This window comes from Phragmites australis, chromosome 19 (genome assembly GCF_958298935.1).
Source record: "Phragmites australis chromosome 19, lpPhrAust1.1, whole genome shotgun sequence".
Lineage (NCBI taxonomy): Eukaryota > Viridiplantae > Streptophyta > Magnoliopsida > Poales > Poaceae > Phragmites > Phragmites australis.
The window spans coordinates 2,668,841-2,951,949 of NC_084939.1; the positions used below are offsets into that span (position 1 = coordinate 2,668,841).

General features: G+C 43.6%; 23 protein-coding genes and 3 pseudogenes across 37 annotated transcripts in view; 16 read left to right on the plus strand and 10 right to left on the minus strand.

Annotated features, from left to right (window-relative positions):
• The first annotated feature begins 4,734 nt into the window (after nucleotides 1-4,734).
• LOC133900687 (small ribosomal subunit protein uS8z/uS8w-like) lies at nucleotides 4,735-7,894 on the plus strand. 4 transcript variants are annotated; one of them, XM_062341899.1, is made up of 4 exons: nucleotides 4,735-4,855; nucleotides 7,023-7,168; nucleotides 7,245-7,405; nucleotides 7,513-7,894. In XM_062341899.1, exons 2-4 carry the CDS (start codon nucleotides 7,036-7,038, stop codon nucleotides 7,609-7,611), a joined length of 393 nt encoding a protein of 130 aa, XP_062197883.1. In that variant the 5' UTR covers nucleotides 4,735-4,855; nucleotides 7,023-7,035; the 3' UTR covers nucleotides 7,612-7,894. The 4 variants fall into 4 exon arrangements, with proteins under 4 accessions (XP_062197883.1, XP_062197885.1, XP_062197882.1 ...); XM_062341901.1 differs by having other exon boundaries at nucleotides 4,739-4,858; nucleotides 7,025-7,168; XM_062341898.1 differs by having other exon boundaries at nucleotides 4,742-4,855; nucleotides 7,007-7,168.
• Nucleotides 7,895-13,517: 5,623 nt separating this feature from the next.
• LOC133901029 (uncharacterized) lies at nucleotides 13,518-15,811 on the minus strand. The gene is made up of 4 exons (XM_062342322.1): nucleotides 14,291-15,811; nucleotides 14,066-14,173; nucleotides 13,827-13,979; nucleotides 13,518-13,529 (listed from the first exon to the last, which is right to left on the minus strand). Exons 1-4 carry the CDS (start codon nucleotides 15,809-15,811, stop codon nucleotides 13,518-13,520), a joined length of 1,794 nt encoding a protein of 597 aa, XP_062198306.1.
• Nucleotides 15,812-37,506: 21,695 nt separating this feature from the next.
• LOC133901030 (protein FLORAL ORGAN NUMBER2-like) lies at nucleotides 37,507-38,147 on the plus strand. Its single transcript, XM_062342323.1, has 3 exons — nucleotides 37,507-37,594; nucleotides 37,804-37,868; nucleotides 37,983-38,147. The coding sequence occupies exons 1-3, from the start codon at nucleotides 37,507-37,509 to the stop codon at nucleotides 38,145-38,147; spliced, it is 318 nt and encodes a 105-aa protein (XP_062198307.1).
• Nucleotides 38,148-44,579: 6,432 nt separating this feature from the next.
• On the minus strand, nucleotides 44,580-46,139 carry LOC133900675 (plastid-lipid-associated protein 6, chloroplastic-like). The gene is made up of 4 exons (XM_062341880.1): nucleotides 45,655-46,139; nucleotides 45,320-45,559; nucleotides 45,101-45,227; nucleotides 44,580-44,983 (listed from the first exon to the last, which is right to left on the minus strand). The coding sequence occupies exons 1-4, from the start codon at nucleotides 45,922-45,924 to the stop codon at nucleotides 44,769-44,771; spliced, it is 852 nt and encodes a 283-aa protein (XP_062197864.1). The 5' UTR covers nucleotides 45,925-46,139; the 3' UTR covers nucleotides 44,580-44,768.
• Nucleotides 46,140-53,141: 7,002 nt separating this feature from the next.
• On the plus strand, nucleotides 53,142-55,132 carry LOC133900939 (uncharacterized). Its single transcript, XM_062342240.1, has 3 exons — nucleotides 53,142-53,400; nucleotides 53,492-53,551; nucleotides 53,643-55,132. Exons 2-3 carry the CDS (start codon nucleotides 53,527-53,529, stop codon nucleotides 54,812-54,814), a joined length of 1,197 nt encoding a protein of 398 aa, XP_062198224.1. The 5' UTR covers nucleotides 53,142-53,400; nucleotides 53,492-53,526; the 3' UTR covers nucleotides 54,815-55,132.
• Nucleotides 55,133-56,166: 1,034 nt separating this feature from the next.
• On the plus strand, nucleotides 56,167-57,894 carry LOC133899994 (uncharacterized). Its single transcript, XM_062341059.1, has one exon. It carries the CDS (start codon nucleotides 56,280-56,282, stop codon nucleotides 57,669-57,671), a length of 1,392 nt encoding a protein of 463 aa, XP_062197043.1. The 5' UTR covers nucleotides 56,167-56,279; the 3' UTR covers nucleotides 57,672-57,894.
• A 4,247-nt stretch (nucleotides 57,895-62,141) lies between these two features.
• Nucleotides 62,142-64,116, minus strand: LOC133900897 (hexose carrier protein HEX6-like). The gene is made up of 3 exons (XM_062342171.1): nucleotides 63,609-64,116; nucleotides 63,028-63,459; nucleotides 62,142-62,942 (listed from the first exon to the last, which is right to left on the minus strand). The coding sequence occupies exons 1-3, from the start codon at nucleotides 64,071-64,073 to the stop codon at nucleotides 62,304-62,306; spliced, it is 1,536 nt and encodes a 511-aa protein (XP_062198155.1). The 5' UTR covers nucleotides 64,074-64,116; the 3' UTR covers nucleotides 62,142-62,303.
• Nucleotides 64,117-67,981: 3,865 nt separating this feature from the next.
• Nucleotides 67,982-79,942, plus strand: LOC133900830 (non-specific phospholipase C4-like). The gene is made up of 5 exons (XM_062342082.1): nucleotides 67,982-68,711; nucleotides 69,860-70,269; nucleotides 70,358-70,528; nucleotides 70,680-71,020; nucleotides 79,806-79,942. Exons 1-4 carry the CDS (start codon nucleotides 68,089-68,091, stop codon nucleotides 71,018-71,020), a joined length of 1,545 nt encoding a protein of 514 aa, XP_062198066.1. The 5' UTR covers nucleotides 67,982-68,088; the 3' UTR covers nucleotides 79,806-79,942.
• Nucleotides 77,203-80,218, plus strand: LOC133900831 (uncharacterized). The gene is made up of 2 exons (XM_062342083.1): nucleotides 77,203-77,757; nucleotides 79,806-80,218. The coding sequence occupies exons 1-2, from the start codon at nucleotides 77,320-77,322 to the stop codon at nucleotides 79,965-79,967; spliced, it is 600 nt and encodes a 199-aa protein (XP_062198067.1). The 5' UTR covers nucleotides 77,203-77,319; the 3' UTR covers nucleotides 79,968-80,218.
• A 3,893-nt stretch (nucleotides 80,219-84,111) lies between these two features.
• LOC133900885 (CDK5RAP1-like protein) lies at nucleotides 84,112-87,839 on the plus strand. The gene is made up of 3 exons (XM_062342156.1): nucleotides 84,112-84,431; nucleotides 85,631-86,685; nucleotides 87,237-87,839. The coding sequence occupies exons 1-3, from the start codon at nucleotides 84,202-84,204 to the stop codon at nucleotides 87,737-87,739; spliced, it is 1,788 nt and encodes a 595-aa protein (XP_062198140.1). The 5' UTR covers nucleotides 84,112-84,201; the 3' UTR covers nucleotides 87,740-87,839.
• Nucleotides 87,840-88,203: 364 nt separating this feature from the next.
• Nucleotides 88,204-93,134, minus strand: LOC133900886 (uncharacterized). The gene is made up of 13 exons (XM_062342158.1): nucleotides 92,663-93,134; nucleotides 92,239-92,381; nucleotides 91,866-91,982; nucleotides 91,331-91,445; nucleotides 90,780-90,917; nucleotides 90,456-90,551; nucleotides 90,257-90,370; nucleotides 89,978-90,046; nucleotides 89,775-89,845; nucleotides 89,589-89,682; nucleotides 89,058-89,183; nucleotides 88,855-88,944; nucleotides 88,204-88,521 (listed from the first exon to the last, which is right to left on the minus strand). Exons 1-13 carry the CDS (start codon nucleotides 93,038-93,040, stop codon nucleotides 88,423-88,425), a joined length of 1,650 nt encoding a protein of 549 aa, XP_062198142.1. The 5' UTR covers nucleotides 93,041-93,134; the 3' UTR covers nucleotides 88,204-88,422.
• Nucleotides 93,135-93,984: 850 nt separating this feature from the next.
• LOC133900874 (protein WVD2-like 1) lies at nucleotides 93,985-99,551 on the minus strand. Of its 4 annotated transcripts, XM_062342133.1 has the most exons (9): nucleotides 99,414-99,519; nucleotides 98,209-98,414; nucleotides 96,980-97,190; nucleotides 96,612-96,859; nucleotides 96,155-96,243; nucleotides 95,712-95,790; nucleotides 95,556-95,627; nucleotides 94,672-94,782; nucleotides 93,985-94,542 (listed from the first exon to the last, which is right to left on the minus strand). In XM_062342133.1, exons 3-9 carry the CDS (start codon nucleotides 97,137-97,139, stop codon nucleotides 94,279-94,281), a joined length of 1,023 nt encoding a protein of 340 aa, XP_062198117.1. In that variant the 5' UTR covers nucleotides 97,140-97,190; nucleotides 98,209-98,414; nucleotides 99,414-99,519; the 3' UTR covers nucleotides 93,985-94,278. The 4 variants fall into 4 exon arrangements, with proteins under 4 accessions (XP_062198117.1, XP_062198118.1, XP_062198116.1 ...); XM_062342134.1 differs by lacking the exon at nucleotides 98,209-98,414 and having other exon boundaries at nucleotides 96,980-97,178; nucleotides 99,414-99,551; XM_062342132.1 differs by lacking the exon at nucleotides 98,209-98,414 and having other exon boundaries at nucleotides 99,414-99,548.
• Nucleotides 99,552-116,449: 16,898 nt separating this feature from the next.
• Nucleotides 116,450-121,155, plus strand: LOC133900625 (probable galacturonosyltransferase 4; annotated as a pseudogene).
• A 1,094-nt stretch (nucleotides 121,156-122,249) lies between these two features.
• On the minus strand, nucleotides 122,250-123,317 carry LOC133900626 (barwin-like). Of its 2 annotated transcripts, none has more exons than XM_062341823.1 (3): nucleotides 123,206-123,317; nucleotides 122,787-123,061; nucleotides 122,250-122,562 (listed from the first exon to the last, which is right to left on the minus strand). In XM_062341823.1, the coding sequence occupies exons 2-3, from the start codon at nucleotides 123,057-123,059 to the stop codon at nucleotides 122,395-122,397; spliced, it is 441 nt and encodes a 146-aa protein (XP_062197807.1). In that variant the 5' UTR covers nucleotides 123,060-123,061; nucleotides 123,206-123,317; the 3' UTR covers nucleotides 122,250-122,394. The 2 variants fall into 2 exon arrangements, with proteins under 2 accessions (XP_062197807.1, XP_062197806.1); XM_062341822.1 differs by having other exon boundaries at nucleotides 122,787-123,071.
• Nucleotides 123,318-137,773: 14,456 nt separating this feature from the next.
• Nucleotides 137,774-138,349, minus strand: LOC133901031 (secreted RxLR effector protein 161-like). The gene is made up of 2 exons (XM_062342324.1): nucleotides 138,126-138,349; nucleotides 137,774-138,014 (listed from the first exon to the last, which is right to left on the minus strand). The coding sequence occupies exons 1-2, from the start codon at nucleotides 138,347-138,349 to the stop codon at nucleotides 137,774-137,776; spliced, it is 465 nt and encodes a 154-aa protein (XP_062198308.1).
• Nucleotides 138,350-148,072: 9,723 nt separating this feature from the next.
• Nucleotides 148,073-148,862, minus strand: LOC133900967 (barwin-like). Its single transcript, XM_062342264.1, has 2 exons — nucleotides 148,499-148,862; nucleotides 148,073-148,410 (listed from the first exon to the last, which is right to left on the minus strand). Exons 1-2 carry the CDS (start codon nucleotides 148,769-148,771, stop codon nucleotides 148,234-148,236), a joined length of 450 nt encoding a protein of 149 aa, XP_062198248.1. The 5' UTR covers nucleotides 148,772-148,862; the 3' UTR covers nucleotides 148,073-148,233.
• Nucleotides 148,863-150,716: 1,854 nt separating this feature from the next.
• Nucleotides 150,717-151,958, plus strand: LOC133901035 (uncharacterized; annotated as a pseudogene).
• A 25,901-nt stretch (nucleotides 151,959-177,859) lies between these two features.
• Nucleotides 177,860-181,357, plus strand: LOC133900357 (3-ketoacyl-CoA synthase 20-like). The gene is made up of 2 exons (XM_062341464.1): nucleotides 177,860-178,675; nucleotides 180,403-181,357. The coding sequence occupies exons 1-2, from the start codon at nucleotides 177,935-177,937 to the stop codon at nucleotides 181,195-181,197; spliced, it is 1,536 nt and encodes a 511-aa protein (XP_062197448.1). The 5' UTR covers nucleotides 177,860-177,934; the 3' UTR covers nucleotides 181,198-181,357.
• Nucleotides 181,358-182,411: 1,054 nt separating this feature from the next.
• LOC133900053 (uncharacterized) lies at nucleotides 182,412-191,853 on the minus strand. 2 transcript variants are annotated; one of them, XM_062341137.1, is made up of 9 exons: nucleotides 191,712-191,853; nucleotides 191,415-191,631; nucleotides 191,207-191,296; nucleotides 189,259-189,345; nucleotides 189,085-189,177; nucleotides 188,932-189,009; nucleotides 183,975-184,055; nucleotides 183,781-183,879; nucleotides 182,412-182,819 (listed from the first exon to the last, which is right to left on the minus strand). In XM_062341137.1, the coding sequence occupies exons 1-9, from the start codon at nucleotides 191,756-191,758 to the stop codon at nucleotides 182,577-182,579; spliced, it is 1,035 nt and encodes a 344-aa protein (XP_062197121.1). In that variant the 5' UTR covers nucleotides 191,759-191,853; the 3' UTR covers nucleotides 182,412-182,576. The 2 variants fall into 2 exon arrangements, with proteins under 2 accessions (XP_062197121.1, XP_062197122.1); XM_062341138.1 differs by lacking the exon at nucleotides 189,259-189,345.
• Nucleotides 191,854-194,303: 2,450 nt separating this feature from the next.
• LOC133900701 (uncharacterized) lies at nucleotides 194,304-197,983 on the plus strand. The gene is made up of 5 exons (XM_062341913.1): nucleotides 194,304-194,416; nucleotides 194,507-194,624; nucleotides 195,749-195,831; nucleotides 195,927-196,169; nucleotides 197,699-197,983. The coding sequence occupies exons 1-5, from the start codon at nucleotides 194,333-194,335 to the stop codon at nucleotides 197,909-197,911; spliced, it is 741 nt and encodes a 246-aa protein (XP_062197897.1). The 5' UTR covers nucleotides 194,304-194,332; the 3' UTR covers nucleotides 197,912-197,983.
• Nucleotides 197,984-203,492: 5,509 nt separating this feature from the next.
• On the plus strand, nucleotides 203,493-212,854 carry LOC133900678 (heat shock 70 kDa protein, mitochondrial-like). Of its 3 annotated transcripts, none has more exons than XM_062341889.1 (6): nucleotides 203,493-203,726; nucleotides 205,213-205,281; nucleotides 206,299-207,885; nucleotides 207,977-208,055; nucleotides 210,755-211,366; nucleotides 211,479-212,854. In XM_062341889.1, exons 3-6 carry the CDS (start codon nucleotides 207,875-207,877, stop codon nucleotides 212,676-212,678), a joined length of 1,902 nt encoding a protein of 633 aa, XP_062197873.1. In that variant the 5' UTR covers nucleotides 203,493-203,726; nucleotides 205,213-205,281; nucleotides 206,299-207,874; the 3' UTR covers nucleotides 212,679-212,854. The 3 variants fall into 3 exon arrangements, with proteins under 3 accessions (XP_062197873.1, XP_062197872.1, XP_062197874.1); XM_062341888.1 differs by having other exon boundaries at nucleotides 207,857-207,885; XM_062341890.1 differs by lacking the exons at nucleotides 206,299-207,885; nucleotides 207,977-208,055.
• A 2,191-nt stretch (nucleotides 212,855-215,045) lies between these two features.
• LOC133900679 (probable histone H2A variant 3) lies at nucleotides 215,046-220,380 on the plus strand (annotated as a pseudogene).
• Nucleotides 220,381-245,929: 25,549 nt separating this feature from the next.
• Nucleotides 245,930-248,595, plus strand: LOC133899916 (uncharacterized). The gene is made up of 3 exons (XM_062340951.1): nucleotides 245,930-246,179; nucleotides 246,291-247,484; nucleotides 247,571-248,595. Exons 1-3 carry the CDS (start codon nucleotides 246,015-246,017, stop codon nucleotides 248,354-248,356), a joined length of 2,145 nt encoding a protein of 714 aa, XP_062196935.1. The 5' UTR covers nucleotides 245,930-246,014; the 3' UTR covers nucleotides 248,357-248,595.
• A 17,987-nt stretch (nucleotides 248,596-266,582) lies between these two features.
• LOC133901036 (uncharacterized) lies at nucleotides 266,583-270,522 on the plus strand. Its single transcript, XM_062342329.1, has 5 exons — nucleotides 266,583-266,720; nucleotides 266,767-267,279; nucleotides 267,788-269,654; nucleotides 269,734-269,852; nucleotides 269,942-270,522. The coding sequence occupies exons 1-5, from the start codon at nucleotides 266,583-266,585 to the stop codon at nucleotides 270,428-270,430; spliced, it is 3,126 nt and encodes a 1,041-aa protein (XP_062198313.1). The 3' UTR covers nucleotides 270,431-270,522.
• Nucleotides 270,523-274,969: 4,447 nt separating this feature from the next.
• LOC133900704 (pentatricopeptide repeat-containing protein At3g16610-like) lies at nucleotides 274,970-282,084 on the plus strand. 5 transcript variants are annotated; one of them, XM_062341918.1, is made up of 4 exons: nucleotides 274,970-277,039; nucleotides 279,604-280,719; nucleotides 280,918-281,149; nucleotides 281,865-282,084. In XM_062341918.1, the coding sequence occupies exon 1, from the start codon at nucleotides 274,984-274,986 to the stop codon at nucleotides 277,015-277,017; it is 2,034 nt and encodes a 677-aa protein (XP_062197902.1). In that variant the 5' UTR covers nucleotides 274,970-274,983; the 3' UTR covers nucleotides 277,018-277,039; nucleotides 279,604-280,719; nucleotides 280,918-281,149; nucleotides 281,865-282,084. The 5 variants fall into 5 exon arrangements, with proteins under 5 accessions (XP_062197902.1, XP_062197901.1, XP_062197903.1 ...); XM_062341917.1 differs by lacking the exon at nucleotides 279,604-280,719; XM_062341919.1 differs by lacking the exon at nucleotides 279,604-280,719 and having other exon boundaries at nucleotides 280,918-281,140.
• LOC133900705 (beta-carotene isomerase D27, chloroplastic-like) overlaps nucleotides 279,237-283,109 on the minus strand; it is a 5,124-nt gene continuing 1,251 nt past the window's right edge. Inside the window, exons 2-7 of the mRNA XM_062341922.1 lie at nucleotides 282,232-282,371; nucleotides 281,959-282,051; nucleotides 281,621-281,682; nucleotides 280,943-281,049; nucleotides 279,610-279,699; nucleotides 279,237-279,526 (exon numbers count right to left, since the gene is read on the minus strand). Of these exons, the coding sequence (XP_062197906.1) occupies nucleotides 279,486-279,526; nucleotides 279,610-279,699; nucleotides 280,943-281,049; nucleotides 281,621-281,682; nucleotides 281,959-282,051; nucleotides 282,232-282,371 (533 nt within the window). The 3' untranslated portion in view covers nucleotides 279,237-279,485. The remainder of the gene's footprint in view (nucleotides 279,527-279,609; nucleotides 279,700-280,942; nucleotides 281,050-281,620; nucleotides 281,683-281,958; nucleotides 282,052-282,231; nucleotides 282,372-283,109) is intronic.

Genomic DNA, 283,109 nt, shown 5'->3' on the forward strand with positions numbered 1-283,109 from the left:
GGGTAAATTCCCACGTTCCAAACGGGTCTTTGCAAAGTTGTACCAAACGAGCTCCCTTAGAAATCAAGCATAAGGTCCAAAGAAGCTTATCAACTTAGGCCGTGTTTGTTTGAGCTTCTGCTTTTGAGTTTTTCTGAAAAGCAGTGCTTTTGGTTTTTCTGAAAAGCTATATTTGAAAATAGGTTGTTGGCTTCTGCAATAAATTTTTGGCTTCTCAGCACATAGCTTCTCAGAGAAGCACATCTCAACGAGCTTATCAGCTTTAGTTCATTTTCCTCAGAAACAGGCTTCTGGCTTCTCCAAAAACCACTTCTCCAGAACCTCGTTTGTTCTGACTTCTGGCTTCTGACTTCTGACTTCTGCCAGTAGCAGAAGCAGTTTCAGAAGCAGAAACAAACACAGCCTTAATTTCACAGGACAAAGGACCAATGCCGGATCCACGGGTCTCTTTCCGTGAGCATACACAGGCAGACACAGGGACAGCCAGGAAACGGCCGGTCGCAAAAGGTCGGGACGAAAGGGCCACGGGCGCGGGAAGCTTCCGCTCGGCTTGCGACCGCACGTGGATCCTCTGCGTCCTCATCCGGTGTTGACGTCCCTGGGTCCGTTTGGTGCTGCCGCTGCTTGTGCACAGTCAAATGGGAGGTGGATTTGGATGGTTTTGGCTTTTGGAGGATAGGACGGATGTGTGGTAACAACTAACAACTGACTTGGTTTTCAAAATATGAATCATGGACATTTGATTTTGAGGTTGGGACGTTAGGTAGATGAAAGGGTTGCATGGGCCATGATTTTAGGTTGTCCATGCTGATTGACGCTATGGTTTGAAATTTGAATAGTGGGTTTCTAGAATTTGCGGATCGTACATAGTTATAAGATGGTTGCTAGCTGTCTTGCGATATTCCAATACGTGCTATCCCGTACAAACAATATATTCACTTGTTAAATACTTAGGTTAGTTTCTGTTTGAGTGATTTGAACCTTCTAAACTCTTAATCCGATAAAGACGCTAGTGTTTGAAATATTATGACTTGTATATAAAGCAGCGTTGAACATGAGTATTATATGCATTCGTGTAAAGATTCAACTTTATTGTCAGTAGCTGAGTTTGATACCTATGCAAATTTCTAATTAGGTTTCCATCGCGGGATAATGAGTAACTTTCTGGACTATAAATGTGTGACAATGATTATCTACTCAATGTCGTACGGAACTATGAATACGACATTTCTTTATACTTTCATTGTTTTCCACTTTTGTGTCGTGCACGACAGACACAAGCTGCTTAGGAATCATTAAGACGCATGATGCATCTATACTAATTTAGAGGTCTAATATGTCAAGGCTGCTCATGAAATTTGACATCAAATTGGTTTAATGGAAAGACCACTTGCAAGCCAAAACAAACTACTGTCCCAACCTTACCTCGTATCGATCGCAAACTAAACATCGATCCCAACACTTGCCGCCGCCGCATCAGGTCATAGGTTTTTTTTTTATTATTCTTTTGGAGAATGCGGCAGTTCTAGAGCGCCAGGAAAATCGGGAGTCATGAACTACTTATGGTAAAATATGATCCTCTAGTAATTAACTTTCTAATTTAAAATAAATCTCTACTACTTAAAAAGTACGTAGTATTTTTTTTCGGTGATATGTCACTACATCCTGCAGACTACTTTTAAATTTCGTAGAAATTACACACCTCATACCACTCGATAAACACTCAATTTCCTCCCCTCCCGTGCCCTTCTGTGTGGGTCCCACAGCCTCCCGCGTGCTCTGCTCTGAGTCACACGTGCTCCCGTAGTTTCATGCTCTCCCATATGGATCTCGTATGCTCCCATATCTAATATGTAAAACGCATGCAGCATACTAGTAAATTAAATAATTATGGAAGCAAATATGACAAAATGAGGAGCATGAACTAAATAAATCAAATGGAGACGTTTTTATTGTTGCCGTTGCTAGCTAACGTAGCTACCAGAGCACCCTGAGAGTGTTTAGCGCTTATACGAGACGGTTCTGAGGTAAGTCTCTTTTACGTAGTCTGTACCGGCCTCTTTTGCTTTTTTAAAAGAAACATTAATATAATTTATAGACGTAGTAGTACTCACACTATTATACGTACCCACTCATACAATATCGATTGAAGACTAAAAATACGAAACTTAAAAATTAACAGAGTTAACAAATACACCTTATTATCAATGTGTATGGCATCTACCGCTAAAAAATCCACCTTAATAGAAAACACAGGGAATAACATGAGGTTTAACCTCTACAGAATAGTAGGTGCAACCATCTTCGCTAACCATCACAGCTAAGGCTTGGCTCTACCTGCCTCTTTTGCTCCAGTGGAATTTTATACAAATCTATAAACTCGTGTGGCTTTACGTGAAATTGTCACATTTCAAACGTGACCACATGATGTTGTTGTTGTATCCATGGCGTCTTCGGTTCCTTGCTTCACACTCTGCTTGTCCTCCAGGCTGTCCAAATTTTTGTGTTATGCACGACAAACGACATAGTCACACGGTTAGGACGCATCCGGATGCAGAACCGGCACATGAGCATAGTTGGGAGGGCGCTTCATCCAAACACAAAGCGGCTATCTCGTCCCAACCAGAGTTCAATTTAATGTCAGTTACTACACGATTCAGTCCACACTATATTTATAAACCGTGTGATTACCAATCAAATTCAAAATCAAAATTAAAAAATAAAAAATTAACTAATTCCTATCGAATTACACTTAATTACTGTGCGGTTAACAGATAACCGCAGTTACTGTCGCCGGACGGTTTTCAAAGTCCAAATGTATTTGTAAACCTTGATGCCAGCTCATCCCAGGCTAGCTAGATGCCAAATCGTTGGCGCCAGATGATGGCGACAGGAGCTGCTGCTTTTTTTTTCCTTTCGCAGACGCCAAAAAAAAGTTTGATTCCACTGCTGACGCTGGTGCGCACGTATGCATGACGTGTGCTCCTTGTTCCTAGATAGGTTGTTCGTGCAGTATCTGGCGCGTGGCGCTAGTGGCTCTGGCTCCTAGATAGATGCACTATCCTTGGGATTTTCCAGAGTTTTCTGACAATTAATTACGATGGATGCCTACATACGTCCAAGTACGTACTGTTGTACATCTGCTATGGTGATCGATTTTCGTCGTCCCATTATGTTTGAGTTGGGGCCGAGTTAGGTGCCGTTTGGTACGCTCCATAGTTGATTATGTTAATCGGTGGGAGCGCTATTAAACATTTTACTGCTGAATCGATTTCGTGTTAGAATTAGAGAGAATCACTTCTATATTTTGTACTGTGAAGTGAGAGTCAAAAAATCTACCTTTCATCGATTCTCGGCTGATTTTCCTTAATTTCAACACAATCTTCTCTCAGAAATCACTTCCATCACAACATACCAAACGATTTCACAAACATAATCACTTTCACTATAAAATCTATTTCTACTATAGAATCACTTCTAACACAGAATTAGAGGTTGAAGAGTTCTACCAAACAACCTTAATTTATGCATGCTCTGTAGCAAGCAAGCTATTTTCTAGTTTCAATGATTTTCATGGGACCAGCAAGGTACGGCCATGTTGGTTGGAAGGGGCCAACAAATTGGACGGCATGTTTTTTTTTTTCAACACGATTGAAGCAGTGAGCTCCCACAACGGATAATGCTTTATCTGTCAATTCTTGGCCATTTTCTAGTTTCTATCCATATTTATAGTTCTTCATCTTTTGGCAATACGAGAGAGAGGAGAGAGAGTTACATACGAGAATCTCTTTGTAATAAGTTTTTCGTTTTTTTTGCTCCAACAATTTTTTAGGTTCCTAAAGAATTTTTTAAGATTATTTCATGTACGATGAGATTCCCTTTTTATTTTATGAATTCTTTTAAAAAATATTAAAAATAAAAGAAATGAGAATAAGGAGAAAAGAAACTAAACGAAGAGAATATGTTTGAGGATCGTCTTACCAGCTAGTTGTTATCTGTTGTGGTCTGTCACGATCGAGCTGTCGTGGATTAGCGGCAAACCACAACCACATGACGTGCTCACCACATTTTATATACACACAGACTTCCAAGTTGAATTAATTTTGCACGACACATCGTTCGCCGGAACTCTCGAGAGCTTGCCTGTCCCGACATGTTGGATAAGATTTGTCAAATTCACCAGTCAGATGCACACGTGCAAAGTCTTTCTCCCCGAGAGGACACGTGTGAAACTCATTGTTTAATACGCTTGCTGTTGCTTTTGGTCGGTAGGGTTTGGTTTCCGAGATAATTTATTGTGTGCCATGGAAAACTCTTAAAAATCCCCAAGTTACCCTCGGAAACATTCTTGTTTCTCAGGTACTACTACTTTAAATTTTCATTTTTAGATATGATATTATCGTTGTAACAGAGTTGACAGTAGTGATACATAAAAAAGAAAAAAAATAGTTTTTCATTTTATATGTCATTAAAATTAATACCATTATAATGTCAACGGTATATATGGATTGAAAAAAATTTCAAATAGTGACATATGATGGACGGAAACTTTTCCGACAGCTTTTGATGGCATGGCCCATATATCCATAACCAGCCGGCCCATCTAAGCGGGCGAAGGCCTACAACTAATGGCTCCCTCTACGAGCCCAAGCTGATCCAAAGCCCACCTAAGGCCCACGGACCACCTTCGGCCCACGGCCCAGACCCAGCCATTCTTTGCCGCAGTATAATTGCTCCACCTCGTCTCCACACTCCCCTCCTCTCCCGGCGGCGTCTTAGGGTTTTGCTTCCCTCTCCCGGCGGCGCGAGCCACCTCGTCCTCATCCCTCAGGCCGGGAGGCGGTGGCGAGGCCCAAAGGTGACTGGCTCACTCACCCCCGTCTCTCTCCCTCTCCGTGGCCCCTGCGGTCCCCGCGTGCACGGGCGCTAGCCCAGTTGAGGCGTCCTAGGGCAAGCCGCGTCTCGTTCGGCAGTAGGTTTCACCGCGTGATCGGATCGCTCCTGTGGGTGATCACGTCGGATGGATGAATTTGTGCTCCGTTTGCGCGCGCCGCGGTCGGCCGAGGTCCCCTCGCCTGTGGATTCGGGCCAGTGCGAAACCTGTTGCGCTCTCCTGGTTCGCGCCCGCCTGTATGAGATGGTTTTGTGCGTGTGTAAAGATTGGTTTTTGTTCCTGATATCTCTATCGGCGGTGCGTCCGGTGGTTTGTGTAATTGAACCACTTATCAGAGGGTTTTGGTCACCGTATTTGGATCATCGTTAAAACCTCTGAACTTCTTGTTTGAGCTGCGCGGATCTGGTTCTTGTGAGCTATTGATTGTTTTTTAAAGGCCATTGGATCATGCTGTTTATTTGATGTGAATCATTTGTTGATCACTGGAGTGGTTGCTTATGAATTGTCAGATTGATCACATTTCTGTCCCGCAATGTAGCACGTCTCTGGTTCTCGGTTGATCTGATAGTTATCGGATACCACTTTTCGCAACAAGACATTGTGGTGCTTTCTGAAACCTTTGTTTAGTTTAACCCAACAAGTTGGCTGATCATTAGCTGCATCACTAAATTACATGTTGTCTCATTCATGTCTTGTTTACATTACCATTTTTTTGAAACAAACACCACTCTAGTTCAGTTTTATGCTGTCAGGTTGTTGACTGGATTAAATTGGAACTGCTGAAATGGTCTTGATTCCTTCTAAAATTCCTAGATCAATGTCTCCTAATTTTTCAGATGTGTAATTTTGATTCATTCACCTTAGATGTTCTAGATCCCTTGCCATTCACTTTACTCTTCATATCTACTAGTTTGGTCAGTAGGGTGTGAGATTGTATATGGTGTGATATGTCTGATAATCATTACTTATTTGAATATTTTGTTTCTGCATGTGTAATTGTGCCCACTGCCGTCTGTTTTATATATAAAGATCTTGTTCTATTAGTAATCGTGATTTCACTATTCTGCTTCAGGTTAAGTATGGTTATCTTGTTTTGGTATTGTGTTACCCGGGGCATTGAGTTTGCTGGTGTTTGATGCCCAGAACTCATTACTTAGTTTGTTTCAAAGTCATAATAGTATTGTTATATGAACTTTTTTACCTTTTCTCTGTGGTCTTTTTCGATCAGTGGCACGTTATTGTTCCACATCTCTAATGATAGTCTATCTGTGCTACCTGCTGTTTTGCTCTATTTTGCATCCTTTACAGTATTCTGACTTTTTGTAATTTTTCTCATGAACTGATGATTTCTATATGTGCCTAATTCTCTGTGAAATCGTGTAGTTCACTGTCTAATTTGTATATCATTACGCATTTCAAATACTGTGCTGTACTTTGATTGTTGTTTTGACATTAAACATGGGTTAGTTCCATTTCCAACTGGTCAACTGCAGATGCTTTGCTTATGTGTACTAAACTCTTTACTGACTACCTATTGTTCACACCTAACTTTAGACCATGAAATTTCCTCGTTGATTTGATTCTTGAATTGATTAATTTCTATTCTTTGCTGCCGTTACAAGTTTGGAAGTTCTCTTAATATTGGCACATTTTTCCTTCCTGTGTAGGAAGGCATGTGTTATGAACTTAAGATTGTGCACTGAATGGTGTATCTACCTTCCTGTTTTAGTATGAATTTGTTGCTTCATACAATTGCTGGTTGGTTTGTTTTTCCTTGTATTGTGGCACCATAAAAGCCCCTCTGATTCTTCACCATTTTGCACACCATCTTAACTATGTAGTTTGTGAACAACGGAATCATTATTATTTAGAATCTTATGGGTGATAGCAATTTCGTCTTGTCATTTTGATGTATATGCGCAATTTTCTATCTGTCTCCTTTTACTTGTGATAAATTATCTTCCTTTGCAACCTCTTAAAGGCTACCATTTTAGTTTAACTGCTATTCGAATACCTAACATGCCATTATTTCCCTCTACTCAGTTATTCTGTTTCAAAACAGCCAGTATAATCCTTTTTAGTTTGTAACATATGGTAGTCTTACAAATTTGTAGGTGTGCACATCTGCAGGTTAGGTAAAGATGGTGAGGGTTAGCGTCCTGAACGACGCGCTGAAGAGCATGTACAATGCAGAGAAGCGTGGGAAGAGACAAGTCATGATCCGGCCCTCTTCAAAAGTGATCATCAAATTCCTTATTGTCATGCAACGCCATGGTTAGTTGTCTTTCACATGTCATTTGTTAGGTAGTATCTGAGAGCATGGACTCATGACTGCTGATCATTTCTATAGGCTACATTGGCGAGTTTGAGTATGTTGATGACCACCGAGCCGGGAAGATTGTGGTTGAATTGAACGGGAGGCTCAACAAGTGCGGGGTGATCAGCCCTCGCTTCGATGTTGGTGTGAAGGAAATCGAGGGCTGGACAGCCAGGCTGCTTCCATCTCGTCAGGTCTGTTTCTTACCCACATTATCATTTCTCAAAAATATAAGTTTGCGAATCTGTGTCCTTGTAGTTTGTTATCATGATCTAATCATTTCTCACTCTTTGACGTGCAGTTTGGGTACATTGTCCTGACGACCTCTGCTGGCATCATGGATCATGAAGAAGCCAGGAGGAAGAACGTTGGTGGCAAAGTGCTCGGCTTCTTTTACTGAATGAAATTTTGCAAAAGGATTATCGATTGGTGTAGTAGGATATTTATCTCATGATGAATCCTGCCCATTCCTAGTCATTTAATGGATGCACTTTGGGGGGCCTTGAGCCGTTTTAGTAGTTTTGATGAATTTTACTTTTGTGGTGCTTTTGGAATGTTATCAACTTATCACGTGCCTAGTGGTGCATCTTGCTTGTATTGGCTGTTGTTGAATTTGCCTGATTGATGTGTACGTCATTTGGAGTAGAGAGCGGATTAAGTTTTGCGTTGCTGGTTCCTTTGTAGTTTGTGCTTTCTCTTGGACATGTTATGCATGAATGACAAGTGTTAGGTGCTCTAGTTGAGTTTCGATGAGGATGTTAGTAGCCACTGCGGTGAAACTTAGTTTAATTTACGAATGTTTACTTGCAGAAATTGTTTGGTCAGGGGACGGACACGGGGAACAGTCTTATTTCTGAAAATGTGCCTTCTAAGTTCCTGTCAGCCTTTGTAGTCCATGTGTTTGTACACATGGATTACAGTCGTTTTGACCAAAGTCTATTGGTCCCTGGCATGTTATGTACAGGGCTTATACAGCTCAGAGAAATCACAGCCAGCGGATGCTTTTTGTTCTGCGGGACAAATTCTACAGGTATTCTGAAGGAAGTCCATTTTTCATTTTCTTAACTATCGAATTGATTTAAAAATCATCTCTTATCTCAAAAACTAGAAATCTTAAGTCCTTCAACTTCTAAACCGTTCGCTATTTATCTCTCGAGCCATTTTATGATGTTTTTGTACATGTGGGTATCTAAATTGGATATAACGTGGACATACATGTTCATTGGGTGCGTTAGCACCTTCGGCCGGGTTCTCCATACCTCCTCCGCAGTAAGCAGTAGTAGGGGCGTGCGGACTCACGTGACAGCAAGGACGACGCGGGCTCGAGGACGGCAACCTGCAAGAGAGGCGGTGCGGCCATAGGGCGACGGCGTGGCGAATCTTCCACGCAATAGGGCTTCAACGCAGCGGAGCTTCTGATCAATCTTCGCTCTTCCATGGCAGGCAGCGCACAGTAAGGATGACGGACGGTATTTGCGCCTAGTTGATCTTCCATGGCGTGGTGGTCAGTAGCTCTAGGGGCGCGTGCGGTGAATGGGCTTGACAGGTGGCGACCGTAGGACTTGGTGCGACAGGGACAAATCGGAGGTGAGGTTTCGATCAGTAGAGCTTCCCATCGGCTCGGCTCGGTGAACACGACCGGTGGCAAAATCGCACAACGATGAAACACAACAGGGCTTTGGCTTCGCGTCTCCTCTCGATCGATCTCCATAGCGGCAAAGCTTTCGCGGAACACTTTGTGGGTGCGCCAACCCTCTCTCCTCTGCTTCATCCCGCCGGTGCGCCGCGTCGTTTTTCTCCTCAGCCTGGTCAAATTCGGTGAGCTACTTTGCCACAAGCTCTGCCTCGACCTCCTCCTTCTCCCCGCTCCAATTTGACCATTTAGCCGTTGCGTTGCCACCCCACCAGAGCTCCTTCACTCTGAGGCCCGCGCAACCGTCACCGGTCCAACCGGGGCGAGGTTCGACTCACCTCGATGAAGGGATTCACTCCCTGCATCGAGGCGATGCTGATGCGCCATTCAGTTCGGCCGAAAATGCACTGTAGCATCACCGCCTCGTAGCCCCTTCTCCCTCCCGTTCGGCCACCGTGGGGCAGCTCCACCTGAGCGACTTTGCTGCCGGCAAGCCTTAGAAATTGACTTCCCGCATCGAGGCGATGCTCATGCGCTCGCCGTTTTGGATCGAGATCCGCCGGAGCACCATCTCCACCGTTGGCCTGAGCCCTGGCCACCGCGCACGATCACTCGACCTCCGCACATGCGCACGGTCGTTCGACCTCTGCGCATTGCAGAGGAGCGGGAGGGCCAGGTGGTAGGCGGCGAGGTCATTAGTGGGCACACCAGTCCTGCTCGTGGAGCAGCGTGTCGATGAGCGTGGTGCGCACGGAGGAGGCCGGGTCATGGACTCGCTGTAGCGCGACCGACATGAGTCACTGGACAAGTGGGGCTATGGCATCACGACGACCATGAGCATGAGGAGGCGGAAGGTGGAGTGAAGAAGAAGAAGAGGCTAACAGGTGGGCCCCAATATGGGAAAGACTAGGTCAGTATGGTCAGGTCACGCGGGATGCAAGTCATCAGCACCACGTGTGCAAAACTACTCTGAAATAGGTTGATGGATGAGTTTCAGACGATTTTAAATGTTGAGGGATTAAAGATTTCTAGTATTAAAGTTGAAGGTCGAAAATTAAACCAACTCGATAGTTGAGAGACGAAAAATAGATTTTTTTTCCTATTCTAAACTTTCAAAAGAGAACAATCCGCATAACTGTCTTTGATCATATTTTCATGTGTACATAGAATTCACCTGCAATTCGATCACCTTCGTCATATGCATAAAAAACTTACCCTGGTTTTCTTCCACCCATTCCAGAATGGTAACTTGAGAGTAACAAGAAACAAACTAACAATAGCTTGTTCTTTTATGTGTTGTGTTGCGCAAAATGCAGTAGCTTGAAAAATGGATCTGATCTTATGAGCAAGTTCTGCAAGGAGAACCCCTGGTTAGAGCTTGCAGTCTCTGAAACGCTCCAGCAAACTCTCCTAACAATTTTTACTGACTGCATCAGAGACATCCACATCAACAGAGCCAGCAACTCAGAATCGAAAGGCTACAGAGCGGATTCATCAGAATCAGGATTCAAGAGTTGATTACCTTGGCAAAGTTTCAAGACAAGCATACTCATCACATTTCAAGAGTTCGGTTTCAACATAAAGGATATTGATGGCCACAATATGAACAATCGATTTTACAGAGTAGAGAAATTCTAAAAAGGAAACCAGTGTCACGTTAATGGCAGGGTGTTAAGTGTTATTATGAAATAATGTCCTCCTTGTGAGCAAATGGTTAACTGCACTATCCGTTTGGTTCCAGAGGACCAGACGTTCAATATGACCAAGCACCAAACCCCGAATAGCGTTCAAGAAAAGAGACGTAAATAGTTCTCTTGAACTTAAACAACTTATCTGAAAAGCGCATTCAAGGCGAAAATAATGAACCAAAAACAGCATTCCATCTTACAGTGTTGCAGAAACTCCTGTGCAACACAGAGAAACACTACATTATTACGAGTAGGCACCACATGACAAGATGCTTTATTAAATAAAAATTGTGTATTAAACGCCCCGTTTCTACTCTAGACAACCATAAATAATGTTGTGATGTTCATACCATCGGGTGTATACTTGCACAACCATAAATAATGTTGTGATGTTCATACCATCGGATGTATACTTGCAATCAGTAAGATAATTTGTTGACAAAGATAGAAGCATTCTATTTAACACTTTAACTACTAGACATTTGACAACGTCAATCAAAACTTGATACAGGACATGCGTCGAGTAAATAACTCTATAAACGGGCATATAAACGTCGAATGGCAAGAAGCGGCCATGGTGGTCTAGGGCAGGGGTCGCCCCTCGCGCCGCCTGGAGAAGGCGACCCAAGGTCAAAATCTGGCAGGTGTCTCACTACGACGTGCAAATGTTGATTAGCCAAAACGAGAAATTCCCTAATCATTTATCATTAGTAAAATAATCAATCTAACACAAAAAGTACCGACATCACTCTAGAATTTGTTAGATGGAATATGAACTGTGTAATGTTTCTACTAGAAATTCTCACAATCCCAGGCAGGGACCTCAAGATATGAGCCATGCATCAATACCTCTAATGAATATCCTTTTGACGTTTGAACTACAACCTACAAGACGTTTTTCCTTTACCATGCTGGACTGATATTTCAGACCTGCCGGCCATTTTGGCCACTTGAGCTGCCCTCAAAAGTTGCGATCAAGCTGTCAGGATTCGGATCAATATGCAGATTTTCCAATTTCGCATCTAGGTCGTTCCCGCCTTCTGCCACGTTGATTGGTGGATCTGACAATTCTGTGTCGTTCGTCATGGTCTCAGAACTCTCATCCTCAACGTGAACCTCACTGCAACAATAACGAATGTTGTGGGCTCAGCAGGTGAGAAAATAAAAGGTAATAGAGAAAACAGAAGGACATTCGGTGACAGGAGATTGTTTGCACTTTATAGAGTAGAAAACTTCTAAAAGGTAAACCAGTGACATGACTATGGCAGTCTGATGATAAAATAAGACCCACTTTGTGAACACATGGTTAACTGCAGTATCCGCTGGACTTTTTGGAAGATTAGACTTTCAATATGGCCAACCACAAAATACCCAGTAGCATTCTAGAAAATCAAAAAAGAAAAACCCACATATTTTTAGATTGTGGAAAGCTAGTGAGTAACACTTGCTTATCTGTTGCACATCAGAAGTCTTGGTTGGTATTTGCTAGCGAACCTTATTGATAAGGAACTAAACTTCCCCTTCTTGTTAATGTTATTACATATGTTCATTTCTTTTACAATGAACTTAATTCTTCACAAAGAAGCATATATAACTAGAGCAAATAAACTTTCTAGAACCAGTACGATAAACCCATACTGCACGCTGGCATGGATGGAGGAAACAACACATTACAGCTCTCAAGATAAACCATCAGTTTTAGAATTAACTTTTGACATGTTTTCATGGAATATACAAGGTTACTTTAAAACATATAAGAATATACAGGACGAATTCATACTTATCCATTTATCTTACAATTAAGAACTAAAGCCAGTATTCCATCTTTACAAGTGTTGACGAAGGTTCTATGCAAGTGCAGCACAGACAAATACTTTTGTTATGAACAGGCACCACAGGACACTAGCAAAAGAAAATGATTTTGGAATACCCCCTTTTTCTACACTAGACAACCCTGAATAGTGTTATGTTGTTCATTACAGCAAGTGTATAATCATGATCAATAAGATAATTTGCTGACAAACGATAGAAGCAGTCTGTTGAACTACTTGACATTTGGCAACATCAATCAAAACTAGGTACAGGACAGGCATCGATTTAATTACTCTGTAAAAGGGTGCAAAGCAGAGCCAGGAAGTAATAGAACAGAATTAAACCAGAGCATTATTACCTTTCTTGATGATGCTCACTGATCTTTCGATTAATCTCCAAGTTTTCCACTTTTGCACTTTCTGCCACTTCGATTGGTGGATCTGGCAATTCTGTGTTGTTTGCTGGGGTCTCAGAACTCTCACCTTCAGCATGAACCTCACTGAAACAATAACTTGTGAGCTGAGTAGGTCAGGAAACAAAAGGACATTCTGTGAAAGGGATTGTTTGGATATTAAAAAAGTCTGGAGAAATTTCTAAAAAAGAAACCAGTGGCACAGTAATGGCAGGGTGTTATGATGAAATAATATCCTGGTTAACTTCACTATCCGTTTGGCTCTAGAGGACCAGACCTTCAATATGATCAAGCAAAAAAAAAAAATCCCAATAGCATTCTAGAAAAAAGTAAATAGTTCTCGTGAACTTGAACTGTTTTTTTTCCAAAAAGCATGCTCAGGGTGAAAATAATGAACTAAGAACAGTATTCTGTCTTTACAAGTGTTGCAGAAAGTACTGTGCAACACTAACAGACAATCCTATTATGAATAAGCGCCACAGGACTAGATGCTTTAGTAGAAAACAAATGTGTATGAAACACCTTCTTTCTACACTAGACAACCCTAAATAATGGTACGTTGTTCATTCCATCGAGTGTATAACCACGGCCAAGATAAGTTGTTGACATATGATAGAAGCAGTCTGTTGAACTACTAGACATTTGACAACATCAATCAAAACTAGATACAGGACAGGCAATTGAGTAAATAACTCTATAAAAGAATATCAGATACCCAGGAAATTATAGAAGTTACCTTTCTTGATGATTATCGATGATCTTTAGAGCCCCATCTGTGCACAAAGACTGAAAGGAATTCATTGTTAGTACCTCTATTTTTCCTTTATATCATCGAATGGAACAATAGTAAGACTGAAAGGAATTCATTGTTAGTACCTCTATTTTTCCTTTATATCATCGAATGAAACAATAGTAAAACTGAAAGGAATTCTGTTGTGTAGTATTTCTACTTTTAGTTACATCAACAAATGAAACAATAACACAACTTAGGAGTGGTCCACAGAATAGCTTTGGTTATTCATTTGGAAAACTGCGCAGATAAGCAGAAACAACATTCATCCGGATCTCACCTGTTTATCATCTCCCGTTTCCCGACCACCCTCGTTTGCATGGGATGTCTCTGAACCATCAGCCTCATTAGCGAATATTGCATCAATATCAGCAGCACTGATCCACTTAGCAGCTACTTCTGGATCTTCAGTCATGCATTTCTTTAACTCTCTCTGCAAAGATTGCTATCAGTATACAATATGAGCAAATAGCTGTATAAGTAACTAGACCTAAACGAGAAAATCCTGGGATAACAAACCCATAGGAATGATCTTGCAAGCGCCAGGATGATTTCGCGATAATCCAATGCAGAAGCTTTGAGAAAATTGTGCCACAACTCCTGTATTTCAGGAAGAGCCTCGGCAAACTGCAATGCAAAAACATGTGAAACATTAGTCTCGGTTTAAAACTACCACTACCAAGAATGCATCTATGGAGGAAATACTGAAGCGAAATAATGCCATGCCACGCAAAATTTTCAAACCTCGCCACTAGATTTATCAGTAGGCAGAGTCTTCATTTTCTGCTTAATACTCTCAAGAAGCATATTTCCTTTCTTGCACTTCTTTTGTCGTATCTCAGGAAATGGCTTTGCTCCTACTCCACTTGAAGGTAAATAGAACAACCATTTGAACATATCACTCCTGTTCTCGAAGCTGATCATGTCTTGCTCGTCTGAATCTTGACAAAAAGCCACCCCATCCAGAGAATCATCAGCCTCTAATGCTTTGTCAGTGAGCTTTGGATCCAGAACTGACTGCAGCCGCGGTAAGACTGCCCTCGGATGCTTGCTGCACATGTGTGACAATAGCAAACCAGTGTCCAGAAACTTCTTGCCATGACAAATGGGGCAAACCCAAAACCTCCAAGACTTGTGCTCCTTGACAAAGCTCCGCGCATCGGACATGGTGAACGCATGCGACAAATCGACCTTGCTGTATTCATCCTGCAGCACATCGAACCTGACCCGTAGGAAGCCGTCGCGCTGCCTCTCGCTGCTCATGGAGTCCCAGTAGTCGCTGGCCGCCATCAGGATCTTGTTGAGCAGCTCATGAAACTCGCAGGCTAGCGAAATTAACCTTGCGCCGTGGTTCTCCCCGCTGATGGATCCAGGCGGAATGCAGTCGCGTTGAGGGTCATCAGGATCTTTCATGTGAAGCGCCCGGCGGCATTCTCTCTCGGCGGTGTCGTACTCACCCAGGATGAAGAGGAGCCTCGCGTGGAAGGAGGCGATCACGGCCGAGTTGGGGAAGGCTTGCGCGGCGCGCTCCGCGATGACCAGGGTGCGGCGCAGGAACGCCCTCTTGTCGATGGCCGGGTCAAGGCTGCGGACGAACTCCAGGTTCATGTACGCGTGGAGGTACTGCGCGCGCCCCAGTTTGGGGAAGGTCTCGGCGACCCGCTTTGCCTGCCTGCGCGCCTCCGACGCGCCGAGGCGCCTCCCGACGTCGAGCACCAGCTCGACGGCGATCGGGAGGAGCTCCTGGACCGTCATTCGGGCGTAGGAGGCGTGGGCCCTCTCCCTGGCCTCCTCCACCCTCTCGCTCGCGAAGGCGGGGTCGCGCTCGTGCTCGTAGCCGTCGTACATGCCGTACGCCGCGTTGTGCTCCGCAGGGTCGACGGGGCGCGGGATGCGCTGCGCGCGGAGGAACTCACTCTCCGCCTCTCCGTACATCTTCGAGGCCGCGAGCGCGTCGCCGAGAGCCGCGGCGATGTCGACGCAGTCGGGGACGAGCCGCCTGGCCGCGGAGAGCGCGTCGCGGGCGACGCGGAGGTGCGCCGCGGCCGCGGCCTTCCTGGCCTCCACGCTCCCCTTCCCGCGGGCCGCACGGATGGCGGCGGCGTATCTCAGTTCGCCCAGGAGGCGGTGCGCGGTCGCCGAGCCCTGGTGCGCGAGCACGAGGTCGCGGGCGCGGGCGAGCGCCGCGTCGGTGTGGCCCTCGTGGTCGAGCAGCAGCGCCTCCCTGGCCGCCGCGCGGACGGCTTCCGCGTCGTCTTCGGCCATCGCTGCGCGAGGCGGACGTGGAGGCGAAGCGGAAGGCGGCGGTGCGCGCGAGGTGTTTGGGGGGAATGCCGCGGCGCTGGAGGGCGGCGGAGTGGGAGAGGGGGGAGGAGGTTGGTTCAGGGAGGCGTGGAGGCGAAGGAAAAAGCAGGGTGGGGTTTTATAGAGAAGGAGGGGGGAGGCTGGTGGGGCCCGTTGGGCGGTGGCCGTCTCGTGCTCGCAAGATTTTGGTGGAGGTCGGCGTTGTGCGATGTAGCAGGGCAGTGGGGTGGGCCCGGCGGGAGGTTTAGTGTGATTCTCCCGGGCCCACTTGCCAGGTAGAGGGCTTACAAAGCTCGGCTCCATGGAAGGACAATCCTCGCTTGCACATACTTGTACAAGATTGATGGGTCGGAGGAGCGATTAGGATTTTTAGTTTGGATGATATTGTGATAAAGGTTTTCAAGAAAAAAGATACTGTGATTTGAAGATAGTTAATCCTAAATTTTGGAATTAATTCGTGCTGTGAATATGCAACCGTCACCTAGCCTACCAACTATTTTCACTCCCAGAGCTAAGAATAAGTGCGAGCGTTTTGCATAGTCTGTGGTCGTTTTTGCTCACATAGGTTGTATAGTGTGCTCTGATAATACTAAAATTGTGTGGGTATCCTGAAATTTGGTAGGAATCGAAACGGCAACCAAATCTTATGAAACTGCCTATTTTCAATGAACCTTTGTAAGCAACAAACTAAACATGCATTGTCCTCCTGTATCCAGAGGAGAGTGCATGTAAACGAGTTTGCTCGTATTTAGTGACCTTTCATGTGTTTGTTTGCTAAAATATAACTTTTACATTATATGTCAGATATGCATGCAAAGCCACCACACATAAGTCGAGAGCGCTCCATATACATCGCTAGAGTTGAAGAGGCTAAAGAAGAAAAGAAAATCATTCCTGGCAATAGAGATGGTCGGCAAGAGTGGATCTCGAGTGGATGGAGTTACATTCCCAAGTCCCTACCAAATCAGGATAAACTTGATAAACATGATTTATCATATATACATGATAAAATTTAAATAAATTTAAACAAAAATCAAATAAAATTCAAACAAATACCTTTAAATATGGTCCTTTCCTACCAAGGTCTACATGTAAACCGGATATATTGGATATATCAGGCCGATTTTTTTCTGTACAGGCAAAACATTATTTCTTTTATGCAATAATAACTACCATTTAATCTCTAGCGCTCTACATAACTATGCAATAATAACTATCTTTAGTCCAAAATTAATCTTCTTGTTTAGATTGTTTGTTAGAAACATGGGGATTTATTCGGCGGTGGAAATTGAACTCTTTTTACGGAACTCCTGCATTGGAAAGGGCCTGGAGGAGCTGGGCTTTTCTTAAGAGAGGAGTGCACGCCTCACCGGGAGGTCTTACCAACCAAGCTGAGCTCGGTTCGCAGGCTATAGATTTTGTTGATCAATATTATAGCCTCACCGGGTTGGCTTAGGATTTCAAATTGCTGGCCAAAAAAATGCTTGGGTATTACACTAAAGTAGATCACCAACCAAAAGATGATTATTGCTATAACAACTCTAATAACACATGAACATCCTTGGTCTAAGATGTGCTGATGTATTGTTCAAACTAGAGGCATTAGCGGCCCCTCCCTCCCTTTTTATGTACAGAAGCATTATCTTTTCTCATGTGTTTCCAAGGGAATTCTTCAAAGTTGCAGTTCGTCACATACCTCGATATCTTAGCATCTCTAAGAGCCAACTTCTTGAGAGATTGAGTTCTAAATCCCAGAGACCCAAGCCGAGCTTTGGCCAACAGATCGAGCCTAAAAATCTAATAGGACTAGACAAAGGATGTATATGTAAGAATATTTTAGAATTATTGAGCTTAAATACCCTCTTCTCTCCCTTTGAAACTTCATATATATGTGAATAGAAAGAAAGCCGGTTCATGGGCGTAGCCAAGCTTTAGCTTGATGCAAAGGATCCCTCAGTTCAAGAATGTAAGATGTATTTAGTTTTGAAAATTTCATCAAAATTAAACTTTGATCGTTAATTTCTCTTATAACATATTGTCAATTGCTATAATATCAACATCATACTAAAAATACTTTGAAATACAAATGTATTAAAACAAATTTTGTATACTAAATATGCATATAATTTGACTAATTGTCAATCAAAACTTATGAAGTTTGACTTTTTTTAAAACAAAATATGCCTTACATTCTTGAATGAAGGGAGTATATGTTAGCTAGTGCAGTTAGGACTTAATCAAGGATGCGTGATTAGATCACGTAAAGGTGTAGCACGGTGTGCATTTCCTCTCGGTTGGTTTCACTGGGCGTCTATTCATGAACATGTGTGTCTATTCCCTTTTGCCAGAAAAGATGTCCCTCCGTGAGCTATAAAAGGATTTGTCCATCATGTGTTTATGTGCACCGTCATTTGGTAATCCATCGACAAATCAAGGCATCAATGTAGAACGCATTGAAGCATCTAGGCCTCTAATTTTGCGTTTGGATGATTAATGATAACCGGATTAAAGGGACTAACATTTGCAATGAGTTTGTAATGAAGGAATAGTCCCGTCAAGGTGAAAAAAAGAAGATATTTGATCTACTAGCTTCACCAATTGTCATCAAAATTGCTTAAGGCAAAGGTAAAATGAAGGCTAAAGATCATTTTATAACTTTTACTGGCCTAAGGTGTTTTGTTGGAAGGCCAGATTGCTAGTCGTTGTCTTTATCTTTGGTCGTACTATTAAGAGGGATTGATCAGTTAGTAACTTCGATGTGGTTCAAATTGCGAGAGCTCAAATTCTTGCATGTAGACATTTATGAGTAGCTCATATCAATATACATTGTTCATTTGCCAAAGTATAGTGTGTCTATATCTTGTTCATGGCATTTGGAGCCTTGTGAGCGGTTTCTACAGAGGTTCGGACTATTAGTAGACCTTGAGTGGACCATGCAGTTAGCTAGACCTTGAGCGGACCACCAAAGTGTCATAGTACAGAGTTCATCCCAAAATAACAGTCTTCTGTTTGTTACACGAACCACGACTGAATCTTCAACGGACCGTTCGCTTGCATAGTCCAATGGCTATATCAGTTGATTTATTCCAGTAGTCAGTGAACGTTGTGACTAAGCGGACCATGATCGGACCATGACCAGATGGTTCGATCATGTTGATTTTTTAGCAAAACGCCCCAACGGCTAGTTTCTTGGATTGAGGCTATACAAAATATGTCTTGTCCGACTTGCATGAATACTTGGACCTCCATAGAACACACTTGAACCAGTTCAAGTTTAGATAAACCCTTGTGCATCCATTTCACCATTTGAGGGTTTGTGAGAGCATTCAATAGTGATTTGTGCATCATTTGAGCGTGCTATCTCTCTCTCTCTCTCTCTCATGGCTTGGAGGAGTTAGAATATGTGAGCCCTTTAAGAATATTGTGAAGGAGTCCTGGTTGTGATTGTGAGAGGTTTTATGCACGTCTCACTGGAGCGGTTCATTAGACTAATCCAGCTCAAAATCAAGTACATCTCTTTGTGAGGATCGGCGACTTGATAGAGGAGTGGTTAGAGGCTTGAACATACCTCAATGTGGATTAAGGGTAGCCGGCAAGTTATTGATACCATAGGATAAAATTCATTGTCTCTTTGTGTGGTATCTCTTGAGCTCAATTTACATTTATGCAATTTACCTTATGCAATTTACTTTCCTAGAATATGAATTGTTGCATGTCACCCTAGGATTGCAAACCTTAGCATAGTTGTATTCTTATGTAGTTGCAATTTATAATTCTGCAAGTTAGTATTGATTGTTCTTTAGTTAATTTTTGAAGTTGACTATTCACCCCCTTCAATCTATATCCTTGATCCTACACGCATGCATGTAGAAGGCTACCATCAAGTGCAATGCACAATTGCTGAGCGTAGTGCAGACCAATAAAAGTGCTCATAGCATGATTAGAGTATATCATAATACTAGTTTGTGTGTGCATACACATACATTTTAGAGTAGTTGTTCTCTTATCATCGAGGGAATACTAAATGATGAAGGAAGAGAAAAAGAAAACACTCTACAATACATACCCTATAGTCAAGATTTATGTGGATCAAGATATGATCAAGGTATGTATATCAAAGTATTAAAATGTTGAATCAAGTTTGAAATCCTGATTCACCAATATATTTTGCCATTTTAGATATTAGTGCTCGTGCGAGTGAATGTTTGCATCATTATTTATGATTTTAACTATTGCATTATCTTCTTTTTGTTTGTCGAGCCATGTCAAGGGCTAATGACGTGAGCCCAGAATTAAGAAATCATGGACATGAATTGTGCTCAATTTAGTTAAACAAATGAGCATGTGCATGACATATTGGTGTTTGCAACATATTATGAACAAATACATAAGAGAATTCCTACATGCTTAGACAAGCGTGTGCTCATGCACTGCATCACTAGTTCTTGTTCATCAATATTTTCTAGCTGGAAAGCTCATTTGTCTCTCCCAAAAGTCTTGTGAAGTTCAAAGCTTATATATTGATATTAGATTGCAGTAGGGTTGAAATACCCATTAAATATGTATATGCACACATTTGTTTCGATATAGAAGGGTTGTAGCACCCATAACATGTATATATGTACATGTCTACTCGATGTCAGAAGGGTTGTAGCACCCATTATATGTATATCCATTACTCCATTGACAACAAAATATAGCACTAAACTCCATTGACAACAAAATATAGCACTAGTTCTTTGCAGAGGATCACATGTGTTGGCGAAATGCTAACCAAAAGAAGTTTTTTTTTTTTTCTGTTTGTTTGAATGTTACTGTCTGAATGATTTTGGACAATGACGTGCACTATATATCTTCCAACCGTTTAATTGATTGAAGTGCAATGGATCACGTTATCAATTATGGAACTTAACTATAATAGATGGCCATGTGCATCGGACGATTTATTCGCGTTCACCATGCTGATTAAATATTTTAGAATAGAAAGCTTGTTAGTCACCAAAGTGATCTAGCTTTGAAAGAGTATTAAATATTTAATTATGCATTATAATTAAAGTGATATTTATAGGGTTTCCTCTTCATTAAAATTCTTCTATCAATGTCTATACTAATAGAAGTATGTTAGTCACCAAAGTGGCTTGACTTGATAAATTTCTTAGACATATAAATGTATTTTTGTTCAATTATTCACGTATATGTGATGCTACTAAAGGGAATGACACACTGAATAGTTGAAATAATTAGTTATGATGCTATAAGGTCACCCAAAGGTGAACCATTTTGCATGTAACTCGTGACAGTAAAGTGACTAGTTGGCATAATTGGTGATTGTGCATGTATATTGAAAGATATATAGTATGCATATTTATTTGAGCATGACCGATTTTTCTATTAAAGCATATTTATTAGTATCAATTTTGTTTGTTAAAGCTATATGTATTTTGTGCCATGCAGATATGACCTTAAATACATGTCAATGTTTCTTATTTATTTTAAACAATATTATTGATTACTTAAAACATTAAAGGATGAGCATAGATAAATGAAATTCCTCCAAAATTAAGAATATGTGGATTCAGTTTCATATATGCTTTGATACTGGGAGCTTAAGATATGCACACATTTGGCTATTGGAATATTAAGATAATTCTGATGGACATAACTGAAAGAAATCTTTGGTACTGACAAGGCGCCAAAGACCTATGCTCATTTACCGAAGATGAAATTACCTTAGATTAAAGAAATTCATAAAAGAGTGGGTGCAGTGATATGTGGCATGTTTTGATACTACTATATTGATTGTTTTTCCATAAGAGTGACAAGTTTTAAACATACAAATTTATAGATTTGATGTACTTGTCTATGAAGTGGGCAAAAATAAAGAGTGTCAAATGAACACATCGAAATGATATAGTGGACCGCTAATGAAGAAAGCTCACAACATGTATTGTCTTGTTGAATGGACGGGTCTTATAGTCAGGTCCTTTTTATTAGCATAGTTTGTAGACGTGTATATAGACACATAAGGAGTGTTGCTCAAACTGGTATGACACGGATGAATTCATGAAGTTATTTTTTTGCCTAATATTGTTATTCGCATTATAAGGTATACATTATGGTTTGGTGGCATAACAAATAAAAGTTAATGATTGTTTTTCTCCTCGTAATTGTTTTGAATTGGACTGTCAGTGATACATGGAAGGAACCTTGTTGATAAAATAACTTGAGAAGTTTCAATTCAATTGAGAGAGGCTTGACTGATTTCAGTATATTGTGAGCTCTTAAAGTATATTATTGGATCTTAAGTCATTACACGGGCCAAGTGGGAGAATACAAGAATATTTTATATATTTAATATGGCCCATGTAATTTATCATATAATTATAATAATTGACGTTCTAGTGTGATAGTTGCTACAATAAAAGATTTAGAATTATTGGGTTTAAATACCCTATTCTCTCCCTTTGAAACTTCATATATGAAGGCAATATGTTTGTATGTGTAAAGAAAGAATGCCGGTTCATGTGTATAGCCAAGCTTTTGCTTGATGCAAAGGACATGGCTAATATATGTGAGCTAGTGCAGTTAGGACTTAATCAAGGATGTGTGATTAGATCACGTAAAGGAGTAGCACTGCTATGCAGTTGCTCTCGGTTTGTTTCACTGGGCGTCTATTCACTGAACTATTGTCCCATTGGTCAGAAAATATGTCCCTCCGTGAGCTATATCATGTGTTTATGTGCACGGTCATTAGGCAAACCATCGACAAATCAAGGGCATCAGTGCAGAACGCATGCATGCAAAAGGCTACCGTCAAGTGCAATGCACAATTGCTACTGGTGCAGACCAATGAAAGTGCTCATAGCATATCACAAGACTAGTTTGTGTGTGCATACACATACATTTTAGAATACTTGTTATCATCGAGGGAACACTAAACGATGAAAGAAGAGGAGAGAAAACACTCTACAATAGGTGCCCTACAACAAAGTTTTATGTGGATCAAAATATGATCAAGATATGTATATCAAAGTAATAAAAGGTTGAATCAAGTTTGTGCTTAAAATATCCTGTCTAAAAGTTTCCACATAAAGATTTTTCTTACAGTACAAACCACATGACAGCAAATCAGTTTTGTTTTATACATGTGAATACTACCACAATCAAATGAGACCCTAACTTCCAGCAGCAGCGATGGGTAACGCTATCTGACACGGTCGAAGAAAAGGATTTGGGGTCGGAGAATCCTGTTGCGATACCGATGGAGTAAACTCTCCCAGGAATCTGCAAACTGCATGTACAACCAAAGATCATAAGGAACAATCTGGAAACGAAGAACAAAAAGGTGAAAAAATTAATCAAGAATTCATGCCTCAACGGTCTTGCCGAGCAAAGCAGAGATGTTCCTCCTCAACACAGCATATCTGATGACAAAGTAAGATTGTGAGTCAATCATGAACTGGTCTTATATAATACAAGTGTACAACTCCATGCATACGAACTGGTCTTATATAATACAAGTGTACAACTCCATGCATATAGCGTATGTAAAGCACATAGACAACAAAATGTGAAAGGAACAAACCTTCAAACAAAAATTCCGTTCATTTAAAATATCACTGAAAGCAGTTCCCACGTCACTTGGAAAAGTAGCGACTCCATGGTCTTTCTCATTGTCCCAAGCATTAAATATTTTGCGCAAAAGACAGATAATACAGTGGACTTCAACTGTAAGATGAGGAAGTACAAGTGGCATATCCAGGAACCTATCGTGGAATTGCTTCAAATGCCACAATGTCTGCAAAAATATTAGGAAACAAAGTGAATAAAAATCTATATATGGAAACTTTTAAAAGCAGAACAAAAAGATTTGGTTACCCAGAGAATCACATTCAAAAAGTGCAGTTCCTCTGCAGCAATGTGAGGTATAGAGCCCACTCCACTGTCTATGGAAGCACTTTCAGTTTCCAAGGTAGAAAAGTTTGAGCTGTCTGTTTACAATGTTCTTGGTCAGGATAAATGCAATAAGTTTGTAATGACTAAAAGAATTGAATCATAAATCATGAAAGATGTCATTTAGACTAGACAAGGTTAAGATTTCTTTACATCCATCACATGTCTGACGAAATATTTATATAATTTGCTCGTATCGTCTTGCACAATTAATGCAATTCTAGTCAGAAGCTTGGTTCTAGGGGTGAACATGATGGTCTAGCACAAACCGCTCATTAGTGATGACGATGATGATTCCTGTTAGCTAGCTGAGCGGCCAGAGACTAAGACATAGGCTTTGAACGGTTTTGGAAAAAACCCGTTGAAACCGTGGTTGAACACCCCTACCTTGTTCTGCTGGATTTTTGGATCTCATAGACATAAGTTGATCAGAAATAATTAAAAACAAATTAAGAGAGATGTTTACCTGATAGCGAGAGTGAGGAGTTTTCACATTCCTCTGCCCTGCTGATCTCATAATGCAAATATGAATCAGTGTCTGGAATTTTATCATCCAAGAAAGATTCGTCACGCAGGGCATCTGAACCATCTCCTCTGTTGGCAGCATCTTTATCATCCCCATCATGCAAGTCTTCTCCAGGAGAATTATTATTCAACTTAGCTTGTGGAGAATGAATACAAGCATTCAAGCAATTAATATGGTAAAAGAGAGTCAAAATAAGTGACATAAGCACTACACTAATCCATATATAGGCCCTAATAAGAGGCAAAATGGCAGCACTGTAATCAAACGTGCAAACTTGCAGAAGCGTTTTCTTTAAATGGTCCACTTCATTATCCAATAGCAACATCTCAACATCTATAGAATCTGCCTGCAGATTTGACAGAAAAAATCTGAACATTAATCGACAATCATCGAGGAAAGACAAATGCACTCCCCCTATTTACTAATGTAACAAACTTCCGTTTACTTTCCACCGTGTACAAGACATGACTTTTGCCAGTGATTTTTAATAGAATATGTTTGATTCCACACAAACCACAGGGAGTTATAAAGCGAAACAAAAGTAGCACTAAAATGCAAAGTAAGGACCTCCGTAAGGAAATAACCCCTATGATTTCTCTCCTTTGAAGCACACTTCATATTGAATTGTCTCAGCAATAAATCTGATATTTCATATATCCTTTTCAGGACTTCGTTTCCATGATGAACGCACTTCTGCCTTAAGCTGGCCCATGACGCCACTGACTCTTCCTGCGAATTTATACCAAGCAGGCATCTAAACAGCACATCCACCTCACAAGAACCATCCGCATTTCTTGAAGAAATCTTCTCAGCGTCCAAAGATAATATGTTCCCATCTTGAACCAGAGATATGATATCAGAACGACCCTTACTCTTCCCTTCATCACCCAAAGCACTCGCAAATTCCCAGTCTCTGTATACATGTTTAAGCAGCTGGTCCAATGGTTCGATGAGTCTCTGAAGTTCCCTGGAATCCAACGATGTGACACAAGAGGGAATGCAATATGGCAATGGTTTCTTGGACCTGCCCCTCGCAAATTTGATCACCTTGTCCACGAGGCCAACAGGGAGAGCCTTAAATGTATTTGAGACACGAAAATGCATCCCTTATCTTGTCCAAGTTCCTTCTTCTCTCCACGTCTTCTTCTCCTAACTCAAATGGCGTCCCCCTTACAGAAAAATGAAGCTTGTAGGAATCCAAGGCTGCTCTTTTAGGCATCAATGGCTGCAATGCTTGGAGCTCATCGATGTACTCGTCCTCGACATGCAACATGAGTGAGTTTGCGTCCACAGGGCACAGCCAGTACGCCCACGCCTTTGTGGCCTTCGCAAACTCCACTGCGCGGGCGAGCACATGCACGCTTCCAGTTTGGTCGCAGTGCGCCTTCAAGTCGTCGACGCTCACCGTGACAAGGCCGCGCAGCTCGTCGCTGATCACCGCGCCCCTCGTGGTGGCGTGGCGGCAACAGCATGGCGGCTTTGTTGGCGCTGTCATTGGCGGCAATGGCGTGGTGCCGTGGCGGACTCCCGTGGCCGTGAGGGCCTCCGCTCCCGCGCGGCGGCGACGCGCGCCTGCGGGCTCGGCGCATTGAGGCCCCCGCGGCAGGCGACGGCGGCGGCGGCGTGCAGGGCCGGGTCGGTGGGGTTGTCCACGGAGAGCGAGAGCGCGCACTCCGCGAGGGCCACGCGAGGCCGGCGCGCGTAGAGGAGCGCAGCGGCGAACGTGGCGGAGATCTCGGGGCATCGCGCGGCGAGCTCCGAGGCGCGCGCGTGGCCGAGGACGTGGTGCACGAGGGGCGACGCTGGGTGGCGCTCCCCGAGGGCCGGGCCGGCTTCCTGCTGCCCTTCTTGTTCTTGCGGCGCATGGGAGTGGCCGAGACGTTGAAAGTCGGCCGCGATCGCCGCCGCCGGGTTGGAGGAGCGCGCAAGGTTCACGACGCAATGCCGCGGACGGGAGGAGGAGAGCGTTTGCGGAGATCACCACGCGCGACGGCGGCGAGAAGAAGCAGCGGAGTCGATTAGCCTCAAGACAGAGGAGGGGCTGCGGAACGTGGGACCCGCTCGTCAGAGTTATTAGTCTTAGGTAGATCTGGGTCGTCTGCGCTAGGCGCGGAATTTTCACATTTTGACATTTTTTTTAACGTATTCTACGAATAGACTCTTACAAAAATAATTTTTAAAATGAATCTTTTACAGGGTACATAATTTTTAGTGTCATAGTTAACATTTGATGATGTGCTAGCTGCCATGAGCGAAGCTAGAGCTGAAACTAGGGGGTGCATCGCTTTGGCACCGTATTGCCCTGCAACGTGATACGGATGCATCAATACTTATATAGTAATGTGGTATTTTCTAAAAATAATGTATGGATAAGACGGTTATATATACTTATATGCATAAATAGAAAAAAGGTGCAAAAATGAAATAGGAGTGATATATGAAATTTTTTCATCTATTGACTCATTGTTTACTATTGATAAAAAATGCATGTTCCAAGAAGAAATCCATATATGAGCTTGCATATTTAGGGTTGTTACGGTTGGAGGACTGTTGGGTCAATAGCTTGAGGTCAATAAATATATAATTTCATGTCTAGTAACAAGCTCATATATGAATTTTTTTTTCAGCTATTCGTACACCTCAATATGTGCAAATTAATTATATACATACCAATGTGAATTTGTGCCAGGTGAAATCAAGTGTACCCACATATGTTTGACTCACTAATTTGATTCCACCGGACACTTATCGTGATAGAAATGTAAAGCTGAGTTGGTCTAATTGCATTAGGTATCTCTAATAGTTAAAACAGTACTAGTTCTTAATAAGAGAGTATATTTTATTGAAATTTATACATGTCACATTATTTATAATTCTTTGTATTTAATAGAGGAGAGATGTGCTAAGGTAGAACTTACCTATATTACAAATACTAGCTCTTAATGACCCGCATAAATTTTTAAAAGTATACTATCTTATATAAGAGCTGCAGTCTTGTCTCTAACTATTGGAGATACACTTAGAACTTGGTACTATCAGGATTCAAACACATCCACCATGTAAAATTTTGTTCCACGGCGACCTAGTTTCCACGTCCACTAGAATCAGTAGTTTTGAATTTTTTTTATAATTTTTTGGTTCACCAACGAAAAGATCAAAATTTGCTATGTATAGTGGAACTTCTCTCATCTCCAGTCGACGAGAGAAGGCGAAAACTGAAAAGAGATAAGCACAAGAGTACCAGTTATACACTATCCAAAATTACACCAACACTCCTGATAACTCGCCTGAATCCTCTATGGCAACCTTGCTGCCATGGAGTAATTATGGTACTCTTGTAACCACGGACAACTATGGGGATTGCCTTGATGACGTGACTGTATGTGTTTGCACATCACATAGATTTAAAGATGTGTTCATGTCTATTGGATCGGTCCAAAGCACGACACTGTAGATACGGTCGAAGTATGGTCTGACTCGAGGCTAGACGGGTCGGGCCGGGCCGGACCGATACGGCATGAGGCCCCGGATCGTGTCTGCACCAAGCGCGGCATGACGGCTCGATCCGTATTTTTCGGGTCGGCACGAGCACGGCCCGAACTGAACCGGGCACGCGGTGGCCCTAGATGCACGACCAACCTGGCATGGCACGTGGCGGCCCAAGCGGCATGCGCCGGCACAGCCGCCCTGGCGTGGTACGCGGCGGCCCAGGCGGCATGCGCCAGCCCGGCGCGACACGACCCAGTGGGCATGCCTGGGCCAGTTGTAGCCATTGTGTGTAGGCCCGGCACGCGGAGGCACATGGAGGCACGGACGGCACACGGAGGCACGGATGACACACGGAGGCACGCGGGTTTAACGGGCTTAGAACGGCCCGTTTAACCCGTTAACCCGGTATTTTTGAATTTTATAGTCATTTGGTGACCATTTGAGCTCCAAAATTTTTTAAAAAAATACAAAATATACTATTTTTCACCTATAAATAGAGGATCGGTATGCCATTCCATTACACACCAGCAACATCATTTGCTCTCTTGTTTTCTTCTCTTATTCTTGTCTTAAAGTTCTTGAGAATTAGCGATAATTTGGCAAAATTAATTTGAATTGTTGCAAAAAATCCGAGCAATTCCAAAACCGTCATCCTGTTGTCTTGACATTGAAGAAATCTTGGTGATTTTTTTGCATCGTTGTTCATTCGTGTTTTATTATTAGTTTTATTAATTGATTATTTTTTACTCTGAATATTTGCATTTTTTTAGTGCCATTCGACATTGATCATGGATACCGGTAAAAACATGATCATAATACATATATCGATCATGATTTTTTTTTCTAAGAACTCATAGGGAATTACGGCCCCTTTGATACTAGTGCTGCAGGTGATGATGGACTCGACGATGAATCTCTGGTTGGTTCACATGCAGGTGATGCAGTAGCATCTCCATCGTCAGGCTCTACAAATGCACACGTATCAGCAAGCACCGGCTCTAAAAGATCAAGAGTCGGTACTTTCGAAGTTTAGCAAGACTTTGAAAGGTTCTACAGAGAGAAAGATGGGGTAAGTGTCAGATATTCTAGGTGTTATATTTGCAAATATGAATTATTTGCAAAGCCCTTAAGTGGAACAGGATATTTGAAGAGGCTGCCACAACTTGCAATCGAAAGAGTGGAGCACCCATGAAGCAAACAGTGCTGCAGTACAATCCTGATAGCTCTATTCGTCATTGAGAGTATGACTCTGCCATTGCTCAAAAAGAGTTATACCGTTTCATTGCAAGAGCGGATCTACCACTCAACATCGGTGAGTCTTCTGCATTTGAAGATTATATTAAGCAAACTCATAATCTTAGGTTCGCGCATGTTTCTAGACAGACAACTAGTAGGAATATGATAAAATACTACAATACGTGTCGTAGCAAGCTTAAAAAAATGTTGCAAATATGTACATTTTCAGTTGCTTTAACCTCGAACATATGAGAGGTAGGGCTAAGAGAGGATTATCTTAGTGTTGTTACTTATTTTTTTAATAATGATTGGGAATTAGAGGGGGGAATAATATGTTTCAGGTTGATTGATAATACGTATATCGGTGAAAATATTGTTGAAAAAAATATATCAAGTAGTTGAAGACTTTGATCTGATAAATAAAATATTTTCTATCACTTTAGATAATACCGGTGCAAACTATAGAGCCATGAATATTCTTACTCCGTTGTTTAGTACATATGCTGAATCTTTATTGCTATATCAACATTGTACTTGTCATATTATCAATTTTATAGTAAAATTCGGTTTGAAGAGGTTATCAAAATACTTAGACGATTTTCGTACTGCAGTGTCTGTTGTAAACTCCTCTAACCAATGAATTACAGTATATAAGTAATATAATGTTACAATAATTATACATCCACATAAATTTACTATAAATATACTGATAAAATAAAACTCTATTTCTATAATACTTTAAAATATTATACTTATAAGAGCACATTTGAGCACATTTGGTGTCCCCTCCAGCGGTCATCAGGCAGACCGACGGACGGGCAGCTGCGCGCAGTCTGGGCGTGCTCCTGCCAACTGTCCCCTCAAGCGGTCATCAGGCAGACGGACGGACGGGACGCGAGTGTGAGTTGCGTCAAATCGCCCCGGCGCCATCATTGCCTATCTGCTTGACCCGAGCCCGCCCCGCCGCCCTCCCGAGGCGAGCGCGCGCGTCGCCTGCCTCCCTCCGCCTGCGCGCGGTCACCTCCATCCGTCGTCGTCTATCCCCCCGCGGCCCCGTCTCTCGCTACCAGCGACCGGCCTCATCTCGTACGCGCGCGCAGGGTGCGTCATGCCCGTCAGGCGAGCGGGCGGGCGGGCGGGCGCGCTCGTCTCGTACGGTGCCCGGCGCTCTGGCCGCTGGCGCGGGCGGACGTCACGCGCCGGCTCCGGTTTTTGTCCCTCTGCAGCCTCCAGGCAGGCACGGCCGAACGGCATCCAGCTCCCACGCACTGTATAGTATTCGATTCGAGAGAGTACGAGTAACAGTGGAATGACATTTGCCACAAGCTCGTGAGTCTACCGAGCTCGAATAGCACATCAAAGTTCGATTAACCCTAACTGTTATCTGGTAAGATAAAACCGGTATCTATTCATTTTAGTCAAACTTATTTTTTAACCTCACAATCTAATCTAAAATCTAATCACCTAATCTAAGACTATGTAACTATATACACATATAACTTATAGATAAGACTATAAAAAAAACTCTGAGACTCGTAAACTACTTAAATTCAACTTGTTTTAGACTTAATTAGAACTCGGTTCGAGATCCTAACCAGCTAAACTCAAACTTGGTTGTAAGCTTAAACAGATCTTTAATTCGGATAGAGCTCGGCACGAGTTTGTATAAACTCAAGTTAAGGTGACAGATTTGTTCGAGCTTGGCTCGTTGACAGCCTAGCTGCATGCGCGGATGCGCCGTTAGTTGGTCTCCTCTTCTGCTGTGTCAGCTGGTGCCATGCATGCATGCTGTGTGTTAACACACACATATATGGTCTCTTCTGTTACTCGTGTGCACGTACGCCGAACATTGTATTATTGCTTCAAAGCAAATGGAATGGGATCCTCTGATGTCAAGTCAATGAGCTATAGTGTCTCTAATTTTGCTTCATCTTAATTATAAAATGAATGAGCTATATTGTCTCTGACGTTGCTCCATCTCAGCCATGCGATCTACAAGCGACATATCGGATTTGACCCGACAACACATATATGAACAGTGATTTCACAAAATATTTTTAGGAACAGTTATTTGCACAGTGTTTTGGTGAGCAGTAACGTTAGAGACCTTGTTCCATATTGTACCACTAGACTCTTTACTACGTGAAAAACATACAAATAAGATACAATTTAGTGATGAATCTTTCTACGACCCGTTATTTATTTAGCATCAAGTCAGGGTCGGACCATGAACCGTTACTGATGATAAGTTATTAGTGATGGATGATGGGTCATCAAGTTACCCGTCACTAATGATATTAGTGACGGGTCATAACTACACTCTTCACTAATGTATAACACAATAGTGACGGCTCTCCATGCACCAGTCATAAGTGACCAATCATGATATGACCCGCCACTTATCACCTGATATTAGTGATGAGTTTCCTTGGGCCAGTCATCATTAACGGGTCGTAACATCACCCGTTACTTATGACGTAATATCACCCATTACTTAGTCATAAGTGACAGATGATGTTACGACCAATCACTAATGACTCAGCTTTGTTATTAGAGTTGACCAGCTACTGCACGCCCAGCAGTTACAGAGATAGGTCTTAGCGCCAACTTCTGACGATTTTTTTAGTTCCACTATAGACTCTACAATATCTTGTTGATTTCAAATTTAAATTATTTATAGGTCTTTGAAGGTTTACATCTCCCTTTTTCCTCCTCCTCTAACCCTTATTTGGTAGATTTTTGTGCTTTGATTTGTAATCAATCATTTTGCATCTTTATCCAAAATCTTAGTACAAGTGAGTTGTATTTATGTCAGATTTGACACTATATTTGCCCGATCTACCACGAGATGCCACAGATCTAGTGTAATTATATGGAATTTTTAATCACATGGTTAATCATGTAATTAAGGTAATTGTTAATGTAGAATGAATGTTTTTACATTGTAGATAGAGAACATAAGTTGGATATACTTTGAAATGTGGACTTGTCCGGAGTACCTGAGCAGGGTGGAGTATTTCATGAGTGCTGCGTTGGCGAATATGAAAGATCAGGGTGAAACGACAATGTCTTGTCCATGTCACGATTGTCAGAATGATAAGAAGTTCTCGAAACCAGACAATGTCTATGCACACTTGGTTACGCGTGGATTTAAAAAGAATTATACATGTTGGAACAAACATGGCGAGGAAGGCCTTAATGAAGGAGAGATGGATCGGGGTCTCTAATGCCGATAGTGTGAATCAAGGACTTACACCCGGTGATATGAATCATAATCTCATGGACGAGAACATATTAGGCTTCAATGATAATGATCTTGTGGATTTATAGAGAATATGGACCAGATGGTGCAAGATATCGAGCAGCATGATGAGTATAAAATGGTGCGTTTGCTAACTTCTAGGAATTTGTGCGAGATTTCAAGACACCCCTTTATTCTAACTGTAAGAAGAAGTATACATGGCTATTTGGAGACCTAATGCTTCTACAGCTGAAGACAACCCATGTTTGGACTGACAAGAGTTTCGAAGTATTGCTAGATCTACTAAGTGACATACTACTGGAGGGGAACTTGGTGCTCGAGGGCGTCTATGATGTAAAGAAGACAATTTATCCTTTAGAACTGGAAATAGAAAAAATACATGCATGTAAGCAGGATTGTATCTTATTTTGTAGAGAGTATCCAGAGCTAGATCAATACACATTTGTGGAACCCATCGAATAAGCGTAGAAATGATAGTGGTGATGAAGATAGAGGCAAGAAAAGTAAAGGGCCTCATAGGAAGGCGGTGTGGTATTTTCCCGTAATTCTCCATCGGAAGTGAAAGGAGAAAAAATTGGTGCGTTGGCGTAAGGAGGGTCGTAAGAATGACACAATGATACGACACCCGACGAATTTCGCTTAGTGGCGAACCATTAATTCTACATTTGGTTGGCTCACTAAAGAATTGAGAAATATTAGGTTTGCTATGAGCACAGATGACATGAATTCATTCGGTAACATGAGTATCTCACATAGCACCTAATCTGTTGTATTGTCGATTTACAACCTTCCACCTTGGCTTTATAAAAAGTGGAAATACATTATATTTGTCGATATTGATATTAGGACCGAAACAACCTGGCAACGATATAGATGTGTAACTTAAGTCTTTAGTCGATGATCTTAAGAAACCCTAGTCGGAAGGCGTCGAGGTTTGGGATCACTACAAGCAAGAATACTTTACCTTGTATGCCACATTGTTCGTCACCGTCAATGATCTGCTAGTACTTTATAACTTATCAGGTCAGAGCAAAAGAAAATATGAAGCTTGCCCCTATTGCTTAGATGACACTTGCAGTTTGAGGTCGCACAACTCAATGAAAATAGTATGCATGCGGTATCGATGTTTTCTTCCCAAGAAGCACCCGTACCGAAACATGGATAAGTAGTTTAATGGCACAATAGAGAAAACATTACCTCCAAGGTATTTCAGCGGGGAAGATGTCAACAATTAGGTTAAGAATACCAATGTTATCATTGGCAAGCGAAAATAATCTTCCAAAAATGATGAACAAAAAAGAATATGGAACAAGAAATTAATACTATTCGAGCTAGAGTATTAGAAAACATTAGATGTTCAATACTCTATCGATAACATGCATATACAAAAGAATATCTATGAGATTTTGATCGGTACATTGCTCCAAATGAAGCAAAAAGAAAAGAATCATGAGAACGCACGAGCTAATCTAAAGAAATGAGCTTAAGGTTGTAGCTTCATGCATATGATATGAACAAAGAAAAACACATACCCCCAGCAGCTATCACTCTCTCCAAAAAGGAGAAAAAAGAATTATATGAGTTCTTGAACAGTGTGAAAGTTTCCTCAGGTTACTCATCCAACATCGCAAGATTTGTTTTGGTGAATGAGTTTAAAATTAATTTTGCCATGATGAAGTCCCATGATTACCATGTGATGATGGCGTCACTGCTTGCAGTAGCTATTAGAAACATCCTCACAATTAAGGTTTGCGAGGCTATCCTGAGACTGTGCTTTTTCCTCAATGCAATTAAACAAAATGTGATCAATCCAAACTTACTGGAGGAGCTAGAAAAAAGACACTTTGAGACTCTATGTATTCTTGAGGTCTATTTCTGACAATCCTTTTTCAATATAATGATCCATGTCATTGCTCACCTTATGAAGGAGATACACTACATTGGCCCTGTGTTCTACATCACATGTTTTCATATAAGAGATTAATGGGTGTTCTCAAGTCGTGTGTAAGGAATTGAGCATTTCTTGAGGGATGCATCATGCAAGGTTACTTGATGGAGGAGGCATTGGAGTGATCTATTGACTACATTAACCCAAATAACCTAATTGGCCTGCCTAAATCTCTTTATGAGAGGAGACTCGCAAGTGTAGGGGTTTTGGGGGAAGATATCAATAACACTTGATCTGAAGGTATACGACCAAACTCATTTTCTTGTGTTGAAACGACGATGGCAAGGTCGCAACGGCGAGGAATGGCGGCGCGGCGGTGCTGTGGTGGCGGCTAGGTGGGGAAACAACGAAATGGAGGCCGGGCTACCCTATTTATAGAGGGGAGGGATGAGCAGTGAGGCGGTGCGATGCGCTATGCTATCCACGGTGAACAGAATGGCGGCGGTGATGTTTACTGCAGCATGGCGGCTCTGCGCCGGCCACGCGCGTGCGCGGGCACAGAAGTCGCAAGGCGTCAGGCACTCGGGCAGCGTGCTGTGAGGGCAAAGAGAGGGGGAGAGAGTGAGAGCGCAGGCAAGTTGCTGGTGCATTCAATGTGGGGAGGCGACGATATTACCCCGAGGGGGGTTGGTGGCTGTCATAGTGGCAGGCAACGCGACGGCGGTGCGCTAGAGGAGGGAGATGACTCGGGCATGCGAGTGAGCGGATGGGCGACACGTGGATGGCTACACGCGCGTGGGCGCACATCGGCCGGGTTGTGCAACACGATTGCTGGGCTGAGCGAGGCATGTTGGTGGGCCAAGCGCAGGGAGAGAACGGGGAAGGGAAGCCGAGCCAGTGGGTTGATTTGCTGGGCCTCACAAGGAGAGATGGAAGGAAGATTAGTCCCGGGGAGAAAAAGAAAAAGGAAGAAAATGAAAAGGGTTTTGAGACAAATACAAAGAGAGATTTGAATTTGGATTTGAGTTAGGTCTTGGCATAAATTCAAATGGGGATATTTGAATTATGAGATGGAAGTAAAGCTCTGAGATTTAGAAGATGATTTGAATAAAAAAGATTTGAATTCAAATTGAATTTGAGTTAAATGGAATATAAGAATAGATTTAAAATTGAGAGACATTCAATTTCAAATCTCCACTTAAGAAACCATAAAAATAATAAACCAAATGTACATGAATTAGATAATGCACCAAGAAGTTCAGAAATTAAGGTAGTGCATTTTAGAATACTTAGCCAATTTAATATATATATATATATATATATATATATTCATATACATATTCCGTTGATTTTATTTGGTTTAATTAATTACAATTTTTTAATTTGGAGTAAAATTTACTATTAATTAATATGCTAAAACTTAGAATGTTACATAAATACCACAAGATCTTTATTTTGAGTTGGAGTTTAAATTCTACAACCATTTATTTGAGAACACAATAAGCTTATTAATCATTTGTTTATATATGAAATAGACTATAAAACTTACATTTGTAGGTAGTCCCTATCTAAATGTGTCACATTCATAAGAGATGTTAGTATGTACTAACTTTGACACTAGATTATGTCAGACAATTTGTTTGTCTATAGTGATGAGTCAACGGAAAGAGATGTTCTTAGATATTCTTCACATTACTTTCGCAATTATAGCCTTTTACCTCTTAGATTATTAATCATCTGTTTGCATATGAAACAGACTGAAAAACTCTTATTCGTAGGTAGTCTATATCTAAATATGTCAAGCACATAAGAGATATTAATATACACTAACTTGGATACTAGATTGTGTCAAGTAATTAGTTTATGTATAATGATCAATTAGCGGAAAGAGATGACCAAAAGATTTGTTCTCATTAGAGCAACTCCAACCGACTCCCTAAATCTCGCTCCCTATTTCTTCATATAGAGAGCCTCTGTAAAAGATTCCCTCTCTATTTCTCTACGCGCTCCAACCGACTCCCTAAATCTCGTTCTCTAAATTCCACTCCTCTATATTTTATTAGTATCCTATAAATAAAAAATATTTGCAACAATTATATTTCTAACGGCTAAATTTTGTATATGTTTGAATTTTGTTTGAATTCAAATTGAATTAAAAGAAGAATACCACATGAAATTATAAAAATACATATAAATAGAGCATTACAAAGGAAATCATTTTTTCACCATATAACCTAGGATTGAAAATAATTTTAGAAATTAGTCCATCACATAAGAAGATTATTAATGATTTTTTCCAAATTTTTGGGAATTGATTTGAGGCCTTAACAATTGTTAGAAGTTATAAAAGTAGACTTTTTTGGATAATTTTAGTTTAAATTTTACATAAGATTTTTGGATGAATCTAGTTAAAATGGGTTGCACATGAATTATAGAACACGTATAATTTTTTTTAGGATTTTTAGAGTAATAGAAGATCACTGTTTGAATTGAGGAAATGGGAAAAAGAAATTGGAGCTGCCAGTACTGTTCACCAGCGGGTCCATCTGTGAGCGTCGGTTCCCGAGACCTAAAGAGCGAGACGGACTGGATAGGGAGCGAACAGATATAGCGAGCGAGTTAGCGAGTGGGTTGGAGATGATTTTTTAAGTTGATTGCTATTTTTAATGATAGAGAGCTGGAAAGGGAGTCGGTTGGAGTTACTCTTACTTAGAACTATTGTCTAAGTAGCAACATGATACCATCTCAAATTTTTTCTAATATTAGAACCTCAAAAAACTGTAGCACGATGCACACTTGGAGGATAAAGATCATCCCATCTGGTAGTACAGTACATTTGAGATCCTTTTTGTTTGCACATGAGTACATGCACTGCCAACTTGCACCAAACTGTGACACACTCTCACGTCAGAGCAAGTAAAAGATGCAGTCATCCTCCCTGCCCTGTACTGTACTGAATCCGCAGGATCTCTAGTGCTCCACTCCCCCACACAATCTTTGCTCCCTTTTCCCAGAAAGAACCACAGTAAATAAATTTCGCGACAAGACGGCGTGCATCTTGTCAAGCCTTAACTGTAACGAACTACCCGAAATTTACTCCATCTCTTTCGAATCCTTTCACTGCTCTCCAGTCGATCCTCACGACCTCACCTACACAGCAGAAACAAGAAACTCTCCTGTGACTTGGTACTGTCTATAAGTAGCCCTGCCTGCGTGGCTGTCTCTCTCAAAGGCACACTAGCTCTTGAGATTGTCCTCCGGTTTCACACTGCGGTTCCTTCCAGGTCGTCGCCGGCGTCGCCATGGCCCGGTCCTTCGTGTGCTTGGCGGCGGTCGCGTGCTCTTGCCTCGCGGTGCTTGTGCTCCCGGCGCAGGGCCGTGCTGGTCTTGGTACGAACAAGCTTTCAGTCTGAAACTCTTTTCGACTCTCCCTTCTCTCACATTATGCTCCGATACATGTGATGTGCTGGTAAAGTATTTCTTTCTCTCTCTCTCTCCTTTTCTCTGCCTTTTGTTGCCTTGCTTCGATGCATGCAATGTGGTGATGATGCTCTCGTGATCTCACCTTCGTCTTGATCTTCTTCGCACTTCATTTTCAGGTCTAGCTGCTGGATTCCGGGGCAAGGATCATCTGCTCTCCGAGCCTCAGTTTCATGTCACAGAGGTATTACTGCCAATTGCCATCGCTCGCACAGTCGCATGTTTATTTTGCATGGCATGTTATTCTCGTTTAGCTTGCTCTATGCTTCAACGTTGTGGTGGTGCAACGAACTGGCAGCAGGAGGAGGAGCAGCGTGGCGTGACGATGAAGGCGAGGCCTTCTTGGTCATCGTCGGCGGCGGGGTGGGTGAGGCCGGAGCTGCGATCGGTGCCGGCCGGGCCGGACCCGATGCACCACCACGGCAGCCCGAGGCGGCCGGAGCAGGAGCGCGCCACCCCGTGACCCGGCCGGCCGTCTGGGCGGCCGCAGAGGATCTGGCTTTACGTTGCTGCTTACCTGCGTCTGCATGCTCGCCGTGCGCGCATGCCTGGCGACGTTAGGCTCGGTGCTCCGGAAGGCTGTGTGGCCTCATCTGTGGGCGCGGTTAGTTCGTGTGTAGGGTGTAGCGAGACCAGGAATTGAGCTACGATGGTTTGGGCATTTTGGTATGTACAAATGTGTATTATCGTATCCCTGTGAAAGTGCAATTGTCACTGAGAAATTGTTAAAAGATCTGTGCAACCCGAAACTAAGGCCCTGTTTGTTTTGGATTATAAAATCTAGATTATGATCAAAAATTTAAAAGCTAAAACAAACAACTGGATTGTAAAAGTTGTATTCTGATCATAATTCAAAAGCTGAAACAAACAGCTGGTTGGAAAGCTGTTTGGAAAAGCTGGATTGTTACAATCCAACATACAGATTGTAACAATCCAGCAATCTGCTTTCCACCAGATTCTAACAATCTACAATCCAGTTTTTTACAATCCAGATTTTACAATCCAGCTTCTTACAATCCACAATCTATAAGCTGCTTTTCACAATCTACAGCTGAAACAAACAGGGTCTAAGAAACCTATGTGCTGCATTTCCTAGGATAAAAAAAACAGGGCCTAAGAAGCCTATGTGCTGCATTTCCTAGGATAAAAAGTACAACTGAAGTCTCACTATAAAAGAAAGGGTGATACCACGTTTTAAGCATCTGTTTTTCTTTTTATTTTTAGACCATGAATTTGATCCGTTTGATCTTCATCTAACGTATCTCCTGCCTTCGTCTTCCCCTGCGCCCTCCGAAGCCTAGAGTTACCCTTTCGATGCACTCCCCACCGCCTCGCCTCATCCGTTGGTTGGTGGTGCCCCTGTCGTCTTGTTGGCTTGCTCCTCCGACGTACCTTTGTCATGTTAACTATTTTATTTTAGAGTTCTTTCGTTCTAACAAAAACCCATCAATCGTCCTCCACCGCTTCGCTCCTAAACTCATCTTCTCCGTTACACCAACCTCCTTCCCTGAGCCTCCTCTAAAGCTGGCAATAAAGGAAGTAACCCAAATCAATCCCCCTGGAACTGCTACCGGAGCACGGCTCCCCCTCGCACACGCGTGTTCACACCAGTTTGATGATCATTAGGCTGCAAAAGAAAAGATTACTAAAGTTCCGCAGAAATATCCACCAATAGTATGCAAATACAGAACCCCAGAGGCTTGCTTGCTGCATATACAACTACAATCCAGCATTTCAGCAATTGAACGTTACCCACTTGTTCTCAACAATGCAGCTACATTGCATACAAATTAGTTGTACAGAACCCCGAAGTATGTACAGCAGGGATTAAATTTTCCGGAGAAATTTTGGTGAATTTTGTGAATTTTTTTTTCACTTGGCATATGGGACCTAGAGAGCTAGAGGACGATAAAAAATTCATCCAAAAAAATCATAAAACGAAATTCCAATTGCGTTAACCTCTTTTTGGCAGAAAGATTAAAAAAACTCTAGTTTTACATCTTCAATCCCGACCCAATCCATTCCCCCTAATATATAAGAACCTTCTGCCCCGCCAAAATCCATCTTGATCGAAAAAGCATTGGAAGTCCGACCACACTGCCTACTATGTCATGAAGATTGGTGAATTTAGGGAGAGTGGTTTAACCGGATGACATGTAGCTAAGGATTTCATTAGTTGAAGGTTGAGTCCTTTGAAAGCGCAAACTCGTTTTGTCTGGGAGTATTTTGGAGTTAAAGATAGCTCCAAGGATGTTGCCAGAAGTAAGAGCACATGTCACTTTGCTGCATCTATTGTTGTAGTCGAATTCTTTTGAGTAACTTTACCTTGTTTTTTTTCAGCTTTGTATCTTCGGGATACTACGGCTCTATTGAACAAGCTCTTCTATGATGAAGCTCAAGCGTGCTCAATTAAACCTTACTCCTATTCGAATCCTCAACCGGAGGTGGGGATTCTTGAGTAAGAAAGTAGTGCTAATTAATGTTTAATCATCCTGACTAGTTTTTCTGATAACAGGCTCTAGTTCTTCATCAAGAACACATCTTTACGACCAAGGTCCATGAGCTTGATGGCTCTTCCTCCTCTAACGCCGACGACAAGGGGAAAATACCAATCAATGAAGGGGCCAAGGGGTATCTTTGATCAAAGAGATCATCCTCGTCATTTGTTCCATTACGTGATCTGGAGCCCCTCAAGCGCTCTCGGAGAAGAAGTCAACTGATACCGTTATCAAGTTATTAAATAATTATGTATTTTCTGTTCTATTTATTGAGTACTCACTTGCTGACGCCCGATTGGTATGAGTGGTCCTTTGACAGGGAACATCTGGAACTCTCAATCGCCTCTTCACACAACTGACGCGCCTAACGACTCGGTGAATGAGGTAACTCTTAGCAAGTAGTTTCCCTTACATTGGTCATTCTTCTGCTAATTGGTATGATAAGTATAGAATGATGATGAATCATTATGAGATGGTTTCTTGCATGCACTGGCAACTTTGGCTTCATCCGATCCCCTAATCATCCCTCCTGCGCAACCGAACCCTACCGCCGGTACGACGAAGAATATAGTAATCAAGAGACTGAAATCAAAAGTCAAGGCACTCATCCCAATTGCTAAAAGGTTTGATTTGAGTATTTGTATTAATATGCATCATTCTATCGCATTCCTGATCCCATTTCTTACAGCTTGCTGATACTGGAAGTCCAAAGAACAAGTGGTTTGGTCATCCAACTGAACCTATCTTCCACCATTGCTCTACCACTGCCTTCTCGAGTAGAACAACCTCTTGCAGACATTACCGCACCAAGCTCAAAGCTCAATGAACCTGAAGCTTCTGCAAGCCTTCCTTTTGTCGAACTCTGGGCAACAATGTAGTCACATATCAAGGCTATCTATGATCAGGTAGCAACGGTCTAGTCCTAGCTTTTGTCAATTGACCCCATGAGCTATCATCACCAAAGACCTCGTCGATGACCTAGCCGGGTAGGTGAGTATTAAAAACTCACTCCCGCTCGTGATCATTTTCACCGCAGCCTTTTATTTGACATGCAATAATGATATCACACCCCTCTTTACAGAGATTAGATAGGTCATACCGTCTTGGGAATGCCTCGACTTCCTCCAGACGAATCGCGCGACCGAGGCAATCTTGAAAACACGATCGCTTCGGATCTTGACGGCTCCGTTTACACAGTGTCACCCGTTCCCGTAGCTTGTAATAGAGAGGACCCAAGGCCGTTCGTTTCTCATCCCATCTCCTTCCTTCTCCTCTACTCGTTATTCTAGAGAATTCATAAAGCCTAAAGCCATGGCCTCCACTCCACCGTCGTCCCGCGAGTCAGGCCCAGAGAGTGAAGAAGCAGGGTTCCTCTCCCCGAAGCCCCTCTCCATGGTCCCTCCTGGGGTCATCATTGTTTTCTCCGATGATGAGGAATCAAATAAGAGCAAGAGGAATGAAGAAGATGAAGATGGTGGTGATTTTGACAAGATAATCGGCTAGGTCACCGACGAGGTCTTCGGCGATGAAGCTCCTAATCCCCCAGTGGTGAAGAGAGCGCGATTGACTTATCCATTGACAATCACCAAATCGGCTCCACGTTCTATGAAGGATCCGTCGGTACCGTTGACGTCGGTCAATAGCTCCAGCACAGGCAAAGTCTTTGTCTCGGCCACATTCCATGGCCTTTACGCTGGCCGGCGTCCGGTTTCCGCCGCAATCAATTACCATCCAAGGGAGGAGTAAGAAAGATCCCCTGCCTCGTTTAAGGGGGAGTAGAACCTGCACTGTTTGCAAGAGCTAAGTGAATACTTTCTATGAACTTTGCACTAGCCACGCAAGTTAGATGTAAAAGAAAAAGTATGTCATCGGCTCGAGTTAGGAGGTAGGTTCAACAACCAGGACCTGGCAGACCTATCGAGCACGGTCAGCAGATAATTGGCCATTACCTTGTTGTCGCCGCCCACTGCTCGAGTTACCATGGTATAGATCTGTAACCACTTGTTGGGGTTAATCTTCTCGTCATACTTCTGGATCAGGCCCGCCTTGAACTTCTCGAGCCACTGTATCGATCAAAGCTCATGTACAAAAGCTTCGTAGCCTCCACCAAATTCTTTAGGAGGAGGTGGGGGAGGACTATACGACATATTCCTTCAAACAGGGGAGTTATGTCGACCATCTTGTCCTAGAGATCTACGGTCATAATAATGGCGGTCATCCTCTCAATGTTCCTAATAGTGGTTGCCTATCACTGTATGTAGATCATGTCGATCGTGAGGGATGCAGTTTCCAGGTCTTCTTGGTTCTTGCACCCATGAATATGGTAGTTATAACCTGGCCCGCAATGCTGCGCGCCACCTTGACCGCCCGAGCTTCCCATCTGGTATCCCTCGACTTGGGGATGCTCGCGTCCGTGGCTCCTTGAGCTGGCGCCCTGCCGACTAGGGTGCCTAGAATTGCTAGAATTATTCGCTCGAGCAGCTTGGATCTAGGCCGCATCGAGTAGTGTCATGACCTGATTAACCATAGGGGTTAAGGGATTCATTGGATCCAACTCTGGAAGGGATCTTAGAATCATATGGGCTCCCTGGATATTAGCATCCGAAGTGCCGAAAACATCGATGTCTAGACTTGGCTGTGGTCGAGACGATGCTGCTCCGCAGTAGCTATCTTGAGGGAGCTCGTTTCTCGTTGCTTGAGCCACTTGCAGTGGAAGTGTGCCCACTAAAAGTCGTCCTTGAAAACAAGGAGGTACCTGACCTCACGCGGTCTGTCGATGGAGAGTGGTGTCAGGGACACGTAAAGCTCCAACTGCAGATGTCTATGGTGGTATTTCGCCAGCAACACCAGTACCGTGAGCTCTAGCTGGTGGTAGAGTCGTTGTCGTCACCCTCGTCGTTGTCAGTGTCCATGCACTGGAGAACATTAGGCTCCTTGGGACCCCACTTGAGATGTTCAACCACGCGATATGCATCTAATTGCCTAGACTCGATAATACCGGTGCAGATCAGTTCATCTTGATGGTCCTAGCGGAAGATCATAGTTCCGAATGCGATCTCCGATTCGGCTAGAGGCTATTCGAGGGTGATCGTTGTTGACCCAAAGTAGTCGTAGCAGTCGACGTCAGAGAATCCTGTGCCGATGTGTACTCAAGACATAGTCGATCCTGAAAAGCAAAAGATCCTTACCTGGCACGTCAGTTGTCGAGGGTTTGTTCCTGACAATGTGTCTAGAAATAACTGGGTTACCTTCGTGGATCAAAGATCAAGCATGAAGCGAGGCACACGCGATGTATACAGGTCCGTACCTTTAGTTAGAGTAATATCCTACGTCATGTGTTGATGATTGTATGTATGTATTCACTTGAGTGCATGCAATGTGGCAAATCTATTACAAGAAGTAGATCAAATCAAATCTAATCTAAAGCTAAAGTCGCCGAGTTCCTCTTGCGCCAAGATCCTGATGTTTGCCTTCCAATAGTCAAGAGAAAAACAAGCCTCTTCCAGGGGATCTGGATCCTCACCTTATATAAAGGTGATGTACCGCCTGCTATCCAGCCGTAGTCGATAGAGAGTATTTTTCCTTATCGTCTAAATAAATAGATTTGTCCTAGATACTAGTCGTCTCAATTTAGTTAAGCAATCGAGACATTTTTAGTATACACCTTCTGAATTTCGTACGTATCAAATACCTTAGGTTCTATAATATCTAAAGTTGTTAAATATACATATGATATATCTCATCCATATACGATATACTTCTTATAAACCTATATCCTATAGATATTGGGCACAAACACATCGTCTCACTGCCCCATGTGAGCCACATTATGCGCAATCCACATCTCAAACTACCTCCAGAGGTTATTTGCACTTATTTTAAAGTTTATGGTGGTACTCAATCAGACGATTTGGCAGTTCGAAAGTAGAGTATGGGCACTCTTCTTTAGTCTATGTAAAAACTTTTCCAAAGCAGTGAACTTTGGCGTCGTTTCTTTACACACTACAATTCTGAGGGAAAATATGGTACACACCGCATGTTACCTTCTCAACAGTATAATTCTTTATTAAATGAGATAATCAATGAATCAGTGACAAGAACTAGCGGTAGGATTCTCGCTGAGTGCGAGAGGTCCCGAGTTCGATTCTCCGAATGCACACTGCTGTTACCTCAATCCCTTTTTTCCCCAATTTCTAATTCCTGTTTTTTACAATCAGTGATTAGTCACATGTGAACAAAGGAAATGCTTCAATACCTTTTTCTCTCAGTTTTGCGTTGATGAAACAAAAGGGTGCATGATCATGATGGTACTCGATGATTGAGGCACAAACTTCAGAATTAAACCACAATTTCCTGCAAATTTTGTGCAAATCGCACTGCACAGCTCCACACAAAGATAAGGCAAGTTGAAACATTGGCCTTCTATATTCCCCTCTGCACGCTCCAATTCTACTACAAAATTGCAGTATCACATGGATAGAATACTACATGATGATAAGAGGCAAAATGGATACAAGAAGGCAAAATGGATTACAAATGCAGCTGCGTCGAGGATCTGATTCCATTACAAGTGTGGCCCTCGGAGCTCACGAGATGACGAACACCCTGAGCTCCCCCCTGTCCCCGCGGGTGATGCGGGTGTCGTCGTCGAGGTAGGTCAGCTCGAACTCGCCGCTCCCGGTGTTGGACGGCGGCCGGAGGTTGTCGGGGATGCGGGGCACCTCCAGCGGCGGCAGCTGCGACAGGCTCCCCTTCGTCTTCACCGTTGTCTTCTCGAACGTGATCTTGATCCCCGAGGCCCCTGCGTCGTCGTCCACGGCGGGCAATGGGCGTCAGAGTTCACAGTTCACATGGCAGCAATTGGTGAGACGAAGGACGCGAGCAGAGCAGAGCTGCAGGGCAAGAGTGGATCACTCACCGATGACCTCGAACTTGTGCGCCAGCGTCGCCGTCGCCTCGACCGGCGGCAGCGGCCACGGCGTGCCGAGCTCGAGCTGCACGATGTTGTCGAAGTCCCTGCTGACCACGTCGATCCTCTGGAACACCTGATGAGCACGCACGATTACTGAATCACGACCGCGTCGCGTCAATTTTCAGTCCAAGATTTGCGTGGATGCAGTTCGAGGTTGACTCTGACCTGGCCGAGGGTGATGGGGAGGAGCCGGCCGGTGGGCGGGCCGGGGCGGCTGCCGCCGAGAGTCCGCGACGAGAACGCGCTGCTGTACACCAGCCTCCACCGCCCCTGCAGCTTGTCGAGGTCCCTGTTCAGATCCACGGACCCGCCCGCCGCCGCCTCGAGCTCCCGCGCCGCCGCGTCCGCCCGGTCCAAGTCCTCCTGGCTCGCCGCCAGGCCCCGGTTCAGGCCGCACACCGCGCTCTGCGCCCAAATCACGCAAAAGAAGTGAACAATCCATCAAGAGACCGAACATGGAGTCAAGAACACGGGCCGCGATTTCTTGGTTAAGCACTGACCAGAAGCTTGATCTTGAGCGAAGCCACGGCGTCGGCGTCGGTGCCGGCGCTGGTGTCCGCGTAGTCCACGGGCGGCGGCGGAGCCTCCGCCGCCGCCGTGGCGCGGATGGACAGCTGCTGGCTCCTCCTCCTCCCGTGCTGCCTCCCGCTGCCACCAGCCGCCCACCATGGCTTCTCGCTCTTGGCGCCCGTGGGACCAAGCAGACGCGGAGCACTGCTCGACGTGGTCGTGGCGCAGCAGGACGACGACCACGGCGCAGCCATGGCCATGGGGGCTGGATGCCTCGGCTAGGACGTACGCGACGTGCAGAGCAAAAGCAAGCGAGCAAGCAGAGCAACGGCTATGGAAACGAGCCCCTGCCCCCTGGTTAGAGCGTGGGAAGTCGCAGGAAGTCACGGCGAGCACGCGAGGTTTCCACGGTGCTCTTGAAGGAAACGAGGCAAGGAGATGGCGGGGGATATTCCGCGTCGTGGAGGAATTCTTGTGGTGGGCGGGTCGGGTGAGCAGAGGAGGGAGTGGCGTGGCGCGGCCCGGGACGCGTACGGAACGGGCGGGTGAGGAGAGACTACGTTTGCGCCTTTGTACACACGGTGGCGCATTCCCTGGCCTTCTCGAGTGTTCCGTTGATACAGGAAATTTTACATTTGGACCTTTTTGAAAACTTATTTTGCAAACAGATACTCCGAGAAACAATTTGTTAAGGCTACCGTTACTGAGTTCACTGAGGCGAAATGATTTAACGTCTCAGCGCTGCAACACTAACAATAGCAGAATGGAGAGCAGGCCAGAGATATTCTGCCACCGTCTCACCACCAATCAGGATTAAAATTTCACCAAAAAATTTAAAAGAGAATGAAATATCTAATTTCGAAATTTTCTTCCACTAACATATAAAACTCACATAGCAGAGGATGAAAAATGATCAAAATTTCACAGATTCTAGTCTTTTCGTTGATGAATGAAACAAATTATAAAACCTAATTGAAATCCCTGAGTCCAATCTCCACCATCTCACCGCATTGCCACCGGCCCAGTGAATCCCCCACCATAAATCATGGCCGGAATATTCTGCTATTGTTACGTGTGATCATAATAATCGGGTTAAAGATATTATATAAAAATTGCCAAGTCTCTCACAGTGCTAACAATGAGTTGAACACGGTTTCACTGAATTGGCCCGAGTTCGAGACGCAGTATCCTCTTAATAAAATCTCGGTAAGACCGTCCTTTCTCTCGGTGCTCATTTATATAAATTGCTTGCAGTGTATTGGGACAGTTGCTTTCTTTCTGGTGGAACATGAAATTGCCATGATCTTGCCACTATAGTGGTTGAAGTATACGTGTGATCTTAAATAATAATCTGGTTAAAGATGTTATATAAAAATTGTCAAGTCTCTCACAGTGCTAACGGTGAGTTGAACACGATTTCACTGAACCGGCCCGAGTTCGATACGCAGTATCCTCTTAATAAAATCTCGGTAAGACGTCCTTTCTCTCGGTGCTCATTTATATAAATTGCTTGCAGTGTATTGGGACAGTTGCTTTCTTTTTGGTGGAACATGAAATTGCCATGATCTTGCCACTATAGTGGTTGAAGTATACGCTTTTGACTTCATGTAAGATCATTTTCAACCGATTTCTATTAGGGTCTAGAATTCCTTCACGAAGGGATTTTCGTTATCTTTAGCGCTCTAACAATTTCACTTCACGGTTCCCGTCATAAAGGAATTCTCAAAGGTCATTCCGTTCAGGACAGGATTCTCTATCATTTCCCTTCATGAATCCCTTCGAAGGAAAGCTGTTAGAAATGAGAGAAAATAAATGGAATGAGAACGGAGAGAGGAATCGAGAAGGGAACGAAATGAATGGAATATGGTTGGGATGGTCTAAGACCATATCTAACGATTTCCCTTCAGGACCTAGAATCCTTTTACGAAGGAATTTTCGTTCTTTTTAGCGTTCTAACGGTTTCCCTTCATGGTTCCCGTCACAAAGGGATTCTCAAGATCATTCTTTTTAGGACAGGATTCTCTCTTATTTCCCTTTATGAATACCTTCGAAGGTAAGCTATTAGAGATGAGAGAAAATAAAAGAAATGATAATGGTGAGGAGAATCAAGAATGAAACAAAATAAAGATAATATGGTTAGAGATGCTCTAATAATCTTTGAGCAGTAGTTCTCATCAAATAATAATAAAAGTTGTCACTGGTTAAGTCTGTAAAACGTTCAGTACTTCAGGTCAGAGATGAGATGGGATGTACTAGTTACTACTATATTTGCAAGGATGCATGGCATTGCAGCAGAAATTTATCCAATTGATTGGTTTCAATGGTTTCGCCTTTCTATCACCATGTCAAATCAGTTCTACCTCAATAATTCTTGTCTGGGAATTTCCGCATTGTTGGTAGTGCACATGTAATCCTGGTAGGCACCTGTATTTTTCTCACAAACATGTTTTCTCATAAACAAGAAAGGTTAATCTGGTGTGTGAAAGCTGAGTTCACGAGTGATTCCAGTTTGACAGTCTTGAACTGCATTTTCACTGATTTTTTAATCCATTTTTTTGTATTTTTTGCAATTTTTGTATTTCAAACATGTTTTCTCATAAACATGAAAGGTTAATCTGGTGTGTGAAAGCTGAGTTCACGAGTGATTCCAGTTTGACAGTCTTAAACTGCATTTTCACTGATTTTTTTAATCCATTTTTTGTATTTTTTGCAATTTTTGTATTTCAAAAATACAAAAATTGCAAAAAAAATACAAAAAATGGACATCTATTTTTGTAATTTTTGTTTTTAAAATATAAAAATAAAAAACTCACATTTCACTATCATAACGATAGGTTGAGCTCATTCATCAGTTACAGTACTTGACCAACCCAATAGACCAAAATGGCCCAGCCCACAGACTCCACTTGAAACAAAACCGAAGCTCTCCTTTTGCCACTCAGATTTTAAGAACAGGACAATCCTAGCAAAAGTCTGAGGTGGCGGCGTGATGAAGGCTGCGCGGCATGCCGGGATGCCTGAGGTAGCGATCGATGACGTCCGTTGTGTGGGCTCTTCTAACGGCGGTGTTAGAGTTCTGGGGTACACCATGCCGTCAACTCTAGAGGAAGGTGGGTTGGCGGCTAATCGGTAATGGCATCATCGAAGCCGCGGGATGAAGGTGTGCGGTGTGCGGAGGAGGTGGCGAGGGCAATGTATGTTGATGGTCATTAAGAGGCAGAGGGGCATTGTCGGTGACATAGGAACCAGGTGTCCCCAAGTCCCGAGGCTAGGACAACAGTCTGCCACGTGGCGCCCTCCCTGGGGGATTATCTTCCTGAGATTCGAGAAGACCAAGTTCCGGGAGAGTGTGCTCGGGGCCACCAACATTGGTCCCTGAGTACCCGAGTTCTCCGATGACCCGAGAAGATCAAGTACTGGGAATATGGTGCTCGGGGCCGTGAATAGTGGCCCCCGAGCACCCAAGTTCCAAGATGATAAGAAAAGTCAAGTTCCGGAAGAGAGTGCTCGGGGCCGTGAACAGTGGCCCCTGAGCACTCAGTTCCCCAAGGACCCAAACAGTCAGTACCGGGAGAGAGTGCTCAGGGCCGTGAGCAGTGGCCCCCGAGCACTCGGTTCCCCAAGGACCAAGAGAGGGCATATCCGGGAGAGAGTGCTCGGGGCTGCGACCAGTAGCCCCCGAGCACTCACAGTTCTCCGAGGGCCCGAGAAGTCCCTCGCCGGTGGTCCCCACAAGGGCTCAGCGGTGAGGTGTCAACTGGTGAGAGGTCTGATGCTGCATTTAAGAGGGCGCGTGGCCTGTCACTTCCAACTGCTCCCCCCACACTTACTGTCAGTCCCTGCCACGGCCTAGCAGGAAGACGTGGAGACATTTAATGCACAGGTCCCATCGCGCGACATCCGGCGCGCCTCGGGATAACGTCGCAGAGCTTGAGACGCCCCTCCTGCTGCCCTGCTATGTCAGGCTTGCTCTGACCAGGCGGGCACGCCAGGCTGCTCGGTGGCTGCCCGGTGGGCCCTCCCTGCGGCGCCAGTTGAAAAACGGCATGATGACGAACAAGACTGGACGGGGGCGCGTTTTCAACCCTCCTCGTCACCTCACACAGCAGCCCATGATGGTTTTTTTTCCATTTATGGTGCCTTGGAACTCGCGTCATCCTTTCTGGGCACGCTACCGCCCCGACGGGTATATAAGCGGGGCGAGTTCCCCGGAGAAAGACGGGCTAAGCTAAGTTCAGTTCGACCAATCGGAGATCAAGACAACAGAGGATGAACACCGAAGCATAGATCAACCGAAGAACAAGGAGCACGAAGCTCTAGACTAGACAAATATTCTTGTAACCAACATTCTCAGAGCATTTATAGCATACACACAGGAGTAGGGTGTTACGCTCAGTGCGGCCCGAACTTGTCTAAAAATCCCCTGAGCATTTACTCCTTCCTGCATCCGATCATTCCACCTCCACCTGCATCTCATTTACTTCCATTTATTTCACCCACAAAGCGGATTCAGAATCATCCCCCCGGCCGAATCTCAAAGGGGGTCCTTCCGGATCCCCGCTTGAGGAGTTCACCCTCCGACAGGCATGGTGGCGGATATCCCATAGTTGTAGCCTCTAGAGACAACGAAGGAGGACGTAGCGAGGGCACTAGAGATAGGGGAGGAGAGGACAAGGGGGGCAGCAAGGGGAGCACAGGGTAGTTAGAAGTGGCTACGCATGTAGGCAGGGCTGCTAGGATTAGGGGAGGAGGACATATCTAAGCTGTTGGATTTGGATACAAAGATAAAAGAAGGAATTGACTAAGATGTTGAATTTTTCTGTTAACTTATAATCAAATGCCCCTATTTTTTTTTTTAGCGTGTACATGTCCACCTTGACTAGCTATACATTGGAAAAGATTTACTAAGGGTCTATTTGGCAGAGCTCCTCCTGATTTAGGGTCTGTTTGACAAAGCTTTCATAGCAGCTTCTCGGCTAGAATTAGGGGGAGCCCTGCCAAACAACAACTTTCATCTTTTAGCTTATCGAGTGAAATCCGTGAAAGTGATTCTCTGAAATGAACTAGAAGCTAAGGAGCTAAAAAAAACAGCTTCCCCTGATTCACTTTCCGAACAGAATTACTTCCTCCATATAATTTATTCTAGAGAATCACTTTCAGCCACAAAATCACTTTCCCAAAAGAATCACTCTCCGCAGAGAATTTGAATCATGGAGAGCTCTACCAAACAGACCCTCATTCAGGAAGCTGCTCTGGGAGCTGAAAAAAGTAACTTCTTCCGATTCACTCCTAACACATAATCACTTCCTCCATAGAGTTTACACTAGAAAATCACTTTCAACTACATAATCATTTTTCTCAAAAAATCACTCCTTCTAAAAACTATAGATAAAAAAACTCTAGTAAGCAGACCCTAAATATTTTTTCTTTCTAAGTGTATGTTAGTCTTTTACATAGTTATTACAAACTGGGGTGGAGCTACGTCCCGAGCAAATGGTGCTCTAACCTAAGGAGCAAATGGTGCTCTAACCTAAGGCGTAGACCCAAAAATCAATGTACAAATACTGTAGATAACAGTGGCAAACAAATGCCCCAGCTCATGACCAACTCTGCCCAAGTTGAGCCCTTTTGGATCAGAAGAACAAAACAATGTCAATGTAAGCAAGGAAGAAGTCCGTTTAACCTCTGAACTAATGCCTGATTCTGGATTTCAAGCCTCAACTTAACTATCGGAACCGCGCAAATTACCCCCTTCAGTCCAAACCACGGTGGACTTTGATGATGTGTCAGCATTTTGCCGCGTGGATGTTGATGTGGACATGACATGGCAACCACTCTGGAAATTATATGCCTCACGCAACTGCAGTCCCGTATTTCTCTTTGCCTACTTCTTAAGGGCCGTGGCAGCAGGGAGGAAGAAGCTGAGAGAAAAAGAAGGGAAAAAAATAATCAATTAACCTGTGGGCCACGTTAAAACTTTTTATGGCTCATTTTGACGTGGATGGTTGAGCAGGAGGTGACTCGAATTAGATGTCAAAATTATTGACATGTCAACACCACATGGAGTAAAACCACCTACATTGTATTGATAGGCTAAGGGTGCATTATATTTGTTTTTATACATGTGAGAGATTCGGACTCAGGCGATAGTTCAAAGAGTTAAATAGATTTTTTCCTCTTAGGAAAGAGGAAGCCCGAAACTTGTTGTTGGAGCTTTTGCGCGAGATCTCCGCATCGCGTGTAGTCTATTCACTGTCATTTCCACGCTTTCACGCACATAGGTCCCACAAATAGAACTCCCTCCTTCCCTTTCCCCCTTGGCCGACCAAGTAGCGACTTGTCTTCCTCTTCCCCTTTCCCCTTCACTCGATGCACAATGAGATCGAGAGTGTGGTGAGGTGGATCTTGACTATCAACGGCCGGCGAGGGTATTGTTGATGTCCTTCCTTCTCCTCGTCATCTTTCTCAGGACACTATCGGATTGTGGCCACCCTTGCCAAATTTGTCGTTGGGATTATTGTTAGATCTGGAGCTACTGGCACCGCAATAGGTGTGGTTTGATTCTAGGATTTGATCCCCCCTCCCTAAAAAGAAAATCTAGGTCTAATTTTCCAGCCTCATCTCTCTCAGGGCGCCATCGGATTGAGGCCGCCCTTGTCAAATCTGTTGTCGGCATTTCCGCTGGATCTGAAGCCACCAACACTGTCACTAGATTTGGAGCCACTGACACTACATCAGGTGTTCTTTGATTCTAGGGCTTGATTTTCCCCTAAAATTTTATGGTCTAATTTTTTAGCCTCATCTCTCATGGCGCCATCGGATTGAGGCTCTCCTTGTCAAATCTGCCATCGGAATTGCTGCTAGATTTGGAGCTGCCAGCACCGCGATATATGTGGTTTGATTCTAGGATTTTATTCCCCTCCCTAATTTTAGGGCCTATTTTTTTTAGCCTCGTCTCTCTTAGGGCACCATCGGGTTGAGGTCATCCTTGCCAAATTTGTCGTCGGCATTTCCGCTGGATGTAAAACCCGCAGCACCGTCACTAGATCTCGAGTCACCGACACTACATCAGGTGTTGTTTGATTCTAGGGTTTGATTTTCCCCCTAAAATTTTAGATCTAATTTTTTAGCCTAATTCTCTTAGGTCTCACCATCTTTGCAAAATATGTCATCGACATTTCTGCTAGATCTGGAGCCACTGTCACCGCCGCTAGATCTGGAGCCACCGGCACCGCATTAGGTGTGGTTTGACCCTAGGTTTTGTTTTCCACCAAATTTTAGGGTCTGATTTTTCATCCTTTTCTCCGATCTTTAATCGGTTTGGTTTTTTATTTTTATTCTTTCTCCATCCAAGTTGAATCTTCTGCATAGAGTTTTTGACTAGAATTTTAGTCAAAAAGTTTTATCTCGAAATCTTTAGTCAAAAACTCTTAGCTAAACTGGAAATGAAGCTTTCATTTCAGCTCGTAATCCTGTTTTCGATCTTGCTTGCCGAAAATGAAGCAGGGGAGGAAAGGAATCGCCTGAAGTGCGGGGGTCGCCGGGGAGTCGAAAAAGGGAAAGCGACAGAACCTCCGACTTCCCGTAAAAGCACCTGTGCGGTCGGTCGTGCGCGAGGGGGTGGGGGGGGGGGGGGCTGCTCCCTCGTTAGGAGACCCCGAGGAAACCCCCGGAGCACGAGCGCGATCGCCTCTCGTTCCTGCGGCAAAAGGAGAACGCGTCTCGATCGATCAATCGTTAGCAACTTTCTCATCCATCGAGCATGGAGTCATAACCTGTTCGATTCTTACCGGTTCTTCTTTGGCTCACCTTGCTTGGGTTCGTCAGGTAAAGAGGCCCCGCGGCCGCGGTCTCCGGCGGCGATGGACTCCGCCGCCGACGCTGCCGGTGAGTCCGTCCTCTCCTGTACTGCGTGTCCCGTGGCCGTGAGTGTTGGGTGCTGGTGGGCTTTACGGCCTCTTGTGGATGGCTCGTGCAGGCGAGGTGTTCGACGGAAGGCCCCAAGAGAAGAGCCCAAGATTTGACGCGGGGTGCGAACACCCGCCGGAGTCGTTGTGGGCGGGCCTTCAGCCGGACGCCCTGGGCGTCGTGCTCCGCCTCCTGCCCTGCAGCGCCGACCGCGCGAGGGTGCGGTCCGTGTGCCGCCACTGGCGCGCCGCCGCACGCGGCCACGGCGTGCCCCCACCGCTGCCCCTGCTGGTGCTCCCCAAGTTCAGGTTCTCGTGCTTGTCCCCCGGTGGCGCATTGATATCCGCGCGGTGCGCCTGGATGCCACAGGAGGTGTCGGACGATCATGCCCGTTGCCTGGGATCTTCTGATGGGTGGCTCGTGGGCGTGAGACAGGCTGATGACGAGTGCTTCTTGGTGAATGCCTTCTCCCACGAGGTGGTCCATCTACCGCGCCTGAGTGCTTCCGATTACAGTTGTTCCATCTGCTCACTCCGCAGAGTGGTACTATCTGCTTCACCTGAGTCAGGATCCAAGTGCATTGTGGCTGCTTTCGCCTTCCGCGGGTCTAAACCTGAACTTGCGCTCTGGAAACCTGGGATGACGTCATGGCATGTTTGCCAAGATGCTTTGATTGCTGGGCACATTGATATCGCCTTCTATCAAGGGAAACTGTATATGGTCTGGAGGTTCACACCATGCCTCTTCGCTCTTGAACTTGGGGAGGATGAGCATGGGGTCAATGTCTCTCTTGTTAAGGATTGTTTGATTGAAAGGCTTCTCCCTAACCCTCTCGAGCGCAATGGTGTATTGAGTTGCAACATAGTGGTGTGGCGTGGAAAGCTTTTATTGATCATCAGATACTATGGTGGTTCCCAAGCCAGGGACAATATTCGTAAAGTCGAAGTGTTTGCACTGGACTTCAGCACGAACCCTTATGGACTCACTGAGATCCACGGCTTTGGTAGCGACTGTGTCTTTGTTGGCTCAGGCGGCTGCAAATCCTTTCCTGCCGGTCTGCATGGTGGAGTTGAAGGTGACCTTATCTACTTTGTTCCTGATGATTACAACCCTCATGGTACATTTGTGTACAACATGAGAGATGGTACGGTGAGACCCTTTGCTATTGAGTCGTCACCTCGCAACATTGGCGCACCAGAGGGCAACCTCGATTTCCCGGTGTGGTTATTTCCTTCAGAATGATGTGCTGCAGGAGCAAATCTGATCTGCTGGGTGGTTGGTGCTGCGGTTTGCTATACTGTGATGCATGCTGTATTGTAACTCCATTTGTAGGACAATTATGTGTATTTCGTTCCCAAATTCGTGCCTAAATGGTGAGCGAGCAAAATTGTGATAGAACTTTATTTCTGCAATGCCCATATGTCCCAAATGCTCTACATGCAAACATTTAGTTTTCTCATCTTATGATGTTTATTTTTTCTCTTCTTTTTGTTGTTTTCCCGGACTGAATAAGCGGCTGTTGTTTGCTACTGTACATATGAACCATTGCCGGAACATTCTGCTGGAGTTTGCCATGGGGGTTGATTGGACACCCTTTCTTAACTATTGGCCTGAATGAACGTATCTAGTAAGATGCACTCTGCCACATAATTTTGTTCTTGAATTCTCAATAGAGCTTTCTCTGAAAGAACCGTCAGAATCAGGAAAATACCAGATATCAGCCACATGATTTATGTATTTTTGTGTCATGTGAGCCAAAGCAACCTATCAGAATGATCATAGCGGACTGAGGCACTCTTTGGGACAAACGAAATGTGGAGGAATAAAAAAATGGAGGAATTGAATTCAATGTTGAAATCATATATGATTGGTTTTGGATTGTAGGATTGGTGCAAAGAAGTTTACTAGGATAGGAAGATTTCCTCCGCACACATTTTGGAATTCCAAAATCCTTTAATGAGGTCTAACCTCATGTTTGCAATTTCTTTGAGAGTTTCAGCGTAGGTTATCTCTATTTCTCCAAATTTACTCTTTTGATAATGAACATCAATGCCCAAAATCCCCATGTTTTTTTTTCCTGTGAGGCATCAATCACCTTTTTTTTTTTTAGCAATTCCAATGTCTTCTCTGTTCCATAGGACTCGAAAAGTCAGGGCACTCTAATCATACAATCTTCCTATTCCTAGGTTTTGAAAATCTTGCGAAAAAATAGGTAGGAAATAGGAATAATCATATACACAAATATTGGTCCAGTTTTATTTTTGAAATAAGATGGATGGCCCACAAGATAGACTCTGATAGGCGATAGGGGTCCCACATGTCAGACCAGACCAATCGGCAGCACAGCAAACTTTTTTCGTCTCAAGTTGGAAGCGTCAGTAGAACAGAAAATTCCACTAAATCATGCGGATGCATGGTTTATTAGGACCATTCATTTATATTAAGATTTATATTAGAAGTATAGTTAAAATAATTATAAGATAGATAATATAATTAATAAATGGATGATGAGTATTAGATATGTGAGAGATAGATAGCCCGTGTGTCACACGCTGTGGAGTTGCCTTTCTCAAGCGCCCGTAGGTGGCGAAGCTCCACAGGCATCCTCACACTATAGCAGCTTAGCTAGCCTCGTGCGGGAACGTGTCAAAAGAAGCCGAGACACCCCGCGGCGCAGGAGGCGCCGGGGCACTCTCAGGCGGCCGACATGGATTCCGGCGCAGGAACCTCAAGCAAGAGCCCAGATCCACCTCGAACCGTTCGCCTCTCTCGCGGTCGCGGCGTAGCGTCATCACGGCCGTCGGCGGCGGCCGCGCAGGCAAGGTGTTCGACGGAATGCCTCCCGGCTCCTGAGCCGCCACAGTTCGACGGGGGCGGCGAACCACAGCACCGGTCGTGGGCGGACCTCCCGTCAGACATCCTGGGCGTCGTGGCCGGCCGCCTCCCTCTCGCCGAGGAGCGCGCCAGGCTGCGCTCCGTCTGCCTCGCGTGGCGCGCTGCGGCGCTCCTCCACCGGCCGCCGCCGCCGCCGCCGCTCCCACTGCTCGTGCTGTCCAACTTCTCGTTCTCCGGCTTCTGCCCCGACGGGGCCATGACGGGCGAACGGCGCATCCCTCTACCCGCGGGGGAGCTGGCGGCCTACGACGTCCGTTGCGTGGGCTCGTTCGAAGGGTGGCTCGTCGGGGTGAAGCTCAACAAAGGTCGCTACTTTGGTGATGGCCGGTGCTTCTTGATGAATGCTTTCTCCGGGGATGTTGTTCGTCTCCCGCCTCCTTCCGCTGCTACCCATTTCGTCGATGCCTACAGTAGATCTCTCCCCATCATCAATGGCTCTGGTGTCGTGCATTGTACAGTCAATGCCGCGCAGTATGTGATGTCCTTCTGCAAGGTGGTCTTGTCCTCTTCACCTGACTCTGGTTCCAAGTGCGTTGTCGCTGCCATCTCCGTGCACAGGAGTACAGCCCAGCTTGCTCTCTGGCGGCCTGGTATGACGTCGTGGTGTGTCTGCCATGGTGGCTGCATCAGTAAGTTCAGTGATATTGCCTTCTACCAGGGGAAGTTCTACATGTTCAGCAAGCTCACCACAAACCTCTTTGTCTTTGAGATCTCGGAAGACGACAGTGGCCTGATGGTTTCTCATGTTGAACGTTGTGTGACCAAACTACCTGAGGTCAAGGATAGCTATGGACAGAGGTGGAACATAGTAGAGTGGCATGAGAAATTGTTGCTGGTTGTGACATACTTAGGTGGTGCTAAAGGCTGGCACAACATTTGTAAGATTGGGGTATTTGAGGTGGATTTGAGCACAAACCCTTTCAGATTCACTGAGATCAACAGCTTGGATGGCAACTGTATTTTCATCAGCCCATGCAGCAGCAAGTCATTCCGTGCGTATCAGTATGATGAAGTCGAAGATGATCTTATTTACTTCTTTGATGGTGGCCTCTACACTTCTAAAAATGCACCCCCTTTTGATAAATTTGTGTACAACATGAGAGATGGTACAATGGTGCCATTTGCTGCAGAAATATCAGAGGGCAACCTTCGGGCACCAGATGGCAGGCTAATGAATCCAACATGGCTCTTCCCTTCTGAATGAATTGCTGCAGATCAACTCTGATCCTGATGAGTCTGAATGAATCGGAAGCGTGGATGCTGCTTGGTGTGAGGCACCATGCTGTTTTATTTATAACTGAAAAACAATTGTATGTTGTTGTTTGATGTATAATTCCGATTATGCTTGTCTGACATTAACTGTTTTTAGCTGTAAACTTATGTGTACTTTATTATTTTAAAGTTACTATGTGGATTGTTAGTAGCTCCACACTTGTAGGAAATCTATAGTTCTGTAGTGCTCACACCCCAATTTCTATGCCTTCTTGTGTCTGAACTTGAATCTGCTGCTGTGTAGCCTGAATTTGAGCTATGTGATGCACCTGGTGCTTGCTCTAGTTCTAGTTCTAGTTTCTGATACATGTGCTGAGATGTGAGTCATAGGGCTTTCTGCATATACCCATGAATGAAGTGACAAAACAGCTGTCAGCACTTTTATCTCTGGAAGCTGAAAGTTTTGTTCTTTTTACATGTGGTGATGATGATGCATTATGATATTTTTGTCCATCGTTTGCTTGTGGCAGACACTAAATCCTCTCCAGCTTCAAGATCACAAACGTCCTGCAGATTTCTTGGGACTAATTAGAAGAGTCAATGGTTTAGGAGCTTGGGTCAATTCTGGTTGTGTGAGATGGCAACCTATGAAGATCATTAGATCATCCCTGTATGGTTTGTCAGAAAACCGGAGAAAGAGTGATGACCGAACAGTGGCGTGCATGTACGAGTGCTATTTAGACAGTGTCAAAATCCGACTCGGATTTGGGTGTATGACTTGACTTTTTTTTTTGGGACTTGGATTGAGGTGTCCCGGTCAGCAAAAGTTTTGGATGTCCATAGACTAATCTGTATGCAAATACTGCAAATCTCTCAAGATTAGCTAGCAGCAGCAATTACTCCTGCTGCATCCACTGCACGGATTCTCGTATCCTATCTCCGAATGAACCCAACTCCCGCTTCCCAGACGTCGTCGTCGTCAATATATAATGCCAACCTTGCCAGGTAGTGGACACTTGAGAGTCCATCCATCACCACATCCACAAGCATGGGAGGAGGGAGTCGAGCGGCGCCCATGGCCATCAGCACCCTGCAACAGCTGCTTCCCTTCCTCGTCGCCGCCGCGCTGATATGCCAGCGCCTGCCAACCACGGCGGCTGCCGCCAAGGTAGCGCTGATCTGCTTCTGATTTCGTCGATCATCGTGTGGTATTTCACGGATACTTTCGCGCTTCCTTTGAGCCGCAGCCTCCAGAAGCTTGGGCGGTTGCTGCACCACAATGCTCTACAATTGTGCACGTTATAACCTATGCTGAAACACAGACACAGTGTGCTGGTATTGCACAATGCATCCATGGATTATGTCTAGTGTAATTTTCTTTCCAGTTCCATGCATGCTGCTTCGTTTTCGTTGAACATGTGCAGCAAAACTGCACGTCATTACGTTAACCGAGAAAAAATTGAACGTTTACAGACTCCGGTTCCTTGTTTACACTTGTGCTTATCATTCTACTTCCTCTTCAGTTTTATCATCTGCGACGCTCCTGCTGCGACTGTAGAGTATCGTTATTTGTTATGGTAGGTTAGGAGCCCCTGAGTCTAGATGATATGGAAACATCAGATTGGTTGCGTTCGAAATGGATCATCGCTGGACATCCGTACACCATCCGGCAAGATGTAGAGCGAGGATACACAAGATGTGGATGTCCGAATCGACATCATGTTGCATCGTGGCCAAATCGACGTGGTCGAGCGCGAGGCAGTCGAGGTCGAAGGCGAGCAGCCGAGGCTGTGGGCGGAGGTGATCATGGGTGACGTGGCCGAGTGGGTGGAGTCAACGAAGAGCAGCCGGTGTGGTGTCGAAGCCGGCACGATGGGGTGATGACGTGCGGGAGACAGGCACGATGAAGCCGGAGGCAGCCGGGCGCACGCGTGAGGACGTTCAGATGTGTGGAGAAGGATGGAGACCGGTGTCGAAGCCGAGGTCGGAGGAGAGGCACGCAGTGGACGGGCGGCGGGCGACGCAAATTAATATTGGATAAAAAAACCAAAAAGAGATATCGATCAACGATCGATAAGAGAGAAAAATCTGATCAATAGATCGATAAAAGACTCTAGGTTTGCCGATCAACACGATCGGTGACGCGAACCCTAGGGATGGGTAGCGCTGCACCCGGCGAAGAACATGGAGATCATATTGATCTCGTCGAGGGCGCACGGTGCAAAAGCTGATGGCGGCTAGAGTTTGTGGTCTAGAACTAGAACATAAACTCGTGATACTATGAAAGAATATGAGAATTAGTTAATGTAGTCGATTTATTGCATTGAGTCTCAAAAGTAAAATATATAAAGTACAAATGGTTTGGTTGTCAAACAACCCTAAAGATAATATAGAATCTAATCCGAATCTACATAACAAACGTATCCCTATATCTTATACTATATACTCTAATAGTGCTCATTTTTATAACTTATAAAACTACCTAGGGACCAACAAATAATAAGCCAACAAGCAGCCCAAATCTTGCGCTCCCGTGGTCACCCACAGCTCGGCTTCTTGCCGGATGGTGTACGGATGTCCGGCGATGATCCATTTCGAACGCAACCAATCCGATGTTTCCACTTCGCAGCCAAATGGAAGCTTCTAAGCCTCTCAACAAATTTTTTTTGTCAGAAGAAAAAGAAAAGAGAGAAGAAAAAGAAGAGGAAAAGAAAAATAAGATAGAGATGGAGAAAGATGAATGAATCCTCCGACCTGGTTCCTCTGTTTCTGTTAGACCGTCACTGTCCGGCCTGTTACCATAATTGACGTGCTACATGCCTAGCACCTCGCCTTGTCCACCATCTATGGCAGAACACTTGATCATCTTGCTGCGGCAACAGAGCAGACAACCCAACCTGATCCAGAACCTTGAACCATACCTGCCGAGCGAAGACACATGAGGTGACGATGTGTTGAGTTGTTTAATCCTCCTACGCGCAGAGTGGGTCTGATGAATATGACGGATTATAATGAACATAACCGACTGCAGCGTGAGATGCAGAGGTCCTCGTAATAGTGATGCAGCAGATGACAATGAAGACGACGTAGAGGAAGCGTATTGTGAGCAGTCACGCCAAGTATTTTCTAAAAACCTTATTCGTCCTCTCTCGATACAAGATCCCAAGAGCGACAGGTTCCGAAGATTTACTCTCCCGTTAGAACATACTATATGTGACAGCGCAGCAGAGAGAGGTAAAACCCTAATTACATATGTCCTTTATGGTGATGACCAACAGATATATCTTTACTACTTAAAAAACACGTAGTGCTTCCTATTCTGATATTTCCAGCGCCTGCGTTCTGCTTCATCCCCCGTGTGGGCACACGTCCCGCACCCACTCTCCCGCGCGTTATCGCGTGCTCTTACGTGGGCCCACCTGCTGTGTACGCTCTCGCACTCAGCTCCCGCATGGACCCGCCTGCCGTGCGCGCTCCCACATGGGCCTACTTCCCGCGCGGCCGTGTTATGTGCGAAGCATGTGCACATAACTAGTATATATAAAAAATTGCGTGGTTGAGACGTGTCACAATCGGACTCAGTTATGTATCACGATCAAGCTAATGGATCTGATTTTGATGAACTATTCATACAGTTGTCGTACACCCGCGCCACGACCTGGCGAGCTAGTGTTTCTCATAGTCCTCTTATCCACACATGCTAAGAACATAAAGGAGATAATTTCTTTTAAGTTGACCTTCCTCCACCTCCACCTCCACTAATAAGATGAGATTAAAAGATACACTCACTCTATTTAATTAGATCTTTAAGATTTATTTAGAATTTTTCTTAAATATATTAGACTAGGCCATGGCCAATAGCTCAAGGTGAGCATGGACAGTGACCTTATTGGTGCCCGTGCTTTTTTTAAAGCTAATCTTAGTCTCTACTACGACAGTCGTGCTATTATCTCATTATGATCCACAGACGTTTGAGACTAAAAAAATATTTTAGGGCAAGCTCCGGTACACCCAATGGAATCGAGCCCGGGCGGTAGCCTGCACATCGGGAGGACTTACCCAGCTCGGTTCGCTGGTGCCCGTGCTCTTGTGTTGGCTGCTGTTGCCATTCCGGACTTCCGGCCAAACTTGATGTGCTCTTGTTTGGAGCTTTGCCTGGTGCTAGCGGTCGGCGATTTGTTTGTTTATATTTCTTGGCTCGAATCTTCCACACCGATGCTTGACTTATTAGTTGCAGGAGTGTACACCTCATAATCTTTGCTATAGTTTGCCGTGATGATATATTTAATCAGCTTTATTCAAATTTATTGATCCCTATTTTGTGTATACTATATGAAGATATCGTTCACCAACTAAGCATGTTCATGTTGCTGTAGTCCACTTTAAAAATATCTGAATCTGACAAGTTTTTCTTGTCCACTACTTGAATTATATTATTCACAACTTTTCACTTTCTGGTACATGATCTCACAAGATAGGCTGATATAATTTCATCCAAACAACATAAAAAGAACAATTGTAGTGACTATAAAATATGTATAATATCCAATGGCTGAAAGTTTCAAAAGGATGGCATGTTGAATATTCTTGTCTGAAAGAACACACGGCTGAAAGCTTTTTTTTTTTAAAGCTTGTCACTTGCCTGTGCCTCATCCGCCCCTATAACCCTCTTCCAGAACCAGTGCTCGCCCCACACCTTCTCGATCTGTTCAATGGGTATCCCCTTGGTCTCCGGCAAGAAGAGGTACACGAAAGCCGTCATCGCCGCGATCCACCCGGCGAAGAAGAAGAACAACCATGCCTTCATCTGGCACAGCACGGGGAGGAAGAACTGAGCGATCAAGATGGTGAACACGAAGCCTGACGCCACCGTGACGCTCTGCCCGGCCGACCGGACCTCCAAGGGGAAGATCTCGCTGGGCACCAGCCAGCTCAGTGGGCCCCAGGACCAGCCGAAGCCGGTGGAGTAGACGCCGATGAGCACGAGGAGGATGAGCGCGTACGTCTTGCTGAGCCCGCCCTCGTCGCCGAGCTTCGCGGCCATGATGGCGCTGATGAGCACCTCGGAGACGAGCATCTGCACGCCGCCGACGAGGAGGAGCGTCCGCCTGCCGAAGCGGTCGACGGCAAACATGGACATGAACGTCGCGGCGGAGGAGATGACTACCAAGATGATGGTGGAGAGAAGCGACGCGCTCTCGCCCATGCCGATGCTGCGCAGCAGCACAGGCGCGTAGAAACCAATGGCGTTGATCCCCGTAAGCTGTTACAGAGAAACAAGAACGACTTATTTTGAAGCCACATCACCAACAAAAAAATGTTTGCCTTTTGCACATTAACCACCTCACCTGCGTTAACGATGGTATCAAGATGGCCATGGCTAGCTGCGGGCGGTACCTCCGCTGCGACAAGATCAACCGCAAGCCGTTCTTGCCCTGCGCCATGGCGTTGGCTTCGACGATGTCGTCCAGCTCTTGGTCGACGGCTTCGATTCCTCTGATCTTTTGCAGCAACGCCCTGACCTTGTCACGGTCTTTGCCTTGTTGGACGAGGCTGTTCGGCGTCTCCGGCAGGAAGATGGCGCCGACGGTGAGCAACACGGCAGGGACGCCGGCCAGGCCCAAAGAGAGCCTCCAGCCCCAGCCTCCCGTGATCTTCTCGGCGCCGAAGTTGACGACCGTTGCAAGGAGAGCTCCAAGACATAGGCTGAACTGGAAGCCGTTGCTGAATGCTCCTCTGTAACGTGCCGGGGCCATTTCAGACAGGTACAGTGGCACTGCCTGCAAAATATTTAGAGAATTATTTTTCATGTCGATTTGATACGAACATGCATCAACATTGATTAATTTGCACAAGATTTATGTGTATTTTTTTTAATTTTTTTCCATGACGTTAAAGACAAATTGCACATGCGCAAAAATCCACTGACCTGGTTGGCGAACCCCAGCCCAACGCCAAGCAGCGCCCTGCCGAGGATGGCCATGAACACGTTCACGGCACCGCCGCTGACCGCCGCGCCGGCAAGGTACGCGACCCCTCCGAGGATCATCGACGGCCGGCGCCCGCGCCCCGCCGTGATCCACGACGCGAGGAGCACCGCGGTGAGCAGGCCGGAGATGTAGAGCGAGGAGGTGAAGAGCGTCAGCAGCTGGCTGTCGAACTTGCAGTAGTTGCTGACGCGCGCGCCGCCGCCCTTCATCCGGCGGTACACGTCCGGGAAGAACTCCCGCAGGAACGGGTCCATCGACGACACGCCGCCCGCCGTCCCGATGTCGTAGCCGAAGATGGCGCCGCCCATGGCCGCGGTGACGCACGAGAGCGCCACGAACGCGGTGATCCGGCCGCCACCGTACCGCTGCGCCTCCTCGGCGCCGCCTACGAAGCCGACGGCCATGGTCGGGGAGCTATGAGCTCACGGCCTGTGACTGTGAGCACTGTGACCGAGCTCTCGTGCCTCGACAGTGAACTCTCGTGCTGGCTTGCTGATCTAATCGTTCCAAGATGCTCGCGGCGCGGTCAAGCTTGATGTGCCCTTGCTCTGGGGATTTGTCTGCGTGCGCGCCGCGGTGCAAATCTTCCACGGAAGTGCGTGACTTGGTTGCACAGATCAGTGATGCAGTGTATCAAGTAGCACGTGTTGGTGTCGTACTCCCGCAGCAGAAGGTACTGATGAGTAATCCAGACAAGGTACCACGTAAAGTCAAAGTTTAACAGTAGAAGAAATTTTCTCTAGTCTACTATGAGTGTGATTCCGGCGGCAGCGACAGCTTTGGAATTTGAAGTGCATGTATAGGGCCTGTTAATGTGAATTTTATTCATACTAACAAATTTATATGGAAACTTAAACTCCCAGTAAAAATAAAAATATTCTTATGGTATTTGCACAAAGAAGTAGTGCTCACGAAAGATAATTTAGCTAAACACAACTAGAAATGTAGTCAACAATGTTGCTTTTTAGTAATAATGAGACGATCTAACACCTATTTTTTTATAGCCATTTTGCTAAATTCATATGGATGATAGTACACATTGCTTTTGATTTAGCACCACAAAGTCTGTAGCACACTTGTTCGGGAGCTGACTATAGAACTTCAACTTAACTATGAGATTACAAATCTTATTTAGGACAAGTACGCTTTGTTGGGTAATATGGTTGAGTAGAAATAATTTTATGTTTGGTAAGACAAAACCTAGCTCCTATATACAGGTTATCTTCAGGAGCACCCACTGGGCATGATACCGGTCTCTCCTTCAGAAGGAGAAAGAGAGGGAAGCGATGAAAACGGCATGCCACACCTGGGAAACGACTGTTATGGAGAAGAAAATGGCATGCCGCACCTTGAAAACGATTGTTATGGAGATCTTCGCCAAGCATGGGTGGATGTCTTGTAACAGGCTTTGTGCTTAAGTTTGATTGTCACCGAGTTTACTTTTAAAACTTCAGTCTATTTGTTGGTCCCTTATCCACAGTTATGGCTGGACTTTATAATAATGTATAGTTGAGTGCATAACTTATGCAGAGACTAGAATAAAGATATTCTTTTTTTTAATTTTTTTAACTTTTTAATTAATACTCTAGAAATAAACTCTAACCCACTAAATTTTCAAATCTGGCCCTTTTAGCCACACGAAAGCTCATAGCATGGCCAAATCCTTGGCGTTAACAATTACATAGCGAATAGAGAAAACTTCACTATTCTTTAATATTTGTAATTTTTTCATTCATTGCAAAAAGAAAGTAATCTTGGTAGTGAAATTTGGTGGGTATATAGATCATTTATACCTCTATCTCTACTAAAATTTTCAGAACTTTGAAATTTAGGTCTAGTCAATATGAATTTGCACCCGTTGAGCAATTTTTGAAATTTAGGTCTGTTGAGTAGTGAAAGTGGCAAGAAGTAAAGAATTTAACAATGCCACCTTATTGGTGGCCGACTCTACAGTGCCACCTTGACGGCTTCACTTCACTGCCAAAGTCCAAAATCGATAGTTATCTCTCCTATCGGAAGATTAGGACCAACACTTGCTAGGCGCTCAAACTGGTACAATTAAGTGTGATTTATCTTTAGCTTCAAATTTCATTTTTTTGTAGAGATATAAATTGAAGAGTTCTATATATCAGTAAATTATCGACACATACTGAGTAAATTCAGAAAATTACACATATGGGCGCAAATTATCACAAAACTGCACTTGTTTGCACTATTATCATAGAGCTACACATATTTGGGTCTATTCATAAGAATACTACACTATTCAACACATACCATATTAACTTAGCAATTAGCTAAAAAGTTTGGTGATAAGGGTGTAAAGAAGTATTGTTTTGTGATAATTTGTCGCACATAGGTATAATTTTATGAAATTTGCTCATACATATATAAATCCTCAATGAAGAGGTCATTTTGGTTTGGTGGGTGCGTTATTGACACATGTTTTTCTTTGTGGTGCAAGTGGATTGCTAGAGGTCGGGAACGACAAGATCTGGGACCTGAGGATGCCTAGGGATGGCAGTGACAATACGTCGGGAAGCTGAGGGAGGGTTAGGGGTGACACAGGCCGAGGAGGGTAAGAGCCGTTGAGGGAGGGAGGAGCGGAGGTGCGCGGATCGGGAATGATGAGGCAGCATTGGTCGGGAGTGCGAATGGCCTTTTTGGTCAGGGAGCGTGACCACCTCGGTTGATCCAGATCTAGGGCTCAGGAGCAGAGGGGAAGCGGTTGGAGATGGTTGGTGATGCGACTTTGCTGCAGAATAGGATAAGGGACCAAGTCATCCTTGACGAGTGAAGGTGGAGCACTCGGGTGGGGAACCGGCCAGGCGGGGCGGGGTTGGGAACAATGGGATTGGTTGGGTTATTTAAGGAGTGGCAAAAACGGGTAATTTCATAGAAGTTCTAGCGGGAACTAGGCTTTTTACTGACATGGCAAGAAATTAAAGATGAGTAGAAAAAAGTTACATCTTATATAAGATACTCTACTTGTGACGTGGAAGGGTTATTGGGAATTTCGTACAAGTTCTAGCAGGAACTAGGCTTTTTATTGACATGAAAAGAAATTAAAGATATGTCTTGGACATAATATTCGAGACTAGGGAATTGTGTAGCTTACATTATGTTGACTGTATGAAGAATTTGTTTATAGAACACATAAAAATTAAGTGATTTTGGAGACGTAGGAAACAACAATTTGATATTACATTGTAAGAGTTGTTTCTACACATCAATTTAAATACTCTACTTGTGACGTGGAAGGGTTATTGGGAATGACAAGAAGAGATGTGATGGTTGGTTAGAATTTCTAGTGAGCTATATATGTAATGGATGGGGATGATGTTGGCTCATGGGTGTAGATCAAGTGTCCTAAGATATAAGTTCTGGTTGGGGACAAAACACATGTTTGTTCCTTACACTAGTCCTTGACCCTAACCGGTCATCATGAATTTGGTTTTGAGGAATCAGTTCACGCTAGATGAAATGGTCAATTATGCCATCGTCTCATAATAACTTTTGTGCAGGATGACTTAATCCTCTTATTTACACTAGCTGTAGTTATGAGTAAGCAAGCGAAATGGAAGAATATTAATTGATGATATAATAAAGAGAAGCTCCACCAGCACATGTGTTCTTGTTCATATATATACTTTTTCTTGTGTTCATGATGAGATGCTGAGAGAGATGTCCTAACCGCTGATATAATATTCAATTACAATACATCTAATATGCATCTTCGCTTTTTTGCGGCTCTCATTGCCAACTTGAAAGAGTCTTTGCCGTAACAAAAGCAAAACAATTTCGTGAGGTACACCTAACCCTGTCACCATATTTCACACGCCTGCACCGTGAGAGCCAAATAAAGAAAATTTTTACGATGGTCTCACACAAACTTAAGCCATCTACTTTTTAATCAAATATTCTAGATTGGTTAGAATACTACCCATTATTTAGAAGTAGTATAAGTAGTATATGAGAGAAGTATATGTAGTATATGAGAGAAGTATATGTAGTATAAAGGTATTTTTGAAAAAAAAATAGTATAGTAGTTATATCGTGTAAATTCGTAGGTTTAATGTTTAGACTGACCTGAATGCTGGTTATTTGGTTGAACGATTATTTACGGATTAGGTATAAAAAAGATTGCAGTGCACTTCAATAGTATGGTGGGTAAATATTAACATTGCTGTCGTAATTAAAAAATATCTAATCACGTGAACGGTCAGATTAAATTTATACTATTTCTTGCTTACAGATAGTATAGACCACCGTAAAACAGCTCTAAACTGTCCTTATTAGTCCTTATTAGTGTGCCTTCTCTTCCAACCTCAAGTACTTGAGACAGCCTCGCCGGCCGGCAGCCACCAAGAGATCGAGCTCCGGCCTCCGGCCCTAATCTAGCTCGCTCGTCCATCTCCCATGGCGGACAAGATCAAGACGGTGGTGGTGCTGATCCAGGAGAACCGCTCCTTTGACCACATGCTGGGCTGGATGAAGTCCCTGAACCCGGAGATCAACGGCGTCACGGGGGCTGAGCTCAACCACGCGGTCGCCGGGGACGCGTCCTCCCCCGCCGTCCACTTCGGCGACGGCTCCGAGTACGTGGACCCTGACCCTGGCCACTCCTTCCAGGCCATCTACGAGCAGGTGTACGGCGACCCCTACACCTGGGGCAACACGGCGCCGGCGACCAAGCCCGGCGTGGTGGTCCCGCCGATGAGCGGGTTCGCGCAGCAGGCGGAGAAGGAGAAGGCCGGTATGTCGCGTACCGTGATGAACGGGTTCCGGCCCGACGCCGTGCCCGTGTACCGCGAGCTGGTGCGCGAGTTCGCCGTGTGCGACCGGTGGTTCGCGTCCGTGCCGTCGTCGACACAGCCCAGCCGGATGTTCGTGCACTCGGCGACGTCCCACGGGCTAGTCAGCAACGACAAGAAGATGCTCCGCGACGGCCTCCCGCAGCGCACCATCTTCGACGCCCTCCACGACGCCGGCCGCTCCTTCGGGGTCTACTACCAGTTCCCGCCGTCAGTGCTCTTCTACAGGTCAGTCCATGGCTCCATGCCCGCAAGCATGCGATAGCGATACCGCCATGCTTGCTGTGTAGCAGTAAAGAGTTATACTAATATGGTTGTTAATGTTTTAATTATTGATTAATTTGGCGATGTTTGCGATGTGTTCTGTGGATGAGTTTTATGCCGATATTTGGAAGCTTATTTTGGTCTCTATAACTCAGATGGGATTTGTCATTGGTCGATCTACCTCCAGTGGTTCAAATGGCACATGAGCATGTTATTTCTGTCGGGCAACCCATCAATTCAACTCTATTACAACTAGTCATTTTGTGCCCTTCAATTTATGAGCCACCATCCAAGTGATTTTAGCCTTTTGGTCGCCTGATTATAAAGGAGTTGTACAAAGTTATCAGCGCTCGTACAATTGTTTACTTACGGTAAAGGAGATAACCGCTAAAGGAAGCACAATGGACGTGCTGATTTTAACTAGTCATACTATAGAATATTATGGAAGATGTACACTAAAAAACAGTACAGAAGTGTCAAGTTGTGCTTAGAGTAGAAGAGTAAAATTTGAAACAGATTTTTTTTTAAAAAAAACAAACAGGCAGGAATTTTGAAATATATTATATCTTTGTGTTGCTGCTATAGCTTAATATATATATATGTGTGTGTGTGTGTGTGTGTGTGTGTGTGTGTGTGTGTGTGTGTGTGTGTGTGTGTGTGTGTGTGTGTGTGTGTGTGTATGGTTGCTTCACGTACTGGTAGAGCATGCAGTGATCATGTGTTGACTTCAGGCTTCCAAAATGGCACATCTCGAAGGATATTCTGATGATCCAAACAGCCCCGGCCCCAGATCATCACTACTAAGATTACTTGTAGTTATAATTGAAATGGACGAGGTGCACAGTTGACCATCGATCTGGCCTCGAGTTTTGTTACATTTTTTTTTCAGCTGTATGTCTAATGTTCTGACATATAATGGATCTGTGCATAAAATTCCAGTGTAAAGTAACATGGAGTAACGACAATTTTAGAAGTCGTGATCATTTAAAGACCGAGCGAAAACCAGTTCGGCGGCCAGAGAATTTTTTTGAACCGGTGGTCTTAACACTAGTTGATATGCATGATTTTTGATGTACTCAGACGTGATTACAAAATCAATGGCATGCATGCAGGAACATGCGTCAGCTCAAGTACTTCGGCAAGTTCCACCCGTACGACATCGACTTCAAGCGTCACTGCAAGGAGGGCAAGCTGCCCAACTACGTCGTCATCGAGCAGCGCTACCTCGACCTCAAGCTCCTCCCGGGCAACGACGACCACCCGTCGCACGACGTCGCCGAGGGCCAGCGCCTCGTCAAGGAGGTCTACGAGGCGCTCCGGTCGGGGCCCCAGTGGCACGAGACGCTGCTCGTGATCACCTACGACGAGCACGGCGGGTTCTTCGACCACGTCCCCACCCCCATCGCGGGCGTCCCCAGCCCCGACGGCATCGTCAGCGCCGCCCCCGTCAGCTTCAACTTCGACCGCCTCGGCGTCCGCGTCCCGGCGCTCTTCATCTCGCCATGGATCGACCCGGGCACAGGTACTACTTATAATTATGTGCCGCTGCCACTTCGTATATATATATATATGCATGCATGGGCAGGGAATGACGCGGAGCATTTTTGCAGTGGTTCACCGGCCGTCAGGGCCGGAGCCGACGTCGCAGTACGAGCACTCGTCCATCCCGGCGACGGTGAAGAAGATCTTCAACCTCAAGGAGTTCCTCACCAAGCGTGACGCCTGGGCCGGCACGTTCGACTCCGTTCTCACGCGCGCCACTCCAAGAACCGACTGCCCAGGTACGTGACAATGCAAGCAGTGACATGCAGTTGCAGCAACGCCTCAATCTAACAAAAACTTCACAGATCCTAGCATTGAGTCATTGGCATGCACGACGGATCCATCGGTCACCGTGTTTGATAACTGATGGTGGATCTGATACAATTGCAGAAAAACTGCCGGAGCCAGTACGGCTGCGGTCGGCGGAGGCGGAGGAGCACCGGGAGATCTCGGAGTTCCAGGCGGAGCTGGTGCAGCTGGGCGCCGCCCTGAACGGCGACCACGCCACGGACGCCTACGAGACCGACAAGCTCATCGAGGGGATGACCGTCGCAGCGGCCGCCGAGTACTGCCGCGCCGCGTTCGGCCGGTTCCAGCAGGAGTGCCAGCGGTGCCAGGAGTGCGGCATGGACGGGTCGCACATCCCGACGGTGAAGCCGGCGCCGGGGTCGGCACAGGCGTCGTCCTCCGCGTCCAATCTGTGCGGTTGCTTCCCATGCTTCAAAGCTTAGGTGAGCGTGCGTGTCCGTCCCGCCGGCATCGATGCATACGAAAGTAGAATTTATATTTGGGTGCCTTGTAAGTGTGCATATATGCATATCTAAAAACATGATACATGATGTTCAAATATAAAACTCAACAACTCAAATACAATATTCTTGTGAATCACATGTAAAATATTAAATATCTCTTTTCCAAATTTTCTAATTAGGTTTAACATATTCTTGAATAAGGTCCTTAAAATTTTGTTCAGTGCGTGAGTTATTCACATGGGTTAGAGAAAAAGAGACGGGAGAAATTGTGACTACACTACTACAGAAACACTCGTTCTTGCCCCCATATGGTTAAGAACTAGTATTAAAAGGTACATCCGAAAAGAACCGACAGTGAAACTAATTATCATTACTGATTCGTACCAAGAACCACCATTGATATTATTACTGTTGGTTTTTTATATGAACCAGTAGTGGAAATGAATTTTTTACAACAGCAGTAATAATGGAGGAAGTATCACTGCGGTTCTTATTATGAATCGGCAATGATAATGAAAGATATCATATTTTTAGAAATTCATAATTTTTTCATATGGAGTTGAATGGAGACAAACTTTATATAAAAATTATAGCTCTTGACGATATCTAAAACTTTGTAGTTGACAACTTTTTTATTTGATATAATTAAGGTGCCCAAATCTAGCTCACAAATAATTTGATATTTGTAACTATTCTTCTATGTTTATGTTGGCTCAACTCTAATGAAACATAAAATGCTACAAAAATATATGTTCGATAAAGGATGAACTCTAATGGTAATAATCACATGATGAATTAATAACGCCAACTAGTCATTGTCGTTTCCAAAACCAGCAGTGATGCCAATTGAAACGGCAGTGATCAATATTTTTTAGTAGTGCTAATGTGGTGGGGGTGGGATGTGATGAAGTCTTATGGTGCTTAGCCATTTTGGATTGCATGGTTTCAAGGCTTATTTTCACATGTGTGACATGTGAGTGTGCTTGGTTCCCTGTATTCTCCTCTAGCCAGCCTGCCCAAACCAATAGAATCTACCAAACAAGGTTGATTGGTACATGATGCCAGGCTAAAGTGGTGCGAGCGACCAAACAAATCCATTGGGAGTCCCCACTCCCTTGCAACACGACTATCTTCCTTAAATTCTTCATATATTGAATATGGTTTATCTGTGTTCCATGTGAATTCATTTCTAACTCAGAAAAAAGAACAATAGTGTCCTATACGAATTCAAATCCGGTGAGGAATATGGGTTCGACTCTGATGCATCGTAGCCCGAGGGGCGACGCCAAGTACAACTACGGTGGTGCATATGCACCAGGTTTAAACAATGTTTTAGTAGTAAATGGTTTATAATGATCACCATATTACTTTAGAATTGTATATATTACTAGATGTGCTATATATGATGTGATGCACCACCGTCAATTTGGTTCTAACTTCGCCCCTGGTAGCCCGGTCGTTCCTTTATATATGCCCCTAGCTCGTCCCAGCCCACCTAGGCTTGGTAAGTGGTAATGGACCAACCTATATGCGGGCTAAATGGGCTAGCCAATCCGTGGGCTGATGTATACAGGTCCACTATGGACTATGGAAAGGAGAGGGTATGATTGGATCAGGCCTTGTTAGGAAAGGGCTGGCAAGGGGCTCAACCCGTAGGTCGTAGTGAAAGGCTAGAAGCCCTCTTTGTCTTGTCATTTGTCCAATAGAAGTTTTCTTGTTTCTCTCAGAACAAAAAAGATAGAAGTTTTCTCGTTTCTCTATGCGCTGCGGTGGTGGCGGTTCTGAGTACCAAAAATCTTCCGATGAGGTGATATGTGAGCACCTCTCCCTATCCTCCCTCCCTCTCCCTCCCTTCCTCCCTCCAATCAGATCTATTTCTTGGGTTGGTCCTACTTTGGGGGCCAATATTGCTCTATCACAGTGCCTCACAGAGCCATGGGGGATGAACATGATGAGGGCCTTGCGCTGGTGTTGCTCGGTACTCCAACTGCATCATTGAGGTCCAAGAAATCCACCCTCCAGAGGGAGCAACACATCTCACCAGTCTCCGACTGGAATTGCAGGCACTCCTGGTGGGACGGCAACATCTTTGCCGAGTCGAACTCGACGCGCTCCCGCTAGCCGCTTGGCATCACCTACCCTCATGTTGTGCCAGTGTGTGGTCGAGTCTACTTCCTAGATGCGTCACTCCTTGTAGGGATGGCAATTGGACCCGTGGGTTCGACGTCCAACGAGTCCGGTTCGGGTTTTATTTTCCACCCACATGTCTATCGGGACACGCTTGGGTTTCAATTTTCACCCGCACCCGCAAGTGCCCATCGGGTCACCCGAAACAGTAGATAGTCGACCCACTTCTGTAGTTATGATGGCCCAGTTGCCCAACCGGCCTTCGGCCACACCGGACAGGCCCACATGCCCGGCCGGCCATTCCTCAGAGCTCCTCTGGCCACATGTCACCACAAATCTGGCCGCCATCGTCCACACGCCACCATGGATCAGGCCTCGCTGTCTGCAGATCTAGCCTCACCGTCCGTAGATTCATAGGAGCAGGCGGCGACTCGAAAGAAAAGCATAGGGTTTTGGTGGGGAGCAGAGCGGGCAGTCCGGCGTGGCCGCGCTTGGACGGTTGGGGGGTGGGGCAACTAAGTGACGGTTGGTGGGGTCCAAACTCGACCAGGTAGAGCGCCACGCTGACCACGCATGAGTCAATCGCAGAGGAGTTCACGGCCAACCTGCTATGCGCCAGCGACCAGCTGCTACTGCTCGTGCTCAAGGAACTTGACTACGATCAGAATGAGGCCATCCTCTAGGAATCCACTTACGTGCTTGTTGCCGTCTCCATCTCCATTCTCCTACTCCCTTGCTTGCTTGCTTGTTGTGAGAGATGGAATCTCAACTGGAAGACATTGAAGGAGAGGACGGATGGGTCGTGTGGGGAGAGGCGGGACACCCGAAACCCAATAGACACCCGATGGGTGCGGTTTCGGGTGCCAGTTTTCGCCTGTTAGCCATTTTGGGTTCAAGTCAGGCTGAGGCTGACGGGTTTCGGGTCGGGCGTGGTTTTGTTCCACCTGGCCCCGAGTCGACTCGCTGCCATCCCTATCTCCTTGCGCTAGGGTCTCCTCCACTTCATTGGCCTAATCAGCTTTTTGTAGATCAGCTTTGGCTCATGGGGCCAGAAAGGGCCATAATAGGATTATGATTGGATCCAATCAAATAGTGATGGGCTGGATAAGGATTGGGCTCCACTTAAAAAATTATTGGTTGTGATGGGGTTAGGTGTGGGCCTTGGCCCATTACCAGTCCTAATCCCACCCCCACCTTGCCAATTCCCCATTTGGCAGTTGCTAGGTTTTGTTATGTCTATGCCCCAGAGCCACCACCCATGGAGTACGTCATAGCCGATGCCATCTTGCTGAGCTAGATGCAGCTGCCTAAAGAAATTCTCATCACCTTGATGGGTGAGCTTGAGATCCCTAACCTCATCTGCTCGGGCATCGTCTGCACATCGTGTACGCCCCTACTGTCTCATGCGCCTCCCATCCCTACAGCAGCCATCCTGCCTGCTCTACTCTCGCGAAGGCCTCGGTTGTGATGCTGCTACGCTCTACTACCCCTCCATCAGTTCCAACTTCTGGATCCCCTTCCTACAACTCTGTGGTGTATCGCTGATCGGCTCGGCACATAGCTGGCTGGTGGTTACCGATGAGGTCATCAAGCTCCACCTCATGAACCCTCTCACCGTCAGCTGTGTCGCACTTTTTCCCATCACCACATTGCACAACGTAGAGGCCTTCACCTCCATGGATGAGGATGGAAACCATATGTACAATGTATGCACCAAATTAGGGGAGCTTGTGCCCATCCACATCAGTGAAGCGTGGGACTGCATGTACGACTGGGCAGTCCTCTCTTGCGACCTCTCCATCAGCGGACACGCGTGTGTCGTGCTGCTCCTAACACATCGCTCGGCAAGCTCTCGTTCACCAGACCTAGTAATGAGTGATGGACGTGGATCCCACCGGGGGACTGCACGGGCCTTTGGCAGGGCAACTTCTAACATGGCGATGCATACAACTACAAGGATGAATTGTTTTATGTATTGCGCGCTGATGATTTGATTTACACCTTGGACCTAAATGGGTCCTCGTCGGTGGCCAGGAAGATAATGCCTAAGCTGAACCATGGGGATCAACCATACAAGTATCTCGTCCACATGCCATGGGGCAAGCTCTTGCAAGCATGAAGACTCAGGAATGAGCACGAACCGACCACACTTGTGGAGACTGAGTCGGATGATGATTTTGTCGACCCATTGGTGGAACTCCACACAGCTAAGATGCAGCTCTAAAAGGTCGACAGCCATGAACAAAGGCTTGTGAAGCTGGATGGTTTGTGAAATCATGTTCCTTTTCTCGGTTACAGTGGCTCAATGTGCCTCCTGGTCGCAGACTTTCCCGAGTTGAAGCCGAACTGCGCCTACAATATGGATGATTCAACTGAATTTATGAATTACGGTAAACACAACAAGCAAGAAATCGGTGTGTGGGACATTGAGAGCCAGAGTTTGCAGAGCCTTGGCGAGGCCTCACACCTCTCAAATTGCCCTGATTGAATTGGCCAGTGCCCATTTGGATAACACCCTCCCTTTTGTAAAGGGGTACGATGATTTTGTTTATTGGTATCAAGAATGAGATACATGCCATCATTGCTCATGAACCTACATCCGTGTTCGATCAAGATACAATTGTAACACTTTGCCTCCAAAATTCACTTAGAGCCCATCCCACTTGTAGGGCGGACCCGCTACGTATAGCACATCTATTACACTTTTATTCTTACTTCATGTAAAAGAGTTAACCCAAAGATGCTAAGTTTGGAGCGTGAAGGCTTATAAGCTGGCCCCATCATATTTAAACTATCAAGATGGTACTAAACCTACCACACCGGAACACTTGGGCCACACGGGCCGAAATCAAATACACTAATGGGACTAGGTATTATATATAGCAATGGCAGCCAAGTTGCGAGAGTCGGTGCGGTTGTGGTCCACAGAGGCCGGGGTGGAGGAGCAATGGGAGAACTTGGTGTTTCAGACAAAGCTAGGGACAATTGGGCAACCACGCTGAACTACGACCATGCCATCGGCGCCTATGACAATGACAAACTCATCGAGGGAATGACTGACAACTGGTAGCAAGCACTGCCAGCTCGTGTTTGGACAATGGATGGCATTGGTTAGGCCAAAGGGCCAAAGGGGGTGCATGCTTGAAATATAATGCCAGTTGTTTATGGATTGCTTTGCTTGTGTTGTGTATGGCGATGTAATGGTGTTGATCCGCGAACGAATGTTTGGTTTTGTAGTTGGTGGCCGTGTTCATGGCATTGTACAGTTCAGTGAGCAATAAGGACAGCTCAAAAAACTGAGAATAAGAGAGGATACATAATCATGTTTGGGCACCTACAGAACGTGTGAGGATTTTCCAATCCCTGTAGGAATTGAACTGTTGCATATAAAATCTTGCGAAATGTTTGTTTAGAGACAGAGAAAGCGAAATGCTGTTAGCGACCTACTGGAGGTGGAGGCGCCAAACCAACGAGCTACGCGAGAAGCCGAATATTCAAATTTCAAAGGCCTTATCAAGGCATGGGAAGAAGTGGACCAGCAAGTGAGCCCGGAAGCCCAACCCAATCTACATCGGCTAAGAATGGGCCAACAAGTTTCTTGCCCATGAGGCCTATAAGAGCCCATGAATGCTACTGTTCTATACATACATGGCAAGCCCATAATCCTAATCCTATCGCGTGAGTATGTTGATCTGTTTGATAGAACTCTCGAATTAATTTTTAGAGTGAAATTAATAGGATCTCTGTTAAACAGAAGTTTGCAGTTTGAAAGTTTAACTTTCAAAGTGATTTTTAAAATGAACCGGATATTAGAAACTTAAAAAAATCAGTTTCTCCTGATTCATTTCCGTAGAGGATTACTTTATCATAAAATTTATCCAATAAAATTATTTTCAGTCGGATAATCACTTTTTCCGAACAATAACTTCGTCGGAGACTTTTGTTCACGGGAGCTCGGTCAAACCTGAGACCCACCGTCCTCTACTGTTCACGCCTGGACCTTGAATGCGGTCTCTGACATCTGGGACCATTTACTCCACTTATCCCCAACTGTCAGTGACTCCCGTCTCGGCCCAAAACTCAGCACCGAAATCTTGCCTCGCCTTACACCTCGCCCCTTCCCCTCGCCGGCGGCCACCCACCCGCCGGAGATGGGCGCCACCGCGAAGCCCCTTCCGTTCGTCTGCTTCAAATGGCCATGGAGCTCTAACCCTAACCCGTCGCCGAGCCCCAGCCCCTGCGGCGACCTCGAGCTCCCCTGGCTCTTCAAGTCCGTCCGCACCCTCGCGCAGGGCCTCCTCATCGCCGGCGACCTCCCCTCCCCCGCCTCTGTCCGCGGCGGAGGAGGAAGGGGACGGCAGAGGAACACCGGCGCCGCGGCGGTGGAGGCGGACCGCGGGGACGCGGAGCAGCGGGCCCTGGCGGCGGCGCTGGCGAGCGGGAGGCCCGCGACGGTGCTGGAGTTCTACTCGCCGCGGTGTCGCTTGTGCGCGTCGCTGCAGGGAATCGTGCAGGAGATCGAGGAAGGCTCCGGTGGTTCGGCCAGCTTCGTGCTTGCCGACGCCGAGGACGACCGGTGGCTCCCCGAGGTGAGGCTCCTCTTCTTGCCAAATGCTTTGTTCAGCCAATTCTGTAGGTTTGTTCTGTCGATTTGGGTTAGTCTTCGCAATGGTAATTTAGTTGGATTAGTCTTGCTCTGCTTATGTGCTGAATTGATGTATTGTGTTGTGATTTTCAGAAATTAGAAAATATGTAGGTTGTATGGTAAAAGAGTAATCTTTGACGAGATGATTGGATTTCATTTTCGGATTTAGCACTTGCAGTGGAGGTTTCGAAGAATTAGTTGGGTTATGACACCATTTGGCCAAAGGTTGCAATCGAGTTATGTCACTTGCGCTGCTTTAGGGCCAATGTCATTGCACATCGCAGCCATAGTACCATGAGTAGTAATCATCTTTATCTCCTTGGTTTGTTTTTGTTCTTGGGCATTGTGAGGATTCTCACGTTAGTACTAAGTACTTTGTAGAACAGTGAAAGAGTGAGAAGGAGCTTTGTATCGTAGATATGAGCTATCACTCTTGTAGCATTGTTCCACAATATACTGCGGTGAAGATAAGGAAATATGGTGCCTGAACTGATCTCTGTACTATAGCGGTAGTATCTGGTGGGCATTGGTTCCAGACATTAGTGTGACTTGGTGATGATTTGTCTGATGGTTGAAAATGGAGCCTTGGTGGAAGCTGTAATCTGCTGAAGTTGAATATGCCTGGCCCTCTAGACTGTTTGGTTACAACCAAGCATCTCAGTATGATATCTACTTTCTGCTCAGACGCACCAGTTTTTAACCAATGTAGCGTCAATCAATCGTTGTTCTGTATGTATATTATGATTTACTTTAAATTTTTAGGTACTTATGATACAGACATATGGTGTCCAAAGGAAAAAAAAAACTGTGGTAAGATGTGCATTTACCATGTGCTAGTTAGTACTTATTATCTTTATAAATAGATCAATAGGTTTTTTGGTAATTTTTCAGAAGAACAAGAGTAGAGAGCTCAAGATAGGTTGATGGAAAACCTGCTCTGAGAATTTGTTCATGTAGAGTTGTGTGATAATTCTGGTTGGCCTGCTACAATTTTGAAACATGGACTAGTTTCAACTTTGTGTATAACTGTAAAAGTAAGTTGTACTCTATTTTTTGTTCCTTCTTCAAACATTGGTAAGTATGAGATTATCAACTTTCCCATTTGGACAAAATAGTTACATTTTATTCTGTCATGTTAGGTGCTGAAATAACCACATGTTTCTGTATTTCTTATTCTTTGATTGTAAAGATTTCATATTTAACAATTAACATAATCCTGCAGTGAATTGCAATTTATTCTTCTGTTGCCACGAAATATCGGTCCTTATTTACCAAACAAGTCTGGAGTATGGCCTTATTCTTCTCTTTTGCGTGTGTCTGCATTGGGTTGGAGATCATACTTCTCCAAACTTCTATGTGAAATAGAAAATTGTTCTTTGCCACGTAAACTATAGGAAACGTGACAATTATAGGTTCTCACGAAAGTGATGTAGGGATTCTTCGTTTACTGCCTTGTAGATTTCCCAATCAAAGGATACAGACAGTCTCTAGGCTTGGAGAATAGCTATTTTCTTTCAACTGAAGTCCACAAGAGCATGGAATGCACTATAAGATGATTCTGTGCACAAATGAAAGAAGTGAAAATTGCAAAATTCTCAGTTACTTTACAATTTAAGCTGATGTATTCATCTCCCCTTCTACCCCTTGCTGCTTCATATTATTTATGATGATTTATGCCAACATGATGGGAAGCAATAATAACATTTGAAATCTTTGCCACCCTTGAATGAGTAAATTTATTTCGTTTGTCCTATTGCATCTTGTAATCCTTGGTTTGTATTGTTAACTTTCCAATTCCCTTAACCTTTCCTTCATGTTGTTTGGCTTTGGATACTCCTTGCTTCTTTTCTGTCCTAGAGATAGCCTACTATTTGTTTTGTCATTTTCTTTCAGGACCTTTTCTCATATCTGCATCACGTGTTGAACCATCACCGTACAACGTTGTGGATATTACAACATTCTAACAGCAACTTGTATTTTTTACATTTGCAGCTCCTGCATTATGATATCAGATATGTCCCTTGCTTTGTGCTTCTGGACAAGCATGGCAGAGCTTTAGCGAAGACTGGAGTACCAACCAGCAGGCAGCATGTTATCTCCGGTCTCCATCACCTCCTGAAGATGGAGCACCCATCTCGGCATGAAGGAAACTAGAGCGCGCCTCCATCATCGTGATGCCAGATCCTTGAGCAAGATAATTTCACAAAGCACATTTTGTTTAGCAAGCATGAAAATGAGCAACGTTGATACTTCAATTCTTTAGCGGATTGATAGTATTTGTTTAGTTTTTCTAGGTGTAAAAGCAGTGTATATTTTCCTTTTGTTGGGTTGTAGCGACGGAATCAGGCTTAAAAATAGTCTACCCGTTTCTCTTTCGCAGTAAAAATTATCGATTGTTCATGTAATGGCTGCAGTGCTTTTCAACCAGCGAATGTGATGGCGCGTGTTATTTTAGTGGCATGTTTAGGCCATGTTTGGTAGGGTTTTAACTCCTAACTTTATGTTAGATCTTGAGTTTATAAGTTAAGATGAGATTGTTTAAGTCTTTAATTTTAGATTAAAATAAAAATAAAATAACTCATCTAAATATTATCGATGTATTCACAGCTCTTAACTCTATAAATTTCTGAAACTAGGATTATTCAGCTCCAATAATTCTTGGATATGAAACTCTATCAAACAGATGCTTAGTACTTTTTTTTTTCTTAACCGGTAGTAGAGCTGCCCGTAGTCCCCAAAAAACAAAGCAACCAAAGAGAAACAGAAAGAAATGAAAAGAAACAAACTCACCACAGAAGGAAGAGAAGAGAAAAGCACAAACTCAAAAAGAGAAAACAGGACACGAAACTAAGAAACGACCCTTCCTCAGCTTCCTTCTAGTCCAATAGTTGTGACAACCCTTTTGCGCCGGTTAAACACCAGTGTGTAGCTTCCTCCCAGATTACTTGTTGTAACCGCTGCACGTCAGCCCTCACGTCATTGAAAACACAACATTACGAAACTTCCAGGTTGGCCATGCCACTAAAATGAGCAGTGTGTTAAAACCTTTTCGCTTCTCCTTAGGAATTTCGACCGCTGCACGGCACCACCATTCGCTGAGCCTATCCTCAGGTGGTTGTGGAACAACATGCACAAGCCCCACTCGTGTCAATATGCCAAACCAAAGCTGTCGAGTGAAGACGTAATTCGTGAGAAGGTGTTGTATTGTTTCTTCATCTCTGTCACACAGCAGGCAGTGAGCCGGATGTTGGAGACCTCACCGGGCCAGTCTATCCACCATCCAACATCGGTCTCGGATGGCAAGCCAAAGAAAGAACATGCACCTCGGTGGAGCCCACGTCTTCCATAGCCTCTTCCGCTGCTCAAAGCCAATCTTTTCGATAAAGAAAGTATGATATGCCGAGCTCACCGTGTACTGTCCTGATGCGGCCGACTTCCATGTGTGTATATCCGACACATCAGGCTAAAGCAGAACCCCTTCCACGTGGTCCCAAACCTGCAGGTATTCGGAAATCGCCTGAACATTGAGGCCCCTAGTAATGTCTTTCACCCACCTGTGATCATGCAGTGCTTCAGCCACAATGCGCTTCTTAAAACACCATTTACCAACCGCAGCTACCAGGGTAGGTGAAAGTTCTGCCAGAGCTTGGCCCTGCAACCATCTGTCAGACCAGAAAAATGAGTTCCGGCCATCACCAACCGTGGAGGTAATGGAGATAGCAAACAAGGCCTTGACATTCTTGTGCACCGGCAAGCTGAAAGTTACCCATGGTTTAGTCGGTTGTGTTTTCTAAAACCACAACCATCTCATACGGAGCTAGGGATGTCAATGAGGACCCGATCCCCGATTCCCCGTGAGAAATTCCCCTATTAGGAGATGAGAATGGGGAGATTTCGTCACCTGCGGGGATATAAATGGTACAAATCATATCCCCGTCGGGTCTAGCGGGGACGGGTATGGGGAAGCATTCCCCGTCCCCGTTTCCCCCTGGGGACCCGTTTCGGCCCAACGATGGTAGCCCAGGCATGCGCGACCAGCCCAGGCGGGAGCCAGATGCGCGGCCCAGGCGGGCGCTAGCGCACAGCCCAGCCAGGCACGGCCTGGCGCCATGGCATGGTGCGGGTCGGCCCAGGTGGGCGGGGACGGGTTCCCCGTCGGGTCTCCATTCCCCGCGTTGGGACGGGGATGGGGAGAAAATAGTCCCCGCAAGCGGGGGGGGGGGGGGGGCGGGGACGGAAAATTTTCCTTCGTGTGGGGACGGAGATGGGGAGCCATTCCCCGACGGGGAATTCCCCATTGACATCCCTATACGGAGCGCCCAGTTCAAAGTGTTGATGTCATGAATTCCAAGACCACCAAGCTCAAATGGCGTACAAACTTTGCTCCATGCAACAACACAATGTCCACCTTTGACCTCAGCCTTTCCTTTCCACAAGAAAGTGCACCTGGTTTGTCTATAGCCTTGACAGCCCAACGTGGAAGATCCAAAGCGATGAGCTGATAGATTGGAATGGAGGTCAGCACAACACGTACCAAAGTCAGTCGACCTGCAGGATGCATCAAGGTGGCTTTCCAACACGGTAATTTGTTAGCTATCTTATCCAACAAATATTGCACTTGCGCTTTCGTCAATTTCCCAACTGAGAGCGGCAATCCCAAATAGGTACACGGGAACTCCTTTACAGCACACGACATAGCATCACATACCACTTCAAGGTCATCTTTACTACACTGGATTGGAGAGATTGAACATTTCTGAATGTTTGTCTTCAGGCCTGAAGCTTCCCCAAAAAGCTTTAATAGATCTTTGATCATATCAAGGTCAGATTGAACTGGCCGAAGAAAGAGCACGACGCCGTCCGTATAAAGGGAAACTCTGTGCTGAAGTGGCCGCCAAGATAAGGGCTGCAACAGTCCTTCCTCACTCGCGCAAACAACCAACGCGTTTATGGTATCCATCACAAGAATGAACATCATGGGTGACAATGGATCCCCTTGCCGCAGACCGTGCTGGTGTTGAATTGCCTCCCCCGGCTCCCCATTCAAGAGCACCCAGGTGGACGCCGTGTATAGAAGGCCACAAAGGATGTTGCGCCACCACACACCGAAACCCAAGTGCCTGAGGATAGCCAAAAGGAAAGACCATGAAACAGAATCAAACGCCTTGTCTAACTTGAGTAAGACCCTCGGTTCTTTTTGTTGGTGGAGAAAGCGTACAGTCTGTTGCACCAACAAGAAGTTATCTTGAATGCACCTCCCATGGGCGAAAGCGCTTTGATTAGTAGACACCAAGGACGACAATCTTGGAGCAAGCCGATTCACAAAAAATTTCGCCACCAACTTAGCAAAGCTATGAATTAAGCTAATGGGGCGGTAATCTTTGACTTGAATTGCTTCAACATGTTTGGGTAACAACATGAGGAAGGCTGAATTGAGCATCCCCAATTTCCTTGTATCCCTGTCAAACACCGCACACAAAACTGCCATGAGGTCGTCTTTGATGATAAGCCAGCAGCATCGGTAGAAGCGGTCTGTGTATCCATCCGGCCCGGGAGACTTGTCGGGCGCGAGTTGTTTAACCGTCGACCACACCTCTTCCTTCGTGAGAGGATCCTCAAGAACACCGAGGTCATGAGTTGGTATCTACAAGGATTCAAGGTCCAAGGTACGGAAACGGTCCTCTGCAGAACCAAGCAGCTGCCTATAATAGTTGAATGCCACCTCTTGTTTATCATCTTGGCCGGTGTACAAATGTTAACCATCCTGAAGTTTCCCGATGAGATTCTTTCGCTTTCTATGTCGGGCGTGGAGATATAAGAAGGAAGTATTAGCGTCCCCCTCCCTTAGCCAAACAATCCGGGATCTCAAACATGCTATTGTCCTTTCGAGTGAAGCCAACCCGAGACAACGCTGCTTCAGATTGCGCTTAGTACTGTATGTGTGGAAGCCATGCCTCATCACCGGTGGCAGAGTGGGACTTTGAGCCTAGGTATTTATTTTATATGGTCTTGTGCGTTAAGCCATGAACCAAATTTGCTTTTGACCAAAATGATCCAATATATGTTGAAATATATGAAGACTGTGAGAAACTCTGATTTCGATCAATTCGAAAAGAAAGCGAAGAATTATTCATGCACAAGGAAATTGGACGGAAGAATTTGTATCCTCATGAATGAGAATGGAGTTCTCCTTTCACCAAAAAAAAAAAAGATAATGGACTTCTCCATTCTCGAACAGCGAATTTCCTAGCCACTGATGATCGATCAGACGGACGCCGTGACCCCGATCGGTTATCCGAGAAGGCCCCTGACGCGCCGCCGCTCTCGTCACCCCTCGTCCCCCTCCTCTCCTCTCGTCTCACCACCACACCGCCCACACCCGAACGCGATGGTGGCGCCGCTCGCCCCCCTCACCGCCGCCGCCGCTCTCCGTCTCGGCGGCGGCCACCGCCACCGCCTCCTCCTCCTGGCGTCGCTCCGTCCCTACTCCGCCCCCACTCCCCGCCCTTCCGCCGTCCCTGCCGCACGGCGCCTCCCGCCGCCGCCTCCTCCTCCTCGCCGTCTCGCCCGCCCGTTCGCCGCCTCAGCCGCCGCGGCCGTATCCGAGACGCAGACCGAGTAAGGCCCTGGTTCCTTCCCATCTCCCATCCTCCCAAACTTCTACTCTGCTCGTTCCTTCGAAATTGTAGTGTTAAATATCGATTCTTTTTGCGTGGCAATGTGAGTACGGATAGTAGTGGTTGGTGTTCGTTTGGGATCCTAGGGATTCTGGTGGAAGTGGAGCCAAAGTGTTGCCATGTATGCGGCTCAAATTCATGCGACTTGGGCTTTAGGCCGAAGGAAGGAGAGGGGGAAGTAGAAAAGAAACTGCACGGCTGTTTCTTGGATGGGTAGAGATGGAGGCTCTTTGATTCACTGTGGCTAGAAGATATTGCTCGCATGTTATTAAGTTATGTCTCCCAATGGAGTGTGGCGAGTTCTTGAGTAGGCTGGTGGCGGAGCTGGAATCAATGACTTGGTACATTGTAGAGTCTGCTTGACATGAGTTTTACTGGGTAGTGCGAGTTACTAGGAATTATTATGAGATTTGGAGAAGAAGTGATTGGCGGCGTGTGCATCTTGTGGCTCTATATGTCTATATGGGGTGCCAAGCTTGCTATAGGTTTGTTGCACAGCATGAAGCTTGCTAGTAGGCTCATCACACTCAATAGTCTTGGTTTTGAATATGTTTTGATCGTGGATGAATTAAGGACTGTGCATGTGCATGCTCTAGAACCTTGGTACCAGTTATCCGTTTTGTCCAAGATAAATTTAAAAAACGATGTGAATCAATGGAAAACACGTTTGTTAGGTCATCAGTAAGACTGTAAAACATAGGTGAAATAGCCATTGTGTAGAGTTAGAAATCTTACTATTTTTGCATAAAACACACACAAGAAGAGTTGTTTAGTTGATTTATGCACCAGTGGGTGGCTGGGTGTTAAAAGGATGGAATGATTCTTTAGCTTGGTATTGCTTCAATCAGCATTGATTTTGCCTTTGGTGTTTAAGAAGGTTGCAACCGGACTAATTGGCACTTGGCAGTAATTATGCATCAATTCCAAGTTATTCCACTTTTTTGGTCATAGATAGTTCTGTTTCTTATGGCACCAAATTTGAAATAGTTGAATTCCTTGGTCCTTTTCTTTTATAAAAAATATGTGTCACTGTTCCAACGTATCATGCTCAATTTGTGCTTCTCATTCTGATTTCTGGCAGCCTGCAGTAATTGGTGCTAACACGAAATATAACCGTGCCTTGTGTTTGTGGTTTGCTAGTTTAGTGTCTGGTTCAACAACGTTAAGCAAGGGACGCATCTACCACGAGACGTATGGGTGCCAAATGAATGTGAATGATATGGAGATTGTGCTTTCTATCATGAAAAATGAAGGTTATGATGAAATTGTCCCTGACCCTGAGAGTGCAGAGATAATATTTATCAACACCTGTGCAATCCGTGACAACGCAGAGCAGAAAGTCTGGCAGCGGCTCAACTACTTTTGGTTTCTAAAAAGGGAATGGAAAGCTAATGTCGCTGAAGGGAGATCAAAATCTTTGCGGCCTCCCAAGATTGCTGTCCTTGGGTGCATGGCAGAGCGACTGAAGGAGAAAATTCTCGATTCTGATAAAATGGTTGATGTTGTTTGTGGACCTGATGCATATAGGGACTTGCCTAGGTTGCTCCAGGAAGTTGATTATGGGCATAAGGGTATGAACACACTTCTCTCTCTTGAGGAGACTTATGCTGATATCACCCCTGTAAGGATCTCTGAAAATTCGGTTACGGCATTTGTGTCAATTATGAGAGGTTGCAACAATATGTGCTCGTTCTGCATAGTTCCCTTCACTAGAGGTAGGGAAAGGTCCCGTCCAGTGTCTTCTATTGTCCGAGAGGTTGGTGAGCTGTGGAAAGAAGGCGTGAAGGAAGTAATGCTTCTTGGTCAGAATGTAAACAGTTATAATGACACTTCTGAAGTAGAAGAGTTGGAGCCTGGCAAAAACTGGCAACTTAGTGAAGGATTTTCCAGCATGTGCAGGGTGAAGAATATGGGGTTCCGTTTTGCTGATCTCCTGGATCGGTTATCTTTGGAATACCCTGAGATGCGGTTCAGGTTTACCTCTCCACATCCAAAGGATTTCCCAGATGAGCTCCTATATTTGATGAGGGACAAGCATAATATCTGCAAACTTATTCACATGCCAGCTCAAACAGGCAGTTCTGCAGTCCTGGAAAGAATGCGGAGGGGTTATACTCGAGAAGCGTACTTAGAGCTTGTGCACAAAATTCGTAATGTTATTCCAGATGTTGGGCTAAGCAGTGATTTCATATGTGGTAAGCAATTTCTTTCCATAATCAACAGTTGGCTTACCTCTGTTTATAACAATATATATACGATATTTACAATTTAGAATTAGGTTCCGTACAGACCATGCCCCATGTTTGGCTTAATTGAATCCACATCCTCCATTGATTTCCCTTGCTCATTCGTAAAACGTGTTCATTCCTTAGTTTAAATGGAGTAACATAGTTAAACATGAACAAGATTTAGTTTAATGGTACTTAGTTGTACTGCAGTACTTTCACATCAGCACCACGTTTATTGTGATACTAAGCTGTTAGGGTACAAGACATATGGAGTCTTTGTGCTATGAATGCTATTTAAATAAGATTGAGATTGCTTTTTGATCTGTCAGTTATAACGGTAGAGGTAATCTATTTGTCACATATACACTTTGACATGCTGCATTTCTTGCATCATCTGCAGTGGCATGCAATTTTCTTATCTTTGATCCATCGGGCAACCTGCAGATGTTTTGTTCGTGCACTTTATTAGATTATTCTATTTTAATTTGGTAAGTACATCTCTGATGTATATTACACAGGCTTTTGTGGAGAGACAGAAGATGAACATGCCGAGACTCTCAGCCTTGTAAGGGCTGTTGGATATGATATGGCTTACATGTTTGCATATAGCATGAGAGAAAAGACTCATGCTCACCGAAATTACGTGGATGATGTCCCCGAAGATGTTAAGCAGAGGAGACTCACAGAACTGATCAACACCTTCCGTGAAACCACAAAAAAGAACTATGATTCTCAAATAGGTACAGTACAACTCGTTCTTGTCGAGGGACCCAACAAGCGGGCTCCCAAAACGGAGCTGATTGGAAAGACGGATAGGGGGCATAGGGTCTCATTTGCTAGTGTCCCTGTACCACATACATTTGAAGGCGATGAAGTGCGGAAGCCTGTGGTTGGTGACTTTGTTGAGGTGAAAATTCTCAGGTCGTCGACAGCAACGTTGTTTGGGGAGCCAATTGCGCGCACAAGCTTGAGTGTGTTCTACAAAAATGCTGTGTCCGAAGCACACGCTGTTGCTGCATAAAGAATATTGAAGTGTGTAGCAGTTCTGAACTGAATCAGAGAACCCTTGCAGTTATCTTTCAAATGACTATAATTTTAAACTAGAGAAGTTTAACTGGGCACATGCATCTTGGCCTCGTGGTAAATTGTTATTTTTTTTTTCGTTTTGATATGGCCGCATGGTGCAATGCTATTAGCAGCTGAAGTCAAAAGAATGTCTTGCATGAAGTCTGATATTCTTGTGAATCGTTTGACGGTTGTATTGTCATGTAAAGGTCAAGCAATGTTGACAAAGTTTTTGCTTTTTTCTGCACGCTTCAGCTTGAAATGTTTTTTAGTGAGGAAATAATGAAATTTGTACAATAACACATTGATTATATCTGCAAATCTATGATAAAAGGATTTAGCAGTTTCTGTTCTCTGTTCATCAGGATGCATGTATTCTGTGGCTTCTTTTTTATTCTCTTTGAGGCATTGATGGCACAATTACGTGGGCCCTGTAGGTTGACAATGATTATCAGAAATAAAAAGGTAAAAAATAGCCGAAAATATTTACAGTTTTTTTAGGGATATATACAGCTATCTAATTCGGTGCACATGTGTTGACTACACAGATCAAAAAAGAGTGAAGATCTATGGCTAAATTTTGTACAAGACGGGCAAATTATGTGAGTGCCATTGGCATCAAGGGGGAGGACGTGCACATCAGAGAGCAGCCACCACCTGCTGCCGCAGAGGTGTGAGAAGCCTCGCAAGAGGTAGAGGCACATGCGCTTTTACAAATGTCCCATTTTCCTTGTACTCCTGCAGTAAAGATTTTGAGAGAAAAATTGTTGTTAGCTCCAAACAATAATCTGAAAATGCGAGCTTTTTTCTTTTGAATGCAAGCTTCTCAAGAAAATACATGTATATGTATTGGCAAATTTACAATAAGCAAAGTTTGTGATTATTTAAAAGAAATTAGTAACCAGCATTAACTGATGCATTTGCTTTGACTATAGATGAGTGAACTAACTCATAGGTATTTAATTTAGAACACAATGACGAAGGCATAAAATTTCACCACAAGAAAGTAATGTTCTCTAAGTTCCAATACCAAAGAAATTGCATCTTTTAAAGATCAAAGGGGATACTCACCGTTTGTTCAACCATTCCAACCTTATGTATGTCATTCAGGAGATCTCCTTTGTCATACGGTACAAAAGCTTCTATTGGCACCAGTGAGTCCTGTAGAAGACAGATCCGCATAATTCATTTCAGGTAAATTAAGAAGCACCACATACCCGAAAAGATGTGTCTGAAGACAAGTCATTTGCCTAAAAAGAACAAAAATGTCATACTTTCAACTTCGCTTGGATTGCATTACAGAATTCTTCCAGGCCATCACCATTCATGGCTGATATGCAGATTATCCCTTGTTTCTCAGCTTCTTCTTTCACTCTCAAAGGTTCATCGGTATTGTCAATCTGCATGACATATCAAGGAAGCACTCGAATCAGCTACAGTTGGAAATGTGTAGTCATGTCTTGCTTGTACTGTTATCCCAAATTCCTACCGAAAGCCCCACAGGCCCACACACTATTATACATATATTAGAGATCTACTACTTTAATCTGTGACAAGAACAGAAGCTAACCGGAGTGATATATAGAAAGAGGTAGAATCAAAAGTGAGACAAATTCACATTCAGCAGGCAACTTTTGCTCAAAGAACTTTCACATTGTTTAATTTGACCATCAGCATAGCGTTAATACCAAATCAAGCATATGAAAACTCTATCATCAGAATCTTGTCTCTATACAGGACATGAAATTAACTTGAAAATGTGGAATGAAATATCAGAAGAAGGTCCAAAATTTGAACAGACGAACCTTATTCCACACAACTAATTTGGGGATTGACTCTACATCCAACTCCTTCAATACTTTGTCAACAGCATCTATTTGTTGTTGAGCTAATGGATGGCTGGAACACATGACACAATATTACTATAGTGCATATAGATGTACTGAATTCAATTCACAACAAAGGGACAATCTCCAGTGTTGGTTCCTTACCTGATATCCACAAGATGAACTATAACTGACGACTCTGATATCTCCTCCAGTGTTGCTCTAAATGCTGCTACCTGGAAAAGTATCATTAATTAACATATTCAGAGTTGGCATCATAAGGGTAGGGAAAATCATTAGTATTTTGAAGTTCTGGTATTCTTAAATATAATATCTAAACAAGAGGAATATGCTTTGGGGATATGTACCAGCATGGTGGGTAACTTCTGAATGAATCCGACGGTATCAGTTAGAAGGAACTCAGTCCCATTCTTCATCTGTATAGTGATGCACAATTACTTCCAGTCATGTTTTTATGTACATATAATGATGGACCATTCTCACCAGAAAATGAAAAATCTCCTTCCAAAAGGCATATAAATGATAATGAAGATAGAAGTTATTCATGTCTAGCTTAAATAACTCAAATGAAACAATTCTCCCTTTTTCATTTTTTGATGCGATAGGAGAATTTTCTGATAACATACCAAAACCCTCCTTGTTGTTGGGTCTAACGTGGCAAATAATTTATCCTCGGCAAGCACATCAGCTCCAGTTAAGCGGTTCAAGAGTGTACTTTTCCCAGCATTTGTATACCCTACCTGAAATTTTTTGAAACTGAATCTATTCATAACTTAGAAAGAATAGGATTTTTTTATTAATCTAAAGAAATTTACATGGTTATACCAGAGAAACAACAGGAATTGGAACTGATTGGCGACGGTTGCGATACAGCTTTCGATGTTTTCGAACAGATTCCAATTCTTTCCTCAATGTACTTATCTGTCAATGACATTTAGGTTTGAGACTCGTAAGTTCCAAAAAAATATAATCACTACAAATTCAGCAATGTGCAACATGACAGGGAAAATATACAAGTCCTCTAAATACAATACTAAAAGGAGTCCTGTCAATGACTGATAGGCAGGTAGCAAATGAGTAAATGATACACTCCCGTATGCACTTATTGGAGCACAAATAAATTGTCTTACTGCCAAAATAGAATATTACTTGAGTTCTCAAGATGCGTTTGTCAACTTCAATTTGCTTCTCACCCATACCCTTAACTTGACCTCCTGCCTGCCGTTCAAGGTGACTCCACATCTTTGTCAACCTCGGAAGCTGATATTCCATCTGTGCTAAGGTGACCTAAAAAGGAAGATAGAGTACGTTAATCAATTCAGAATTTCAGGTCAAATGCAATTACTATTTACGATTAAAAACTATATATCAAGCCCATCCACCTTGTGAACTCCATAAGTAGAAATTCTTATACTACGATCTTACACACTTCAGTTCTTCACCAAAAGAAACATAATTCTCAATGATGTACCATAGAGTAGAATCACGCTCCGAAGGAGATGTGAGAGATGCCAAGAAAACAAAACATTAAAGGACTACTTGATGCATCACAGTCCGTAATTTCATTGACCAAGGCATGTCCGTATGGAGTAACTCATGCAAACAAACAGATGTTCATTCTACTTAAAACTGCAAACTTCATGTCAAGAAATGACACTGTAATATACTACTGTAAAATAAAGCTAGTGTGTGATTTTTACCTGTAAAGCAGCTTCATGTGTTGCTGCCCTTTGATTAAAAATATCCAAAATAAGAGCAGTTCGGTCACAGACTCGGATGCCCCCACCAAATGACTTCTCCAAGTTACGTAGTTGTCTGAAATCAGTATTGAAAATATGAGCAATGAGAGCAGAGATTAAACTACTGCACAGCTGATCTTAAGTTCTTAATAGTTACTAGTTTAACAAAATATGATAAGGCAGAAGTTCAAAAAATAATATGATTGACACAAGTACATGTTGGAAAATCTTAGGACGACTTGTTCAAATATCTCCTGGTTAAGTATAGAGCAAAAGATTGATAACCACTAACATTCACGGTTCCTACAGCATTCCCAAATCCCAACACAGCAATACTTTCAGGTATTCTATGTACTAATGATACCAACATAAGGTAAAGATCATATAGCAGGGTTCATTTGCTAGATCTGAGACATGTAACCTTTAGTTGCAGTAGCTACGAAAAACAAGGTAAAAAGATTGAACCTCATTGCAGAGTAATAATTGAGAATCTCACCCAGGGGATAACTCATCATCAAAAATTACAGTCTCAACATCAAGGGCATGAATTGCACTCCTGATTTCAGAAACCTTGCCCGAACCAATGTATGTTCTTGGATTTGGGTTAGAAAGCCTAGTGGAAAACAGAAACCATGAGGATCACTGGATTGTGTAGAAAATAAAAGAGCGATGTCCGTGTTATGTATGTCATGCCATACCCTTCCATAACAATACAGAGATTGCAGAGGGAAATTTGAGCAAGATTGGTGTCAAAGTACCACAGCCAACATTTTGAACTAACAATAGCGTTTTCTTAATCAAAGGTCAAGTAAATTGGCCTATAAACAAGGCAGGCTCAATAGAAATCATCTTGGCAAAGTGAAGCTTACTTCTGATAGGTCGAGCCGACAACCAACAGTCCAGCGGTATCAGCCAGCTGCTCCAGCTCCTTGAGGGACTCCTCTGTTCCAAAGAGATTTCCTCCAGTCCTCTTGCACTCAACCCCAACCAGATAAGCCTTCTCTTGAAATATCTGCATGTACACAGTTTCAGATATCAGAGACACGGGAATGGCCACGCAACACAAATTCATGTCTCCAATGTTCAGAGCATGGCAAAAAGAAATCTACTTTGTGTCATGGAACACACGCTAACACTTTAACAGAAACAAAATTTACATCAGGTGAATTTGATGGTTGCAGATTACCAAATTTCGCAGCAGCAAGCTCTCAGTCAGCTATGAGCCTATGAGAAAACCGCTCGATTGGGCGGTCCAAAGCAAGCAGATGATTCTACTTCTACAAAAGCTAAAACCTCTTTTCCGTTGATGAGCTTGAACCGGTCTTGCCCCGCCGCCGCATCCTCCTCCTCCTGCCGCTGCCGCCTGCTCTTCACGAAGGCCCTCGGCGGCGGCCGCTGCTCCTCCTCCACTCGCTCCCCCACTTCATCCCCTTCTCCGTACTCACCGCCATCTCCCTCGGAGACACCAGGCTCCACACCTTCAGCCTCCGCCTCCGCGGGCGCGGCCTCGAGCAGCCGCTCGTCGAGTGCCCGGACCGGCCCTCGGCGGCGAGTTGGGGAGCAGCGGAGGAAGGCAGGGCTCCGCCAGCGGTGTGGGCACGAAGTGGAGGTCGGGGTGGAGGGGAGGGAGAGGGAGACGGCGGCGGTGAAGAAGCAAGCGGCGGCTCTCATGGCGGAAGCGCGAATGAGGCGAGGCTGCTGGGTGGTTGCGCAACGGCCGCCGAGTGGATACTGGATAGGCGAGGGAGGAGAGGCACAGGTGACGTGGACTGGCACGAGCTGTTGGATGCGGTGTGAGAAAGAAAAATATTGACTGCAGGCGTGCACGGATCTCAATGCAGTCTTAGTCCGCATGTCACGAGTCCTGATTTTTTAAACCTCAGTATACCATCAAACACAAACACTTATATAACACTTATTAAAGATCATAGGAAGGTTCTCGTTGTTGACAGGTACGTCATCTACCATATGAACTATGACCTTGTTGACTTTCTCTTTAAATTTTGCTCCAAACAATTTACTCCCTCTGTGTTCCAAATGCTTGTATTTGATAACTTGACAAATGCATGCTTAATATGTTTCACTTTTCCAAGTAAGAACTAAGAAATAACCAAAATGGTCCAGAAAAATTATCCAAATGTTCTTAGAGCCACGATAATAAAGTGCCAGGCATTTGGAAACAAATACTACTAAGTATTTAGAAATGGAGGTAGTAACAATGTTTAAGGACCCTATTCAAAGTTGCTGGTACTACAAGACAAATTTTGTTCGGGAAGTTCTTCCCGGGAATTTGCAACCAGTTTAATCGTTGAAATACAGAAGTAGTGAAAAAAGTTATGCTTGTCGTACAGTTTGTTTAGCAAGTACCTAAAAGAAACTGTTTTCATAGCAAATTGAGGGTATGATTGGCAACGACCATGCAACTTTTCACAACGAAGTAACAAATGAGAGGCCCATAAAGTCCAAATTATCATGATACCATCGTGGAACCTAATTCCACATGTCACTGACACTGACATATATTCTGAAAAAGTACATTTCCGCTACCATAGAAATCGTCATATCCATAGTACAAACACCACAGGATCCAACACTGAAAGGCAATGAGACAGGTCTAAAATTTCAAAGTGCAGTGAGCATAAATCAGATAAATAGTCCCTTGTCACCACCACCAACAACGCCCTCAGTTTGTTGCATAAGTTACATCCAGGATTCAAATGTAAGATCACCACGCCCCATGACTTCAGAAACAAACAGCTCAGTACAAGGACAAGAGTACAGGCCATTTTCACATCTTAACAGTAAATAAATAACTTAGAAGAAAAATTCTGACGCCATTGCCTGATTCCGTCGTCTTGGAGCCAGAAGAAACGAGCAAGCAGTTTCAGAAGCAGCAGCAGCAGCAGCAGCTAGTGCACTGCGATGTTGATGGCGCTCTCGTCGGACAACTTGTGCGCGCGGTGCTTCGGCTGCTGCTTCTTGGGCGCGGCCGGCTTGGCGTTCGCGGCCTGCACCTTGCTTCTGCTGCCGCTGCACCTGCAGGTGCTGTCGATGCCGTCACGGTTTGCGCGGCAGCATGGCCTCGTGCCCTCGCTCTCCGACGAGGAATTCGACGTCTCCATGGAGGTCTTCCTCCGCCCCAGCTTCGGCGACTTCGGGCGGGTCGTGGGCAGCTGCTTCAGGCGACAACAGTTGAGGGGAAATGAACAGGCAGATCAAAGCCTTTTTTTCTGAAGACTGAAGCCAGTGAGCTAGGTGATTACACTTTAAGTGGTTCCTGCAAGTGTTTGCAGTTCGCTTACCTTCTTGTATTCAGCCTTGGGGGATGGCGCCTCGTGGTAGAAGCTCGGCATGGGGCTGGCTTTGAAGGTCAGGCTCTTCCGGAGCAGCTTCAGAGCCTCCTCTTGTTCTTTCTGCAGATTCAGAGATGCATGCAAAACCAAAAGTCAAGACTTGATCTGAACATCGTTCAGCGTGTATCCGCAGAGGACCGGTTTACGATGCTTTACTAACATGGTTAGTCTGTGTTATCTGGACACTCGTATCTAATTTTTTTTTGCCGAATCAGACAACCGAATCCGAATCGGATTCCGAGTTGTATTTCGCGTGTCCGAATTTTCTTTGCTGTATCAGACACCCAAATCCAAGTCGGATTCCGACACCCGAGTCCGTATCCAGGTAACACTATGGTTAGTACATCTGAACATTGATTTGGAGATATAATGCAATTCTCATTTTTGTATGGTTATAAACCCTGATGTCATGGTTAGTACATCTGTTTCTTTCAGCCGGGAGTATGTTGCTGATTGCAGGCATAGAGAGCAGCTCCAACTAAACGCGACCCTACAGCTGTATAAAGTGTCCAAGCGAAACAGAACCATGACCAAACGCAGATAATAGAACAAGTTCAGAACCCAACTTTTAATGACTGCTATTTGAAAAATAAAAACATTTATATAAAGTCCACTTATACAATTGCAAGTAGTACTAGATAGGTAGGAAAAACTTCAGGTTATGTAAGCTTTCTTCATAACTGAAACATGATCAAGAGTAACGATTCGACAATAAATAACTCTAAATAGGCATCAAGATTCAGGCCAACTAAACTATCTGAACAAACTAAGGGATTTCAGAGACAGATGATGATGCAGACGCAGCACATGGTAAGGACAGGAAGACAAGTTACCTTCAGCCTAGCTTCCAGCTGAATCTTCTCTTCCTCCATAGCTTGGTGTTTCTCCTCCAGCTTCAGATAAAACTGCAAGGAAAACGTGAAAAGAAGAAAGATGAGCACATTGCCCCAACCAAGTTCCACATTTCTTTCTAATAAAATGGCATATACTTCTCTGCGCTTCTCGGCGCGTTCGGTGCATCGGAAAACTGGGCCTGCTGGAACTGTGGTCTTTCCAATTGATGATTTCCTGCATGGCAGAGCTTGTTGAACTAAAAATTGTTGAAGAGGAAGTGATATAGGCCCTGTTTGGTATAGCTGAAATTTATGGGTTTTATTTTGAAAATCTGCTTATGTTTTCTGAGAAAAACTGTTAGTTTATAGGTTAATTTTTAGCTCTCAGCACATAGCTTTTCAGAAAAGCTACTCTCAGCCAGCTTATCAGCTTTTAGTTCATTTCATCAGAAAACTTTTCAGCTTTTCAAAAGCTAACATAAACCTAGCCTGTTTGGCATAAATTATGACTTCTGAGAAGCAGAAGCAGAAGCTGCTGATAAGCTGTGACAAACAAGACCGTAACTATGTGAGGAGGTTAAGTGAGTGTTCAAGCGTACGGGTTAGTGAAAGTAGAAGCGTTCCCATCATCCTGGTTACTTCTATTAGTAGATTGTAGTGGCTTCCTTGTAGTTGCAGATGAAGTTCTCTGTAAGAAAAAAATAGACATGTTCATATTTCGTATGCAAGAATTACGCATTAAAAAACATATAACCAACTAGATTGTTTGTTTGGTTGAATCAGGTAATTATGTCCAGCTTATTTACAGAGAATCCTGAACACCTCAAGTAGGATATAAACAAGAAAGGTGAAGAAAAGTTAAGGTGTGTCAGTGTGCCAACAACTTCAGTTCAAAGAGAGAAAAAAAGTGTGCGAATAAATAGAGCACATGTACTAGAAGTAGGTTTATTGGGAATTGTGTAAGAGATTAAGGTAAAAAAAAAAGAGGAATGCGTTTAATTCTGCTAAATCATTGAAGACTCATACATAAAGAAAACGTTTAAAGAATTTTATTACCTTCACACTCTTTGCGCTTTGGAATACATCTCCATTTACATTGGAAGACTTGTCATTGGAAGGAGTGTGAATGCTAATATCTTCATTCTCTGATGGAAGATCATTCTTTGGCTCCAGGGCATCTTCCATAGATGTGATTGAGGTGCAATCACTCATCATTGTTTCTGCCATTGGAAACTTTTCTTGATTCTCGTGTTTAACAGCACTATTTTCAACATTAACAAGAGAGTCTTCATCTCCAGCAAGCTCTGAATTTATAGAACCATGATCAGTAGATTGCACACGAAACTTAATCCTGGAAGAACAATAAAATTCAATAGCTGGATGTTTATTGAAATTGATACAAGCATCAACCACAGCAAAGTTACCATCATCGGTCTGCTCCGTGTGATGGATGGCCGAAGAACATTCATTTTCAAGGTCTTCAGCATACTCCAGTGGTTCAGAGCTGCCGTTGTCAGTTTCCATGACATGAACAGCGCTAGGTAGGTGCGATGGATGAACACACTTATCATCAGACACATCCATGGTATCACTTACCAGAGGGCTAATGGCAGAATCCAACTCCTGTTTAGAACACTGAAGTACAACTTCAACATCCATACTGGTTCCCCCAAAAAAAGGTAATACTGCAATAAGCACTTATGGATAACCATGAAAGCAGCAATCTTATATGTTACAACAAACTTGAACCTTTACATGCAATCTGGCAAAAGTGTGACCACAAAGAAAAGAGGATGTTCCAATCTTATGAAGGACTGAAATCGACAAGCCAACTGTATGAAAATCTTATACCCTTCATGTGGACAATGATGTCCTTACTACCTACCAGGAATATGACATGCAGTGCTGGGTAGAATGACTCATGTAGTTTGACAGCCTATCTGCCATGAGAACTGACAATGATCAAGCTATTATTTTATTTTGAGATCCTCTATGTCGGTATGGAGCTATCTGTTATGGACTTATTTTGATGGTATTATAAAATAATGTGCATCATATTTCCATAGGAGGTAAAAAGGGCAAGCAAAATATAAGAGGACTTTTACAGTACACCTAAATGAGTGTATGCCGTCCATTTTTCTCATCCGGTGGTTTAGATTGATCCAATGATACTCTATCGCCCATCGGTATCATGGGTATCATTAAAGAGTATCATGGGTATCATAAAGGTAGGATTGGAAACAAAAAATCATGATAAACTTGTAAATTATATATTTAATTAGGAAAGGTCAAAATATTAGTTTATTCTTGGGATAAATTTTCACTTATTCTGTTCATTTTATTTATTAGGGTTTCCACCCTCCGTCGATCGATCTTGATGGGTGGTGAAGGTCCGTAGTCCGGTCAGTCAATGACGTAATTACCTCTAAAGGTATCAAGATAATTACAATAATACCTACTAAAATGGACGATTGGATCACAACAATGATACTCTCCATCATCTAGTATCATGGTGTACTGTAAATGTTCTCAAATATAAAGCAAGGGAACAAAAGAGACAGAAAATATGAAGAATTGACCTTTGCCTGCTAGAAAGTAAATAATTGAAGGAATTAAAAATGATAAACCATGTGAAGCTTCAATTGGACTATACAGTGGGTTCGAGAAATTTGATTCTTTGTACGCCACAACTTTTGAGTGGTTAGTGTCCTTTGGAACTCCAGAAGAGAGTGTCTCTGAGTTGTACTGCTGCTATTATTTTAGGATTTGCTTGGACCCATGTTTTATTTAAGAAATTTCTTAGAGTTTGTTAGCGCCGATCTGATCAGCATCTTGTAAAGGCAACATGATAACCACTTCCTGAAAAGATTTATTTTTAGAGTTCTTCCTCAATATAATTTGGCTTCCCAAAAGAAAGTTGGCTATGCATCTCCCTAACATTACACATTATCATATCCAGACAACTGGCAATCGACAACAGGAAGCGCAGGGCCATCCTGATAGTCATATCTGAACTAAACATATACATGCTGCAATAAAAATAATGCAGACATCTCATTATTTTTGTATTGATAACAATGTGTCAATGACTAATCCAAAACTCCCTATTATTCTAAACAAAGCTGATCCCCTCTGTCTCCTGACAATTTGCTAATAACAACATAGTAATCACTACCAAGTCCAAACTAGTACGAACTGCAAATCCGTTAGACATCGACGCCAAGACAACTAAAATCATGTTTGCAAATCATAATTCACAACACAACATGAGAAGAAAGATAAGAACTGAGAATGCTTCTTTCATGAATGGATGGACTCAAATCATTGGATAAGCTGTCAATTGCGGCGCCTCTTTGTTATCAAACAGGATGAAGAGTCAAGACACTAAGATGCCTAGGTGGAACTAATCTTACAAAGTTTGTTAACCCTCTGTTTCATGTGAGATGCAGAGACAAGAAGCCTCACTACCAGCGTGACCTGGACGTCCATGTTCAAATTTTTTTTTTCTAAATCGGACACCTCCAATGATTCCGACACCCTGTCAGATTCCGAGTTATATTTTGTGTGTTTAAATTTTTTTTGCCGAATTGAACACCCAAATCTGAGTCGGATTCGACACCCACGTAACACTACTCACTACACCTCACATCACACATCCTGAAAGGCTGCAATTCCATACACAAGAACAAAAGAAAACCGATTCCTTCTCAATTCTCGAGAGCTAATAGTGGAATGCGGACACAGACACACGATAGAGAAAGAATTATGAATGCAGGCATAGATACAGAGCAAATCAGCACCAGAATTCAGAGCAAGAAACGGCGGCAGGCAAGCAAGCAAGCCATGAATGCAAATCACCTTGTGTTTCTGGGCGCGCGCGCTCGCCTGGCTTCCCTCTCGCTGCTAGCTTGCTGGCTCGAACGGCGAACAGGGCGGCGCCATGGTGGTGGTATTTGTAAGAGGGTGAAGAGGAGAAGGTGGCGGTGGCGGTGGCGGTGGTGCTGGTGGTGGTGGGTTCGTTGATTCGAACGGGGTTCGCTCGGAGGTAGCTTTCTTCCTCGGGTCCGGGTCTTCGCTTCGCTTTGCCTTTGAATGGGTCCCTCCCCTGCCGTCTGCTCTCGTGCGAGGCGGCGAGTGGGCCGGTACGGACCACGATTGGTTCGAACGTTTTGGGCGCCACCTCATCTTCCTCTTCTATCAGACCATCTATAACTATATTTGTTTCGTTTCGTTCTCTTTTCGATTTCTTTTCTTGTTTTTATTTTATTTATTTTCTCTGATTTGTAACAACTTAATTTTAAAGAGAATCGTGAAAGAAAAAGAAAGAAAATTTTATCTAGAAGAAATGATCTTGAAAATTCTTTCGTGACGGAAACCGTAAAAATAAACCATTAGAGTGCTGAAAAGAACAAAAATCCCTTCACGACGAGAACTTATACCATAAAGGAAAACCCTTGGTCATGATTTTACTGCTAGTTGATTCGTCTACCTAGCAGTTCTTTTTTTGGATGGGATCTTTCAGCTTCCAGCTAAAACTGTTAAGTTCAACTTCTATTAACTTTTGCTACTCATTTAAGAAAATTGAACTAAATAGTTTATTTTTAAAAATAGTTTCTAAAAAATAAAAATTGTTATTATTACTAGAATTCATAAACTGGTCTAAGAAGTTTTTTTTAAGCTTCTGATAAATAATATTCTAATATGAATTAGATATATTATACATTTTATCTACATAAAAAACCAATTTAAAAATAACTTTTAAAAAAACCTTGATCTAACCAAACAAGCCCAATCAATTTGCTCAAGGGTATTGCGTAAAATCGATACTAGTTTACGATAATATCGTCGAATTGTTCGTGATCTTGTGTAGTATGTCACGGTAGGATTTGAACATCGGTGCCAACGTGATGATCAGATACCAAACCAGTTGGCATGTATAGTTGGTCCATGACTATCGATTAGTTGATCGGTGATTATTGTTGAGCCTTTACTCTCTTTTTCTTACCCGAACAGGACAACGTATGGTAAGTTTTGTCGTGGCTGTTTAGCCTCTTTGCCCACCCGGGTTCCAGTTCTAAGATCGATTCAGGTACCATCTGATTCTTTAGTCAACTTAGATATTCTGGCCAATTTTTTAAAAAGAAAATGTGAAACCAAATTCCAATAATTTCGTTAAATAGTTTAACATCGTTGTAAGGTACGCGATGGTAGGATTTGAGCGTGGATATGTACCTCTATGGTATAACAGGACACCTAATTAGTTGGCCTATTCCCTTCAAAATTTGTGGGAATTTAATTAGTTGGTTGATGGCTCAAAGTCTATATATTAGTTTGATTGATGACTATAGTTAAGCCTTGACTACTGTAGGACCAAAAACATTGACTTGAGAGAGTTGAATAAGCGTCTTACAAATATCTTACGAAATAGATGATCTACTCCTTATTCATCTAATGCCCCTCAAAAACGCACAAACAAAACCATAAATTTTAGAGAGATAAAACGAGAAAGAAAGTTCGAATGGAATATGAACTATATGCTCTATTCAAAATCATTTTATTTGTCTTTAAGCATAAAAGTTTGAAATTGAACGAAGAATAAAGTAAAAAGACAGTCACCGAAAGAAACAACTCTCCAAATTTATGATCTAGAGACAAGTGGATTCAAAACCCTCTAAAATATATGAGTATATGAACATTTATGCCTGTAGTAACAAGAAGAACAACTTTCCATAGTTGAAAAATTACAGCTCAAAGACAAAAACAAAAATCAACAACAAAATCACACCCCATTAGCTGAGCTCGGTGCCTACCTTGGAGGCTGTAGTGCAATGGGAGCCAGAAAAAGACTTGCGAAAATCAAAGTCAGCTGGTGATATTGTAATGGCCGAATTTGAGCCATTTTCAAAGAGTGTTGGAGCTTTAGGCCCCTGGTCGGTGTATTCCCGTGGGTGAGGACCGTGTAGCAACATGCTCGATGGGTATAAGAACTTGTTATGATTCGCTACTCTGCTTGCAATAGTTGAAGGCTAAGCATATCGTATGGGTAAAGCTGTACAACCTCCACAGAGTGTAAACCTATTCGAATAGCCGTGTTCACGGTCATGGATATGTGAAGGCATGGTCACACTTGATTAGACTATGGGTGTGTGTCTTGATGAATGAGTGTGTGGACTAGATATTCGTGTGATGAGGTTGCTAGCTCAATCCGCTAGGATCTATGTGGTACTAGAGACACACCAGATGTGATAAAAGAGATTACGGAGTGTGGTGTAGCCCCTCCCAAGATCGAAAAACCCTCAGATATAACTTGTTAATGTATTTTGATTTAGAACTATTTCCAAAGCTTTGTTACCAGGTTACTTTATTTTAAACTGTTTCAAAAGCTTTATTACCAGGTTACCTTGTTTTAAACTGTTTCAAAAACTTTGTTACCAGGCTACTTATTTTAAATTGTTTCAAAAGTTTTTATTACCAGGTTACCTTGTTTTAAACAGTATCAAAAGCTTTGTTACCAGGTTACTTTGTTTTAAACTATTTGAAAAGCTTTGTTACTAGATTACATTTGTTTCAAAAGGTTAACAATAGAGAATATAACTATGTACCTGCATAAAAACCTGCTTTACGCTTAAAACTATACCGTAAAGCCTTATCCTTGAAATACACATTATGCATCTATTAACACCCTTAGAGTAGTATATGACTTGTTGAGTACCTTCCGTACTCGGTCTTGTTGCTTTCAGATTATGGCAATAGAAATCAAACTCAATCCAGATGAAGTTAAAGAGAAAAAGTCTAAGGTCGTCTCCGCACTCGAGTTTCTTGTGGCATTGGGTTGCATCGTTGTTCACTCCGCTCCGCTGTAGGCTCTTTTGCTTGGCTAGTCTGTTGTGGATCCTTGTCCACCAGATCATCTTTTGCGCCTTTCAGATAATTATTTTATTTTATTTTATTCGAAATATGTATTTGATATCATTCTAGAGAATTTTGTACGTATCAGCTACTTGATCTAGGGACTGATACAGGAGGTACATGGGAACCCGAGGTCGAGGTCTTGACATTGGTGACTCTTCAATGTTCAAAATCTTCACTTCCCACATGCTACGGTTAATAGCATAGAGAAGCTTGATCGCTCTCTTATGGTCAAAGTAGAGCAAAACACTAGTATATCTAAGGTTGCTCACAATTCCATCAAAACGAGCAAACATAGCATCCAAAGATTCATCGGGCCCTTACACAAACATTTGTTATTCTTGGTTGTAAGTGCTTTAGCGTCTGGCCTTAATCTGATTAGTGCCTTCATGGTAGACACGCAGAGTAGTCCAGATCTCTCGAGCAGTACGGAGGTGCTAAACCCTGTCAAACTCATTCCGACTCAGGCTAGTGAACAAAATATTTCTAACTTTGTTGTTGGCCTCGTAATTGGAATCAACTACTTCCCATATGACATTTCTTTGGCTTAGAAGATAAGCCTCCATGTGCACCTTTCAGTACAAAAAGTCTCTTCCATCGAACAACGGAATCTTTCCACTTCTCTACATGTCGCCTACGGATCACAAAGCCGGTTAAGGTCAACAAGTGATCAAACCAGCTCTGATACCAATTGTAGGACCGAGAACGGCAACTAGATGGTGGTGAATAAGTGTGTTATAAATTTCTTGCAAAATAAATGGTCTACTCCTTGTTCACCAATACTCCTCAAAAACGCACAAACGAAAGCATAAATTTTAGAGAGACAAAGCAAGAAAGAAAGTTCTAAGATAACATTACTCCATGGATGAAATATGAACCATACACTCTATTCAAGACAATTCCATATGTTTTTGAGCACTAAAGCTTGAAACATAAACGAAAAATAAAGCAAAAAGACAGTCACAAAAAAAAACAACTCTCCAAGTTGATGGTCTAGAGACAAGTGGATCCAAGACCCTCTCAAATACATGAGTATATGAACATTTATGCCTCTAGCAACAAGAAGAATAACTTCCCAAGGTTGAAAAATCGTAGCTCAAAGTCAAAAATAAAAATCAACAAGAAAATCATAACCAAAAAAGAAAAACTTGCAAATTTGCAAGGGAACCAATAGAGAGAGATTAGAAGGAGGGAAATTCAAACATATGCAAAAATATAAACTTTATTACAAAAATAGATCAGCCCTATTTTAGGTGGATTACAAAAAATTTTCTTTAAAAACTCTCACCTATTATATAGGCTAAGCACTCATCTTTCTCTCCACTAAAACTGTAGCACTAAACTCTCAAATGGGTGGTACAAGGGGCTTAAGTGGCTGGTTTAACCTCTCCCATAGCCCTAACCTTATATTTATAGGCCTAGGTAACTTGATAACTAAGTTTTCTAGCTTGTTACCAAAATGCTCCTTTCTTGTAGTATACTCATACCTACCACTGAGGGTATTTTGGTCCATTTCTTGCTTTATTCATCAAACGACTGCGGCTCATTTATGACTTAGCTTCGTCTCGACGCAAGCTTCGCGATGGTGTCACATACTCCTCCAGTCCTCCCACAGTTTTAAGGCCCAACAACGAAACCCTCTGCACGCTTCTCAAAGCGTGACATGCCACTTGCTTACACCTTAAGCATCTGCTTTGATGTCGACACGTGTACTCCGTCTTACGATCCTGACCGCCGGAAAATCTCTCCCTCTCCCGATCCCTCGGGCCACCTTGTTACTTGCACTGGTATCCCTTTCACTTGACTTTGTCAGCACGTCATCTTCATCCTCTATTCATACTTTGCTTGACCTCCACGTGTACAACTAGAATCACCTTTAACTCCACCCAACCTCCTTGATCATCCAGCACCAAGCATCCGCTTAGCCCCAATCACCCTCCACCGACTGCCAAGTTGCATCCGTCACCTGCACATAATGAGATAAGCAAACATGTATCTCCCAACACCATGTGAACTCATCACACGTTAGTCCAAATCAAAGTCCCTGCATAAAATACCAAGTCACACAAAAAATGTGAACATCGAGTGGTCCAACGCTCACACCAGTACAAGCACCGGACCATCCAATGCATACACTCCCTCGTCTCTGGAGTCCCTCTGAAAAAATACTTCGGCATTGCTCGATTGTTCAGTCATGCCCATCACTGGACCTTCCGGTGAGGACAATGCTAGTTAGGCCATTTTGTAGCATCTCTTTTAAATAGTGCGGTGTTCAAAACCTCTCAACACCGACCTTCCGGTGAGTAGATCAGCTCTAGAACCGAAAACTTGTACCTATGTCAAATGCTCCGGTGTGTCCTTCCACAGAGCACCGGACTATCCAGTGAGAATAATTTTTCTCACATCGAATTGTCCGGTGAGCACATTTTTTCTAGACTCTGAAATAGACAACTTCAATTCCAAATTTGGTAAGTTTCAAACATAAACAAGTTTATATAATCTTAAAATCATCAAACCAAATCAACACTTTATCAATCACTTATCACATACAAATCAGAACATATTTCAACTTGGTTTCTCAACTACTCGTGAAATTAAATCGGTTGTGGTGGAGTGAAGTGCTCATTCTATCATCAGGATGGAGTTGTCTACTTCTCTTCCATCCGAAGTTAGCATAAGTGATCCAAACCAAAGAGTTTAAATACTGTGACGCACTTTGATGAGCCTTATTACAGAGATTTGGAAACTTTACGGTTTTATTATATATCTCTGGAAATTATTTAGATGAAATATACTAACACCTAATTATTATTATGACATTTTGCCATCTGAACTCTTGTGTCAAAGATGCTTTATCACTTGTTATAAAGAGAAATGTATTAAATGAAATGTACAAACACCTAGTTATTGTTATGTCATTTTGCCATCTAACTCTTATGTCAAATATTCTTATCACTTCTATCTTAAAAAAGAAATGTTTTATATAGATGATATCTACCTGAGTTATTATAAAATATATTCCATGTTTCGGACGGGGTTGTGGAAAAGAACAATATATTATTTTAATTTGGATAAGCTTGGAACATCTAACCAACCAAAATAAGACACTTGAGGAGAGAAAAAAAGCATTCGACACGACAATACCTCTAGCTTGACACGACAATCACTTCTATCTTACAATATATTGTTTTATAAAATTGGCTAGTAAAAATGAGAACTCGGAGGTAGGTTTCAAAATATTATCTAGAAAATTAGTCCGTTACACTGAAAATGTTTAACTTGTGAACAAATTTAAGGCTGATGAATGGCTTCACCTGTCGTCGAGTCATCTGTACTCTTATTAAGTACTTACAAATTTTTGTAGTGCTGCTTAGAAATTTATACCATTATATCTCTATAACAATCATTGATGTGGTGGTTTTATTTTCCTTTTTACAGTTTAATAAAGATTTTGAAGAAAAAATTGGTGGAGCATTGTAGGTTTTAGATGTATGGTCTGTTGATTATCTTTAGTAGGCTGTAGATGAATATCTGGTGTATAAAAGGTATTCCTTTTCTTTTCGGTAGCATTCTCTTGTGCTTCTTTTGAAATCAACTTGAATGCAGGGAAACAAAGAGTTTGTGTTAGTATATCTAGCTAGATTAGGAGAATGAGGCGGCCCACTTAATTTCTTTTCGCCTTTCTTGTCCACTACAATAAACAAGATTTCCCATAGAATTAGGTTTTCGTAGGGAACAGATGGTAACATAGCCATGGCTTGCATGAGCTCTCACTCGTTCTTTCGTGGTCGATCACTTGGTTCACACGAAAAAAAAGGACCACCATGTATCTAGTGATATACAAATATGTATGCACCAACTTTGGTTGAACTCAAAATTAAGCATCAGACAACACAAATTGTACAGCTATAGCTATATATTGTGGAGACCACCAACTAGATAGCAAGGCTAACCCGTGCTTAGGATGGGCAAGCATGCAGATGTGCGTATCTAGTGTACGTATGAACCTGCTTTAGGGTAGCTTGTAATATATTCTAGTTAATTAGAACAAATTTGCTGAAAAGTCCAATAAAAACGAGATTCAAATATCAAAATTGCATATAGATACATAAACAAAAATATTTGATATAATTAAACATATGTTTCAGAATACTACTTAAACAATTTATATTCGATTCTCTTTCTTATGTAGAAGTCAAAAAGAAAACGAAAATGCCAAACGCATGCGAACTAATTATTAAAGCGGTACTAGGATACAAAATCCAAATTAAATGGACGCAATTATAAGATGGCAATCATGTTCGAATGATTAGCATATGGAACAAATTAATCAATATCATATCCCCCATACATCTAATTTTTGTTCAAGTGCACAAGTGTGTTTAATTGTAATAATACATGCTTAATTTTATGTAACACAACCGCCAGTCTTTAATTTGTTTAGTTATCTCCAAAAGGAATCAGAAGAAACTACAGGAAACGCAAACAACAATCAGAAGAATAATATTGCGGCGTCACAAATCACACCAAGTAAGCGAAAATTCAGTGCTGAAATATATGCGTCGTCCCGTCCATCTCATCGTCATGGTCAATCGTCACCTACTGATCGATGAATTAATGAACAGAATCATGTCCAAACAGTGGGTATGATTGTGCAAGACCCAAACCACACCATGACTTGCTACCGACTCCATAGGCGCATCACTTACTTTACAGTTGATCACCCGCATCATGAGCTAATAATTCACTTTTCGATACACTGACATTTCTAATCCGTCTTTCTTCCAGTTGATTGATGAGAGGGCATAGGATCAACAGTCCCATCTCTGAAAACTGCATGGTGCCTACAAAATGCACAATTGTACTCTCTCTCTCTCTCTCTCTCTCTCTCTCTCTCTCTCTCTCTCTCTCTCTCTCTCTCTCTCTCTCTCTCTCTCTCTCTCTCTCTCTCATGGTAACAGTTCAACTGCAAATGTGGACATGAAACCTTTATCTTTTCTTAGAGAAGTTAGCTAATGCTGAAATTATTGAAGCCTGAAAGTGATGTGTGAGGAAGAATTCAGAGCTCGATTGTAGAAAAATGAGTTTGGAAAGTGTTGATATATAGAGGAATCAGGATACCGGCTTTCATATATGATAGGTATATATGCAACCGATGGCTGGAGGGGCCGTTGGTACTGTGGACTGAAAGGTGGCTGACAATGGTGAACTGAGCTACCTAGTATTACAAAAACCATGATCAGATATTTCGTTCCTCTTTGAAATTTCCGAAATTCACGATCGAAATTTCGGCAAAATTTTAATCCGTAATCCCAGCTTTACCCATGTTAGTCCTAGGAATGTATAGCCGGCAGGATGGATGGATGGATGGATCCAGGCGAGCTAACCGAACATGAGTTCACATCCTTGCTATCGTCTATCCTAGGCAGGACAGCAGCCTCTGCATGGATGGTGAAAAAGCTCGCGGAGGAAATAGGCAGCGCCGGCTTGCAGGCCAACGCCAACCAGACCAACAATCAGTAGGTTGTAATAGTATGGTTGTAGCACTGGTCTTACAAAACAGTATTAGGTGGGTAGTAGTGGCACGGTATAAAGAATTAAGTACTACTCCCTCATTTCAAAATACAGGGCGTGTTAAGATTTGATGGAGTCAAACTTTATAATTTTTTATTAACAATTAGTTAAATTATATGTATATCTAGTGTATAAAAGATATATCGATAGATTCATATTTTATATATCTTTTTAGTAATGTATTGGTTTCATAGCATCGGATACTATATTGTAAAAAAATTAACAATCCAAATATACTTTAAAAGACTTTCTCCTATAATAAAAAATGGGGAGAGCACTACTGAACAGACAGTCGGTCGGGTAGCTAAGGTTAAGCCGAACCGATGGGCAGGCAAGAAGGCCGGTGCGACGCTGTAGACTGTTGCAGCGCGTGACTGAGCTGGTTATCCCAGTCAGCTACTGCTGTCTTTCTACAAGTCTGAATTCTGTACTTTGAGCTTTGTGCGAAGCCGGGCGAAGTGCGTTCGTCTAAAATTGAACTACAAATTCACACGGCAAAAACTAGAGGTACAATTATATGTATGCCTGAATGCTGTCATAATGCACCTGCTCAAAGTTGTAGATCGAAGAGAAACCTAGCTCAATGTCCCATATGAATCTTCACAACCCATGAAGTTTTTCCAGTTCCCACGTTCAAGGAGACCCCTTGTGCTTGTTTTTTCGACAACGGGGAAACCCTATTTCGATTAGTTTTTATCACGGAACAGTTTATTTCTTACAATCTACTTTAGAGTTTGAAAGATTGAGATAAAAGGTAGAGCAGAGCAACCCAAATTTAAGATGAACTACGATGGTACCAGCCCAAGAGGCTGTAGACATAAGACCACGGCCAACTGTTTCCTTCGGAGACGAAAATCTCGTCGTAAAGTGATTTTTGTTCTCTTCAGTGCTTCAACGGTTTTCTTTCACAGTTTTCGTTATGAAGGGATTCTCAAGGTCATTCTCTTCAGGACGGGATTCTCTCTCATTTTCCTTCACGATTCTTTTCGAACGGAAGCTGTTGGAGATGAGATAAAATAAAGAAAATAGGAATAGTGAAGGGAATCGGAAAGAAAACGAAATGAAGTGAATATTGTTAGAAATAGTCTAACAGTTCCAGCACAAAATAGGCAGAGTTTAACAACTAGTTTAAATTGGACGATCTTCTCCAAAGTTTTGGTCACATGACAGGATACCGTTCACAGCTTAATGAAGATGAAGCAGTGGAGCGTCCCGTTCAATCTTCATCTTTCTGTTCCGATGGCGTTTGATCATCTCGAGTCTGAGGAGCACTTGGAAGCATCATCATTTGACTGCTGGAGGGGGTTGTGCTTGGCGCCGAGCAGATAGCTACCGATTCACCGTTTCCAGCAAGGCTTAGCACCACGAAGCAACTCAGTCCTTACTCATATCTTTTAAGAGATCTACCCATGTTTTTAAGAAGAAACATACATAAAAAATGGTGTCAATTGGGTCACGCATAAGCTTTTTATCAAAACACGCTCTATTCCGAGCCTTTCAAATAGACCAACACAAAGCTGCCAAACCAATTGTCGCAAAAGTTATTCCATTAGGAAAATTTTCCTCAATCCATTTTTAATATTGATACAAAGAGTTAGAAATGATGCTAGCACCAATAAAAATACCAATAACCCCTAAGCCACTTTGGCAATGGAACACAAGAAGAACATGCGTTTACCAGTTTCTGGTTGAGTACCCTTGGGCTTCGTTTGAGAAAGCCTAGGAACGAACATGTTATGATTCTTGTTGTAGCTTCTCGAGTCAGAACGTTTGTACCCGGCTTCGCTTTATTAAGGAGATTAATATCGATTACCACTTTATCAGTCCTAAGAATGGATCCAAGCGAGCTAACATATTTCGTTGCCTTTGGAAATTCATAAATTTTCGTCGAAATTACATGGAAATTTTAATCCCTGATCACATCCCATCCTATCGCAGGCCACCACGCCAGTCCTGTCGTACAAAGCTAGGGGACCAACCACCGGCTTGCCACGGCGATCCACCGGCGGCAGGCAAGGCAAGCAACCACGGCGCCGCATCCCGCGGGACACACGAGCCCGCCCTCGCTCGCTAGCTTACCGTGTAGATCCGCGAGGCCGGCCGATGCCTCGGCGCGCGCGTTTCCGTCGTCGTGGAGGCCCGGCCAGGCTACAGCGCGGGGCCAGCGCGCGCGAACACGCAGCTCTTGGCAGCTCGCGCGCGCCGGGACCTGCCCCTGCCCCTGCCAGGATAGGCGCGTGCGGTTGCCGCGGCGCTGTCACGGGGATCCCCCACGCCGTTTCCGCGGCGCGCGAGCTCACTCGTGATGGGGCGGAGGCGAGAGAGCCACGCGCGCGCCGGCGTTGGGTCCGGGGCGTCGCGCGGTACCTGCTTTCGCCGTTTGGCCCCGCCGGCGAGCGTGCGTCTCAGTCGTCGATGGACGACGGGTGGTTGGGCGTGTGGGTTCGGTTGATGCTGTTGCGTTGGGGGGCAGAGGTCGGGGGGTTTGGCGACGTGTACATCTCACCCCGACGATTTTGCGTGTCGACGAATCTTCTTCACTGCCTTTGCATTGCCATGCGGCTAAATGGGCACTGGTTTTGGTTTACTACTTTGGTTTATTAGGATGTATTTGATTCTCTGAATTTATTTAGTTTTGTTTGATGGATATGTCTGATTTTAAAAGAAAGTATGTTTGATTATGTGTATTCACTGTTTCAATCTGATGTGACAGATACAGGTTTATACATATGCTCATATAAATGAATTAACTTAGCAGTGTATTAAAGTTATCTCCATGCGAGTATAATCACAATCTCAATGTTTATATCCGCTCGTGTGATATCTAATTCGGTCAATCAAATAAAAGCTCAGCCCAACCTATTTATACGAATACAATTAACTAAATATTTTTTTCAATAAATATGATTTAATTTAACCTATCTATACAATACAGCTCTACAATACCTCATCCAAAAAACTAAATACACCCTTACTTTCTCAGTTGAAGTAGATGAAAATACATCTTTGATTCAATCGAGTAAGTTCCGGATCAACCCAATAACTCAGAAAAAGCAAAACATACATCCTCCACACAGCCCATGTATGTCATGTATCGTTATCGTCTCTGTCTCACAATCTCCTCGGTTTGTTTAGTGCATTGGTCAATGTGAGTTGATCCTTCGATATCTACATCAAACCTATCCATGCACAATTTTAAACAACAGGCAGGATTCGAGGTACCTCCCTTTGCCCAGTGATTATAGATTAATGAAAGGAATCTGCCCTTAGTTAATCAGACGAATATCGAGCTCAAGATTCAGCTGTCGAGCGGACTCACCGTCACCGGAGTTGAATATGACCCAACAGCAATGCTGATTGGGCGGGCGAGAAATTCAAGTCCACGTATAGTATGACTTATGTTAACCGTTTATCTATTCACTTAATATTTATTTATCTATTAATTCTTTTTATATATCTTATAATTTTTTCACATATCTTTCTTATACGAATCTTAATACAAATAAATAGTTTTAAAAAATTAAATTGAAATGTACATTGATTTATATGTGATTGACATGATTATCGATTTGGTTTGCTAAATTTTGGATTGACTGAGTTGTCCGAAGAGTCCGCACTTTTGCGAAGAATCCGTAAAATTCTTTAGATAGTCCGCGGTTTTGAAGTGAACTGAAATGTGCAGAGAGTCCTCACATTTTCTTAGGGAGTCTGTATTTTTGCGGAGTATCTGCTCTTTTCTTCGGAGAGTCTGCAGTTTTGAAGTGAACTGGGATGTGAGGAGAGTCCGCACATTTTCTCGAAAAGTCCGTATTTTATAGATTATTATCCGCTCTTTCTTCGAAGAGTCCGCAGTTAAGAAGAATTTGAATTTCTATTAGAATATGCTCTGAATTGATTTGAGTTTTTAATTGAGCATTTCGATTGTGGACTAACTGCATATGGATTAGAGATATGTGTTTGCTTGTCTTATGGTGTGTAAGTGATGAATGTAACTTGACGTTTGACGACGGGTGATTAGAGTTAAGTAGGGTGTTTGGTGTCGAACGATTAAAGAGGTCAGACGGAGTCAAAGGTGAACCTAATAATATACGTAGATGTTAAGTAAAGTATGAAAGATGGATAAAAATAACGTATTGATAAAATCAAGCGAAAGAGATATCGAAACAGGTGACAAGACGATCTTAGAGATCGAGAGCGGAAAAAACTTACAGACGATCAGAATTATAAAACTAAGTACACACGTCAAGTGACGGTATTTTGGTTTCCGTGGACAAGGTCTCCGAAGGTTATGCCATTGTTGTGTTTCGTGGGAAGAACTACAGACGTCCTTCTACGCTCAGACCAAGAAATCTCTTATCAAAGCGGAAGGCTCTAGCTACATCCATCGAGCTTCAGAGACATCAGGTACTATCTTGCTTTTGTCGATATTTACTCAAATTCAAACTTATATTTACTCAAATTGTCGTCGGTCATCAGGGAAGCAAATTCTATACATTTTCCTAGTGGCAAACCCTCATTCGTCTCTATCCGTTTTATTCTTACACTTGTATCATTTCTTGCAACTTTGCGACAGGCCCTCAGTCGACATGTCGCAAAGTTAAACAGAAAAGTGGAGCATCTTAAAGCGGAACTGGTACGCAGCAGTAGCCGACCGATTTGCTCTAATTAGAAGATTTGTTCTAGTACTGCATACACGCCATGATGCCATGCTATACATTGATTCTTTTTCAGGTCCAGATGGAAGGCGTGAAAGACCAAGGCGACGAGGAGTTGTACGCCAAACTAGATTCTGCGTATTCGAGCGACGAGGAAGACGTGGAGGTGATATCGTGCTGGATCCATGGGGACATGCTCGAGCCCTGCTGAACCGACCTTTGTCGATGACTCCTTTTAACATTTGTACCTGTTCACAATTTTGCCATGTAGGATGAGGATGATGAGGTCTATCTCAGGTAGGGTTCACGTTACCGATTGAAGCTTGTTAATCGAGCTGTGGCGGTAACTGAAAAATCGTGGTAATCGCGATAACCGCTCAAATTTTAAATAAATTTTAGATAAATTTTGTTTGAAAAAATTTAAATTTTGAGAAAAATTCGTGAGTTTAGCCTCTCAGTAACCGGTCGAATTGGACCGATTACCGAGCGATTTTCTCGATTTATCGAGCGGTTTTCTTGAATTTTCCTCATTGTCGGTAACCACTCGATTTTGTCAGTAAACGCTCGGTTTTCTCGATTTATCGAGTGATTTTCTCGATTTTCAGTGAAGTTCAATAAAAAAAGTCAAAACTTATCTCAATCTTGTAAAATCAATAACTAATTCATTTGAGCTTCAAATCAAGTGAAACAAATTTTGTTGGTTTACTTGTAATATGATCTACATGATAAAATTATTTATACTCATAAAATTTTCAAAATTTTCTGTGACAAAATGTATTTGTTAAACCAGGTTAAATGCACAGTTTACTCTTTGCTAATCTAAAAATCATGAAACTAATTTTGTTAGTCTTCTTATATGATCCTATGTCTTTTAAAAATATATAAACTCATGAATTAGTTATTGTAACATGCAGGATTGTGTAAATGTGTTGTGACTAGATTAATTCATAACTGACCCATCACACCTCAAAAATTAGTGAAACCACTTTTATTAATTTATTTATACTATGATTTACGTAGAAAAAATAATAGTAGACATGAAAAAGTTAATTACAATGTTGTTTCTTAACATATTCACTTTATGCTAGTGAATTTTGTAAAAATCATAGAGAAATTAATAAAACTCTAAATAAAGTGAAATCAATTTTAACCTTTTAAGATACTTCCTACACAAGAAAAATATGTGTTTGCACGTTAAGCTTTTTCTAACATGAGTTAATAACTGAGCCGCACGTTTCAATTTTTTTTATTTTTTTCAAACTTTCTCCCTATAAAATATGATGCAAACGATATTATTTTTGAATTTTTTTCACAGAAGATCTTAGAATTGTGTCTAGTTTTTTTAGGATGTTTTTTATTTTTTTTAAATTTTTTGAATTCAAATTTGGTTACCGTTCGGTTTCTGAAACTAAGCCAGATCAAGATGTCATCAGGGAAGCAAAATTCTATACATTTTCCTAGTGGCAAACCCTCATTCGTCTCTATCCGTTTTATTCTTACACTGGTATCATTTCTTGCAACTTTGCGACAGGCCCTTAGTCGACATGTCGCATAGTTAAACAGAAAAGTGGAGCAGCTTATAGCGGAACTGGTACGTACCAGTAGCCGACCGATTTGATCTAATTAGAAGATTTGTTCTAGTACTGCATACACGCCATGATGCCATGCCATACATTGATTCTTTTTCAGGTCCAGATGGAAGGCGTGAAAGACCAAGGCGACGAGGAGTTGTACGCCAAACTAGATTCTGCGTATTCGAGCGACGAGGAAGACGCGGAGGTGAGGCTGGTGGCACCGCTGAGGATGGAACCTCCCACGATGGCAGCTACTCTTTATATGACGAGGCAGGTTACTCCGACGAAGAGGATGCTGGTGATTACTCCGACGAGGATGATGAAGGCGACGAGAGTGTCGGTTCTGACGAGGAGGAGGAGGACGAAGACGTCGCTGGTTTTCGCGACGACATAGATACTGAACTATCTGGCAGAGGAAAGTACAGGTCAGAAGGCGGTGGCTCGGATGGAAACGAGAAGCGTAGCGAGGCAATTGACGTGAGAAAGAGCTCGCACAGTGAGCATCCGACCGAACTGACGAGCTCTTGCAGCTAGATGTCCTGTATGCACAGCAAGTAAATCGCACCCACCCATTGGGTCGCCGTCGACTCGCCGCGGTTGAGCAGGTTTTACTGGCTGGCGCGTAATGCCACGCGTGATGTTCTGCGGCGCGTCAGCTCGCGGGCGGATGCTCTGGGCCGTATCGCGGCTAACGCAACGGGTCCTGCGCCTGACGCCCTCGCGCTCCGGCCAAGGTTTACGAATATGTTTTACTTTCGAAAACTGTTCGGCGGTGGTAATCGCGGTTACCGCGGTAACATACAGTAATTCGGTGAAATTCAATAGAAATTGATTGAATTTTATTAAATTTTTAATTTTTTTAATTTTAAATTAAAGTTGGATCGATAACCGCTCGGTTTATAAAAACAGTACGGACCAAATTCTCCAATAACTATGATAAACAAAGAATTGCGGACGATATTTATAACCTACTCTGGCCAAACCCATCCGGAGTACGAGTAAATAGAGCCTGGCACAGCGCTCGATCTACGCGTGAAATTGCAAACCGTTCCCGGGGAAAATGCTCTGCTTTTCTTTTCTTTTTTTAGAAGGGGAAATACTCTGCTAGCTTAAGGACACGCCGTACGCAGTCTTCCGCCCGGTGCAAATAAATTGCAACGGGGATTTTGTGTCGGCGCATATTGGTCAGTTAACATTTTAGCTAGGATGCAAAACAGTCACATATTTAGAGAAGCAGCTTGTGAAAAATCAGCTCTTAGTTAACATTTTGTGTCTGCAAATATGAGACACGGATACTGATATTAAAATCTGACTCGATTTTAATATCTGATTTGGTAAATAAAATCTGAACACATGAAATACATATGGGAGTCCGAGTGTCCGATTTAAAAAAAAAATTGTACAATGGTGTCTAGATAACTTGATTACTTGCTAGTCGGCATGCCAAGTCGTAGATGCAGCAGTTGGTTTCTTGTGCCTTATTCAGGGCACCTGGAGTTCTGGACAGAACATGCATGTGACTCTGGCCAGCAGCTACGAAAGTGAGAAAAAAAAACGCACACACACAACTGTACTTTAGCCGTCACCAAACATAGGATAGCCCAGTGTCCCTATCATTAAGGTGCGTACTTAGCCAGTCCAATGCTCATCGTTGTTCCCATGCAAGTGTACAAATCATCACTCATAACCAGAGGAAGAAACAAAAAGGCAAGAACGGAGAGTGATAGTTCGTTTGGTAGAGTTTAAGAGACCGTCTACCCAGTTTCGAACTCGGATGCTCATGTCGGTGCGAATACCTTAAAAAAGTTTTTTTACTCCACTCTCTTAATAAAGTCACGGAGCCTTCTTCTTAGACTATCTCTAATTATATTTCTTTCATTTTATTTTCTTCTCAATTTCTCTTCTCGTTCTCATTTATTTTATTTTATTTCATCTCGACAGTTTCCTTTATTTTGTTTCCCTTCGAAAGTATTTGTGAAGGGAAAGGAGAGATGATCTCATCTTAAAAAAAAAATGCCTTTAAAAATTCTTTTGTAAAGTAAAATTATTGGAGTCCTTGAAAAAAAACCTCTTTATAAAAGGATTCTGGGCCTTTACAGAAATTGTTGGAGATAATATTAAAAAAAAAAGAAAAAGAAAAAGAAAAGAAAAGAAAAGAAAAGAAAAGAGAGAATTTCCAGAAGCGCGTACTGACAACCGCCGCTCCCCACGAAAGACAAACGCCTCGCACACCCAGATCGAACCCACCACACGCACTGACAGTGGGGCCACCCTCATCTTCCGTCCCCACACGTCATGGACCCATCCCCACCAACACCACCTGCGCTTCCACACTAGCTTCTCCCAGAAGCGCACTGCTCTCGTAGCCGTAGGCGAGTGGCGAGCCCGCCGAATTCGAGAGAGGCTGGGAAGGCGGAGGAGCTCGCGGCGGTGAGCGACTCTCACTGCGGGCGGCGGCGATGAGGGCGGGCGGCGGGAGGGAGCCGCCGTCGTCGTCGTCGGCGGCGGCGGCGCTTGCGGTCGCGCTGCGGGTGCTGCTGATCGCGACGGCCTGCGGCCTCGTCTTCGCGCTCCTCAACCTCCCCGACGTCCCCGGTGAGCGCGCTCTCCTGGCCCAGCCGTCTCTCGCGACGCCGGCCACTGCTCATTGATCCGCGTGCTTAATTAGCGCTAATCTGGCAGGGACCGCGGGTTCCGTAGCGCGTTTGGCGTGTGTGTGTTTGTGTGCTGACAGCGATGGCGTTGAATTCGCTTTGCGTGCAGGTGGGGGAGGTGGGGCCCGGTTGTCGGTGGAGCAGGTGAGCCGTCCCGATCCTCATCCTGATTCTAGTTTCCTTCCGTTCTGACAATCCCGTTTCGGTTCGTTTCGCCTTTTCGGATGTGGATTTGGTGTTTCTTTTCGCAGGGGCTGATTCGAGAGGCCAGGAGACTGAACGTCGTCGCCGAAGAGGTAATTCTGTTGTGAACTTGCAGTGGTGTTTGTTCCTTTGCGTACATGCATATGTATGATTGTGCTGTTTTTATTTGATTTTGATCCCTGCCAGTAGTTGTGTTCAATGCAGTTATAGAGTGGAAAAGTTTAGTAGTTGTTGTTTGTTCGATTCATACTTAGCCAGAGTAGTATACGGATGCCAGATTGTTGTGTTCTTTGATGTGCTCAAATCTGAGGCTTAGTAGAACTACAGGGACATGGCTAACATTTTTTCAGGGCAAAGTAAATTAAAGAATTAAAGCGCCGGGGGGGGGGGGGGGCTTTTTTTCTGCTTTTTGCTTCTCTATAGTGTTATGTCTGATGCTTTTCTTAGCCCACAATGAACATAGCGCAGTTTTGGTTTGATCCCCTATGTTTCTGAATTATGTGATGTTATCTTCCTGCTTTAGAATCATTCCTTCAACCTGTTGGAATATGTGTCGAATATGTGTACATAGCAGGTTACATATAGACTTGAGTTGTAATTAGGTGGAACTAAGATTCCGGGCCTTTAAATAGAATACACCACCATTTTAACTATAAGCAAGATTGAAATAGTTGGGGAGGAGCACCCGTAGTTATGCCCTGAGGATGTAGACAACTTGGCCGAATCTCATTAAAAAAACATCGTGTCTTGTGTGTTGATCTTGTGCTTGGCTTGATGATCCTGGTGATGCTTCTGCTAAAATCCTAACAAGTGGTACCAGAGCCATGAAGAAAGATCAAGGGAAGACACGAGTATATGTTCCATACTGCGCAAGGCTTGCACGGGTCCGGGGAAAGATGGCGCAAGGTGGAGCATGGCGGCGATCGACGACTCGATCGGTGGATTCGGACACTTCGAGTGTGGCGGTTCGAACCGTCCGATGGGCTGCATCAACGGGGATCCGTTCAGACGTGGAGATCGGGTTGATGGCGGCTGGTGGCTGCTGTTCGATAGGAGTCGATCAGACGTGACGGCCAGGTTCGATAGTGCGGCTGGAAGACGTCGCGGACAAGGCGACGACTTCGACTCACGGTCTGATTGATGGGCGTTCAATCCAGATCAGAGCGGCTGTTGTTTGCTCAAGGTGGAGCAGCAACAGCGGTGGCGAAAGTCATGGTGGACTTCGGAGGTTGCGAAGGCGTTCGGGAGTCGGACTCGTCGGGTGGCCAGGTCACGTGGAACTTGTCGGGTGGCTAGGTCGCGTGGAACTCGTCGGGTGGCCAGATCCCGTGGAACTCGTCGGGTCGGTGTGCGCACGTGGGTGTGGCGTGCTAGAGCAGTCACGCGGTACTGCACCGGGTGGCTACATGCAGAGTTTGGCGTACGGCGGCTGAGAACGCACCGAAGCGTTCGGCAGCCTGTTTGGCCAGGTGGACCGGTGTACAGTGGCGCGGCCCAAGCGCAAGCCGCAAGGTGTGGTCATCTCGGGCGGTTTCAGTTGGGGAGGAGCGCCCGTAGTCATGCCTCAAGGATGTAGGCAACTTGGTCGAACCTCGTTAAAAAACATCGTGTCTTATATGTTGATCTTGTGCTTGGCTTGATGGTCCTGGTGATGCTTCCGCTAAAATCTTAACACAACTAATGCACTTAAAAGATGTTATTTTTTGGTCAATTTTTCAGCAGATGGACGGGCAAACTGATGAAATTGCTGCAGAAGAAGATGAAAGAATATCTGAATCTCCCCAGGCACCAAAGAGAAGATATGGATGATGCAAGATCAGCTAATTATGGCCAAGGCGTACTTGCATTTCGCTTCTTCACATGGCAGTGTACATTTAGTTCGAGAGCTGAAATTGAGGATTAAAGAGATAGAAAGGTCAATAAGCCACTCTAGTGGAGGTTCTCATGTACCTGGGAGGTAAGCCTTTTGACAATGCTTATGACAGTAGTTCACTCATGCAAATGCTTCATCAAGTAAACCAACTGAGAATCTGAGATAAAAAAAGAAAACACCATGCAGTGCATTGCAGAAAATGAAGGCAATGGAAATGACCCTATCCAAAGCTCAGAGAACATACCCACGTTGCTCTCAGATGACATCCAAGCTACGTGCAATGACGCATAACAGTGAAGAATTGGTCAGAGCACATCAAAGTGAATCTTCATTCCTTGAGCAGGTTGCTGTGAGGGCATTACCCAAAGGCCATCACTGCCTAGCAATGCGACTTACCACAGAATACTTTTTGTTAGATCCTAAGGAAAGAGAGTTCCCTAAAAGATTCAGCAAGCGGATGGATGACTTTTATCATTATGCAGTATTCTCAGACAGTGTGCTAGCAACTGCAGTGGTTGTCAACTCTACAATTGCTGCATCGAAGGTATGGCCTTAAATTTGTTGAGCAGTAATACTTTATGTGCTTTTCTAGGAATTCCGGGTTATATCTATGCTTTGTAATACAAATCCATATCCTTTTTGGGTTCATTATGCGCAAGAAAGGAATTTTGAGTGGCTACTTTTTCTGTAGACAGGAGGTGATTTTAAGCATGTGCGTTTCTGCATGTCTATATTAAACTCTATGTCCAGGTTTGTCTAAGTACGATGGACACATTATGGATAGTTATTGTTCGATGGTATTATTCATATGATGAATATATACATAAAAGGAACATGTGACCAAGAAGGAATGCACTGAGTTATTCGGTGTAACTTGTTTTTTTCGACGAAGCAATGGAGGGCAAAGCGCCCACCTAAGTCGTATTACTTGAGCCCAGGTGCAGAGAGTTCGGTGCAAGCGAGCCGACGCGACGCTCGTGGGTGTGGGTGTGTGTGTGTGTGGGGGGGGGGGGGGGGGGTTGAGAGCAGCGTATTCTTTTGTTCAGTGGGGTTAATTTCATTTTATTCATGTCTTACAATTTTCTTTTGATTCATCTTGTTTTCTTTGGCAGGATCCAAGAACGATTATGTTTCATGTTGTAACCGATGCATTGAATTTTCCTGCAATGATGTTGTGGTTTCTAACAAACCCACCAACTCCAGCCACAATCCAAATCGAAAGCCTGGATAATTTGAAATGGTTGCCTGGTGACTTCAGTTCTAGATTTAAACAGAAGGGCATTCGAGATCTAAGATACACTTCTGCACTTAACCACTTGCGCTTTTATTTGCCAGAAGTATTCCCTTCTTTGAGCAAGGTTCTACTCTTGGACCATGATGTGGTAATCCAAAAAGACTTGAGTGGATTATGGGAGATAGATACGAAGGGTAAAGTAACTGGTGCTGTTGAGACATGCACTTCTGGCGACAGTTATTATCGATTGGATAGCCTTGTTGATTTTTCTAATCCAAGTATCTTCAACAAATTTGATGCAAAGGCTTGTGTATTTGCATTTGGAATGAACATATTTGACCTTAAGGAATGGCGGAAGCAGGGTCTGACTGCGACTTACCATAAATGGTTTCAGGCGGTAAGTGGAAAAGATCCTGCTTATTGAATTATTTTGAATGCGCAACAGCTTTTTATTTCAAAGTATTTCTACACCATCTTGATAGATATTGTTTATCAGTACCTTGTATCTCTTAGATTTCCAATTTTCAGGGCAAAAGGCGAAGGTTATGGAAGGCAGGAAGCTTGCCACTGAGCCAGCTTGTCTTCTACAACCAAACAGTGCCTTTTGACCAGGGCTTGGCCATGAAACAAGCATAGGAAGAGAGGAAATCGAGAGCGCCGCCGTCATACACTACAGCGGGAGACTCAAACCCTGGCTCGAGGTCTCCATTCCGAAATACAGAGACTACTGGAACAGGTACCTTAACTACGATAACTCGTACCTGCAGCAGTGCAATATCCACAGATAGAAGCAATGAATGCGAGCCGACTGAGTGATTGGCGCAATGGCCCATGTATACGCAGTTATGCAGTACAGTATGTAGTAGGCTGATCTTATTCGTTTAATTGTTTTGTACATCTGTTCCTAGATGTCCTGATCTAAATTTAGGCCTTGTTTGGCAACTCTGATATCTATGTAGGATTTGAAGTTTGTAAGATAAAATAGAGTAATCTAAGTATTTATTTTTAGTCTAAAATAAAAATAAAATATCTTAATCAAAGTCTCTCAATTTATTCACATCTCTAGACTCAAGAATTTATGGAGCTAGGAATGATCAACCCTTAGTCTAATGCATCTTTAGGCACTTATTCAAAGTCTCTGCAAAAAGGAGCAAAAGGACATAATCGAATAAAAAGGGTTGTATTTTCACTAATAATACCGAAATTTTGAACGAGCTGTTAGGCTGCTGTCTGACATTGTCAATGGCGGTTTGTTCTCCTCTTTAGATTGAACCATTTGTTTTTACTTCGGTTTTTAAGGTTAGAATCATAATCAGAATCAGAAACAAACACGACTATAATAGAATTTCAGAATGTGTAGCTGAAGATCAAATAATCACACACATTTCTTGTTTTTACAACACTTGCTCTGGATCATTCGTCATACAGACTGATTTTTATTCTTCCAAGCTGGCATGACTTTCTATGCTAGAACCCAGTCAATCCGCAGCTTTCGCAGGACCTGTATGACTTATTCGGATTATCCGATTGAGATGCCACGATCGGTCATCACAGCCGAGTTGTTTGAAGTGGAAGATTGACGAACTGTTCGACCTTGGGAGGTATGGGGGAGTTTCCACTTTGCGAAGAACAAAAACTATTTTGTTTGGTGTGTCCAGTTGCGGATGAGGACCGAAAGGGACGGTTGGTAGCGATAGGGGTGCAAATTGGTAAATATAAGTATATTCACTGACACTTTTTAGTTCAATCAATAATACTATTTTTTCAAAAAAAATGTTTAATTTGAAGGAAGTAGTGTTATTGATTGAATTAAAGAGGTCAATAAATACCCTTAGGTTAGTTAATTTGCACCCTAGGTAGTGACGTATGTGTACCGGGTTAACCCAAACTAGGGTCATCGTGTATACCAAAAAATTCGTCATGCACGAACGGCTCCATTCTGATTGATGGGTAGGCAACTAGCAAATGGTACAAAAACAGGTTTTGCATTTTTAAAAGTGGAAGATCAGAAGTAAGATTTATCGAAAACGCAATTTATTTTGATGTGGTTTTATTTAATTCAATTCAATAGCATCATTCAGGCCACACAGTTGCAGTCTTTTGGTCCATCTTATTCTATCGCACCGCACATCAAGACTTATTATTACATACGGTTCATGAACTCAGCAGCTCACGAACTGGTAGTCGACGTTGAGGTGGCCCATCTGGTAGCCGCGGCCGTCGGTGTCGATCTTCTTGAACACCGTCTCGAAGTCCAGGTCCAGCCCGCCGTTGCTGCACTGGTCCACAATCCTCGCCGTGATCGCCGCCCCTGTCCCACGGTTCGTCACCTGAGTACAACCGATCAAAAGGTCACCGTCGACAGGTGGTTCACGCAACTTATAAGTGGACATCAGGGGCTCAAGTCCTCAAGCCTTTCCTTTCGATTTTTGAGTATCAAAAAGGAAGAAGAAAGTGAGGAGAAGAAGATAAGGATGAGAAAAAAAAGGTCCCTATTTTATAGCTTTGGATTGGTTACTGACTTAATTGCATTAAGAGAGGTAGGCAAGTATACCCGGATGCATTTGCCGCAAGCAGCTTGGCCCTTAGGCCCGGAGGGCCCGCAGAAGGCGGTCCAGCCGTACTTCTGGCGCCACGACAGTGGCTTGTTAGCGTCCCACGTGGCACAATAGGCGCTGACGCGGTTCAGATCCCAACCGTTTTGCGCCGGGTTGTAATAGTGGTACGTGGCCCGCACGTTGGACGCCTGCTGCGCCGCAGCCATAGCCACCATGGCGCAGAGAAGGGCAGCCACCGCGAGCACCCGTCCCCCGGTGATCGCCGCCATGGCTGTGGAGATTTGATCGAAGTCGCAAGAACATGCACATCAAGAGGTTATTTGAGATCGATGTGTGTTCATGGCAACGAAGAATAGAGAGAAGGATTAGGATCTTGGCCAAGGTTTGCTCATGCAAACTGTGGCCATGAGCTTACCTTGTGAGCTCCTCCTAGTGGCTGATGCCAAATCGGTGTAGAATGCAGTGGATGATGTCACGATCGATATCTATGAGAGGTGTTCTAGGTTTCCAGTGCAATGGAGATACGCAGCTATGGATGAGCCTTATATAGAGCTCCGGGTACCGGACAACGTGGAATTTTCTTTCAAGTACATCAGAAGAATTCCAGGTACAAATTAAAGCTAGGCTCACAACTCATAACTGCTAGCTAGTATTCCATCTTCATGGACGCAAGTGTCCTTTTCCTACGGTAAGATCATCTTCAACAGAAACTCTAAAATTCATATCATATAACATTATTATAATATTATCTAACACTATTATAATATTTTCTATTTTTTCATCTTCAACAGACACCATATTTCCTACTTTTTATTACTCTCCTTCTCCTCCGGACCCACGTACATACTCAGTGCACAGTAATGAGACATGCTACAGTAGGTAGCAAATTTGCCGGCTCCTCCATCCCGACCGTATTACTGTAGCTGCGAAAAAGTTGATTTGGAACATTTGTTGAAGAGGGATATAGTACGAAGGAAAAGATATTTTACTGTAACAGGAAGTAAAAAATATAGATACTATTTTGGTTGAAGTTGGCCTAAACAAGTAGGACCATCGCTTAAGAAACGTAACAGGAGACACGCGTCATGGCTATCCCTTGAAGCTACCGGGCATCATGTTAGATTATCATTTCTTAACCACCACGTATGTCATCGTTATTCTAACGCTTAGAGATACACGTTTTAAACTTTTTGGGTCATTGAGTCAACACAAAACCCAAAAAAAAACTAAAAATTTACACCCACTAATTAAGTTAAGGAAAAAAATAAATTAAGTGGTGACTCAAACCTACGTATTATGTATGTATCCTACCGGCGCTTCTACTCTCCCGACCGGAGACCGCGCGCCTGCCGCCACAGCTTCCCCGTCCAGTTCGCCGGCGTTCATGAAACCAGTCTCACCGGCCTGGCCTTATCCATCCAGTGCTCCCACCCTTGCCCTCCTGTCAAGCTGCCGAGTCGCCGCCACTGCGACCGTCGTTCTCTAGCTTGCGTGCGTCGGATGGCAACGGGACGCGCGCGAGCGACGTCTGCACGAGACGAGCTCATGTGTGGAGAAGCGTCAGGACAAGACTCGATCGAGACGTACGTACGGTGCCATGGCCTGGAATTCCAGCACCTATGAAGTTTTCGTACGTACATATGCAGAAATTGAGGTGGCATGTCCGTTTGTCCGTTTATTCCTTAGAAATTTCGTAACTCGAGACTTTGTTTTTTATGGGGAGTATTCATTAGTCAAGGAAAATAGTACAGTGTACAATGTTCAACAAAGGGACCAAAGATAAATAACACAGAAAACCGGCATTGGACCAAACACCCCATAGGGCTACGAGAACAGTCATTGGAGCCGAGGTAGGGGTGGGCGATGTAGGAGTGAAATCGGGGCATATATTTTTTACTCGTCCACTCGACTGAAGGCTTACAAAAACAAATATGTGATGCAACAATGGTTCTCTGATACTATTTAATACTATCCGTGTTATTACGAGAAAACCTATTGTGATTTGACTTAAAAGCATGATAATATATATGTAGATTGTCACACATCTATAAACATATAACATCGAATGATCTTATTTTCACATCTCAGCGATCACTATCTCTATGCTCACTTTGATTACACCCATATACTATTTAACGTGCTATATGGGGATGCAAATAAAACAAAAAAATTCTATCTATCCGACTAACCAAAAAGCTTACAGCACTATCCGCTTCGACTCCGACTCTAAGAAAAAAATATAAGATAGGATACATGATCAAGTAATAATTATCTGATACAATCCGTATCTGACTCTGACTTAAAATAATGTGAGATAGGATACAGGATGAGCTATATCCGTTCGTATCTGATCCGATTACACCCTTAGGGCGGGGCAAAAGATCTGTTGAAAGCCTATAGGCTGAGGCAATACCCCGTTCTTAGCTGATTGCAGACCAACTATTGTTGCTCCGCATACCCCACTTGGATCCAGCGATGGTGAGAGCCACACCACCGTGTAGCCTTAATCCACTTGTTCTTACTGTTACCCCTGTTGCCACCACTGCTGAAAGCTGAAGCACCGGACAGGAACCTACTCCTATGCAGAGGCTCCTCAAATCTGAAAAACCAAATCCAGATCCAGATGAACTCTCCCTCAAACTTTTGGTGATATGCCCTAGAGGCGATCTCGTATGCAGATTGGATATGTGAATGAGATTTAATATGATTGAATATCCATTAGGGTTTAGAGTCATGATGGACTTTAATGTGATTAAAGGCCTATTAGCATACTCTATATAAGAGGAGGCAGGGACTGTAGGCGCATGAGTTGATTTCGCCACCAAAACCTTGGCCGCCACCTCTCCCTGAACTCCCTGTGAAACCCTAGTCGAGTGCACGATGCTAGCACACCAGCGCATGATGTTTCATCCTTATACGTGTGGATATCGTGTAGGCACTGTTGTGATTGCTACGATGTTGATCGGCGACAAGGACACCAGGACGGGTTCAACTACTTCCTCATCGCGATTGAGGACGTGGTTGAGGCTCCCTTGTTCATGGTTGATGAGGTGGTCGACATGATTGACTACTTCTTCTACGTGGTCATGAAGCTGATCGAGAAGTATGATCACCTGCTTGGAGTTGGTCAAGGACGTGAGAGACCTGCTCAAGGAACTGGTTGAGAGCGTGACCACCTACGCGGGGTTGGTCACAGATCTGATCGAGAAGTTGCTCGAGGAGTTTGACATACACAATGTTGGATCGGTCTACTCTAACTCTTCTTCTGCTACACTACGTGACAAGTGGTAACAATCTATGATCTCCTACTTGTATGGTTTCCTGTGTGAATACGATAGAAATTTTTTGTTTTTAGGCTAACTAGCCAACCTGTTCCCCGATAGTAGTATCAGAGCCTACATGCGTAGTTTATTATTTGGATCGGTCACATATAGATGATATGTGGTAGTAAAAGATTGAGTCTTGATTGGTTCATGTGATGGATCGGTTGTTGCACGGGATGTTGTAATTGGGGTCGGATAAGGTGTGAGTCGATAGAACCATATGACTAGAAGAGTAGCTCGATCTCGCACCTGGCCACGCGTGCGACTTGCCCCTACCGACTGGAATCACAATCAAGGCTAACATCGCGCACTACTGCATGGTTGGATGAGCAACAGATCGAGGTTGTGTGTGTTGTCGTCGCTTCTGGAAAACCTCACGTGATGATTAATATGATTGATATAGTGGAAATGAGACATTGTGAATGACTCAGAATCGGCTTGATACGATCAAACCGATGAGATTTTCATAGCGATTTCATAGATACAATCTATGTATTTTCAAGAGGTTGCGCAGCGTATACTCGTAGATCATTATAATAACATGTCCACGTCATGACATTAGAATTCGTTTCTACGCTTAACTCGTTTTTGCCTAGAATGTTGTGACTGGTATGGCCTTATTAGGTTTGTGATGCATGTGTGTAATTTTCATAGTCTGCGTATCATGGTTAATTGCAGCCAAAGGTTATCATGTTATTGTATAATAGCTTGTGTGCCGACTTGTGATGCTTCTTTTTCTCATATAATTCATCTAGTACTGTTATGTATAATAGACTAGCACATTATCATGGAGACTTGGAGCATGATGACCTGGAGGACAGGACCATGGCGATGGAGATTACCATATGAAGGGGTCATACTATGTCACAGTTAATATGATTACTTGTGATATTTATCTATATTCGTATCATACTATTCCTTCATGTTTTATATGCGGTGGATATTATTACTATGATAGAATAGCTTTTCTCAAAAAAATTAAGAGTAATTGATACCCTTCCAATAGCTGCACCTATATAGGTTTTGATCATTATTTGGTAGATCTACCAAAGCAGGGTGCCATCATTTATCTTAACCAGTTAGAGTGGATGTCAGATATCTACACATATGGTGTTGGTTTACTTAACAAGCTATCAAAACGGTTTTGGGCTTGAGGCATGGTGTTGGACACCGAGGCATTAGATACCACCCAACAAACAAGAGTTATATATGATATGATTAATAAAGTGTTGCTTACCTATATCACTAGGTTTTTAGCAATGATGTCAAAGCTCACTATAACTTAGTTGAATATGGATCTTGTCTCATTGTGTGGTGTTGGAGGGAAACAGTTTTAAAATATATAGTGAAAGTATCTTCTGATAAATTGTTTATTGAAGGATACACACAAACATAGTATTGAAGTGTTGCATTTTTTTTTTTAGATTTTGGAAGTAGTTCCTCTCACAATTCTGGATTAAATTGTGATGATTGATATGAATTTGAATTGGGAATTGTTCTCACTCAATGATGCAAATGATGTGTTCTAGAGGTTCTTGTCCTGATGAAATAGCTCAAAGATGCTATCTTGTAACTCAAGAAATTTATGAGAAACACCATGATTACTCACTTTATGTCCATTGCCTCATATTGAATGTGACTTCAATATGATTGAAGGGCATATTGCTTTGTAGAGAACCAAGCTTGGCTAAAAGATACTTGATCATGAAAGTATCGCTTGTGTACATGTTTAGAAAGTGGGGCATAGCACTTAAAGAGTCATAATCATATGATGATAGTTCAAAGGGAAACTGGGAATACTTGAAAGTTCTCGAGAAAAGGAAAGGAAGTATGACTTCTAGCCCTAGATACCAATGATATAGACTTGAATCTTGCTATTTTCTCTTATAACTCTTAGGTTGTTGATACTAGAATCAAACTTGAGTTTTTGGCAAAATGTGAAGTTGATATATGCATCGGCAATATAGCAAATGGTTGTTGTGTTGATCGATTGGTACTGTAGCTTCTTTTTTACACTCGGAGTTTTGAATGAAATAATTGTTATTCAGATCTTAACTTGACTATGACCATAAAATTTGCTTTAGAAGTAGAAGATTGTGGACAAATGTTATTTAGCTTTCTAGCAACTTGGTCCAGTCATGATCTGTTGGTGAATGAATTTTGAGGATATATGAGTCTATAACATTGATTGGCTCCAATTTTATTTGGCATTATTGCTTGTGTCATATGAATAAGAGATGCATGGAGAAGCCCCATAGAGATGGTTTTTAAGATTCATTTGATTTTGAATCATTTGACATGTTTGAATCTTGTTTACTTGGCAAAATGACTAAGTTGGTTTTCACCGGTCTAGGAGAAAAGGTGAGTGAGTTATTAGTTCTTGTACATATAGATGTATGTAGGCTGAGGAGCTCTATAGCTAAAAGTGGTTCTCGGTACAAATCCGAATCATTCAAAAAGTTCAAGGAGTTTCAGAATAAGGTACAAAATCATACAGACAAGATAATTACATTCCAACAATTGGATCGTGGAGATAAATACTTGAGTCATGATTCTATAGTCATCTAAAGTAATGTGGAATTGTTTTATAGTTGACTCCGCACGACATGCCTCCATGAAATGGGTGTCTAAACGGACGAACCATACTTTGTTGGACATTGTTCGGTGTATGATGAGCCAATTTGATCTTCCATTTTCTTTCTAGAATACGCTCTAGAATTATAGCTATCACGTTAAATAGGGTTCCATATAAGTCTATGAAGGATATGCCATATGAGATGTAGGCCAGGAAGTGTCCCGTGTTGTCTTTCCTTAAGATATGGGGTTGTGAAGCCTATGTATAATGTTTGACATTCGATAAGCTCACTTCCAAATTAGATAAATGCTTCTTTGTGGAGTATCCTAGGGAAACCAAAGGATACTATTTTTATAACCATGGAGAAGGTAAAGTGTTTGTCACTGAAATGGTGTCTTTCTGGAGAAAGAGTTTCTCTCAAGGAAAGTTAGTGGGAGCACAGTGCAACTCGAATAGATTCGGGAATCATCAAAAAGCATTTTAGCTCCTATTGAACCACAACTGGATATGCAAAATGTTACATAACCTATTATGGAGACACCAGCCCCATGTCAATCAAAAAAAGGTCAGTCATGCACCTGATATATTCACGGTTTATATTCCTTATCACGGTGCAATGTGATATATTATTGTTGGATAATAATGAGCCCAAGGACTATACAGAAGCAATGGTGAGGCCATACTTTGATAAATGGCTTGGAGCCATGAGATTCAAGTTATAATCCAAGAGAGAAAACCAAGTTTGGAACTTGGTCGATCCACCCAATGATATAAAAAACTATTGAGTGTAATTGGGTTTTAAGAAAAACGGGTAGACATTGATGGAAATGCTCACGTCTGTATAGCACGATTGGTGGTGATAAGTTTCTTGGTAATTCAAAGTGTTGATTATGATGAAATATATTGCTTGTCGCAATGCTAAAGAATACCGGGATCATCCTAGCTATGATGTATATTATGATGTCAAAACGACTTTTCTTAATAGAAACCTAAGTTGGGCATGTATGTGATATAGCCTGAAGGTTTTGATGATCCTAAACATACTAAGAAGCTATATGAAAGCTTCAAAAGTCCATCTATGGATTGAGGTGAGCATCTCAGAGTTGGATTTTCACTTTGATGAGGTGACCAAAAGAGTTTGACTCCATCGAGAGAGAGCAAGAACCTTGTGTTTACAACAAGGCTAGTGGGAGCCCATTTGTGTTTCCGATCTCATAAATACGTATGATATATTATTGATCGGGATGACAATCTAATGTATTAAGTTTCTCAAATCTTCATTGAGAAATGATTTCAAGATGAAGTTATGAGAAAGACAATATAAATAGGGCATAAAGATCTATATAGATAGATAAAAGGAGGCCAAAGTGTTGGCACTTGTGAGAATCAGTTTGTGGTAACACCTAATGAGCACGATATCCAAAATAAAATGCCCAGAAAAAGGCTAATGAGATTAAGCCGAAGAACGTACATTGACAAGTTATTGAAATAGTTCAATATGAAGGATTCCAAGTAAGGTTTCTTGCTAATTTCATGTAGCGTCAGTCTTTGCGAGATTCAGCGTGTTGTGACACCTGATGAGTAGGAAAATCTTGATATCAATCACAAGTCTTGTTCATAGTCATCAGAAAAAATCATCCACTAGTACTGGATAAGAACGAGGATATGACCATGGTTTTTGGAGGAAAGAAAAAGGTCATTGTAAATGGTTACATCGACACTAGATTTCAAACCAACAAAAGAGTCATGGTGTTGAATCTGGTTTTATATAAATGATCGAACGATGAGCTATAAATATTCAATGCAAGAACCGTTGCCTACTCTACAACTAGCTGCTTTTGAAGATGTATTGGAGATTACATGGATTAGAAAATTAGTTTCCGAGTTATGTGTGGTTTGCAATGTGTTCAGTCTGATGGATCTCTATTGTCGATAGCAGACCTATTGCTCGTGTACTGGGAGCATTGGCACCACCATAATTTCGAGCATATACTTTGGCATGGATATATCATTCTGAATTGAATGGAGAAGTGATGCAAATACATGTTATGGGTATTGGATACCCATCAGATTAGATCTGTTAGCTTGTCTTATCCTACAACATGAAAGAAGATGTACTATCAAGCAATAAGTATTGGATACCTATGTGACTAGCTCTAGTGCAAGTAGGAAAGTTTTGGTGATATGTTGTAAATGCGATCATGGGGATGATTGTATCACTTCTATGTTTGTGTTGTCTCGAGTAATTTATTATTCTGTTCCTTGAATGATCATTATAGACATTGATCAATAAGTACGTGACTTGTTCATGAGACTGATTGTTTGATTTCATTCTAAAATGGTTCTTGGTTTCATATCATCATGTGGAACAATGATGATTCACAAACCATCACATGTATTAATTGATGATCATGTTTCATGGATCATAGATATGGAGATATCAAGTCAATAATGTGGGCACATGTTAGCGAACATGGTGTTAGATAGACCCACCTCGAGACACTGCTGGGATAGTTATATGAAGTGCCATCAGTTGTGGTCTGAAAGGTGTACATGCAGAATCATTTCACCTGAGATCGTCATCGATTCTAGAATGTGTAGTAACACAATTAGGTGCTTCCAAACGCCACTCTGTAACTAGGTAGTTATAAATGTTGCTTTCGAGTATGTTATGAAACATGTCGTAGGATGTGAGCGATCAAGATAGAATTTGCCCCTGCTAGATAACGTGAGAGATATCTCTAGGGCCATCGAGGTAGTTAGATTGAGAAAGTATATGACCATGCCAATATGATTAAAAAGTTAATCATGATGAATTCACTACTTGATAGAGTGACTGGTCGAGCTATCATAAGGGTGGCACAAATCTTGTCTTGAGCTTGACTGGTATCGTGTGGTAAAGGTATTGATGCATGAGTATATCAAGGTTCGACCAGTATTATCTTTGTGTGCATTTAGAAGATAACATGTTCTGCTAGGTACCGCTATTGACTTGCAATTCGAAAATAATTTTTAGGTAGCGACCGTTTACACATGAACCTAACGGGTCATACACTTAAAGTGATTGAATTTAAAACTTACATGAATCAACTCTAGTGCAAGTGGGAGATTGTTGGTGATACAGCCTAGAGGCTATCACGTATGTAGATTGAATATGTGAATGAGATTAAATATGATTGAATGCCCATTATGGTTTAGAGTCATGATGAATTTTAATATGATTAAAGGCTCATTAGCGTATTCTATATAAGAGGAGGCAGGAGCCGTGGGAGCATGAGTTGATTTTGCCACCACCTCTTCCCGAACTCACTGCGAAACCCTAGTCAAGTGCACGGTGCTAGCACACCGATGCACGACGTTCCATCCCTGTACGTGTGGATATCGTGGAGGTACTACTGAGATTGTTGCGGTGCTGATCGGCGACAAGGACACTATGATGGGTTCGACTACTTTCTCATCGCGATCAAGGACATGGTCAAGGCTCACTGTTCATGGTCGATGAGGTGGTCGACGTGATGGACTACTTCCTCTACGTGGTCACAAAGCTGGTTAAGAAGTACGACCACCTACTCGGAGTTGGTCGAGGACATGATAGACTTGCTTGAGGAATTGATCGAGAAGCACGACCACTTACTCGGAGCTAGTCAAGGAGTGTGACCACCTATATGTGATTGGTCGCGGATCTGATCGAGAAGCTGCTCGAGGAGTTTGATGTGCACGATGTTGGATCGGTCTACTCCAACTCTTCTTCCACTGCACTGCGCGTCAAGTGGTAAAGATCTATGATCTCCTAATTGTATGGTTTTCTAGGTGAATATGGTAGAATTTTTTTTATTTTTAGGCTAACGTAGCCAACCCGTTCCTCAACACAAATGCCTATAACGAGACCAGAGCGAGAACCACTATAACGGGAACGAGTTGGAGGAACTTATTCCACATCGATGCAGTCGCTGCCACTTCAACACCATCAGTAGGAAACCTTAACCTAGACTCACCAAGACCTAAAACTACCAAGCTGACGAGGAGTCTTCTCTTTCTTACTGCTACCCCTATCGCTGCCACCGCCAAAAGCTAAAGCACTGGAACCTACTCCTATGCAGAGGGGCCCCAGATCTGAAATACCAAATCTAGATCCAAATGAACAATAATGGGGAAGGAGTCTGATGGACTTATTCCATGTTGATGTTGTCGCTGCCACCTCGACACCACTGATAGAAAACCCTAATATGGACTCACCAGGACCTAAAACTACCAAGTTAACGAGGAAACTGTGATCCACCCCACCTCCCAATGCCATATAGACCATCGGAGGCGAGGAGGACCGATAGTCTCGCCGGTGGAACTCCCTCATACGCCTCTCTCTGTTGCTAGGGTTTTTTATGGTTAACTCGGGACTTTTTGAGATAGGGGTGTTTGAGTAATTAATACATAGAAGAAAAAAAAAAGAATTTCATAGAGGTAGACTCAAACCGAATTTTCGTGGCGCACAAAAATGATAGAGAACCTATAGATATGTGCTTGACAATCTTAGATATCTTTTGCTAGCACGTACATGATCGAGGTTGTTCGCTTTACTAAGATTCTTTTTCTCATAAAAACCCGCACAAGTAATCTAAAGAAGATACTCTCTCCAGTAAAATTACATTACGTTTTTAATTTTTTACGATCTTTGATGTGTAATTTTGACTATTATTTATTATTAGAATATAGTTATAATATCTATAAAAAATATAATATTATAAAAGTATTTTAAAAAAAATCTATGTTTCAAAACTAAATATTTTGGAAGCTATTGACTATCAAAATTTTAAAGTTTAATTGAATTATAGTCAAAACGATAAATATTTATAATCAAAAGGAGTATATACTTATATTGTATGTAAAACACGAAACTATGGTTCGTCAGAGATGTGCAGTATTGCAGCAGGCTAATTGCTTATCCCCAGTTCACTTGGTATCATAATGCCCCCTTTCGTGGAGGGTTCACGTGGCAATCAACGTGCATCGTGGCTTCACTTGAGCAGTTCAGCTCAATCGTGAACCATCTCGAAGCTGCCTGATTCTATCCGTGGAAGTAAGAAGTTTTCGCCGAGTTCAGTCACACCTTATACCACAACACTAGATGAATTGTGTTCAAGTGTGATTCCGCGATGCTAACCATTCATAACCATCCAAGTTTTTGCTTTAACTGATTGGTACAACTCAAATATGTTGAACACGGATTTCAATTTTATTTTATAATTTTTTTATTGGTAAATTTTTTGTTATTTTTTGTCATCTGCTCTGTGGATCCACATGTTAGTAAAAAAAAAATTAAAATTAGATATTTCGTTTTGCTCTGAATTCGTAAAATTTTGTCAAACTTCAGTGAAATATTAATCCTTACATTGAACACGTATGCCATAACCGAGCCTTCTGGACACGGCTTCCTCGCTCGAACATAGTCGTTGGCCCCTTATCTATTATTCAACAAAGCTTCTCGGTCGACATTCTGTTTTAACATTGACTTTTTTTAAGTAGCCTCACCAAATATAGGTTATAGCATTTAAACTTACATATAGATTTATATCATACACACGTACTCAATTATACAGACTCTTTTAATCGCAAGCTAACACCTATAATCTATACTCATACTCACACGTCTGTCTTAAAAGAGAATATCTCATACTGTAGCACGAGCACGTATGAAAACGCTACTTAAAGGCGCGGAATTTTTTTTATTTTAACTTTTTTAAACTAATATTTTATTAATAGTACGAGGAAAACTAAATTTACAGGAAGTAGTCTCTTTTGTCACGCCAAATTTTTTAACGTGACTCCCTAACTTAGTCACGCCAATTTATATGACGTGATCAAGTTGGGAGTCACGCTAAGAAATTTAGCGTGACCAAGTTAGGAAGTCATGTCAAGAAATTTGACGTGATAAAAAGGGCTACTTCATGTAAATTTAGTTCTCCTCGTGCTATTAATAAAATATTAGTTTAAAAAAAATTAAAATAAAAAAAATCCTGACCCGTGAGACACATGTGGATCGGAAGCATCTGCACTCTGCGGACTCGAATGAAGCGCCAAACACGTACGCACGCCATGGCTTAGAATTCCAACGCAATAATTACTTGGTTGAACAGAATCTATATCCTGTTTGGAATGAATACTGTTCGTACTATTTCATCACTATAATGTAGCTGTTTGTCATCCTAGAAACGATATTGAGTTTCATCTCAAAATTTTATATGCGCAAGTATATATGAGATAATCTACTCCACCTGCATGTGTGATATTTTCTGAGAATTATTTCAAAATTTCTGGACTTGTATTCGTGTTTTTACGATTTCGCCGAAGGGGTGGTGCTTTGATAGGATATTTATCCGAGATATGTGGAGGAGCGGGGAGCAAGACAGAGAACGAGAGGCTTCTACAGGCTGTTTGGTTCTTTCCTTCAAGAAATTAAGTCAAAATTTTCTACAGGCTGTTTGGTTCTGATCTTTAAGAAGGTAAGTCAAAATTTGGCTTCGTCTGGAAAGTTTGGCTTCTATTTGAATAAGGCTAAAATTTAGCCAGATCCAAAATTTTGGTTCGACCTCAAACAAACACTATTGAATATAATTTTGATATGATCCTAATTCTAATATGATCAAATTTTAATTTAACTTTTTAAGGACGAGAACTAAACAGCTCCTAAACCCCCTGATAGCTGAGTGTTGTACATGTAGCTGGCATTTCCACGTTCCAAAGTAGGACACTTGTATGCAGGACAGTGGGCAGCTATGTTGTAGAGCTAGAGCATGCACCTAACACCTATAGATATGCTTAACAGTCTCATATATGTTTGCCAGAATATATCATTATTATAGAAAATATCATCACTATCTGTTTAAAATTAACATCACTGTTGATTTTCAAACCAGCAGTAAATTAATGGTAGTGGTAATCCATAATTAAGATAGAAGTCCTCGTACCGAAATGTCAGTGGTAGAGCATTTAGATTTAAATCTACAAATAGGAACGGATGTTGTACCAAGAGCTCTTCTGACGTTCAAAGTCAAAGAGCTCCTGATACAACAGCTATGCACCATTCATTATACATCTTGCGCTAGCTGAGTGACAATACTATTCGAGTAACAATAATAAGTCTAAATGAATGGCAAAAATATAATCTTTAACACTCAAACTTAGCTTGAAGCGGATATATTTGCCATTCGTTTAGATCTATCAATTGACACAATCATCTTCACACAATATTCACGGGCATAGTGGAGGCTCGGGAGACTGCGGGCTCGGCGAACATGAGGTGGCTATGACTCGGAGCTCGGTGGACGGTGGGTTGGAGAACGCGAGGTGGCTATGGCTCGGAGGACGGTGGACGGACGCAATGGACATGGTGAGAGGAGATGAGGAGACGGGGTGAGGAGATGAGACGGGGAAGACTCATGGCAACGTGCTGGGCTCGGCAAACGTGAGGTGGATACGGCCCGGAGCTCGGTGAACGGTGGGCTCGACAAACACAAGGTGGCTACGGCTCAAAGGACGCGTTGAAGCTTGTCATAAGGGGTAGAAGCATTCGCAGTGGAGACGATGACTACCGCTCCACTTCGACCATCACTACCCATCGGGAGTAGCTTCAAAAGAGCGAAATGAGATGTGGATGGCTGAGAGAGACGTGTTCTATTTATAAAAGAATTATTAATACCGATTTAAAATACAAACTAGTAGTGAGAATAATTAGCACTGTTGGTTATTAAAGACATGTCTTTTTATATACATCTTTTACGAATCACAATAATAATTTAAATATTACTGTTGGTTTGTAATAATAACCAATAATAATAAAGGGGCAGAGATGATTCCTACTATAATAGTGTAAGATCATTTTGTTTACTGATAGATCAACTAAAAAGTGAAGAATCTGGTTTGACGTGTTAAAAGGTGAAAGATCGGAAACAACATGGAAACCTTTTCTTCGGGAACACACTGAACATGGAAACATGAAAGTTCACTTTATTCGGATGTGTTTCATTTATCTAGTAGCATCATGAATTTGTTACTAGCACCACACATGACGGCTTATATTATATTACAGTTCATGACTCAGCAGCTCACGAACTGGTGGTTGACGGTGAGGTGCCCGTCCTGTAATCCCCGGCCGTCGGTGTCGATCCTGCTGAACGCCGTGTCGTAGTCCAGGTCCGGCCCGCCACTGCTGCACTGGTCCACGATCCTCGCCGTGATCTCCGCCCCGTCCCACGGTTCGTCACCTGCAGAAGTTCGCCGTCAACCGGTGTTGAGGCACTGAGTGCCTTGCCGAATTTATTTTCTTGAGCAAACTAGTTTCTAAAGAGTCTGGTCAAGGAGTAGTGTCCGTACCCGGATGCACTGGCCGCCGGCGGCCTGGCCCCTTCGGTCCCGCCGTTCCGCACAAGGCGGTCCGGCCGTGTTGGAGCTGAACCGCGCTGATCAGCAAGCTGCTCACGCCGCACGTTTCTGCTGAAGCATGGAGAAAATCAGCAGAGTTTCTGCCGATGAACAGTGGAGCCAGCTAGTTCAGAGAAAACGTATTCAGATAGAGTTTGCGCTGGGTTTTTTCGGGGGTTATGAACTGATCCCCTCTTTTTGTTTTTTTTTTCTATTTATCGAGCACTCTGGCTTGTCCACTACTCACACGTTTACACAAATATGAACCAAATTCGCCGGCCACAACGCACGCCATCTCCTCCTCTCTCGGTCTGCACAAGTGAACTTCGTCTTTCCCCGTTTGCTGGAGCTCAACCACTTGATCGAGATTGTTGGATGCACGCACGCACGCATACTCAGCCACGAAGGCACATACATGATTAGACACACGCACACCTACACACCCTAGGACATAGCTACACAACAAATCACCACCTTAGACATGTGGTGCTGAAATTTCTGAAATCTCCTTGATGCCCAGCTGCTGTTTCATCTTGACGATCTTAACACGCCCAAGTGGCTTTGTGATAATATCAACCAACTGACCATCAGTGCCTTCATGCTCCGTCATCATCTTTCCTTCAGTGATGCAATCTCGGATGAAGTGGAATTTTCTATCAATGTGCTTGGTTCAGCCGTGGTGCACATGATTTTGACTTAGCTCAATTGTGGACATGTTGTTCACCTTCAAGCCATGATTCTTGCCAAGTAAATCTGCAATGAGCCATAACAGCCATATCCCTTGACAAGCTGCCATTGCAGCAACCATATACTTAGCCTCACAGGACGACAAGGCAACTATCTCCTGTTTTTGTGAATTCCAAGTAATCATGTTTCCTTCAAGCAAGAACACACACCCACCAGTGCTCTTTCTATTATCCAAATCATCAACCAGATCACTATCACTATATCCCACAAGATCCAAACCCTCTTAGCTACCTTTTCTGAATATGTAGCCGTATTTGATAGTACCTTGAACAAACCTTAGAATTTGTTTGACTTCTGCTTTATGTTGATCAGTGAGCTTCTCCATATATCGGCTTACAACTCCAACAACATAGGCTATATTCGGCCTTATATTCACCAGGTATCTCAAACTCCCAACAATGCTTCTATATTCTGTGGGATCGACAAATGAGCCACTGTCTTCCTTTGTCAGCTTCATCTTTGCCTCTATTGGAGTTGCTGAAGGATTACACATTGACATCCCGGCTATTTGCAATATTTTCTTTGCATAACTACTCTTGCATAAGGTGATCTCATTTGCTTCCTATTTCACCTCAATTCCCAGGTAGAAACTCAACAAGCCCAAGTCACTCATTTTGAATATTGAACACATCTCTTCTTTGAACTCTGCAATGCTTCAGGTATCTGACCTTGTAATGGTAAGGTCATCCACATATACACCAATTAGCATAATCTTACCAGCCTTCTCACTTCTGTAAATGGCATGTTCGGTTGGACTAAGAACAAAACCAAGTGGGTACAGAGATGCATCCAATTTTGAATTCCATACACGAGGTGCCTGACGAAGCACATACAATGCTTTCTTCAGTTTAAGCACTGAATTCTAATGACTTTGGTTGACAAAGCCTGGTGGTTGCTGTACATATACTTCTTCAGCCAAATCTCCATTTAGGAACACCAATTTCACATCCATATGGTGTACTTGATGGCCACCATGTGCTGCCACAGCTATCGGTACTCTCACCGACTCCATACACACCACAGGTGCAAAAACTTCTTCAAAGTCCAATCCTTGACGCTAAGCATACCCTTTAGCCACAAATTTGGCCTTGTGTTTGATTACATTTCCATCAGGATCTTTCTTCAGTTTGAAAATCCATTTTAGATTGATGGCTTTGTGTCCCTATGGAAGTGCAGCTAGTTCCCAGGTTTTGTTGTCCTCGATGGATTTCAATTCCTCTTCCATGGCCTGCTTCCAAACTCCTTCACTGAGTGCTTGATCAACAGTCCATGGTTCCTCGGAGGCCACAAGGTACATGTACACTTGTTCTTTAGTTTCAGAGGCAAGTTCATTCGACAAATGCATTGGTTCAGTGTTGTTGTAGATGCTCCCAACCATCCTGTACCGGAGTTGATTTCCCTCCATATCTCGGGATTCTCCAGTGGGTGGAGTGAATGAATGCACAGTCGGAGGTGTTGGCGCTGCTAGTGATGCCTACTACTGAAGCCTAGCCGACACACCAACGGAGTACTATAGCCCGCTTGGCACGCCAGCAGAAGCTATGTTTTGCTATTGCCCTTTGCTCGTGTTGTCAGTATTCTGAACTGGAACATCCTCATATAGGTAGTGCGCTGTAAAAACGCTAGGATCAGCTGGAGTTGAGCTCACATTTTCTGCTTCCCATTGCCACCCCTTTTCTTCTTCAAATACTACATCCCGAATTACATGTATCTTGCAATTGGATCAAACACACGGTAAGCCTTTGATCCATCTTCATACCCGGGTAGCAATAATTGACCTGTCTGAAAATTTAGGCTGTCCTGGCCCAAGTTTCTTCATATGTGCAAGGCAACCTAATGTTCTAAAATAGTGTAGCTTTGATTTCTTCCTCGGTAGGGCCTCATAGGGGCTTTTGCCTTCAAGTGATCAAGTTGGCGCCCTATTGAGAACATACATAGCAGTCTTTATAGCTTTAGCCCAAAACTCCCTGGGCACACCTCTACATTTGAGCATGCATCTGGCTATCTCAACCATTGTATGACTCCTACACCCAACAACTCCATTTTATTAAGGTGAATATGGAGCGGTGGTATACCTAGTGATTCCCTGCTCATCACAGAAGCTACTAAACTCAATTGAGTTAAACTCACCACCTGTATCTGTGCAAAATGCCCTAAGCCTAACATTTGACACCCTTTCTGCATAGGCTTTCACTTTCTTGAATAATTTCAGAGCTTCACCTTTTGACCTCATCACCTCAATCCACATAAACCTACTGAAGTCATCAACTATCAAAAGAAAGTATTTGTTTCCACTTGGTGTTATAAATAGGAGTGATTGGACCACAAAGATCCCCATGCACCAACTCTAACTCTTGTTTTTCTCTATATGCAGAAGCTTGAGAAAAGGGTGTCCTAGTCTGCTTGCCTATTACACAATTTTGGCAAAATTGCTCTGCATGCTTTATCTTAGGCATACATTGAACCATCTGAAGCTCCCCTAACTTCTCAAGCACACAAAAGTTCAGATGTCCATGCCTCTCATGCCATGTCCAAGCTTGATCAGCTCTTTTTGTTAGCAGACATACCGGTGTTGTCAGATTCAGGTTCATTTTGTACATCATATTGCCGGACTGAGCCACTCGAGCTAGCAATCTCTTTTCTTGATCATAGATCTCCAAGAACCCATCTTCAATCACCACCTTGAAGCCTTCCTCCTCTAACTATCCCACACTAATGATATTGTTCTGCAGTCAAGGTATGTAATACACCTCTGTCCGTGCTCAGTGATCCTCATTCTAGCACTAGAGAGTGACAATGCCCTTGCCACAGATCTTCACCGATGTATCATGGCCGATCCTCATGGTGCCATTCACGATTGGTCTAGAGACGTGAAGGCGATGCGATCGCCGGTCATACAGTTACTGGCACTAGTGTCCAAGTACTGTAGACCACTTTGCGCATCACTGCTGATGTTCACCACTTCGTTCATCAGCACTTGAGGATAGGGAGGCGCGCACACTGGCTCGTTAGCATGCCCAGCCAGGAGCAGTGTGTGCTGCTCATCTTCGGTCTTCGTGATATTCACCTTCTCTTGCCACTCCTGACGAGGCTCGCGGCACTCCTTCGCATGGTTCCCGTCCTTGTTGCAATTGTAGCACTTATCTTTGGATCTATCATGTGTGCTGCCACGTGCGCCATCATCCCGACCATCATGCCCGTCGCCACCTCCGTGCCCTAGGACACATGACCTGCTGTTGCCACATCCGGTGCTATTCCGATCACCATCGTGTGACCCTTCACCTTGTTCCTTCTTCTTCGCATGTGCCATCCATTCCTCCTCGGTTGGCACGCACCACTCCTCGGCGATGCGTAGGTGCCCAGTCAGCTCTTCAACTAACAACTTCGAGACATCAAGCAGCATCTCGATAGAGATCTCCATCTACGCAAACTTGTCTGGCACCACACGTAGGAACTTGCAAACGATCTTCTCGTTCAACAACTCATCTCCAAGCTCATGGAGTCAATTTGCTAGCATAGAGATCCGCATCAAAAAATCGTCGATTGTCTCCCCTTCCTTGAACTGAATTGACTCAAATTCTAGTCAGAGCTTCTGGGCATTTTCTTCATGTACCCGTTTCACCCCTTGGCGTATCACTTTGATTGCCTCCCATGCTTCTCTTGCCGTATTCTTCGTCGCCAGCGCTTGAAGCATTTTGATGGCATCGCACGCAAGATCGCCGCCAACGTCAGTCGATCTGCATGGTACTCCTCCGTGCCGGGTTCGATTGCTTCCCATGTGCCTTGAGCTTGCTGATTAACCCTAATAAGGAGAGCCTAGTCTGCGTAGTTCGTGCGCGTCAACACGAGCAGCGACAAAACACCGTCTGATTGCCCCATCACTTGTTGGACCACCGCTTGTTGGCTCTCATCAGCATCGTGTGCGCTCGAGCCATCGTTGCCGCCTGTCGTGCTACTGCCAGATTCACCATCGTTGTCAGTGCGAATCCGAGTCGAAGTAGGGGAGCTTAGAGAGAGGGAACCATCGTCGGACATCGTCAATCATTATGGTGGCTTTGATGCCACTTGTTGGAGCTACACCACGCAGATCAACTGCTCACGCCGCGTGTTTCTTCTAAAGCCTGACAAAAATCAACAGAGTTTCAGCTAATGAACAGTGAAATCAACAAGTTCAGAGAAAACATATTCAAAGAGAGTTTGTGCTGGGTTTTTTCTAGGGGGGGGGGGTCATAAACTGATCCCCTTTTTTTGTTTTTTTCTATTTATTGAGCACTTTGGCTTGTCCACTACTCACACGATTACACAAACGTGAACCGAATTCGTCGGCAACAGCGCATGCCATCTCCTCCTCTCTCAGTCTGCACAACTGAACTTCAGCTTTCCCCGCCTGCTGGAGCTCAAACACTTGACCGAGATATTGTTGAGTGTACACACTATAGGGTCTAGGATACTGAATAGAGGGGGTGAATAGGCGGTTTTAAAACTAATTGCTAAGCGATCAAATAAACTTTGCGAAAATTAAACTAAAGATCACTAGAGCAATATAAAGCAACTAGAACTATGTTGAGGTCCTATTGTTACATGCAACAATTTATATTCTAAGAAGATAAATTGTATGAATATAAATAGCACAAGAGATAACACACGAATTTTATCCCATGGTATTGGTGCTATGTCAATCACCCCTAATCCACGTTGAATGAGTTCAAGTTTCTAACCGCTTCTCTATTAAGTATGCAATTTTCACCATGAGAAGAAGCTCACACCAAACAACTTGATCTTAAACCAGAATAAAACAATGAACTACTCAATACCTCGATTTCACTAGAGTATCACTTAACCACTCCAGTGAGGCATGCTTAAAATCTCTCACAATTACCATCGTGACTCCTTCACAAACTCCTTTGAACGGCTCAACGATGCAACCACCTCCAAGAGTAACAAATCAATAACACTTGCTTGAAGGATCACTAGTGTCACAAAGATCAAACGCTACAAAACAATGCACTAGATGCTCATAGGGATGCCAACGGGGCCCCGATCTCTGTTCCCCGACGGGGAATTCTCCTATTAGGGGATGGGGATGGGACCAATTTTCCCCCGCGGGGGGTTTAATGGGAGAAAATTCTTCCCCATCGGGTATGGCGGGGGCGGGGACGGTTCCCTATCCCCCGTCCCTGTTTCCCCGTGGGGCCAATTTCCCGAAATACTTAAACTCTACATGGCCTATATATACAAGAAACGGTCCAACTAAAGCCCAACCCATCAAAGCCCGTCAGCTAGCAGGCCCTTCACCGTGCTAGCGTAGCGGGGACGGAGAACCCGTCGGGTATATTTCCCCGCGCGGGGATGGGGATGGGAGAATTTTCTCCCCCAGGAGCGGGGACGGGGACAGGGACGGGGAAAATTTCCCTCAATCGGGGCGGGGATGATTACCCTTTCCTCGCGGGGAATTTCCCCATTGACATCCCTAGATGCTCACACACTCTCAAATATACAACTACTAAACCAAGAGAGGGAGAGGAGGATGTCAAGTGCTCAAGAGTTTAGATATAAAGTGCTTGTTCTCCCCTTGAACCAGCAAGTGGTCTATTTTTCGCCCACAACTAGAAAAGTGGACGTTACCTAAAAGCTGACTTTTCTGCTCATCTGGCTGTTAGACCGCAGTACAATTGGTGGTTAGACCGCTACTGGTCCAAAGGCTACAAAAGTGTAATGATAACTCTGACACTGAAGAATAAATGACTTGACGGTCGGACCGCGAGCCTGGAACAGAGACCCAAAACTATTTGTTCCCTGGCAGTCAGACCGGCAAGCCCGACGGTTAGACCGCCAGCCGGAGCAGAGAATCCAAACACTCCGCTCCCTTGGCGGTCAGACCGGAACACTCCTCAGTCAGACCATGACTCAAGAACTCGGGAAAATTCTGCCTTACTTATACAACGGTCAGGCTGGTCATACCTAGTGGTTAGACCGCCAGCTACTCAGGACACTTTCAAAGGTAATTTTTCTGGTTCTCCTCAAAGTAAATTTATCACTTTAGATGAAATGCAAGTTTGAACAATAATGACACTTTGGTGCGTCAAATAAACGCACAACAAACTCTCTTAATAGTATGACACTTATCCTATCAATCTGATAATTTTTCTTCTTTAATCATTATTGACCGCCAAAAGAAATTGTCCTATATTTTGTACTTTTATCTTGAGCTAACTATTTACATGTCTTCCACACATATTTTTCTAGCTTCGTAACATTTTTAAAACTAATATTTTCATAACTCAATTAACCAAGTTAATTCATAATTATATATATATATAAGGTCCTCCAGTTAGATGCATATATACCTCCAGTGCACCAGAGCACCTTAGTGACATCAATCGTGCGTGCCACTCACTGCACTCTCCAGCAACTGGACTACACTAGGACCTCACGAGTGGCAAGCAGGTAAGCACATGATAAATCTGGCCAACGTCCTAATCTTTCCCTTCCGTTTCTTCCTCCCCGTGAACACAAGACGTCACGCTACTTGTCTTGTTGATGCGTCTGTTTTTGGTGAACTGCGGTCCACGCAGCTAGACATGGCTGGGATCACACGCGCTGACGGTATGGGATTGTCTTCCAAGGACAGTATGGGATTGTCTGTGAGTGGCGCGCGGTCGCCGGCTGCGCCTTAGAAATTCCGCCGGCAATGAGAGCTTGTTTGGTTGATGCCATCGGCACCGTGCCTGAGGACAAAATGTCTGCTAAGGCATGGCGTGCTTGCCTGCAGGAGATGTTTGGTTGCAAACTTATGCCTGCGAAGAAAACGTGTAGTTAGAAATACACTTTGTCAAGAGGAATACAGAAAAAGCTAATTCATTTTCGCTCCTCCCGGCCTAGTCAGTAGTCACCACGACCGACTCGGAGGAGATCGCCGGCGGTGAGGCTCGTTCGGAGGAGCGCCGGCGACCACCAAAATGGATTCATTAGGAGGTGTAGAAGACAGTGGTGTGATCGATTTGGTGCAGTTCATGATTTGTGTAGCCAGTTTTGCGGATTTGCAACCAGGGTTTGGAAAGGGGGAAAAATGTATCTCTGCTGCTCGTTGTCGCAGGGTCAAGACGGAGCTCGTCGCCGGTCCCACCACTCGCACAGGAGGAGGCCAGCACGCCGGCCATATTCCTTGCCGCTTCTCCACCGCCGCTCCGTGATAGCGATCAGGCTGATGACGTCTGACGTGCGGCGTGGAGAAGACGGCCGGCGACTTGCACTGAGATGGGACGGACGTAGCATGCAAATCTTGACCCGTCTTGGCCGTCTATTCGGAGGAGACGATAAAACTGGTGGCCGTTGCACCAAGCACGTGCGCTGGGTTAACTGAGAGTTTACTAGAACTGCCTGACATATCCGTCGAAATTTGACTAAAACTGGAGCTCTGTTTCGCGAGATTTTTTCCTTTTAGAAAAGTAAAAACATGAGAGAACAGGAAATAAGCGTGTAAGTGTATAGCTTAGTGATTTCGTAACGCGAGATTTGTTACATATGTTGCATGGTTCAAATAAAAAATTGTTCAGTTGGGGTTTTTGGTGACACACATTAAAAGATACAGAATTTCATGGGTACGTAGGTAGACTCAAATGGCCACTTCTGAAATGTGAATTTTCATCAGCATTAAGAGTCCATATATTTATTCCAAGAGTGTTTTTTCAGTCCTTGGAAGCTACCATGAGGTACCACATCAAATTATATCTTTAGAGGTACCGAAATTTGGTACATAAGTACCAAATTTTATATTTCTTGGTACCTCCTAATGACAGTAAAAAGGTTCTTATTTCAATAAGCATCGTATCTACATATGGGATTCAATCATTATACCTTATGATAAACAAACATCTTTTTTTCCAAAACATATTTTTTCCAAGCACCCTGTTAGTTGAGAGTTGTGTAGCTGGCATGCATTTGCACGGTCCAAAATACGTACACTTGTATGATGAGGAGCGACGTTTTCATTCTGCCCTAGCTTTTGTGCAGTGCAGGAAAGATAATCGTTGTAAGGTGAGAGCGAGGGCACCCATAGATATGTCCTTGACAATCTCAGATATTTTTGGTAGCGCGTATTCCCCTAAGAACACGCAAAAAGATATCTAACGAAGATATGTATGTAAAGCAAACCACTATGGTTCATCAGATATATCATAGATGCGGGCTGATAGCTGCATATTCCCAGCTAACTTGATACGATACTGTTAGCGCACGGATCGACTCATGGAACAGGGCGAGGGTAATTGGTAGGGATGATTCGGTGGCTTGATTGATAGTTCACACAGATGTTCTAGTTCAGACAGAGGAACAGATCAGGTTGAGAGGAGGAAGAAGTACTACTACAGAATGGGGTTGAACAGTAATCATGACACGGTACTGGTTCTTAATCTCCCACGAAAACAATAATTGAGACACTAAAAATCGGCACTGATGTTTGCTACAGTATAAAAACCCACCTTCTTTCACAGCTCGACCAGAACAGAGTCGACCGATTTTTGTCGTCCTTGCAGTTGAAGCGTTCAAAATTTGGAAGAGTTAAGACGCTCTAAGGTTAGTAAGATGATTTATGTTTTATTTTTAGATTAATTTACTTAGTCGATTGCTCTAGATTTGATGGTCAGTGGTTGTTCTATGGTGATGAATTTTACGATTCAATTGAGATCTAATTAGGAGAAGTTTGCAATTTTATCATTGTTAGATGTATAGAGATGGTCTATATTTCATTCTTAGTTGGATTTAATTGCTAAATTGCTCTAGGTTTGAATTTAGGTGGTTATTCTTTAATGTTGAATTTTGAAGGAGCTCCAATTGAGATACAATTTAGAGAAAGATCGTAATTTTTATCATTATAGATGATTTAAGAGTAGATTAAAGTTACAAGTAAATAGATGTGAGTGTATACATTAAAATCTATGGATAATTGCAAATTTACCACTACTTGAACCGTTATTGCAAATTTGCCACTAAAAATTACAAAAATACCACTAGAACTGTCATTCGAGTAGCATCCTTGCAAAAAATAAAAAATTATAGAGGTATTTGCAAATGCCCCTAAAATCTAGCTATAATTTTTCAGTATGTGGATTGCGTATATTTTTAAAGTCTTACATTTAAATAATAATCAAATAAATTTTCTCTATTCATTAATCAACATAGTGAATTTAACACGATTGCTACAATACTATATTGTAGGGATGACACGTCCACCCATTGGTCACAAGCAGACACAGCATTCTTTGAAAGGTGGGTCCTCTGACTCAGCCTAAGTACCGGAAGGAGATAGTCCCTCAAATAGGAACCAATTAAGATGCGAGGTAATTCAATAAATTTATTCTAGATTTTGAAATGTTCAATAATTATAACTTGTTTCAGTTTAATTATAATGATTTGTAGATGGATCGGTTATTGATGTATAAGGATCAAAGGCTAGAGTTATTTAATAGCGTTTAGGCTTTTTTTAAGGGCTGCTGCGGCGTACAAGAAGCCAAAAAGAAAGTGTGTCGATCACTATATATGTTATTCATGTGTCGACTGCAAAAATGAAAAGCAGTTTTCAAATATAGAGTAGATTCATGCACACTTGATTCATAGGAGTTTCAAAGTTAGCTATACCCATTAGATTGGACACAGTGAACTTGAAGATATTGTGCATAAAGGGCAACCAACATTCGAAGAAGACAGAGACAACAATATGATGGCTGGCCTGCGAGCTTTTTCTTCGATCTTCAGTTCTGTTGTCGTTCGTGATTGGAGGATTAACAGCAACGCTAACAGATACTTCTTTCTTGAAGGGTTTATGTGATAATCTAAGGCATCCTAAAAGGAACTCAATGAAGCAAAAGGTTATACGATCACCGTATTCGCAATGGAACCGCTTAACATGCGGGACTTGTATTGCACCTATTAATCACAACGCACGTAGATGCGTTCTAGCATGTGTCTAAATAAAATTAGAGGTATAACCTCACGTAGCGTAGATACGCGTTTTGATCATTAAACGTATCTATGTATATATGTACTATTATTCTCAGAATTTAATAAGAAAATACAAGCACCTGGACCGAGTCTAAGTTTATTCAAACTTAGGTGGGCAGGTTCTACCACAAGAATCATAACAGCTCAGTTCGCCTGTTTGCATTTCTTGATATGGCCTGACACACGCTATCATATAACTCAATTCATTTTCCCGCAAAAAAAATACAATTCAATTTATTCCACTTTATTCCGGTTTAATTAAGTACGGTACATGGTATGATGCACGACATCGAGCACTTGATTCTATTCAACGTGATGACTTGAGATATATTCAGCAAGATAACTTGATTATCTCAATAATTCGTACCACCAGTCAATTATTTATCAGTTGTCGCCGCAATCGACGAACTGGTAGTTGACGGTGAGGTGCCCGTTCTGTACTCCCTGGCCGTTGGTGTCGATCTTGCTGAACGCCGTGTCGTAGTCCAGGTCCAGCCCGCCGTTGCTGCACTGGTCCACGATCCTCACCGTGATCGCCGCGCCCGTCGCCGTGTTCGTCACCTGGGCATATAGATTACCGGGGTCACTTACTGTTCATCTTCTTGCTCGAAGCGACGATCGATCGGCTCAAGCCTAGCTAGAAGCTTACCAGGAGGCACTTGCCGCAGGCGGCCTCGCCGGTGGGGCCGACGGGCCCGCAGAAGGCGGTCCAGCCGTACTTGCTGCGCCAGGACAGCGGCTTGCCGGCGTCCCAGGTGGCGCAGTAGGCGCTGACGGCGTTCAGGTCCCAGTTGTTCTGCTGCGGGCGGTAGAAGTTGTACGTGGCGCGCACGCCCGACGCCTCCTGCGCCGCGGCCATGGCCGCCGCCGCGCAGAGAAGCACCGCCGCCAGTGCCAGCCTCTCGCCGGACATCCTCGCCATGGCAGCCGACGTGAGCTCAGATGGAGCACAGAGAATGAAATCGCAAGTAATCAAGCAAGCGCTTTTGTTACTAGCTAGCTGCGAATGGACTACGAGCCATATGGCCATTATATAGGAGCGGTGAGCAGTGCATTGACTCTTCGCTTCCGAAAATCGCGCCAAAATTTCGTTAAATTCCTTGCCAAATCTATATACATGCAGCACCCTCGAAGCTGAATTTGTTAGCGTCACTGGCTTTTTCGCTAGTGGACTGAGTCAGACATGCCTCGGAATTCCAAGGGATATCTAGTTGCAAACATTGACCCGGGCCACCCGGCCAGCCCAGTGGAGAAGACATTAGACGTGGTTGGCTGGGAAGCCAGGTAGAGGAACTTATTCATCTCTTTTCCTCCTCCTCTTTCTCTCCTTCTTACTCTCTCTTTTCTTCTTCGTTTCCCTTATTCATGACAAAAAAAAAACTTAGAGGGCTTAGAGGGTTTCTACTGACTGTGAAGTAGTAGGGGCTGGCCAGCCCCCTCTTGAATCCGTCCCTGCATGTAGCTGAACTGGCTTGAGAGTCTGATGTGGTTGTGATGCCTTCTGCTACTGTTTCGATTAGCTGGCGTGCGAAGCAAATTGAATGAGCTCGCCACACAAGACTTCAAAGGGCGACCGGCCAGAATTTGCCGGGTCCAGCCTAGGGGTGAAAATGAAACGACCCATTTGAATGAATAAAGCATAATTTAGAATCTTTTTTTTTGTGTGGCGCAGAAGCATAATTCAGAATGTTGATCAAGTTGATCATCATCAGAAAGTGTAATGATTTGAAGTGGACTGATAAGCTTTAGAGTGATGCTTAGGGCTCTTAAAGTATCCACTTTTGTTGTGCATGATTTTGGTGAGATGGTTTCTGGGTAGTTTTTTTTTTAAAGGGTATTTCCATTAAACCATAGATGCAGCCAAATCACTTATAACAATTGGTTTTTTAGATGAAAAGGAATAAATATTATCCCAGCATATGCATCACATGATGCATGTAACCATCCGTTATTACCAAGTAGCCAAATGACTGGTCACAATTGGTAATACATCCACCGGCATGAACAGCACTCGATTGCATCTTTGATTTTCTGCACATTTGAGTAGCGTTGGTCTTTCTAATCGCAAGGATGCTTCTACTTTTTTTTTAGATGAAGGATGTTACTACTTGGGCTTGAAGAAAATCAGGCCTGGTCCAAGTCCAAAAGATCCGAGCAAATCAGGCCTGGTCCAAGTCCGAACTAGGCTCGGGCCTGGCCGGAAGACTAAAGTTATTTATTTATTTATTTTAAGTTTTATTGACCCAGCCTAAGCTTAGCCCACCCAGGATTTGCTCAGGTTCACTAACAAGCAAGATAATTAGGCACGTCGGCTATTTAACTAGGCCCACTCAGGATTAAAATTTTGTTGAAATTTTGTGAATTTTAAAATTTCAGAGAGAAACAAAATATCTAATTTTAGAATTTTTTTAACTAATATGTGGGATTTATAGAGCAGAGAACGAAATGACTAAAATTTTGATAAAATTTTGTAAAATTTCAGTCTTTCCCTGATGAATGAAAAAATTATAAAACGAAATTAAAATCTTGGACCACTTTGAGGAAGGAGAAAAGGCCTGCCGCGCGAGATCGAAGACTCGCCGCAGCGCGCCGTGAGCGCGGGCGATCAACGAGGGCGTCGTCGTCCGTCAACTGGGTTTTCTCGCCTGCAGGCCGCGTCCAAACGCTTCTTCTTCTTGATGCCAGGCCGGCATGCTTCTTCTTCTTCTCCCGTGGATCAGACCAGGCCTCCAGCTCCGGGCAAGAAGAGGCCTCAAACGGTGTCCGAGTCGTCTCCGTCCTCGGCCTCCGAAAGCGCGGAGGGAGGAATTTTGCTCCACTCGGGGCGTCGATGCGGGAGCCGGCGATAGAGTCGCAGCAAACACAATCTAATACGCCGCTGGCTGCGACGCGGCCGGGCCCAGGCACCATGGCAACGGCATACCCGGATTGGTCCGGTCTTCCCGAGGAGATGATGGTCACGGTGATGCAGGCGCTGGACATTCCGGATCTGTTCCGCGCCGGCACCGTCTGCTCCTCCTGTACGCCGCCTACTCCACCGTCTGCCGCGTCCGCATCCCCATCACGGACACGGCCCCCTGTTTGCTTTACTCGGGCCGCGCCGCCACGCTGTACAGCCTCTCGAGCGGCGCGTGCTTCCGCGTCCGCCTGCCGGACCCCCCGCTGCGCAGCCGCGCGCTGGTCGGCTCCGCGCACGGCTGGCTCGCCGCGGCCGACGAGGCGTCCAACCTCCTCCTCGTCAACCCGCTCTCGGGCGCCCAGGTCGCGCTCCCGCCCGTCACGTCGCTCTACCATGTCGAGGGCTTCCTGGACGACGGCAGCAACCTCATGTACAATGTCCAGGAGAGCGAGGACCCGGACGAGCCGGACGATCCTGTGCAGTGTGCAGTACCCGGCGCACAAACTGCGCCTGTTTCTCCACTACAAGGTAGTCATGTCCTGCAGTCCTTCCAAGGGGAGAGACTGCATCTTCCTGCTTCTGCACCCGCCGGACGGCGAGCTCTCCTTCGCCCGCCTCGGTGACCACCGGTGGACTCGGATCACCGTCGAAACTCTCAAATGGATCAGCGGCTATCGCGACATCAAGGACGGATTTTTTTTTTATGTGCTGAGCTTCGACGGCTCCATGCTCACCTTGGAATGATCCTATCAAAGATATCGTGCTGACGCCGTGGGGTGATCTCTTGCAAGTGTGGAGGTTGAAGGAAGCAAAGCGGTCCGCCACTGCCGTCGAAGTTCCGGTGGAAGTTGAGCATGAGGTTGACGACCCACGCATGGTATCTCGCTCGAAAGAATTTTTCCTCTACAAGGTTGAGTCTGGCAGACAGGGTCTCGGCAAGGTAACGAGCATTGGAGAGCATGCTCTGTTCCTCGGTTTCAATTATGCGGTGTGCCTCCCAACAAAGGATTTTCCAATGCTGAACCCAGACTGTGCTTATGTCACTGATGGATTTGATGAAGAAATGTGTGGCCATAAGCACAGCTTGAGAGAAATTGGCATCTGGAATTTCAAAAGTAACACACTGCAACATCTTGGCATCGAGCAATCTCGCAAGCCATGGCTGAATTGTGTTGGAATTGATCTCGGTTGCTTTACTAACGTATCCTAACTAACGTGACCGAGAATCCAGAGGAGTCCGTCTCCACCCCGCGCCCTGATTGGGGACGCAATCAATATTTCGGTTGCGGTTCTGTTCCACCAGCGCTACATATAAGGGAATAAGCCAAGGGTCTCGAGTATCACTGAGATCGCGAGACCAACTGACGCACCAACATCTTAAGCCCTAGATCGATCTCACGGGCGGCGCTATGTGGAGCGAAAGTTGTCGCTGCATCGGGATCGACTTCTCCAAGCTATCCCTCACACCGACACGTACAGCTACATCACCATCTACCCTGAGCTATCATCAAGACTTAATGGTTTCATCCGGCTCCGGTATGTTTCGCGCTTCCACTTTTGGGTGATCAACATCTAGGGCTAAAAATTATAACGATTAAATGAGTTCTTAGATCTAATATTTGGCATCAGAGCCTATAGTCCTAGTGTTGAATCCAATTGAGCCCATGTTGCCCTCGATTGAAGCCAATTAGTATGAATTAATGTTGATTAGACATAATTAAGTCCAATTCTGTTTCGGAATATGCTTAATGCTCATGTTTAATGACACACATGCATAATGGCTCGGATTAATGAAATTAGGATGAATTCACGTATACATGTTTATGGATTAGATCAATTCGGCTCGGGTTAGAACAATTGGTGACAATTTATGATGTTTTGAGCCTTATTTAGACATTAGTTAGCAATGTTGGTATGAGATTAAGGTGAATTAGTTTTAGATTAATGTGTTTTAGCTCTAATTGACCTCGGGTCAATTCAATTAGGTGGCTCTTAGGCTTATGTATTCATGAATTAGGCTTTTATTTCGTGTTTATGTACATGTTTATGAGAATTAGGCTCAGATTAGATGATACTTATGTATGTATGTGTGTTTTGTGTGGACCAATTGGGATCGGTTTGGGCGTACTGAGCTCGGGAAAGCACTTAGAAGGAGGAGAATTTGGGGGAAACTAGAGAACCCCTAACGTAAACCCTAAAGAAAGTACCCAATTCTCCAATCCGAAACTCTTTTCGCCCTAAATTCCGAACCCTAAAACCCACATTTGGGGATTTCCCAAAACCCTAAATTAGGCAAGAGGAGGGGAGACTTACGGCTTTTTGCCCTTCTAGTCGTCGACATGCTCGCTGGAGTCTCACGGTCTTCTTCTCCGGCGAGACCCCCTTTCCTCTTCCCCGATCGCGCGCGCAGATCCTTTGTGTGGTCGCTGTCTTCATGCATTCATCGTCAATCCATCGAAGAACGTCACCTTTCGCCGTGTGCGCATGTCGCCTTCTCGAGACCACCACAAACCGGCTCGACGGTGCCATGCGCGATCGCAGTCGCATGCGTGTGCCGGCGAGCCGACCCATGGAGGCACCGGTTTCATCTTCCTCTTGCTCTCTCCGTTGCTCCCTTTTCACCGGCGATGTTGCGTTGCCAGAGCCCTTAAGGCGGTTGCCGCTCTTCTCTCGCTCGCTTGCAGCCGCGAAGTTTTCAGAGGGAGATAGGTGAAATGAGCTAGGGTTTGGGCTGAAGTCATCGGCTATGAGTGTTGATCCGACGAGAAGAGCGATGCGCCATTGGATTGGACAGGGCGGGCGAGATCGCTCCTCAGCGTCACCTCGGGCTGGCGTGCATGAATGATGCTGGGCTGGAGCTATGCATGCGGAGGCTAGCGCTGGTACGCCATGGGTCGTTGCACGTTTTGGGCCGGAAGGCCATTTTTTAGGGCTTCTTTATTTCTAACGTTTTCCAGTGATTAATGATGTTTTCAATTTATGCACAAATAATGTTTATAGCCCAAATAAATAATCTATAATGTGCAAAATTTATGATGGCCCAAAATAAATAATGCACTGAATTTTTTCAGTGAATTAATGTTTTCTTTTATAAACTAGTTTATTTGAACTAATGTTGCCCAAATAATGACATTTTATGCACCAAAATTGGAGCCAACGGAAAATTTTATTTAGAAAATTTTGATGTTATTTTTGGCCGTGGTGTCGTACTGACCAACGTTGTTTACGGTCATGTGCTAAATTTACGATTAATATTACAAAGGTTCATAATTACTTTCTGACCAACGTTGATTATAATTATGTGCCATTTATGTATTTATTAAACTCTTTTCCATTTTCTACCCAACGGTTATACGGATTGAATCGAGTTTTTGTATTTTTTTAATCAGACCAACGTAGGGTTCATTTCATACTAGTATTATTTCATGATAATTCTCTAATCTTACTAAATCTTTTCCTCAACTCTTAATATTTCCTCAGTTGCCGCCACAATTGATAGTATAGATCAACTTACGGTGAACAACTTTTTCACTTATAAAGCTAAAGTGACTGTTGTTTTTGGCGGTTTGGACCTTGAAAATATGCACTCGGGGTTGACGCTCCTACTGCTCCCGCCATTGGCGTGAAGAATTATGAAGAACTAAAGAAAACTTATAATACACTTTCTAAAAAGTGGGAGCGATCCAACCGCAAATGGCACCTGCAAAAGTAGGGGGAAAGTCGGGAATCGCACGGTCACTTGAAGCAGCAACGTTAAATGTAATATCCCCTATAACATATATTTTTTAATAGTTTTTCAGAATTATTTTGAAAGTGTTTTGAATTTTGAGAGTAATTGAACGTAGTGTTTTTTTTTAACCTATTGTCCTTGGAAATGCGACATCTTTATTTTTTTAAAGGTGTTGCCCGTTGGAATGTCGATACCTAGTTTTTAAAAGGTGTCGCTCTTCCAACGGGCGACAATATCTTATTTTTATAATTTTTTCAAACAGACATCTAGTTTTTAATTTTTTTATTTGCGAAATATAAAAATAAAAAAATCTCGGATTAGCAGGCTAGGAGCATGACACGGTCGGCGCACGGCCCGGTCCAGTTCCCAAAAGAAAAGTTTCAGCACAAAGCTTGGGTCCATTTGAGCTGGCATTACATGGCCCAGGGATCAAGTTGCATCCAGAGACCTCAGCAGCACAGCAGGGTGCCCCGGAGTACGGGCCAAGCTTGGAATTCCGGGCTCCACTTGCTTCCAGCCCAGCTCAATGGAGTTTCGGATTTTTCTATAAACACAAGTACAACTGGTACATACATACACACTCATATTATTACAGGGAATATTCACACAGCGTTTATTAAAGACTGAAGATATAAAATTTAAAAATTAACGAAATTATTATAGACATCTCACTATTAACGGATACATCACCTATCATGAAAAAAAAATCCGTCTTAATGAGAGACGGATGTCTGATGGGTATAAGCAGCCTTCACTAGTCATCCAAGCCTTCTCTTATAGAGTTTCGGTTAAAAAAACACTATCCTCTCAGACAAAAAAAAACTCTAGAACGTCAGTTTTGCTAATTTGAAGTGCTTGAAACATAGCAAAAACCGATACGTGATGTCCTTCAAGGTAATATCGTCCAAACACAAATATCCCTCTCTCAGTTTGTTGCTCAAGCTTCTTAAACTGTTGCCAACACGCCGGCTGAAATCTCTGTCACGCGGTCGTGAGTTCCCGCTGCAACTTGCCATGTGGTATCTCGATATTTTTCCCAAGTAGTCGCGCTCAATTTATTGTACAATCTAATCCCCAACTACTCTGTTGTTTCCTCAAAATCAATCTGACCACATCAAATGCAGGCAGCTATTTCTGTCGGATTAATGAAGATATTTGGAGAAAATTATTAGTCTCCTAACCAACTTTGTGATTGTACCAAAAGTTGCAAGAACAGCCAACCTTATTAATCCGACATGGAAGACTTGATGCGTTTTTTTTAGACCTTTGATGCATGCTTGTATTTTTTTTTTTCGAAAGGCCTAGTCCATGCTCATTTATCTTCGTTAATTTGCCGGGCACGCAGGCTGCAACTCTGCTCGCTTCTAATCGTGCACGTGTACGTACAAACGCTTGCCACGCTGGACACTTGTTCCAACTGCTTCTCCGGATGTACTGGCTAAGTGTAATTAAGTGTGTTGTAACGAAAATATAAATATTGGATGTGGTAATATTAAGTATAAAATTAATATTTGGAGATGTGGATGTGTCATGGGAGCACTGTCGAATAAATACGTTAGAAGCAATATCGTAGTTTAATTTTATATTGAGATTAAAAAAGAGAGCATTATCAGCTAATTTATCTTCTAATTTTTTTTATTTTTATTAGTAAAACACGTCTCATATCTGTATCAGGTAACGAGACGAGGAGACTGAAAGACTAGGTGGATAAATTATTTAAATTTTAGATGTTTTTATTAGATTAAAGAAGAGTAGAAAATGTGATGTGAGAACTAATTCGTGTTTTATATAGCAGAGATATATACTTACAATATTTAACCTGCACAAACCATACGCCATTGGCCCATAACTCCACTGTGAACATGACAACACTATATATCTTCAACGCAACATAAACACAAAGTACACACGAACAAGGTAGCTGCCATCGGAGGCAAAGAAATAAAGGGGTTTACTTGGGAAGGTGGCTGGTCAGAAAGAAGTAGGATTCGTCGAAAATCACTTAAAATTTGTGGTTTTTGATGTATTCAGTTCACACCGTATTCAGAATGTGATCATATTTTTGTTCGAGTCAAATTTAAAATTCAGAAAAAAATATAAAATTTGACAAAATTCATATGGTTTCTATTTAATTCGTACCGATATTCGCCAATTTCAGAGAATTCGTCAGCCACTGGATTTCGGTAGCCGAACGAATTCATAAACCCTGGAAAGAAGACGACGTAGATCGGTAGATCAACCAACCTCTCTCACCAAGCTAAAGCTAGGATAGCTTCGTACGATTTGGAGCCCAACCTGAACATATCTATGACCCCGAGAACCGGAAGGAAACTGAAACATAACTTGAAAGAACAGTAGCTGCTCTGGATAAGAGATCCTTTACAGTACACCATGATACTAGATAGTAGAGAGTATCATTGTTGTAATCTAACCGTCTATTTTAGTAAGTATTATTGTAATTATCTTGATACCCTTAGGGGTAAATACGTCATTGACTGACCGGACTTCGGACCTTCGCTACCCATCATCGACCGACCGACGGAGGGTGGAAACCCTAATAAATGAAATGAACAGAATAAGTGAAAGCTTATGCGAAGAATAAACTAATATTTTGACATTCCCTAATTAAACATATAATTTACAAGTTTATCATGATTTTTTTTCCAATCCTACCCTTATGATACCCATGATACTCTTTAATGATACACATGATACTGATGGGCGATATAGTATCATTGGACCAATCTAAACCACCGGATGAAGAAAATGGATGGCATGCACTCATTTAGATGTACTGTAAAAGTCCTCCTGATAAAGGAAGTTTTTCCATAAAAAGAAAAGCTCGATTAGATCTTGGTTGTTGGTCAGATGGATCATCTCTTAGGTTTCTTCTCTCATGTACTGGGGAATAGATGTTAAATGTTAGACAATAAGCCGTATGTAGCCATCAGCACATGACTATTCTTGATGGAAAAAACACTTATTTGACGGCTCAAGTGAATCCTTCACCAGTAACCCCAAAGAAAAGATGTAAAGTTTGTTCATATGCTTACCAAATACTTAGAAATTTATTCTTTATAATATTATTATAGTATCCTTTAACATATATATTCACCTCTTATTCTCAGATCCACACGCATACTCACGGTACAGTGATACGATAGCTCCCGTGTATCCGGAAAAAAACTGCCTCCGTCCAAAAAAAAAAAACTGCGACCACATCACTGTATCACAAGATACCACACCCACTGAAGCTGCTTTACGGCAACGTCGAGCGGCAAAAGCGTGTGAACAAAGAAATGGACTGTTTTTCAGTTTCCGCTGGAGATAATCTTACAATAAGAGAAGTAAGAAGATTACTCGCATAATAGCCCGTTTGGTTCTCGAGATCCTTGCTGATGTTACCGCGGATCTATCGATTGCTTCCACCCTGATTCTCTTGCCTGGGCGTATGAATGCGACACGAGATCAGCCTCGACGGCGGTGTTGACGCGAAGCAGGGTGCCATGGTTGCTAGTTGGGTCTCTCTCTCTCCTGCTTGTTCAGATGTTGATTTTTCAGTGAAAACCTTCCATTCCAAACATGAAAAATGGAATCTAAATTATCTGGATTCATATTCAGATTCAATTTTAAAATAGAATTGGAAACACGCCCTTAGTTATTTTTTTAGAAAGTACAATTGTGGGAGACACCTGGCTAGTTCTAAGATAAAAGGTAGATATATACCCCACGACCCCACGAGCAAAAGTAAACTGAAGGGTGGAAAATCTTGTGATATACCGCCCGTCCAAACAACCTCTAGGAGCACGAATATTTCGTCACCCCCTTCAGTGTTGCCCAAGCTTCTTAACCTGTCGCCTACAGGCCGACTGATGCAGCGTCATACGCTTTGTTTCTCACTGCAACTTGCCTTGTATCTTGGTATTATTTTTCCCAAGTGGCCACACTCAATTTATTATAATACAATTACAATCCGATCAACTACGCTGTTATTTACTTGAAATCAACTTGATCCCGTCAAATGATTGTAACATTATTCGACCACACGTCTTAAATTTCAGTCACACGAAATCGATGATGGTTGCTCAAGGGACGAGTTAGGGAAGATGAGTTTCTGGGTTTGGAAGGAATTTATGGATTTCGGATGTAGAAGAAGTTTCAGGGAAGGCAGGCTGGCCCAACGGAAGAGGTGGGCATGGGGTTGAGGCGATGGGGGCACCAACAGCTGCGGACAACGAAGGATGGCCGGTGGGCCAGAGTGGGGCGGGGCATCTCGGCGTGCCCGGTTAGCACGGTGGGGACTATGGGAGTAGATTCGGCAGCATCCTCACCGTCGGAGATGGCTAGAGGTGGGCGGAGTGGAGGAGTGCGGTGAGATGGGGTGAGGGTGGGAGGTTGAAGAAAGACTGCAGCGGGACGGGATCCAGAGGTTGAAGAAAGGCTATAAGCCCTTAGATGACCATCTAATAGCTCATAGCCATCACTGAAAATAAAACTAGTCACCTGATATATAGCAACGGCCTTATTCCACTGTCTTTTCGCAAAGAGGAGAGTATTCAACAGTCAACTATACTGTTGTGAAGTTGAAAGTTATGCCATGATGAGATCTACGGTGATGGCAAAGTTGTTTCGATCTGGTTCTTAAAGAATTTTGGAAAAATAAACGTAGAACATCGCTCCCAACCAAGGTATTGGTGAAATGAGCTTCACTATCTGGCTCCTCTGCATTCGCCATTATTGGTCACTGTACCAACAGTAGCAAGAACAGCCAAACTTACTTCCCGGTTCATTTCAAACGTTTAAAAGAGGCAGAGTATTAGTACCGTAAAGAATTCATGTGCGCTTTCGAGAAGTACTCTGCCGTTTCTTTTCTCCCATACTACAAATTAAAGGCCCACAAATTGGTGGCCAAAATAATAGAGGGCTTGGTTGGGAAGGTGGCCGGCCGGCGATCGAGAAGGAAGACGATGTAGAGCAGCCTCCTCTCGCTTGTCTTTTGATACGAGATCGAGTACGATTTGAAAGAAACTTAAGTAGAGCTACCGATTATATTATTAAGGAAAAAATCTGACAGATTAGAGTACGATTTGGACTCCAAGCTGACTATATTTATGACTCGAAAAAGGGACAAGTCATTCAGTGGATCGGAGAAAAAAATATATGCAACCACCCGGTCAGCCAAAGTAATTAATAGCTGGAAGCAAGCAGCGATTGGGCCAGCCGACAATCTAATCGAACCTAATACTGCTAATCTATTGTAATCTCTGCAGAAATCTAGTCCGGATGAGAAGGAACGTGTTGTTGTTGGGTAGATTAGTAGCTGATCGATACCACCTGCATCTGCATGCATGATGTTGCCGTGTGTGCTGGGATACTACAGTATTAGATATACATGGTTGTGGTCGTTAGGTTGGAGATCAGTCGGTGACCATCCATTTGACCGGCGTTAAGTGCATGCTCTTCTCACTCTCATGCGTATCTTGTGGAGCAATCCAAGTACGTTCTTTATATAGCACACGTCATCATCTCCCACAAGAAAACGTGTATCAGCTTGTAGTCGAACGGATGTATATACATATATCTATAAATAACTCGGTTGTATATATAGGTGTGTAAATTAGCATGCACTATTTGCCTTAATGCCACTGGACCGTTATTTACAAGCAGATCGATCACAGACGACGACGGACCGGCCGAGGCCGGCCGCGCCCATACCGCTGTGAGTTGGACCTGCATTGCTGAGGCTGGCAGGGGGCGTTCGATCGATCGAACTGATCAATCGGCAGGCTGCAGCAACAGGCAACTGCTGGGAAAGCTACTACGAAGGGCAGGAGTAAATGAGTTTAGGTTATTTTTAGCAGATATTTTAAAATTTTATTATTTATAATACTATTATAATATCCTCTAACACTATTACAACATTCTCTATTTTTTCATTTTCAATAGTTATTCTATTTACTACATTCTATTAAACAATGATAGTGGAGAAGGGAGTACTCAAATTTGCTCCTCCTTCCGAACCCACGTGTCGTTCTATGTGAACAATGATAGTGGAGAAGGGAGTACTCAAATTTGAGTATACCCCCTTCCCTCGATCACTGTAGCACCAAATAGAGGAGCTGCTAGAGTACTTCTCTTTTTTTTTTCAAATAGAAGGGGAACAGAGGCTCCTTCCAATGTCAACACCGGGGCTCGAACCCGGGTCACCGGCGTGGAAGGGGACTCTAGGAACCAACTCGGCTCAAGCACTTCTCTATCTGGCGGGATCAGCAAAACGTCGTATAGTGAAGCGGATGGCTTTTGCCAATTCTGTTGGAGTTGCCCTTAGTTGGTTGAGGTAGTGGTCAAATTGGGCCGCCCGTCAATGGGTATCTTCTGCGGCTTGAACACGTGATATATGATCTTGTTCGGTGCACGTCTAGCTTTGAGATTCATACAGTATTTAGAGTTTGTAGGATAAAATAGAATAGTTTAAATATCTATTTTTAATTAAAAATAATATTAAGATGCTTAAACTAAAGATCATCGATCTGTCGACAACTTATGTTTCAAAAATTTATAAAATTAAGAATAACTAGCTAAAAAAAATTTAGAGCTAGAGCTCTAACAAACAGATCATGTATATCTATATATATCTCCAACTTCAGCACTCCAGGCACCAGCCACAGATCTAAGGATGTGAAGAAGGCGAGCGAGCCAGCCAGGCAGTTGCGCCCGTTGATCAATTGCACGTTAAAGATACATGGTCCAGCGGCCTACCGAGCGACCGGCCGGTTTCAGGCATTAGATGGGGATCAGGGCCATGCGCCGGCGGCTGGGTGTCTGCTCCGATCTGTGGCGTTGACCCCAGAAAGATGAGGCTCTTGCATCGACCGAGCTGGTTGCAGTGTCGTCGCCGCTGTCCTAGCTACGTGCCAGCTCGTTGTACCGTGTAATGCTGCTGCTGCTGCCGTCCCTCCTGGAAGCTGCCGATCGATCGAAACCCTCCCGGCCGGAGAACCATCCATTTGACCAAAGCAAAGCTCGCCATGTTCTCTTCTCACTCTCATGCATCTATATCCATTTGACTAAAGCAAAGCCCAGTGGTTGTTAGGTTATGGCAGGGCGTTGGATCGGCAGCCGACCTGATGAATTGGATTTGGTGGCCAGTGCAGCAACTGGCAACTGCTGGGAAAGCTCAAGGCTTGCAAGGGAGTAAATGGTTCCAGTTGGTTGAGCCTGTTGGAGGGCAGGGAGGAAGAGGAGAGGAAGAAGCGATCGATGGATGGATCGATCGATCTAGGCAGTGGTCGGTCAACCCGGCCGGGTCCATCGATCTGATCTCTGCTGCTGCCTGAACAAGCTAGTGGTCTTCAGCTTCATGGTCCAGCCTTGCAGCTAGATGCGACCGACCGGTTGCATTAGATAGACGCAGCAGGTCCGGCCGGTCCACGTAGGTACGCGTGGCTAACGTGTCGGGTCCGATCTGTCGCTGCAGGTCGCGTTGAGTCGGCAAAAAACGCATCGAGATCGAATGGATCGACGGGGCTCCTAATGTCGCCATTGCCCTTGCCCACTGCAGGATATATAGCTACGGACTCAGCAGGTACACTTGTTACAGCACTGGGCTGGCCAGAGTTTAGTTTGTCAAAAGCGTGCACCATGCACCGCGTCCTGCTGTTACTGTTCTTCGTCGAAACAATGCTTGTACACAGTGGCTGGCCTACATTAGAACATGATGTGCATATGTACATCCAAATTATTTTGTAAAAAAATAACTATATATTATATGTAATAGTTATTAAAATTTAAGAATTATATGCTATATTCTAACTCAACATATTATTCATATTCTATTGGGTCTTTTCTCGCCGTTCACTAACGTACTCTATCATCTCAAAGCTCAATTAGCTACTGATAGACTATATTTTTTAGTTATGTACGTATATTATTAAAATAAACCACTACTTTGTAGTGTGCACCACAGTTTTAGGCTTGTTTGACAGAGCGGCTTTTCGGCTGGAATCAAGGGCCTCTGCCAAATAGCAATTTTCAGCTTTTAGTTCCCTGAGTGGAATCCGTGTGAGTATTTATCTGAAATGACCTAGAAGCTGGGAGCTAAAAAAACAGCTTCTATTGATTCACTTTTCGCACAGAATCACTTCCTCCATATATTCTATTTTAAAAAAATCACTTTCAGCCATAGAATCACTTCCTCCAGATAATCACTCCCCACAGAGAATTTAGATCAGAAAGAGTTCTACCAAACATATCCTTAGTCAGATGCGAACTGCATGCACACACCGCGCATCCCCCCCCCCCCACTCCATTGGCTCTAGTTGTAAAACCGGCAATGAAGGTGGTTGAAGCTGCCAGTGGACAACGGATAGTAATAGTCTCCAATTAGCACTGTTGGTCTGGGGATCGGTAGTGAAGCGGGTTATTACTACCGGCTTATGTCTTCAGCTGACAGTGATAGTCGGTCCCCGATCGATATTTTTTTACCCCAAAAAAAATGAATTTTTTTGCCGACCAGGCACCCCCGCACCCGCGCCATTATAAGTCACAAGCCACGCAATTTTTCATGCGAAATAAGTGCACGTGTTGTTCATGATATTCGAACCCCATACCTCTCAGCTCACGCGATACATCCTTACCATCCCATCACAAAAATATTAGTGATAACAATAGCATATGTAATCATTTTGATCTCTTCTGTCTGAAACATTAAACTATTATTTAGACACCTAAATAATTTTAAATGAAAAAAATTCAACTACAAAGTTGTAGATCTCATCAAGTGCTATATTTTTCATATAATATTTGTCCTCATCCGGCTTTTTATGAAAACTTATGAATTTTTTAAAATATAATGTTATTCATTATCACTGTCAGTTCGTAACACAAATCGACAGTGATATTTGATGAACTATTGTTGCCGATCGTTGGCTTCAGCTGACAGTGATGATAGAGCTAGGCATCACTACCAGTTGAATCCATCGAACGGCAGTGATGTCCTTATCACTGCCGGTTCATAACTCACATTAGCTGATTCTTCCCGTACGACTTAGAAACTAGTAGTGATACCCTTATCATTATCGACTTATTAGAAACCTACAGTGATATTCTATTATTATCGATTTATTAGGAATCGATAGTGATAAATTAATATATAAAATCGATTTTATAGCAGTGCAGCACCATCATACTTGCCTACTTCCATCGTGACACTACACAAGACGTCGACCGACTTGAGGTCATCCGGCCGGCTTTTCCAGAATGTGTATATAAATGTCAAAAACATGGGAAACAATAGATACTGGACGCTTGGGAGTCTTTTTGTTAGAAACGTGACGACTGGTTCCTCCTGGAAGATGCCGAAACCCTCCTGGCCGGTCGGTTGGGGTTCTACATCCGGGTTCGACGGCACGTAAGCGAGCTCATATTTATAAATAACTATATATATTCTTAACGTTTTGATATCTCTATTGGTATAGACTGAAAATTGTACTTCTTTCGTACTTAAAAAAGCTAGCCGACCTAATCAATTGGATGGCGACAGGCTGCAGCAGCAGGCAATTGCTGGGAAAGCTACGAAGGTCCGGAGTAAATGATCGACGAGTTCAGTTGGTTGAGGCAGTGATCAAACTTGGGCCCGTCAGCGGATCTGTGCTGCTGCCTAAACACGTGGTGTATATTATCTCCAGCTCGGTCACCCAGCTGAGCTGAGCTTCGGCAGGTACTTTAAAAATTTATTTTTTATTATATTATTATAGTATTTTTTAATATTATTGTAACATCTTTTACTTTTGACATCTCAAACAGTTAATTTATTTTTTACTTTTTATTACTTTTTTCCTTCCCTTAAATCTATAGACATACTTTATAAACAGTGATAAAGTTAAAAGAGAATCGGCAAGTTTGCCGTTCCTATCCCGTATATTTGGGACGCCCCAGCTGAAAAAGATTCCACTAGAGTGTTTTACAGACGCACAGAAGCCTCCCGCATCACTGTATGACTACTGTAGTGCTTGAATGTAGAGTTGACCTGAGACCAGCACGCAGCGATGGAGCGATTCGGCATGTGCTTGGCCTGCCTAGCGACCGGTTTCAGAAGGAAATTCTATAACATTCAGTCTAAAAATTTCTTCTTATATATATTATATATATTTTTTTATATGTGTCAGTTATTGAATAAAAGAAGACGGTATAGATAAAATCTTATAAAGTTTTTTCAGTAAAGGGTCTCCTTTCTATTAGATGGGGTTCAGGACCATGCGCTGGTGTCTCCGATCTGTCGCTGCAGGTCCACCGTGTTGACCCCGAAAGATGAGCTCTTAAATCGCTCGAGCTGGTTGCGGTTGCGGTGTCGCCACTGTCCAAGATAGTACATACCAGTTCGTTGCACGGTAGCTGACGGCTTGCTGGTGTTCGTGTGTTCTTGGTCAAGCGTGTGCCGTACTGCGGCTCCAGTAAGATGGGAACTGCACCCATGCATGCACGACGCACCTATTAAACTTAAGCATCTCTATCGTCTCCTCCTCCTCTCATCCTCGTCCTCCCCTTCACTGTCTCAGCAACAACGTCACGGTTTATTTTGGAAAACCAACGCGTGGACGATTATATTAGAAAGAGTAGTAGATTGATATCAAAAATACCTACAATTTAGGTACATGCATCCAGGCCAAGCCTAAGGCCAAAAATATAGGGGAAAATGGAGGAACATATAAAGCGAGCCTCAGATAAAAAACAAATTAAGATCATTTCTAACCGATACTTAAAAATGCATCTCCTATAACACTATTATAGCATCCTCTAACACTATTACAGTATCCTTTATTTTTTCATCTTCAATAGTTATCATATTTCCTACCTTCTATTATTTTACATCTTTCCTAGGACCCACAACCATCCTCTCACTACAGTAATACGAACTCATTTTTCATTGGCAAATTTGCCGGAGCCGACCTAGTGCCCGTATCGCTGTAGACCTAGATAATAGAGCTGTTGGAGTGCGTTCGTCCAGCACCCTATCGACAAAAGTAAAAAAAAAATGTAAGCACAGTGATTTGAGGCAAAAATACCGAACCTGTTGGAGTTAGACTTAAAGAGTTGTTGAAGCATGAGCACCTGTCATTCTTAAGACCATAGCTTTCTCTTGTATTCTATTCAATATATCGCTTTTTTAAGTTCTTCACTAAGATGCTCCGATTCCGCCACCGTCACGGTTTTCGAGAATGGATTGGCGATCAATGGCTGTTCACAGGAGTACTGTATTGTCTTCGGTAATGCATTACCCAATAATACTAGGTCATGTTTAATTCAGCTAGAGCTTATAGAAAATTGTTTTATAACTTATGAATTGTTAATAACTGGCCAGTAAAACTCTGGAGTTGTTTAGATCCGTGGATTATAAGTTGACTTATTGTTGGTTTTATATGTTAATTGCCTATAGTATCCTTATTTTTATTGTTGATATGTAAATACGTGCGGGTGAGGAAGGATGAAAGACGATCTTTTTAGCATACATTAGCAGAAATAAATTGGCTCTCCTTAACTTATAAGATTATAAAAAATTAGATAGCTGAATTATTATAAACTAGGTAAAAAGCTAAGCTATTTGAATCAGCTACATCTTTTAAAACTTTCTAACATACCCTTGCTGTGGCAGACCTGTACATTAGCTCGCGTGCTACGCTGGGTGATCTCCAGTCATCCGAAAACAATATCACGCCGCCTCACCCCTTACTGTGCAGCCGTCATCCGCCCAGCGTGCCAGCTACCCAGCGTCGATCGATCGGCAGCGAGGCTCCGATGTTTTATCTGGCAAGCAGCAACATGTTTATGTTTTTTTAATCTCTTTGCGCTTCGTGTGGCTCTGACGTTCCGTCCGACCAGTTCTCTTCTCACTCTTATATTATGCATATCTTTTTCTGAGTGCACTTGTTTTGTCAACGAGCTCTTATGGATTTATATTTATATTCTTATAAAATATATGAGTTATGATAACTTAATTAATTTTTATCGTCTATTCAAATTGATTAAATGATCACCATGTAAAATTAGACTTTATTAATATTTCTCTTAAAAAAATAGGTTTAATCTCTCATTATATCTAATATTTGTCTTCTATAAATTCCAAAACCACATTTAATCTCCCAATATCTATCTTCCGTATCTAGACATCTAATATTTACCTTCCAATACATTCACCATCGGGTTTCTCTAAAGGATACACTGCCTCCCACACTTCGCCTACAGTGCCAACTTTATAGAGAGAGTGTGCTGCCACTCGCACGTCGCCTCCATCACTGTCTACCACAGAGGTCACTTCAGTCGCGCTATCTTTATAACAAGGTATTATGCTAGAATTATTTTTGTCCCCTTATAGATCGGTCATCATTTTTATCCTCTTCATAGCGTTAATATGAATGACCAACTCTGGATGATATGACACTCTCCACCCATCTATGCAACTAATTCAGTAAAGTTCAAGAAAAAAAATAGTTCAACCTTGTAAAATCGATAACTAATTAATCTGAGATTCAAATCAAGTGATTATTTTTATTTTCTTGCAACATGATCTACATGATAAAAGTATTTATACTCATAAAAAAGTTATATATTTTATATGAGAAAATATACTTGCTAAACCTAGTTAAATACACAGTTAATTCTTTGCTAATCAAAAAATACATGATCCTATGTCTTTTAAAAATATATGAAATCATGAAATAGTTATTGTAACATGCATGATTGAGTAAACATATTGCAACTAGATTCATTCATAACTAACTTATCACACCTCCAAAAATAATGAAACTAATTTTTAACATGTTCACTTTATGCTTGTGAACTTTGTAAAATCATGAAGAAATTAATATAACTTTAAATAAAGTGAAACCAATTTTATAGTTCCTCTTAAAATACCCATAAAAAATGTTTTTATATGTTAAGTTTTTCCTTAACATGAGTTAATAAATAAGCTGCACGCTTCAATTTTTCTCTTTTTCCCCAAACTTTCTCCTTACAAAATATGGTGCAAACGACATTATTTTTGATTTTTTTTTACAGAAGATCTTAGAATTTTCTCTATTATTTTAAAGATTTGTGTGATTTTTTAATTATATTTTTTCAAATTTAAAAACCAGTCGATTTTAAAATTATGTGTGAATTGAATTGACCGAATATTGACGAATTTTGAAACCCTGGTCGGCATAGCTTCATGAAATGGATCGACTTTTTTTTGAAACCACGTTCCTCAACACGAAAGGATGATCTCCCTGCTTTTCATTGAAACCACGTGGAGATCCTTCAGCCATTAATTTTGGGCCACGTGTATAGGGCTGAATTATCGTGTTGGGATGCTGGCAAGGCGTTGGATCGGCAGCCGACCTGATGAATTGGATTTGGTGGCCAGTGCAGCAACTGGCAACTGCTGGGAAAGCTCAAGGCTAGCAAGGGAGTAAATGGTTCCAGTTGGTTGAGGAGGAAGAGCTCTATAAATGCAGCGGTCAAACCAAGTAGGGGCGGATCCACGGCTCCTATTACTTTCCAGTCAATCAAAACCCATTGAATTCCTAATAATTTTTTTGATAAAAGAGAGGAATAAAAAAAAAGAAAAAAAGAAAAGGAGAAACAAAAATGGATGTGCGAACACGCAAGGAGCGTAGTGGCAAAGCTGCCGGTTGCAACCGAGCCCACCCGGTATCACATCTTCCCGTAAAAAGGTCTCCAAAAAAGATCGGGTAAGAAGACCCTATTCTAATAATAATAAAAAAAAAAGAGTGGATGAGCTTCCTCTATCTAGTTCCTTGTATCCGCCACTGAAACCAAGTCCATCTATCTGGTCTCTGGTGCCGCCTGAACAAGCTAGTGGACTTCAGCTTCATTACCGCACACACATACACACACACGAGTAATTTGATCGGCATGTGCTTCGCCTGCCACAAATCGAGCGATATGAAGGGGCTGTTTGGCACGGATTGAGATTCTATATTTAGAACGATGAATTAAAGGTATTTAGTTAACTGTTTGGCACGGATTCAGATGGGAAATGCACACGCAACACATACTCCTCCACTCCATTGGCTCCAGCTGATCCATAGCACCGTCATATACCGCGGTAAGAGCATCCCAACCATGTTCTTTTTATTTAGTTCCTTTTAAATTTTTCTCTCCATTTTTATTTTTTTTATTTTCTCTTATTTCTAACAGTTTATCTTCGAAGGAATTCGTAAAGTGAAAGTATAGAGAATCTCAACCTAAAGGGAATAGCCTTAGAAATCCATTCGTGACAGGAACCCTGAAGAAAAATTGTTAAAACGCTAAAGAAAACGAAAATCCCTTCGTAAAGAAATTCTCGTCCGCGAAAAGAATCCCTTGGAATGCTCTAACACTAAACAAGAAGTCAACCAACTTGAGGTCATCCAGTCAACTTTTCCAGAATCTATCTATTAAACTAATAATTCGCCAAATTAAGGTTCCTCCTCATTCACTCTTTAAGGTCTAGAAATTATCATGTCAATTAGAAGAAGAAAAACAGTACACCTCTATACATGTTTATAAATTATCCACCTATAACATTATAAAAAATAAATCCAAAATACCCCTATACCTACTTCTTTATTACTCACTTCTCCCATTATTGAAAAATAAAACCAAATGCCACCAAAAAAGATAGCATAATCTGATTAATGCATAAGTTCGTTGTATTTTACATGCATTTATGAGTTCAAAGTTGCAGTTCAAATGATCCTTTAATGTAAATGTAGTAGAAAAAGAAAAGAGAAAAGAAACATATCTCAATATATTAGTAATTTGCCAATAAAAGGAGTATATTCCTTCTCTCGGAAGGCCTAAAATTTATCACATTAATTAAGAAAAATAATGTGTCCCTATACATATTTAATAAATTACCTACCAATAAATTACCAACCACTATCATTATAAAATAATAAACCCAAAGTACCCCTATATCTATTTCTTTATTATCCACTTCTGCCATTAATTGAAAATAAAACCAAATGCTAGCAAAAAAAAAAAGCATAATCTGATTAATGCATAAGTTTGTTGCCTTGCATGTATTTAAGAATTCAAAGATGCAATTCAAATGATCTTTTAATGTAAATGTAATAGGTAAGAAAAGACAAAAATAGAAACATAGCTCAATACAAGATGTGTAAAAAAGAAAAAGGAAATAAGACCCGATATAAGAGGAAACTGAAAAAAAAAAACAAGTACCCTTAAAGAAAAGTATAATATACTGTAACATATTCTCTTTCCCCAATTTAGACGGACTTCGAGAGACAGAGATTCCCATACCAGCAGATTGATGGTAGACACAACAGGCAGCGACGAGATCGGTGGTGTGCTGTCATCACCATTGCAGTACAAATCCAATGGATTTGGATTGAATCGGTGTTGGATAATTTGGACACAAGGAATACACTAGCGGAATCACTTTTTTGCAGTAGATAAGAGTGCAACAAACCATGCAATGGTAACATGGTTTCCGATGGCGGTAATGTCTTAATTAAGCTGGAGACGGTGTCCAACAGGCAACAGCGTACGAATATAATATCATACGTAAGAAAAATAGTTGGTCGAATTTTAAATAGTTTGCACATAATCATTCTTAAAAGCACGTTACGCTTATATTCATCGTAAGTGCATTTAGAGATTTTTTTCTCCTCTTGAATAAGTGCAAAAGTAATTACCATCAAATCTAGAGAGATTTATGATATTAAATGTATTAATCTAGCCGCGCAAACGTGCGACTATATAGAGTAAGTGTTAGCCGCGCAAACGTGCCACTATATATAGCCGCGCAAGTAGTGCTCAGTAGTAAAAATTTACTATGATTTGGATGGTTCAATAGTTATTAAATTATCGGTAGCTATCAGTAGTTTAATATTCAGTAGTTCTAAGTTATAATAAAATTGTTTAGTAGTTTATATCAGTAGTTGCCAGTAGGATAAGTAGTTTGTTAAGTAGTGTCAGTAGTTTTTTGTCAGTAGTTTATATCAATAGTGTTATTAGTTTTTTTAAGTAGTTGTTTTAGTAGTTCTCAATAGCTGGTCACGCTCCTAGTAATTAGTAGTTACGCGGGCACAGGACATGTGGCTGGCTGGCACAGGGGCGCACTAGATGGTTGGCGTGGGAGGCGTGCGAGACATATGGCTGGCTGGCACAGGGGCGACTGCACGCCACGTGGTGCGCATTGGATGGTTGGTGTGGGAGGCGCAAGAGCGGGCTGGCGCGGCCGGCATGCCACATGGTGCGAGCTAGTTACGCGCAAGCGGGCTAGGTTGGCAGCCTCCTATGGAAGGGTGGGTTGGACCGGGTGGGTGTAGAATAGCACTACCATGTGTGTGTATACAAGTGTTATTATACATCTGGGGTGTAGAATACTATTCCATAGGTCAGCTTAGCCTAGCCGCGTCGCGTGCACTTGCTCACGGGTCAGCTGCCCAGTCGAGCTAGCCACGAGCTAGCGCTTGCCCAGCCACGTTGCACCACATGTCCGCCCACCTCGCTCATGCTCGCTCAGCCGCGCCAGCCGAGCCCACGTGAGCCACATGGCCGCACACCTCGCTCGCCCCGCGCACATGTCACTCGTCCTATACCGTCTGCTTAATGATTGTCCAGTAGTTATCATCTAGTAATTCTTCAGTAGTTGTCTAGTAACTATCATCTAGTAATTTTTTTAGTAATTTTGCTATGAGTTGGATGTTTTTAACTACAAGTGTGAAAATTATTATAACTCAGATACTTCAGTAGTTGTCAGTAGTGTGAGAATTTATTATTTACTATGATTCGGATGTTTCAGTAGTTATTTAATATGATTCGGATGTTTAAGTGGTTATCAATAGTTTTGTTCAGTAATTATACCAGTAACTCTTCAATGGTTTTAAGTTATAAAAAAACTATTTATTAGTGTCAGTAGTTATTAATAGTTTAGTATTAAGTAGTTTCAATTTATAGTAAAATTGTTCAGTAGTGTGTTAATAATATTAGTAATTGTCAGAAGTATTAGTGATTTTTGTCAGGAGTGTTAGTAGTTGTTTAATAGTTCTAAGTCATAAAAAAATTTATCATCTATAATACTATTACAGCATCCTCTAACACTATTACAGTATTCTCTATTTTTTTTTATCTTCAACAGCTACTCTATTTCTTAACTTCTATTACTCTCCTCCTCCCCTTGGACCCACGTGCATACGCTATGAACAGTGATAGAGACTTCCGTATCCATCTACAAAAATACCGCCACCCACTTCTCATCCGCAACACTGTTTAACCGATACGGATTCTGTTGGAGCTGGATATCGAACGTCACGGTCCCTTATTTTACTGTAGCACTAAGGAAAAAAATATAGATATGAAATTCGTTGGAGATGACCTAACTATTATAGCTGATGCAGAATAGTTATTACTGTATATATACACACACTAACTACTATGGCTGTTACTGATTTATTACTCGGAAGTCGGAACACCCGGCCGCGTTCAGTGAAGCTTGAAAGTCTTCTGTTGGAAACGTGAGAATCGCACGCTGGCTCCACACGTCTGCACGCCCGGTTTCCTGCCAACACGCCTTCGTTTCGTGCAGCAGCGCCCGAGCGACGTGCCGATTTCTTGCGGCGCGCGCGCGGTTTCTGCCTGCCCGTTTCGTGCTCGGCTGGGTGATCGGTGATTAGGCGGGCAGATAAGCGGTAGCGCGGAGAAAGCGCGTCCGCTCGGGCGACGCCCGTAGCCGCTTGACTAGACTAACGCGACGCAACGGTTTTTTTTGGAAATTTGATTATATATACAAAATTGATCCGTTTTTAATAATATATTCGAAATCGATAACCATTTGATTGTATGTCCTAAAAATATATGATCTAAGGATGGTTAACTTTGTTACAAACTTGTTCATAGTAGGTAAGAGAGGTGAAGAGTAAACTTTGTTACTTCTTTTGTTTAGAAATAGTAAACATATTTTTTGAAAAAGTTAAATTTTTGTATATTTGATTAATATTTAATCAAATTATAAGAATGTCTAGTGTATAAAAATTATATAACTAGTTTTATAATTTAAAATAATTTCACACTATATAGATTTTGTAGTTATAAATGATATATTTTATGAAAAAAATTTAGTCAAAATTAAACTTTGAAGACCGAGACTTAAAAAAATACGTCTACTATTTCTAAACAGAGATTGTACAAACCAGTTTCTATAAGATATATGATCTAAAAATAATAAATTTCAGATATATTATCAAATATCGATCAACTTTAGAACATATAATTAATTTTCCTTTTTTTCGCTGCTAGCTTTTTGCTTCCTTCAAGCAAGACGAGGTGACGTGGCTCATGGGGGTACACTACGCGCGAGTGTCGAAACCGAAGCCCGAGAAACCGAGAGAAATGTTTTGATGAAATTCAGATGTGTTTGGTAGGATTTCGGTTTTTATCAGAAATATTTTTGTTTTAGATTCTCGCTATATTTTCCTGGTGAATTAGAAGCACCTCTGAAAATCATTTGACTGGCAGGTAAGATTCAGTTTCTTGAAAAGAGATAATGGTGGTGCAATTGACTATTTTGCCATTTGTCTTGTGGCTTTTTGTTTTGTTTTTTCAGTGAGTATTGCATGGTTATAAGTAATTTTAATATGTAGGCGCTGTCCAGAGGCGGATCTGGCGGTCGGGGTTTCGATCACCTGCTGGGGGTCGGAGGGTGCATCGGTGGCAGCGGCGGCGGCGGCCTTGCTAGGCCCAGCGTCTTGGTCCCCCTGGGAGGGAAAAACCGCGCGCGCAGATAGTGGCTGCTGCTGGAACGCAGCAGCGACTGGGGCCTCCTTGACGTCGGGCAGCACTCCGTCACTGGAAGTGGAGTCGGAACGCTGGAGACGGTGCCCACCGGCCATCTTTTCCTGTGAAGAAAACAAATGAACAGATTCAGGGATGTTCCCCCCTACCTGGCGCGCCAGCTGTCGGAGGATGAACTCCTGTCGTAGGGATCCCGAGAGACCCCTTTTTAGAGATTCGGCCGGGGGGATGATCCTGAATGAGTTCGTCGGAGAAATAAATAGAACTGGAAATAAATGCAACGGCCGGTGGTGGGGGATGATCGACCTAGTGCAAAGAGAAATAAATGCACCGGAGTTTAGACAGGTTCGGGCCGCACGGGGGCGTGATACCCTACTCCTGTGTGGATGCAATATCCTTCTCCGAAGGGGATCCCTCAGGGATATGTCTGGTCACAAGGATATATTGTCTAACTGAGAGCTTGAGGCTCCCTTGTTCTAGCTCTGCTCAAGCTTGCTTGCGGTGTTCTTCGGATGATGTCTTCGATCGTCTCGATCTGTCTTCGGATGTTTTCTCGTGTGTTCGGGTCTACCTTCGATGATTTTCTTTTTTCTGTCCGCCCATCCTTTTATGCACTCGCCGGCCACGACATACCCCAAACGGAAAAGAAGGGGCACATGTTCCAAGACACCACGACTGAGAAAGGCGTCATCATTTCCTCTGGGCGAAGTGACAGGGGCGGTGGAAAAACGTGGCGCGCGTCCGACCACCCGTCACTGTGGACGCCCTGGCGTCGGGCGTCGTTGAGAGGGCCCACCGGGCAGCCACAGAGGCACCCAGCGTGCCCACCCTGTCTTGTTCCTCTGCCAGGGCAGGGTGGCAGGCAAAACGCTTTGATCCTGGTAACGTTATCCCGAGATACACTGGATGATACGGGACGGGACCCGTGCAATTAATGGACCCACGCCCCTCTGCCAAAGCATGGCAGGGACTGACACTGCGGCGGGAGCAGTTGGGGATGTCAGGATGTCGGGCCGCGCATGCCCATTAAATGCGGCCTTGGACCTCTGACTGGTTGACACCTCGTCGGCGAGCCCCTCGGGGGCCCTTCTGGGTCGTCAGGGCATCGGGTGCCCTCGCGCGAACTTTCGGGAAACCAAGTGCTCGGGGGCAGTCACGTGCAACCCCGAGTACCCTCTCCCGAGCTCCTTTGCACGCACCTTCGGGGAACCGAGTGCTCGGGGGCTGCCACGTGCAGCCCCGAGCACTCTCTCCCGAGCACTTCTGTAGAACCTTCGGGGAACCGAGCGCTCGGGGGCTGCCACGTGCAGCCCCGAGCACTCTCTCCCGATACTTAGCTCTTCTGCCCATCGGGGGACTAGGGTACTCGGGGGCGAGCGGGCACCTCCCCGAGCACTTTCTCCCCGGTACTTGGACTCTGCAGGTCATCGGGGAACTGGGGTGCTCGGGGACCAGAGGCTGTGGCCCCGAGCACCTTCTCCCAGAACTTAGGTTTTCCTCATCCCGCAGGAGGGACCTCGCAGGATGGTGACGCGTGGCGGACGGCTGGTCTGGCCTCGGGACTCAAGGACCCCCGATTCCTGATACACCGACAGGAGAGGATAAGGTAGAGAGAGGGGCTCAGGCATGAGAGAGAGCTGTAGAGAGAGAGCAGAGAGGGGGAGGCGGCACTGGCGGCGCTCGAGCATGGGCGATGCGACCGGGAGGCCGGACGGCTCGGCCATCATTGGCGCGTGCGGGCGGCCAGCCATGGATGCCACCCCATAGAGGCTGTATAGACAATATGGACGACAATACGGTGTGCTCGTAGGCGGCAGGTGACAAGACAACAGTCGGAACGAGTACCAATGGCACTAGTGCGATTAGGGGGTTCCGTTTGAAGCATAGCTCAACGATGATGACTGCCAGAAGGTGGCGTCAACAGTGCATGACAACTGCGTTGTTCGATCGCACGTTGAGTCGACGCCGCAGTGCTTCTCCTTGTCAACCGAGCGCGGGGTGAGCATCCCACAACCCTCCTCCTTCTGTGGCCAGTGCCGATTCACCTGGTCGTGCCGGCGACCGTCCGCACAAATCTAGTGCCGCCGCGATATGGCGCTCGCCGTCGGCTGTGCTCCAGCTAGGCCTATCGATCGATACCCACATGAGCTGGTTCCACGGCGCAGCGAGGAGGACGGGCGGGGGCAACCTCGAAAACCACGAGCGGGGCAAGGGAAGCTCGATAGCGGGGCGGGTGGAGCTTAGGTGGCCCTGGGGGCAAACTCAGCAAGAAACAAGAGAAATGGCCTCCGAGCTGTTTCACCGATTCGATGGATCATTTTGACGATCGCTGTTTGGATACCGATTCCCCAGAATCGGCTGTGAATCAGAACCGCTCCAACCATCCAGACAGGGCTCAATTTGCCCGGGAGACGTTCCAAAGCCTTCAAACTGAAAGGTCAGGTCCAGCTGGCCTTTCAACACCACTCTTTGAATCTTGTGAAATGATACTCGAAGTCGAGGGTGCTAGATGGACCAAATTAAAGAAGTTTTTGGTGCTAAGCGACGAATAAAGTGGTGAGTAAAATAAACCTTTTTAAATGACAACATAAAAAAGGACAGAAAGAGAAGGACACACGTCTAACAGTGAATTGAAGGCCAGGCGAACACCTTCCTTATTCTAACATCCCCGGTTCCATGCCCTAGCGACCAACTTCGCCCCACCCACATCTTGACCAAAATCGTCGCCAACGCAAGGGAAAATATAACTCCGCATGATCTTGCACACGTACATCCTATCTTGTCTATTATTCCTATATAATACTGATCCATATATTGATTCTGTCACCTATCTTAAGATTTTTCTTCACCTATCTCACTAGCATGAATCTCAACATAAATAAACTGTTATGATAACCCATGCGTCATCATTTCCCAGTGGAACGCAAGTCACGACTTGTGCGGTTATTTTTGCGAGCAGTATCCTACTATCCACCGGTTGGTTTGTCACGGAAGGACGTTGGCACCTTAAGGGAAAGGAACATAGACACACACACAAAAAAAGTGAACGAGAACCTGTCCCGCTCATTAAACCAGGCAACCAAAACAATAAGCACGCGCAGCATGGCAGGCATCAGCAGCAGCAGTTGAGCACACGTTGGCGCCGTAGCACCGCTCCACGGCCGGATCGGCACATGGCAAGGTTCCCAACCAAATCGGCTACACCCAATCCCATTCCCATCACAAACACGGGTGCGGGTGCAGCCCAATCGCAACTCCTGCCGCGCGCGCGCGCGCCCGAGCCCACCCAACCGCGCCGCGCAAAAAGACCACACCCCGCACGGCGCGCTCGCGCCAAAGCCGAACCGTCTCGCGCCGCGCGGCAAGGCTCGGCTCGGCTGCCCCCCCCCCCCCCCCCCGCCATCGCCCCATCACACGCGCGCGCGCATTTACTCGAGCCGAACCTGCCATCTCCCAACGCCCACCTCTCGCACTATTATAGAATGGATAAAAGTAATATCTTATTAAGTATCGGTTTAATAAAAATTATATCAGTACCCGTTCTTAAACTCCCGTGTATACACTATGGTAGAATCGCTAAGAACTAGCACTGATACAAACGTACCTAAAATTTATTTTAAATGATGTTTTAACTTAACTCACATCTATTCGGCTTAGCTCGCGTACTTTATCTCTTCGTCTCCTCCCTCCCCCTTTCTCCACCTTATCTCTTCCTCTATCTCCCTCCCTCTGCCTCCGAAGAGCAGTAGCCCACTCATCGAGTACTTGCTCATCAAGAGCGCCAAGCTCTGCAAGCTCCCAGCCGCCACTCCTACCTCCCCTCTCTCCCTCTCTCTCGAACTGGATCTCCTCCTCTCTCTTGATTTGGGGACGCCGCCATCCTCCTCCTCCTCCTCTCTCTCTCTTATCTCTTTTCTTTCCTCCACGGCCACAAAGCGCACTTGGGCGGCGGGTGGCTCGGGCATAGGAGAGGGTGAAGGCTAGCCTCCGAGCGGTGTGCGGCTCGAGCGCAGGAGCGACGTGCGGCTCGGGCGCGTACTGAATCTCCCTCTTTGTATTATTTTCATTCGATTTGATTGTGTTCTTGTGTTTGAGATGAGTATATAGATGAGATAAATATATGGACAAGATTATCTTCATGTGTACCGGCGGAGATGAGTATTTGGATGACATGAGTATATGCATGAGATTGTGTTCTTGTATACCGACAGAGATGTGTATATGGTGAGATTATATTCTTGTGTTTGAGGTGAGTATATGATCAGAGCTGGCGGTAGTGGCGACAGTGGGAGCGACATCCGAACCAACTCAGCTGCCGCTCTTGCTGCTACCATTTTTCTCTTTTTTATTACTGAAAATAGTATTTATATGGGTGAGCAATCAATACTGATAGTTAACACTATCAGTACCGATTTAAAAGTGTCAGTTAAAAAATCAGCAGCGAAATTATTTTTCAATCGACACTAATAAACTTTTATGTAGTTGTGTCACCACCGTCTTAATGGTCGCTCCGGTGGTTGCACCCACCTCGCCGTGCTCGCTAGCTCCTCCTATCCCCGGCGACCCCTATATATGCATGCCCCACCTCTCAACCCCACCTTCCACACACACACGCCCTCTCCTCGACCTCGAACCCGCACATCCTTCAGCTCGCAGCCATGAGCAGCCAAGAAAAAACCACCACCGGCGGCGGCGGTGTCATCGAGAACGCTCGACACCGGCCGAGTAAGCTCAAGCTGTGCTACCACCTCGCCGTCTCCAACGCTCTGTACCTCCTCCTCGCCCCGGTGGCCGCTGTCCTCGCTCTGCGCTTCCCCCGTCTCACCGCGTCCGACCTCGCCGCCTTGCAAACATCCCTCACCGCCAACCTGCCCCTCTCCATCGCCTTGCTCGGCGTCTGCGCTGTCCTCGCCACCGCCTACCTCATGCGCCGCCCGCGCGCGGTGTACCTGCTGGACTTCGCGTGCTACAAGCCGGGGCCAGAGCACACGGTCACCCGGGAAACCTTCATGCGGCAGTCGGCGGCGGCCGGCGTCTTCACCGACGACAACCTCGCCTTCCAGAGGAAGATCCTCGAGCGGTCCGGGCTGGGTCAGGGGACCTACTTCCCCAAGGCGGTGCTCAACTCGCCGCCCAACCCGTGCATGGCGGAGGCCCGCGCCGAGGCGGAGACCGTCATGTTCGGCGCCATCGACCAGGTGCTCGCCAAGACGGGCGTCCGGGCCAGAGACATCGGGATCATCGTCGTGAACTGCAGCCTTTTCAACCCGACGCCGTCGCTCTCTGCGATGATCGTCAACCACTACAATCTCCGCGGGAACGTCGCAAGCTACAACCTCGGCGGCATGGGGTGTAGCGCCGGGCTCATCTCCATCGACCTCGCCAAGCAGCTGCTCCAGGTAATTAACTTGCTAGCACTAATCAAGCTTGATAAGCTTAATCATCCTTAGCATTGGTTAACAGCTGGGATTAGTGAAGCGTAATCATAGTGATTAGCACAGGCGGATAGCTGCTATAGTTCGTTCGGATTTTTGCCTTTGCGATCGAGAGCTAAGTGAGAGCTAGGGTGGCTCAGCGACCGCGCAAAGGCACCGATGATCCGGGAACGAACGGCCTATATTGCGCACTATGTTGAAAATTAGAGGACAGTTTGCTCTCGCTCGTGCAGTAGTTGAAAGATTGGTAGGAAAATTTGATCCATGAAATTGTGATTAACTTAACAAATTAGCTATTTAGGTCTTATTTATTTTTTATTTTAATTATAGATCTTAGTATAATATAAAATTTGATTCTCATAATTCACGAAGCAAGAGCTAAATTATACTATAAAATTATAGAAAGGAGTTCTCACTGATTTAAAAAATATATTGGATCCTCACAATCTGAAGGTAAAACAAACCTACCTTAACTTTGAAATTAATTAATAGTACCACAATCAAACCAAATATTTTCTTGTGTGTTCCTAATCAAAGCTGTTCAGGGGTATGAATCCCAAAGCAGTGTATATTTTTGAACGAAGGTACTACCATTAACTACTCCTAGATAGGGCCAACAAAACATACATATTCTTGTTCGGGATAAAATTTACTCTTTTTCAGAAAATTGCCAACGATCAGTTCCACTTCCAGATCACCCTGACCAAGAACCACTAATTGGGCCTGCACATTTATGTTCTTTCGGCGATATTGATTATCAAACGCTTATGTGCCTGTACTCAAGGTCAGCAGCTCTCCAGCAGCCCAGCTTGCCCTGCTCTGTGCAGTCTGGGGCTGTAAAAAAAAACTCAAAGCTCATGAACTATTCGAGTTTGACTCATTCAATCGGCTCGTCTCAAAATGAGACAAACTCGAGCATGGGTCAAGGCTTGCGAAGCTCGATAAAGCTTGAGTTAATGAGTATTGCGATTTTTATTAATTTTACTATCCTAACAAATCTATGCTGTCTTAATTTTTCTTAGATATCTTCGAGGTTTGAGACTTAAATAGATATTGTAAAGATTGGAAGAGAGATCATCTTAAAGCCTATTAATTTGACATAATATTTGTTCTCTCTGTTTTAGCATAACCCTTGTTTTACGAGGTTTCTTCTGTTACCGAGCTTACATGAGCCGAACTCAAGCCTACTCGCTCATCCCAAGCTTAGCCGCCATCGTAGGCTCATTCAAGTTTGGCTCGATCTTTTGTCGAGGTTCATTGATAGCCCTAGTCCAGTCACACGAAACGGTCCCGGCAGGGAGCGTTACCTTGAGCATCTAGAAGAGCCGAGAGCGTTGACGTGTGCGACCAGCTGATGATCACCAGTCCAACACTGCTTCTTCCTCCCATCCGTTCCTTTCCTTTTCTCTCTTAACGTTAATGGCGACTGCACGGCGGTCGGTAGCTCGTCCGAATCAATGCAGTTCAGGCTGCTGCACGTATCGCCTGCGAGCACTGCAGGGTGGTCAGTGGTCACCGGCTCACTGCCCTCGCCATTGATGACGACAGCTAGCTGACAGAAAGCTCTCGCGCAGTGCATACCAGTCATCAATACTAGTAGTTGGGAATCACTGTCTCGGAAGCGCGCGAATGCACGGGTTGACGACTGGTCGCGATAACAAGCTGACCTCTTGATGGTTTCGTGCGTGCAGGTGCACCGGAACACGTACGCGCTGGTGGTGAGCATGGAGAACATCACGCTCAACTGGTACTGGGGCAACAACCGCTCCATGCTCATGTCCAACTGCCTCTTCCGGATGGGCGGCGCCGCCGTGCTGCTCACCAACCGCGGCGCCGACCGCCGCCGCGCCAAGTACCAGCTCGTGCACACGGTGCGCACCCACCACGGCGCCGACAACCGCGCGTACCAGTGCGTGTTCCAGGAGGAGGACGAGACGGGCCGCGTGGGCGTGGCGCTGTCCAAGGACCTCATGGCCGTCGCCGGCGAGGCGCTCAAGACCAACATCACGACGCTCGGCCCGCTGGTGCTGCCCATGTCCGAGCAGATCCTCTTCCTGGCGTCGCTCATCGGTAAGAAGGTCCTGGGCCTCAGGATCAAGCCGTACATCCCGGACTTCAAGATGGCATTCGAGCACTTCTGCATCCACGCCGGGGGGCGCGCCGTGCTGGACACGATCGAGAAGAACCTGGAGCTGAGCGGGTGGCACATGGAGCCGTCGCGGATGACGCTGTACCGGTGGGGGAACACGTCGAGCAGCTCGCTGTGGTACGAGCTGGCGTACACGGAGGCGCAGGGGCGGGTGCGGCGCGGCCACCGCGCGTGGCAGATCGCGTTCGGGTCCGGGTTCAAGTGCAACAGCGCGGTGTGGCGCGCGCTGCGGACCATCGACCCGGCCAAGGAGAAGGCCGGCGGCAACCCGTGGGCGGAGGAAATCCACTGTTTCCCCGTCGACGTGCCCAAGGTGGAGAGCGTCGCGGCGTCGTGAGGGTGAATTGAGATGCATATTGGTGGTGGAGTGCAAGGTTGTTGGTTCCTCTTTTTATTTTTATTTTTAAAATGAAATATATGTCAAGTGTCATTCAGTGTAGGGTACAGAGAAGCTGTAAACATACAAGAAGTTTGATGCATGGTTTGTTTGAGATTTAGCTGACTTGGTTTGGAGCTTCAATTGGGAGCAAGCCCGATGTTGATTATTCTTTGGGGGTGGGGGGGGGGGGGGGCAACCTGGCCTTGGATTCGAATAAGTAGTGTGGAAATTGTAGTAACATTTACATGGTTGGACACTTGGACTGGGCCGTATTGAACCCATTTGTGCCTTTGTGTTCTCAATTTAGTTGCGTTTGATTTGCTTTACACGCGGCGGGAAACGGGACGCTGTGGGGGCGCGGGTGCGCGTGGGAGGGCATGGGAGCGCGCATGAGGTACGGGACGCGGGCTCAGCGTGTGGGACGGGTGGGCAGTAGACCACGCCCGACAGTAAATTAGCAAACGTTTTATACGAGTACTGTAGTAGTACTGTTTACAGAGACTGACAGCAGGTTTGGAGAGAGAAAAATAGAAGTACAAGGTAGGAAATGAGGCAGCTACTGAAGATGAAAAAAAATAAGAGATGCTGTAATAGTGATAGGGAATGTTGTAGTATTTTTAAAGATGAAAATTTGAGGTAGCTGTTGGAGATGGGTTAAGAGCAGGTTGACTGCCAGACAAACACCTTTATGTCCTACCGTATATCTCCGACTCTGCCCCGATGCCTATTGACGCATTCCTCTGCCCATAGCTTACCAAAGTCGTCAGGACGCACGCTGCAACTGCAATCTAAATCAAGCTCAAAAGACGTTGGATACACCCCAGTGGGCTGGGCTCCAGGTGCGCCGCAAGCTGAGCCATCTTTCTAGTTGGATTATGATTCCTGAAAGAGGATTATGATTGAATTGATGAACATGCCCCTATCGGTATATGCTGACTTGTAGATGGGACGTATTTGACTTGCAGTTGTATTTTCTAAATTAATTTCTTAGAGTTCAACGATTAGGTTCAGATTACTCGGCCTGCAAAGAAGAAGAAGAAATCACAATAGGACATCTCCTGTTTCGGTTCCGGAAAAAAAAGGTAACCCTATGGAACGGAAAATTCTAGTTAGTTTGGAGAAGAAACAGCACTATGTTTGAACCTCTCAAACACCAGACACAAAATGGGAAGAAGAAATCTTGAATTAAGTGGATTATTCTACATAATTTTACCAATCCTATTACACATGGCACTCTGATACAACCTGGCCTAAAAGAGTAAATAATACTAAATATTATACAGGATGCAGATGTCAAACATGAGTTGACTGTATCTTTGCAGAGACCAGCTACACGGCTAGCTGTGCTCCCTCCTTATCTTCCAAGTTGCCGATGCAACAGCTGCAAATGTACTGAAAGCAAAAAATGCAGCCTTACCACGAGCAGTGCCCCTTCCAAACCGCGGATTCATTCGACGCAAGGAACCCATGCAACCCTCCATTGACTCCTTGGCCTTCTGTTTTGCGATAGCTAGCTTACTTTCTATTGGGCTTCCAGAAGACATGTGCTCCTTCATATACCCATCTCTTATTGGTACTGCCTGCGGCAAGAACACAAAATGCTCTTCACAGGGCCATGAAGGCGGCCTGGAATACATATTCTAGGTGTTTCAAAGGTGTGTATTATTATTAACTGGTGAAGTGAATCTCTGTTTAGCATGTGTAAAATTATTGAAGGGCGTATTCAGTGCCTCTTCTTATTTTGTTGCAGGGAAACACTATTTTTCCATGCACCAACAAACTTGTATGAGTACCGGAGATTACAACCATAAAAACAGGAAATCCTATGTTGCACACCCTCATCAAATTGTGGAGTAGCCCTTCTCACCCATGAGGTGGTTACTACGAAGCAAGCATCAGGTGAGATTGAATTGGCCAAATCAGAAAGAGTTAGAGAAGAAATCCTAGCTTTGGGAAAGACCGGATGATAACATGAATTTCAGGGTATACTTAGTAGATGCAGATCTAGGTACTCTTTTCTTCCTCAGAAGGGGAATGGAATAGATTGCACATCGATGACGTGGGGATGATCCAAAGCAACAGGAGGCAATGACATTACTTAGACACTGCACGCCTTGCTTGCAGCCACCATGGATTGCTGAGTCCCCAAGCTACTGTACAGCGGGTTGATTGGACAAATAAAGGGAAAAAGGACAGGAGAAAGCTGCTTCCGTAAAATTAACAAGCTGAATACAACTATGATAGGCATGCAATAGAACATGCATATAACAAGGGAAAAGAAGAATACACCTTGACAGACTGGAGAACGTGAAAAATCAACAGGCGGATTGAGACAAGGATATGAGATGAAAGAGAACATGCAAATAAAAAAGAAATAAGAACCCCCTTAACAATCTCTATAAATCAACGGCAAGAAGAGTCAAACAGTGGTACAATATGACAAAAAGAATTCTTATTCCTTTTATCAGATGTCTTATATATTCTTAGTAATATATCATGTCTAGTTGTCTACGTAGTTAAGACAAACAGCAGAAAACTTACCTCTTCAAGAATAACAATATCAGCCATTTGTGCCTCAGAGTCACATTTTCTTGCAAGAATATTTAATTTCGTAAACTTGCAGTATTGATTCAAAAACGCCTACAAATTATGCATAAAAAGTAAATACCACCAGAAGCAGTGAAGAACTATATCATATTCATAATGAAGCTGCGATGCAACTGCATGAATCTTACCCAGTCATCCACAAGTTGAAGTTCATCTAATTCTGAACTCAGCTCTGAATTGATCTTCTCCAAAGCAAAATTTTTGAATGACTGCACAATTGAACCAAAAAAGCGTAACATGAAAAAACTGCATGCCACGTGCATGGGCAAGAAACAATAAAATCCCCTAAAACTGTTCTTTGTTCCACATCTAAAATCACTTAAGAGAATAAACACAACAGAGGACTGATTCTGACGAACTCTTTTGGGAAAGGCTGCACGAATACCGATTGCACAGATGGTACAGAGAAGTGGAAAAGTGACTAAGCCCATCTCCAACAGAAACTTTAAAAATACATTCCCTATAACACTATTACAACATCTCCTATTTTTTTCCATCTCCAACAGCTACTTTATTTCCTATCTTCTATTACTCCTCCTTCCCTCGGACCCACACGCATACTCTAGCTACAGTGTTGAGGGATCCTGTTCTTGGCCGCAAATTTGCCGATCCCCATTTTCATCCTGCTTGTAGCAGCGAAAAAGCAGGTTTGGAATAGCTGTTGGAGAGGAATACGGGAACCATAATCGGCAAAAGTACCGAGCATAGTGTTTTGCCGATCGTTTACCGACTCCGTTAGAGTTGGCCTAATATAATTTTGGATATACATTATATTGGACCACAACTGAATTGGATTGAAAAAAGATTGAAGACGAATAGGCAATGGTTATATGTACCAAAACAACACCGAATAAAATACTAGGTGTAACATCCCAAATTTTCAGCAAAAATCAAAATCAGAAATCATTTTCAAAAGAAATCAAATCCAAATAATTTTCAAACTCTTCTCTCGCATCCCCTTCCTTGGGCTCAATTTGAAATCCCAGCCCGTTTTTCCCCGTAGTCCATCTCTCTTTTCCTTTTCTCCGTAGCCCAGCTCACCCTCCGGCCCATCTCTACTTTTCTCTCTTTCTTCCCACCCGATCGGCCCAGGCGACCTATCCCCTTCCTTCTTCTTCCTCTCGCGCCCGCCGCTCGTGCTCACGCCCGAGTCGCTGGCCGCTGGACCCCGCCGCCAAGCCAACCACCACCGCCCGCCCAGCTCCACCTCTGCAGCACCGTACCGCCATCGAAGTCATCATTCACACCATCTCTACCCCGCCGCTTCTCTCTCTCACGGTCGCCGCGCTCGACGACCGCGTCCGGAAACCACGCCAACACGAGCACGGGTGAAGAAAAGCGCCGCTGCCTCGACTGCCGAGCTCAACTTTCTTCCGCCGCACGCCATGCGTGTCAAAACCTCCACACTGCCGGCACTATCGCTCGTTGACAAACGCACATACCGTACCGCACGAGCGTCCTCGCCGGACCCCACTTCCTCTCCTCCGCCTGGCTATAAAAGCCCCACCGCTCGCTCCTTCGCACCTCACCGTCGCTCACCGAGCCACTGAGGCAAGCTCCGCTCTCCTCTTCTCTCCCTCCCTCACTGCTCTCTCTCTCTCTCTCTCTCTCTCTCTCTCTCTCTCTCTCTCTCCCCGCCGAGCCGAGCTTTCCCCCTCTCCCTCGATCTTCCTGGCCGGACCAAATCCACCGCCATCACACCGCCCAAAGCACCACCTCAACCTCCTCCACCCTCTCATGTACTCCTCTCCCCTCCTTCGGCCTCCACTGAGCTCCCCGAATCGTAGCCATGGCGGCACGCCGCCAGCCGTCCCCATTCCTCCCCTCGCTCGAACACCATGCGTAATGGATTCCCCATCCTCCCCTCTCTCCCCGTGCATTCGCCGTCATGAGCGGTGGCCGAGAGGCTCGTTCCAGCGATGCTCCGGCGTGTTTGCCAGTGTGAGCCAACGACCGAGCGGTGGCGCCGCACGGTACCCGTTCGGCTAGGCGCCGCCTCCCCCTAGGCCGGACTAGGCCGCCACGGCCCAGTAGCCTACACACCCGAGCGACCTGCCTCGGCACAATAATAGCCTAACTGCGGCCCATCAACCCGAGCCAGCCCAATAGCGCGGTATCGGCCCAAATACACAGTACAAAGCCAAATGAACAGTGCAAGCACAATAACATTTTCCTATTTGCTGAAAATTCTTTTTCCAAGGAATATTCTCCCCTTTTCATTTTCCTGAATTTATTTTCTGGCAAGCTTCCGAAGCCCACATCTCCCCCATTTCAACTCCGATTTTGACGATTCTTTCACCGATAATCATCTAAATTCAGATTCTATCCATTTCCATCGGTTCATAATTTTTGGAATTTACCTTGTGCTTTGTTTTTATGTATTTGTGTTGTTTGTGTGCCGCGCTTTAAAGACCGGAGAGTTCAAGGAGGAGCCGGGAACGCAAGACTTTGAGCAGGACCCCTTCGAGGACTTTAGCGGAGGCAAGTCTCAATCCGTTTCCCTCGTTGATCATATTGTATCCAGATTTATCACCACAACCCGTAGCAGCCGTTTTCCACCAAATAATTGCATGAAGTATTACTTATCGGCATAGTTTGAATTATTGATCTAGTTATGCCCTATTGTAAATTAGCCAGCCTAATTGTTATCATTCCGAATCTAACCTTGGTAACCCTAGGATATTCGTCTCGGCAACTTTAATTACGCTAAGACGGTCACTTTGTTACTAGTATGCTTAGGACTATATACTTTATTGGTATTTCATGCTTAATCCTAATTAGTTTTGCGAATTGTGTGAAACTCAGTGCTTGGGTGTTGTGTGAGTTGTTAGGATGGGAAGGTTTATCAGATATTGATAACAACAGAGAACCTGTTAGAGCTGGGGTAAATAAGGGTTCCCACCGGAAATACCTTGGGAGTTTAAGTGCTGACTGTGTGACAGGCTTATTGTGGAGATGCTTGCATTGGCTCGATTAAGGACTGAGTTGGTGTGACATCCTACCTAGTTTTCACCGTACAGCCACTCGACCCTGTATGAGGCAGGGCTTAGCCTAACCCCACCAGCTAGTCTACTGGTTGTCCGGAGGCAGGTGTGCAATGGGAGACCACGGAGCAAGTGCAAGCGGGTGCAGGCTTGTCAACCTGGTTCGAGGCCTAGTATAGGTCAGGAACCCCTGGTTAGCTCTCGTAGATGGCTAGTGGGATAATGTTATGGTGGGTAATGGCTTTGTTGAGTCGTACTGTCACGACGGTGGTTTGTTGTTAAACTCAACTTGTGGGTAAAGTGTACCACTCTGCAGAGGTTAAACTATTCGAGTAGCTATGTCCACGGTCATGGACGAACTACGGTTCGGTCACAACAACTAGCATGAGATGTGTATGTTTCCTTGCAGTGTGAGTTGGCAAGGTGTGTCGTTTTTGGAAATAGGTCCGGCAGTTTACCGTGGGTTGTTGTGGATAGAATGTCCAGGCAACATTAAAACTTGGGACCCTGGTAACTTTCCACCACGGCTGAATCCCTCCTTCATTTGATATTGATGATATAGTGTTCTCACAAAACCTGCTTTATGAAAATGAACCATTGCATGGGTAAACTTGGCTTTCCGCAAATGTTAAGCTTATAGCCTCACCCTTGTCAATACTGTATTTATACCCCCTTGATGTAGGGCAAGAGTTGGGATTTGCTGAGTATGTTTGTATTTACCCTTGCTTGTAATTACAGAGGAAGATCCGGACTTCACCGATGTCGATGGTGAGGCTGACGAATAGCCTTGGTCGCGTCCGCACCCGAGTTGCCTGTGAAAGTGACGTGTTACCATGCTGTTTCTACTGTGCACTCTAATGACGTGGATCCTATTGATCGCATGATTCCTTTATGTATTATAAGGATGGTGGATCTATTTCACCACTCCCCTTGTTGTATGATTGTGGTATCATCTGTTGTAATATTTGTATTTACTAGTGACTAATCTAAGGACCGGTATAATAAAGTTTTAAGCACCGAGGATGACTCAGGGCGCTTCACTAGGAGTGGTCCTAATTCTCTAAGTCTGTAAAATTGTCAGTGGTCTGATCTCTTACTATGAGCTGTCCGACAGTTCATGCATATGAATCTTTTTGCAAGTAGACAAACCTCCAGATTATGTGCACCCTCAATTATAATAATCACAACATAATAGAAGCGCCGAGCGCAGTCCAAGACACCATGGCGCTGTTAGAGTATATGGTAAAGCATCCGAAAGAATCCGGCTGTTATGGTAGGGCAGGATTAGTTTCCATCTCATCTCTATGAAGCTTCTTGCCCTCCAAGTCTTGTAACTCTATATAATCCGCCCTCGAGGCTCAAGCAATACATTGACCACATTAAGCCGAGTATTCTCCCCACCTTCATACTCTTTCAGGTGCTTCTCCAGATTATCACCAAATAAGTCACGAGATGCTACACAGCTACAGTATGTGGTTGAGCACAATGGGTTCACTGCTTCAATAAAGCAAGCTTTAGAGATGAGAATTACGGCTGAAGACAGAATTATTAGAGCAATAAGTTCCTTGGATTAAATTTTTCATCCATGCCCTCAACCTCCTATTTCAGTATGTAACTGACCCATTATTATTCTAATATTTTTTAATATGAGCCAGGTGGGGGCCTTTCTCCTCCAGTTGCATAGTAGAAATTGGCTACACTCTTTGTTGACAAAGCATTTTCATTGTGCTAACTTAATATGGTTCCCGAGACATCAAAAGAAAAGTGTTACTAGACAAACTTACTCCGACATAAGTACAACTTGGACAGAAAATCAATGCTTTTGAACGAAATGGGATAGAACAGCCTTACAAACCTGGTAGGGAATTACACCTATACCAGTTAGAAGGCTTGCAATGGGAGAAGAGAAATAAGCAATAACTTAAAATATGACCAGCAAGATGTTAGCATTCATGGGTGAAAAGATGTGTCAATAGTTTTTGCCATTTTTTGTTAACATAGTGCAAACCATAAGAAAACTGTATGATGATATTTATGATTTTGATTTGAATCCTGGTATACACAAATCCAGTATCATGGTTGAAGATTGCTAATTCTATACCTCAGATCTGCTGGTGCCTCTGGTATTTGAGTCCAATTGTGACATCTCATGATGTTCCTTCAAAAGGTTCATATGCCTCTGTCAAAAGAAAATAGCTATATTACAGGACAAAATTGGGCACTCTCATCTGGTAAAACATATGACAACAAGTACCTGTAAAAGAGTTCTTAGCTGACTATCTTGCAGCTCAGACCATTGAGTTGAAGATTTAAGTATTTTTAATACTTCTTCACAATCACTGTTCTTCTGCAAAAAGTATGAACTGAGTATCAATATGTTCAATGTAATACAGCACAAATGTCAAAATATAAAGAAATTGACATACACCTGAATAAAGTCAAGATTCAGAAGACTTTTTTGAAAGGCAAAAGATCTATAAACATAATACAATCTTTGTGAAGTCAAGTCATTGTCCTGCAACAATAAATTTTCGAGGGGAGACCTAAGATAAGAATCATGAACATCATGGATTCACCATTAGTTATCATAACTCTACACATACAAAAGCTGATACAGACAAACACATATAAATGCATGTAAGATAATATAACAATGAATCCAATCATCGAAAAAAAATATTGACCAACTTGATCCACAACTCAAAACATAATCAACAGCACCCATCGAGGGTTTCACCTAGTCAGAATTTTTCAAAGACCATGAACAAATCAGTGGAACATTTGTGACATTCAAAGACCACGAGGGTATAAGAAAAGTTGATGGGCATAATTCACATTCACTTTAGTTCAAACCAACAAGAACTTCCAAAAAGAAAAAAACAAGGGATGACCCAAAAATAATTGCAGTTTCAGTCGTATATTCTGCGGTAGTGGGTAGCGTCTTCCTGCTATACTTCCACCACCGATGATGAAACTGGGTTTTAACACTAGAACTAAGAAGTTGATATGAACATGAGGAAACACTCTAAGTTCCAACTGAACTCACTGGATCCAGCAAGTCATCCTAGTCATAAAAATCCTTGCTTTGCACATAAACCATAAGGCATATATGCTGCCCCTAAACTAACTGCGCCAAGTGTCCACTTAGTGCAAATTCAATATATCTGCAGAGAAATAAACAATATAAATGTGTAATTTTTTTGACCTCACTAAGCTCCCATTGCCACCCGTTTTCACGCAACCTAGGAATCATAACCTTTACTGTGAACCGCTGCTCTGACGGACTAACTTGTAAAAGATTATGCAGCCACCCAAACACTTCAACCCGCTGCATCTCTTCCGGACCACTCAGGCTTGTGTCCACATACTTGCAAGGTTTTATTTTATTTTACAAAACCATGTCTTCTGAGGTTCTATCAGCTTGCAGAGTTCCCAACTAGTTATTGATATCAATTTTTTAACTGGTCCAATCATTTCAACATAATATTAAAATGCGCTTCCATCAATAATTTGTCCAGCAGCAGACAGAACACAAATACTTGTGTGGTTGCAGTCATCCGTCTCCAGCTTTTGTTATTTTGTAAAACACAATTAATGGTAAGGCACAAAATTCGTTGGTCCCATGTATCCATTTGTGAATTGTACATGATGCACTGGTCTAAAAGCGAACACACACACAAAAATGATTTTGTCCTTTTAGTCATATATGCTGTGTCCCCAGTGATGCACTCAACAATAACCACATATGGGTTAAAGTTGGAGCACTTTTATACTATGTTTGGATGATGAGGAACAGACCTGCCTTTGATGGGGCAAGTTGTAGCTAGAGCACAAACCCAAATGATCCAGCATTCATGTCGATCTACGATTAGTTAAGACAATGGTCCACAATTGCTCAGGTAAAGAATGCCCTAAAACTACAAGTATCACCAAGATCGTCAGATGTAATCGACTCATCTGTTACCCTACAAATAGTAAGGGCAATGCTATATTTACATAACCAACATAGGCCCAACCTGGAGAGGAGACGTACCATCAATGAAATAATAAGAACTACATGCGTTCAGACTACAGAACCATACACAATATTGCAATTAAATGAAGTCAGGCGTCCAAAAGATATTAACTCACAGATCAATGGGCATAAAATCTATGCAGAACGAAGTAAGGCAGAGAAGATAAAAGACTAACCAAACTAACAATGTCATGTAAGTAGTGTCCACGAAAAAGTTGAGCTACTAAGAAAAACTAAAACATATATAAAAGAGGTAAATTGTCTGTGATATAGATGCGCTTGAAGTTCAAAGGTGCACTGCAGATGGAAAGAACTAAAATTAACGATAAAATTAAGCAAAGACAGTCGAGCATCGACATACATAAACGTAGTGAGGAAACATTCCAGGGTCATACACGTAGCTTGCTCGAAAGTCCAACTCTTCTTCACCAGCCAGGTGGAAGAGATCAGCCTGCAGAACACAGAAGCATTACGAATTTATCAACAGCCAGCGCCACCACAACATATATGCACTAGCGATTGTTATGGGCAATCTGATTGGTTTTATGCAGCATGGGCAAGATACATACAGGTGAATTGGATGCAGAGATCAGCTGGGCTGCAGCAATTTCCAATGCTTGCTCACGGAATTGCAAGAAAGCTTCAAAGCGTTCGTCAGAGGTGAGTGTTTTGCGCAAAAGGCTGTCGTGATCGAACAAACCAGTTGGCACTACAGAGAAACAACCATCACCGAACAGAGGCTCGCGAATAGATCGAATTCTGCGCTGGTCTACCGCTCCCATAGTACTACAAAACAAACAACCAATCCCACTTACAGATGCACAGAAGCAAAATAGCAAGTAAAAACACGAGAGAGAGAGAGTTACGATCGTTGGGACAAATTTGCAAATCCTCCCGGCGAGCCCCCCTCCATCTCCTCCGAGCCTCTTGTGTGCCCCTCGGCGGCGGCGGACGGTGGAGCTCGGCGGATGCTCTAGGTGCAGGTTGTCTTTAGGGTTGGTGGATTTTTTAAAAAAAATCCGAAAATTGTAAATATATACGTCTATTTTTAAAATTTATAAATATATACTAATGAAAGCTGTCCATGTGGCCTGCCACCATGGACAGGTCTCGTACCAGTGTGACACTATGAGGAGTGGTTCCTCTAAAAATTTATAGTACCCTCCTAAAATATATTATCACAATTTCTTACATTAGCAAACAATTAGTAAATAAATAAGGGTGTGTTTGGTTGGCTTGCTCGTCCAGCTCACCTCGTCTTGCTTGGTAAGGCTTGTCTTGCAAGCGTTGAAGAGTGGTTTCGCTTGTCCGGGATGGCGAAGTAAATCATGAAAAACGCATGCACCAAACAAGACAACCAAACGTTCGATCTCTTGCCCAACCAGGCAAGGCAAGCGGCGTCAAGGGATTCAAATGCGCCCCAAAGCACTCCCTATATGTGCTAGATCTACAATAATAATAGTTTCTAGCAACATAGCTCGTTATGTCATAAATCGTTACAACAAGATAATAATAAGTCTGGTAACACGAATTTCATATAGTTCATTACATAATAAGTCTGATAGCACGAATTTTACATAGTTGGTTACATAATAAGTCGTTATAACATGACAATAATAAGTCTGATAGCACGAATTTCACATATCAATGTTTGTTACAATATTATTCATTACAATGTTTGTTACAATATTATTCATTACAATATGACAACAATAGGTCACACAACTTCATAGTGCGTGGATGAAGCAGATGCACGATGAGGCCGTGGATGTCTCCCATCAGAAGCTAGGTTAGAAGGACTTGCTTTGCCATCGTTGCCACCTGACGGAACTTTGGTACTCCTCTTGAAAATGTGTACTGTTTCATTACACTTGCTACATCATTTCACATGATGCTCGGTTTCGAATTTATCCATATAATTATGAATGTGTGTGGTCTTGCGACGTCCCTTATTGTGTTTCATCGTGTTGGGATCCAAAACATACATCTTGTTTGGTCCAAGATTCATTGTGAACGAACCTATTATCCCGAATCTATATAGCTCGTGGCTCCACGTCTCGAATAGAGCTTCCTTCATGAAGTACTTAGAGACATACCTATGATGCCTCAAGTCAGTCTCAGCACAAAAGCAACAATAACATGAGAGCATAGCTTGTGCGGTAGTATTGGCTTGTAGTAGCTACAACTGCATGTTTCATTATTGCTCAGCCTCCAATCTTTGTCCCTACACATAATTTCCTATCGGTGTGTGTAGTCCCCATGGGCTTCACCCAATGCATCTGTGCATTCTTTGTCTTATCAGCCATGCATTGAATCAACTTGTCCCCACATATCAAGCGACTTTCATTCATTTCCACTGATGCTGTTGCAAATCGGTTCATGAAATATTTGCAGGTTCCTTGCAGAATTAATCCCATAATTATGACTAGTGGCAGCCTCCTAACACCACGCATAACCCAGTTGTAGACCTCAGTTAAGTTTGTCATCATAATTTCGTATCTTGCCCCGTTTGTGTCATACAACAGAGTCCACTTCTCCTTTGACTTATTTGCAATCCACTAGGAGAACGTCTTAACAAATGACCTGATCCTCCTACTCAATTCTGGAGGATCCAATGGGAGGCTACCAAAAGCAATGGAGATGTCCTCCTATTCGCTCATTGGTCTCTGTGCATGCTCTTCTATTTGCATTGTGGTCAGCTCATCTAGTCTTTCCACATGGTGTCGAACTTTCGTTGCTAATTCTGACTACACAATCTCTTTAAAAAGTTCATCAGGTTTTTGTTTTTAACTTTGAAGAAGTTCGCATACAAATACCTCATACACCACATACTTTCAAATCTTGTCAAATGGGTCCAACTTAGCGTTCAACTAAACCATTATACAGATAGAGGATTGTCTTCAGAATCCCCGCATACCGGTCATATATAAGACAAACATCTAACCGATCCCCACAATAAAAATCCTGACACACTCCAGAAGCAATATCATCTGTCGGAGTTCACACTCTCAACAAAAGGTGAATGCCACCGGTAATACTTATTTGTCTCTATCAACTTCAATTATAATGAATATCTAAGTCTTGTTCTTGTCGATAAGGAAGGTTCCATTGATATAAAGGATAGAACATGAAACTGAAAAGTTCAAATACATACTCCCAAGGTAATGCTTATGATGAAAGAATGTCTTCTAGGTCGTTTCCGGAAGGAGAGTTACGTGAGCCTTCTTCACGAGATCATTGAGAGAGAGAGAACAACCTTATGGGAGAGATCTTTCCTCCGGCCGCCGCCACGCCGTCTCTTTCTCCGGTCACGCCACAGGATTCCACACCCTCTTTCACCGGGCCATCTCCCTACCCTCATAGTCCCATCCCCTTCCCTCCCTCTTCTACTCCACAACCCCCATCTTCCCGCCGTACCCGACAATCTCTTTCTCCGTCCCGAATTCACCGTGTTCTATTGCCTACCAACCCGAGGGAAGAGAGAGAGATGAGAGACGACGCCGTGGATGTTGTCCTTCGCGACGTGGAATCGCCCTATGCCACCAAACTCCGGTTCCCTCACGTCCTTCAGGTATGCTAGATGGTTTATCCTTTTGAAAAACCACAATCCCTCTCATGTCTGCCTGATCTGGTCTGATCCCGCTGCCCTGTTCTTTGCTAGTTTGACGAGCTGCGTCGCCGTGTATCTAACATTCGCTGCCTCCCGGCCGACTGCTTCACCCTTACCCTGCGAGAGAAGACCCTTTGCGACCAAGCAGATGTCAAACTCCGTGATGGGGGTAAATTTTCTCTTCGTTCCTTTCTTGGTTGTTTTTCCGTGCCGAGCTTGCTCTTCATTCCTTTTGTAATAAAAATGGTCCTCACTCTGTGTTAGTGCCCTGCTCATCTTTAGAGATTCTTGGTCTAGGGATGGCCAGGCCAGGCAAATGATTGATGGAAAATGTCAACATTTATGGGTCAGATACATTAATTAGCGAAACAACCCTCCACAGGTTTCAGAAAGATTGCCATGTGTTTTTCTTAATATGGGTTACCTCGAGTAGTCGAGTGTATGATGATTGACTCCATCTAAATATGGGTCCAGCGTTAGATTGTGGTACTGAATATATGGGTCCAGCGTTGTGAATACTGCCTCAACGGGCAATCCGGTGGCCCGTTTATTCGGTGACAGCACCAAACCATCATGAATACCCGATTCTCTGAGGTCATTCATGTGATCAAATGTTTACTCATCTGAATAATCCTGTCAGTGTACTGATTCCATTTAATTTGGACAAAAAGAAAATCCATTTATCCCTCTTTTCGATTGTAAGATGTTCAATTCCAAAGATTTTGACACAAATCTACCCACACAAGACAAAGCTATTTGATGTTTACTGCTGCCATCCAAGATGTCAATGCTGCCCTCTGTGGTTGCCGAAGGCTGAAAATCCGTGTTTCAACCCCATCCAACACTATAACCGAGCTTGTGCCGACTGCCAAGCCCCTTCATGTTCCACTATGGAGCAGTGATGGGCCGATCGGATTGAAGTCTTGTTCCTTGTGTTGATTGGGGAAATCTTGATGTGTTTTTTTCTCAGTCCAGTATATCGATGTTGTTTGGGCAAATATGCAATTACCAGTATAATTACTTTGTCTGGTTGTTAATTGTATTCCAATTAATCATCTGTATCCTGAGTAATCTGTTGGTGGTGTTCTGTACTTTACAAATATGTATGGTATGTGACTTTTGTGCTGTCGAGTCTCAACTTTCGAAGCCTAGTGATTGCTCAATGTGATTACACATGTCCTTTGTGCCACAGTAGATTAACATAGCTACGTGGCAATTTCTATTGGAGTATGGCTGCTTCATCAAGCGTGGTGCTATTTTACAAACCTTTTCATTCTTTCGCAATTTCTGTAGATGTTCTAATAATAAATCTGGTACCTACCAATGACAATGACAACGATGAAGATGATGACAACGATTTTGATGAGAAACAACTTGTAAGGTGTTATGTAAATATTTCAAACAATCTATACATTTTAGGATGGTGTACCTTGTAGGCTGTAGTCTCAAAGACTATCTCTTCATTGTGCAGAACTATAATCCTTGGTCTGGCTTGAGTGACGAGGAGGTTGAATGGCGCCTGGGTCAGCGCAATAGGGTACATCAACGTATGCAGAAGGCCATGAGGGAGTTGAGGATCCAGGCACTGGCGATGCGCCAGCCCTTTCAGAATGACCCTCATGCCCTCTGTTTGTGGGATGAGTACACAGATTATATTGAAGAAACATTTGCCCGAAGCCTTGAGTACAAGCTCTCATGCCCAATGGAGACTCCGGTTGGTCTTGCACACACTTACTTTCTTCAATTCCATAAGAGAACTAAGCGTCGACACTTGGCCACTAAGCAAATCGAATCATGTAACACTTGATTTAGTCTCTTAATTTTAACTGCTCACTGGTTTATGGATGTTATGCTCCATTTTATTTTTACATCACTTACTTGCACCTCTAGGCTGCGTTTGGAATGGAATCTCATAGGAATTCTGCAGATATTTTGTATGAAACAATTCATTTCTACATGACCTAAAAAAATCCAAACCGGGCCTTGTAATAGATGCAAAAAAATAAAGAAAACGCTCAAATTGGTTGGATGGAGTTTAATACTAAAAAGTTGACAACAAATATATTGGGTGCTTATGTGGGTTAGATGTTGTAAATTGTATCCTTTTTATATAATTTTTCAGGTCCTGCAAAGCCCATCGATACAGATCTTGTGGACACTTCTTTGTGGTCCAAAATTTTGTCTGGGACTTGTGCTACCCTCACTTTCCCGGATTGTGCTTCTTCTAGCTTTAAGGTCTAAATAAACGCAAACAACTCCATCAATGGCTATAACAAACCAAATTGTTCTTGTATCGGGCCGGACAGGCAGAATATTGCCTTAAATATGTTGACACATCTATTCACGTCACAGTAGCTGAAACTTATTTTTGTTGCTATGACTTCTCCTGGCTTGCAATAATTCATGGTGCTTTAGGAAAGACAATTCAGTACTGAATGTTCTTATTTACACATTCCCTGTGTAATTATCTTTTGATCTTTTAAGTTGCTTAAAATCTTTCAGTTTTCCATGGACCTGCTTGATTTGCTCCCATAATAAGCTGTACTTAAACATTAACTTATCTTTCGGGTCACAAATACATGTTTTTTTGGCTATGCATCCTGTTAAAATTTGGAAGCTTTGTGGTTGCTTGGATCATGAGTTTTGTTATTTAGTTATACTGAAACACATTTTGTGCCAAGTTTTAGCCAAACGAGTTTTTAGTTGTTATTTTCTTAGGATAGCATTTAGCATACAAATTGGTTGGATAGTTTAAGGAAAATTTAGTAGTTATTTTTTATAAAACCATTTTCTATATTTTAGGAAATTTTGTTTTTGTTAATCATGTTTTAGTTATAACAGAACAAAGGTTTTCGTGGTTAGACTCAAAAACCAATTTAACAAAATCTGGTTTTGCTTAAACCCAAGAGGCCATCCAACCCTCTGAGTATCACTGATTTTTTGGAAGAGAATACCGTCTGATGTATGCGTTATCGCTAAACATATACCAAAAATTTGATAGTTACCAAAACTATTTTAGCAAGGTTTATAGGATTGAGCCCATCCATTGATGCAAGTTTCCATTTATCTTCAGCGATGTGTATCTTGTCAAAGTTTCATTGGCTATGTAGGAATTTATATGTTATTGTTTGTCACTCTATATGACTACATGCCTTCTTCTGTTCTGAGAAGTATATTTGTTGATTGCAATCTTGTTATGTACACGTTTTGGAAACAGTTTGACCATGGGTGCTTTTGTTTCAGAACTCTGTTTTATATGATCATTTAATGAAGAAAAAGGCTCATCCCAAACCTTCAGCAATGGTTTTTGGATTGCCATCCCTGTTCAAACAAGTTACAATGAAAAACGTTGCATCAAGAACTGGAGCAAGAATTGCTGGTGTTGCTGCCGTGTTTGCTGCCGCAATGGTTTTTGGGTTGCCATCCCTTTCCCGGAAGCCACAAAGGACACCGTAAACTTAGTGTATGTGGATCATGTCTGTGTTGTATGCATTTTTATGATCATTTAACGATGGAAAAGATCCATATTAACTAGCTTTTGTGCATGGTAAATGTATGGCATTTTGGACATGGTCTCTAATAGGCATACCACCAGACGTGGCCAACTGAGCCGTTGGCACGGCACAGCTGGGCACGTTAGCCAAACGGGTCATACCGTGTTGGCCCATGTGCCGAGCCTCAGACCTAGGCACGGTCCACTTATGATCGTGTCGTGCTGGGCCGACCCACGATACGGCAAGTCTGATGAGTTTTTTTCCCATTAACCCGATTAAAATTAGCAGATTATGAAAAATTGAGGTTGGGAGATCTCATGCATTTGGGTTAGGTGCATTACCATTGCGCTACAGAGCTGTGTTGGTATTAGAACTAAACGAAATATATAAGATATTTAATAAATAGAAAAACTTAAATGGGTTGTGCCGTGCCAGCCCAACATGCCATTGCTACAGCCTAGGCCGTCGTATCGTGCCTGGGCTGGGCCGAAATAGCCGTGTCTCATGCTGACCCATTTGGCTCGACCCACTTAGCCAGCTTTACATACTACTACTTTTTTATGTGAAGGTGGTACTAAAATAATGTAAAACTACTATATTATGAAAAATGAATTTGTGATATATCTAATGATGTTATTTATGTGACCAAACTAAATAGTTCTTTATAAATTAATGGTCATATTTTCTACTATTTTGTTAGTACACATGCCCATTATCGTGGTATGTATTTTTTTTTGTTAGGGAAAAGATCAAGCATTCAAACTGCTACAGTTAAAATTTAGAGTAAATTTTACAAAATTATAACTATTTGTACTATTGTAACACAGAATACAACTTTTGAAGTCTATTTCACAAAACTACAGTTACTTCGACTCTTGATAACAAGAAATTACAACTTTTTAGCACATATGTGGTTGATAGGTGGAACAAAGCCATATAGCATATGTGTGGCTGACGGGTGAAATCAGGCTAAAAAATTATAGTTTCTTATTACCAAGGATCGAAGTAGTTATAGTTTTGTGAAATATACTTTAAAAATTGTAGTTATGTGTTATAATGCTATAAATAGTTATAGTTTTATAAAATGTATTCTAAAATTTAGAGTAAATTGCACAAAACTATATATATTGTGCCATTTGTAACACAAAATTACAACTATTGTGTCTAGTATCATCAAGCTACAAGTATTGTAGCATTTAGAACACAAAACTACATATATTGTACCATTTGTGCATTTATAACACAGAACTATATATATTGTACCATTTGTAACACAAAACTACAACTATTGTGCCTAGTATCACCAAGCTACAATATTGTGGCATTTATAACACAAAACTACATATATTATACCATTTGTGGCACAAAACTACAACTATTGATGTGTCCCTGTTAATTTGATTGTAACACAAAATTACAACTATTAAGCAATACTTGTAGCTTGGTGATACTAGGCACAATAGCTATAGTTTTACGTTACAAATAGCACAATATATGCAGTTTTGTGTAATTCACTTTAAAATTTATAACTAGCTAGTGGTAGTAACCAATGGTAAAATAGAAATTTTAAAAAAATAAATAAAGTGGTTTAAATATCTATTTTCAGTTTAAAATAAGAATAAGATGCTTAAATCAAAGATCCTAAATCTACTCATAACTTCAGCTCCAAAAATTTATGACATACCCAAAATGTCTATTTGACTCTTTGAACTCTTATCAAGTCTGTTTTTCCTCCTTAAACTTGAAAAATAGATATAAGACGTCTCTCAACTATTAAAACTCGGTGTGCACAAAGCAATACAGACATACAACTTAAAACCACCCTACAGTTCAATCAAGCCGCCCAGCCGATCGCCTAGCGTGACCAACAGATGACTTGATCGGCTAACCCTTGAGCTTCAATCAAGCATATTCACTTCACGTAGCACGTCGCCGAGCTGTGCAGAGGTGAAGCACCTTCGTGCACATTGAGCGCTATGCTCTCGCTACACGGGCTCGGGTAGTACAAATCTTCGAAAACTCATTAAATGGCTTCCAGTGGACCTGTCCGAAGGTGGATCAATATAAGAGAAGAAACGGGCTTAAAGCCCATATAAACTAGCGAAAAATAAGGAAAAATACCCATTTACCTCTCTCAACTAGCAAAAAATATAATTTTCCTCCCTCAATTAAATATCATTTATTGGACCTCCCTAAGCTAATAAAACTGGACATCTTTCCTTCCTGACTGGTTTCCACCCCGATTCCGGTTGGTGCCACGTCAGTCTGTCCCTGCTGGCGGTTCGTCGGTGGGACCCACATGTTAGCCTCTGGTGCTCTTTCTTCTTCCCCTCCTTTCTTCTTTCTTCATCGGTTCCTCTCTCCTTCGGCTCGGCCAGCCACGCCCTCCTCTGTCGTCGAGATCTCGATCCCTATCGCCACCGCACCATTGTTGTTGCCCCCTCCCCCACGTCTCTGGTTCTAGCACCGTCTTGCCTACGCAAGTCCCTATCCTCCTCGACTTAGTTGCACAGCCCTCACTACTACAAAAATTATTTTTAGAGGCCGGTGGTAACTCGTTTTCATAGACGTTTAGTGCACCCGCCTGTGATCGAAGACCTGTAGAAATGAATGATTTCCACAGGCGCAAAAGTGACTGCCTGTGAAAATTTATTACCACAGGCGGTTCATTTAAGGAACCGCCTGTAAAAATAGGTTTCCACAGGTGGTTCCTTAAGCGGACCGCCTGCGATAATCGGTCCCTCAATCGATATTTTTTGAATCGAAAAAAACAAAAAAAAATGACCGACCAAGAACCCTACGCGACCGCGACGTCACAAGTCACGCGAAATACACGCGCTACGTGGTTTTTGGCACTCGAACTCGAAACCTATCGGGTCGCGCAAACCCTCCCCACTATCACACTAGAGAATGACTACTGAACATATGAGCATATGTAATTCTTTTGATATCTGCAATCCGAAAGTTCAAACGATTATTTGGGCATCTAAATGACTTCAATTGAAAAACTTTTCAACTACAAAGTTGGAGATCTCGTCGAGGGCTATAATTTTCATATAAACTTTATCCTCATCCGACTTCGTATGAAAAAATTATGAATTTTTAAAAATAAACTATCATCCATTTCTACAGTCGGTTCCTTAAACAGACCGCTTGCGATAATACGATCATTTCTACATGCGATTCACATAAGGAACCGCCTGTAGAAATGAGTAACAGTTTATTTTAAAAAAATTATAATTTTTTTCATACGAAGTCGGATGAGGATAAAGTTTGTACTAAAATTGTACCCCACGACGAGATCTACAACTTTGTAGTTGAAAAGTTTTTCATTTGAAGTCATTTAGATATCCAAATAATCGTTTGAAATTGTTTGGATATCTAAATGACTTCAAATAAAAAAAATATCAACTACAGTGTTGTAGATCTCATCGAGAGCTACAATTTTTATATAGATTTTTTCCTCATCCGACTTCATATAAAAAAGTTATGAATTTTTTAATAGATGGTTATTTCCAGATGCGGTTCACATAAGAAACCGCCTATGAAAATGACCATTTAAGGAACCGTCTGTGATAATAATCTATTATCACAAACGGTTCCTTATGTGAACCGCCTGTTAAAACACAAGCGATCCGTAACCGCAGGAGACCCTCACCAATTATTCATAAACTGCATGTAAAAAGTTACCCTAAGTATCGTGAAAAATAGTTTTTTATATTGCCTCCACAACTCTCTCTCTCTCTCGAGATCGAAAAATAGTTTTTATATTGCCTCCACAACTCTCTCTCTCTCATCGCAGACCGTGGCCACCACGAACCTCAGCATGGATCCAACACCACGGCGACCTAGATCAGGAAGAGGCAGCATTGGGGAAGAACGACACACGGATTCGGTTCCGGGATGGATACCGTGGTGGTGGGGTTGGAGAAGGAGGCGTCCATGGGGCGGCGAGGCTCGTTGGCGCCAGATCAGGCGGAGGTGGTGTGCTCTGGCGAGCCGCTCCTATGTCCTAGATCTAGCGCAGGGACCGTGGTCGGCAGCTATGAGGACGATGTACCCCTTGCGCCCTTGTCGTCGAAGCAAGCAGTGTTCAGCGGTTGAAGGACATCCAGCTTGCCGGTGATGAACAAGTTGCACACACACAGGTGGGTCAAGGAGGACGTCGCGAACGAAGGAGGTGAGGAAGGTTGGCGCGCTGGTTGGGAAGTCCTAGGAGATCTCCCACCGTGCATCGTGCTGAGCTAGTGGTGTTGGACGAAGAACCCAAAGAGGGAGGATTGGTCGTCGTCGCATGAGGCAGATCTCGTCGCCATACGCCTCCCCTCTCCGTCCCCTGTCCTCCTACAACAGAGCGAATGGAGGAGGCCTGATTTGGGCAGATCCGAGACGAGGCTGGCGAGGTCTCTTGCCAGCCTCTCCGGCAAGCTACGTGGTGCCGCCATGGTGGAGGCCTATTTTAACTGAGCCAGTAGGGGTGCTATGTGGATTTGCTGATGTGGACAAAACTGGGGCTCAAAATGACTCTGGGAGGAAAGATGTCAGATTTTGTTAGTGGGGGAGGTTCCATAAATGGTATTGCAATTGAGGAAGAAAAATCAAACTTTCACGAGAGTTAAGAGGCAAATCAGACTTTTTACCAAAAGAAAAAGGAAAAAGAATAGTTGAGAAAGATCCGTAGAAAAAAAAAAGGAAAAAGAATAGTTGCGAATGGGCTGTTAGCCCAATGGTAAGGCAAGAGAGGCTTCACCACCTGCCGTGGTTTCAATTCCCGACATTCGCATCTCGTTAAAAGGTCTCTAATGAAGATCTCAGATCCGGTGCTTAAAAAAAAAGGAAAAAAATTGTGATGTGGACCTTTTCGGCAAAGAGGAATAAAGCCCGCATTGGCTACTCAGCCCGTAGAAAGAAGGAAATGGCCACTCGGCCCGTGAAAGATGAGAAACCCAGTCGGCCCGATCTGGAAAGAGAAAAGCCCGCATACGGAATCGTTGCTGCTGTTGCTATTTTTTGGGTGTTAACCAGAGATTTTTTATATTTTAAATAAAAATTGCAAATATATGAGTTCATTTAAAAAAAATACCAATCACCCTTCCCTGGGATGACATGTTTAAAACTCAAAACAATATTATCCCAATGCTCTCTAAATTCAAAACACTATCAAAATAGTCATAAAAAATTTTGAAAAAATATTTTGTGGTGTAGAGAATACTATTATCTAGCTTAAAAAAATAAGATAAAAAATATAATTTGCACAATGAGAAAAAAAGATATATTTGTCTTTTTTTTTATTGCATAAGTAAGTATCTGTGCTGATTTTTTTTAAGAGCTTGATGAGTATCCTTTATTCTACAGAATTTTTTCATAATTTTTTATAATTATTCATAGTATTTTAAATTTTGAAGTCATGAAACGCCATATTTTTCTATTTTTAAACCATCTAGCGGTGATTTTTATGAGCAATTGTTGCTGCACGTGTGGTTCTCGGACGCCTTGCCGTTTTTGGCTGACCACAAGATAACCATCCAGCGGTCAACCATTTTTAGGGTTGCTCTCTTAAAAAAAAAAACTAAGGTGGCTGCAGGCTGCAGCACTGCTCGTCTAACCGCCGCCTCCTGTTCGTCTCCTCTTCCTGCCGCTCCCTCCCTCTCTCTCCGACGGATGCTGCTCCACCGGCCGCTCCTCTGTCCGCTGCCGCCGTCACATATCCGCCCCTCTCTCGGTGTGGAGTTGAGATCCATCCGGACGTGGACTGGTTTCGTTCTTAATTTCTGTTGGTAAGTAATCCTACTGTTGCTTAGTTGCTTAGATGGATTCAATAGTTCTAAGAGTTGGTTTGTTCCCAACTGAACCAAGCATTTCTTTCTCTCAACTCCATCCAGTTAGTTATGTATATTTGTGCTGCGGCTGCGCAGTGTTGCCATACTATCGTTCGACCAGGTTCTTCTTCTTCACCGTGCAATAAGCCAAGATCGACAACGGTTGCCACCATACGACTTCTTGGTACCCAATTAAGGCTCAGATGTTGTTTATTTTCCAAAAGTTTTGGGGATTCAACTGAACCCCCATGCTCCACGCCAAGTCCGTCCCTGATGTCTCCACAGACCATTTAGAAGCCTACCTATAGCCAATTCGCAAATCGTAGATCATATGCGGATCATCCTTAATTGATTACAGAACCAGTAGCAAATCTCCAAGTGTTCCTTGTTTAAAATTTCCATTTAAGAACAATCTTTTTTCTGCTAAGCGTGAGTCTTCTTCTTCCTCGTCGTAGGACTTGTAATAGTAAAATATTTTCTAGATTTTGCTTGAATATGCGATTCCTTGTCTTGGTGCATTCCTTCAACCCAAAATCATTGCCCTTTGGTGCTGGGGCACACTTAATGAATTAAAGAGATGTCCACGTTAATCTCGTAGCTGGGTAAAATCGCTCAGGCAATAGTTGGGTTTCTAACAGGATTATTAGGGGGATCGTGCCTTTCCTCTTGTCGTCCTTTGTGGCTCCTTTAAGGTCGTCGTTTTGCTAAAATCGAGTTTGATGCATGCTCTCTTTCTTTTATGCATGTTCCCAACTGTAGATTTTCCTTTTACGCCGGTTCCCTACTCTAGATCTTCCTCAATTCCTTGTTGTTTTTTTCTCGAACACACAAAAGAGCTGCGCGTCATTGTATTAAAAGATTGAAAAAAGTGTTCAAATACAACCCACACACAAAAACAAAGACACAACACACTCAGCAACAAACACAAAGAAAAGAAGAGAAAAGCCGGCTGTCTCTAGTGAACATGCACGCCCGGGAATGTTTCAATTCCTTGTGGCTTCGCTCGTCAAATGGGTGACCTTGCTGCTCCTTGTGTCATGGTCATACTATGGAGCCATGGCACCATAAGTCCTTTTTAAACACCAAGCCTGTTCTCATGCATGTGTGCCACGTTGGTGGGGGGCGAATACCATTGTCACAACAATGGGACCTTTTCATCTAGATTGTTGAACAGCTTGAGGTGACCTTTCTGCTAGAGGTGGCACTATTTGACCATAATGACGAACTTGTAATTTTGGACGTGTTGTGCAGAATTCAGCCCTTTGCAGTAAACTAGCTAGCCTTATCGTGTTTGAATGTACTCAAAGTAGCATATACATGGTATCACATTGTCACATAATTGCTGAGTATTTTCATTTTTCTCCTCTACTACATTTAAAGTCTTAGGATACTCTTTAGATCCCAGTCTAATGATATATGTGTGTGTGTGTGTTATCTCTTCCAGGTTTTCAAACTCCTCCAGCACATTAATATGCCTCTTCGCATATCCTGGACCAAAGCGTACACATTCTGGGTATGATTCTTAAAATCTTCGCTGTGTATTGGTCTCTTTTGCTTTGCCCTACCCATACATATTTTTGGGGGGCAATCTGACCACAATTTGTGTGGCCTGAGAGCACAAGCTTTCATGATATATGCAGCACATGAACAAAATTTGCAATGGTGGTTTATATTAGATATATCGGTGGGCACAAACAACTACATATTACTAGCTACAGGTGCAAATGCATTCTATCTCTGCAGGATGGTTTGCCTTGTTTCTGCGTTTCCGTGCTGGCCTTTAGGATATTTAGATTATAAACCTGTTCAGCCAGCTTATAAGCTCTAAATGCTGTCGAGTTTGCTGCAGTTTGTAAGACCTGTCCATTAGCTTAAGCTTCTCGGAGGCTGGGTGATTGGTTTGAAGAATTATCTAGTGTAATGCAATTCTAATTCCAAACTTAACCTTCTTGTCTGCTCTGGGGAATGGAATGAGTTGGGCTATCATCATCCCGTCCTATTATCCCACATGGCTACAATGACCACAGAAATTAAGGAATTGGGCCATGCCACAAAAATCATGGAATCACTGTGTGTTGTTCCAACGCATTCTAGATGAAGTATCCCTCAAACCAAATGCCCCCATATAGTTTTGGTGCTTGAGCTTAAATCCTAAATTTCATGCAAGTCCCATATTTGGCTCCTATCTATAAGAAGTACTAAATTATATGCATGCAGATGCTTCTTAGTTTCCCTTGGACAATTTGGGCTTATGTGTGTAAATTTTGAGGTGTTGCATGGCATCTGCAAGATTGCAGTGCTCACAAATCACAATAAGGGTTGTGGGCTCATATCTTAATTGCTATAAGCATATATTAGAGAATCAGCAATTGATTTCCTTTTCCTATCACCAACTATGGCCAACAACAGTGTACATTGGCACTCCGTATTTAGGCACATAAATAACAAAAAGTTATGGGTTCTTTCAGCTTTAGAACAAAATTCTCCATTTTTAGGCACATAAATAACAAAGACTTATGGGTTCTTTCAGCTTTGGAACAAGTAAACTTTTCAACCATCAACTACTACCCAGGTCCGACGTTCAACTTGCAACTCCAAAACTGTTCACGTTATGACATTCAACTTTGGAGTTGCGGGACAAAAATCAAACCGATGCATTGAGGATTGAAATGTGGACTAGATACTTTCAACTTTTATACTTGATTGTTTCGGGGATACAGGCGCGGGTGTTGAAATGACTCAGGTGTGAGCGTTCGATTTAACAAATTTTAAAAAATATGATTCGGAGATTCGTCTAATGTATATTAAATTTTATAATATAAAAAGTAGAAACTCAAATTATAAATTTTGTACTATTCTGTCACATTCCAGACTGGTCCATATGTGACCGATCCACAAGTAGATGCATCATATGTTTAAAAAGAAAAAAAAAGAAAAAGGGAATACATTAAAGGAAGAGCTGGGCTATGGGTCTGCCATTTGCTGGCTCATCCAGCTCACTTACACATACGAGCTGCTCTAAACCCTCCCGAGTCCCGAGTCTACTGCTCACATATGCAGTAGGCACCAGGCAGCATCGCCTCTCTTTCCTCCTGGCTCGCCTGAACTGAAATCACTCGCCACTGGCCATCTAGGACTCGCAAAATCGGTGGCCTGTGTCCTCATCTCTCCAGTACTCTCGGTTTCCCTGGAAACCATCTTTGTTGATCTGACTGCCCCTGCAGACTACGCCGCCACGGCTGTGGTTCTCCGTCTCCGATGCCGGCAGCCTCCCAGCCCTTCTCCATCTTTCCATCCTCTCTTCTCGCGTCCCCAACCCTCCTCCATCTCCTCACAAGGATTTTTTTTGCCTTCAACGCGGCTCCATGGTGTCTTATGCGTGTCGACGCGCCAAAAGTTTTCGGACATGTGGTAATAAAACATAGGCTCAAGCATAATATGCATAAAAGTGAACTAAAGAATTTTGGCATCTTCGTCATGGATGCTAGCAACTAAAGAAGGCTGATACAAACAGTGTCAGAAATGCATCAAGTACGGTTAGTCCGTACAGAAGTGGATATTTGCAACAAACATATGAAGGCAACTCAACCATGCCACCATTCCTACTTTGAGCTCAATGAATCTATGCAACCAATCCCTTGTTTCTCGTTTTGCCTTACATCCCATCTACATTTCCTTTTTACTTTTATATTCTTTTCACATCATTAATGTTACAGATTTCTCTTGGGCCTAATCATTATAGAATATAAACTTTTTGTATCAGTTCATTATTTAACCAACCAAGTCTACAAATTTGATTAGGGAAGCAAGATGTTCACTTAAATGAAGATTTAGCACAGTAAAATATAGGATTGCAAATGTTAACCTCGATGTGAAAAAACCCTCTTTCCCAGCAAGTTCCAAGATCCATCAAATCCAAATCCCTCACAAATACCACCAAGGGTGACATCGTGCTTAATCATTTTCATTTTTTTACCATTTTATTTGATTGATGAAGCGAACTATTTAACCACAAATATAGGCTCTATTAGTCTATAATATGTAGTACATTTGTACGTGTTGACTGATATGGTATATCCTGATTCCAGCATCGTGTGGGCAGACGTATGACTTTCAGGTACTATTCGTGTTGCATCCTGCTGTTAACCTCATTACATTTTATGATGTACAAATGTAATGGTACAATTTCCCTTTTCTCTTATTTTCAGTACTGTGCAATCTAAAGTTGCTACAGTTGGGATCGACTTCGGATGCAAAAGTTCAAGAGTTGCCATCATTGACACCTTGGTGTGTACCAAATGAGCTCAGTTTTTTTTTTATGTTTTTGTGCTATCTCATAATTAATATTCCATCACAATATCACTTATGATAGCTACATATTGTTGCATTAGTGGCTTCCCGATCTACCAAAAGTATGATCTGTTTCTGTCTAATGCTTTTAAAGGTACTCCGTTTCAAAATGAAGGTGTGCATGCGAGTTTAATGAATGACATCCTCCCTAATTGCACTCATTTACTCCCCCTCCCCCCATAAAAAAAAACTCTTCATTTAAGAGTAAACAGCCACATATTAACTATCCTTCCTCTTTTCCCAATACATTTATACCAGGGATATCATGGTAATTGTCATATACCATTTTCTTGGTTTCATAACCTCCTTAATCTCCATAATTCATGGTGGACATCATGTAAATTTGCTCTGCTTAGGCCACTCCTAAGGTTTGTTTCTTAGGTGATATCTGAGAGAGAGAGAGTAAGAAATTGGGGTTAGGAAATAAGCTTCCAATGCATGCATGTGTGTTGCTTATTTCTTAAGGCTTTCCAAAGCAATTTATTATCTCACAATCATCTAGGATTTCTCAAAGAGCTAGTTTCTTCCATAAGAAACAAGCTTCATCTCTCTCCTCTTTAAATAGCTTGCCGCATCAGTTTTTTGCTTACGTGGACACCTAATTAATGTATAAGAAACCAGCCATGTTGGAGCATTGGGAGAGGCCTTAGGATATTGTTTCAAAATAGTCACAGCTTCCTTTTCATTGCTTCCATAACTGACTTAATCAAGATGAATTTAATACCTCAATGCACATTTGCGGGTATTGATTTGGGTGCCTAGGATGCATAGTGCATTAAGGGCCTATTTGTTTGCTTTAGCTGTGGATTTTGAAAAGCTTGTAGATTGTGAATTGTAAAAAGCTGAAAAGCATGATGTAAGTTCTTCATTTGGCTCGTAATCCTTAATCGTTGCTGGATGGTGGACAAATTGGCTAAGAGAGGGCTGCCACATCCGGCATCCTGTCCCTTGTGTGACCAAGCTGATGAATCAATCCAGCATTTGCTGGTGTCATGTGTATTTGCTAGACAAGTATGGTTTGTTGTCCTTCAAATGATCAGGTTGCAAAGGGTGACTCTGCAGCCGGGAGTGTCTGTGTTCTCTAGCTGGTGGGATCGCATCCTCAAGATGGTGGATAAGCAACATTGGAAGGGCCTCAACTCATAATCCTTGTTGCACGGGAGATTTGGAAGCACCGAAATGGCTGTGTCTTCAATGGAGATGTGCTGAATGTAGGTTCTGTTCTGAGGATAGTAGCAGATGAGGCCATGTTGTGGTGTGCTGCCGGAGCTAATGAACTCCAGATTCTGCTATTGGGGTAGTCTAAGTTGGTGTTGTGTTTGGGGTTTGTATTTGTGCCTGCTACTTGGTGTTGTAGTTGTTTTTTTAATCATTCTTCTTTAATGAAATGACACGCAACTCTTCTGCACGTTCGAGGAAAAAAAACTGAGGCCGCATCCTGGATTCTGTATGGGTTGGATGGCAGCTTTTGCTGTGTAATATCTGTAATACCTCCAACTATCAGACTTGTAGCTTTTTGAGAACAATTTTCTGGAATAAAAGGCTTGACAATTAGCAAATGATACATTATTCATACAAATGTACTTTTGTCGTCTAAAAATATCCTCTCATAGACAATCTAGTCTCTCATAGAAAATAAAGTATTAGCAAGATTATCAAAAGGTATTCATGTCTCCATCCTCATTCCTCCTGTGAGCGAGTGAGAGGAAGGGCAACCAAATGGGGTTGAGGAGAAGGGAAGGGTGGGGGGGTGGGGCATTGTGTAATGGTAAAGGTGGGTAAATTCTTTCGAACCCCAAAGGGACTCTAATATCCTTTATTTTCACAATCCACAAAAGCTGGTGAGAGGTGGATTGTGGAGTGTGGTCCAAAATGGGGTTGGATTGTAAGAATCACTTATAAAAAGTGACCCGTTTGTTTTAGCTTTAGCTTTTGAAATCAGAAATCCACAATCCAGAGTTTAAACAAACAGGACCTAAGTGGTTGATCAGGGTAGGGACGTCTATCACAAGAACCACAATATTTTATCCATTTACTAGCTTTGTCTTAGGTCTGCTGACCGTGAACGTGGGTTTGAGTGCCTTGAAAGGTGCAAAAGGCACATGCCTAGGCGCTTAAGTGAGGCGCAGCGCAGCACCATTGCCAATGCGCATGCCTTTGGTGCTTAAGCGCAAGGCGCCATGGTGTAGAAGTGCTCGCTCCATTTGGTTAGTGTCAGGATTGAATTTGTTAGCTCTGTTTGTAGCGCCGGGCCTATATACGGTCATGGCAGTCTCCTCATTTGGTTAAGCAAGAAATGTATCAAGGTTCCTAGAATCTCCTCTATCCCTGCCCTTGTGGTGCGACTACCAAGCATCGGCATGGCCGTGCTGCTTGGGTTCAGGGCAATCTAAAGTATGCTCGCGACAACTTACAAACACTTAATAACCATATGATATCTTTGCTTTTCTTTTGTGAAAGAAATCTGAGGCTCAAGGCCATGGGAGCATAGTTCATGGTTGTATGCAGCTTAACTATACTTTTTCAATTTTCTTTTTTCTTTTTAATAAAAATGTTTACTCCCTTAAATCAAGAATTAGATTCCATGATGTTTTATGCCATTAAGTTCTAATACAACTATTTCCCCTTTGTTTCAGGTGCCAAATGTTATTGCCAGTGAAATTGGGAATCTCATGCCATCGTATGTTACAGTGATACAGCCAAGTTCTTTTGTACCCTGTATGTGGGGCCTGCAAAATTCGGACTATATAGGCAGACGTGTTGCAGTTGGAGAAATTGCAAAGCGCCAGATGTTGAGACATCCTTCAGATGTTATCTTCAACACAAAGAAATTGATTGGGAAGAAATTTGATGACTACCATGTCCAAGAAATGAGGAATAAGGTCCCTTTTGGCATTGTTGAAGGACCAAGAGGAGAAGCTTGGGTAGAAGTACATGGAATGAAATTTTCTCCTGTTGAAATGACCAGAGCCATATTTGCAAAGCTGAAGGATATTGTTCAGATGAACCAATTTCACCATGTATTTAAAGTGGTGATAAGTGTGCCTGCATTCTTTAGTGGACAACAAAGGGAGGACATAAAATCAGCAGGGAATAGAGCAGGCTTTGAGGTATTGCAACTAATTGATGAGCCTATTGCAGCTGCTCTTTCTAGCACAACTGTGAAGGAAGGTGTAGTTGTTGTTTTTGGCATGGGTGCTGGATCATACAGTATCTCAATCCTTCACGTGTCTGGTACTAATATTGAGGTAGTTTTTCTTTCTGTTATTCATGCTTATGTCGTCCATCACTACTGATTTGCTAATTATGCTGATGTCTGTCACTAAATCTCAATTCTGTTATATTGTTTTGCATAAACAGACCAAAGTTCAATTTGATGAACCCTCTGTGGGTGGAGATCAGTTTGACGATATCCTCTTGGACTATTTTGTTACTGAGGTCATCAGACTTCATTCAGTTGACATCCGCGAAGATAAACATGCTATAGCGAGACTTGTTGAAGAGGCTGAAAAAACTAAAGTGAGATTATCAACAGAACCTGAAGTTAGAGTGTCAATCCCTTGCCTCACTGGATCTGCTAATGGCCCTATTGATCTTAACATTACTGTTTCTCGCGCAAAATTCGAGAACCTAGTTGGTCATTTGGTGGAGCAAATTCAAGTCAAGTGCCAGAACATTGTGAAAGATGCTAAACTTACTGACAAGGATATTCGTGAAATTATAATCATGGGGGGGATGACGAGAGTTCCTAAGATACAGGGAATTATCCATGAAGTCTTTGGCAAGCAGCAGAGCACAAGGGTGAACCCTGAGGAAGCTGTGGTTATTGGTTCTGCACTACAAGCTGCTCTAACCATAGAAGATCAACGCGAGATGAGCACGAACATGATTCCACTCTCTATCGGAGTCGAGTCCGCGACAGGAGTTTTCATGAGGATCATTCCAAGGCACACCACAATTCCTGCCACACGGACCATAAAGATTCCTGCATGGTGTAGAGAGTGCCTTCGTATCAGAATTTTTATGGGTGAGCACATAATGGTTCAGCACAATAAACTCTTGGGAGAGGTAGAGGTATGCAATAATCGAAGGCCATATCAAGGTCCTGATACTTTTGAATTGACATTTGAAATTGACAAGGACAACGTGGTAAAAGTAGCTGCTAGAAATAGTGATGATCAGCTTGAAGTTGCTAGTGACGTAAAGAAAGCAGTCAAGGTGTTTCCAATCGAGATGGTTTGTAAATCCAATGTCAAAAATGCTGTTGAAAATGCTTTACTGGACTGGTCGATGCACATTATAGGGATCCATGCACGTTTGAGAAACTTGGCAAGACTTATTATGAATACTCTTAATGATGTCTTGTCCGTCAGAAAGGATGAACTTCCTAAGCACCTCTGTGAAGACGCGGTGAAAGCGTTAATTGATTTGCGGATGACACTGGAGGAAGATGTTGATGTTGACGTGTTGAAACGTAAGATGCATGCTGCTCAATCTGTTGAGTCAAAGATGTTGCGTTGGAAGCTGCCGTCAGACTCCACGAATGTTATTGCGAGCTAGCGCCGGGTGAATTCCAAAATATTCACGTTCTTCTATTTATAGCTTGTAAATAGTTGTAAGATTTGTAAACTTATGGCGACTCTTTTCTTTTTTAGCCTGTTGTTAAGATAGGTAGTTCCGAGGGCATATGAATTTTCTGGAAGATTCTGGAGTGATCTGGGACTTTTCTAGGACTTATTGGAAATTATTAGAGATTATTCCAATTTATTACTCCCTGTGTCCCAATATATAGGGCGTATAACATATTTTACAAAGACTAACACGGGCTTAGAGGAGGACGTTCTGGATTCATTTACCGTTGGATTAAATCCCGCCCGCCATGCATGGCCTCGCTCACCGCAAAGACCATTCGGTATCTGCGCGCTAGTCCCACGTCGTTCGCTCATGTCGTTCGTTGACTCCGTCGTCGAGATCGTTAGCGCAGCTACACGGGCTCGGGCGCACCCACGAACACGCACATGGCGCGGCAATGCCATTAGACCATCTCCCATCATTTTCTGTTAGAACTTACTAAAGGATTTTTGTTTTTTTAGCGCTTCAACAGTTTTTTTTCACGGTTTTCGTTACGAAAGAATTCCTAAAGCCATTCTTTTCAGGATAATTTTTTTTCTCATTTTTCTTCACGAATCATTTCAAAAAGAAGCCATTAAAAATAAGAGAAAATAAAAAAAATAAGAATTAAGAACGAAACGGAATGAAGAAAATACGGTTAAAAATGATCTTACTTGCTGCGTCGCGCCTCCGCCAGGGCAGCTCGCGTCGCAAAAGAGCTCCGTGTTGTGCTGCATGTACACACTAGCTAATAGCCTAATGCATGCGTGCATACAGGTGGGGTAGTACTCCCAAGTGTCAGCGTCGCGTTTTATGATGGCGCGCTATGCATGCATGCAGGACCCGATCCTGTACATTAGAAAAGCTATGCATACTGTAGCAGATGAAACAGTAATATGTGAGTGAGTAAACACTGATTTGCAGTGGTACTGTAGATAAAATAATGTGACAGCAGTATTTCAGCCTACTGTAGCGATAATTTCTACCATCCTTATGTTACTGTAGCATCTGATCTGATCCGTTTTTTTATCTGACGGTTGAGAAAGGATAATAATGCATTTTACTGTAGCCCTTTGTAGTTGTTAGTTGCAACTACAGAGGATCCCGATCGATGCATGCAGGTGAGGATAGTCTACGAAGATATCAGTGTAAATTGATGGCACGTCTTGTATTGTGGGACAATGAAAAAAAAATTAAAATGTCCTATATACTGAGACGAAGGGAGTAGGATTTATTCTTATTTGTTATAGGCCACTAGTAATTAATTATGAGTTAACAAATTTATTGCGAGTTAAAAGGTTTAAAGAGAATTAACTAGAATTTATTGGGCTTAAACATAATTATTTACTAAAGGAACCCCTATTTATTGCCTTAGCAAATCATTAAGCGATTTTTGGAATTAACAAATCATTGAAAACCTTATTCTAATGATTTTATTGTGCAAGCATGACATCAGCCAAAATAAAACAAAAAGGGTTGATGAATGGCCGTGCTAACTAGGCTCGGTTGGGTCGCCATGTGTGCAAAAGGGCCTAAGGAGGGACTATGACAAGGCATGCTGACAGAGATGAGGGTTCATTAAATTGGAGCTCTAGGTCTCATATCAGACAACTAGGTTTTTATGAGCCGAAGGGGTACAAGTATTTTTAATCCAGACGGCTGGACAAAGATCAGACGGCTGAATTTTAATGTGACAAAGGGGTACGATGGATTCTAACCTAGAACGCACAAAACAAATCGGATGATGTAGGATTGGCCTACCTTAACTCCGGCGGCATGAATCCAAAAATTGCAAATATATGCATCGATTTTGACATTTTACAATTATATACTTCGGTCGCCCATTAAAAAGATGACATGGTGTCTCGGAGTGGACAACGAGGCCACAATGACATCTATGTAGAATGTCACCCAACTATCATGGATTAGATTTATCGTTGTAATAGCAGTTAATATGGCTGGGTGTTTTGGGCCTGGACAAACTAGGCCTCGTGTTGGGCCCAATTGAAGCCCATACGGCCCATCCACAAACCTGAAACCCCCATGCTTCATCTCGTCGTATAAACCCTTGCCGAATGAGAAGAAGCAGAAAGAGAGAACCCCGACGAGAGCCACTCTTGCAATCCCCTTCTCCATCTCGCTCGAATCCGCCGCTATATTCCCCAATCGTTAGCCCCGAACCATTCTCAGCTCGAATCCGCGCTTCTTTGTTCTTGCCTACGGTTTCTCGCGAAATTTTGGCATTTTTTTTGTGGTTTTCTTGAAATCTTTGGGGTTTTTCGTTTCTAGTGCTGATCGTGGCGGAGGAGGAGGAGGATGGCCGGGAAGGGGATGATCGCGGTGAAGACAGCGGTCGGCAAGGACAAAGAGAAGAAGCAGCCCGTCACCCGCTCCTCGCGCACAGGCCTCCAGGTCGCCGCCCGTCTTTGCTCCCGTATTCTAGTTCAGTTTGTTTGGTTTTCGCACAATGAGCACCTAGTTCTTATCGTCGGATTGGATGTTCTTGGGGTTCAGGATGCAGATTGCATGGTGATTTAAGATGTCTGCTTGGAGCGGATGAGGGTTTAGTGCCTGCTCTTTATTAGAATATAATAACTTGTTGTTGCCAGTGTATTGTCTTTTCATTTTGTGTTTTAGTCAAACGCACGTTACCTGTGTCAGGGACGTGCGGGTAGGTATAGGTCTGTGACGTGCGAACATGCGTGCCCATGTTGCCTGCGATGTACGATGCAGCGCAAGTTGCGGAGCATGGGTGCAAAGTAAACTCTGTATGTAGTAGGTCGAGTCTATAAATAAGAGGTGAAGAAAACCAAAAAAGTAGTGGTTGCTTGAGCTGCCAAACAGAAAAATCTCTTTCTCATTTCTGTGTGCTTCCACGTTCCTCCAACCAGCTCGAGCGAGTGGTCGTATGAGTGGTCGCTAGTGTGCTGCTGAGAGATCGTGAGTGCTCGAGGACCACTCCTGGAGTGGTCATTCTGTGGTCGCGTGGAGGACGAGTGGTCGTGCATCTCCTTCCGTGTGGTCGTGAGCGTACGGAAAAGATCCGGAGAGGCCAGGGTGGTAAATTCACCTCGGTTGAGTTCAGGCAGTACTGCGCCGAGCAGGGAGTCAAGCGCCACCTCACAACGCCCTACTCCCCACAGTAGAATGGTGTTGTGAAACGGCACAACCATACCATCATCAGGATGGCACACTGTCTGCTCAAGTCAAAGCAGATGCCAACGATGTTTTGGGGAGAGGCAGTGACCACAACGTTTTTCCTCCTCAACCGGTCGCCAACCAAGAGGCTGAGCGGTATGACCCCGTTCGAGGCTTGGCATGGGCAGGAGCCCGATGTCTCATTCTTTCACACGTTTGGCTGCGTGGAGCATGTCAAGGTGACCAAGCCAAACCTGCAGAAGCTTGATGATCGCAGTGTTCCAATGGTGTTCCTCGGGTACGAGCCGGGGACCAAGGCGTATAGACTATTCAACCCCCGAGCACGTCGCGTTCACGTCTCCCATGATGTGATCTTCGACGAGAAGAGGTGCTGGGACTAGTCGACGACAGACGAGACAATGACCACAGGCCTTGACAGCAACTTCACTGTCGATTACGAAGAGTGCCGGAGGTCCGAGGCGGTGAAGGAGGCTCTAGCTGGCGTGGCGACCACATGTCCACCAGGTGCCACCACATTTCCAGGAGCGGCAACGACCAGTCCGCCTGCTGGGACACCGGAGCAACCAGCGACGACGACCAGTACGCCTGCTGCGACATCGGAGCGACCAGCGGGGACGACCAGTCCGCCTGCTGCGACACCAATCGATGGCTACCAGTACCTCAATGCCAAGCACGATGACGGGCCGCTCCGTTTCTGCACCATCGAGGACATCCTGGGCGACACAACAACACATGGGCAGGTGACCCGAGAACTCGACGAGCACGAGCTGCACTTGGTGAGTGCAGAGGAACCGCCCACATTCTCTGAGGCTGAGTGTAAGCCATGCTGGCGTCGTGCAATGCTGGAGGAGATGGAGTCCATCGAGGACAACAAGACATGGGAGCTCGTTGACCCACCGGTTGGACATCGGTCGATCGGGTTAAAATGGGTGTTCAAAGTCAAGCGTGAAGAGAAGGGTGAGTTGGTGAAGCACAAGGCGCGACTTGTGGCGAAAGGCTACGTTCAGCACGAGGGTGTTGACTTCGAGGAATTATTCGCGCCCGTCGCACGGATGGAATCGGTGCGCACAGTACTGGCACTGGCGGCGCCCGAGGACTGGTCCGTCTACCACATGGATATGAAGTCCGCGTTCCTGAACGGAGAGCTCGTCAAGGAGGTCTATGTGCAGCAGCCACCGAGGTTCATCATCGAGCATCAAGAGCACAAGGTGCTGAGGTTGCATAAGGCTCTGTACGGGCTGCGCCAAGTGCCCCGTGCCTGGACCACCAAGCTGGACGCGAGCCTCATCTCCCTGGGCTTCATCAAGTGTGCCAACAAGCATGCTCTGTACACGGGCCACGCTGGACCTGATCTGCTGGTCTTGGGCGTGTATGTTGATGATTTAATCATTACCGGGTCAAGCCATGTCAACATTGACAAGTTCAAGCGAGAGATGACGTCAATATTCCACATGAGTGACCTTGGTCTGCTCACCTACTACCTCGGTATTGAGGTGAGTCAGGGTGAAGGCGGTATCGCGCTCTGCCAAAGCGCTTATGCTAGCAAGCTCCTGGAGAGGAGCAGCATGGAGGGGTGCAACCCATGTCATGCATCGTTGGAGGAGCGATTGAAACTCTCCAAGGCAAGCACGACACCACCAGTTGATGCGACGCACTACCGGAGCATTGTAGGTGGTCTGCGCTATCTGGTGTACACACGATCGGACATCGCGTTCGCCATGGGGTATGTCAGCCGGTACATGGAGGATTCGTGTGAAGATCACTACGTAGTGGTCAAGCATCTCCTTCACCACGTGGCTGGTACTCGCGGGTATGGCGTTGTCTACAAGAAGGAAGGAGGGGCTGTACTCGTGCTGACAGGGTACAGCGACAGTAACATGATTGGCGACCTTGATGGCCGCAAGAGCACGACTGGCGTTCTCTTCTTCCTCGGCCACAGTCCCATCTCCTAGCAATCGCAAAAGCAGAGAGTGGTCACACTCTCCACATGCGAAGCAGAGTACATAGTTGCGGCTACAACAGCTTGCCAGTGAGTTTGGCTCGCTTGGTTGCTGCATGAGCTCACCAGCAAAAACCTCCAAGCACCGACATTTATGGTGGACAACAAGTCTGCCATCTCACTCATCAAGAACCCAGTCCTCCACGACATGAGCAAGCACATTGACACCCGATATCATTTCATACATGATTGTGTCGCTGGAGGATAGATCGACCTTGAGTTCGCTGAATCCGAACGACAGCTCGCGGACATCCTCACCAAACCACTCAGCCGCGTTCGGTTCTAGGAACTTTGTGCAAGGATTGGCGTGGTCGAGATCAAGAAGGCACAACAAGATTAAGGGGAGTATGTTAGAATATAATAACTTGTTGTTGCCAGTGTATTGTCTTTTCGTTTTGTGTTTTAGTCAAACGCTTGTTACCTGTGTCAAGGACATGCGGGTAGGTATAGGTCTGCGACATGCGAACATGCGTGCCCATGTTGCCTGCGATGTGCGATGTAGCGCAAGTTGCGGAGTATGCGCGCAAAGTAAACTCTGTAAGTAGTAGGTCGAGTCTATAAATAAGAGATGAGGAAAACCAGAAAAGCAGCAGTTGCTTGAGCTGCTAAAATAGAAAAATCTCTTTCTCATTTCTGTGTGCTTACATGTTCCTCCGACCAGCTCGAGCGAGTGGTCGCTAGTGTGCTGCTGAGAGATCATGAGTGCTCGAGGACCACTCGTGGAGTGGTCGTTCTGTGGTCGCGTAGAGGAGGAGTGGTCGTGCGTCTCCTTCCGTGTGGTCTTGAGCGCACGGAAAAGATCCGGAGAGACCAACCCTCTGGACTTTGCAGTAGGCGTTGTTCTTGACGTTGGTAGGAATAGCGGGAAAGATTCGACCTTTTAGGCGGGGTATTTCTTCTGTTCATACGCGTCGTTGGCACAGACATGGCACACGCGCCTTTGATTAGCCATTTCAGGCTGGGAATCATGAGGAATGTACAATGTTGATTGATAGGCTATCAAATTGTTTCTGCGGCGGTTCCTTCTGTTGATTCTTTTGTTCTGGCTGGTGTCTACATGTGGGAATGCTCTTCCCATGTTTATATGGAATGAACTAGGGTCAGTACTTTAAGCAGTGAGCTATAACTCTTAGCTGGACATGCTACTTACTAATTTTATCGTTTTGATATTTATCTGTCTGGATGTTGCCTTCCCATGTTCTTTCTGTCCTGGTTTGCTGTTGCATAAAATCTCTTTTTTTTTTCCCTGTTGGTTTGGAAGGTTTAAAAGATGCTAGCGAATTGTGTACGTGTACTAGTAGATACATCTTTTATGCGATCATAGTAGTTTATTCTAACAATTTGTGGTTATTTATCTCCTAGTGTTTTGTTCAAATTAAACCTTATATATCTTTCATTTTTCTCCTTTGACCTGATCCACGATTCCACACCATTTCATAATAAAAAGTATATGCTGATATGGACTTATTTATTTCTGGTTCTATCTGCACGATATTCTCTTTTAAGTACTTGAGCTTGTCAAGAAAAATCCTCTATAGGCATCAGAGACCTTGGTCCCTGGGGCCTATATGTCATGAATCGTGATTGACCTGCTAGAGCAACTATTGTTCGCGGCTGTAAGAAATGAAGTCGTGCTATTAGGAGGGCCAGAATATCAGAGCCACTGTATTGAAAATCAAAAGACACTAGTTTCTGAGTCTACCTTTCTGTAGCACCGGTGGGGACTCAAGATTGATCTTGGGTGTTGTCCCCAATTTGTTGTGTACCTGATAGCATCTTTGGCTGTTGCTTGTCTCATTTATTGTTAGATATTTGTTTGCCACATTCTACAATTTTTTATGAATGCTTGTATTTTGACAGAGTGATGCTGCTGAATTTACTTTGTCCTGTTTGCTTCCTTGTATGAGTATAGACGTGGTCAGGCATATAATTTCTAAGCTTATGCTGTAGAGTACATGGGCTCGTCTTCCTTCAGAAGAATATTGAATTGTCGATGTACAAGTAAATCATTGATAATCTGTACCATCGCCAACTGAAAGAAAGGGCCCAAGCCAGCGGTCGTGTGGGAGCAACAGTAGCCGTGTACTCGGCAGCGATCCTGGAATACCTGACAGCAGAGGTCCTCGAGCTGGCTGGGAACGCGAGCAAAGATCTCAAGGTGAAGCGCATCACCCCCCGCCACCTTCAGCCGGCGAGCCGTGGAGATGATTGAGTGGATCAAACTTAAAAATATAGGTAAGGTGGAGTCAGTCGCTTAACTATAAATCTGTGTCGTCAGAATAAAAAATACGGTACAGAGTGGTCGACGTGAAAATCTCACCACTAGAAAGGTAGGACGGCTACCCTACCTTGTCATATTGATCGATCCGCCTATGGCTGGACACCCTCATCAAGGGTACCATTGCTGGTGGTGGTGTCATCACCCACATCCACAAGTCACTCATCATCACCCACATCCACAAGTCACTCATCAACAAGTCCTCCAAGGAATGAGCGCGTCCGACTGTAGCTTTCATTAACTGTACTCACGGTATCAGTTTAGGGTCCTGACCCTTCTGTGTGTTGGCTGATTCGAACCTGGTAACTTAAGAATGCCTTTCAGACGGAATCGTATCCTTTGAGGATAAACAATACCGTGACATTAGCCCTTTCGAACCATTAGATTTGGAACGGACATATCATATTATCTGCTACAGTGTTTTGCTACAGTAAATAATAGTATGGTACTGTACATCTAAGACTCATATTACTGTAAATTTTGGTGACGATGGGCATCCTTTCGGACTGAAATACTAATGGCATTTGAACTTCTTAGGCTTCTCCATTTGTTGCTGTCTTCTCTAGTTGATCAGCTGTTTTTGCTGGAAATGGGTTCATTGCATTATGCTTGGGCATTTGGCTGAGCCTGTGTCCCGTGGGATGCCTGATCTTTCTATCATTGGTTTCAACTTTCAAGAGAGGAGCAAGAAGCCCAAGGCCCATGGCTGTGCTCAGTGGGCCTTACGTTTACAAATGAATCTCTCCTAGTAAATGTTAGCGAGTTATTTATTCTCTCGAGTATATAGCCTACTGCACGTCAAAAAAAAAAAGGGAAAGTACAGCTTACTGCAGTTAACAGGTGAATTTTCTACTGTAAAGTGTGCAACACCAAATCAGATGATCACATATTGAATGAAGTTTTTAGTTTACATGTGTCTCCTCGAAAGAACGGCTGTGACAGATCCAGGATATGAGCTACTGAGCTTTGTACACTAAACAGGATCGCTCTGATGGACTTCTCAGATCAACGTCGATCCTGTAGCTCAGCATGAGTGGATCTCCACCATCTATGTATGGAAGCAAATTTTATATGATACTGTACAGAAAGATCCTCAGAAGACTCTATTCATGCTATCTATCCTATGATCTAATAGCTAGATTGAAGATGAGAGAGGGAGAGTGAACACGTGTCATTACAGAGGAGATGATATTTTATAGGATCAGTTACTGTAGAATTTGCTTCCTCATACACCGCCGCAACCGGTAACGGCGACAAATGCCATCTTATGTTCAGAAGAAGAGGAAGCTTTCTACTAACTTTTGGCATACCCTTGGGACCTATTGGAGAAGGCAGGCACGTTACCTGCTGTCAGAGCCACCACCGGAGGATTCCATCCTAACACGCCAAGAAACCTAGCACTGGGGTACCATGGAGTCCCCAAGAACTTTTGGTTCATCCTGTCACATGTTAACATAGCATCGTGCCATGGAAACTTTCAGCGTCACGATAGTTCCATCATCAGATGAAGAAAGGATGCAGGCGGATCGTGCATTTTGTCGCGCAAAGTTATTTACCCGGTGCAATGCGCAATTTACTCGAAGTTCATCGGCGAACCTGGAGAAGAAACCTTTCTCCCTGCAAGCCCTCACATGTGCTTTGTTAGGACGCTTTGGCATCTCCCTATGAAGAACAGGATGGAAAGTGTAAGAAGACACAAGCACAATTGTTGTGTTTGTGAGAGAGAGACCTCACAAGTCACCAACTCACCACACACTTGCAATCCATGTGAGCCTGCCCCTATGTTGCCGGGGCAGGCATCTCTCACCACTCTTATCAGATGGTTTCAGCCTCATTCATAACTGAATGAATGGATGGACAATACCTTGCCCTTTCTCTCAAGTCACTGTCATGCTGGCCCAAAAGAAACATTGGCACTTATCCAATCCACTCTCTTCTCCGGTTCTCCTTCAGTTTGATTTGTTCAACTATGGACAGGAAACCATCCGAGCATGAGTAGAAACATTGGTTGTTGTGTACAACTCAATACCCATCTGTTTAGAAATAATAAGCATACTTATTTTTGAAAAAGTTAAACTTTATGTATTTTAATTAACATTTAATTAAATTATAAGAATATATAGAATATAAAAATTATATAACTAGATTTACAATTTAAAATAATTTCACACTATATAGGTTTTGTAGCTATAAATGATATATTTTTGTGAGAAAATCTTAGTTAAAATCTAACTTTGAAGATCGAAAAAAAATACGCATACTATTTCTGAATAGAGAGAGTATGGTATATGAGTTAGCAACACAGAAAGCCAGAACGATTCTACTGAACCATACCTTAGCATAGGTTTTTCTACCTTAACAGTACATGTTTTTTTGGCATTTGCAAATTTGCCATTGATTTTTTATTTTTTGCAAGAATGTCATTCAAATGATAGTTTTTGTGGTATTTTTGTAATTTTTGAGTGATAAATTTGCAATAACAATTCAAGTAGTAGCAATTTTGCAATTCTCCTTCTTTTTTTTTGTGTGTGGGGGGTCATTGAACCGGTCACCACAGCAACGGAGCATGGAGCACAAGCAACAAGGTCGCAGATTTTGGAGAAACAGGCTTGCAACTGCCAAATGCTGATATCTTTTTTTCCAAAAAAACTGCCAATATTTTAGAGAAAGAGAGAGAATCTACAGTGAGGAGAGAGAATCTAGGGTGAGAACATCAACACAGGGAGGTGAGGTGGATTGGCAAGATTGCCGACAGATAGTCCACTGACAGCTGAGGTGTGGTTACTCCAATGTATGTAGTAGTACGTACTACGTACTCAGTATATGCAGCATGCCTCCCTGGTACTCCGTACTGATAGCTAGTAGGAGCTATTCTCTATGATGACCTCACTCTCACACAACCCCACAATTGCAAACACATCAGTACTAGATCATGCATTGTGCTTGCTGTTCACAGTTGAGTCTCCAAGAACACCAGTCCAGATTTTTTGCAGATGATTTCAGGTAAGAAAGTTCAGTGGCAGAGCTTGTTTAGTGCTGAATAGAGTAGTTAATAATATGTCATGGGAAGAGAAAAAATAGTAATATCTATATTAACTTGGTGCCTGCCTTAGAATTCTGAGCTTTTCCACAGACAATCTAGGGTGAAATGAATCAGACCAAAACTTTGGTGTGGCCACCTCCTGCACACTATGATGTGCTTCAGTGCGCATGTTGTCTGTGTCCTCTCATGGCCGTGCCTTCCTTGGAGATGAGGCCCAAAGCCAAAAGTAACTCACGTGATTTACTTAGGTTACATGTCTCGAGGTTATTAGCCTTGGAGCATTTTTACTGCTGGTCATTAAGCTTTGGAGATGAAGCCCAAAGCCAAAAGTAAGGGTACCTCAGCAGCCGCAAAATCCTGTACTACTCGTTTTACCGGCCGCCGGAAGCAGCATCCGTTTTCACTAGCAGCATCTGTTTCCAGTGCTGCAGTGTTACGACCGTGACACTATAGCAGTTAAAGAATAGCAAATTTGTAGACTATTTTGAGGATATGTAATACTGTTTATAGTGTATGACTATAGATTTGAGGAGACGACGTGATTAATAGAAAATAAGAAATATGATAGCAATTAAAGATTAAAAAAAATAAAAAAAATATTATAATAATATTAAAGAATACTGTAATAATATTATAGCTAATAGATTTTTAAGTAACTATTAAAGATGGCTAACTCTTGAATGTTAAATATCAGAACTCCTCTCCATATTAAATGTCCGATGCTTCGGTTCGGCATAGACGTAATACTTCTCTCTCTCTCATTGGAAGAAAACATGGTTCTGATATAAACACTTACAGATACAAATACACACTCCTGAATTTTTGCCAAGTTCAAACTTTTTCTCTTCTCCTTTCTACCTTGACTTCTCTTATCTGTTCATTTCCTCCTTTAATATATATGCTGACGAAACAAGAAAGATAAAAAGAGACGAACTGATGCTTGACTTGATTCTTCACCTTATACTTCAAGTGCATGATATTATAGAGAAAATGGCAGGTTTAAACGTGCATTATCCTCGTCGATCAAGGGAATCCGACCTCGATTACCCGTATCCAATTGCAGGTTTTAACAGTAATATACTACTCATCTGCTTTTTCACTTTGTCTTAGTTAAACCACAGCATTAGGTCAGATTACATCACTCACAGTCAGAGTCACATTGGTTCCAGTTACCAAGGCCTCAAATCACTCAAATTAATACTATTCAGATGCATCAATCGCCCTTTTACCACCACCAACCAGCCACTGTAAATTTGCTGCTTCCTACGAGGAAGAACATAATCTATGCAGTGTAGACCAATCCTGCAGCCATGCATGGACCACCACCAGCAGCAGCAGCAGCTACTGCACTGCATCTGATCTAGTATAATATGAGGGCAAACAAATGCACAAGCAATCTTGCTGCTGCATGTACTCAGAGCAGGAATGGTTATTGGCTATGCTTATCATCATGCATGGGCACGAGCATTGTCTCAACTCTCAAGGGCAAGCAAGCATGCATGCATGCATGCAGATTGCTGATGCAGCAACCCCATGTGATGTGGGAGCCCCCCTCTGTTGTTAGTATTGCATGTTTGTGTGATGCTCATGTCTGGGTGTCTGAACAGCACTGGCCATGCATGCAAACAGCTAATCCCCATCCAAAACCATACCTAGCAGATTGTGATGAGGTTTCCTGTAGATGAACATTGTTGGTGATTTTGTTCACTTCATGCATGCCCAGAAAATCAAGATGGCAATATGCAGTGTTTTGGCCATATGCCCAGAAAGTCAAGGTCATCATGTGTTTGTAGGATCGAGAATAGCGACTAGAGAGAATGGATAGACACCTTAATAAATTTCTTTGATAGTTTTCCCCTGTATTCACCCAATACACTCAAAAATAATCTCAACAAACTCAACAAAGAACACAGGGGAAACTCAATGCTGAAAATACTGTTCATCCGGAAGTTTTGGTATAATCCGAAAGTTTCATATTGGACCAGAAGTTCATAACAGAACGATTCAAAAATTTAAAATCCAATCAATAATGGGTCTCATAATTAGAATCAAACACTAGGTTATACAACATACCAATCTATGACTCATTCCCACACAAGACTTGTATCTTGAGAATAAACACTCAAAATATCAAAAAGATGAACACCGCAGAGAGAAAGTCTGCGAGTTGATAAATAAGATAAAGTCTCCAAGTTGATAAATAAGAGGCAAAGGAACCTAATTGTGTACATTTGTATATAAATTTTATATCTCTAGCAACAAGAAAAACTACTCCACCAAGGTGCAAAATTTTAGCTTAAGCATGAGAACGAAAATTGCAACCGAATGATAAAAAACTTGCAAACTCGCAAGATAACTAATAGAGGAAAACTAGAAGGAGGTGAATTCAAGTATAAGAGTAAACATAAATTTCATTGCTTACAAAGGTCAATCATATTTTAGACGGATTACAAAGATTTTTCCTTACAAAGCTCTAACCTAATACATAAGCTAAACATTCATCTTTTTCTCATCTAAAATTCTAGCACAAAACTCTCGGTTGTTTTCACCTCCCACATAGCCCTACCCCTATATTTATAGACCTCGAGAGCTTCCTTAGGTGCTAATTTTTCTTGTTTCCAAAATATCCCTCACTTATAGTACACTCTTATCTATCACTGAAAGCATCTTGGTCTATTTTCTCCTCTATTCATCGGACGACCGTGCCGCCTTTATAACTTAGCTTTGTCTTGACGCAAGCTTCACGATAATACCACATGCACTTTTAGTCTTCCCACGGTTTTGAGGTCAAATCACGAAACCCCTTGCACGCTTCTCAAAGCATAACTCACTGCCACTTGCTTAACCTCAAGCAATCCTCTTGATATCGACACGTGTACTCTATCTTGCGATCTTGACCGCTAATAAGTCTCCCGATCCCGATCCCTCGGAACGCCTTATCCCTTGCATCAGCATCTCTTGTGCTTAACTTTGTCAACACGCCATCTCTATCCATCTTCCACGTTTTGCTTGACCTCCACGTGTGTAGCTTAGATCACCCTTGACTCTGTCCGACCTCCTCGATTGTCCTGCACGAAACACCTCGCTTGGCCCCGATCATCCCGCCGTCGATCGCCAAGTTGCATCCATTACCTACACATCATGAGGCAAGCAAACACATTTTTCTAACTTCAACTTCAGTTAGTGCAAAATCAAAATTCTCAATTGAAATCATATTCCCAAGAAGAATTGTGAACACGGGACAAACGAACTTCATCCATGGTACCCGGAAGTTTCGGTACTCGGAAGTTCCAGGTTCAATCCGGACAGGGGCTCTCAGTTTCGGTTTTCCCATGAACCGAAAGTTCTGGATCCAGGCCAAAAGTTCAGGTTCATACAACCGAAACTGAACACCGGAAGCTCCGGCGATAAAAAAACTCTAAACGCCGGATAATCATCCAAAAGTTCCAAATTTAGACTAGAAGTTCTAGGTTCACCAGAATCAGCACATCAAAATTTAAGAAAAATAAAGATCATCAAATCAAATTAATACCAATACGTTTCAACTTATTTCCTCACTGTTCATGCATGCAACTTTAACGAGATTAAACAAAGGATGCAGTGCAATGCAACAGTGAACTACTACAGCTGCTGCATCAACATTGGTAGGATAGTCAAGGCTACGAGCCTTAATATCAGGGAACAGTACTAGAAGACACATGTACTACATATCATCTGATGCCATGTCTCCTCTCTGAAACTTTGCAAGATTAGCCAAAGGATGCAGTGCAATGCAACGGTGAACTACTACAGCTGCTGCATCAACATAGGTAGGACAGTCAAGGCTACGAGCCTTAACATCAGGGAACAGTAGTAGAAGACACATGTACTACATATCATCTGATGCCATGTCTCCTCCCAGAAAATTTGCAAGATATATAGTAACTGAATGGGCTCGATCGAGAGCAGAGTCTCTGCAGGCTGGTATGTCCCCTGCTGTATGGATGATCTCTCTCTCTCATATCAACAAGTGTCCATGACTCTACTGCTTCAATGAGTGAGTCCTTAACCCCCTGTGCAGCTGTGTGTGCAAGGACCATGGTTCTCATTCACCTCAGATGAGCTCAGCTCCCTCTGGCTGCCCATTTGTTCTGCCGCTACAAGAACACATCAACAACAGATGCCACTGTGCAGAAAGATTCCCTCTCTTTATTAACTAATTACCAATTCATGCTCTGATGCAGCCACATGCTGCCTCTCGCTGAATTCCTCTGTTTGTTGCAGGGATTCCAATGAAAAGATACTCCAATCACTTGAGCTGAGCTGAGCTGAGCTGAGCCATTCTGCCATGGCATGACCATTGCAAATGTAAGTAGTGGCAAGGTGGTGGGCCCTCCAAGAGAGATGTGTGATGTCATAATGAGCCTCTGAAAATCTGAATGGTACTGGCAGTGTGTAGCTTATGGCTGCTTCCTATTGGACATCACAGGGACAGGCAGAACTGCTCTTGTGGTCCTACATCTGGCTTTTGGTGATTGATAATACTCCTATGTGGGGCAAATTAATTTTTGTAACCTACAAACAAATTATTATGGTTCTTGTGAATGTCCTTGGTGTTTTCAGTAAGAACAATTGTTTATATTAGTTACTTCAAGAGATAAATACTCAATACAGATATATAATTCGTATTTCCTCGGCTTCAATCGACTGAAATTGAGGACGATTTTAGTCCACGCTCAGTTCACCAACGAGATTAGAGAAGAGGGTTTAGGGATCGGGGTTGCCGGTGGATTTCTTTGCTCCTCGGGCATAAAATGGGTTCTGGGGTGACAGGCGAGTCCGACAGAGGCGACGGTCGGCGGGCGGAGCAATGAGACAGGGCATCGCCCGCCGCAGATGGTGGGGGACAACTAATGGGCAGGGTGTCACGCGTCGATGGGTTAGCGTAGTGAGGGTGACAGGGACACCACCAGGGACAGAGGCAGGCAGGCGGGAGGCAAGGGAGCACAACGCTGTGTTGTTTCACGGAGAAGAGCAGATGAGCAGGAGGAAGAAGACGAGTTATGCACCGTTTAATTGCAGATGGACAACTAATGGTTGTCGACTGAAACATAAGCTGATTTTAGTCCACTGAAAATTAGTGAGTCCCTATATAATTACTTCAAGGTGATAAGTGGTTGCAGCAGTGCTAAAAATTCTATCGTCCTATGATGTAGCTTAAGACTTTGCACCAAAAAGTACAAGAAATCTTTTTAGAGTCAATAAAGTTATAACCATGCAATCACCTTTTAACACTAGCATCTCAGCCTATACACTGCAGAGCAATTTTTCAAACTACTTGGACACTCGATGATGTTTCGAGGGGAGGATCCAGGGTGCTGCAGCAGCACCTCCTGCCAGCATGCAGCTCCTTTAGAGAGAGAAGGTGGTGTAGGAGGAGAGAAAAGAAGAAGGAGAGAAAAAAGAACAAAGAAAGAAGAGGAAAAAGAGCAAAAAAAAAAAGGTGAATAAGGAGATCAGCACTCCCTTAACATGCTATTTCGTCTCCTTCCATGAGAGGCAGGTGGTTTATTGCTTCGTGTTGTTTTTTATAATAAAAAATCCTAAAGCTTCTCCACTTTTATAATTACTCTACATGTAGCATAGGGAGGTTAAGTTAAATTCCTCCTCATGCTACTTGTAGAGTAATTATTGAATTATTAGGATGGAACTAATACAGGGAATGTTTGCCAAAAAAAATTGAAGGAATGTTTATGCCAATCTAGTTGGTTAGTGAATGAATAATTGGAATCAATAGTGCATCGCTAGCTAGATCACTGGCTAGGGCAAGGTGTTAGATCTCCATTGGCATTTGCATGAAGTCGAGCAAATATGATCCACTCAAGAACATGGCACATGCTCAAGATCACTGGTGCCACCAGTAAAAGATGCTATTGCTATCAAATCATACTACACAGCCCCTACTCTCCAATAAAAACAGAACGGAAGAAGTTTAAAAAAAACAATGCACATCTGAAATAGGAACCTATGAAAATATCCTCGTACTACTCTACTTAGTTCTTAAAAAAAATTATACTCTAGTACATTTCTATATGTGCATTTTTCTTTCCAAAATTCTCTAGGCATGGTCCTAGAGTAGCTGTTGATATAAGCTAGTGGACACATGAAAAGCTGCTCCCGTGATAGTGAAAAGAAATGAGGAAAAGATGGCAGAGTTCTGTTAGCTGTTCATCACATAGATGTGAGTAGCCTACCCTCTGACTGACTGCTAGCAGGTAGCCATGTTCACCATGATTGAAGAAGCACAGCTCCCAATTACATGCACACACCCTGTACAGGCCAAGCTCTATCAGACAAAGAATATGGCCAGGACTCTTGGACCGGTGGTTAATTAATTGATAGGGTTATATATAATTGTGGTATTCGAGAAAAAGTTTTTAATTATACGAGTGGGTAGGGATGATAATGAGCACAGTTTATCCGTGTGTCCGCTCTTGGCCGGTGGTTAAGTGATAGGGTTACTGAGAGGGTTATATATATAATTGTGATCTCGAGAAAAAAGTTTTTTTAAGCACATGGATGAGAAGATGAGGCATGTCCCAGCGTTATCAGTACTGCGACACACATCAGTGAGGTAACCAAAAGAGAGAGAAAAAACAATTTTTGATTCAAATTGCCGTGCCCACCTTTATACACACGCAACATATATCAATAGAAGTGCAATGCGTATGCTATGTTAGATTGTTAGGCTGACTTTAGCAGCTCCCTCAAAGAAGTGTGCCGACAATGCTGTATCACTTTTTACCAATCAAGCCGGCGGCAAACGTCTCCAATAAATTCGGCTTCAAGTGCTACAGAGATGCTGATCGGGTCAAGCGAATGGCAAGTTTACGGATGGAAAGAAGATATCGTAATATTAATTACAGAGTATGTTTGTGGGTATAAAAAAAGAAAATTAATAAAAGATAAAAAATAGAGGATACTGTAATAATATTATAGAATATTATAGTAGTATTATAAAGGATGAATTTTAAAGTATTTATTAGAGATAATCTTACACCGTAAAATTATCTATATACAGTTTTAGCCGCACGATCACACGAGTGTGCATGCATGATGGTGTGCGTCCACTTCCCCTCCATTTTTTTTAATAATAGACACTTTTGACTAAAATTTTGTTTGTAAATGCCTGACAATTCATGCTTCCCCATGCATATTTTATTATAATTTTCTAAAATACCCCTACTATGTTGTGCATCTTGCTGTGAGATATTGTTGAGAAGTATTTTGGTCAAGTTTTATTTAGAGAAACTTTATAGTGGTCCAAAATTAATAGGAGTTATCTATTTTTAAGTATAACGGTTCAGATTAGTCAGGATATTACTTATTTCTTACCGATAGTATAGGTAGTATATGTGAGTAATATGATAGTATTAAGGTTATTTTGGGGAGAAAAATATGTGGCATGAAAATAATTAACTGCAGTTATATGTCTCTAAATAGAGTAATATTTTATTGCCATTTTAACATTTTAGTCTGCATTCGGTATGAGAGTTAATTTGCTACCCATCGGCTAGGATTAGCGGTCCGACGTTTGCGACGTCGATCTTTCTATTAGCAAAAACATAGTGGGTAATTTTAATAAAATTAACAAAATATCTAATTACGTGGATCATCAGATTAGATTTATACTAACTTCTATCTCTAGTAGTATGGACCATCATAAAAGAGCTCTTTATTTAACATATGATTAGATAGGTATACGTGTTTAGTTAAAATTGTCACGTATTTGAATAGAGGGTAAGTTACCATCAATCTCAAGCTTTCATCTACTCTGATTGTTTAGCAAAATGTATGTGTTCTAATGGGAAAAAAAAACCAAAATCCGAACACCATCATTTGCATTTTGGTGGAGGCTGGTGAGTGCATGCATCTGTGGTGAATGCATCCACAGTGCTTCATATCTTTTCTCTGATGCCCTACAAGCCATAAGCTCATAAAGCACGGCAAGTGCAATGAACTGTGGTTATACAGTATGATTAGCCACTAACATACTGAAGTCAGAGAAATTTATCCGCCACTAACAATCCTGTCCATTCCACTAAACTATTGCATTCTCGCTCTCTGTAGCTGGTCGTAGGAGAGAGAAAAGGATGGAGAGACTAACGAATGTGGCAGGGCAAAAAGTGAGTGAGAACATGGGAGGTTGGGAAATGCTACGCTCTCTCTCTCATTCTCTCTCATGCGCACACCGCAACACCAGTGAGTCAGTGACTGCCATTCGCATTCACGTTACTGAGGCGCCTAGGGAACCGTGAGAGTCTCACTCGTGTTACACTTGTAGGAGTAAGACACGCGTAACGGCTATAGGACACATTTTGCAGGATCTTTTTACGAGACACAACTCACGCCTGTTTGTTTCATATTATAAAAACTAAATTATAATTAAAATCTAAAAATTAAAATAAATAGTTGAATTGTAAAAGCTAGATTTTGATCATAATTCAAAAACTGAAATAAACAGCTGGTTAAAAAAGCTGAATTATTACAATCCAACACACAGATTGTAACAATCTAGCAATTTACTTTTCACTAGATTGTAACAATCCACAATCCAACTTTTACAATTCAGATTTTACAATACAGCTTCTTACAATCTACAATCCATAAACTATTTTTCACACTCTACAGCTGAAACAAACAGGACCCCAGTTTATACAGAAACTGCAAAACTCCTAGCATTTCAATCGAGGCCTTGCATTATTCAACTTGTGCCAGTGTTCCATCGGCTAATTCTCTGCCAACTTTTCACGACAAGTTTGGGTGTATGCAACCCTGTCTAGACCTCACGGCCACGGGCGAGGTGAGAGGTGAGTTCTGAGGTAAAAGCCATGGTGGCTTTACAAAAAGCTAGGGCTTTTGCTTTGTCCAAGCTCGTGCACACTGCATGATCCATGGCACTCTAGCGTGAGACGGCAACGGCATGCATGATGCATCAAAAGGATGTGACGTGTAGGAAACTAGGATTAGAAGGGGAGGAACATGCCAAGATGATCATGGATGTGTGGACTACACGTGCAAGAGGGCGTCACTCATCTATCATTGATCAATTTACTACTGTTCAGGTGATGACTCACCTAAGGCTCCTTGCCTCCTTAGAAAAGGTATTTAAATTTCCAAAGTATCTTGTGCAGTTTAAATTTAGTGCATCTCCAGTAGTATAGCTAACTGCTACGTGTACATGTTACATCACTATCATAAATCAATGAAAGTAGGAAGACTATTGTAAACAGTTTCTGATGACTAAAATACTCTCGGACAGTTGCTAAGATAGATGTGTCTATAACAAGATCACCATCTAGGTGTGCCTGAATTTACATATGGTTTTTATAAATCCGTGTAAATTATCCTACAGACATAGACGACGTTTTGAAAAATATATTTATGATATTATGATAGACGGTTTCTTGTAAGATCAGTCTATGTCTATATGATGAATAAAGACGGAATTTTTGAAAACCTATCTGTACTTAAAAGCCCGAGCACGGTTTTAAATTTGACCGCTCATCTCCCCTAGCTCTTTTAGCTTCCCACATACAATCCACTCGTCTCTCCTAGCTCTTTGACTTCCCACACACATAACCTACTCATCTTCCCTCAATATAAAGCGATGAGAAGTGTTTATCTTCCTCACTCTACTTATTGCCATCCGAGTGTTCATTTTTCACACACACAACTAGGATTTTTTTCGCGTCAGAGAAGCGAGATTTGGACACCGAATCCCCTTCACTACCATCTGAGGTGAGTATCGTAGGGTTTCCATCGCGATTTTGTTAAGGTTTCTTAGAGTTTTCCTCGATCTGTATAACTGAGAGTAATGTGGTGTTTTCATCATAGATCTGTAATGGCTCAGTTCACTGCTATCATGCGTTGGCGGGATGGGGTTGTCCCTATGCCTTCTTCCATGGTGCGGATGCTTGACGACGATTTAGATCATGTGGACTCCGTGTTCTTCGCTGTTGTGAAGGGGCCCGCCGTGGACATTATATTTACTATGAATCGCGTTCTACATTCTTTTCTTTTACATGGAAATATCTCTATTATTTTTTGTTACAATTGAGATATTCTCATGAACTACAAGACTAGTTTAAACGCGCATTTCTTGATTAACCATGGCTGGAGGTTTGGCAGTAATGTAATTTAGTTTCTGGCACATGACTGAGGTAGTTAGGATGGAGCCTGATCTGGATGATAGCGAGATGCTCATTGAAGATGATGCTTGAGTTGACATTGTGCTAAAACGCATGAGACTGAGATGATGTCAATCATTTCATCCTTCTGGAAAACAATGTCAAGCATCTCGTCATTCTGGAAGACGACTTCAATGATGTCAAGCATCTCATCCTTCTAGAAGCAAAATGTGTATAGCTAGCTAGATTTATGTGTTCTAAACAATGTGTGATATGTACAAAAATGCTTGCGATATTGTGTTCTAAACAAGATTGTAAATAATGAACTGTGTATACCATATCATGAGGGAAGCCAAGAAGCAAAATGATTTCTTAAGGGGGAAGGGTCACAAATATGGTTTTCTAAAAAATCTGTCTGTGACATTTTATAGACCGGTTTCAACAAAAAAAACATTTATGACTCTTACAGACGAATTTTTAGAAAATCTATCTATGACCCTTATTACTCACATACGGTTTTAAATAAAAACATCCGTGTGTATCTCTATTACAAATATAGTTGTAACTGTTTGTAACAAAGTCGATATTACAAACACATTTCTAGAGACGGAACATAGAATCGTCTGTGATAAGGTTTAAAGTTTTTTTTAATAACTCATTCTGAGGTAGTGCTTATGGATAGCACAATAGGCAGCATCCCCAAAAGTAATATGAGTCCACGAGTCATAGAGCTTTATATATTACATGTGTGTTGGGAGGCGTGAGTAGACTGTCTACTAGTTAGTAATCGACTTTTTACTCTCCTCATCAACTCTCACTACCCTAGAATGGGTATTTACAGAAGGATTTTAAATTCTATCATAGATGGTTATATGTTACATCTCTGTAAAAGTATATGTGATATCGAGCTTACTACAAATGATTTCAGAACCGTTTGTAATACACTTACATATAGGCGAATTTTCTAGATAACCATCTGTGCGTAGTAAGAGTTACATATGGTATTTATTTAAACTCGTCTGTGAGTACTAAGAGTCACAGATGGGTTCTGTTTGAAATCCTCAGTGTTAATTGTCACAGATGGGTTTTTGTTATAAAAATCGTTTGTCTCCCTTTCTCTCGTATAAGCATATTTACTTTCTAGCTGCAACCAGGAAGATACAGGCAGGAAAAAAATTTGCTTATAGGAGAAAGGGTCACACAGATACATACTTTGTGATTATCAAATTAAAAACATTGACAAATTGTTCAGAACAATTGACGATGAATAATGGATAGTTATCATATCCGGGTACCCCAGCCAGGGTTTTCCGTAATTCTTTGGGCATATTTTTATCCTTGGGAAAGGGATCCTTGGAAGAAAAGAAATCACCCGTAGATACCCCGTAATCGGGAAGGTTTATCTCTAAAAATAGGAATGGGGAGTCCAGAGGAGCCATGTGGCCCTACAGGGGAGCGAAAAAACAAGTCATCAGAGAGCATTACAAGCCAACGGGAGTTAAGAAGAAAATCGCCGACTAGGTTTAGATCTATATAAGCTAGCCACACCCCCTTTAACAGGCTCAGATCAATATAAGACAAATAAGACGTATGGTTATTATCCTAATCGAGGCCCGAACATGTCTAAAAACCCATGTGTGTTTACAATTGAAGATGGTATAAATGTAGAGGGAAGTTAATCCCTTAGACTTGCAAGACTAAAATGAGGGCCAAAATTACTTCCGATTAATCCAATCACCAAACAAAGAAATAATAATTGGAGGTGCAAACGCATGGTACTCACATACCTTGTGGCGGCGGTGGTAGTGCTTGGTGAAAGAGAGGTCGGCCTTGCAACCCTCGGCCTGGCACCACGTGCTCCAGCCATAGGACATGCAACCTGAGCCCAAGCCACTACGCCATAGGGGGATCTTGGACGAATCAGATGAGGGAGAGAGAGGAGGCAGAGGAGAGAGAGAGTGTGGATGGGAAGAGCGCCCCTTAGAAAATATCGTCTGGTGTGGTGGAGAGAGAGCGAGTGGAGTGGCGGTGGAGCCGGTGACTTTAGAAAATATCGCGTGCGAGTGTGTGACCCGAGCCGGATGCGTGTGGAGCCAAAATTCGATCAAAGTAAAATTTCGGGTCTGATCGTATTAGTGCCGGTTCGTCCTGCAACCGGCACTGATTGATCTGTGTCAGTACCGATTCGTGTTACAAACCGGTAGTGATACGGACTATCAGTGTCGATTTTTAGCGGTTCCTTCACTGTTTGGACGCGAGAGGTTAATAATCGGCACATATACATCTTCAGTGGCGATTCTTGTACAACCGGTACTGATGTACAGCTATTTTTATCTATTCTGTAGTAATGAGCCTAGGGTATGTATGTTTTCAAATGTTTTTGGCACATGAGCTGGACTCTAATTAACTAGATCTCAAACTAATCAACCAGGATAAATTCTCTTGGTCTCAACATGACACTGCCAATCCGAAATGAGCCAAGCATGGACATCAAATGCATGTGCAAAATTGGTGATCGAGACATGGATGGGGCTTCCAAGGTTGGATCGATGTTTTAGACACCATTGTCGCCATCCATGCGTAGTTGCCTTTGCCTACCTAGCTAGCATGCAGCGGGGCAGAAAAGGGTGGCAAGTACGTGCATGCATGCATGCTTGGAGGGGACGGCCATGCACGAGAAAAGGTCTGGGCGCCAATCAGAGCTCACATCACCACATGCAAAAAAGTTAGATTTGGGTCCATGGCAACTTTTTTCACTTGGTTCCTTTCCTCCTTGCGTTGGAGATGAAACTATGAAAGGGATCTTTCCCCTTTGGCATTGGCATTGGGAACCGAGAGGTGGCAATCTTTTTTTTTAAAGTACAAGTTGGATCCACATGCACACATATATACGTGGCTATGTACTAACATACGTTTAAATAAGATTAAATATATAGCCTCATGTAACACGGGCACTCGTTTTGATCACTGAACACACTCATATGTGCATATAATATTATTTTTAGGATTTAATTAAAAATGCAGGTGGGCGTACCAAGTCTAGAACTCAAATCTGAATAGACAAGTTTTACCATAAAGATCCTAACCAACTGAGTTATGCTCAGTTCGCTTGAGAGGTGGCCACTTAGCTATCATGTGAGACATATCAAGGTGGGGGTCGCAGCTATGTAATACCCTTTGTTTGTTTTCTCTTTTTAATTACCCTAAGAACATGGTTCTTGAATCCTATGAGAAACTAACTTGGTAGGGTTTTTAGTTTCCGCGTAGTACACTTCGATGGTGTTGGAGCACTAATGCCTGACTGCGGTGTAATTGATCCACAAGTCATTGTCTCAGTTCCTGCAAAGGCAGCATCAGGGACACTGATTGTGAGAGTTGATTGGCCATAATCAACCATGCATGTAGATAACACTTGGATGTTTCGGATGCTTCTCGACGAGGACGCTCGAAATAGTTCAATTCTCAACAAAAACTGTTTGCAACACTTCATATACTCATATAGTGTTTCAGCAAAATTTATATGTAAGACTTGCAAAATTGATGTGTGTTAGCTATATTACAGACACATATCTTATTTAAAAACATCTATGTGTAGCCCGTTTACATACGAAATTATAACCATCTACGATAAATTCAATATCATAGATATTTTTATAGGTACAAAACCTAAATCTGTTTATAATAGAGTTTAACATTTATTTATGATAACCTATTTTGACATCGTGGTAGTTGTCAATTTACCGTAGCCATGCATGCTTGAGTGCTGGCCACACTTTACCATGTTTCTTTATGAACTGGCAAGGTCGCACTTGTGTGGCAAAATTTAGCCAAAAAAAAAAAAAAGTCCACGACACGTGTCGTGCACAGAGGGTTAAAAATGTTTGTCCTGTGCCGAAATCGTTGCCCTAAACTAAGCACTTGCTACAAACCAATGGTCAAACTTGACCACCATGAATGTGTCAAAGTCCGCATGATTGCATCGATGAATGGCGGAGAGATAGAACACTGGCCGGTGTCCATGGATTTGAATCAAACCCTATCTCAAGCCCCCATTCACTGGCTTTTGTTACCACTACAATGCTGCTCGATCGGTTATGAGATATCCTTGTTTAGTTTGAGATCGATCAAACGTGGGGCAAAGGAATGTCGGCTCAAACACCAAAGCGAATCATCAATGGGCGGGAACAGTGCTGAAGATAGGATCCAGAAAGATTTTTTTTTAATATAAAGAATACCTTATTTACTTTTATCGTTATATAAGAACATACAAACACATAAAAATTCACTTTCGATTTATGTACAGTTTGGATGCACGCAGCACGTAATCTAGAAGGATGGATGGAGAGAGCAGTCTTGTTGGTCGGCAGTGACTGCTGCAGATGGGCGCCAAGCCGCCAACGTCAAAACCATATGAAAAGAGGAGAGCAGCCGGTGGACCACGCCCGGCCATCGATCGATCGTCATGAAGCGATGGGCGCGGGAAAGTGTGGATCTCGACCAGTTCAAACGGATAAGCTCGGCGAATCGAATCTCTCGCGCGCGCCGGGTCCATGCAGGAATGATTGCATGCGTTTGAATGCGCTGCCGGCGGCCACAGGAGGATCCAGGGTTTCCCGCTGTTTTCCGTGATGGTCCCGGTCCGACGACGGTCTCGACGCATGCATGGCGGAGCACATCGTCGTTTCCGTACGCGGCCGCACTGTGCAGTACCATATCGCCTGAGATGGAGCTAGCAGTGGGCACATCGAGGGGCATGGCGGATGGGAAGAAGGAAGCAGGGGGCGGCAGGAGGAAGACGACGGCGGCCGCGCTGCGGCGGCGATTGGCTGCAGCCTGGTTGCGCGGCATGGCCACGGCGCCGGGACGAGGCGGGCACGTGGGCAGCGGGCCGCCACCCACGTGAGCACAGCTCGCGCCTGTATGTCCCTGTCTCATCTCATCTAGTTTCCATTATTCTTTTTCCCTTACTTTTTTGCAGTAGGAGCAAAACTTCGAGCACGTCTTGTTTTTAGCAACATGATGGCAAAAAATCCACGATTTATATTTTGAAGCAGTGGGTGAGTGATAATCTCCGAGAGCACTTGATCTGATAGCAACGGTTCGAACAAGTGATCAAGTGCCTGGTGGTGAAAGCAGGGGTAAGAAAAGAAGAAAAGGAGAAGAAAGTAAAATATGAGAAAGAGCTTCCCTACTTATTAGCTATAGATCTGTCACTGGGTCGAAACAAAGGTGTTGGCACCAATCTATCCAGATTCAAATCCATATCCATAGATTAGCTCTGATTCTAACCTGGTTTAAATCCAACAGTATTACAAGACACACAGGAAATAGGTACAAGACCTAAGATTAGCCCCAACAGCTTTCTTTCAGGGTTATATTCCTGTCGTGAAGGGATTTTCGTTTCCTTCAGCGTTTCAACGGTCTTTCTTCATGGTTTTCGTCACGACGGAATTCTCAGGTCATTCCCTTTAGGATAGGATTCTCTCTCCTTTCCTTTCACGATTCATCTCGAAGGGAAGCTGTTGAAGATAAGAGAAAATAAAAATGAAAAAGAAAATCAAGAAGGAACAAAATAAAAAAAATATGATTAAAAATGGTCTAAGCAAAATCCAGAGAACTACAATGTTGAGATATTCTTTTGTAAAAACAAGTTAAGGCAATGACCGTGCATGCATGCCTCTCAAGTTTCAGCGAAAGATAGCTGAGACTTGAGTAGGTAGCTAGGACAGCGTGTTAGCCCTTTGGGTACTCTGACCCCCTGACACCCTGGTCCTGGCCGTTTTACTCATATCAACTCATCAGTCTTTTTCTAAAACAGGCATCAATGTCCTCCAAATAACAACAAAGCTGCAGAGTTTTCTGATCTCGAGTGTACGTGCTGAAGGAACCAATGTGCCATGCATGCAGGAATTTAATGATCTGTTTACATATGCGTGTACTCCTTGACCAAATCTTTGACCGTCTGACTGACTGACTGACTGAACGAAGTCTTGGTGCAATGAAATCGAATCCACTGGGCGAATGCTGGCTCGTGTCATACTCGTTCGATCCGATCCGATCCGTGATCATACGGATATGGCCGTTTCCTTTGGCAGAGATCGATTCACACTCCGATGGCCTTCTGTTTGTGCTAGTGCTGATATGACGTTCTGCACCACACAGCTTAGAAAAAGGCTTATAGTACTAGTATCAAACCCATAACTAATCTTTTTTCTTTTCTTTTGAAAAGCCACTGCAATGACAATCGATCTCTGCCAAAGGCAAGTTCTAATGAGGGAAAATCGAAGTTGGAGGGTAGTTTGAATGTAATGGCTATTTTAAGAGAATACTCCTTTAAGATATTGAATGAGGGAAAATCGAAGTCTGGTTCACTCCGGCACTATCGATCGGAAACACAGTTGATCGCCTCCTACTCTCCGAAAGGCATCCTCATGCGCCGGGCAATCATCATTGTGCTGTCCACCGTCCTTTTCCGAGCTATAAGCTCTGGCAACTACAACAATGCCCACAATCTCTCGCTGAGCAAACAGGCTACCACCATTATTGCACGCCTTTGTTGTATCGCTATGCCACCACTATCCATTCTCTCCGAGCAATCTGGGTGCCAATAGTTCTACCCGAACCAAACCCATACACGCCCATTTCTGACGACAATATATCTCACCACCATCATCGGGACAGGAGCATCGCACCTTGTGACATTCGGTCTAATTTGGAAAGAACCCATAAGTGGTCCATGAGTTTACGAATACATATGTTTAGTATCATTTTGCTAGTTAAGTAAGAGTGAAATTAACTTATAAAGTCATTACAATCTATGTCATCAACTACAGGTTAACCTTTTTACGGGAAACAAGGATGAAAGCGTAAACGGATTAGTGTGAGTGTGTGGTTTGCCTAACCTAAGCTGGTTTAGACTCTAGGCTGTTACACACCTCCTAAAGAGTCATGTGGGAGTATTTTCTCCAACATCATAAACTTACGAGGTACCCCTCGGCGTCGCCTCTCAGAGCCACAGCACCTCCAGCCCAAGTAACCCCACTTCTCGCCCATTAGTGGTGCTCAGTGGCAGCACTAAGTGGTGCTATCCGCAACTCCCTCCTCCCTGCACCCTTTTTCCATTTTCTGTTCCCTCATATCTGGACGATCATGGCCTCTTGATACGTACCATGCTAGGATGATGCAATTCGTATACGTCATCAACGGGTCCTTCCAGGAGGCCTGAACGGGGTTCTCGTACAAGGGGTTCATAAGCCTCGGTGACTTTGTTAGGCTCTCGCGGGCCTCGTGTCGCTACATTCACGAGCGACATGTCCATGACCACCTCCCTTAGCATGTTGTGTCGTTCGTCATTGCCTCATCCTATCCTAGCTCACCGGGATCTATGTGGTGGTGGTTGGGATTCGTGGGTTTCGCCCATTGGTGGTTGGGATCCATGTAGCTGGCTCTGTCACCATACCCATTGGTGCGCGCCTCAAGGGCCACCGATGGGTGTCGTGGAAATCATAGGTGCTTGCCCCCATCTTCGGGGCGGGTGTCATTGGCGCAATGACGATTCCATGTGCTAATCTGTGCTGGGGTTTCAACGAGGTTGCTTTAGTGATCTACATCTGATCTTCTTCTCACGGGTTTACCCTCGTTCCGGCCTCTCTGACTTCCCTTGCCAGATCTATCTCTTCCCCATATATATCAATAGAGGAGCTCGACAGCTTGGTGGTGGCTCCGAGGTGCGGTGCGTGCGTGAGGAGTCAGTGGCAGTATTATGAGCGTGTGTGGTACTAGTGGTAGCAATCTGTGTGCGTACGCGATTGGGTGTGGGAGCACTGGGCGAACATGCTTCCTAGCTTTATGTCGGTGACGACAACGACGACGCTCTTGGGTGTCATTTCCCTTCTTGGAGACATTGCCATGGTGCTTCTACCTACTATGGGGGTTCTTTAGGTGAAAACCTAATTCCAGCTTCTCGGATGAGCAACGTGCGGCATCTTCAATAATGAGCCCTCCTTGGAAGCGTGTTTGGGTGACCGTCGACTTGGGTCCAGCATCGATAACTTTTTCTTAAATGAAACTAAAGTGTTGTTCCTTTATTAGTTAAAAAAGTCTTTTTTCCAAGCAAAAAGAACAAAACTATTAGGGCGTAAGAGACGTGCTCATTTTAGGCCTTACGTGAGCCTCCTTTTGGCCAGTGATATTTTTTTCCTAGTTTAAAACTTTTAAAAGAAATCGAATCTCTCAAAAAAAAGGGGACCTCATCGATCAGTTCCCTGCAGCTCAGCCGGGAGCTAAGCCAGCCCAAGATACTGTTACGATACGCTGGGCCAGTCCGTTCTGCTCCCTGGCACACGAGTCACATCCACGACGTGCCTGCGGTCACCTTTTCCCCCCTTCCACACACCACACCCCGGTCGAATCAGACCGAGCCCGAATATGCTCTGCTCGGGCCCGTCTTCTCCAACCCCGGCGAACAGCGCGCCACGCCAACGAAGCCCTGAGCTCGGAACGTGCGTGCCCTGGCTGACAGATAGCGAGGTCGAGACGGACGGACGCGACGTGCGGATGCGATGGGCGGCATGGCTCCACCGGTCCGGCTGGCCTGACCGCCTTTCGTCAGCCACATCTCATATCCCCGAACCCTTCTCGGTTTTATCCTATGCCTTTCCCACGCGCAGGAGCAGGACAAGGTGGCACTTTTGGATGTTTTACGTATCAGACCTCTATAGACATTGGTGTTGCGCCAAGGTGTGGAACCTCCATCGATGAATACCGAATCACACCCTAAAATCCTGATGTTGAGATCTTGTCACCAATTGAGCAGCCTTTCTCTCCATCCGTTCCTTCCTCGTCACATTTTCTGGGTACTGCTAGACGCTTGTTGCAACTCGCAGAGGTCGCTGGCCTGCCCTTTCGAGATGCCGAAAGGGGTTACATGCCCTCCATGGCTCCATGTTGTTATCCGGCCTTGGAGGGTTTTCTCTCTTCGGCCCGGCAGTTTTTCTTTGATGCCCCGTGGGAGTGATTGGGTGAATGGTGAGGTTCCATGTTTGGCCATGTGGAAAAGTATACTTGTGAATGTTTTGGGGGTGAAATGGCTAGAAGACAATATGATTCTTTCTATTCCAAAAACTGAAAACAGTCATAATTTATAGTGTATTCTCTTATTTACCATCTCAATTGGAAGTGAGACACATGTGATAATTTTGTCAATCTGTAAGCTTCGCATCTTTAATTTTTAAAGATATTGTATGAGTACATACGTGTGATAATATACATATGTACGTGTTTCTATATATTTGTACTGGGTTTCTAAAAGAAGTGTAAGGGATGGCTGAGTGGCTATATAAAAAATATGGCTAACCAATTCAAGAAAATATCGGTCAATACAGTCATACATAAAAAAAAGATCGGAAAATACCATCTACTCTGTCACCACGTGCATGTGGTCGAAGCTCCAGCGTACGTTAGTCAATCTTTTACGAACAACTAGTGATATATGAATATCGGTCGACCTACAATTGCAATATATGTCGTTTTACCAACAGTTAGCACGATGCGAGATCCTAACAGAACCGATCCTGAGCTCATTATCGTGAAGCCCCGACAATAATAAGTGTAGCTAGTCGATCGTAGCCTTCGATCTCGAGTAATATTCCATCATCCATGCGCCACACGGGCCGCGCACCGTTGCCGATCGCTCGATCCGAATTGACTATTGAATAAGTAATTCGCAACATGTAGCTTAAACTATGCCATCTTGCTTAAACTACCGCCATCCTTCGGATCAAAGGAACAACCATGTCTTTTACCAATTTCCCTTTCTTTTCTTTTCTTTTCTTTTTTGGTTTGTAAGTGACTGGGCGGATCTTAAGGGGCGTGGGGGCTCAAGTCCTCTTACCTTCTGGTACTCCATGGAGAGAGATGAGAGATAGGAGGGAGAAGAAGAGAGGGAGGAAGAAGAAGAGAAGGAAGGAGATGAGCTCCGTCAGTTCATCTTACATCAGCAACTGCTCATATACAATTTATTTTAGTGGCCCGAAATAGTAAGAATTATTTTAGAGCGTCATTGCAGAGCCTCTTTCTCTCTCTACGTGTGCTGCCATCGTCTCAAGATCGGTACAGGTTAGGAGAGGAGGTTCTGGTCTTCTGGAGTCAGATCGGCAGAAGATGCATGCCGTGCCAGGTAGGTGCACAGGGAGGAACACATGCGTGCACGCGTCAGCGGATTGTTGCCCAGATCGGCACAAGTCAGGCTGGCTGGGCTCCGTCTGACCGATTTGACCATCACCTCCAGCTCGTTCTCTCTCTCCGGTTGCAAGTGGCGTCGTTGGATGATGCACGCGAATGCAGCGCGGTGCCGGGACAGCCCGCCATGTGGTTGGCAGGTCGGCGGTCCGCTAGCTCCTGCCTGCGCCGGCGCCGAGGCGAAAAGCGACGCGGTAAAACCACGCAACCCATTCACCGGCACGGCGGCACTGGCCAGTATAGATAAGATACGTCGCACTTGCACCGTAGTATATACACGAAAATCTCGGTCTTAGCGGCACCGGTACGCTCGTTATATTTCTCGTAATCGAGCACTGATTAGGGTGCATGTGGTAGTGCATGCACCTCCTGATCGTAGTTTAAGACCTAATGCAAGGTAGGACCTAGGAGCACATCACCCTCCCGTGTGCGCAGCTCTGCAGTTACTGGCTACTGTTCACCGTTTGCGTGCCAGGAAACTGCCGATGCAGTGCAGTACATGTGCCGATGCGCGCACACACACACGAGAGTGGCATCTGCGGGGTGCGAGGGCAAACCGACGCGCGCGGGCACGCTGCCTGCCAACCGTGGACGCAGCCGCGGAGCGGAGGGGCGGCGTTCACCGCGGAGGAGCACGAGACGGTCACCTTGCCCAAGCTGGCGGGCGGACGGGTGGGCGCTGTCGCGCACGCAGGCAAGCGCGATCACGCAGCGCCCACGTGCCCGGGGGCGCCTTTTCGGTGGCCGGGTGGGGCTGGGGCGCGTCAGCAGCGGAGGGAGATTTATCCGTGGAAAGCAGATTATATTAGATCCTACCCTCGGTTAAATCACTAGTCACATAACTGGTTATAAAATCCGAAAAATGATCTATCATTATATATATAAGACTATCTTTAATCGATTCTGGTTAGGACTCAGAATTTTTTCATGAAAGGAGTTCTCTCTTTACCGTTTTAACGATTTTTTTTTATAATTTTCGTCACGAAGTGATTTTAATGTTATTCTTTTTGGAACGAGATTTTATCTTTCTTTTCACTAATTCTACGCTTCCATCCATCGCTAAAATCCCAGATGAGAAAGATCAAAAGTAAGGTAGGTTTTGGCATCGAGATCACCGTGATCTCGCCCGTTAAGCTCCCCGTCCGCGCGCGTAGCTAGCTGCCGGCGCGGCACGCACCACCACGGATCAGGCGGTCAGAACCGCTCGGCGTGCACCACCGGCAGGGCGGTCAGGCACGGTCGCACGGACGCTCAGAGTCTGGGACGCGATGGGTTGGGTTGGGAAGTGCCGAGTGGTTGGCCGTCCCGAGGCATCGCGAGGGGGATCTTTGGTTTGGCCGGGCTGTGACCTGTTGGGAGTTGGGGGTTGGAAGCTTGGGTTGGCTACACGAACCACCGGTAGCAGTAGACTGCTACAGTAGTACAGAACTATACTTGAGTACTAAATGTGTAGCGTACTTGGGTGTAGTAACTAGTAACATGGGGTGGTTCGTGGTTCGTGATTTTCTAACTAAAGTTCAGGAATTCCTCAAGGACCTCCTAAATTCATACACAAGTATGCAAAAAAATCATGTGCAAAATGCGATATGGAATATCTTTGCCACGCTTGTACCGACCACAGCAAAAAAAAAAAAAAAATCATGTGCAACGTGCAAAATGTTGCTCATGATCGATACAAGGAAAATCCTACCGCAAACTATTTTGCCTTCCCAAGGTGACATACATACACATTACTGTTATACTACTGGAGAGTTCACATTGCTTTTTACAAGCTCAGCCTTTTCTAAGAAGTGTCAAATAGCTTGGTTCATGTGTGAAGAATTTATTCGTTACAAGTCATGGTAGCCCATTGTCTCCGCATTCCACTACACTGTTATACTTCAAGCAAGTGCAACATAAAAATACATCGACGCTCAAACATTAGTCACGAGACATCGTAAACCGACCTTACCATTTCTTGACACGACAAGATTACAACCAAATCCAAATGCACAATTCGCTCTCATGCACGCACGAGCTCCATTGACAACTTTAAACAAGCGGCCGGAAAAAGGAAAAAGCCAAAAGGGAAAAAAAACAAGTCTGAGTACCTGACATCCGGGCCCCACACGTCATCGGCTGCACGGCCAGCTGAGCTGGGCCGTCGACGTCTCGCCTCCCCAGGCGCCAACGTCTCGTCTCACCGCTCGCGCTCGTACCCGGACGCGTCGGCACGAAACGAAGTGGCAGGCCCGTGGTTACCCGAGATGCGGAGGGGTGGTATTGTCATTTGGTCACCTATCCGCCACCGCTTTAAATCTCTCCCAAAAGCGGGAGCCGCACAGAGCGAGCCACCCAGAGCGCCGCAGCCAGCGCGGAGGAGGCAGAGGAGAGGCGAGGAAGAGGAGGCAGGGGAGAGATGGTGGCGATGAGCGCGGAGGAGATGGAGGAGGAGCGGCGGCTGGACGAGCGGCCGATGCACCAGGGATGCATGGCGGGGTTCCTGCACCTGTTTGAACGGCCCCAGATCCTCTCCGGCAGGCGGCTGCATCACGCGCCGCGCCGCCTCATGTCGGCGTCCAGTGTACGCTCTCTTGCTCCTGTCACGTTGAAATGAGGGGCCTCCTTTCTTGGCGCTCGTAGATGGTTCTAGAGTCTTGGTTATGACTGGCGGGCTGTGTGCTTGTGTGTGCAGGGGTCGGCGACGCCGTCGGAGAGGTCGATGCCGCTGGACCGGGCGACGCCGGTGCCGTCGTCGCCGGACATGACACCGCCGGCCGCGCCGAGGCCGTCCCTGCAGCTGCCGCCGCTGCACCTGAAGGATGGTGGCGCCGGCGGGGTGGGCGCCGCGCCGTCGTGGAGGCTGCCGCGGCTGTCGCTGGACAGCCGCGCAGTGGTGGACGCCAGGGGGAAGCTCCGGCCGCGCGAGATCCGGACGTCGTCGCCCGCCGGCGCGCCGCCGTCGCCGTCCGCGGGGGGCGACGAGCGGCGGTCGCCTAGCGTCGTCGCGCGGCTCATGGGCCTCGACGCGCTGCCGCACGGCCAGGCGGGGGACGGCCAGCACGGCACTTCCGGTGCGGGTGAGCTCCGGCGGTCCGCTTCGGAGCGCGTGCCACGGGACCCGTCGCACTTCCGGTTTGTGGACCCATCCTTCTTCGAAAGGCCGGCGTCGCCGCAGCCGCAGCAGAGGCCGCCGGCGTCGTCCCCAGCGACGGAGGCTGCAATGCGGCGGGCGCCGGATCCGGCCTGCACCCGCTCTTTCCAGAGGCGCAGCCGCTTCGACGCGCACGAGGTGTTCCCGGAGCCGGCGAAGCGCGTCGACCCCGCCAACGGCCACGGCGAGATCGCGCTATACGGCGAGATCGAGCGGCGGCTCCGCAAGCGCGGCATCGCCGAGCCGGCCAGGGATCTCGAGACGCTCAAACAAATCTTGGAGGCGCTGCAGCTCAAAGGTCTCCTCCACCACACCCCTCCGCCGGCGCCCGTCCAAACTCCTCCGCCTCCCATCGTCGTCATGCGCCCGTTCCACCGGGCGCCGGCCCCGGCGGCGGCGCGGACGACGCCCTCGCGGCGGCTCCGCGTTGACGTCGACCGTGCGCGCCGCCCGCGGTCACCGGATCCGTCTGCGTCAGCCGCGCGGAGCCCGGCCTCCCCGGCGAGACGCGGCCCGCAGTCCCCGCAACGGCGCGTCTCGCCGGCTCAGTCGCCAAAGTACCAGCTTTTCAGGAAGGCAAGCACCGCCGATGCAACCGGCGTCCGGTCCCGCATCACCGGCCGCGCGGCTCACAACACCGCCGCGCTATCTCCTGACGACGAGGCCTCCACCACCTTCTCCGACGGCGGCAGCAGCAGCTCCTTCAGCGCCTCCTCCCGCTGGGACTTCGAGCCGGTAATCCTCCACCTCAATTTCTCCCGAAACCACAACTTTTTTCGCAGTATCGCCTAACTACATCGGACCATTTCGCGATGCGGCAGCCGGTGCGTGGCGACGACCCCAAGACGGACCGATGCCTGCTAGAGCGGTGCGGCAAGCTCCTGAGCAGCATCCAGGCGTTCACCTCCGGCGACGCGGCGGCGGCCGACCAGCAGCCGAGCCCGGTGTCCGTGCTAGACGCGGTGTCCTTCCTCGCCGACGTGGACTCGCCGTCGCCGTCGTCGTCGTCGGGCTCGAAACGAGCAATCGACTTCAGCCGCGCCCCAAGCCGGAAGCCAGCCACGGTGCCGGACCCCGAGGATGACGAGTGGGTCCTGGGCTCGTGGTCCGTGGGCCCAGAGGCGAGCGACCCGGACTACGCCTACGTGGCGGAGCTCGTCCGATTGCTCCACCGCAAGCGAGACCCCGGCGACGTGGACAATTCCCTGGAGCAGAACTGCCAGCGTGGCGACGACACGTGGCACCACCGGAGGCTGCTCTGCGGCGCGGTGGCCGAGGCGCTGGACCGGCAGCGGTCCGCGTGCCCCTGGGAGCCCGCGGCGTGGCTCCACGGCGCCGAGCTTGTCGACCACGTCTGGGCCGAGGTCCGTCGCGCCCGCGAGCCCGTGGCGCCGGCGGAGGACCTGAACGACATCACTTGCAACGCCATCTGGCGCGACCTGTCCGCAGACGACCGTTGGGCGCCGCGGCTGCAGCGTCCCGGCGCGGAGGTGGCCGACGCGGTGCTGCAGATCGAGCGGCTGGTGTTCAAGGACCTCGTCGCCGACACCATCCGCGAGCTCGCCGACGCGGATCGCCTCCTGCCACGCCGGAAGCTCGTCTTCTAATCCGTCACAAACACTGGTGCAGGAAGAGGACAATGGCAAAAAAATATATTAATAATGGAGTTTTTAACTTTTACAATTCCGGTCTCTTGTACTGTTTCTGCCATTAGTGAGTGATGTAAAATGAAATTACCACTAGTATTACTGCTAATTACTCCCTAGAACTAGATGTAATGTGATGTTCTTGGTGATGAGATGGCGCAGTTTTAAGCCCCTCAAATGAATGGATTTTTACTTCGCTAGTGTGGTCTGTTCTCCTCTCTGCATGTTACTTGTGTTATTGCTGCTGCTTGCGAAGATCTGATGTGTTGTGTGCCATGTGCTGCACTGGTGACCAGAGTACCGGTACGATTGGTGGCGTTAAGGGCTCCTGATCTCCTCTTGACTTTCCTCTCGTACAGTCGCTTGAATGGCGACATGAAGGATGGCCAGGCAGTTGATACAGTTTCTTGATTGGGCTTGGGCGAGCAGAGCAGAGCAGAGGAACTGAAGGCGGCTGCACCAAGCAAATCTCCAAGGGTCCTGGATGGGTCAGTTTCAATCAAAACGGACGCTTGCAATTTTCTGATGGTCGTCTTCTTTTTCGCAAGTCTTGTTTGGAACGTGGGAATTTATCTATAATCGTTTTGGAAACTGGATTTTTCATGCCAAATTCATGTGTTCCAAGCGGGGCTCTGGAAGTTGAAGCCTCAGTGTTCCAATGGGTCAAACTGAGGCGTCGGATGAGGCCCAGATCACTCTAGATCAAGGCAATGTGCAGCGGCCAGTGGTCGCCATGGAACAGCGAACACGGCCCAAGTCTCTTCTGGATTTAATAGGCGGGGTCGTCAACAACAGGACTAGCGAAGCAGTGCTCCATTGACTGCCTCTTCTTTTCCCCTGTCCTTGCGGAGGAAGAGGGCGACAGCGACTGGGATTGCGAGTGATCCGGCCATGACTTTCTACGGAGGGCAGCTGAAGCGCAATCAGATCTGATCACGCGGGGAGGGTCAGAACTCAGAAGAACACTTGCTCCAAACATAGCTCCGGAATGGAAAGAAGCTCCAGAAATGGAGCAGCGCTGCAAGCACTCTAGCTTTCTGGAGCTTAGACCACGTCCCTGGGGTAGCCTGTTCATTGATCAGATCAAAGGCGAGAAACGGTCGATGCTATTTGTCAGTGCTTCTCCTGTCTCCAGCAGCATCCCACCACTGGATCTGCCCCCATCACCCGTCGTTGCGTTAACCAATCCATTTTCGAGTTTCCCCGCCACTAATCTCATCTACCGCCCGCCTACCACCCGCGGCTCCGGTGACGCCACAATCGCCTCACCGTAGCTCACCATTAATCCAGCTACCATCCTAGCCTCCTTCTAACCTTCGGAGTCACTGATGAACCCTAAAACCTCAAACCTCAAACCTTCTCCTAAACTTGCCGGCGTTCACATGAGCGCGTGAAATCGAGTTTGGGCGCCTAAAGATTAGGAAGCACGGTGATAAACTCAGTAGTTTGCCAACTTTGGCATGCTGCATAGAGCTTTTACTCAAGAGAACCGAGCAATCTTCGAGGTAAGATTGGTTTGCACATCTGAGTTCTCTGGTCGTCCGTAGCACGATGGCGCCGTTGCATCTCCTGTAAATGTAAATGTAGGCCAGCAAGGCGAAGCCGGCGAGGGAGACGTGCAATCCCCTCGATCTGAAACGTCAGGGAAGGCCATGTAGACTCTGCATCTCGAGAGAGTGCGGAGACACTGTATTTCTATGCAAATATATATCACACCATGCGACGAGTTGGTTACTGGCAATACTTTGTTCAATGCGAAACGATCCAGTAAGATCAATCTGTATGAACTCATAACTCGAATGAATGTATTGTTGAGATATAGGTACATATTTATAGGCCAAGTATATGAGCACCATAGGCGCTTGATCTAACTACTACTCATGTAGTCGTTGCCAATCCACCAGAATCCTCACAATCCACCAGAAGCGCATGCTGTTGAACGGATGAGGACGCCGGGAGAGCATCCGAGATGAGCGCAGTCAAGTGCAACCAGAAGAATAGGGCGCCGGAAGTTGAGCGGATAGGAAACGTTCCGCTGACAATCCCCCTCAGTCTGAACTCGGTAAGACGTGCAAACTGCGCCAAAAATCATTGAAGAGTACTATTGGTAAACCTTTTGTAAAAATTTCTGCAAACTACGACTCGGAAGGCACATGTAAAACTTTGATAGCACCTAAAGAAACCTTCTCACGTACAAAGTGCAGATCTATTTCTATATGCTTTGTTCGCTGATGATGTACCAGATTGGATGAAAGATATGTGGCACTCACATTGTCACAGAACACAACCGAAGAGTGTGTGGGCAACTTACGAAGTTCGTCGAGGAGCTGCTGTAACCAACAACATTCAGCTACAGCATTGGTGACGACCCGATATTCTGCTTCAGCGCTTGATCTTGAGATTGTGACTCGCCATTTTGAGGACTAAACAACCAGGTTAGAATCGAAGAACACACAGTAACATGATGTAGACCTCCTGGTGTCCGGGCATCCAGCGAAATTAGAATCCGAATAAGCCATGATATCACAAGATGAAGATTTGTAGAGCTGTAGACAAAAGTCAAGTGTGCCACGAATATAGCGAAGAATTCGTTTGAGTAGAAGAAAATGTGGCTCTCTAGGATCATGCATAAAAGGCAAATTTGTTGTCCTGCATAACTAATGTCGGGTTGTGTAAGAGTCAAGTATTGCAAAGCCCCGGCAAGGTTGCGGTATGCAGTGGGGTTGCAGGCAGGAGCTCTGGTGTGTCCTAAAATTTTGGCTTTGGTGTCAATTGGGGTGGTGCAAGGATTACAATTCGACATGTTTGCTAGGGTGAGAAGGTCCAGTGCATATTGTTTCTGAGAGAGAAAGAGTCCTTGCGAGTTCCTGTGTACAGAGATCCCAAGAAAGTGATGTAATGACCCTAGACAGTCATAGCAAATTCACCATGTAACCGAGAAATCAAGTGGCGTAGAAATGAAGAAGTGTTTGCTGTTAAAATGATGTCATCAACATATAGAAGAAGGTATGCCACATGAGATGATGAGTGGTAAGTAAAAAGTGAAGGATCAAACTTACAACATTGAAAACAGATAGAAGAAAGAAAGCTTTTGAACTGAAGGAATCAAGTTCTTAGTGCTTGCTTAAGACCATATAAAGACTTATTCAGTTGGCAAACATGCTTAAGACAAGAAGGATCAACAAAACCTGAAGGTTGCTGGCAAAAAAGGGTCTCAGTAAGCTTACCATGAAAGAAAGTGTTCTTCACATCAAGTTGATGGATTGGAAATGAGATGGAGGTGAAGAGATTGAGCACAATGTGGATTGTAGCTGGCTTGATGACAGGACTAAAAGTCTCGTCATAGTCGATGCTTGCTTGTTGTGAGAACCCACGCACGACCCAGTGAGCCTTATAGCGAGAGAGGGATCCATCGGGGATAAACTTATGGAAAAAGATCCATTTTCCGGTGACAACATTAGCACCTGCAGGAGGGGAGAACAATGTCCAAGTGTTGTTGGATATTAGAGCATTAAACTCCTTAACCATAGCTTGATGCCAGTTAGGGTCCTTAAGAGGCATGCGATAAGAACTGGACAAAGGAGATATGCCAGTTGTAGTAGTGAGATTAAAGGCTCATTTTGGAAGAAAAATACCAGATTTGGAACATGTTTGGTAGCTGTGGGCAGTGGTGGGAGCAATATGGGTGGAGGAGCTGGTGTGTGTAGAGCCTAGGTGTGTCGGTGCTGGTTGCGCAGAGCTGTTTGGCGGGAGAGTCTGATTGAATTATGACGCGGGAGCAAGTGAGAGGAGATCGTCATTGGTTGGCGCAGAAACCCCAATAGGAGTTATTGTGTCCTGGGCAGTGACGCATGGAGCAGCAGGATCAGGGTGCTGAACTCCGTGAATGCTAGGTGATCGGAGAGGCACCAGATCCAAGGATGATCTGGATGGATCAACTGCGAACATGATAGATGGTTTGCTAGGTGTAGTCTGAGAAAGAGCAAAAGGGAAAATATCCTCATAAAAAATCATATGCCTAGTAATAATAATATTGTGCGTGGATAAATTAAGGCACCTGCACCCCTTATGTTCAAGAGGGTAACCCAGAAATACATAGGCCACAGGGCAGGGGCAAGCTTGTAGGGATGGTTGCGGCTAAATTAGGATAGCACAAGCAACCAAACACCTTAAGATGAGAGTATTGAGGAGGAACGTGAAACGAAGCATGGTACAGAGTGAGGAGATTGATGGGTTTGGAAGGGCGCCTATTTAGAAGGTAAGTTGCAGTGTGTAAGGCTTCAACCCAATAAGTAGTAGGCATATGAGCTTGAAAAAGTAATGTGCGCAAGATATCGTTAATCGAACAAATGACATGCTCGACCTTACCATTTTGTGGTGAAGTGTGTGAACATGAGAAGTGAAATGTAGTACCGTGCGAGATCAAGAAAGATCAAAGCACAGAATTGTCAAATTGCTTGCCGTTGTCACATTGCATGCACTGTATGCTGAGCTGAAATTGGATGAGTGTAAGGTTGAATAAATGTTGTAAAGTGGCGGTAGTGTCAGACTTGGCACGTAGGGGGAAAGTCCAAGAATAATGAGTATAATCATCCAAAACAACAACATAATATTTATAACCGATAAAGCTCTCAATTGGCGAGGTCCACAAATCACAATGAATCAATTGAAAAGGAAAATAAGTGATAGTGATGGCATGAGAGAAAGGAAGTTGAACATGCTTGCCCAATTGGCAGACATCACATACACAACTAGCACCACTATTATTTGCAGCAGAATATAAAAACAGAAAAGCAAATGATTACCGACCGAGATGTCCAAGACGGTGATGCCAGAGAGCTGATGAAGATTTTGCGGTCAGCGCCATGTATGACAAAGGAGACGTAGCAGACTAGAACGGGTAGAGCGCTCCAACACTATTGGACCTCATGATGATTTGCTTGGTTCTGAGATCCTTCATAGTGAAACCAAGAGGATCAAACTCAATTGAACATGAATTATCAGTAGTGAATTTATGAACTGATATAAGATTCGTAATTAAATGATATGTGTGAAGGATCTGCTAGAGAGTAAAGGTGTGCTATGGTGCTTGAATGGTGGAGGAACCAGTGCAAAGAACAGGCAAAGAAGCACCATTGCCAACAGTAACAGTGGAATGGGAAGAAGATGAAAAAGGACAATAGGATTGAAGGTTACCATTGTCGCTCGTCATATGAGAGCTTGTGCCGGTGTCCATATACCAATCACCAAACGCAGGTGGCTGCCCAAAGGAGGAAGCCTAGAGTGTTTGAATCAGGCTGCTAACATCCCACGACGGCGCGTGTGCTGAGGATAGGGACGATGCTGGTAGCTGCTGGGCGTGATATGCGTGGCCACCATTAGCAGAACCGGGCAGTGCGCTGAGTACTCCAGGACCAGTGGCGCTGGTCCATGAAGCACGCTAGGCGCCTCCAGTTAGAGCACCCCAGTGCCGGTGGTGGTGGTTGAAGTAGGGTAGCCCGCCATAGTTGTTGTTGTAGTCACGAGAGTTGCTGCTGTTGTTGTAGCGGCTGCCGCGTCCATGACCACGACCATGGGATGCCCGGCCGCGTCCATGCTCAGAAGATGAGTCAGAGCAATCGGACTAGGGAGTAGTCGAATCATGAGCTGATGGAGTGTTGCCGGTGGTCACAAGTGCAGAATCGGAGGCTGGTTTGGAGGAGCCGGCTTGGGAGGTCTCCCCAGTGGCGAGTCTGTCATGCGCTTGCATGAAAGTGGGGAAGGTGGGAAGCATGAGCAGTAGAGTTTTGAGGACGCTGAACTTGGGGTTGAGGCTACGGATCAATTGATGGACAAGAGCACGCTCAGGCACTGGCTGATCACAATCAGCGAGAGCATTGGCGAGTTGCCGAAGTTTATGGCAATATGCGGAGACAGAGAGATCACCTTGACGGAAACCATGGAATTCAGCTTCAAGATGCACATCACGACTCGGTTTGTTGCCATTGAAAATGGTGTTGAGGCGAGTCCACACTAGGAAGGCGATGGCATTGGTCCGCATGACCATGTCCAGCAGCTCATGCGTAGATCCATATGACCACGATGAGGTTCTCCTTCACCCACTCTGGGTCGTCATGTTGAGGATCAGCATCCTCGATGTGACCGCAGAGGTTGAAACGACCGAGAACAACGGGGAAAAGGGTGGACCATTTGGTGTAATTGTTGGCTTGGATGTCTAGGTTGAAGGAGATGAGGGTCTTGATGTTCACACTGTAAATGGTCTAGAGAGAGGCACAATAGATGGGATAATGGTTATGGTTGAAGGAGCTAAGATCCTAGCAGGTGGGATGGTGGTGTCGGCCAGAGGAGCAATTGCAGAGGGCAGAACGGAGGAGGTTGAAGTGGAATCGCCCATGTGCGCCCATGGCGAGAGGCACAAAGAGAGCCTCAGGAGAGAGTGGTCACTGATACCATGTATGAATTGATAACTCGAATGAATGTATTGCTGAGATATAGGTACATATTTATAGGCTAAGTACATGAGCGCCATAGGCGCTTGATCTAACTACTCTTCATGCAGTCATTGCCGATCCACTAGAATTGCTCACAATCCACCAAAAGCGCATGTTGTTGAACGGATGAGGACGATGGCCGCCGGGAGAGCATCCGAGATGAGCGTAGTCAAGTGCAGCCAGAAGAATAGGGAGGCAGAGGTTGAGCATATATGAAACATTCCGCTGGCACAATCCAACAAAGTTTTTCTATTGGAAAGCATTCTGATAAACCCGTCCAGAGGATATGTGGAAGAGTTCACCGTTGGCAGTCTAGTCTACTAGAGCACAAAATTTTTATTAGGGCATGTGGTCATATGGCTTATCAGGACCATTCATTTGTATTGTGATTCGTGCTGGATGATTAGATGAAAAAAATCATCAGATAGATAAGTATCAGGTGAGAGGATGAACCGTCGACGGGTTAAGATAGACCGTGCGCGTGCAAAAGCATATTGAGTTGCATTTCCATTAGTCTACTGTAGCAGTAAAAAAAATTGGATACCACCAAACCGTAGGGCCAGCAGGGGTGGCAGCAGAGCACACCCCAGCCGTGTGCCCACCCACGCATTCAGCCGCAGCGCATGCAATGGCGTTGTCCCCCCGGTAGCGCCGTGACGCGCCCTGCCGCGCCGCACCGGCGCGGCCGCTGGAGGACAGCGGCCAACCAGCAATCTCCTTCCCTCCCTCTGCTGCCAGCACTGACGCACAAGCTGGCGACGTCTGTATCCTGCGGGCCGCGAGGCGCGAGCTTCTGCCATGGTTGGCCGTGGCCACGCGCGGATCAGGCTGAACCCGGCCCACTGCCCCTGCGAGCGTGTCCCCCGGCCGGCGAGCAGCGGCGGGGCCGGCCTGGCCTGCGGGCCTGGACAACGGGCAGCTCGCTCGGTCGCTCTCGTCCGTGCTCCGTCAGCGAGGCACGAGGGCGCGTCTGGGAGATGATCCGGCTCGTACGTGGACATGCGTCGCAACAACTCGCAGGATGGTGTTGGATGCAAACGAAGCCTTGATCTGGATCCGTCCCGTCCATTCACCATGGTTCGTACACGCACGTCACAGACGTAGCAAGCATGCATGGTCCCGATCGAGCGGAAAATAACCGCCAAAACTATTTCGCCTCAGGGATGGTAGAGCCTGCCATAGAGCAAAGTAACAAACTATGTGATGTTCAAACCACAAATAGGTGTAGAGGTAGTTCGGTAAAAATGAACGAAGGTCGAATATAGCAATGATATATCATATATGGTCTTCGATGCTTACTCCTCCCGATATCAAAGATAGTTACAATTTGAATATTGTATCCACTAAAATTACCCTTGATGTCGGACACATAGGCCCACTAAAAATTGGCTTATATATCAACGACCATGTCACGGTGACGTTATGTCAGAGGATGGCTACGGCGGCATGCAGCGGGCTAACCGCCAGGAGCACAGCCCTGCCGGATCAGGCTGAGCCCGGCCGGCCCACGCTACTGCGGTCGTGTCCCCTACCCGAGGAGCAGCAGCGGGGGCCAGACTGGCCCGTGATCCTGACGCGACGGGCAAGCAGCTCGCTGAACCCTCGTCTGTCCTTGCTCCCATGGGCTGGCATAACCCGGCCAGTTCATGCCTTGAGCCTGGATCCGCGATCCGTTTCGTGTTGTTTGGTTCGTGCGCACATCACACCATATCACAAGCAATGCATGGGTCCCGATCGAACGCAAAATGATGGCCAACTGAAAAGCCGGCACAGTCAATTGTGTTGTGCAAGAAGGGGTGCATGGTTCTGCAGGACCGTCGATCGGTTCGATCGATCGCCGTTTGGCTGTTTGGTCGGAGGTGGCCGGCCGGCTTGTAAGATGATATGAGGTGTCTGCAGCCTGCAGCCTGCATTGCATGCATGCACACGCAGGAGTCAGGACCGGCCTGCCATGGCACGGGCGCGGTCGGAACGATGGAATCTGCCGCTGCCGCCGCCGATCGACCGGGTGACGACGGGCGATTCAGAGCCAGGCGCGCGTCAGGGCCTGGAGGAGGGCTGGCCACTTTTTGGATCCTCGTCCGTAATGGAGGATCAGGCATTCAGCTGTCGCGGAGGGCCAGGGGATGTATGGCATGGCAGATTGGCAGGAGGAGCCGAGGTGGAGAGAATCTGCGACGTCACCTTTGGTTTGGAAGAAAATTCTACGAGATTCTTTATCAAAAGATCTTTACGAGATCATGATCTATATCGTTCTTCTCTGATTCAATAATTAAAATATGCAACTAAAAAAAGGAAGAAGACACATAACATACATAAGAGGAGTCTTTCTACGAGACCAGATCTTATAAAATTTACTTCGTGTGAACCTCTGAATTCTGACGATGGTCGGACATCCGGGAGTATGCTACTCTTTCTGTTTCGCAATGTTTGTCTACACCCACCATTACGTACAAATCAAAAAATACTGAAATTAAGTGAAAAAATACACTGAGATGAACATACTACCCCTAATCAATGTAAGGATGAGAGCAAGTAGCTCATCAGTATTAGAGTAAATACATGCATGTACTTAAGGACATAGGAGTAAAATAGACTATAAAACATCCTTGATTACCGTAATAAATAAATAATTTAAAATAGATACTCTCAAGATTATAAATAAATATTACAAAACTGACGAAGTAGTGAGTACGACGGACATGACTGCAAATCAAGACCATGCTTGGACGTTGCGGCTGCACGTCCCGTGAGGACTTTTTTCGCGCCGAGTTGCGAGCTGCCACGGGTGATGCCAAGTTTTATGCTTGTGCCACTTGCATAGATGGAAAAGCACATCAATATTCTATATGATCGCAGATTTATTCTTGGCCTCCTGAATATGTATTAGTGGGCTCACTGGCTATTGCTTATGTGATGGTGGTGCGTGCACGTGGGTCTGGTAGCCTGTAACTTAAAGTAAAATATTTGAATATAAATTTTGTTGGCATGAAAGAAGTGGTGCGGTTATAAGTTTGTAATTCCATCTAATGCTCAGATTATAAAACCATAAATACATGGACAACATCGTTAGTAGTGATTTTCCTAACATGTCTATCATATTTATCTATACTCTTATAAAATGAACGAGTTATGATAGATCTGAATGATCTTTACTGTATATCTTACACGATCAAACGATCAATAATCAAAGTTGATTCTCCGTCTCATCGCCTCTTAATTGTTTAAAAACTTCCAATCAATTTGAAAACCTACAATTAATAAGTGTTATCAGCATTAAAAAATATCAATACATAATTATTTCCTTTCATCTAAATTCAATAACTAAATTAGATATAGAATGCAAGAGTTATGCAGGAGTTTTTGATATCTACCATCCACGAGTCTTAATCGCACAGCTCAAATTCATACTTGGACTCCACTAATTACAAAAAGTAATCAAATTTCTTGATTCCCTCCCCTAGACAACAATCAATCACCTCCCATGCCTCTCATGGTCGCATCCAACTCCACCATGTTGTGCATCGCAAATTAGCTCGACCTCCTGCCCTTTCCTTTCTTTTTTTGCGCCATTTTCTTTACCTGTGCAAAGATGAGTATGTTTTCGCTATCTTAAGTTGAGAAGTTTTAGGGATGCATCATTATTTTTTTTTCAATTATTATTTTTCTGTGAATTTTTTGACCCACGTCATAATATTATTAATTTTATGTGCGTATAACACGTATATGGTTGCTAGTCGTATATGAACCATCAGTTCAGACAATGATCAAAATCTTTAAATTCAATTGATACTCGTTTCATGTATTGCTTTTCTTCGGTTACCAAACATGCCATAGATGATCATGTCTTCTTCTTTCCGGGTGGATCATCATGTAAAAAACAAAAGTAAAAATTAATCAATCAATAGGAGTACCAAGTAGATTAATCCAAACCTTAACAGTTAGTGATGTTGCTAGCAGCCCCTTATTGAACCTTATGACAGAACACGCCTATTGATCTTGCACTGGCAGCAAGGGGCACAGTGCAGCTTCTCTGCACGGCCTTGTCCCTGCTCACCTTCTCTGGCGGCACATGGCCTTGTGCCCCTCGCCTTTCTTGCCATTGTCGCCTGACGTGTTGGGGAGTACAGCAGGTGTAAGGCATCTTCACCGTATGGGGTACAGCAGGTGCAGCTAGCGTTTGGCTGCTGCTGCTCGCCCTGACCGGCAGCCGCTCGCCGCCGCATGGATGGCGCCGCCCTTGACTGCTCCAGCGTGACAAAGATGCATGGCAACGCCACGGCTGGCTCGTCTTGGACAGCATCTCGACGAACACCTTCCCAGCCTCCTCCTGCCCGTGCTCCAGCTGCGTGTACTCATTGCTGCCGGGCTCCGGCATCGGCCGGCGGCTCACGATTGGCCGGTTCGGAGTCAGGTGGTGCACGAAGGATGACGATAGGAGATCGATCTTTATTCCTTTTAGCTGTACGTGCATGTAAAAAGAGACCTAATTCTGGGTAACCTAACTAATGTATAATCTATCAGTTATGATAGCAAGTAAGAAGAAGCATGCTGCGAAAGTAATTGTGCCGACAGTGGGAAGAAAGCAATCACACTGCTAAAAACCTCCTCACAGTTTTGATGCTTGTTTCATGGACACACAGCTGCCTGCAGAACTGGATGGGTGGGTCTTATCTTTAGGTACCAACGTGGTCAAGTGAGCGGCCTCGCTAGTTCAAAATAGAAATGCAATTTAGGCACTCGCTTGCTTACTAGCATCTTTACATGCATTCGAAACATGTACAATATGATCTCATAATATTAAGTCCGTCGTATATAACATAGTGGTACAAAAGAGCAAGTATAACAAACTTGATTATCTACTCTCCCTAGCTGTATCATGTATGACGACATCAGGATGAAAAAGGGGTTGTCTGACATCCGGCAATCTCCGAGGCGAGATAGGTTAGCACATTTGAGTAGTATGCAGAGCGATGGCAGCGTTGGTCACCTGTGAGGCGGTGACTGTATTTCCTGGAAATGTGTAGGCTAAGACCGGAGGAGGCCATGGAGACATGCAATTTCCTTGGTCTGAAACATCAGGGGAGGCCATGGAGGGAGCCTCGGCATATATAGAGACTGTAGAGATACTGTATTTAAATGTCAAATATAACACTATACAATGAGTTGGTCACTAACAATACTTTGTTCAGAACATAACTATCCAGTAAGATTAACTGTACTATCCAAAGTTGTTATGTTCGAAAACATCCGATAAACCGATCCAAAGTGAAAAACCATATAGACATGTAACTTGATTTATATGTGATGAGTTATTGATAAAGATTGAGTAAGTTAAATTTGGTTTGCATGAGCATACCTATGCCAAATCATCAAGGAGGTCGAACAGAGTCAAGTATGATTCTAGTTGTATACATGGAGAGCAAGCAAATACTACTACAGAGCACCACATATGTAGCGTCCTATCAGTACCGGTTCGACAGTAATTGACACTGAAAACGTATCAGTGCCGGTTCTTAAAATCCTCCGTGCGAAAAACAACCGAGGAGATAAGAACCAGCACTGATAGTCACTATCAGTGCCAGTTCGTGGCTGGAACCGCCACGAACTAGCACTGTATCAGTGCTGGTTCTAGACACGAACTGACACTGATACATCAATGCCGATTCTAGCAACGAACTGGCACTGATAATTGTTACTGTCACAACTCATCTTAAAAAATTCATAACTTTTTCACATGAAGTCGGATGGGGAAAAACTTTATATGAAAAATATAGCTCTCGATGAGATCTACAACTTTGTAGTACAAAACTTTTTAATTTGAGGTCATTTAAATGCCCAAATAATTATAATACAATTGTAGCAGTTGTCGATGACAGCTCACGTTAAAAAATTCATAACTTTTTCACATGAAGTCGGATGGGGAAAAATTTTATATGAAAATTGTAGCTCTCGACAAGATTTACAACTTTGTAATTGATCACTTTTTTATTTGAGATCACTTAAATATCCAAATAGCTATTCAAATATTCGATCAGAAGATATCAAAAGGATTTATTTTGCTTCTGTACTCACGTACAGACGATAGCTGAGATGGTTAGAGGGGTCATGCGTATGCACAGGCTGTGAGGTCTTGAGTTCAAGTTTTTGTTGCCATATGCGAGCGAATATCACGTGACTTTGTGAATATTGGATATGGTCGGATCGGCAGCCTCTGGTCACGAAAAAAATTTTAAAATTTTTTCAGTCCGAAAAACTTTGAAACGAGACCAACTATCAGTGCCGGCTGGTAGCTCCAACCGGCACTGATAGTGATTTTCAGTACTAGTTCCATACCCGGCACTGATAGTCACCGAGTAATCAGTGTCGGTTCAAAACCCAACACTGATGACGATTTTGAACCAGCACTGATGAGGTGTTTTGGTATAGTGGAAGCTTGAGAAGATGGATGAAGATGGTGTGTTCAACATAATCAAGCGAAATGGATGTCGGTGCAAGTGACAAGACGACCCGAGGTATTAGAAGCTGGAGAGACTTGCTAGCGGTCAAGATCGCAAGACAGAGTACACATGTCATCATGAGGAAGATTACTTGGGATGTAAGAAATTTAGGTTACTTGGGATGCAAGAAATCTAGAAAATTTGGAATGTAAGAAATCTAGAAACTTGAGATGCAAGGAAGCTCTCAATACCTATAAATATGAGGGGAGGGCTGTGAGAGCTTCCTTGAGCTATCTATTTGAGAGTTGAGTTCTAGTGTTTTAAAAGAGAAAGAAAGAATGTTTAGCCTATGGTTTAGGTGAGAGCTGTATATCCAAAACTACTTTGTAATCAACTGAACATAAGGTGTTCCTTTGCAAGTAATGAATATTGTGTTGCATTGTACCCGTGTGTTCATCTCCTTCTAGTTTTCCTCTCTTGTCTCCCTTGCATAATTGCAAGTTTTTCGGTTTTGCTGTGTTTTTCATTTTTGTTCGAGAGCTGAATTTTTGTATTGTGTTAAAGTTATTCTTCTTGTTACTAGAGGGATACAAATCATATATAAGTTGGTCATGAACCATCCCTTACCTCTAGATTCATCAACTTGGAGAGTTTCTTCACCCGGTGCTTAGTTCTTTGAATTTGAGTGTTTCCTCATTGAGTTGCAAGATATTGTGCGTTATGTCATTTGGAATGGTTTATATAGAACCTATGGTTCAGATCCATCCATTGGAGCTATAATCAAAACAATCTTTTTGGAGATGTCCAACATATTTTTATTTCTCTCGGTTTTTTGCTTCCGTTTTTCATATGAGGCATGTTGGGTGAAAGATTAGATAGGCCATCTAAGAATTTGGTGAGGTTCCTATTCATCCATCTCTAGTCATCTTCCTCGGTCCTACACAAAGTTTCAACTGCATGCAATCCATCAGCTAATGGTAACGGCCAACGGTGGAGTTGATGGCTGCTCTGCGATCCGCTGTTGGCTGCTCTGTGTCATCATCGACTGTCATGGCATCTCCTACATAGGTGTGGATCTCAAAGGCAGGAAGAAAGCTGGATAAAATAGGCCAAATGATTTTATATTCATGCTGGTTTGATGTTTTCTTGCTTGAAATAATTTTCTTACCATATTTAGTTAAATTTATTTAGGGTACAAAATAAATACTAATTGTTGTGTAGAAAAATGGGTTCGAGAATGCAACATCTAATTAGGAAAAGGGAGGAAGAGGACGATGAGATAATGCTCTTCTTTTTACCCACTTTACATCTTTTGGGTAGTAGTGGAGGGAGAGAAAAAAAGACCAAAACATACATCTCGGCTGCCCAGCAAGGAGCGTGTTAAAGAAATCCTCAAGATACATGAGAAAGATTGTTGTGTTGCGTTCCGCATGGAACCAAATATTTTTAGAGAGATTGCAACCTTGCTTAGAACAATCTCTTACATGGCACGACTGGTGTTAGAGTGGATGAGCAATTTGCATTTTTCATGTTCATGCTTTCGCATAATGCAAGCTATGAGGATTTGCAATATGAATTTAAGCATAGCGGAGAAATCATCCACCAACATATTAAGTCAGTTTTTAATGTAATCCTAGCTCTAGCCTTTAGATTTGTGAAACCTACCCTTGCTATTGAAACTCATTGGAAGATTAGGACGGATCAACGATTCTTTCCTTGCTTTAAGATGAACAAATTTGACTCTTATATTAGCTATTATTTATTTTTATTTCTTAAAAATTGTATAACTCATGTGCATATTTCACTCTTTCAGAACTACATTGGTGTCATTGACAACACCCACATTTCTATTACTGTCTATGAAGAAAAGCAAGCTCCTTATAGGAACATAAAGGGCATATTGAGCCAAAATGTTATGCTAGCCTGTGATTTTGACTTGAAATTTACTTTCATCTTATGTGGTTGGGAAGGGTCTGCCACCGACAAGGGTGCTTAGGTCTGCTATGCTTGGAAGTTTTCGTGTACCTGAGGGTAAATTTTTTATCGTCGATGGTGGCTATGCTAACACTATGTCTTTCCTTGCTCCTTGTTGTGGTGTACGGTACCATTTGAAAGAGTTTGGGCATGGTTACCAACGACCAAGTAACTACAAGGAACTATTTAACCATCAGCACGTTGTACTGCGGAATCATATAGAGAGAGAGCAATTGGAGTTTTGAAGAAGCATTTCCCTATTTTGAAAGTGAGAACATCCACTGTAGTCTTCCACAATATTATTCGGATGCATAATTAGGACAATAGGTGGTTGGATAACCAACCAAATAACATATCGTCCGAGATATTTGTTGATCTTCCCATTGGAGACAATAACTATAACAATAATGTGGTGTCTCTTAGTAGTTAGATAGACAATGGAAATTTTTCCATAATATAATTGCACTAAATATGTGGGAGGATTATACTCGTAACCAGTCATGATAGATGTATGTATTTCTTATTTGCACTTTATCTTCTAATCAGATGTAGTAATCATGGATCTTTTTGCACTTTTATTTTCAATCAAATGTAATATTTATGGATGATTGTTTATTTCCATCTGTTTTGATGTATAAATTTAAGTTAAGTTTTAGATGCTTATCAACTTATCAACTATAACAAACAATTATTCTATTTTTGTTCCATTTGAATACATTCACAGAAGTAGTACAAGAATGATTTTTTGGAAGAGGTTCTCCAAAGATCAACTTGATGCAAGTTGCATCTATGAAAAAGAAGCCCTCACCAATAGCGCGCTTATTATGGCTAAGAAAAGAAAAGTAAACCTCAGTCAGTCTGTCTCTCTCACACACACACACATGCACACTAGTCAAAGCTGCATCTGTATTTGTAGCAAGCCATACAAGAATTGATATCCAGACTAGATAGATTAGCTCTCCTAATTGCAACTGAATATTCCTTCTATTTCCTAATGCTCTGCCGGCTTCTCCGCTATCCACTGACTAAACATAGCACGTGAACGGCTAATGATAGTTTGTCCCCCTACCATTTGTGTCCGCGGATGGTCCTCCTGTGCTTGCTACTCTACCATCATCTTCAAGTGATCTCATTTAACTCTCTCCATATCTTGTTGAACTCCGTCTGCTAGTTCTAAAGACACAACCCTTTGAATCTTTTTATAAGAGACTTGTTGCGGTACCTTGTGTACAGGTTCGCGCCCAAGTGTCATATACACCACCTTCTCTCCACATCAGGCCATACAATGGAGTAGTTTATGCTACCATGCAGTACGTCCAACGCATGCAAAAAGCCCTTGTTGTAGTTTGAGATGATGCAAATTCACTCCCTATTGCCCACGACACGTGTCCTCACCAAGGTGAGGAACCACAGCCAGCTACCAGTGCTCTCACTCACAACCATTGCAAAGGCGAGAGGAATGATCTTATTATTTGCATCCACCACCATCGCTATCATAAGATTATCATGGTACTTGCCGCTCAGAAATGTGATATCTATGCATACAACCGGCCTGCAATATCTGAAAACTTTGATGCATTGTCCAAAGGACCAGAATAATATAATGAGGTAATGGTCAGTGGTGTTGTATGACCCATCCTCTAGCTTGATCGGCTCATCTGCCATGGCCCACTGAGTCTCCAGATTCGTCATAGCAATCTTCTACAGTAGCCTCGAAGCATAGTTGTCAGACTATTCGAAGCTTCCAAACAGCATCTTCAATGCCTTCTGCTTCGCTCGACACGTGGTGTGGTAATTGATCGGCATACCCATCTTAGTCTGCACCTCCTCTATAATCGATTTTGGCGACAAACATATGTTCGTGTCAATAAGGGTGATGAGGAGTTAGGCTATGAACCTTGCATCAATGGTATGGCTCACATTCCTAACAGCCTCTTCGCTGTATGTATATGGGGTGTGTCTACTGATCACAAAATAGTTCTCATATTTCGGCTTATGTGCTTGTACGAAGTAAGGACAATTTGGATGCTTAATACACCTGACCTCATACTCCGTAGGGTTAGACTGGACGCACTTATGATCCCTTCTTGCGATTATAGCATAGTTACTAATAAAGTTGATGACCTCCTCCTGTTACGAAACCGTTGTCCGATGTTGATGTTGCTATTCTGGTATATTTAGTTAGATAAGGTGTTATACTCAACGACGACATAATCCAAAAGCCCAGCACCGCGAAAGTACTAGATCGTCGACACTTGGTCATCATTGTCAACAGCTTCTTCATCTTCGCTATCACCGGCTTCATCATCCATGCATTCTGTATCTACCTCAGAAGGTTCCACTCCAGTTGCCTCTGTACTGGAACTGCCCTCCATCCTCTTCATGCATCACCTGCTGCGCTGATCCTTCCATGCTAGTCACTGTATCACCTTGCATCAGTCGTGACACTATGTTTATGTACACCTCCATTTTAAAGTTTCATCCAATGCCTTGTGTGAGTACAAAGCTCAAGCGTTATTTCTTCTCATCTCGAATAACGTACGGACAATGACTGAGCTGTTTGGAACAAGCTGTGGCTGCACACCCTTCACGATAGTAGTATGGGATTGCTGATTCACACTCAAAATGCTCGTAACATATGATTTTAGCCCATCTAGGTCAATAGGTAGCCCAACCGGATTCTCTATGTGTTGGCAATTCTGAATTATTACGAGTCTCCTGTACAAAACAGTGGAACATTCTTCGTAATAAACATGGATAGTCATATTGTATCTGCTAAACAAATACACATATAATAAAATAACTATCTAGATGTATATATAATACACAACTAATTATGCCCCTTGATAAATAATAAGTAAATTAACAATACAAATTAAATAGTACAGTACTTAACAATGCTAAATATTTAATTAATTAACAATGCTAATTAAATCATCAATATTTAATTCAAATGAAATAATTATATTTAAGAATGAATTAAAATATTTAATAAACATTAACTAAGTATTAATATATAACTATTGTGATTAAATATTTATTAAACATTAAAAACAATAATAAATATTTAATGAATAACTATTACATAAACATTAAACAACAGAAATCCTGAAATAATTAATAAATAATAAACAGCTATTAAAAATCACAATTAATATTTAAAGTTACATATCATAATTATTTGACAAATATTAAATAAATTCACAGTACCATATTTAAATAATCTGATTAATCATATTCAAGGTTATCATGGCGTCGCCATATCGTCGCCATATCGTCGTTATGGCGGCGTGGCGGTATTTTGGACCTCGCCACGGCGACGCCATGCCGCCGAAAACTATGGCGTCCGCCACAGAAGGATGGCGTCGCTATGGCGTCGTTATGGCGTCCGGTAGCGTCACGTTGCATATGGCGGACGCCGTAAATCGGAAGGAGAGGATAAGATATTTAGAAGAGTCAAGTCCAGAACAGAACACCTTCTCGGCTCCTCTGCGCCGCATCCTCCTCCGGCGCCGCATCCTCCTCCGCCGGGGCGCAGCGGCCAGGATTTCCTCCTCTGGCGCCGCTTCCTCCTCCGCTGGGCATCCTCCTCCGGCGCCGCATCCTCCCCCGGCGCCGCTTCCTCCTCCGCCGGGGCGCAGCGGCCAGGATTTTCCTCCTCCGCCGGGGCGCAGCGGCCAGCATCTTCTTCCTCCGCCGGGCCGCTGCAGTTCCTCAGTCGCCGGAGCGCTGCAGTACCTCCTCCGCCGGGGCACAAGCCCACAGGCTCCTCCGCTGGGCCACAGCCTCCTCCGCCGGGCCACAGCCTCCTCCGCCGAACAGCCGCTGCAGTTCCTCCGCCGGGAGCCGCTGCAGCTCCTCCTCCACCGGGCTGCTGCAGTGCTGCACTTCCTCCTCTGCCGGGCCGCTGCACTTCCTCCTCCGCCGGGCCGCCGCAGTGCTGCACATCCCTCTCTGCTCCCGTGCGCCGTGCTCCCCGGTATGTGTTGGCCTGTATGGCTGGTCACTCAAGCAATTGGTGTCAAAGAACAAAGATATGCTTGGGGCTTGGCTGGTCAGCCGCACCCGGCACCCCCTCTCTGTTTTGTGCATTCAGCCATTCACAAATCACTCTTACGACTGATTATGTTTAGGATAGGATACTATGAAGTAAGATCAAATAATTTGTTTGCACTAGTAGCTGAATCAGCAAAATATTTCCACCAGCAGGCAAATGCGGAAAATCTAAAGCAATGGAATCTGTAAGTCTCAAACAGTGGAGGCTACATATTATCTTAGAAATCTGTGTAATTATGTTTTGTTTCCGCAGAGACATAATGGTTGCAAATTATGTTTTGTTTCCGTAAATAAAGTGTTAAATTGTTTCATGGGAGCACCTGGTACCATATAAAATTACAACAATGGAGTCAGACATTCTGATCCTGCTTCATGTTTCTGAAATTATCTCTAGTTGCTGAAATTCTTAGTTGTTGTCACTTTGTTTTCAGAACATGGCTACTCAAGGGACTAGAAGTGCGGAGGCCTCGGACGCCGCATCAAATTATGATCCAAAGACTGATCCAAAGCGCAAGCCAGGAAGGTCAAATGATCCTGGATGGAAATATGCATTTTGGCTGACTATTGGTAATAGAGATCTCTTGCAGTGTTGCTTGTGTGATAGAACTGTAACTGGAGGAATTACAAGGCTCAAGGAGCATCTTGTGGGTGGTTATGGAGATATTCTGAAGTGTGCCAAAACCACACCAGCTATTGCTCAGGAGATGCAAGCTGCTTTGAAGGGCAAGAAGAGACCACTTTTGCTTGATGATGATGGAGAGCTTCAAGGAGAAGATGATGATGTGCTTGATGTGACAGAGGAGTCCCAAGATGCTTCTAGAAGCATTGTGCATCCTAGTTCAGGGACAGCTGCCAAAAGGAAACAATCTAGCTTTTTGAAGTTCAGAGCACCAAAAGAGTCCAACACAAAGTCAGTCGGTTCAATGCTTAGGAGAACTCCAAAAGAGGTTGTGGAAGAAAGACATTCGAAGGGTCCTTCTCAGATCAGTATCCAAGCTAGCATGAGGACAAAAGAAGAAAGAGAAGCTGTCAACTTGGAGTGGGCCAGGTTCTTTTATGAGTGTGGCATACCATTCAATGCCGCAAATTCTAGGCAATTTGAGATTGCTATAGAGGCCACTGCACAATATGGTTCTGGGTACAAGCCTCCTACCTACCATGAGCTTAGGGAGCCATTACTCGAGAAGGTTGTTAAGGAAACAGATGATTTGAGGAAGAGGCATGAGGATGCATGGAAGCAATATGGTTGCACATTAATGTCAGATGGATGGACGGATAGGAGAGGGCACCATTTGATCAACTTCCTAGTCAATAGTCCGGAGGGGACTTTCTTCTTAGAGTCGATTGATGCATCAAGTGAAGTTCATGATCAAGTGATGCTAGCTGATTTGTTAGAGAAGAGAATAAGCAACATTGGCGTTGATAAAGTTGTGCAAGTTGTCACTGACAATGGGGCTAACTATAAGGCAGCGGGAAAGCTTCTCATGGAGAGGTTTCCTACGCTTTATTGGACACCTTGTGCTGCACATTGCTTGGATCTTATGTTGGAAGATGTTGGAAAGTTGAAGGCATTCAAGAAGCCTATCTCACGTGCCCGTCATGTCACTACTTTCATCTATAGGCATGGAAGACTTCTTAGTGCAATGAGGGAGAAGACAGGTGGTAGGGATCTTGTGAGACCAGCAGCAACTCGGTTTGCTACCACATTTCTCACCTTACAAAGTTTGCACAAGCATAGAGATGCATTGAGATATCTGTTTACCTCTGATGATTGGACGAGTTGCAAACTAGCAAAGACAGAGGCCGGGAAAAAAGTGTATGATATTGTGCTTTCTAGGGAATTTTGGAATTCTGTTGAGGATTGCCTTAGAGCTTCTCTACCACTTATCATTGTGTTGAGGGTGGTTGATGGTGATGAGAGGCCTGCCATGCCAGAGGTTGCTTCTCTCATGAATCATGCAAAAGAGAGGATAAAGGCCGCCTTCTGTACTGAAAACAAGAGAAGCTTGCTCAATAATATCTTACAAATTATTGAGGGTCGTTGGGATAGGCAAATGGACACCCCGCTCTATGGTGCTGCCCTCTTTTTGAACCCAGGAAAATTCTATGCCATCCAAAAAGAGAATGATGAATATGTTGGGCACCTAAGGGGTTGTTTCAATGATGTGCTTGCACGAATGGTGGAAGATGAGACCCTTCGAAACAAAATTGAAGAACAATCCATGCTCTACGAAGATCAACGTGGAGGCATCTTCAAGAATTGTATGGCCCTTCAAACTATGAAGTCAAAGAACCCTCGTAAGTGATTTTAAATTTTAATTACAGCATGTTATTTACACCTTAACCCGTAATATATGCATGTTTATTGTCAATTTAGTTGATTGGTGGCGTGCGTATGGTGGCCGATCTATTGACTTACAAAGATTTGCTAAGCGTATTGTTAGTCTTTGTGCTTCATCATCTGGTTGTGAGCGTAATTGGAGCACTTTTGAATTTGTAAGTGAAGTACTCAAGTTTCACATTTCAATTAGCAAAATTAATAATACATTTTTGTTAACTTCGCTTGCTTTTATGGTTGCTTGTAGATTCATACAAAGAAGAGAAACCGGCTAGAGCATAAAAGATTGAATGATTTGGTTTATGTTGCCTACAATCGGAAAATGACTAGTAGGTTCCAAAAACGCCGTGAGGAAGCGGGTAAAAGCTATGATCCTTTGGTTATGGAAGACTTTGATTGGGAAAATGAATGGGTTGATCCAACGGCCCAACCTCAATGTTCTAGTGCTTTGGACATCACATGGGACCAAGTTGATGAAGCAATTGGTGCATCACATGAGCTTCGAGGTCGTAACCTTCCTAGGACCTACGCTCGTCGTGCAAGACATATATCAAGAGTGGTTGAAGAAGAAAGAGTGGTTGAAGATGATGAGGAGGAAGGAGAGGAAGAAGACATCATTGTGGATGATGTTGATGTTGATGATTTTGGTGACAAATCAATGGATGCTACTGAAGATGATGCGGAGAACATGGATGCTTCAAACGATTTCGATGAGTTTGCATTGGATGACTTTTGAGAGATGAGAGATTTGAAACTTTAAATGATGATTGATGAGAGAGTGCTATGTCTTTTGTGCTACATTTACATTACTATTTATCTTATGTGCTACATTTACATTGCTATTTATCTTTTGTGCTAATATCCTATACTATAATGTTTCTATTCGCCACGTGTGTATGGCGTCGCCACGCCACGCGTCATGTCGCTGTAAAGCTGTGGAGGTGGTGGGTCGCCGCGCCACGCCACGCCGCCGTAACAACCATGATCATATTACTCTACTTAACCTAAGTGATTAAGCTATTTAATCAAATTAGTTGAATTAAACTAATTAATCTGATTAATTATGTAACTCTAATAACTCTGATTAAATTACGTAAATACTCTAGTTATACTGATTAATGACATTCATACAATTATAATAAGAAACTAATCTAATTACACTGATTAATAAATTCATGTTATTAAACTAAGTAAATAATCTAATTACACTAACTAATCGAATTCATATAATCAAACTAAGCAAATAATATAAGTACTCTAATTTATCAACTTAATATAATTAAACAAATATAATTGAATGAATTAAATAATCTACTTACTTTAATTACTACTACTAATCTAAGTACTAATTACATATGTAATCTAAGTGTTGGAACTATTTCCAGTACACTACCGAAGAGATGATTCCAGGCAAAAAGAGAGAGAGTGGAGGTGGGAGAAATCTCCCCACCTATGACCCATTCGATCCTTTATATAGGTATGGGGGAGATGTAAAATTTTCTCTCCAATCCTTAATGGGGTACAAATATTATAAGGTGACCCTTGAGCTTTTACATGGGCTGCCTTTCTACGTGGACCTCTTTGTAGGTCTAGATCTTTCCCCCAACAGTAGCCCATCAGCTGCAAGCTCTGATGGGACAGTGGGGCGAACATGTATGACTAGGAAAGGGTACATGTTTATTGCCGACATGTATACCACGCTAAAAACTTCATCCCAAAAATTCAGTGGGATAAAAGGGCATGAAGAAAAGAGCGCGTACATGGCACTGGTTTTCTTTACATGATTACTAGAGCTAGATACACTCTTATAACTACGCTTCGTCTCGTTCAGCGAAGGGGGTCTTCAGCGGAGGTAGACCTTCCTCCGTAGCCGAAGTTGAAGGCACATCCTCGTCCTCGACGAAGGAGGTCTTGGTGAAGGCTGTTGCCGAGGCTTCGACAGGTATGGCTTCATCGTAGCCGACGAAGTGGAGGTGAAAGGCTACTACCGTGGCTTGGAGGTCGAAGGCTGCTGCCGCGGCTCGCCGAAGTCAACAATGTTCACGCGTCTCCGCTCATGTGTGCCGGTCAAACTCTTGGGACCCAGGACGGGATTATAACCTGGGCATCCCCGTAGCCCCTCTTGACCGGTGTTCGTGAGTGGTGAAGGATGTCACATGATTGACGTATTCAAAGTCGGCGTAGTTATAGTCAACGAATTCCTATCTTCTTGTTTTACTTAATTGATGCTTTCTTTTTCCAGAATTTGTACCACGCGATGCATGCCTTAGATAGATTTGAGCCAGAATATTGCTCTAAGCTAAAAGGAAAGGATAATACAGATAGATTTGAAAAAGGGATGATGCCTATATGCCCTCTGCCAGGGATTGCCACCAAGGGTTAGATCGGCTCTACCAAATAAATTAAGAACTTCCTCAGTGCCTTGGGAGGTAATACAACTATAGAACAAGTGAACCACATCAGCAAAGTTTTCACATTCTGATCCCTGAATTCTGATGCAGCTAACTATCGATCAAATAAGAGCTAGGATGGAGACAACTTTGAAATGGCTTGTTCCCATGGCCATCAATACCACCCGGTAATATAGCTTATTTTACATCAAACCAATGCTTTACGTTTGATTCAGTTATGTTGACATTTACGTATCGTAATTGTCTATATGGCCTTTTACGCCTACTTCAGTGCACGAGGCTTCTTGAGGTTCAGCGAATGGGCAAAATCGGGGTAAGTATGGCGATTATCAATGCTCCATCCATGCTTTTTTGCGAAGGAAAAATGGAAAAAAAAATCTAAGACTTACATTCCTGTTGCATCTCATTCAGGACTAAGAGGGTTGGGAGACGACCAGGTCAAGCAAATCCAATTGAGACGCTCTACCATGCCGACAAGGCAAGGACTGAGGCTTACATACTGGAGTTGGTCGTCTGGCTTCACCACCTTGTCAACCAGAGCAATCAGCCAGCTAATTCAAAAGACCACTGACCATTATATATATCTAACCAAAATAATTAATTCATGGGTCATGAGTCATGACAAGGTTCCATTGAACATCAGCTGTTATCTGAAAAGAGCAAACACCAAACTCTTCTGATCTGTTTCATTGGTTGATTTTCGTCCTTGTTAGGTTATAGATGGAAACTAGCGTTGTTCTTGCCTATGAAGGACGTGCATTTTATTGTCCTAATACAATCAGACATGCTTGTGCTCAGTACATCAGTTAAATAGGCAGTATAAGAAGAGCTTCTAATTCGAAAAAGTCTTGAGCAGGTTGCATGCGATATATTCTACTATAGAAGGAAATGGGCAACATAGCTCACTCGATGTGTATCCAACCATCCATGGAGTGTATTGGTTGTAGTGGTTACGAGGCTGGCGTTTTATTTCAGGAGAAGGAAGAAAAGCTAAAGATGTTGTGCTTGCCATTGTAATGCCCATTTTATATTTTGAAAGGTGATAATGCCAATTTTTATAAATGCTACAGTTTTATATCATATTAGTCCCTGTGGCATTGTTTTTGTTTTTTTAAAAGATAACTGCTACAGTTTTCATATCATATCAGTCCTGGTAGCGAGCTATATGATTCTCCTATATTATGTAATATGTTGTGTTGTATAAGCATGATCGTCGATGATTTTGACAAGAAATCTAAGTGTATTGTATTGACGGACGCGGGATATGAAGGGGCGGGATATGAAGGGACGTCGATTGGGTAGTGCTGGGTGAGGGTGTCACGGTTAAGGCTCGGTGGCAGGAGCTTTAGAGACATAGAAGGAGGGCAACATAGGGGCGAGGGTGTGATGGAGAGGCGTCGGGCGGTCATGGTGAAGGAGCATTATGCAGAATCAAAAAAGGAAAGATCGAGAGGTAAGGAAACACGAGTTGCAATATATGATATTTTATTGATTACAAAATTAATATTATTCAAACCAGTTTGCATATAATTTCATTGCAATATTACTGATTTTATGTGCATGCTCTTGTTGTAATATTATTAATTACACGTGTGTTATACGTGCACATTTACTTAGTTGAAACTAAATGGTCGTTGTGGCCTATAAAGGTTGATATTTCTGAAAAATTAAGTGTAATTATATTTTATTTTTGTGGTTAGTTACTCAATAATATTTTTATTAATTATTTTACATTTCTCAAAACAATAATTCTAAAAATATATCTACCTACCGCCTTCCAACGGGCGGCAAGTACCTGTTGCTCGTTGAATGAGCGACACGTTGCATGGTTCACCCATTGAATGAGCGATAGGTTACACGGCTTGTTCATACTGGCAGGCCACGTCGACCTGTCGCAGGAATTTAGATTTGCAATATTTCAAAACGAATATATATACTTGTAATTTTTTGGTTTAAAATATGTAAAAATAAAAAATTCCTAACATGCCTCCTACGCGAAGCATACAAGGGGCCACTGTCGCGCCTAAATTCAAACACGGATTCTGGAAGAAAAAACTAAAACTAAATGCCTGCGGTGGCCTATAAAGACTGAGGTTTCTGAAAATTTAAGTGCAACTATATTTTTTTAGTGGCCAGTTACTCATAATATTTTTATTAATCATTTTACATTTCTAAAAATAATAATTCTAAAAATATATTTACCTATCATTTTTCTAACAAATGATAAGTACTTATCGCTTGTTGAATGGGTGATAGGCGTTGAATAGGCAGCATGTTGCCACATTGACATGTCACGTGAGTCTAGATTTACAATATTTTAAAACAAATACATATATTTGTAATTTTCGTTTAAAATATATAAAAATAAAAAATCCTAACAAGGCTCATACGCGAATCATACCAGGGGCCACCGTCGCGCCTAACACAAATTCTGGAAGAAAAAAACTGAAACTATAGGCTCACATTTCTAAAAAAAAAAGTGCAATTACATTTTCTTTTTCAGTGGTTAATTACTCAATAATATTTTTATTAATTACTTTATGTTTCTTGAAAACAATAATTCTAAAAATATATCTATCTACCACACTTACAACGGGCGACGTATACTTATCGCTGATTGAACGAGTGACTGGTTGCACGCTTCACCCGTTGAATAGCTGACATGTTGTACAACCTGTCAACGCTAATAAGCCACGTAAACTTGTCGCAGAGTCTAAATTTGCAATATTTCAAAATCGACATATGCATTTGTAATTTTTGGTTTAAAAAAATATAAAAAATTCCTAACAGGATTCCTACGCGAAGCATACAAGGGGCCCACTGTCGCGCCTAAATTCAAACACGGATTCTGGAAGGGAAAAAAAAAAACTGATGCTAAATGCCCGCCGTGGCCTACCGGTACCAGGCCCTCAAGGAAGCCCTCGCCGCCGCCATCGACCACCCCGCCGCCGCCGCCATCGACCCCCGCCGCCCGCACGCGCTCGCCGTCGTCTCCGGCCTCGCTGCCAACGGCTACCTCGCGTCCCTCCTCGTCTCCCGCTACTCCCGCCTCGGCGACCCCGATGCCGCGCGGGGGGTGTTCGACGCCGCCTCCGCGATCTCCTCCGCGCCGTCGCCGCCCAAGCCGCTCCTCTACAACGCGATGCTCCGGGGCTACCTCGCCCTGGGCCTCCCTCGCGAGGCGGCTGCGCTCTTCCGCGACATGCCGCCCCACTGCGCGCCCGACCGCCACACGTTCCACCTTGCCGCCACGGCGTGCGCGCGCGCCTCGCCGGAGGAGGCTGAGCTTGGCCGGCGTGTCGAGAGTGCTGCTGCGGCCAGAGGGTTCGCGTCCGACCTCCTGGTTGCGACGGCCCTGATTGGGATGCACGCCGAGGCCGGGGACATGGGTGCCGCGCGCAGGGTGTTCGACGGAATGCCGAGGCCAGACGCCGTGGCGTGGAACACGGTGATCGGTGGGTACATCCGTGCGGGGTTCTTGGGAGAGGCCGTGGAGATGTTCAACTGGATGAGCTCTGTGGACGGGGTGTGGCCGTCCGAGGCAACTATTGTGAGCTTGATATCTGGTTATGCAGGTTTCGGTTCTTGGAAGGGCCGTGGTATGATGCACGCCGTAGTGGTTAAGCGTGGCTTCCACCGCAGCCTCTTCGCTTCCAATGCTCTCCTGGAGCTGTATGCCAAGTTCGGCTGTTTGAGCAAGGCTGTGATGTTGTTTCGTCAGATGGCGGTGAAGGATTCCGTCACTTGGAGTTCGGTGATTGGTGGTCTTTTTCGGAATGGGAAATCAGGTTATGCTCTGAAACTTTTCCACTGGATGGTCTCGAATTCGGCAGTGCTGGTCACTAGGTCGATCTTGCTCAATGTGATTCTGGCCTGCACTGAGTTGGGGGACTGGAGGGAAGGAAAATGGATCGAAGAAAACTATGTGCTGTGTAGTGGCAGTGAATTCAAGAGAGATCCCTCTGTACTAACCACGCTGATATATATGTATGCAAAGTGTGGGAAGTTAGATTCGTCTGCGGACCTTCTACATGGAGTTGCAGAGGTTAGAGGTGATGTTGTTGCATGGAATGCTATGATCAAAGGCTGTGGAGAGCTGGGACAAGTGGAAAAGGCAATTATATTTGCAGTAGAGATGCAGAGGATTGGCATTGATCCGGATGTTGTTACATTCTTGGAGATCCTACCTATGATCTCGGTGATCCCATCATTGAAAAAGGGGATGGAAGCACATGCTCAGATTGTCAAAAGAGGGTTCCAGAATGAATGGACAATCGCTAATTCGCTTATTTGCATGTATGGTCGCTGTGGAAGTCTTAGGCGTTCAGTTGATGTGTTTAATGGGATTATGAACAAGAATGTAATCTCTTGGGCTTCTATGATGCAGGTATGTGCATGGAATGGACTTGCTGCCGAAGTTGTTAAGCTTTTTGAGCTGATGAAGAAAACAGCAGTACAACCAAACCACTACACTTTTACTGCTGTGTTGACTGCCTTTAAAAACACGGGTCTTGTTGAGGAGGGAATGGGCTTGCTCAAGTGCATGGAAGAGCAGTATGGTATGGAGCCAGATATCGAGCATATTTCATGTGTTGTTGATATGCTCTGTCGTTCTGGACGCCTGACTGATGCATATCACCTGATACAGAGTTCTCACTCTGAACACACAAAAAACCCTATATTGTGGGGGACATTGTTAAGTGGTTCCCGTTCATGGGGGGATTTGGTGATTGGGGAAGCAGCAGCTAGGCATCTCTTGTCCTTGGATCCAGAAAATAGAGCTAACTATATGATGCTTGCTGATATTTACGTTTCACTTGGGAGAAGGGACGATGCCGATGATGTCCTGAGACTATTAATGTCAAGAGAACTAGAGTTGAGACCAGGCTGTAGCTGGACTGAAGGTGGCTAAAGCTTGCAATACATTATAGAAGGTATGATTAAGTTTATAAGTGTGAATTAGCATTCGAAGATCAGTTACATATTCTTGTTTAATATAAACATCATTGTGTGTTAATATTAGAGTAGCTTAACAGCATTGAGCATACAGATATAAATGTGTTGGGTGTTAGTATCAAAATGAAATGAAGAGGACAAGAAGATATGGTGATCATTATGGTTAGACAAAGAATGACATATGAAGCCACTTTTTTTATTTATAATTGGAGAACAGAGGGCGGAAAGTAGCAAATTAATGAAGCAACAAGACTATCATGTTGAACCAGGAGATTGGTCTGAGTGCTACAAAGTTTAACACTCAACATTTGCAAGTAATGAGTTAGAACTTTTATACCTTTTTGAAAAAATGGAATATGAATATCTATAAAATTTACTATTAGGTTTCCATCCTGGTCCCTTCATTACGCCTTTCTTAGAATCAACACCTTTCAATTTTATACTTTGTGCATGGAATACAATTACTGTTGTTACTCTATTTACAGTCACTTAGTGCTGGTCGCCATCCCAATGGAGCATGTTACACAGCTATACCAATAATTTAAGCTTCATGACATAAAGCATTACTTTTATTCACTTAGGTTGTCATTTATTGATTCCGTCTAGCTGGCTTTTCTTATCTAGGTTAGGCCAAGTAATACTTAACCATCTGAATTCTAGAATGCTGAAGAAAGGAATTGATATAAACTTCTTACCCTAGGGCCACAAAACCTGGGATGCCACTAAACTACGCAGCCTACGGCTTGCCATAGGAAAAAAAAATATAGCAGCATCTTCTCTGTATCGTTCCAATTTTATCGGATATCTCCGAAATCTTAAAGTGTCACAGGGTCAAATATAAAACAAAAAGGTTGAAAATTTTCAAGCTAACGTGGGGCCTTATGATGATTATTCATTTTATGGGAATTATTGGTGTAGTTACTTCCCTATGGGATAACTCATAATAGATTTATCATAATCGGTGCCACCACAGAAGAGTCCTTTTGCTGGATACAGTTGCTAATGTCAATTGCTAGGGACATTGGTTTCTCTCCTTTCCTATCTCCAAAATCACCGACAGATAACCAATTGACAGAGAAAGCTGTGATGTCAATTTGTTATTACGAATACTACAGGAGATTTCCATTGATACAATTATTATTGTCATGGAAATAAGATTATTGTTTAAAAAATCAGCCACCTAGATGCCACCACGATTAGGTGCTAGATGCCTACGCCTAATTGGCAGTTAGGTGCTAGATGCCTCCGCGATGCCCACCTAGTGCCTAGCACTTTTTAAAATATCGTCACCCTTTCTTTTAACAAATTACCGAGAACATTCAGTCAGGACCTGCAATGAATATTGTGGAGAAATCAACTAAAGCCAATAGCTGTCAAAGAAAATCATGCAAAAAATCTCAGCAGCCAAAACTCAGTAGTACAGTGCACACTACCCATGTCGGCAGTGATGGTTATCCCTGTCTTGACTCTGTTGTGCTGTATCAATTCTTTATGTGGCTATATGCTGTAAGTGCTCTCTTGGTTTCAGAAAGTGGCATCTTCATACTGGTAGGTCCTACCTGTTGTTCTTCTGTAACAATGTTAGAGTTGCAATACTTTTCATTTTTTTTAGTCAAGTCTCTCATGATTTACTACCACCACCTATAGAATCAAGATGTGGGAATACCCTTTCTAAGACCATGAGCATCATTGCTGAAGATACATGCCACATTTTGAGAAAGTTCTGATATTTTTCTTCATAACATAACATATCGGAATTTTCGGCATTACAACATTTATTAGATAGATATTTTACGATATACCTAGGGATTTTCAGAGATGCGAGTTTATGTACCCATGTCATTACAGTTGAAAGTACTACATGTTCTGATATTTCATGTAATTGAGCAAACGTCCTGCGTGGTTGGACAATACATTGTCAGAAACTCTGCGCTGAAGAATGTATCATGATTCTTAAGGACTAATACTAAATCACGAGTTAGAGTTGTATCGGTTGTAGGCTTTTAGTTTTCAATTTTGTTAGAGGAATCTGCTCATTATAACTTGATTCATAACACAGATGTGAGTTAGTTTTAACCTGGCAGATATACAACGCGCTCAACCAAACGATGATCTGTAGTTTTTTTTTTTCAGTTAACATGAGAATTCCTGGAATGGATATTTCCATGCTTCTTTTAATCTTTCTTTGCTTCTTCTTACGACTTATGAAGAACATGCACTTAAAATGCTTTGTATTTTGCACAAGTATGTCCTTCACTTCCTCTCTGATTTATCTGGATCAACAACCAGTTACCTAACAATTTGAAGTAAGAGTTGACTAGAAGTGCCTTCTGATACTATCTCAAGAAAAAAAAAATCTATTAAGTTGATGCTGCTTTCCAATTGGGTGATATTTATCCCAATCATTTACACTTTCCTCTCAAATCAAATAGAGCAATTCACACGATGATTCTGCTTTGCAATACCTACATATGCATTAAGTAAAGAATATAAGAACTTAAGAGAAAATATGATTAAATTTGTTCAGACAACTTACATGCAGACTTACATTTTGTCCTGAAGCATGGCTGCTTCAGTGCTGGATCATCTTTAGGAGGTTGCTGTCCAAAGATCATCTCACAGCTCATGTCTTCACAATCTGAATAGTGATGATATAGTTGACATTACATACTATTCCCCGCAGGTACAGGGCTTGTCTGAAGAGAATGTAACATAGTTTCCCTTTTTTTTGATTGGCAACTAGAAAAAGACCTCCTTAAACATAAGGTTTGCTTTTGTTGGAATTATATATGGAGCTATTTTAATCAGGCTTGGAAGCACTCTTTTGCATTATACATGAGTGGAAGAAGTGAAGATAAGCCCAAAAACCATTAGCAGTGCCATTAAGCTAACATTCATTGGCTGCTTCCTGAGCTAATCACTTGACAGGACAAAAAGGAGTAGGTGCCTAGCAAATTCTGACTCAATTTGATCTTCGATTATCTGGAATGATGTCATCATGTCATAAGATATCAACATCTTTTGACCTAGAAACTATGATTGGTTTAGTTGAAATATTCACCAAGAAAGACCCAACATTCACAACAAGTGCTTCTCGTTAGTGAGATTTAATCATATTGCTCTGATTGTTGAAACATGCTGGCTCTGCACTGGTAAGTGAATGTGCTTGTACTATATTTGACAAGCACTGAATTGTGGAATGGTTGGTATAGACACTACTATTTCACAACTTGTTTCTGTTATTTGTAGTTTTCCACTAAGAATAACAAGTAGAAGCTGGCCCTCTGTCTTTTTGTACAACTTGACTGCAATTGCTCTATAACCTGCAAACATGTTGGCCCCACTTCAATCTTTTGTGTCCCCAAAATGGCAACTTGTGGTTCCCATGCCCAAAAAAGGCATGGTGCCTCAGTTCAGTGGATACACATGGCAAGATCTTGAGACTTAACATAATCAAGTGAACTTCGGTAATTTTCATGTAGAATCTTGATGCATTGCTTTCAGTGTTAACATTCCTCTTCAGAGCTCGTCTGAACAGTTGGACAGATATGGACCATATTGCAAAGACACTAGCACTACTTGAAGTGGAAAGGTCATATTCTAAGTTCACTTGCGTTTTGGCAATAGTCAGTATGATGTTGAGCAATAGTATAATTAGGTAAGTGACCATGGACTTTAGCGATACAATGTTCAGACTTTGACACATTTTCTAACTTTTAGATGATGCTAACTCTTGACAATCCACTAATTTCTTCCCGACTTTATTCAGCGGACTGGGGCTTGGTTATTTTACATGGATTCTAAGTTCTAACAAATTAAAAGATGTATTTACTCATTGATATATATATTCTTTCAGGCTAGCCTCTCATGGATGAACTTACTAGGAGACATGTAGACAGCCGTGCCGAGTGAATCTTGGATGAACTTCTCGCATGGGATCTTGCAAAGATTCGTGCACATCCCAACACAGTTGGTGCTTTCCAGAAATCTGTCAGAGCAAGATAGGAAGGAAATGGTCAGCGAGAACAATATCATTATCCTGCTCTTCAGCATTTGTTGGTATGCCTGCACCAACATGGGTAAAATTGGTATATTGCACATGCCTTTATTTTGTATTCTTATTTTTTTTAAACGTAGTTCTTTTCTACTTCAGTAGCTAGTTTGTGGAGTATGAGTTGGATTGTCAGTTTGCGACAATTACGACATGAGCAATACATGTTGCATCTCAACATTAGTTATTCAATACCTTTTTCAAATGGTTTTACTTGAGTGAAGGTTGACATATTGCAAATATTCTATTCAGAACTAATTTATGGTTCAGATTCATAACCTATCAATAGCAAAACAGATACTTTTTACACCTTAAGAATTTATAATTTATCTATGAAGTACCAAGACACAAACAGTTTGATCAGATTTTTTATGGGGCACTCAGCAGTTAGAAAATTTTGATTTAGTTATGGTCATACTTGTTAAAGTTAAGCAATAAATTAATCTACATTTAAATTATTTTAACATTTTCTGTGCAATAAAAAAATTATGGATGATGATTGAATTACCTGCACTTGGGGATGTAGACCACATTTTTCTCTTTCCTACCATCAACTTCGGATTCCCTGACCTTGTTCAACAACATTATGATTACTCACACAACTTTATCAATACTGGGGAGTGCATATGGGGGAAAAAATTGCAAAACTATGCTGGAGTATATTCCATGCATGACTCCATGTTATACTAAAATATACACTAGAAGCACTAGCACTTTGTGCAGGGCACTAACATGAACTGTTTCTTGTGAAGGTACCCTGCTTCAGCTACTCTTTTCTGAACTCAAGTATTACAAGGAGGAAGATGAACATCTCAGCAAGAAGAGGAAAGCTGTGTATGTATATACCTCACACGGTCCAACCAGCCAGGGGAAGAATATGGTGGTGAAGGCAGCGAAGTACTCCCGGGAGAATCTCGAAGGTGGCATCATCACCTTTATCTGCCCAACAGAACGCTGTCATTCCAAGCCAAGGTATGATAAAAAACAACCCTCTACTAAAACTGATTTGATTTGTATTTTTAAACAAATTACATTCCTTCTTAAATACACATTATATTTTTTAGAAAAAAATATTATCTACCTTGCAATGGAAGTTTTGAGGAGTATGTATGCACTTGCCATTGTGAGAATGTAGCTGGGAAATGCTCGTTCCAGGGCGTCGGCCACAGTATCCCACTGTCGATCAACTCTGAAGATTGCAGAGATGGTCAGGGCCGCCTCTATCAGGCCCTCGTAGCCGTCCTTTTCGTTCTTCAGCCCTGGCACACACGCATGCATGATTGCATGTCATGTTCATATCATTATCAATCACATTTCTCAAAAAAAAAAAAATCATTATCAATCACTAAACTGTAGATAATTTGTTATTACTTGCCCATGTTCTTCATGCTTTTCCCCATGTCACCACCAGAAAAAAAAAAGATGGAGAAGGGTAGACAGCAGTGTAGTATGTGGAAGATGTGAGAAATGGCGTTGGCTCAGTAGCAAACAGGGGAGAAATCATTGTGTCACACGCAGTGGTTAGTAGCGACAGCGTACTACCGGTACTGTAGCACTTGATCTGGACCGTTCAGTTCAGATCAACCGGCCGACCTTGGAGCCAAGGCAGGGACGACAGTGTTATTTACCTTGACACTTCTCTATAGTCAAAAGCCTGCAGAGACTCTGCCTCCAACTATAGCAATGGCCAGTGGATTCCCATGGGGTTCATACTTCATATAATTTTACTTTAGGCAGACACTATTGGTTATACATACAACCAAATACGGTTAAATAGAATATCACTCCTATGGCTATAACACAGATAATATCAAACTTAAATAGTTTATTCTCTACTTTTTTCTGCGATGATAAGTGGTTATTAATTTCCAGGGAGGAAAATGCACATATGATATTTGACTCAGTGTATTTTGTTTTTTTTTAGAAAAAATAGGATATTTGACTCAGTGTAAAGAAAAGTTAGAGAAACCCAAAAGGCTAGATTCATTCAACCACTA

Excerpts from the sequence above, each read along its gene's own strand:
- LOC133900687 (XM_062341899.1), top strand. The coding sequence starts at position 7,036 with ATGGTGAGGGTTAGCGTCCTGAACGACGCGCTGAAGAGCATGTACAAT. Across the intron at positions 7,169-7,244 it reads TATTGTCATGCAACGCCATG|GCTACATTGGCGAGTTTGAG; the intron begins GTTAGTTGTCTT and ends TCATTTCTATAG. Across the intron at positions 7,406-7,512 it reads GGCTGCTTCCATCTCGTCAG|TTTGGGTACATTGTCCTGAC; the intron begins GTCTGTTTCTTA and ends TTTGACGTGCAG.
- LOC133901029 (XM_062342322.1), bottom strand. The coding sequence starts at position 15,811 with ATGGCCGAAGACGACGCGGAAGCCGTCCGCGCGGCGGCCAGGGAGGCG. Across the intron at positions 14,174-14,290 it reads CTGATAAATCTAGTGGCGAG|TTTGCCGAGGCTCTTCCTGA; the intron begins GTTTGAAAATTT and ends TTTGCATTGCAG. Across the intron at positions 13,980-14,065 it reads TTGCAAGATCATTCCTATGG|AGAGAGTTAAAGAAATGCAT; the intron begins GTTTGTTATCCC and ends CAATCTTTGCAG.
- LOC133901030 (XM_062342323.1), top strand. The coding sequence starts at position 37,507 with ATGGCCCGGTCCTTCGTGTGCTTGGCGGCGGTCGCGTGCTCTTGCCTC. Across the intron at positions 37,595-37,803 it reads GCAGGGCCGTGCTGGTCTTG|GTCTAGCTGCTGGATTCCGG; the intron begins GTACGAACAAGC and ends CTTCATTTTCAG. Across the intron at positions 37,869-37,982 it reads CTCAGTTTCATGTCACAGAG|CAGGAGGAGGAGCAGCGTGG; the intron begins GTATTACTGCCA and ends ACGAACTGGCAG.
- LOC133900675 (XM_062341880.1), bottom strand. The coding sequence starts at position 45,924 with ATGGCCATGGCTGCGCCGTGGTCGTCGTCCTGCTGCGCCACGACCACG. Across the intron at positions 45,560-45,654 it reads CGCTCAAGATCAAGCTTCTG|AGCGCGGTGTGCGGCCTGAA; the intron begins GTCAGTGCTTAA and ends ATTTGGGCGCAG. Across the intron at positions 44,984-45,100 it reads GCACAAGTTCGAGGTCATCG|GGGCCTCGGGGATCAAGATC; the intron begins GTGAGTGATCCA and ends ACGACGACGCAG.
- LOC133900939 (XM_062342240.1), top strand. The coding sequence starts at position 53,527 with ATGGACTCCGCCGCCGACGCTGCCG. Across the intron at positions 53,552-53,642 it reads CTCCGCCGCCGACGCTGCCG|GCGAGGTGTTCGACGGAAGG; the intron begins GTGAGTCCGTCC and ends TGGCTCGTGCAG.
- LOC133899994 (XM_062341059.1), top strand. The coding sequence starts at position 56,280 with ATGGATTCCGGCGCAGGAACCTCAAGCAAGAGCCCAGATCCACCTCGA.
- LOC133900897 (XM_062342171.1), bottom strand. The coding sequence starts at position 64,073 with ATGGCCGTCGGCTTCGTAGGCGGCGCCGAGGAGGCGCAGCGGTACGGT. Across the intron at positions 63,460-63,608 it reads GGCTGGGGTTCGCCAACCAG|GCAGTGCCACTGTACCTGTC; the intron begins GTCAGTGGATTT and ends AATATTTTGCAG. Across the intron at positions 62,943-63,027 it reads TGATACCATCGTTAACGCAG|CTTACGGGGATCAACGCCAT; the intron begins GTGAGGTGGTTA and ends TCTCTGTAACAG.
- LOC133900830 (XM_062342082.1), top strand. The coding sequence starts at position 68,089 with ATGGCGGACAAGATCAAGACGGTGGTGGTGCTGATCCAGGAGAACCGC. Across the intron at positions 68,712-69,859 it reads CCGTCAGTGCTCTTCTACAG|GAACATGCGTCAGCTCAAGT; the intron begins GTCAGTCCATGG and ends GCATGCATGCAG. Across the intron at positions 70,529-70,679 it reads TCCAAGAACCGACTGCCCAG|AAAAACTGCCGGAGCCAGTA; the intron begins GTACGTGACAAT and ends ATACAATTGCAG.
- LOC133900831 (XM_062342083.1), top strand. The coding sequence starts at position 77,320 with ATGGGCGCCACCGCGAAGCCCCTTCCGTTCGTCTGCTTCAAATGGCCA. Across the intron at positions 77,758-79,805 it reads ACGACCGGTGGCTCCCCGAG|CTCCTGCATTATGATATCAG; the intron begins GTGAGGCTCCTC and ends TTACATTTGCAG.
- LOC133900885 (XM_062342156.1), top strand. The coding sequence starts at position 84,202 with ATGGTGGCGCCGCTCGCCCCCCTCACCGCCGCCGCCGCTCTCCGTCTC. Across the intron at positions 84,432-85,630 it reads GTATCCGAGACGCAGACCGA|TTTAGTGTCTGGTTCAACAA; the intron begins GTAAGGCCCTGG and ends GTGGTTTGCTAG. Across the intron at positions 86,686-87,236 it reads AAGCAGTGATTTCATATGTG|GCTTTTGTGGAGAGACAGAA; the intron begins GTAAGCAATTTC and ends TATATTACACAG.
- LOC133900886 (XM_062342158.1), bottom strand. The coding sequence starts at position 93,040 with ATGAGAGCCGCCGCTTGCTTCTTCACCGCCGCCGTCTCCCTCTCCCTC. Across the intron at positions 90,371-90,455 it reads CAATTCCTGTTGTTTCTCTG|GTAGGGTATACAAATGCTGG; the intron begins GTATAACCATGT and ends AAAAAATTTCAG. Across the intron at positions 89,184-89,588 it reads AATTAGTTGTGTGGAATAAG|ATTGACAATACCGATGAACC; the intron begins GTTCGTCTGTTC and ends TATGTCATGCAG.
- LOC133900874 (XM_062342131.1), bottom strand. The coding sequence starts at position 97,214 with ATGGATGTTGAAGTTGTACTTCAGTGTTCTAAACAGGAGTTGGATTCT. Across the intron at positions 95,791-96,154 it reads GCTTCTACTTTCACTAACCC|GAAATCATCAATTGGAAAGA; the intron begins GTACGCTTGAAC and ends TCTGCCATGCAG. Across the intron at positions 94,783-95,555 it reads AGCTGGAAGCTAGGCTGAAG|AAAGAACAAGAGGAGGCTCT; the intron begins GTAACTTGTCTT and ends CTGAATCTGCAG.
- LOC133900626 (XM_062341823.1), bottom strand. The coding sequence starts at position 123,059 with ATGGCGGCGATCACCGGGGGACGGGTGCTCGCGGTGGCTGCCCTTCTC. Across the intron at positions 122,563-122,786 it reads CTTGCGGCAAATGCATCCGG|GTGACGAACCGTGGGACAGG; the intron begins GTATACTTGCCT and ends GGTTGTACTCAG.
- LOC133901031 (XM_062342324.1), bottom strand. The coding sequence starts at position 138,349 with ATGTCAATGTGTAATCCTTCAGCAACTCCAATAGAGGCAAAGATGAAG. Across the intron at positions 138,015-138,125 it reads GAAGTCAAACAAATTCTAAG|AAAGAGCACTGGTGGGTGTG; the intron begins GTTTGTTCAAGG and ends TTTGGATAATAG.
- LOC133900967 (XM_062342264.1), bottom strand. The coding sequence starts at position 148,771 with ATGGCGAGGATGTCCGGCGAGAGGCTGGCACTGGCGGCGGTGCTTCTC. Across the intron at positions 148,411-148,498 it reads CCTGCGGCAAGTGCCTCCTG|GTGACGAACACGGCGACGGG; the intron begins GTAAGCTTCTAG and ends CTATATGCCCAG.
- LOC133900357 (XM_062341464.1), top strand. The coding sequence starts at position 177,935 with ATGAGCAGCCAAGAAAAAACCACCACCGGCGGCGGCGGTGTCATCGAG. Across the intron at positions 178,676-180,402 it reads TCGCCAAGCAGCTGCTCCAG|GTGCACCGGAACACGTACGC; the intron begins GTAATTAACTTG and ends TCGTGCGTGCAG.
- LOC133900053 (XM_062341137.1), bottom strand. The coding sequence starts at position 191,758 with ATGGAGGGGGGCTCGCCGGGAGGATTTGCAAATTTGTCCCAACGATC. Across the intron at positions 183,880-183,974 it reads TTCAACTTGTGGATGACTGG|GCGTTTTTGAATCAATACTG; the intron begins GTAAGATTCATG and ends CATAATTTGTAG. Across the intron at positions 182,820-183,780 it reads ATATTGTTATTCTTGAAGAG|GCAGTACCAATAAGAGATGG; the intron begins GTAAGTTTTCTG and ends TTCTTGCCGCAG.
- LOC133900701 (XM_062341913.1), top strand. The coding sequence starts at position 194,333 with ATGAGAGACGACGCCGTGGATGTTGTCCTTCGCGACGTGGAATCGCCC. Across the intron at positions 194,417-194,506 it reads GGTTCCCTCACGTCCTTCAG|TTTGACGAGCTGCGTCGCCG; the intron begins GTATGCTAGATG and ends GTTCTTTGCTAG. Across the intron at positions 196,170-197,698 it reads CATGCCCAATGGAGACTCCG|AACTCTGTTTTATATGATCA; the intron begins GTTGGTCTTGCA and ends CTTTTGTTTCAG.
- LOC133900678 (XM_062341888.1), top strand. The coding sequence starts at position 205,240 with ATGCCTCTTCGCATATCCTGGACCAAAGCGTACACATTCTGG. Across the intron at positions 205,282-207,856 it reads CCAAAGCGTACACATTCTGG|CATCGTGTGGGCAGACGTAT; the intron begins GTATGATTCTTA and ends TCCTGATTCCAG. Across the intron at positions 208,056-210,754 it reads TTGCCATCATTGACACCTTG|GTGCCAAATGTTATTGCCAG; the intron begins GTGTGTACCAAA and ends CCTTTGTTTCAG.
- LOC133899916 (XM_062340951.1), top strand. The coding sequence starts at position 246,015 with ATGGTGGCGATGAGCGCGGAGGAGATGGAGGAGGAGCGGCGGCTGGAC. Across the intron at positions 246,180-246,290 it reads GCCTCATGTCGGCGTCCAGT|GGGTCGGCGACGCCGTCGGA; the intron begins GTACGCTCTCTT and ends TTGTGTGTGCAG. Across the intron at positions 247,485-247,570 it reads CCCGCTGGGACTTCGAGCCG|CCGGTGCGTGGCGACGACCC; the intron begins GTAATCCTCCAC and ends GCGATGCGGCAG.
- LOC133901036 (XM_062342329.1), top strand. The coding sequence starts at position 266,583 with ATGGCGGCGTGGCGGTATTTTGGACCTCGCCACGGCGACGCCATGCCG. Across the intron at positions 266,721-266,766 it reads CGTTGCATATGGCGGACGCC|AACAGAACACCTTCTCGGCT; the intron begins GTAAATCGGAAG and ends AGTCAAGTCCAG. Across the intron at positions 269,655-269,733 it reads TATGAAGTCAAAGAACCCTC|TTGATTGGTGGCGTGCGTAT; the intron begins GTAAGTGATTTT and ends TTGTCAATTTAG.
- LOC133900704 (XM_062341918.1), top strand. The coding sequence starts at position 274,984 with ATGCCCGCCGTGGCCTACCGGTACCAGGCCCTCAAGGAAGCCCTCGCC.